At 44.1% G+C, this 288358-nt stretch overlaps 2 protein-coding genes and 1 long non-coding RNA gene across 5 annotated transcripts; 2 read left to right on the forward strand and 1 right to left on the reverse strand.

Moving 5' to 3' along the window:
- The first annotated feature begins 31057 nt into the window (after positions 1-31057).
- On the forward strand, positions 31058-67556 carry OTULIN (OTU deubiquitinase with linear linkage specificity). Of its 3 annotated transcripts, none has more exons than XM_004455785.5 (7): positions 31062-31403; positions 42199-42275; positions 47244-47338; positions 50375-50518; positions 57112-57237; positions 58719-58988; positions 65472-67556. In XM_004455785.5, the coding sequence occupies exons 1-7, from the start codon at positions 31246-31248 to the stop codon at positions 65664-65666; spliced, it is 1065 nt and encodes a 354-aa protein (XP_004455842.2). In that variant the 5' UTR covers positions 31062-31245; the 3' UTR covers positions 65667-67556. The 3 variants fall into 3 exon arrangements, with proteins under 3 accessions (XP_023443789.2, XP_004455842.2, XP_023443788.1); XM_023588020.3 differs by having other exon boundaries at positions 31064-31292; XM_023588021.3 differs by lacking the exon at positions 57112-57237 and having other exon boundaries at positions 31058-31403.
- A 10015-nt stretch (positions 67557-77571) lies between these two features.
- Positions 77572-218451, reverse strand: ANKH (ANKH inorganic pyrophosphate transport regulator). The gene is made up of 13 exons (XM_058307125.2): positions 218399-218451; positions 217877-218117; positions 135384-135600; positions 127088-127206; positions 124700-124783; positions 117936-118106; positions 115955-116089; positions 113718-113810; positions 109721-109816; positions 88132-88261; positions 86026-86149; positions 85246-85345; positions 77572-83464 (listed from the first exon to the last, which is right to left on the reverse strand). Exons 2-13 carry the CDS (start codon positions 217970-217972, stop codon positions 83351-83353), a joined length of 1479 nt encoding a protein of 492 aa, XP_058163108.1. The 5' UTR covers positions 217973-218117; positions 218399-218451; the 3' UTR covers positions 77572-83350.
- On the forward strand, positions 217564-229698 carry LOC131280413 (uncharacterized). Its single transcript, XR_009187982.1, has 2 exons — positions 217564-217775; positions 229483-229698. It is a non-coding gene; the product is annotated as an uncharacterized lncRNA (long non-coding RNA).
- Positions 229699-288358: the final 58660 nt, after the last annotated feature.

A 288358-nucleotide genomic window follows, 5' to 3' on the forward strand; every position in this document is an offset into this window, starting at 1 on the left:
GGATTCAGAGGAATAGGGCCACCTGGACTTTGCTTTAAACAAGACCCAGTTCAACACTCCCAAATTTTCTGATTCTTGCAGCTAAATACATCCTCCCACAAGTTGCATTTTGATAAGGTAACTTTTCTGCTTAAAATTGTTCGTTTTCACCACCAGATTTCTGAACTTTGCAGTCACTACTCCCCTCCATGAGTATTTTTAAACTGCCCCGTCCTCAATAAACAGTCATGCACCATTCCTCAAACAGGAATTCCCACTTCCATACTGGTCCATACACTCGTGATTGGAGAGATAAATCTTAATGTAAACTCTTGCCCATTAAATTCCCTTTCGGTACGCAAATTGAAGAGATCAAAAGCAGGTCTGTTTTAATCACGGTACTTTAGGTCAGCATTCTCAAAGTGTCATCTAGAGACCCTTTCAATGGGACTCTGAGGTCAAAACCAGTTTCTTAATAATAGTGAAACGCTACTTGCCTTTTTCACTCTCAATCTCTCATGAATAAATTGTGGAGTTTTTTGATATGTGACACTGTGGCTGTTTGAATGCAGAAGTAGCCATGAAATTCCAGTTGTCTTCTACTTGACTAGATGTTAAAGAAATTTACAAAAATTAAAACAATGTTACTCATTACACTAATTTTTTTTGTTTTGGAAAATAAAGTTATTTTTCACATAAAAATGTTATTTAGGCTAACATGTAGGGGGTTTATTATTATGTTTAAAGAATGAGTATATATTCTTTAACATTTTTAATTTTAATATTGAATACAGTAAATACCAGTATACAGAACCCACATAAACAAAACTTCACTGGAGTCCTTAATTTTTAAGAGTGCAAAGAGGTCCTCAGTTTAAAAGTTTGAGAACTTCTAGACTAGGTTATGCATCAACAAATAAGCCCCAAATCTCAAAGACGTAACACAGCAAAGAGTTTTTTTGTTCCTTGCTCATGCAAAGTGTACTGCAGAACTCTTTAGAGCAACTGCCCTCCGTGCCGTGACTCAGTGATCTAGGCCACCGCTCTGTAGCTGCATCATCTTGAACATGCAGTCTATTCTGTTATTGTGGCAGGACAAAGAAAGCTGGAAGGTCTTGCACCAGCAATTAGAAGCGGTCTTAGTTTACTATTCTGCTATGGCGTATACCACAGATCCTTCCTAGACCAATACTCTCCCAGTTCTGCTTCCTCTGAGATGGCCACCTGGATCCATGAGTCACACGCCTAATCTCCTTAGCAAAGGCTGGTTCCACTCCATCCTCACACAGAGCCCCATTCTCTGGGAACTCACATCTCAGGAGCTCAGAGAAGGCCCCGAGAGAGCTGCTCTGACCCTACTCTCTCAGCACACACTCTGAACAGGCTGAGGATTTCCCCAATCCTCAGCTGATGGTTCATTTTTACTTAATTCAACCCTCAGTTTATTCCTTTCCTCTTGCATTTTACTACATATTTTAGAGCAAGGAGAAACCAGGTTGCACTTTTCACACTTGGCTTGGAAATTTCCTCACCTAAATACCCAAGTTCATCATTTACAAACTCTGCTCTTCATCCCACCCCAGAATACAATTTTGCTAGGTTCTCTACCCCTTTATAACAAGGTTCACCTTTCCCTCAGTTCCCAAGAGCACATTCATCATTTCCGGAAATATCTTTAATGTCCATGTTTCTACCAGCAGTCCCTTCCAAGGGCTCCCTCTTTAGTTTTATGAAAGGCGGCATATAGAGAATATCTGAAATCATTTTGTTCATTTTCCCATGAATTAGTGAAAGTTCTTTCCTATCGAGGAAGCATTCGGGGACTGGTGCTTGGGAATTCCTGACATCTAGGACAATAACGGAAATGAGGTGGCGGGAAGGAAGGACTGAGGTTGTTTATGTGGTGGGGGGACACGCCGAGCAGAGAGGCAGAGCTTGAAGGCAGTGGAAAGGGGAGCACCTAATGGGAATCCTGGAGGCCACGGGTGGGAAAGGGCGGGCTTGGTCTGCAATAGGACAGACAGACATCTCTTCCTTGGAAACTGGTTGGAAAGAGAGGGGAGCTGGGGGGAGGAGCGAAGGCAGCCAGTTTCCTCTCAGGGGCACTGAGTTCCTCTGTGAAGGAGGCAGGGAGGATGATGAGGAGACAGTTGCAGGGAGCTGGGGAAAGGAGTGCACCACGGACACATAAAAGATGACGGAGACAAGCTGAAGGCCCAGCTGATGTAGACCTTAAATTAGCGATAGCCCAAAACGCCTGGGAACCTAATGTTTCAAACTGTGTTTCCTAACCCTGGTATTCCGGGTAGAACAGGTCAGGGCTGCAAATAGGGGACTGACTCTTATTGGGAAGAAGCATACTTAGGGCTTCAGCGCGTGGCCTTTGCAGCCAGCATGCCTGGGTAAGAATCCTGGCTCTGCCCCTTACTTTCCTTATCAGGAAAAAGGGGCCCCTTATAGTCTCGGGGTGTTGGCTTTGTGGAGTTATTCTGAGGGTTAAATGACGTAATGTACGCCACAGCTTTTCCTTCCATGCTCCCGCTGATGGGGTCAAGGGGCACCTTGGTTTCATGGACTTAGATGCATACTGGACCCTTGAAACGGGACACACCCACCACTCCCCTCTCCCCACCCGTTTCCTTCGAGGTCATGTCCAGCTCAGGCTCCTCTTCCTTGGCCCTCACAACACTCTGATTGTGGTAGGTGAATGAGGGGTTGTATTAGTCAGCCAAAGGGGTACTGATGCAAAATATCAGAAATCTGTTGGCGTTTATAAAGGGTATTTATTTGGGGTAGGAGCTTACAGATACCAGGCCATAAAGCATAAGTTACTTCCCTCACCAAAGTCTGTTGCCACATTCTGGAGCAAGATGGCTGACAACATCCGCCAGGGTTCAGGCTTCCTATTCCTCTTAAGGCTCTGTGGCCCCAGCTTCTTCCAATATCAGCTGTAGACTGGGGTAAGTCTCATCTCTCTCCCAGGGCTCCTTCCTCTCCAGGCCAAGCTCCTCTGCTCTCTCCACAAGGCCAGCTGTAAACTATAAGGCGAACAGCTCATCTCTCCTCCCGGGGCCTCTGCCATGTCTAATGGAGCCTTCTCTCTCTCCCCACGTATCTGCTTCTTTGTGTATTTACTTCCCAGGGCTCCAGTATTAAAACTCTACTAACTCCTCTGCCATATAGTTTTCTCTGAGTCCCAGCGCAACAAGGGGGCAGGGATTCAACATCTGACTGATGTGGCCCAATCAAAGCCTTAATCATTACTTAATCAAGTAACAATGAACCCTCTGAATTTAATAAATATGCCCAGAGGAAGAGACCAGTTTACAAACACAATCCAATATCTATTTTTGGAATTCACAAACATTGCCAAACTGCTACAGGGTTTTATCCTACTTTCTTTTCAAACTATTTTTTTGGCATAATCTCTAACTCCTCCTTTTCTCAGTCCTTTAATTGTGGGTCTCAATTGTGTTTTAGAAGCAATAAACTATGCCAACTCTATGTGCACTTTTCCTCCAACAGCCCTAGTCTACCCACTTGTCCTCTGCGCTTCCCTTGCATACATCTGGATCACCAGAGAAAGGCTACTCACATGGAAAATGTAAGAGATACAAACATGAATGCATAGCCTTACAAACTCTTTTCATCTGTTGCCTCTCTAATTTCTATGAGAATTTGTATCTAAACATTCATTCACTCCCTTAAAATACCCATGACTGATGCTTACAGAGACTAATAGCTTGCTCCAGGTCACAGCTGTTTATTGTCAGAGTAGCAGTTCAGGTTTTTGCCTAGGCTCTCCCAACACAGTGTTCAGCATTGTGCCAAACAAGTGACTGGACAGGTCCAGGACGGAAGGCCTGAGGGCTGGTGGCACTGCAGACCAGGGGAGTGGGGGAGCTTAGAACTTGCTAAGAGAGTAACTGCTTACTGTGGCAGCATAGGGCAAGAAGGTGAAGTACGTGTATGGAGTAGAGGGGCTAATAAACATGGAGAAAATGAAGGAGTGAAGGAGCTGGAAGTCACAGTGAAATTGATGAACAAGGAGCAGAGGTGAAAGGGGAGGTGGCTTTTGTCAGAGAGTGGAATACGAAGATGGCAGTTTTCAGGGAGCCCACTTCTGGATGATGACAAGGTCTAAGGTATAGCTGCTGGACTGAGTTGCTGAAGAGGTGTTGAAAACCATCAGTGTAGACAACATTAAGAAATGTGCATTTCTTAGAATAACTGATGGAATAACCAATGGAATATTGAATTCCCATCCTGGGGAGTGCTGCTACATTCTCTCAGAGAGTGGCAAGGATCTCTAGGGCATATGGGCTGTGCCTTGCGAAGGAGGACAGATCGACATGCCAGGCCCTTGATATTGATGCTTGTGCTTATGAACCTTATTCTTGTGAAATTGAAACTCAGCCTAGTAATATATATTGTCTAAGAGTTACTTTCTGAAATCCTCCTTGTTGCTCAAATGTGGTCTCTCTCTAAGCCAGACTCAGCATATAAACTCACTGCCGTCCCCCCAATGTGGGACATGACTCCTGGGGATGAGCCTCCCTGACGCTGAGGGATTATTACCAAGTGCCAACTAGCAATGCTTTTAGAAAAAGACCTAGATCAAAAGGGGGAAATATCAAATACAAATGAGTTTCTATGGCTAAGAAATGTCAAACTAAGTCAGGAGGGCATTCCAGAAGTTATGCTTATGCACATCTCAGGAGGATCTCACTGACTGCCACACTAAACAATACCTCAAGCAGGGGTGCTCCTGAGGGCTCTAGAGATATCTAGAGAGATAGGCAGGGCAGGTAACCCCAAGACATTAGCACCTCATCAGTGGACCTTACCTTGGATTATATGATAATGTATCTCCCTGAGATATTAGAGTTAGACTCATTTATAATTTTTTTATACATGGTTCTTCTGCCCCATTTATTTGAACCTATAATTAGCACTATCCCCATTAAATGTATGTCCCGGAGACTTAAATCTTCTGGCTGTTTATATGCCAGTTGAACCCTGAATCTCAGCAGAGTTGCAGCCAACACCTATTTTCCAGGTCATCCGATTCATCCCAGACAACTAACAAAAGGATGATGATGGACAACACCCATCCCCCCAAAACAGAGAGTATCTATAACTGCAAGCAAGACAGTTCCAACTATCCGGCCTACAGGATCTAAGGCCCTCTCAGTCAGAAGCAGAGGGGCATCGCCATCTTCAAATCCTCAAGATTGAAGAACAAACAAACATAAGGGGGGGAAAGCAACTATGGACTAGTTGGGGTGGGGTATATGGGAATCCCTTATATTTTCAATGTAGCATTTATGTATCTAAAGCTCCTTTTAAAATAAAGAAGAAAAAAAGAGAAATGTGTGTTTCAGTTATTTTGTCCCAGTGAATGCTGAAATCACCAGAACTGGTGCCAAAATCTTTCCTAAGTGTTCGAGATCTTAAATTGACAAAGAGCAGGCCAGGGGAGCACAGCTGCCTAAGGCTGGTGTAAGGCTGGGGCCTCCCGGGAAGGGTGCATCAGAAGATGGGCATCTTGGTTTTTAATAGTAGCACTTGGCAGTTCTCACACATGACATTGTCTGGTCTTCCCAGCAATCTGGTGAGATGCACACGGGGCAGAAAATAGACTTTCTCTTAGACAATGGATTGCAAAGGGCAGTTCCAAGACCCGAGTCAAGTCTGGCGTGGTGGCTGCCAGCTATAGTTTGTTCTGCGAGCCTTTTTCTGTGTACTCGTCACAGTAGGAAATCAGGCCCTTCGAAAGAAAACAGCTCTTATAGACTCTTTCCGCACAGAAGAAGGAAGATTTCACCCTCAGACAATCCTTAAGATCTTTAAGCTGTAAATATTGGAGAAGAGCAGGTGGGCTGTCAGGATACGTTCTTATGGTGCCACCTAGTGTCTAAAACTGGACTTATCCACAAAGCTTTGGCTACAAATACTCGGAAAAATAATTATTTATTAAGGAAACTGCAAGAAATTCATTCATTTGACAAGAGAACCATTATTAAAATACTTAATATTTTTCTCTTCTTACCAGGCATATTTCTCAACCTGGCCTCTTGATTACTTTTGAATTGGACCAGATCAATTCATTACTTCATTAGATAAAACAAAGTATGACCTAGTGAAGTCCAAGCTTACCATAAAAGAAACAATTAAAACGTTGGATATACATCTCTTCCAAAATTTACTGATGAATGTTATTTATTGTTAGAATGGGATAGGATTTAGTTTCAATTCTATTCTGATTTTTTGGATTTTACTTGGGTCACCTGGAATAGTGTTAACATCATCAGCTTGGTGCTAGAAGTTTCTGGAAAGTTCAGGTCTTGACTCAGTGGGATGGGATATGCAAAGGTGCTTCATTTCTTTCTTTTTTTTAAAGATTTATTTTTATTTTATTTCTCTCCTCCCATCCCCACCCCACCCCACCCCAGTTGACTGTTCTCTGTGTCTATTTACTTTGTGTTCTTTTTTGTCCACTTCTGTTGTCAGTGGCATGGGAATCTGTGTTTTTCTTTTTGTTGCATCATCTTGTTGTGTCAGCTCTCTGTGTGTGCGGTGCCATTCTTGGGCAGGCTGAACTTACTTTCATGATGGGTGGCTCTCCTTACAGAGCACACTCCTTATGGTGGGGCTACCCTATGCGGGACACCCCTGAGTGGCATGGCACTCCTTGCGTGCATCAGCACTGTGCGTGGGCCACCTCCACACAGGTCAAAGAGGCCTGGGGTTTGAACCGCAGACCTCCCATGTGGTAGATGGATGCCCTAATCACTCGGCCAAGTCCACTTCCCTACAAAGGTGCTTCATAAACTATAAAGTGTTCTGCAAAATGATAGATAGAGCTGTTATGTCACAGGCACTATTCCAGACCCAGGCACATCCCTCTTCTAATCCTCTCAAGAAACATACAAGACAGGAGTTACTTTACATCTGAAGAAACTGAGATTCAGAGAGATTAAATGACTTGCTCTAGGACACATAGCTAGTGTTCCCTCTGCTACACTACAGTGCTGCTATATTACTAATAAATGGAATTAATATGAAATCATTTCAACAACAGCTTATTAAGGACCACTGTGTACTACCCATCAGGCTGGGAGTGGGGTATATAAAGTTGAATGAATGTTCTCTTGCCTCCAGGTGCTTCTAGTTTGGTAAGGGAAATGGATAGTTAGATAAATGACAATCCAACTTGCTGAGAGAGATGTTAGAACAAAGCAATCCATCATCCAAAATGGCTGCCTTAGCAAGCGAGCCTGCCAGTGGGTGAGACCGTTGGTGACAGGCTACCACAGGACCCAGATCCATTTTGTAGAGAGGACCTCTTACTTCGAGGTATGTGCTCACCTATGCATGGACTTTCGCATGGAACCATGTCCCATTTTCTGGGGCAGGAGATGGACTGGAAGTACAGAGCCAGGAACTGAATGTAGGCTTAGGGTCTGGTTCAAGGACACAATCTCTGATCCTCACCTGCCACATCTATAAAACAAAGGGGTTTTCACTAGATGCCAGCAAGGTGCTGGTCTTTGTATATTTTTTGCTTGTCTTCTATCCTAAAAGAGTTTTGAAAAACTGTGCAACTGTTCTCATATTTAAACATTGTCATCTAAAAATTTCCCTTAGAAATCTAGTTTTAAAGAATGTCATTTCCTTGTAGTAAAAATAAATATTGACATTTTAAAACGAAATTACCACATGACTCTTAAGTTTCCAAAAGAATTTAAGTAACACATTAGAAATTCACTATCATTCACAAAAATAGAAAGCAATTTTACATTCCTTTTTCTCCTCGAAGTTTATTTCCATTCTACTCCCCATTCCCAGAATTTTATTTAATGCAATAGATTTTTATGTTTGGAAGCCTTCCACCATTTACAATTTTTTGAAAGTTTTGTTTATTCTTATCATTATTAGTGAAAATTTGATCAAAACAACATATTATAAATTCTTATAATTAAATATAATCAGTAAAATTTTATTTAGCTATATCTCTTTCAAAACCTATTGATGGATGTTATTTATTGTTAGAAAGAGTTAGGATTTAGTCTTAATTCTATTCCTAATTTTGGATATTATAGATGTAAGACCTGAGAAACACTGTTCTCATAAATAGGATGGAGTTTTGTCATAATCAAATCATTCAATTCTTTGAACTTCTGAATTGCATGCCGCAAGTGTCATCGTAATCTCAACAAATGTTATTTTTAATCATCAGCTAACAACTTTAGGCCCTCCTTAGACTTTGTTGAAAGCAAAGAATTAGAAACCACCTGAACTACAAAATGACTCGTCCATTTATTAGAGGAATCACCTTCTCAGTTTCTGGGAAGTACCATAAGATACCGTCTCATTTCTAAATCCTCATTCTAAGACAGAACGCTAGTTAGGGCAGAGAACCTTGAGTTTGTCACCTGGGTGACATAAGATGCCACCAATATTTCTGATTGATGCTCTTTGCTTGGTTTACCTAAGATTCCCTTTCACAAACAATGATTTCTTTGAGAAGCATCATCATCCTTACTATCCCAATCTATCATATACCTGAATTCACATGTTGGTCAACATACTCCATTTAAATACCAAAAATACTCATAAGAACAGGAAAGCCATGAAGCCCAAATGCAAATTTTTGGTGCCTTATTGAAAGCATCTCTGAAAGCGCTATTTAAATTGTCCTTTGTTTTGATGCTTTTGAGCAGCACTGTACAATAGGAATATAATGTGAGTTACAGAAGTGTTTTAGTTTCCCAGCCACTAAAACAGAGATCATACAATGGGTTGGCTTAAACAACTGGTATTTATTGGCTTGTAGTATTGAGGCTAGGAGAAGTCCAAAATCGAGACATCAGCAAGGCGAGGCTTTCGCCCCGAAGACTGTGGCGTTCTGGGGCTGGATGCCAGTGTTCTCCCTGGCGGTCCTTGTCTTTCCTGGCATATGGCCTTGCACATGGCGGAGTCTTGTACTTTCTTTTCCTCATTGAGTTTGTTTCCAGATTCTAGCTGCACCCCGTGGCTGCGGCTTCCTTGTCCAATTTCCTTTGCTTATAAAAACTTCAGTCATATAGGATTAAGGCCCACCCTCACTCAGTTTGGGCACGCCTTCATCTTCACAGGTCCTATTTACAACAAATGTGTTCCTACCCACAGGGCCAGGAGTTGGGACCGGAACACACCTTTTGTGGAGTACATGATTCAATTCCCAACAATATATAATTATAAACTTTCTAGTAGCCCTATTTTTAAAAAAGAATCAGGTGAAATTAATGTTAGTATTTTATCTAACACAGAATTTTCAAAATACTGTCATTTCAATATGTAATCAATGTAACAATTAGTGAGATAGTCTACATTCCCCCCTCCCTTTTTTTGGTATTATGTCATTGCAATCCCTTGTGTATTTTACACTTAAAGCAAATCTTAATTCTGACTAGCCTCACTTCAATTGCTCAATAACCACATGACTAGGAGTTACTCGGCAGCTCTTGAGGCACACTGAAGACTGGGGATGGATGAAAGAGAAGTCTTTTTATTTTTGTGAAGTAGGAGTATGCTGAACACGAAGGAAGATGTGGGAAAGGGGAACAGCCCTGTCCATGCCCTCGTGTACCTTTGAAACGTGCCTTCTATCCCAGTACGTCGGCTGCTCAACTATAAGAAGTGGCCCTGGTGTACCCCAAAGAGAGATGTACCTAGCTTGAGGACCACTTTTTTTTTCTTCACTTAAATGTACTGGATACTACGAAATTTTTTTGAATCCTACAATATGTTACACAATATATTTGGTTCATAGTATGCAATCATACAGTATTTGTCCTTTTGTGTCTGGCTTGCTTCGCTCAACATCATGTCCTCCAGGTTCATCCATGTTGTCATGTGCTTTATGACTTCATTTCTTCCTACAGCTGCATAATATTCCATCATGTGAATAGACCACAGTTTATTTATCTATTCCTCAGCTGATGGACACCCGGGTTATTCCCAACTTTTGGCAATCATGAATAATGTCGCTATGAACAATGGTGTGCAGATGTCTGTTCTGTCACTGCTCTGTTCTTCTGGGTAGTGATATTGCAGTAGTGGTATTGCAGGGTCACATGGCAACTCTATATTCAACTTCTTTAGGAATGCCAAACAATCCTCCACAGTGGCTGTACCGTTCTACATTCCCACCAACTGTGAATAAGTGTTCCTATCTCTCCACATCCTCTCCAACACTTGTAGTTCTCTGTCTTTCTAATAGTGGCCATTCTCATAGGTCTGAAATGATATCTCATTGTAGTTTTGATTTGCATTTCCCTAATCATTAGTGACATTGAGCATTTCTTCATGTGTTTTTTTGCAATTTGTATTTCTTCTTTGGACAAATGTCTATTCAAGTCTTTTGCCCATTTTTAAGTTGGGTCATTTGTCTTTTTATTGTTGAGTTGTAATGAAGACCACTATTCTGTGGTTGATTCTAGCTGCCTAGGTCTCTGGGAATAACACAATTATAATGAAATTATACATTCTTATCTTCTGAAGTCTTGGTCAACTATCCTTACAAAATTCTGAGACCAGTTAATAGAAAATTGCATGAGACAAAATATTGGAGGATACAGAAAGCCTTGGTTACTTTGCCAGCAATATCCTGGTATGATTTCCTAGGATAAGATTGACAGCCTATATTATCAAAAGTAGAGTTTCTGTAAGAGAATAGTAGGGTGTTGCTTTCCCCTCTGATTGTGTTGGAGAAGATTGGGTTATATGGGAATCATCGACCTAACAGACTACTAGAGGAGGGGAAGGTTTCCTATGTTATAGAACCAAAGTGACAGAAATTCTCTTCCTTGCCTTTGTTTTCTTAGAAAAGTTCTATGATTTTCCCTCTAGCTCTTTCTGAGGCTCCAGTGTGCAGTATGAATGATGGACTTCCTTTTGAAAGGAAAGCATATGTTTGTCCTGAAATGTAAGAGTAAGGAAATATTCTGTGTAACTAGGATGCTAAGGGCATGGGATTCTATTTCAGAAGCTCTCCAAACAAATTAAGCTCATCATCTGTCCATGATAATTTCTTTAGGATGAAATTCTGTTTAGCTGAAGGAAAATTACTGCTTTAATACTTTCCATCGCTTCACGTGTGTAAATTATACATCTCATTCTCTCTCATCTCCTTACGTATGAAATAGTTTCATTTTCATAGTAAAATAAATTTCATTATGACCCATACTTCTCCCAAGAAAAACTCTTGGGGACAATTTTGGGGGTTTCCAGGTACATAAACTAATACTATTGCAAGATATTTTTTCTATTGGACCATATCCCCTATTTTTGTTTTCTGTAACCTCAGAATTCCAAAGTCACAGAATTTTAATTTGTGCTTTCTAATCCTGTATGACATAATGAGCATTCCACAATTAAGAGGCACGCTGGAGAAAAGGATCTTTCAAATTAACACTTGGGTATTCCTAGAGTAGTTAATTTGTAAGTGAAACTAACTATACTTCCTTCCAAGTTTGAATACAGTACATTAACCCATGAAACTAGAATTAATAAACTAGAAAGTACCTTTCTTTTGAATATATTTATGTAGAGATACACTTGAAATCTTTTTTTTTTTCTTTTTTCTGTGGTATTGGGAAATTCCAGAGTGGAAATATTGGGTGTTTTGATTTTGCTGTGAAATATGAATTAAAGGTATTGACAAGGGGTATCTGTATTAAACTTGTACTATAGTCTATAAAAAGAATTGTTTAAAAACCTAAAAAAAAAAACCACTGTAATGGCTCAACAGCTTTCTTCCAGAACAGTTATCCCAAGTAAGGCTGGAGTGTTCAAAGAAAAGAACAGAACTTGGAGTCTCTCAGGCATTAATTTTTCTAGGCAAGGGCGCTGAAGAAGAGGACACATTACTTCAGGGGATTCAAAATGTAAGTTACTAGGTCTTACAGACTTGTAAATTACAATACCATCGTTTTACTTTTAGTTAACTAATTTATGAATGTTTGCTTTTAAGTGGAAGCCAGAACTTAACTGGAAATGTTTTTAGCAATGTTATTTTATAGGCTTTTACTTAAGCATATAAATGTTTTGATGTTATTTATTTATCTTAAGAATAGGCTGATTGTGGTAATTACAATATCACGCTTCATGGTCTTACTGCTAATGACTGAATCTAAAAAACTTTAACAGAGGTCATTTTTAGTTTAGAACACTTACTTGGCTCTCTAACAATTTAGTTCTGTACTGTCAGTAAAAATATTTAGCACATCCCTAACGTGCACATATATATTTAATGAAAATGCACACACATCTCCATATTTTTGTATTGTGTATATTATAAAATATGCACATGACACATTTTAAAAGGATGGGATAAATATGAAAATTAACATTGACATTTCATTTATTGAGGAACAAAACAAGAACAGCATGACAATATTCTGTATTACTTTGAAAAGCCTTAGTTTAACACTTTGTGACATGGTGATTTGAGTTTGAGTCTTGGATTTTTAAATATAATAGCCCTTATTTTTTAGAACAGTCTTAAATTTATAGAAAAATTGAGAATATAGTACAGTTTCCCTATATTCCTCACCAAGATTCCCATATTATTAACATCTTAGCTTAGTATGGCATATTTGTCTCAATTAGTAAACCAATACTGACAAATTATTAATTAAAGTCCATAGCTTATTCAGATTTCCTTAATTTAACCTAATGTTCTTTTTTCTGTTCCAGGATTCCATCCAAGATTCCACATTACATTTATTTACTTATTTACATACTTACTTAATTTAATATACTTTCTTATTATTCTTTTCAAAAAAATAAACTTAGATTATATAAATGTTACACAAAAAATATAGGGGATTCCCATATGCTCCACTCTCTAGCTCTCCCACATTTTTCTACATCAACAACATTGTTCATTAGTGAGGTACACTTGTCACAATTGATGAGCACATCTTGGAGAATTGCAACTAAGAGATGATTATGGTTTACATTGTAGTTTACACTCTTTTCTGCACATTTTTGCAGGTTATTACATGATATACAATGTATCTGTCATTGAAATGTCATTCAGGATAATTTCCAAGTCCCAAAAATGCCCCAAGTTACATCTATTTCCCCCTATCCGCCCCCCCCCCAGAACCTCCAGTGGCCACTGTCTCCACATCCATGATAAAAGTCCTTCCAATTCTAAGATCACAAGTCTATAGCAGAATAACTGTAAGTCTACTCTAGTCCATCGTCCATTCCCCAATCCTGAGGATTCTGGATGGCGATGCCCACTCCACCTCTAGTTGAGAAGGGGCTTAGGTCCCATGGAGCAGATGGATGGGACTTTCTTGCTTTCAGTTACAGACTCTTTCTGTTCCTTGAGATGGTCATTATCAGTCATCTTCACCTTGTTAGTTGTCCAGGGTGAGTCCAATGAACTAGAGAGTAGGTGTTGCAAGTCTGTTGAGATTCAGGGCCCAACTGGCACACAGACAACCCCAAAATTTAAGGTTCTTGGACATATAACTACCAACTCTAGTACTAACTATAGGTTCAAATGGAGGGGCAGCAGAGCCAAATGTAGGGAAAACACAACTGAGTCCAACTCTATCATGCTGGGGAGTATAAATTCCAAAATAGGGCCCATTGGCAGGGTGCCAAACTCCTGAGCTGTTTGTCCTCCCTATAGAGTCTGGTTGTCTCCAGAGCCCTCAGGAGCCCTGCTATTTGAGGTAACATTTACTTTGGGAGTCTATGAGTTCCTGTTGAGATGTGCATAAGCGTAACCTCGAAATGACCTCCCGACTTACTTTGAAGTCTCTTAACCATATAAACTCATTTGCCTCTACCCTTTCTCCCTTATGGTCAAGGTCTTTTTTCCAGTTGCATTGCTAGTTGGTGCTTGGTAGTATTCCCTCAGTGCCAGAGAGGCTCATCCCCAGGAGTCATGCCCCACGCTAGAGGGAAGGTAATGCATTTATATGCTGAGTTTTGACTTAGAGAAAGGCCACATTTGAGGAACAAGGAAGCACTCAGGAGGTAATGCTTAGACACCCTATAATTCCATGCTAAGTTTCAATTTCAAAAGCAAATGTTCATAAGTACAGTCATCACAATCTAGGGCCCGTCAATGGTCCATCCTCCTTCACTGGTCTCTGCCCCTATACTCAGGGGTTTCTTGCTGTCCTTTTATAGAAAATGTGGCAGAACTCCCCAAGTTGGGAATTTAATATTTCTTTGATTATTGTGTGGATCTCCACCCACTGAGACAGTGTCCCATGAACACTTGAACACATTCATATTCTTTATAGGTATGCCCCAGGTGAAGATCCTCCTATGCATCCCCCATTGCTGACATTCCACACCAGTGATCCTCCCCTGCCACAGTTGTAACCCTTCTGTGATCCAAAACTACTTCAAAATTGAAGGCAACAAAGTAACTGAATACAATTCAGGAAAATGATGGTTTTAAAAAATAACAAATGACATACAAATTTTTAAAAGCTTGAAATACCTGCAAAAAGTTTGAAATAATGAAAAATAAAATTAAAATTAAAAAAATTTGTTAACAGTATGTCTTTCATCACTGTAAGATCTGTTGTCTTGTATGTACAGTGACATTTGTTTCCATTTATTTGCCCAGAGTATAATTTTTTTCATTTTGTTCAAAGAAGCTTTAGGTTACAGAAAAGTCAAGTACAGAATGTAGTGATTCCCATATACCCAATATCCTCTACCTTTTCCCATTTCCCCATTAATAACATTTTACATGTGGATGGTACATTTCTTACAATTGATGTACAGGTATTGAAACACTGTTACAAGCCATGGTCAATGATACATTGTGGTTTACATTTTGGACCATATGCTTTTTATAGATTTTGATGAAGTTTGACTGTGGTCTGTATCCAACCTTGCAAGACCATGTAGAACAATTCCATCATCCCCAAAATGTCCCATGTTCCATCTATTCTATTTCTCTCTCCCTCTTCCCTCAGGACCCCAGTCCCAATGCTATAGTTCCAATCACATACCCCCAAGTCCCCAGAGTTCACCTGCTTCCTCCCACATACCTCCACCCAATCATATTACATTTAGTTGGCATGTCTCTTTTGGCTCCTCTCAGCTGTGATAGTTTTTCAAACTTGTCAGTTCTTGATCCTGACAGTTCTGAAGAGTACCAGTCAAGTGTTTTGTAGGACACCCCTCTGTTGGAATCTGCCCGATGATTTTCTCACTATCAGATTGGTGTTATGGGTTTTGGGAAGGAAGATCACAAAATGCCATTTTCATCATATCATATTAAGGTCACATAATGTCAATATGATTTATCACTATTGATGTTGTCCTCAATCACCTGTTGAGGTAGTGTTTGTAAACTGTAAAACTTTCCTCCTCTTTTCATGCTGTACTCTTTGGAAGGAACTCACTGTGCACAGACCACACTAATGGACTGGGGATTTATGAAAGCAGAGTATCTATACAAATTGTTTGGAACTCTTCTGGAGGAGAGATGTCTCTTCCACTATTTATTTATTCTATCATTTTTTTAATATCAGTACAGACTTGTGGATATTTATTTTATACTTTGAACATAATCCAATACCACTTCATTTATTTTATTGCTCAAATGCTTCAGCTTTGGTCCTTGGGAGCTCTTTCAGTTGGTTCCTGTGTCTCTTTAACCCATCTCCAATGACATACCTCTGTGGTAGTAGTTTGATATTATTTATGAATTCCAAAAAGAAACATAGATTATGTTTGTAAACTGGCCAGTTCCTCTGGTGTGATAACCCTTTGATTGTGTTAGATTCAGCTGAGATGTCTGATTAAATTATGTTAAGATTAGGGCTCTGAGCCAACCATGTCATTAGAGTGCAACTCAGCACTGAGTCCCCGACTTTCAAATGGAAGTAGACACACAAAAGCAGATATGCAGGAAGAGAGAGGGCTCCAAAGACAAGGCCCCAGGAAGAGAGATGATCCTGATAGTCTACAGATGACCTTGTAGAGAGAACAGAGCAGCTGAGCCTGGAAAGAAACAAGCCCCAGTGAGAGAGATGAGCCTCATGCCAGCCTACAGCTGAGATCAGAAGTAACTGTTACCATAGAGCGTTAAGAGGAAGAAGGAAGACTGAATCCTTGCAGAGATTGTCTGCCATGTTGTGTCAAGATGTGGCAGAAATCCAATAGAGGGAACTGTATCCCTCGAGAGAAAGGGTGGCTCCCAGGGCATTGGGGCAGTTGAGCAAGTTAGGCCCTGAACACTATTCCATTTATCTCTGGAAGTGGCTCCTCAGGAAACGGAGGTTGGCTATCACTGAGGGCACCAAGGTGGAAGGGAAAATGGACGTTAAATGTGTGGAACCAAAGTAAATGGGGGGTAAGAGAGGAGTTTCTTGAGAGTACACAAGGATGGATATAAAACATGTAATATTACACCATAACATATAGGAGATGACAGACTGATAATGTAAACCATAATGTAAAACATAGGATAACTAAAAATGTAAAGAACTGTGTATCCTAAAGTATGCACCATAATGTAAACACAGATGTCACCTTGTTAGAAAGCTAATGTCTCAGACTCTGTACATCACTTTAAGTAAATATGATATGAATAGGGCGTAAGAGTATCACTGTGGAAGGGAAAAGGTTTTCTGGTGGATGTGTGGGAGTGCTGTATATTATATATATACATTGCTGTGGTCTAGGACTCCTGTGAAGAAAAGCTGAATAACTAGGGGGGGGGGGGAAAAAAAAAAAAAAAAAAGAAAAAATAGGATGTGGAATTTTTTCAAGTCAACATTCTTTATCTAAGTTCTTTATCTAACTTTATCCAAGTTCTTTATCTATCCTTTAAACTCATCGCTATATGCCATTCCCTAGTAAGGGACCATGACATTATATTGGGCTTCAAATTTCGGGGAGTTCTGGATCACAGAGTGTTTCAACAATGGCAATGGAGGGATACTGGTATGGGATACCAATGACAGGTGATATATGACTGACAGGGAGCTGTACAGAACATATGTCCAGGGTGCATGGTAATGTTTGGATATACTCATAGTGGCAACAATTAAAAACCACAGTAGGGGGGGTACTGGGTTCCTGGCCAGTGGTGCTCTGTCGTGGTCCCTAGGGGAGCAGCGACAGTCTCCCAGGTACAGTGGTGGGGACCGGGAGGGAGTGAGGGTTCAACAGTGAGCCCCTGATACTAATGACTATGCTTGTGAGCTGATAAACCCAAAATAATAACAAGGCCTAGAGCAACTTTGTGCCTGGGAATTTCCTTCTGTCAGCCTTCATGTTACTCAAATGTGGCCAGTCTCGAAGCCAAACTCAGCATGTAAATGCAATGCCTTCCCCCCAGCGTGGGACATGACACCCGGGGATGAGCCTCCCTGGCAACGAGGGACCACTATCAACTACCAACTGATGATGCAACTGGAAAATGACCTTATACGGAAGGTTCAATGAGGATCAGCAGAATATCCCTGTCTACATAAAATAACATGACTTTAAAATGCTGTTTGACCTAAAGTAAGGGGGAAATGGAAAGGAGAAATGAGTTTATATGGCTACGAGTTTCTAAAAAAGAGTCTGGAGGCTGGCAGAAGGATTGCCCTTATGCACAACTGAGCAGAGTCAGAGAGACAGATAAAGCAGATACAACCCCCAGATATTGGTTCCTTTGAAGGCTAAAGAGACCCATGAGAGTTATGGCCATGGCCGATGGGGTTAACTACCAGGGCAGATGGCCCCTCTTTGGAAATGGTGTTTATGTGTGATGAATCTGGACTCAGATGGGATCTCCCTTCATAAGACTTTCATGCTAATGTGCTGGAGGTGCAGTTAATGTTGGGGTTTAAGATATATTTAGGGGATTTGAATCTCTGGACTGACAATGTGATAGCCAGATCCTGAGCCTCAACAGACTCCAGCACCTACAATCTGATTTATTGGACTTACCACACTCAGCTAAGATGGAGGTGAAGAAGGACAACCACCACACCATGGAGCCTAGAGTGATTACAACTGAAAATGGGAGGATTGCATCCAGCATCCAGGTGGAATCTGAGCCTCCTCTTGACATAAAGGTGCAATGGACACAACCAATCCAGTGTCCACATAGAAGAGGTGGCATTGGATTGGGAAAAGTGGACATAATGGACAAAGGGTATGGGGAAAGGCAGGAAGAGATGAGAGGTGGAGGCGTCTTCGGGACATGGAGCTGCCCTGGATGGTGCTTCAGAGGTAATCACCGGACATTGTAAATCCTCACAGGGCCTACATGATGGAATAGAGGAGAGTATGGGCCATGATGTGAACCAATGTATATGAGGTGCAGAGGTGCCCAAAGATGTACTTACCAAATCCAATGGATGTGTCATGATGATGGGAACGAGTGTTGTTGGGGGGGCGGAGAGGGGGGGTGGGGGGGTGGGGTTGAATGGGACCTCACATATATATTTTTAATGTAATATTATTACAAAGTCAATAAAAAATAAAAAAATTAAAAAAAAAAAAAAAAAAAAAAGATGTGGCAGAAGACTTTGGGTGAGAATGTACCTCTTATGGTACCTTGAGTTGGACTCTTTAGGACCTGGTAACTGTAAGCTTCTAGCCCAAATAAATGCCCTTTATAAAAGTCAACAGGTTTCTGGTATTTTGTATCAGCACTCCTTTGGCTGACTAATATAACCTCCATCAGGGTTTTTGTTTTTTGAACACTTCCTTATTTTCTGACTCTACAAGGTTTCTCAGCATCATCATGTATATTTCCTGCCCCCACCCTAGCATCAGTTATTTCTCCAAGGAGACTAGGCTCCTTTCATTGGAGAATGTCATTTGCAACCAAGATTTGGACATTAGGTGTGCTCACGTTACTGGGGTGTTGTTGCATGTATTAGTTGGCCAAAGGGGTGCTAATGCAAAATACCAAAATTGGTTGGTTTTTATAAAGGGTATCTATTTGGGGTAGGAGCTTACAGACACCAGGTCATAAGCATAAGTTACTTCCCTCACCAAAGTCTATTTTCATGTGTTGGAGCAAGATGGCTGCTGATGTCTGCGACATCTACTCTCCACGCTGTGAATTCCAAAAAGACATTACAATATTAAAAAAAAGAAACCCTTAAATCAGTTACAATGCAAGTACTAAATCATATCACAATCAATTTAAAGAAATACAGTGTGTCTTGGGCAAAGCCCCATCTGCTATAGACCCTTGAAACTTACAAAACAATTCATCTCCTTCCAATACACAAATGGAGGAAGGATAAACATTTTCATTACAATAAGGAGAAACTGAGAGGGAAACATGAATCATGGTTTCTCTACAGTTTACTAGACCTGTAGGAAATCCTCTGTTCAATTTCAAAGTCTGACAGTCATTCTTAAGAAGATGGTTTCTTCTCCTTGGGGCCATATGGTACCCACCATTTCCACCAACTTGCCCTACAGCCATTTTCTTGGTTCCACCCTCGTCAAGCATCTCAGTGTCGAACAAGCTCCAGACCTCTCCCTCCAAGAGTGTTGGGGTGATTGCCACTCCTTACCCAATCTTTGGGTTAGACTCTTAACCCCTAGTACAGTGATGTGAAGACAACAATTCCCCCTAATGTTTGGCAAACAGGTTCAATCCTCTCAGAGCAATGAGTTGACCACCTGGCCTTCCCTAACCTTTGGGGTCAGGTCCACCCCTATCAGACCTGTGGGGTGCTAACCTTAACTGCCCTAATCCTCAGGGAATGTGCTCCACCTTCTCTGTACCCTGGGGCAGCAAAACTCTCCCAGGACATTGGACAGGAAAATCCACCCTCTTCAACTGCTGGGGCACACTCACCCTTTCTGTACACATGGGTGGGAACCTCTCTTGGCCCAAGGTGATGTCCTAATTCCAGATCTCAGCTTGCATGCTTTTCCTCTTAAAGCTGTTTCTCCTTCAATCTCTCCTTTCCATGTCCTTTTTATTCCAGGCTGACAGTGTTTTTGTTCATACAGCACTCTCAAAAACCTTGTTTGTTTAGCTTGCAGGAAGCAGGGATCCAAGCCTTCAAATAGTAAGAATTTCCACAAGTCTTTCCTAGATAACTGCATCTTCAATCTTGATTTACCAGTTCGAAGTTTAGTTAAGTTCTCCAATGGGGCACTTTCATCTGGGAGCTTGATTTCAAGAGGCTTGGAATTTCTATAATCAGTTTGTTTTCTTTGTGCCCGACAGTTCAGTCCTCAGCATATCTTTGTCATCCAGCATTTTGCTATAAGCTGCAAACAGAAGCCAAACCACATTCTTTAGGTTTACTTTGGAAATTTCTTCAGATATATGTCCAGGCTTGCCATTTTCAAATTCTGCCTTCCATAAAGCACCAGGAGTTAATCTTGCGAAGTTCTCTGTAACTTTAAAACACAGATTGCCTTCCCTCCAGGTTCCAATAATAGTTTCATCATTTACTTCTAAGGCATCATAAAAAGTCTCTTTAGTATCCATATTGCTATCAACAGTCTTTTCAAACCACTGTAGGTCTTTTCTTCCAAGCATCTCACAATTCCTCCAAAAAATACCCCTTACCCATTTATAAAACAATTCCAGGTTTTCAGTAATTACCAAAGCACTTCCCTACTCCTTGGTACCAAATTCTGTATTAGTCAGCCAAAGTCACGCTGATGCAAAATACCAAAATTGGTTTTCTTTTATAAAGGGTATTTATTTGGGGTAGGAGCTTACAAATACCAGGCCATAAGCATTAGTTACTTCCCTCACCAAAGTCTATTTTCATGTACTGGAGTAAGAAGGCTGCTGATGCCTGCAAGGGTTCAGGCTTCCTGGGTTCCTACATTCCAGGGTCTTGCTTCTCTCTGGGTTCAAGTTTCCTTTCTTTCTGGGGCTTGCTTCTCTTTCCTCTGTGTGCTTACTTCCCAGGGCACCAGCTTAAGACTTCAGCATCAAACTCCAACATTAAGAACCCTCAACTCTGTCCTTTGCCATGCCTTTTATCTGTGAGTCCCCACCCACCAAAGGGTGGGGTCTCAACACCCTACTGGCACAAGAGATATACATAATTACTTAATCAAGTAAACCTATTAATCCAATACAATGTAATATGCCCAGAGGAAAAGATCAGTTTACAAACATAATCTAGTATTTCTTTTTGGAATTCATCAATAATATCAAACTCCCACATTGCATTTAAGTTTTCTTAGCAAGGAAATATATGTGTTATACTAACCTGCGTATATACACCAATCTAGAAATATTTCTGTTTATGTAACTATCTGTATCTTATTAAGCTAAATGTGAGTTCAGATTGCTGTCGCTAATACTAATTCATTTCCACATGAATTATTCAAACTCTTCCTATTGCTTTTAAGTTCTCACTTCAACAATGAGAAACCTGACTTTCTCCAGCTACCATCCATTTACATAAAATTTCAATTCCAGTATACATGTACAGCAGTATCAGAATTGTTAACTCATACCACCATGGGAACAACTATGAACTAGGGTACAATGATTATGTGTAGTTCCTTTTGCGTATAGTCGTAGAGATGCCAGTCATTTCCAAAGTCACTTAGGTCAGCCCTTTCCTCCTTTCCTCTTTCAACAAGGTTGTGTCATACATTTGCAATAGAGTTAGATTATCTTGTCACAGCCTGCATTATTTTCTGGCATCCCCTCCTCCTTTTATTTTTTGAGGTACCAGGATTGGGAATGAACTTCATATGTGGGAAGCTGGCACTCAACCACTGAGCCACATCAACTCTTGACCCTCCTCCTTTTAATATGCCTCTATTAATGTTTTATTGAGGTTTGTTTTATGGCCCGAGAAATAGTCTTAGTATATGATCTGTGGCACTTGAAAAGAATGTGCATTCTGCTTTTCTTGGGTGGAGCATTCCATAAATGTTGATTGGATCCTTTGGATTGTTAGTTTTGTTGAGGTTGTCTACATACTTGCTGATTTTCTTGTCTATTAATTCTATTATTATTCAGCCATAATTGTGGATTTCTCTATATTTCCTTTCAGTTCTATCAATTTTTGCTTCACATATTTTGAAGCTTGGCTGTTTTGTGCATACACATTTAGGATTGCTATGTCTTCTAGGTGGGTTGAACTTTTAAAAATTTATTCATTTATTTCCTCCTCCTCCTCCCCTCCCCCTCCCCTGCTGTTTTTGCTGTCTGTGTCCATTTGCTGTGTGATCTTCTGCATCTATTTTTTTTTGTCTTCTCTTCTCATATTCTCCTCTAGGATTCACTGGGATTGGATCCTGGGGACCTCTGATATGGAGAGAGTTTCCTTGTCAATTGTGCCACCTCAGTTTCTGGTCTCTACTGCACTTCATCTTGACTCTCCCCTTTGCCTTTCTGTTGTGTCATCATCTTGCTGCATGACTCACTTGTGCGGGTATTTGCTCAGTATGTGGGCACTTGGCTTGCTGTGCATTTGGTTTGCCACAAGGGCACTGGCTTGCCATGTGGGCACTGGCTCACCATGGTCACTCACATGGGCACTCGGCTTATCATGCAGGCACTCACGTGGGCACTCGGCTCACCACATGGGCACTCGGCTCACCACATAGGCACTTGGTTCAACACATGGGCATTTGTGTGGGCACTTGGCTCACTGTATAGGCACTTGGCTCACCAAGCAGGCACTTGGCTTGCCACGTGGGCACTCGTGTGGGCACTTGGCTCACCATGGGGGCACTGGCTCACTGTGAAGGCATGCTTTCTCTTCTTTTTCAGCAGGAGGCCCCAGGGATTGAACCCATATGGTAGGCGGAGGCCTTCCTTATCACTTGAGCCACATCCACTTCCCTGGGTTGAACTTTTTATCACTATATAATGATCCTTCTCTGGTAATTTTCTTTGCTCCAAAGTCTACTTTATCTGATATTAATATAGCCATTCTTGCTTTCCTTTGATTAATTTTTGCATGGTATATTGTTTCCCACCTTTTTACTTTCAAGCTATCATATCATATTTGAAGTGAGTTACTTGTAGATAGCATATAATTGGGACTTAGTTTTCAATCCACTTTTAATTGGCATATTTAGACCATTTACATGATATATAATACTAGGGCTAGAGCCTATCACTTTATTTTTTTCTATTTTTCCAGTCTTCCTGAAGCTTACTTGAACATTTTTTTTTTGAATTCCATTTTGATATATCTTGAGTGTTTTTTAGTATATTTCTTTGTAGAGATTTTTTTCATTTGTAGAGATTAAAATCTACATATAATACATATATTATATATAGTATATATAATATATATAATACATGTTATAGTATATGTTATACCATGTATATACATAATACACCATAGTGTATTGGTGTGATCATTTGTACTCATTCCAGTCAAGTATAAGACTCTTACTTCCATTTTTGTTTCTTTATTCTGCTCTGTCCATAATTGGCTTAAGTATTTTCTCTACATATAATTGGCTTAAATATTTTCTCAACATACATTGCAGCAATATCAGAGCATTTTTGCTCAACTGTCAAAAATAGCTTAGAAAACTCAAAAGAAGGAAAATCTATTGTATTTATGCATATTTTTTGCTTTTCACATTCTTCCTTCCTAATGTCCTAAGATTCCTTTTGCCATTGCTTCTTTTCTGTTTAGTAAACTTTCTTTACTAATTCTTTTAAGGTAGGTCTGTAGCTTTATGACTCTTACCAGATTTTGTAAGTTTTCAGCCATTATTTGAGTACTTTTTTAGCCCCACCATCTCTCTTTTCTTCCAGGACTGATGACACAGATGTTAGATCTTTGTTACAGTCCTAGAGTTATCTGTGGCCCTGGCCTTTTTTCCTTTTTTCCCCAGTATATTTTCTCTCTGTTGCTAAGCTTGGGTGATTTCTAACATTCTAACTTCTAGTTCACTAATTCTTTCCACTGTCCCCTCCTTCATTCTGTTGTTGAGCCCATTCACTGAGCTTTTTATTCAGGTTATTTTATTTTTCACTTCTAAAATTTTCATTTGCTTCTCCTTTATATACTGTATTTCTTCGTGAAGACTATTTTTTCATTTGTTCAAGAATTTTCATAGTTGCTTATTGAAGTATTTTTGTCATGGCTATTATAAAATCTTTAACAGTTAATCTTAACATCTGTCATCTCTGTGTTGGCATCTCTTGATTGTGTTTTGTTTTGCTTTTTCATTAAGTTTGAGATCTTCCTGATCCTTGGTGTTACAAGGGATTTTTGATTGTAACTTGGATATGTTCACATTATGGCAAGAAACTCTGGATCTTACTTAAATCTTCCATTTTAACTGAACTTTTTGACACTGCTCCAGCAGAGGAAGGGGGTGTGGCACTGTGTTACTGCCAGGTTGGGGGAGAAGTCCAGGTCTCCCATCAGGCCTCTATTGACACCTTAGAGGGAGGATTCATCCTTACTGCTGAGAAGGGGTGGGGTTTTGGCTCCAATATGGTCTCCACTGACACTGTGGTAAGGGTGATATATTAGTTAGGGTTTTCTAGGGAAACAGAATCAACAGGAGATATTTGTCAATAGTATGTAATTGTGTAAGAGTCTCTCTCACTTAACTGTGGGGATGCACAAGTCCACGTTCTACAGGCAAGCTGAAAACCAGGGCCCTGATGAAAGTTCAGTGAAGTTTCTTGATGAGTTTTTGGGAGATGTTGGCTGTCTAAAGACGAGTTGGGAATCTCCCTGAATGAAATTACTTCCCCTTTTAAGGGATTCAACTGATTTGATAAACTGTCACTCATTGCTGATGGCAATCTCCCTGACTGATGTAATCAGCTATCTATGCAGTAAAGTCACTGGTAACTAAAGTCCATACATGTCCTTGTATTTCAGTTAGCCCAGTGCTTGCTTGACCAAGCAACTGGGCAGAGTTACCTGGCTAAGTTGACACATTAGCTTAACCATCACATGTGGCCTTTTTACTACTGGGTAATGGTCAAAGTACTGACTCTCCACTAGGCATCCTCTGACATCACCATAGGGGCATTTCTTGCAGAGCTTTCTCTTCTTCCACTAGATGTTATGACTCTTTCCTGGTGGCAGGAGATGCTAGACGCAACCACTTTTCCTTACCTTAGAATTGCTCTCTTGACATGGTCTACACTACTGGACCCCTAGAAATTTCACTGAGGTAGAGGGCCCCTGAAACTGTGGATTTCTTATCTTCTGACATGTAAATGTCTTTCCACTATGGTTAGAATAGTAGCTGTTAATTACTTCCTGCTCATTAGGACTAACGAGAATAGCATAAGTGAAATTGTAACAGCATAATGTTCTGTGGAAGGGGAAGGCAAATGAGGTCCCTGAGAACTAAATTATGACATAAGGCTGGAGAGCTGATATATTCCTGTGTTATGAGAGTGGAGGTGTATTGCTGGCCTTGCCAAATGAATGCAACCTCCTTCTGGTGGTCTACCAGGTATAAGGAAAAAAGCAATTGTCAGGTCAATAGCTGCATAGCAGGTACCATGAGATGGCTTGACTTGCTCAAGCAATGAAACCATGTCTGGAAAGCAGCTGCAAGTGGAGTCATTACCTAGTTAGGTTTACAGTAATCCACTGTCATTCTCTAAGATAGACCTATCTTTTCTGTGTTTTACAGAAAAGACGGGCCAAATAGGTAGCTGAATAGGGCATGTAGAGGGTATCACCACCTCTGAATCTTTCAAGTCTTTGATAGTGGCACTAAACTTTGCAATCCCTCGAGGAATTCAGTATTCTTTTCATTTATTATTTTTGTAGTTAGAGACAGTTTTAGTGGTCTTCCATTGGTCTTTTCTACCATTATGCCTCTCACTATTCAGATTGAGGAACCAAAGTTGGGATTTTGCAAGTTGCTGAGTACACCAATTCCAATTATGCATTCTGGAACTAGGGAAATTACCACAGGATGTGTTCAGGGACCCGCTGGGCCCACTCTGAGATGGATATGAGCTAAAACTCCATTGAGCATTTGCCTCTATAAGCCCCTGCTCTGACTGGCAGACCAGTCATAGTAGTGACATTTTGGGTTTCCATGAATTAGTGTCAGGTCAGGGTCATTGTCTAGTAATCCCTGAGAAGTCTGATTATTTCCCTTTCCTGAATGCACTCTGGTAAATGGGTGTAGATGCCTTTGGGGAAGACTAGGAGGAAGTCTAACAGGATACATTTTTGGCAGTATAGTAAGGTCTTTTCTCAAGAGGAACTCGTCTTCCCTTCATTCTAGGGGATTTGGATCTATAAACTGGACCTATAACTGAGGGGCCATGACTCTATTTTGGTGATTCAACTTAAGATTTCTGCTCACTAGATCCAGAACTCCTTCATTTAAATAGACAAATTAAGAATTTAGAAGATTGCCAATCAATTAATTTCTAGGGACAAAATGATCAAATAGCCAATGCCATAAGTCTCTGAGAGTCATACTATTCTGGTTACTGCTATGAGCTCCGCTGTCCATTACAGTAACCATGCTGTGGTGGTTTAGAGCTGTATGCACCCAAGAAAAACATGTTATTAAACTAATTCATTTCTGTGGGTATTGTGACAGTTTGAATTTTGTAAATCCCAGAAAAGATTATGTTCTTGAACTAATCCTGTGGTGGTGGTGGTGGGGGGCCTTTGATTGCATTACATTCAATTAAGGGAGTCTTTGATTAGATCACTTTAAGTTAGATCACTTTTTGATTGACCCGAGTTGGGTTCCTGCTCTTGGCTGGATTTTATTTTTTTATTTATTTATTTTTTTTAAGATTTATTTATTTATTTAATTTCCCCCCCTCCCCTGGTTGTCTGTTCTTGGTGTCTATTTGCTGCGTCTTGTTTCTTTGTCCGCTTCTGTTGTCGTCAGCGGCACGGCACGGGAAGTGTGGGCGTCGCCATTCCTGGGCAGGCTGCACTTTCTTTTCACGCTGGGCAGCTTCCTCACGGGCGCACTCCTTGCGCGTGGGGCTCCCCCACGCGGGGGACACCCTGCGTGGCACGGCACTCCTTGCGCGCATCAGCACTGCGCATGGCCAGCTCCACACGGGTCAAGGAGGCCCGGGGTTTGAACCGCGGACCTCCCATATGGTAGACGGACGCCCCAACCACTGGGCCAAAGTCCGTTTCCCTTGGCTGGATTTTATATAAACTAAGAACACACAGAGAAAGAAGAGACACAGAGAAAGGGAACTTTGCCATTTTAACCCTGCCATGTGAGAGGACTCCAGGTGTGCCTATAGCTTCAGAAAGACAGAGAAGCCCTGAGAGGCTCAAGAAGATGAGGCCCAGGGAGAGATGCCTGACTGCCCACAGCTGAGCTTGAGGAGAAAGCAGAAAGAGACCTGTAGACCCACCATCTTGCCTCACCATGTGGCAGGACTCCAGGATCTGCTAGCAGCTGACCTTTGGTGAGAAAGCATCTCTGATGATGCCTTGATTTGGACATTTTTGCAGCCTTGGAACTGTAAGCTTTTACCCCAAATAAATTCCCTGTATAAAAGCCAACCCATTTCTGATATTTTTGCATTGGCAACCTTTGGCAAACTAAGACAGGTATGAACCATTGTAAGTAGGACCTTTTGATGATGTTATTTCAGATAAGGCCCACCTCAGTGAGGTTGAGTCTTAATCCTATTGCTGGAATACTTTATAATCAGAATGAAATTCAGACAGAAAGAAAAGCCACAGGGAGCAGCTAGAAGCTAAAATTCAACAGAACTTACAAGAGAACAGAGAGGCCAGCAAAGGCTGCCATGTGCATTGCCAAGTAACAGTAAAGCCAAAGACAAAGGATCGCCAGCAGCCAGACCTAGAAGGCCAATCTTCGGGGAAAAAGCATCACCTTGATAATGACTTGATTTGGATTTTTTTCTAGCCTCAAAACTGTGAGCTAATAAATTCCCATTGTTTAAACTGACCCATTGCATGGTATTTGCTTTGACAGCCAAGGGAACTAAAACACCCCACCTTGGCTTTGGCACTTAAGTTCCACCCCTTGTTCTATGCCACCCTGGGATCCCATTATTCCCATTATACTTAGGAATCCCAACTTGATGAAAGCAATTTCTACTATAATTCCTGACCTTCAGAGAAAAGTGACCATAATTCTCTTAAGGGATGATGGGAACCCCTCTCACAAACTTATTTCTAACTATTATGATGAAAGGTTTATCATCTAGACCTTTCTGTGGCGGCTAGGCAGAACCTACATGATAAATCCATTTTAACAATCTAGTCTCCATAAGCCTTTGGACACTGTCCTCTATAGTATACCAAGTCAGTTCTGGCATTTCAGCTTCGTTTAGTGTAGTCCATTTTTGGCTGGAAGGCCAAGTGGTCATGGGAGTTTTAGCTTAGGTTTATTTCACAGTTGGTCCCCAAACCGATCTTGTGGTTGTTTGCCCAGTTCTGGAAAAAATAATTAGAATGGACAAACTCTGCAAGCAAATGAGCAAGCAGTCTAGCTCTTTCTAACCCTTAGAGATAAACCATTTACGCCATAATCCGCTTAGTGAGCCCATATTAATCAATGTGTCCTGATACAATTTTATATTTCTTCCATCTTGATCCCACACCCCAACACTCATAAGGAGAGTTCATATACTCCTTTGTATGCTCATGTATTACCCAAAGGGGCGCTAAAGCAAAATACCAGAAACTGATTGGTTTTTATAAAGGGTATTTATTTGGGGTAGGAGCTTACAGAAAAGAGGCCATAAGCATAAGTTACTTCCCTAACCAAAGTCTATTTTCATGTGTGGGAGCAAGATGGCTGCTGACGTCTGTGAGGGTTCAGGTTTCCTGGGTTCCTCTGGGCTCAGTGCCTCTGGTTTCTCCACAAGGTCAGCTGTAGACTATTAGGTGAATGGCTCTGTCTCTCTCCCTGGAATTTCTGCTCATGTCTAAGGAGCTCTCTCTATTCCTCTGTGTTCTTCTCCTGGCTCAAGTCCTCTCTTCCCAGGGCTTACTTCTCTTCCTCTGCATGTTGACTTCCTGGGGCTCCAGCTTAAAACTTCAGCATCAAACTCAAATATCAGAACCCTCCAACTCTGTCTTTTGCCATGCCTTTTATCTGTGAGTCCCCACCCACCAAGGGACTTAATGCCCTAATGATGTGGCCCAATCAAAGCCCCAATCATAACTCAATCACACCCAGGTTCAGAGAGATTACAAACATAATCCAATATCTATTTTTGGAATTCATAACCATATCAAACTGCTATAGCTCAGAATATTTTTAGCATGTGCATTTATTACTTTTTCAAAAAAATTAAAAAAAGAAAACCAAAGAACAACGAAAGAAAACAAAATCACCTTGAAGTTCTTTACCTCCAAGTGGCAAACATTCCTTCCATCCGGTCTTGACCTTTGGTTCCCACTACTGGGCCTCCCTAACCTGGTCTCCCAGTCCCTCCTTCTCCCATCTTTTCTCTCACTACAGACAAACTGATCGTTCAAAACTCTTGCCCCTAAGACCTTTCAGGGAGGATCAAGCACAAACTCCTTATTTGGCTAACAAGGTTCCACATGGCTAGCACCCCTCTTCCAGTTTCATCTTTCAATAAAATTCCCTGCTGCTCACCTATATCTGCAAGAGCCATCCTGAACTACCTGCAGGTTTCCAAATTGCTCACGCTGTTCCATTCCTCCTTTGGGCCTATGCCTCTTGCACCCATGACTACTACATATCTTTAGAGACTATTCCTCAACTCCATCCCAGAGATGAAACATTTCACCTAGTGATTTTGAAGTCTGTTACTATTTTCCCTTAGTTTTTTTTCCCTCTTATATAAAAATTTTGAGAAGCAGATGTGGCTCAAGCAGGTGAGCACCTGCTTCCCACATGAGAGGTCTGGGGATCGGTTTCCAGTGCCTCCTTAAAAAAAACAACAACAAGCAAAACAAATGAAAAACCAACTCAAGAGAGTCGTTAAGACTCAGTGATTGAGGGAAGCAGATGTGGCTCAACTGATAGAGCATCTGCCTACCATATAGGAGGTCCAGGGTTCAAACCCACGGCCTTCTGGCCTGTGTGGTGAGCTGGCCCACATGCAGCGCTGCTGTGTGCAAGGAGTGTCATGCCAGGCAGGGTCCCCCCGTCCCCCCTCCACGTAGGGGAGCCCCACACGCAAGGAACGCACCCTGCAAGGAGAACCACCTCGGGCAAAAAAAGGGCAGCCCACCTAGGAGTTGTGCCACACACACCAGAGGGCTGACGCAGCAAGATGATTCAATAAAAAGAGACATAGATTCCCAGTACCGCTGAGAATGCAAGCAGTCACAGAAAAGGACGCAGCAAATAGACACAGGAGAGCACACAATGGGTTGGGGGGGGGGAGATAAATAAATCCTTTTAAAAAAAGACTCAGTGGTTGAGCCCAGGCTTCCCACATAGTAATAGGTCCTTGGCTCAATTCCAGGTCCTCTGTACCTCAAAAACAAACAAAACAAAAATTCTTTTCAACTTGAGAGAACATAACCACGGACTGTGGTGCACCTGCTCAACTGAGTCCAAATGAACCAGCTGGCCCCTTCATTCCCCCATCCCCAGGGCGGGGGTGGGAGGGCAGTTAACTACCAGCCCTGGAGTTACTGGGAACAACGCTGACCTCACATCAAAAGCCAAAGACCCCCGGACACCGACTGAGTAAGGAGAAGCGAGGGGGAAGGTGTCATCTCGGAATTGCGACCGGGGAAGGCCAGCGAAGCCGCACCACCACCCAGTCTGCCCACATCCTCACTTTACAGTTGAGGAAACCCCGGAGGGTGGACGGTGAACGCTCGGAAATCCAGTGACACAACCAGGTGCCCAAACACGTTGGCGCCCTCGCCCCCAAGGCCGACCTTTCCGCCTCTTCCCCAAAGCTCCCGCGCAAAGGACGCTTCCGCCACTGCGTCCCGACCTTTCACTCTGGCTCTCGCCAGGGCGAGCCAGCAAACAGACGACGAAGGCCCTACCACGTACTGTAAACGAACCAGCGGCACCGGCGCGGAGCATGCGCAGTGGCCTCAGGCGCGGGCGTTTCCGGCCGCCGAGCTCTCGGTCTGCGCAGGCGCAAATGAGTTGTGGTGGCGCGCTTCTAGCTCTTCCGGACCGCGCCTCCTCGCCGTGGGTCAGAGGCTGAGGGGCGGGTCGCAGTGACGCGCGCGGAAGCGATCTGGGGACCCTTGGCAGAATCCCAGGCAGCAGAGCTGCCGGGGCGACGGCCGGGCGCCCCCACACACGGGCCCGGGTCGTTCGGAGCCGGCCAGAGCCTTCGGCGCCGGCGCCGCGGCGGGCGGCCGCATGAGTCGGGGGGCCATGCCCCAGCCCGGGTCGTGGCCCGGCGGGAGGTGCGCGGAGAAGCTGGCGCGGCAGGCGGGCGCCGCGGCCCCGGGCCCCCCTAGAGCCGCGGCGCGGGAGGGCGGGCAGCCGCGGCCGGCGAAGCGGTGCCCGGCAGAGCAGTGAGTCCGGGAAGCGGGGATCGCGGGCGGCGCCTGGGGCGGCGGGAGCCGAGGGGGCGCCGGGCTCGGGTCCCCTCCAGAAGGTCTTGGGGAGACACCAGAAGGCAGCTGGGGGTTGGCAGCAGAGCGCCTTTTGGCCTCTTCCAAAAGGACCTTCCGGTCGTCGGCGACAAAGAGGAATTTGAAGACACTTTTGTCCAGAGTCCTTGTTCAGATGTTTTTCCAGGATGCTTCTCTCACAATGCTGGGGATACAGCGCCGCCTTTTTTGACATCTGCCTATCTCCCAAATTAAAACTAAGAAAGCCCCAGAATCTTGGGAAACAAACCCAGGATGCATTTTATTTTATAAATAATTCCCAGTAAGGTTGCCCTTATCACAGCCACACAGACCGAGCCACGCGACGTACTGGTTCTTGGAAGGCCGAGTCTGTGCCGGCTTGATGGTCGTCTCACCTGTTGGACAGACTTTGGACAGAATCTCACCCAATTCTGTTTGAACCCTTTAGTGGCTTGATTAGTTAGCCTTTCCTTTATATTTAAATACGGTTTATACTGGACTGCTAAAGAGGGAGACATACATCTGTAGTGTTAATGCCTGCAAGTGCGTGGGGGTGGAAGTACAAGATAACTTCAAAGGTGAAACCTTTCCACACTTTGAAGTTCCAGGCACAAATGAATGCCTTTGGCATTCCTGGATTAATGAAACCACTCAACCAGTTTGATGTCTAATTGGCCCAAAAGTTGAATTGTGAGGTGTGTTAAAGATAAGCCTTTCCAGCTCCCCCTTCCCCTTTATTTCCTAAAAAGGGGTCCTTTGGTCCTTTATGCAAATACTGTATAATAATAATTTCATTTGCATGGAGCTTTATAGTGGGTTTCACATTCTCATTTATTGAGCACCAAACCCCTTGGGATCACACTAATGGGCCAATCACTGGGAAAGGTTTAGAGTTGGAGGTCTCAAACTCCTGCTCCCAGGAGCTAGGCAGGAACCTAAGTGAGAGAAGCTGGCCTGGTGTAGCCCACCACGGGACCTGGAGAGCTTGTGCCCCTCTCTGTTGGGGGCCTACAGTTGCTGGATCTTCTCTCTTTAACGAGTTCAGGTAGTCTGACTTTCATTTGCAATCTGATTTTTAATTAGTGGCACCTAATTTTTTTTTCTTTTTTCTATAATTAAAAACACTGCAGGCCCAGATGTGAGCTGATCTGGCCCGTGGATGCCCATTGCTTTCTGCAGAGGGTTAAGTAGGGGAGTCCCTTGTCTCTGCCCCTCCACAGTCAGCCACGTGCAGTTCCTGGGTATTGCTGCAGGGCCTGGCTGCAGCTGCCTTCCTCTCACCCCTCTGGTCTGAGACACGTCCCTGGTTAGATGCCCTGCCCTTCACTGGGACACTACACCTCAGCCTCGGCCTCAGGGTTTCATGCCCCTAAGTGATGCAGACACTTTAAAGCCCAGAACCACATTCCCAAAAGTCCGTGGCCATTCTTACTTGGCAAGCTTTCCTGCTGGACTGAGTGCCCGGGGAAAGGGGTTGTAGGGGGTGGGAGCACTCTTTCCTGATGATAAGTTTTTGTGGCATAAGTGCTTCCCCTGTCTAATGTCTGTAGAATTACAGACTGAAAGGAATCATAAAACCCCATCCTAGGCTTCTGTTTTCTGAAAATGAGTCTCAGATTCATTAGGCACAGCTTGGCCAGGTTGACACAGGCTATAGGTTTCAGGGCCAGGTGCTTCCTCAGCAAAACCAGGCAGAAGGACGTGATTTATAGCAATGGCAAACTTCAAAAAAAAATTTTTTTCCAAGGTAGATGTTCCAGTTTGTGGTTTATTTACCAGCTTGATTTCTTTTTCTTCCAGCTTTGTTGATTTTGATTAATTCCTTCCCATTTAATAAGATGGCTGAAACAAGGGAAGGAGATACATATAAATTTCAGATGTTGACTTTTGAACCTCACACTTCGTTTTGGGCTTTCTAGTCTATTTCCATCTTTTTGGGTCAGGGGTATACAGGTAGTGGGGCTATTTCTATTTTCTTATGCGCCAGAGAAAGTACTACTTCATAAGCATTATTTAATATATAGTTTGCAATAATTTCCTGCATGATGATGCATGCAGCCTAATAGTTGAGTCTAAACTTAAATAGTGTAATACCTGAATTGGGGCTTAAAATACTTTTTAATCCCTGTGGTTTTCTGTAATTTAAGCCAAGGCCTTTCTTTACATGGGGAGTTGGGTTTTGCCATGCATGAGAGTTAGGTAAAGTCTCTGCACCTGGAAATAGGAAATATCATGTAATTGCAGAAGTTTGACATATCCTGTGGAGGCATTTTTAATACATTCAGTGGATGACAGTAATTATGAATACAAATCGTAGCCCAGCTTTTTTAGCCATTATGCACTTTGAATGTGACTTGGGTGTGGTGTTTTGTTGGGAAGGGATGGCTCATTTCCTGGGCAGTACAATGGGATGCTCTAATTCTTTTTAACTAAGTTCACATTTCAAGAGGGGGAAATTGGTGGGAAAGGGAGACATAAAAACCACCTCCACAAGCTATTTGATAAATCTTTATTTTATTTTATAATCAGCCAATCTCAGAGCTGTAGTTGTCTGGCATCTCCCGGACAAACCTAAGGATAGCTCATAAGAGGACCAGACCGAACTGACTTTTCTTGAAGCTCTCTTACTGCTCCTATCAGCAGGTCTCCTGTGCTCCACCCCGGCCCCTCCATCCCCAACATTTAATCCTCAGACTGCGTCCGCCTCTTGCTCTCAGCACAGCTAATCCTTGCTAACTTCCTTGAGGACCAAGACATTGTTAGGTGGCCAGGCCAGAAGTACTTGGTGAATTGAGAAGTGAGCCTATGTCATAGCTCTTTTGTTGGCCTGATGGTGGGATAGTGTTTGAATCTGGGGGTTGAGGGCTAACTGTGTCTGTGAACATTTGTCAGTGAACATCTCTGGAATTAAAGGCAGATTTTAATGTGTTCTTTGTTTTTTGGAGTCGTTCCTTTGAAAGCTGTGGATTCTCAAAGGGACTGTGAATAAAAAGAGAACGTTAAACCGTTCTTTTTGAGTGTTGCTAATCATACTATTTTGTCAATGTGTTTTCTGCCCTACCTCATGCCTTCCAGCTGCTGGGGGATAGGTTAGGGTATGTTTGATGTGGGGGTAGCAGCTATGCCTCCTGCCTGACCTGTGCCTGCTCTAGAGCCTGCTCCAGGGTCTCCTCTGGAGCTGAGAAGTCGCTGAAAATCAAACCTCATTGTTGAGAGTGGCAAGTCACATGGAGTGTGAGCTGGCCATGGGAAGGCCACTTATGGAAGCAGTGTGGAGTTTTGGCCTGGGTGCCGGTACTTTCTTTCATTTGATGAGTTGTTTGCTCTCTCTACAGTTTCCATATGGTGGTTAAAAGCTGGATGGAGTGGTCTTTGTTTTTCCTGTGCCTGTGTGGGAAGGTGTGTTTGTGTCACCCTGGTTGACACTGTCTTACCAGCACTGTATGGGCCCGTAGTCCTATGGAACACACCAAGTTAAGCACTAATTGCAGGGCTGAGGTCCAGAGAACTGAACAAAGCTATACTCAGTTTAGGTGATTAAGATGCTAAGGGGAACTTGGCACAAAGACTCATCATGGTGAATGATTAAAGCTCTTACCTTTGCGTATATTTTAAAGTTTAATTTTTTTTCTTTTACATGCTTATTTGAATCAGAAATTGAAAAACTGTCTTCACAGAAATGTCTTCAGCCTTACTGGACTCTGTATTTTCAGGCCAGAATTCTTGGTTCTTGAGAATGGTATAATTTTGTTTATATATGGTGAGCATTTTTAATAAGTTCTCAAAACTATTTTGTTGTGTGGGTCTTTGGAGCAAGAGGTTTCAGGTATAATTTAGTATGCAATATCATATAATGCATTCACTGCCTTAATATTAAGCATAGAATATTTCATCTCTAGCGTAAGGTAAAATAGGTAAATACCATTTAATGGGAACTTGAAAATATACCTTTCAAAGTAATGTTATGGTTACTTAATTCTGAATTAAGAATTTTCTAAGTAGAAATCATTAGCATTTTGATTTTAAAAACTAACTCAACTATGTAATTGAATGTGACTCAAATGGCAGGATCCCAGAGAAATCAAGTCACATTTAAAACTTTGTTTTACCTTTCATATTTTTCTAGCAATCTTTAAGTTTTCTCAAAGGAAACCTTTTATTCCCCCTTTGCTGTTGAGGTCATCTAAGTCTGTTTGTTTCTGGACTTTAGTGGGGTCTTTCATGCCAAATAGTGGCCAACCCCAACCCCCGCCCCAACTTGACATTTATTTATGTCCAAAAGGTTGCCAGTTTTCTGGAACTGTTCAGCATCACAGATTTTATCTTATCTTGTAACATCCCCTTTCCTTTTATTGTTTTATTGTCTTCCTTTCCCATAACAAAAATTAAAACCTTATCTCTAGCTATTTCATGTCCCCAACTTTAGATGTGATTTCATTCTTTCTTTATTTTCAGCTATAATATTTTGATTTTTATTATTATGAGCTTCTGACATTAAAAAATAATAAAGCAGGAGTTTATTGAGTGAAGTTTTTTTTTTTTAAAGAACCAATAATTTTAATTTTTTCAGCAGTTTGTCCTATTATTAATGGATATATGAATATTCTATTCTGGCTAGGAAATGAGTTCCTTTCTGACCATATTGATTGTACCTCATTGCTTAACCTTAACACTTAATCCTCTATCCAAGCAGATAGAGTTTTAGAATCATTTTAAGTATGGCATTTAAGAAAGAACATAGAACAGGTTCCATTTGTCCTTGGTGGCCATGGAAGTTAGCAAATACTCTTGTACAGGATCTGAGCAAAGTCCATTAGTTGCTAAATCAATTGAGTATACCCTGGACCTCCCGTTCATCAGTTTCTGCTTTGCTTCTTTTGCATATCCTGATTTACTTCTTTTTATTTCCAGTAAGCCTCTTTCTGCTTCTCTCTTCCCCTTGCATTCAGTTCGGCTGTTTGTTTCTTTGCCTTTGCCTTCCTGTTGGCCTTTGCAGGTGTTTGTGCTTGAGGCCGTCCTGAATAATGCCTGTTGAGAGGACCTCCTTTGGTCACTTGTGTTGCTACTGCACATGGGTCATCTGGTAGAGTAAGAAGGAAGAGAACAACAGTGGGGCCAAAGATGCGTGCAAATTGCCTGAAGTATGATTTTTTAATGACAACCAAGTAGATCTTGTGTGTCTCGTCCAGTCCTCTCATTTTGAAGATGAGGGAACTGAGGCCAAAACTAGGGGAGTAGCTTGGCTCAAAAACGTGCTTCTGAACATATTATGAAAGTGATCCATGTATGTGCCTATTTTACAGGATCAGAAATTTTCTTTTATTTGGTAGAGCTACGAAAGAGGCTGAAAGATGACAAACTTGTGAGAAAACTAGCACATTTATTTATTTTTTATGTTAGCTATTTGATGCATAGTGAACCTGGCTTCCGTTTGCTTTTACCTCTGGCATGGACTTAGAGGGTGACATCACTCGTTTTACTTGAAACCTCCCTGGAGTTAGAACACATGGAAAGTACCCTTTCCCTAATATTGTCCCCTCACTCCCACTACATTTAAAAAACCGTGCATACCCACACGCATACACTCACACCTTTAGAGAGGAACCAAAAAGGAACAAGAAAGGGACATTGGGCAAATTGTTATTAATAAGCTGCACCAGTGGAGATAGTGTGAGACTTAATACAATAGCCGACTTGGAGTGCCAAGTGTTTTATAGGTGTTAGGTTATTTCTCACAACTATCCTATCAGGTGAATACTCTTACTGTCCTTACAGGTGAGAAAACTGAGCGCTGTAGTTGTTTTCATTACAATGGCATACATCTAGCTAGTAAGGGCTGGAGTGTGGCATGGTCAAGCGCAGGCAGTCTAACTCCACGCAGCACCACATGGGCTAGGCAGGTGACAGGTGGAGGGTTTGTGAACCCTTCAGGCAGAACAAATCACATGTGTAAAAGTGCAGGGTAGTGTTGGTCAGATGTTTGGACTAAAGTGTGGGTTGTGTGTAGGGAAGACATGGCGTAAAGGCTAGCCCAGTGGCTGAGGTCCAGATTAGACTTCCGTTTCCATGTGTTTGGGAGCCATGGAAGGTTTCAGGAGAGCGTGGGAGAAGTACATTAGACTCCCACCTTTGTCTGCCTTTCTCAACACCCCCTTTTCTCTCTTTCTCTGACCCCATTATCTTTTCCCCAGCAGTACTAGGCCATGCCCTAGAAGCTGGGGTGATAAGGAAATTGGTATTGGTGGTTCTTCCAACTTTGACTTAGTTTTTTTGTCTTTTTTTTTCTTTTTCCCTGCCTGACACCTCATATCTGGAGCTTCCTCCCTTGTGTGAGGAAGGGGAAGAGTGTAGGGAATTGGGGGTGTGATTACTTCTTGGGTGGACCTCAGCCAGTGAGTCACCTGTACGCTCTGAAGTACTTGGTACCTCCAGTGCCTGAGCCTTGCTGGGTTACTGACTTGCCCTCCAGCAGACTTTCCTCCATTGACATGGACACTTCCCCTCCATCCTTTACCACTCCATCTTCCACTTTCTGATTTTTTAGGGTTTCACATGCCTCCTGGTTTCAGCAAAGATAGAGTTGCTGTTTTTGTTTTCTGTCATTGTCATTTTCAGGTGAATCTTGAGAGGGAGAAGTCTTGTTCTTCAACTTTTTCTAGCACCTAGCTGGCTTTTCTCTTCTTGCACCTAAGTAGACTCTTGTTAATTCAGTACATGAGACTAGAGACTCTTTAGACCAGGAATTCTTAAACTTTTTTTTCCACAGTCAGGTGAAATGAATACTACTGTAATTTATTTATTGCATACATTCATAAGTGAAGGAAATGCCAGATTTCAGTTAGAGGTCAGAGAAAATTAAGATAATAAGTTGATTTTTTTTTTTTTCTGTTCAAGCTCACAGACCCTGAAATCTTTCCAGGACCCCCAAGGGATCCTGATTAAGATCCCCTGCTTCAGACTCTAGGGAACTAAGTAATGAGTTAGAATTCATGAATAGTAGTGGTGTCATTTAAAAAAGCAGGGCCTGGTGTGGGAGAAAATTGGTGGCTGATTGAATGTGGGGCTGCGGGCAGGAGAAGAGTAAGGAAGATTTTCAGCTTTAGGGCCTTAGAGTAATTGATGCTCTCTTAGCCTTGTTTTTAAAGAGTATTTAGTAGTATTTTTATAGTATAATAAAATTTGCTTGTGACATTAAAAAGCTTTGTTGGGAAGCAGACTTGGCCCGGTGGTTAGGATGTCCATCTACCACATGGGAGGTCCACGGTTCAAACCCCGGGCCTCCTTGACCTGTGTGGAGCTGGCCCACGCTCAGTGCCGATATGCGCAAGGAGTGCTGTGCCACGCTGGGGTATCCCCCGCATAGGGGAGCCCCATGCACAAGGAGTGCGCCCCATGAGGAGAGCTGCCCAGCACAAAAGAAAGTTCAGCCTGCCCAGGAATGGTGCCACACACATGGAGAGCTGACACAACAAGATGACTCAACAAAAAGAAACAGATTCCTGTGCCGCTGACAACAACAGCAGTGGACAAAGAAGAACGCGCAGCAAATAGACACAGAGAACAGACAACTGGGACAGGGGGGAAGGGGAGAGAAATAAATAAATCTTTAAAAAAAAAAAACTTTGTTGGCAGTTGGCCTGCATCCCTATATAATTGCTTCTCTTAGTACTATTTCCAATCTTAAAACTTGGTAGACTCATAGCCATAAAAACTCATTTGTCCTTTCCAATTCCCCCTTTCATTCAGATCAAAAAGCATTTTTAACTCCTGGTATTATATGTAGACTGCTATATTCTGCTGGTCTGAGTTGACCCTTTTATTCAAGGTCATTTTCTAGTTACATCATCAGCTGGTACTTGGTAGTAATTCCTCGGCGCCAGGGAGGCTTATCCCTGGGAGTCTTGTCCCATGCTGGGGGGGAGGCAACACATTTACATGCTGAGTTTGGCTTCGAGACTGGCCACATTTGAGCAACACAGAGGCTCTCAGGAGGTAACTCTAAGGCACCCTGCAGCTGTAGGCCTTGTTCTTATTTCAGGTGCACAGGCTTACAAGCATAGTCATTAGTATCAAGGGCTCATTGTTGGACCTTCCTTCTTTTTTGGTCTTTACTGTTGCACCTGGGGGATTGTTGCTGTTCCTTTAGGGACTGTGGTAGAGCTCCCCTGACTAGGAACTCAGCACTCCCTCAGTTGTTTTTAATTGAAACCACTATGAAAATATTCAAACGGGAGGTTATCAGAGGTGTTGCCCTTATGCACACCTGAGCAGAGTCCCAGAGACAGATAAAGTAGATACAACCCCAGGTATTGGTTCTACTGAGGGCTACAGAGACCCACAGGTTCTATGGTCATGGCAGATGGAGTTCAGTGCCATGCCAGTTGGCCCTACTTTGCAGTTTGTGTTTCTTTGTGATAGAGCTGGACTCAGATGTGATCTTCGTCCACAAGCCTGTCCTGTTACTTTTACCGGAACTGTAGTTGGTGCTGGGGTTTAATGTATACCCAGGAGACCTGAATCTCTGGACTGACCATGTGATAGCCAGGCCCTGAGCCTCAAGAGACTTGCAACTCCTACACTCTGGTTTATTGGATTTGCCTCACTCAGCTAACATGGAGGTGAAGAAAGTCAACCACCACACCAGGGAGCCAAGAGTGCCTACAACTGAAAGCAGGAGAATTGCATGCAGCATCCATATGGAATCTAAGCCCCCTCTTGATATAGATGTGGAGTGGACACAACCATTCTAAGATCCACAGGATGGAGGAATAGAGTATGGATTAGAGTGGACTTATTGATATTCTGTTTATGAACTATTGTGATTAGTAATCGAAGAAAATGTGGCATTGGTGTGGAGAAAGTGGCCATGGTGGCTGCTGGGGGTATGGAGTGGGAGGAAGAGATGTGATGTGGGAGCATTTTCGGGGGTTGGAGTTGTCCTGGGTGGTGCTGCAGGGACAGTTACCGGACATTGTATGTCCTCCCATGGCCCACTGGGTGGACCATGGGAGAGTGTGGGCTATGGTGTGGCCCATTGACCATGAGGTGCAGCGGTGCTCAGAGATGCATTCACCAAATGCAGTGAATGTCTCATGATGATGGAGGAGGTTGTTATGAGGGGAGGAGTGGGGTGAGGGGGGTGTGGGGTATATGGGGACCTCATATTTTTTTTAATGTAACATTAAAAAAAAAGACAAAAAAAACTTGCTAGAATCATCTCAGAAGCTTCACTAGTAAGGCTGCATGCTCATATACCTAGAGATATATTTGAGGTGTTAATGGAGGTTACACATAAAATGAGCTCTGCCATATATCAGATGGATTGGTGCAAAATGTCTGATTTAAAGTAAAAAACTCTGACATAGTTTATCAGATTGTTATCATATAGGGAAAAAAATGGAAAACGGATGTGGCTCAACCAATTGGGCTCCTGTCTACCATATGGGAGGTCCAGGGTTCAATGCCCAGGGCCTCCTTGTGAGGGCAAGCTGGCCCACACAGTGAGCTGGCCATGCGGAGTTCCAGCCCATGCGGGAATGCGGCCCTGCACAGGATAGCCGCCCTGCGTGGAGATGCCACCTCTTGCAGGAAAGCTGCCCCATGCAGGAGTGCCAGCTTACAGAGTGCTGGTGCAGCAAGATGATGCACCAAGAGACACAGAGGAAAATAAGAAGACGCAGCAGAATAGGGGAGCTGAGGTGGCGCAAGAGCGTAATCGCCTTTCTCCCACCGGGAATTCCCAGGATTGGTTCTTGGAGCCACCTGATGAGAATATAAGCAGACACAGAACACAAAGTGAATGGACACAGAGAGCAGACAACAGGGGGAATGGGGGAAATGGGGCGGGGAGAAATAAATTTAAAAAAATAAATCTTAAAAAAAAAACGTGATAATTTTAGTGACTTAGGATTTTTTTAACCAGTGTTCCTCTTTCCCTTCTTCCCCGCTCCCTCCCAGATAACTGCTAATCTGCTGTCTACTTTTACAAAGTTGCTATTTCTACTTATTACTTACAAGTGATATATAATATTGGTGCTTATATGCCTTGCTTATTTCACTGAACATAATGTTTTTAAGGTTCTTCCATGTTTGTAACACGTCTTAAAGCTTCTTTCTTATGGTTGAGTAGTATTGCATTGTGTGTATATACCACCTTTTTGTTTATCCGTTTATTTGCTGATGAATACTTGGGGTTATTTTCACCTTTTGGCTATTGTACATAATGCAGCTGTAAATATTGGTGTTCAAGTATCTCTTTGAGACCCTGTTTTTACTGTATTTGCTTATATACCCAAATTGTAATTGCCAGGTCGTATGGGAAGTCTGTGATTAACTTTTTGAGGAACCACCATATTGCTTTCCAAAGTGGCTGTTCAATTTTACACTCCCAACAATTCCAATTTCTCCACATCTCTCTAACAATTGTTTTCCATTTAAAAAAAAGTAGCTACCCTTGTGGGTGTGATGTGGTAGCTCATGGTTTTGATTTGCATGTCTCTACTGGCTAATGATATTGAGCATCTTTTTGGCCACTTGTATGTCTTCTTTGGAGAAATGCCTATTTTAGTCCTTTGTCTATTTTTTTAATTGGGTTGTCTTTTTGTTATTGTAAATGTTCTTTATGTATACTGATTATTAAGCCCTTATAAATTTTTAAAAACCATTGTCTGTGGTGATAAGAGGGAAAATGTCAGTGCAACAGATTTTTGAAATGTCTCATTTCATGTGATTTCAGTGAGGAGGACATGTATCGTGCTGCAGATGAAATAGAAAAGGAGAAAGAATTACTTATACATGAAAGAGGGTCATCAGGTATGTTTGGGATTGTTTTATTCATAGTATTCTTATGGTTTATAGTAGAAAGTACAAGTACAATAAAATTGCTGTACCCATTATAAAATAAAATATTAAGGCGTATTTCCTAGGAACCATTTTTATGTTTATGGTCTTATCTTTATCAGATTATTCATTTTGCTGAAGTATGCTGGAGGAAGAATATTTCCTGAAGTTTTAAAATTTTAATGCAAATATTCTTTCTTAGTTCTTTCATATCTTTTTGCACCTTTGAAGATGGTTCTGTTTAATGTCCTGACACTTCCCTCTCTCAGTTATTGATTTCCTTATAACCTTAGAGGGAGAATTCATATTGGAAGTGCACTTTTCATTTCAAATTGGATGACTGGCTCTCTGCCCCTGCGCATGCAGATGGTCATGCGAAGCAGATTGAATTATAAGGAAGAACCATCGTGGGTTCAGTGGCACTAATTCATCATTTCTCAATTTTATATCCATATTTGTTCTCTATCATGCCTTCTGCCCTGGCCCTCCCCAGGACCAGCTGCTGGGATTCTTGCTGGGGTTCCTGCAGGCGCGGCCAACAGGGCTGTGTGGGGAGAGGCACATCCTTCTTCCTAGCCTCATGCAGGAGCAGAGTTGGGGTACACCATAGTTAATTCACAAATGGCATTTTCTCTGTCATTGCCTGTGTAATAAATGTTGTTCTGATTTGTTTTGAGAACTAGCTTCTGTTTACTTTTTGATCAACAAAAACATTATTGTACATGTAATTAGGAACAAATAATACACAGTGGAGTTTGATTTCTGAGTCTTCCTCACTAGGAACTGATGAAACACTTAATTGTGATAGCTGAAGGAGATGCTCTTTTAGTAATCCAGTCCTGGTGTGTTTCCTGGGCCACTGTTCCTGTCCTACATGGAATTTCAGAGGGTGCCTGGTCTTTACTGCTGCAGCTGCTCAGAATTCACTTAGGCTGTAAAGTCCTCATTAGTCATATTCGTAAGGAGAAAGTGCTGAAAGCTGTTGCTTATTACTGCTCTATTTGGAGAGACCTCTTGTTTTCTCTTTGATTCTGCAGCCTCCGTGTTGTACAGCATTGTGGCCTAGGCAGGCTTTTAGCTTTTTGGTGGGACTTGTAACTCTGAGGTTAATGTGGATTCCCTTTACATTCCTTCTGGTATCTTGGTCCTTCTGCGTTCATTGTCTTTTCCTGAATTACATCCTCTGGAGGTGCCTTGCAATAATGATTTCTTGCTGGTAAGCTGTCCATAGATTTATTTATTTCACATTTTTTCTTGAATAACTCCAGATGAACAAATTTTTTTCTCTGTAATTCTTTTGAAAATTTTATTTCATTATCTTCTGGTTTTTGTTGTAGCTGAAACCTACTGTCAGTCTAATCCTTGGTAAATAATCTCTCTTTGTCTTTGGTGGTTGGCAGTTTCTCTTTGGTATAAGCATGGATTTTTTTTTTTTTTAATCATGTTGCTTGGGATTTCTTTTTTTCTTGAACTGAGGATTTGTAGTTTTAATTCTGGAAATTTCTCAGTTGCCATTTTGAGTATTGTCTTTTTTCCTATTCTCCCTTTTTTTCTCTTGCTGGAACTATTTAGATGTTTATTGACCCTCATTCAATCATCTAAGGCTCTTAGCCACATATCCTTTCATTCGTTGTGTCTTTTTGTCACTCTTGCTTTCTGGGTAGTTTCTTCAGATCTATTTCTTTTTCTTTTTCTTTTTTTGGAAAAGTTCTGTTTTCCCTCCAAAGTTGCCTTGTTTCTTTTGAAAGTGTGCTGCTCTTTGCTCATGATTTCTTATTCCCTCTTATTTCTTTAAGCATACTCTATATCTGATGATTGTATTATCTGAAAATCCTGGGAATCTAATTATGCCATTTGCTATCTTTGTCTGATTTCTTGTTTCTTCAGAGTTGGGGTTATAAGCTCAGTTTCTGCTTCTGCTTTTCTGGGTAGAGCACATGCAGCCTGACTTGAGGGTGAGAGAATGTGACCTTGTTTTGGCCACCTACCTTGTGCAACTTTATACTCCTTTCTAGACTTGAGTTTACAGGGTCTCATAAGTAGTCTAAAAAGTATGCCTTGCACCTCTAAGAAGACTGGCCTGTGGCTGTGAATTCTGAGGGAGATTCCCATGAACCCAAGCCAGACAGAAAGTTTCTTCTCTCTTTGATGATGAAGAGAGTTTTTAATTTCCCACCTAGGCTAGGGGTCAGCAAACTCTAGCCCATGGGTCAGATCTCACCCACTGCCTGGTTTGTAAATAAGGTTTTATTGGACTTGTTCATGTGCATATTGCCAATAGCAGCTTTCACACTGCATTGGCAGGGCTGGGTAGTTGTGAGGGACCTTATGGCCATCAAAGTGTAAATGATTTATCTCCGTCCTATTGCAGAAAAAGCACAGAAAGATCTGTGCGGTAGTCCACGCTCTCTGATTGAGAGTCCACCTCTTTGTAGGGGTCTGGGTTTTAACTCCCCACTTTCTAGGGTCTGAGTCCTCCTTTCTGTCAGCTATTTTTTTGGCTTCTGTAGTCTACTTCGATTTTAGCTCCCTCCCCCCCCCCCCTTTTTTTTTTGGCCATTCTTTTCTGGAAGCATCAGAGTCTGTGCTTTCAGCAATTAAACAAAAAAAAAGGGACTGTTGTGGATTGTCAGCTGCTTGAGGTCAGGCACTGCCTTGCCCTGCATCTCTGTCTACATCTCGAGCCTCTTGCATGGCAGGTAGTAGCTGTTGGAGTCCTCCCCCCAGCCACAGTAGCAGAATGGGAATTTATGTATCATTTTGTTGAGAACAACTGTGCAAGTACCCAATTTCCCCAGCCCTCCCTGCCTCATGCAGGCATCTGATTCAACCCTGAACTGTTGTTGTCTCTGGCCTGGATCCTTGGCCCTGTGTGAGGCCTCCTGCCTTTTCAGCTCAGTTCTAAGATTGGGGGATAGAGTCTTATCTCGGTGGGCAAAGGAGTGAGTCGGGTGAGCTAGGAGAGCAGGAAAGCTGGACTTTCTTCCTGGGGAGTTTCTTCATGACACTCTCTGTCCAGGCTCACATGATGCCTGGTGGGAGAATGTGGCCCAGTAAATGACCTGGCCTCTGGATATTTGCCTTTCCTCGTGCTTTGTGGGGAGGTGGGTGGAAAGGCAGATATGTGGAAACACTTGCCTCCACTAAGGACACTCAAAAGATCTTTCTTGCATATAAAAAATAAAGTGTCTGTTTGAGGATTGGCTGTGCAGCATTGGTGCTTGTAGTCTCTGCATATATCTGTGCTTGAGGAGTTTCTTTCATGTCTAAGCCAGTCCCAGCTTATACCACAGATAAATGTATCTGTTATTTGTATTATTTATAAATATAAATATTATTTGTATTTATTTACTTTATAAAAGGATTTACAATGAGATACTAGAACATAGTCATTTCTTGACTGGATTTCCCTACACTGCAGGGAGAGTTAGGGCTCCCACTGTGTGTTCCTTTAGCACTGTGGCCTAGTCATCCCAGCATCCATCACACCCTGCATTTAATTGCCTGTGTCTTCTCTTTAGTAGTCAATAAGCCCATTTGAAACAGAGCCGGAGTCTTTGTCATTCTCCTATTCCTAGTTCAATCCTTGGTACTTATTGGACATTCAGTAAATTTTCGTTGAGTTAAATTGAATATAAGAGTTCCAGTTTATATACAACTTGCTCAGATGTGAATATGTTGTGGGCTATTCCTGTGTTTATATATACGAGTTACATCCCTTAACATCTATCTCTTCAATTATTTAAAGAGGAATTCAAGATGTGCTTGTGAATTTAGCTTACTTTTTTCCTAAAACACACAAGAACACACACATTTCCATGCATTCATGTATACCAGAAAACCAAATCCCACACCTTCTAAGTATGGAAAATCTAGAGCCTTCTTTTTTCTTTAAACTGTATCATTTGTTTGACTCTCAGTTATGTTTTTAATTTCTGGGGATGTATCATTAAAGTTAAAGAATGTTGAAGGCTCTGTTATTTTCTCATTTATTATTGACAACTTATAACCTTTTGGAATCAGGGAAGGATATAAATAAAGACAAATATTATTTTTCCTATAGTAGGTATCCTCTCTGTTTAAAGACTGAAGAGATAATTACAAATCATTAAATTTATTTTCTCATAACTTAGATTACGGTATCTTTAATTTGACAAGAAAAGTATTCAGAGTAACCTCTGTGGCAGTACATTCAACCAGGAATGTAGCTGAAAGCGAAACAAAGTCCCTGCCCTCAAGGAGCTTATGTTTAATGGTGTTTGTGTGGGGAGTGAGGGTGTGTGTGTGTGGGGGGGGCACAGAAAAATGAATATGTTAGGTGCTGGTGAGCATTTGTGAAGAAAAACAAAAGAGCTTAAGGGAATAGAGGGAAGGTTTGTGGTATTGTGATGATAGGGATATCAGGTGATATTTGAGTAGAGGCCTGCATGGAGTGAGGGAGCAGCCCTGCAGGAATCTGGGGCAGAGTATCCCGGGTGTGTTGAGGAGTATCTGGGAAGGCTCCAGGGCCCTGGAGGAGCATAGTGTGGGCAGTGGTGGGAGCTGAGGCCAGAGAGGCAGTGGGAGCCAGGTCAGGTGGGCCCTGTATGTAGGTAAAGACATTTTGCTGGGTGGGGTGGGAAGCCACTGGAGAGCTCAGAGCCCAGAAGTGATGTTTACCATTTGGCTAATGTTTTAAATGGGTCACCTTGCTTACCATGTAGGGTGTGGTGACAAAGGAGACCCCATGGAAGATGCCCTCTATCCTGTGGTTATCTAGGAGAGAGGTAACCTAGGCATGATGGTCCAGACCAGGGTGGTAGGCATTATGGGATTCTAGATGTTTTTGGAAGGAAGTGAAAGAGAAAGTAAGGAATACAGTGACTCCTAAGTAAAGCAGTGCCATTGTACTCCTTAGGTTTTGTTTCCTGATTTTCTTGGTATTTTTTGATTCCTTAACAGAGCTCAGATTAAGTGTAGCTCCTGAAATGGATATCATGGACTACTGCAAAAAAGAATGGAGGGGAAATACGCAAAAAGCAACATGCATGAAAAAGGTATGCCAAATATGTGCACATATTTCAGTCTTTGTAATTGTCTGTTATTAGTTATTATTTAATATGTCCACTTATATTTTTAGAAGTTAGTTATGGCAACTGCTGTCAGACTTTGTAAATATTGGTGTTCTAATTTTAGAGATGAGGAAATACCCCAAAGATAAAGGACTTGTTTAGTTACAGTATTAATATAGAACCAGCATCTGTTTTCAGTAACTTAATTTCTTTGAAAAATGCGTAAGTGACTTGCTGTTGAGAGTTGGGCCAGCCATTGCTTGTCCCCTGGGGTCATTTGGGAATGCCTCTTTTGGCCTGGTGTGTAAGCCTCCTGGATGGCATCCAGAGCTGCTTCTGAGCCTGGCTGATTCCACACCCATCCCGGGTTTGTATATGCACCTTTCAGTCCTGGGGTCTAGAACCCTACTAGATTCCCTCTGCAGAGGGCTCTGAAACCTGCTCCCTTCCATTAGTGTGTCCCAGGGGCTGTCTGCTCCCAGTCCTATTGCACAGATTGGCAACCCTGAGGTCCATGACTGTAGGACAACATTGGGATTCCCCATAATGTGATGCTGCTGGGACTTTGGGCTGATTCTGTTCAAAGAGAACAAGTGTTAGTTGCTCATGTCAACTACCTTGACTCCTCTTAGCAACCAGTTGAGCAGCAAATCCTGTAAGTTCTAATGCCTGTAAAATGTATCTAGAATCCACCGTTTCTTTTTTTTTTTAAATTTCTCCACCCCCACCCCCAGTTGTCTGCTCTCTGTGTTAATTCTCTGTGTGTTCTTCTGTGTCTGCTTGTATTCTTGTCACTGGCACCTGGAATCTATGTCTTGTTTTTGTTGCGTCATGTTGATACATCAGCTCACCATGTGTGCGGCGCCATTCCTGGACAGGCTGCACTTTTTTCCTGTGGAGCGACTCTCCTTGTGGGGCACACTCCTTGCACGTGGGGCTTCCCTAGGTGGGGGAGACTCTTGTGTGGCACGGCACTCTTTGTGTGCAGCAGCACTGCACATGGGCCAGCTCATCACATGGGTCAGGAGTCACTGGGTTTGAACCTTGGACCTCCCATGTGGTAGGCAGGCGCCATATCCGTTGGACCAACTCTGCTTCCTGAGAATCCACCGTTTCTTATTACTAGGTAGAACCATGTGAAATTGCTAGTATTTGGCCATTTTTGATCTACAAAAAAAAGCAGTTTCAACTTACTACTTCCACCACCTCTTGTAACTCTTGGATTATATATATACCATTTGCTGATTTTTGTATTGGAATCATTTATATTGTGAGTTCGAATACACTCCTTGTGAAAAGTACGGGAGATATGGACCTGCCATATATTATAGAAATACTTTCCAAATTTTGTTTTTTTCAGTTGTTTACTATCTTGCATATTTTAATGGAAAAGAATAAATGATACTTTATTCTTTTCCTGAGAGCTTATTTTTGTAGAAAACTGTTGAACTTTTCACCAGGCACCTGGACTGTCCATGCCTGTGCTGAAATGGGCTGACATTAGTCAGAATGTAAGTTGCCATTTTTAAAACTCAGAGCACAAATGTCAGCTGTGTTCCCTGCAAGTGTGGTATGTAGACTTTTTGTGTCTCTAGCACTTGTTAGAGAATGTAATCATGAAATACCCGGACTTTCAGTTCCTACCAGAGGTTAAGATCATTATTGTATAAGATAATCAGCCACTTTTTAAGATTTTACAGCCTCCAGTCTTGTGTTGAATTAGATATCTAAGAAGCGAAGAATCTAAACTAGCTTCCCTGGAAATGCTTTCACTGACTTGTAATTATATTGTGTGATTTTGGTCTCCTTAGAGAATCTGTTTTAACAGTTGATGTTGTAAAGACTGTAATCAGATATCTACTGAGTTATCCAAATGTTCCATATTCAGAACTCATGCTAAAATCATTCCTTTATGGGTTCATAGCAGGAAAAGATTTGATCCTGCAGCTGGACTCTTTCAGTGATCAAATAATCAAAGCCATGCCAGTTAGAAAAGCCCCATGTCAGCCCCACTGCAGTACTAGAGCATTGCAGCTTTGATCTCATGTCTTAGTTGTCCAAATATATATATCTCCTTTAGTGTGGTTATTTTTTTGTGTGTAAACCCAAGTTTAAAAAGTTGGGTTCACCTCTGAAATAGCATGCGTAATTGGTGCATTTCAAAGGGTGCAGGTGCAGTTGCATTAGCCATGCTGAGGAAGCGGGGTGATCCGGAGCTCACCACAGGGAAGAGTTGCCCAGCAGCAGACATGCCCCCTGCCTGATGGCCCTTAGTGTTGCAGCCACTGGGCTGCTAAGTAAAAAAGCTGTTCTCAGAATTTTATTATTGGAAAGGAGTACTGGGGGAACGTTCTCTCCAGCATGTTCTTTCAGAACACCCACCTGTGACTTGACTTGAGCAGAGTCTAGCTGGAGAAAAGGGGTGGTTACAGGTGCCTGCAGATCAGAGTCCCTAGGATTTCCTAGTGCCATTTCGTGCATCTGCTTCAAAATTGTCCCTTTGGATGGCTGTTTTGAGTGATTGAGCATGTCATTGAACATTTTCATTTCCTAATTTCACTTCTAGACTGAACAAAAAATGACACTTCGATTCTATTTTTTTAAGTTTATCAGAATTATCCAGACATGCTCTAGTATGTAGACTTTTAAAAATATATACTGTGAAAACTTGAGATTTTCCTATTTTCTTTTTAATATGATTATATGAACTTAGTACACCTCTCACTGCCCCCCTATATCTTCATTAAAGCCTTTAGGGTCAAATTTAAACTCAGATTAAACCCTTCAGAATGTTATATCAATAAGTGAGTGTTAAAACAGTTCCTTAGAAAGGGATGTATAACTCAATTTTGAGGGTGACAGATGTTTTCATAATACTTGCTTTGTTTCATATATAAGCTTTTTCATAGGTTACATATGCTAAGTTTACACGGTATTAACATTTGATATTCTCTTTTTTTTTTTACTGCACTGTCTAAAGTCAGTAATGACCATTTTGGACTGTTCTGTATTTTCACACAGGGTTACGAGGAAGTTTCGCAGAAATTCACCTCCATAAGGCGAGTCCGGGGTGATAATTACTGTGCGCTGAGGGCCACGTTGTTCCAGGCAATGAGCCAGCCGGCCGAGCTGCCCCCCTGGCTGCGGGACCCGGAGCTCATGCTGGTACGCTGCTGCTGCAGGTTTGAGTCTACAATGTTTTGACTGTTTTTTTTGTGAGGAGACTTCCCCTTTCTGCCATGTTGCTTGCTGATGACTTCAGCACATACATTTTTACTCAGTTTTGTGTGGGTGTGATGAATTCACATTGTATAGTGGCCAAAAATAATTGGTATTTTCCAGATGAGAAAAATGATAAAACTTATTTGAACAGTTCAGCTGAATTAGAGAGCAGATTTATAGGGTTTGTAAAAAGCAGTCTGTAAAAAGTCCTTTGGAGGACTTCAATTTTGGTATTTATGTCAAGTGGGCCATCTGTTTTACTATTTGAGAACCTGCCAGGGTTTTTAGTTCTAGTTGCAAATCAAAAAATAAGTGGTACCCTCTGCATAATGTTACAATTGGCTTAGAAGGTGGCTGAACGGCAGCAATGGAAGAGAAAGAACTAAGGTCCCTCCAAGGGAGGGAAGGAGCAGGGGCTGCCTCCCAGGCTTGGCTCTCATCATTGTTTTAAATCCACAACTTGGTGATATACTGGGAATACTGTGTCTATGAGACAGATCAGATAAGGCCATGTAATAAGTTGTGTGAGCGAATATCCCCAAAGATTTTGGTGGGCAGGAGTGATTGCCCAATATGACATTAATTGAAAGAAATTCTAAAGTCCTTTGTTTAAATTTTAAAAAATACATGGCAGAAGTGCTGGCTGGGGGAAATTTGCCTTAACAGCAATTTATGAAGAGGAAAGAAGGACCTCAGAATTTTAATTCCTTGCAAGCTGGAATGGACCTGCACAGAATCTGATGTCCAGCCATGAGAGCTCAACCCAGCTGTAGTCACCAGGCCATGGTGTCTGAAACACAGGCAGCGAGGGTCCCATCTTGAACTAGGCTGGTCATATCTCAGCTTAGTGCAGCTCTGTGCCTGTATCCTTAGGAGCCAATGAGATTGTGCCCAAAATAACTCACCGCATCTTGGCAATGATTGAAGGGGCTGGGCTGGAAAAAAGAAGATTTTGATAGGAAACTGGTTGCCAGACAGGATGTTTGGATGTCTCTTTGGTGGACACAGGGTCACGTGGCTCCGGAGGACAAAACCTCAACGACAGTGGGTGGAAGATTCCACCTTTCTGTCTGCTCTGATTATCCATTTTATAAACCAGCATAGAAGCAACACACTTGTATGAACTATCAAAATTTGTCTACCAATGTGATTTTCTTTTAAGTAAAGATTGTATGTCATCATAAGTAGCCTTCCCAGTATTACCTTATTTTCTTTTTATATAGAGGCAAAGAAATTTAATATGCTAGGCTCTTTTCTCCTTTGCAAATCATGACATTTATTAGTAGTGAAATATTTCAGAAATTGTTGGTCAGTGAACAAAAGCATGCCTGGAGATGAGACGCTGCTAGGGAAGCAAGCTTAGAGCCGGAACTTGCTTTATAAATTGTGACATAAAATTCTCCTCAATTTTAGGCTGAATTTTCATTTTGAGCCTGTACTTTTAAAAAATGTTATTTCATTGTGTTACTTATATAAAATAAGATTTCCCATTTTAACCATTTTTACATGTACTATTCAGTGATATTAACTACATTCACAATGTACTATCTTTAAGCCTTTACCTTTAAGGGCTTTAGCTTTAGGGACTTAATTGACATTGGAATTTGAGTTTTTATACTTATCCAGAAACAGTGGTACTAGTAATATCTTAAGTAATTAAATACATCAAATATGTCCTATAAAAGTAAAGCACAATGACCCTTTTCTTTTACTAACAAGATGCATTTGGGTAAGATGATTTGCCATATTAAAAATAGTTTAGGTAGATTACATTCGGTTTCAGATTGGTATTAGGTTATGTTGCGTGCAGGATCTGTGGGGCTTTGAGGTGGTTTTCCTGACTTAGAGTAATGTGAAAATACTTTTTTTTCTCAAGTACTTTTTCCAGTTTCTTCCCTTTTCTTGTATATATCAGCCAAGAAAAAGAATTTTTTCTCTTGGGAGCACAGTCTGATTAGTTGGCCATAGTGGTATTATTTTTGTCATCTCACCTTTATTCAATGCCAAGAAGCTCATGTCAAAGAAAAAGATCATCTCATACCTGCCTGTGAATTTAGTAAAGTTTATTAAACTTTGATTCTGCTGATTGTCAACCGAAAGCAGTAGTTTTTCCTTTCCTACTTTGTCCTCTTGATTTTCCAGCCTCCAACAATTTAATATGGCTTGAACACTTTATTTACAGTCTTGCTTTGTTGTTTCACGTCACAGCCTTGATCAGGTGATAGAGTCATGTTTAAGGTGCCAGCACAGGAAAGGATATACAAACTTGATGTGGCTGTGCTTGACCCCGCCCTCTGCACCTGATCCCTGTCGTCCCTCCGTCTTCCTGTGGATGCCTGTCCATTCCTCTTCTCCTGCTGGCCCTTCCACCTGGCTTTCTCTGGACAGTCCACCCTGGGGAGGGCTAGTGGAGTGTGCAAGTGTGTGGTGGGGCATGGCTGGATGGAGCTGTGGTGGAGCCAGGTGTGGCCGATGGGAGTGGGGGAGGCTGCAGAGCCTGTGAGTGTGCTAGAATGGTGGGTGGGAGCCCAGGTTTACCTGCCCCAGGAGTGGGGGAACTCTTGTGTCTCTAGCTACTACCTCTGTGATAGTTAATAGTACATGTGCTTAAGACTAGCAAATCAAGTGAATCCTTAATGCTATTACCTCAAAAAAAAAAAAAAGTCTTAGAGTTGCTATAAAAGTCGGTATGCCCATTTCTTGTCCATCATCCTAATGTATGAGGATAACTTGTATTAAGTAAAATCCAACTTGCTTTTAGAACTTGGAGCAAATTATTTGTTAAAATAAATGTTTATAAACACATAGGCCAGATCCACAATAACTCTTCTGAAAATGGGTCTCAGTTACCTTGTTCTTGATCTTTCTGAAATGCCAAGGTCCTTTTTTCATCACCAGCCTGTGTCCAGTGACAGTCACGTGCTGTGGTTGGTTTGTGGCACAGACACCTCTGAGTGCTGTGTATCCACGTGGCCTTTACGAGTCCTGGGAGCACTGGCTGCTTCCAGGGCCAGCAAAGGGCTGCTCTCAGCATGCAGGCTGGAGGGAATCGAGTTTCTGCATCATTAGTCTCCTGAACTGGACAGAGTCTATATGAGCCCACTTACCTTGGGATTGGGCAGGTCGTGGAAAGCTCAGTTTGTGCACGAATCTCTAAATCCAGAACCAGCCTCAGCCCTTGGCTCACAGGCCTAGCACTGTGCAAATCACCCCATGCCCTCTGTTGTGCATTTCATCAAGATGTCCAGGGGATCCCAGAGAAGCCATGTTCCGTCACTGAGTGATACATGCCCTTTTCTAGTTGTATCTGCTTCAAATTTACAGTTTACAGGTTGAGAGATGTTCTCTGTCGCAGTTTGCATCTTTCTTCTCCTATGGAACATTAGTTGGTTTCAAGACGTTAAAGGGAAACAGGAGAGTCGCACAGAGAGCCCCTCCCGTTAATCTGAACCTAGTGTGAGAACCTGTAGACTTTCCTTTCTGCTAGTGATGAGCTTCTTGGGCCTGCTCTGTCCAGCCTGTGTCCTTACTCACCCCTCTTGACAGCTCAGCCTCCTCTCTGTCTTCTTGCTTAGTGTTCCTGCTTCTGCCAACATCCAAATCTCTGTGTTTGATTGCACTTGGAAAATCTGACCTTGACTCTAACCTTGGAGTGGCTTGGCTGGGCTCTTCTTAAACTCGAGACAGCTCCTCATTTCCTCCAAGGGGTTGTCCTTGAGAGCAGGACTTTTTTTCTAAGTACTCTTAAGTTTTTAAAATGCTTCTGAACAGGTAGGACCTGGGCAGTGTTGTTCTAGAGTGGGATAGTCTATACATTGAGACTTTTTTTATGAGTTAGTTTTTGGGATGTCACATTTGTGCTCTTTGCTGCCCTTTAATCTTGGTGATGACTTGAAGATATATAGGCATTTACTAGAGAAAACCAGACTATCTTAGTCCAGTCACCAAATGAAATTACACTGAAGCTAATTACTTCGTTCTGAAATACTTTCTGTCAGGAAATTCTTGCCTTAGTTCTTGCTTGTCTTTCTTATTCTAACATAATAAGCCTTAAAAAATTTTTTTTTTTGAGGTACTGGGGCCAGAGATCGAACCTGGGACCTCATATATGGGAAGCAGGTGCTCAACCACTGAGCCACGTCAGCTCCCCTGAGTTGGTTCTTTGATTTGTTTGCTTGTTGTCTCGTTTTATTTTTTGTTTAGGAGGCACCAGGAACTAAACCTGGGACCTCCCATGTGGGAAGCGGGTGCTCAACCACTTGAGCCACACCCACTCCTCTAATAGAAGTCTTCTTATGCTTAGTAGAAAAGAATAGCTATTTATGTGTTTCAGTGTATTACAACCCCTAAAAGCATTTCGGGTTACATTGGTTTTTCTTCTGGGTAATTAATTCCAACTCCATTTTTCTTTCCTAATAGTTTCTGGTTTTCAGTCCTCAGCTTTGGACTTTCTCCAGGATCTCTCCATCTAGACTTGAACAGCCCTGAACTGTATACTTTCCACTCTGGCATTGCTTGGCACAGTACCTGGAAGGAGTGGGAGCTGACCTGTTTTTATGTTTCCATGTGTATAGTTGGGCTCTTTGGGGTCTCCAGAGATTTCAGTAGCTATTTGGTCTCCTTTCTAAATAACTACATGTTCTCTTCTCTGCTTTCTTTCACCCAGCTGTTTCCCAGCCCACATCTGCATAGCCAGTATTTTCTGCTCGATTGTAGTTCTCTGTGCCAGCTGTGCTTTCACCTTGCTGCCACTTGAGGGCATTTTAGATTCTGGTGATAAACCTGAGAACATTAAACTGAGGGGTTTAGAGCATGTTGCTAAAGTGCAAGACTGTGTGGCCGTGGGCTCGACTGGGCTGGTGTGGCGTCTCACCCTGTGGCACCTAGCTGAGTTGTCATTTGCCATATAATCTTAATAAGCTGAGAATATGACTCACCCCCGCCCACCCTCCACCACTTAGTGACTATAGATGCCATAGATGCCATCACTGTGGTACCTGAAGAGTCATTTACAACCCTGCTGTGGTTCTGTTTTTTTTGCAGCAGTGAAACTAACTTAGTTTCACATGATTACTCTAGATTTACCATTCATGAAAGGGTCTTTAGAGTCTTAGATTCCAGTACAACTGAACTTAGAAGGCCTCATTTAAAACTGTAGTAATGGTTAAATAAGCTTGGTTCCATGGAGGAGGTTGTAGGTTTAGTTATTTTTGTAATGAGCTTTTTTTTAGTTTCTCAGTTGCTAAAACAAATTCCATATACAGTGGGTTGGCTCAGAGGCTTGCTGCCTCCCAGCTGCCTCCCAGGGTTGGTATCTTCTGGTTGGCCCGAAGTTTGGGGAATTCCTTGGCTTTCCTGAAACATAGCAATGCGTATGGTGGCATCTTTTCCTTTTCCTTCCCGATTCTGTTGACTTCCAGCTTCGGATGCTTCCTGTGGCTTCTCTGTGTCCGGTTTCCTTTGCTTATAAGGATTTTAGCAGTATTGGATTGAGGCCTACCGTCACTGGGTTTGGCCTCACCTTAATTAATAACATCTTCAAAGATCCTGTTTACAAACAGATTCACGCCCACAGGACCAGGCATTGGGTTTGAACATGCCCCATCATGTTCAAGTCCCCAATAATCTTTTAACCTGAAGATAAACTTTTATTTTCTGAATGTTACAGCAGTGAAGTGCCTATACCCAACCTAATTAGGTGAGTTTTCTCTTGACACACCCAAGACTGTTGGGAGTGTGTGAATTCCCATGCCGTCATTGATTGAGTTGTGCCTCAGCTTGCCTTTCACACTCCAGATTCTTTCGATAATTTGGGGAAAACAGAATAGCTAAATCTCTAGGGAACAAAAGGAAACTGATAATGTAGTAGGTTGTCTGTTACTTTTTTCTAGAGCTAGGTAGTCACAGCTCTCTTAATCCTTGCTCTTTTTGCTTTTTTTTTTTTAAACTTATTATATAATGATTAGGCAGTTAAACTAGTTTTGATATTGTTATGTTGAATGTTAAAATGTTGAGTATGTGTTGATATTATTTAGCAAAAAGACCTTTTCCTATTAAGTAGATTATTTTTTAATTAGAAATTAGGTTTTTATTTTCCTAATCTGGAAGTGAGCAGTTTTTATTTTGCCCTGGACTGTCCCACATGCCTTCCTGTGTTGTGAGTTAGATTGTGGTGAGGACGCTGCCAGTGGGCCTGGTTGCCTGAAGATGGTTTATGTGAAGATGCTGTGTCGATGTGGCCTTAGTTTCTCCTTACAAATTGCTGTGGAATGTTCCTGGCCGTGTTTAGAGTCCAGCAGGGTAGATGGTGCCTCTGCTTCTATCTTTTCCAGCATTTCACTGTAGCAGCCCTCCTCAGAATTTATCAACTTCCAGATTTAGCTCCTCCCTCCTAAACCCAGGCAACAGATTTACATGGATTAATTTTTGAAATGGGGGTAGGATTTGTAGGCTCCCATGGTTTCTTCTCTCTCAGATGCTGAGGTGGGCTTCTTGGAATGTTAATACTTATTTATCTCTGTTTCTTCATACTCTAGTTACCAGAAAAACTGATCAGCAGATACAGCTGGATCAAGCAGTGGAAACTTGGCCTGAAATTTGATGGGAAGAGCGAGGACCTTGTTGGTAAAATTACGGAGTCCCTCACTCTGCTAAGGAAGAAGGTTTGGACTCTGCAGTGTCTTGTCTCTGATAAGTGCAAAATAGACCACTCCTTACCTTCACTTAGCCAACTGCTGAATGCTCTTGGCTGGTGGTTAGGCAAAATAATTTTAAATACTAAGTCTTCCCATGAGGTCTTTGGAAACATGGGGAGATATTAACATCATATATTCTTGGAGGAAATATAGGTATTAGTTTATCAGATAGTAAAATGTATACTGTCTAGAAAGGAAACCTTAACAAATGTAGTCTTGTTCTAAATCATCTTTATAAGTTTCAGGGGTATCATTTAGGCTATATTTCTTAGTAACATTATCAAGTGATATTTCTTCATGTTTATTAAATACTCCCCAAATATGTTTGTGCTTTAATATTCTGTTTGTATTTATTAGACTTGTTTCCTTTTCCTGTGATTTTCCAGTGTAAAGATTTAGTAACTTTTGTCTTTTGAAAGCTGTCCTTAAGGTTTCTTTGAAACAGAATTGTAGGAGAACTTGATCTTCTGTCTCCTATTGACTTGGTTTGTAAAATAACGTTTCCATGATATTCCACTGTCTTATCTGGGCTATATGTCCTGCTTGCACCCTTGCCCACCTTGACCCCTGGGTTGCCTGCCTTCGAGCAGCTGGAAGCCCTCCTCACCAGAAACCCTGAGTTGAGAGCCTGATGACCACTTCAGGCTTTGTAGGAGGTGGAGGTGTCAGATGTGGCCTCTCACGGGTGTGTGTCCTTTTCCTTCCTAGCACTTAGCTCAGTCGCTGATGTCTTAGTTTACTTGTTTATCATCTACTTCCCCTGTGAGACCTTCCTGTTCATTCCTTTATCCCTCATGCCTATCACAGAGCCTGGCACGTAATAGGCATCTTTGCTTGAATGAAGGAAAGCTTCTGCCTTCCTGGAACCTAGTTTTTTTTTTTTTTTTTAATGAAGATTAGAAATATTTACTGGAAAAGATATCCTCAAAGCAAGTCCAGGAGTTATACCTTTCTTCCACTATTAAGAAGTGGAAGAGGGATGGGAAGAGGGATTTTGTTCTCTGTGCCTGTGGAGTGTGAAAGGATTCTGTGGGGGCTGGAGGCTGTGCCTACCCAGTCCTTGGGTCAGTGGAAGGTGTGGGGCATGGCTTTGGCCCTGTGCAAGTGAATGGGGGGGGGGGGCTTGAGGTTAGCCACAGGTGATGGTTTCCTTTTCATCTCTTCTAAGTTCTTGTGAAGTTGCCACTTTCGCTTTATTACGTGTGCTTGCTGTAACAAGACCCTCGTTTTGAGGATTGCCAATTTATAATAACATTAAATGTAGTCATTGTAATCTGAGCCAGCATTTACTGAAGCACCATTGTATGGATTGGAAATTTGAATGTGTGAGCATTGGTATATGATGCATGTTTGCCTACTTTTGAAAATAAATTTGCTTCTCAGAGTATGGAAATACACCAGAGATTTTAAACAGAACTTCACATTATCATATAACTTTCTTATTGTAGTGGGCAGGCTTGACTGAAATGAGAACTGCGGAAGCAAGGCAGAAAGCCTGTGATGAACTGTTCACAAATGAAGAGGAGGAATATAGTCTCTATGAAGCTGTAAAATTTCTCATGCTAAGCAGAGCTATTGAACTATATGCTGATAAAGAGAAGGGAAAGGAAGTTCCATTTTTCTCCGTGCTCCTGTTTGCTCGGGACACTTCAAATGACCCTGGGCAGCTGCTGAGGAACCACCTCAACCAGGTGGGGCACACTGGTGGCCTTGAACAGGTGAGTTGTGCCTTTGGGGAGGTGCATTACCCCACAGCATAAGACTTTCTCCACCAAACCTTTGTCTTCTCATGGTTTCTGCAGTCAGGAATTCTGGACAGGCATACCTGAGTGCTTCCAGCTCAGGGTCTCATGAGGTGGCACTCAGCTACTGGCTGGAGCTGCTGTCCCCCAAAGGCCCAGCCGAGGCTGGAGGAGCTGCTTCCAGCAGGGCTCACTCACCTATTGTTGGCAGCAGACCTCGGTTCTTGATCGTTAGCAGGAGACGGGGGTCAGTTCCTCACCACAAGGGTGATTCCATAGACTGCTTGAGTGTCCTCACCACACGGCAGCTGATTTCTTTCAGAGAGAGCGATCTAGGAGAGAACAAGGAGGAAGCCATAATGCCTTTATGACCTGATCTTGCAAGTCAAGCACCATCACAAGCACAATGGGCATTGTTTTGTTCTTGGTCTCAGCAGGAATGCTTTCAGTCTTTCACTGTTGAGTACAATGCTTACTGTAGGTTTTTCATATATGCATTTTACCATATTGAAAAAGCTTCCTTCTATTCCTATCTTCTGAAGTATTTTTATCAAGAAAGGGTGCTATATTTTGTCAAATGCCTTTTTTGCATCAACTGAAAGGATCATGTGATTTTTCTTCTTCAATTTATCAATGTGGTTTATTACACTAATTGATTTTCTTATGTTGAATCATCCTTGCATATGTGGGATAAAACCCACTTGATTAAGGTGTTTAATTCTTTTAATGTGCTTTTGGATTCTATTTATAAGTATTTTGTTGAGGATTTTCGCATCTATTTTCATTAGAGATACTGGTCTGTGATTTTCTTTTCTTGTAGTATCTTTATCTGGTTTTGGTATTAGGATGATGTTGGTTTCATAGAATGAGTTTGGTATCATTCTTTCCTGTTCAATTTTTTGGAAGAGCTTGAGAAACAAGTTTTAGGTCGTCTTTGAACGATTGGGAGACTTCACCTGTGAGGCCATCTGGTCCTGGGCCTTCATCTTTGGGAGGTTTTTGATGACTGTTTTGATCTCTTCGCTTGCAATTGGTTTGTTGATATCTTCTATTTATTTTAGGGTCAGTGTAGGTGCTTTGTGTGTTTCTCGTCTACATTTTCTAGTTTTTTGACATACAGTTAGTTGTTCATAGTATCGTCTTATGATCTCTCTTATTTCTGTGGGGTCAGTGGTAATGTCCCCACTTTCATTTCTGATTTTATTGATTTGTGTCTTCTCTCTTTTTTTCTTCGTCAGTCTAGCTAAAGGTTGGTCGATTTTGTTGATCTTCTTGAAGAACCAACTTTTAATTTCATTGATTCTACTTTTTTGTTCTTGATTTCCTTTATGTTTGCTCTGATCTTTACTATTTATTTCCTTTGGCTTGCTTTTGGATTAGTTTGCTGTTCTTTTTCTAGTTCCTCCACATGTGCAGTTAGGTCTTTGATTTTTAGCTTTTTTTTCTTTTTTAATGTAGGTATTGAGGGCTATAAATTTCCCTCTCAGCTTGATCTTTGCAGTTTCCCATAGGTTTTGATGTTGATTTCTCAAGATATTTCCTGAATTCTCTTGCAATTTCTCCTTTGACCCACTGATTATTTAAGAGTGTGTTGTTTAATCTCCATATATTTACTTATTTATTTATTTTTAAAGATTTATTTATTTAATCCCCCCCCTTCCCCCGGTTGTCTGTTCTCTGTGTCTGTTTGCTGCGTCTTGTTTCTTTGTCCGCTTCTGTTGTCGTCAGCAGCACGGGAAGTGAGGCAGCGCCATTCTGGGCAGGCTGCACTTTCTTTCGCCCTGGGCGGCTCTCCTTACAGGCGCACTCCTTGCGCTTGGGGCTCCCCTACACGGGGGACACCCTTGCGTGGCACGGCACTTCTTGTGCGCATCAGCACTGCGCATGGGCCAGCTCCACACGGGTCAAGGAGGCCCCGGGTTTGAACCGCGGACCTCCCATGTGGTAGACGGACGCCCTAACCACTGGGCCAAGTCCGTTTCCCTAATCTCCATGTATTTATGAATTTTCCCTTTTTCTGTCCGTTATTGATTTCTAGCTTTATTCTGTTTTGATCAGAGAAAGTGTTTTGTGTAATTTCAGTCTCAGATTTATTAAGACTTGTCTTGCTACCCAGTTACTAGCTGTCTTGGAGGATCCTTAGGCACTTGAAAAGAATATATATCCTGCTGTTTTGGAGTGCTATGCTTTATGGATGTCTGTTAGGTCAAGTTCATTTATTATATTATTCAAGCTCTTTGTTTATTTATCCTCTGTCCAGAAGGTCTATCTGATAAGTGGTGTATTGAAGTTTCCAACTATTGTTGTAGACATCTGTTTCCCCCTTCAGCTTTGCCAGTGTGTGCCTCATGTATCTTGGGACACTCAGGTTAGGTGCATAAATATTTCTTCTTGCTGAATTCCCCTTAATATATAATGATCTCTTCATCCCTTACAATAGTTTTGCATTTAAAATCTATTTGTCTGATATTAGTTTTGCTACTCCAGCTCTCTTTGATACTATTTGTGTGGAATATCTTTTTCCATCCTTTCACTTTTAACCTGGTTGTGTCCTTACGTCTGAGGTGAGTTTCTTGTAGACAACATGTAGATGGCTAATATTTTTTTATCCATTCTGTCAGTCTGTGTCTTTTGGTTACTATTTGCATGGAGTGCCTTTTTCCAACGTTTTACTTCAGCTGTTTTGTATCCCTGGGTCTAAGGTGAGTTTCTTGTAAGCAGCATATGGATGGCTTGTGTTTTTTTATCCATTCTCTCAGCCTGTATCTTTTGACTGGGGAGTTTAATCCATTCACATTCAATGATATTATTGTAAATGCACTATTTACTTCCACCATTTTATTCTTTGGGTTTCATATGCTATATCATATTTTTGTCTGTCTTTTTACTCTTTTGGTTATCCTTTCTGCTATTCTTTCTTCTATACTCTCCTCCCAAGCTTCTCTCTCCTGTCTTTTTATTTGAGGTTCTAAGGCTTCTTTTATTTATCTATTTATTTAATGTAAATATCTTTGTAATATATATTTTTTAAAGATTTATTTATTAACTTCTACCCCACTCCTCCATCCCCGTTGTCTGCTCTCTGTGTCCATTCATTTTGCATTCTTCTTTGTCTGCTTGTCTTCCTTTGGTGGTACTGGGAACTGATCCTGGGACCTTTCAAAGTGGGAGAGAGGTGCTCAGTCTCTTGTGCCACCTCAGCTCCCTGGCCTGCTGTGTCTCTTACTGTCTCTCCTCTGTCTCTTTTTGTTGCGTTATCTTGCTGCACCAGCTGTCAGCTCTGGCCAGCTTGCTGCACAGGCCAGTGGTCCTGCACATTCAGCCCTCCTGCATGGGCCAGCACTCCACTCAGGTCAGCTCATCTTGTGGGCCATCACTCTGCGTGGGCCAGCTCTCCACTCGGGCCAGGTTGCCATTCAGTCCAGCTCGCCTTCACTAGGAGGCCCTGGGAATCGAATCCTGGATTTCCCATATGGTAGATGGGAGCCCATTCTCTTGAGCCACGTCTGCTCCCCAGGTCTCCTTTAATATTTACTGCAAAGGTGAATTCTTTTTTGCAAACTCTCTTAGTTTCTGTTTGTTTGTGAATATTTTATACTCACCTTCATGTTTTAAGGACAGTTCTTTTGGATGAAGAATTCTCAGCTGGCAGTTTTTCTCTTTCAGTATACTAATTGAATCATACCACTGTCTTCTTGCTTCCATGGTTTCTGAAGAGAAATCCATGCTAAGTCTTACTGGGCGTCCTTTGTATGTGATGGTTCGCTTTTCCCTTCCTGCTCTCAGAATTTTCTCTTTATCTTTAACATTTGACATTCTGAGTAGTATGTACCTTCGAGTAGGTGTATTCAGATGTATTCTGATTGGGGTACAGTGCGCTTCTTGGACATGTAAACTCATTTATTTTGTGAGAATTGGGAAATTTTCAGCCGTTATTTCCTCAGATACTCTTTCTGCCCCTTCTCTTCTTCTGGAACTTCCATGTTGCATTTCGTGTTGTCATTCAACTCAGAGTCCCTGCTCAATTTTTTCCATTCTTTTCTCTCTCTGTTCTTTTCTCTCTTCAATTTCAGCTGTTCTGTCTTCTATATCACTTGTCTTTCAGTCATTTTCCATTCTGCTGTTGTATGCCTCTAATGTGTTTTTTGATCTTATCTATTGTGTCTTTAATTCCTATGAGTTCTCTTACTTTCCTTTTCAGGGTTTCGAATTCTTCTTTGCATGCTCTCAATGTCTTGATGTCATTTTTCTGTTCAACCATAGTGTCTTTCAGTTCATTAATTTGATTTTGGAAATTTGTGTGCATCTCGCTGATTAGTTCTTTCAAATCCTGCATCTCCTCTGGGGCTTCGATATTTTTTTTTTTCCTTGGGCCATGTCTTCTGTTAGTATGACTTGTAATTTTTTGCTGATGTCTAGGCATCTGATTAGGATGTAGTTTATTCAGATGCTCAATTTCTTTCTCTTTTGTAGGGATTTAGTGGCAGGAGGCTGTGTGTTACCACTGCTTTTTGATTCTTGGCTCAACCTAGATGGTTAGGATTGTCCCTGCTAGTTGCTTAAAACTGGGTACCAGACCCAGTAATTGGATGTAGACTCACTTCCTAGGGACTTCGGGAGGAAGGCTATAGAGGCTGGAAAAAGCCTCTCCTACTTTTTTATTTTCTCACATGCACTTCTTTGGTCTGCCAGTAGATGGCGCTCTGTGGCAGCTCTCAGTGCAATGCCTCCTCAGAGGGTATTTGTAACACAGGGGATCAATGTGATAGAGCTCCCTGCCTGGGGGCTCAGAACCTTGTAGTTCAAACTTTCTCTGAGACAATTCTCCTGCCTTCTCTGGCAGCCCTCTCCCTTTTCCCGGCTAGGAAATATTTCCACTCCCCTCTGAGTCCTCAACAATCAGTCCCAGTTAGTAGAGAAGGAGATTGGGAGGGTTCTGTATCTTTAGCCCCTTGCTGGCTCCCAAGGCAAACAATGGTGCAGTCCCATCTGGCCTGCAAGGGCTCCTGGGACACAGCAGACCAAATTTGTGAGTCAAAAGCTGAGTCAGCCTTAGGCTGTTTCCTTCTCTTTCCCCTTTCCTGGGGAGGTGGGTCCTCAACCATCTGTTCTGGCTAGAAGAGAGAGAGATTACGAGGGTTGGATTTCTCCAGTTCTTTGCCAACTCCCAGGCAAACCAGGGTGTGATTCCACCTGGCCTGGAAGGGCCAGTTTGTGGGTCAGAAGCTGAGTCAGCCTTAGGCTGCATCCCTCTCTCCCCTTTCCTGGGGTGGGAGATCCCTGGAGTCCCCTTTGTAGCCGCAGGCTGAGAGGCCCAAGAATTCTAAATTGCCTTTAGTGGGGGGGGGGGGGGTGCCAGTAACGGCAGCCGCTAGTTTCAACTCCTAGTTCTGTGGTCGCAATTTCCCTCCCTTGTCCTTTGCCTGGTGGCCTAAACCCTAGAAGATCTTTTTCTAGTCTGTTTCAGCCTGTCCTCTAGCTGTTTTTCTGGGGTACAAGAAAGTCCTGTGTCTTTGTAGTCCACCATCTTCTGGGAACTCTCCAGTCTGTGTCTTTTGACTGGAAGTTCAAGTCATTCACATTCAATGTTATTACTGTAAAGCTTTTATTATTTCGTTCATTATGACTTTGGCTTTCTGTTGTCATTTCATACTGTTGTTTTATCTTTTTGTCCTTTAATTTACTCTTTTGCGTAATATTCATTTCTATACTTGTCTCTAAGTCTCATCCTTGTTTTCCCTTTTAGGCTGCAGATAGACATTTGTATTGTTCCCACCTTTAGTTGTAACGAATACTGTTTTGAACATCTGTGTGTGTGTTTTTTTTGTGGACATATATCTTCAGTTCGTTGGGATATATACCTAGGAGAGGAATTGTTGTGTCATTTGTAACTCTTTGCTTAAACATTTCGAGGAACTGCCAAGCTGTTTTTCCGAAATGGCTGCATCATTTCACATTCCCACCAGTAGTCTATGAGAGTTCCAGTGTCTCCACATCCTCACTAACTCTTGTTGTTATCTGTCTTTTTGATTATAGCCATTCTAATGAATGTACAGTGACATCTCATGGTTTGGATTTGCATTTCTCAGTGACTAATGATGTTGCGCATCTTTTCATGTGCTTATTTATAGATCTGTGTATATCTTGTTTGGAGAAATGTCTCTTCATGCCTTTTGCCCATTTTTTAAACTGGTTATTTGTCTTGTTGAATTGTAAGAGTTCTTTATATATTCTGGATACAAGTCCCTCATCAAGACATGTGATCTCTTCTTGATCATCTGCCGTTTTTTATAATGACCATGTAAAAAAGGATTAGGGTTTAGCTAAAGGGAAGGGGGAAAGCTGTGGATTATCTATTGCTCTGCAATATCTGGGAAAACTGAGGTGGAGCACGAGTGGTAAGCTGCATGTTTTTAGTGTGGCTTCCCTCTGGACACCTGTTGGCTCTTTTCTTCCCAGGTGGAAATGTTCCTTCTCGCCTATGCTGTGCGCCACACCATCCAGGTATACCGGCTCTCCAAGTACGACACCGAAGAGTTCATCACAGTCTACCCCACCGACCCCCCGGAGGACTGGCCGGTGGTGACCCTGATCGCCGAGGACGATCGGCACTATAACATCCCCGTCCGAGTGTGTGAGGAGACGAGTCTCTGAGGCGCCCACGTGCACAGCCTGGCAGAGCGCCAGCAGGGCCTTGGCCTGGGCTTCAGACTCCGCGTCTCTTAGAATGATCCATGAGAAATCTTGGGCCTCTGAGTCTTGGTGGACTGGGGTGTTCTGAAGACTGCCTTCGATAAAAGAATTAACCAGGTCTTTTCCATCATCTTCTCCCTGAAGCAAATACTTCTGTCTCTTCTTTGTATTGGAGGAGACTCACTTTGGAGCGGAATGTGTTTTTTACATCTCAAACAAAATTCCCTGTAATGGCAAACTGGCTTTTAAGACAGTGGTTTTTTTGTTTGTTTGTTTTTGTCATTTTTTTTTCCAGGTGGTAATGGGTCTCTAGGGATCTTCCTATGCAATCTGCTTAATTGGTATAATAACTCTGGAACTAAATCTGTTAACGGTACAGTCATAACATCCCTTTTATAGTCTTGTCTTCTGCTTCCTATGGAGGGAAGAGCAGTGGTTTGGATTTACATATTAATTAAGGATGTTGTAAGCAGGCTGTCTCATAGAAATAAAGAATTGGGTCCAAAGTGGGTTAACTGAAAGGCTGTTAGGAAGGCTGGAGAGAAAGCCGCAGGCAGGAGTGGGGTGGGAACTGGTTGCTCTCCATGAGCAGGACGGGTGCCTGGTGACCCCTCGCACTGCCCAAACCGTGGACACTACACAGGTCAGCGCTAGTGTCAGGGTCTATTCGTTATTCTCAATTCCTAAGAATCAGGACTTTACCGTTGGCAGGAAATTTATAGCCACCTGTGGTTTTAGAGGAGGAAGCCAAGGCCAAGAGATTCAGTCATTCAGTCTGAGTTTAGAGGTCGGATAAGCCTGTGTCCAAATCCGGTGTCCTCTTCATGTGACATTCTTGAGGGTGTTCCCGTTGTCAATTCCAGTGTAACTGAGTGGTGGCAGGGGATGGGTAGCAGCAGATTGCTAAGCTTTTTCATGAGTAAGTTGAAGCACAAGCATATATCAGAATTGTGGCCATGATTACTTCCTCAGTCCACAGGAAGACAAGACGGAGGTTGTGGGTGGGGTGGGTGGGGGTGGCCAGATGGGCGGAGCAGGGTCTGCCTGAGGGACTGAATTCTCTGCCTGGGGCTTGGTCTTTGTTCACAGGAACCCAGCACTTCCCTCTTCAGGACTGCATCAGCTCCACTTGGGGAGTTTGTATTTCCCTGAAGTACCCACCTCTATTTTATAATAGTGGAAATCTTTATTTGGTCCAATTCAATATAGTTTATAAGCTATCTAATCATGGGGGGGATTTTTGGGGAAACATTTTTGCTTTTACTTCATTAAATTCTTAGTTAAGGAAACTCAGGATGCACAAAACTATGCAGACTGTTATTCTAGTTTTCCCATTACCTCATCAGTAATGTTCACCACATTTTGCTAGATGTTTATTGATTAGAGTGTTTGAATCAAATTCTGCTCTAAAATGTGTGTGAATACATTGGAGAGGCTTTGTTTTTTCACTGTGAAATGCAATGGTACTTTAAATAAGTAGGTACCTGGAAGCCAAATTAAAGTATGAGAATGAATTCTTGTTGACTTTGATGCTTAATTTTAGCATTAGTAAATGTACAACAGGAAATGCTCACCATTATCATTCTTGAATATTTTTTAAAGCATTGCCTTAAGGGTTTATGTTATAAAAGGTGGGAGGGATTTGTGTTTCTCAGGTACATTGAACCTGCCAGTGGTTTGTATGTACTATTGAATTCTAATAGTGCTCATGATCATATAGCTTTGCATTTTGAAAAAATGTTCTAATGAACTTGAATTGGGCATCTTAATTGTTTACATTTCATACCTTTTCTTGTCCTCTGTGTTCAGAAATTGTGGTCCTAACTGCCACAATAAAAGAAATTGAAGGGGTCTGTATATTTCTTGTTGCCGTCTGCCCTAGGCCTTGTCCCACTCTGCTCTCAGATGCCAGCCTTGCTTAGTGGAATGATAGCAAGCGAGAAGCCAAGTGTTCAAGGAAGCAATACTTTAGGAAATATAAATGATTATCCAACTTTAAAAATAACATTTCTTTTTTGAAAATGCAACTTCAGTTGCCCAGAGTCTGAATTCCATTTCCTATTTCTGGTCTTGAGCTGATTGGGTGAATGAGCAAAACAGAAATTGAGTTGAGACCAAAATCGCTCCAGAAGGATAATCCACTTAGGGGGATCTCTGAAATGAAGGTGTTCTAGAAGAAGGGAAGGTAGTAGGTACTACACTGTGCTTGCTTTTTGGACCAGAAGTTGTTGCAAGAGTTCAAAGGTTTTTGGACCCTGTAGTAATGGCAGAAAAATTATCTGTACCTTAAGCAGACACATGACTTACACCTTTGAGCTCATTAAAGGTGCATGTAAACCTAAAAGAATTTTCTTGGAGAGTGTTGTTTCCTTGTAACATGTACCATCAAATTATCATTGCTCCTGCAGAACAAGTTTGCAGGTTCCCCTTCTCGCTTCCTAAGCTACTGCTGCGTATACAGCATCCATCAGTTTCCCTCATAGCCAAGGCGCAGTGATGACGGCATGGAGGATGAGAAGCCAGTATATGCTTTTTAACTTAGAATCTGGGCATATGTGAGATTTTATTGAAATGTTGACAGTTCTTCTTAGAATTGCATATGTGAAAACCATCTATACTTTTGTTGCACTAGTATATATATTTGCTTAATGTCTGATCAATTTTTTCAGTGATTAAGGAGAACAGACATTGCTTTTGTAGCCTTTCATTTTTTTTCTTCCAGTTTTAGAGCTTATCAGGTTAAAATCAGGCCACAGGAATCTAACATCTCTTTTGGAAGAAACATTGTGTTTTTTTTTTTTTTAAGGCCTCTTCCTTTCCCTTGCCCCAAGGTGCTACTTTACATATGAGAGAATAGACTGCTTACAGCGGACCTACCTGTGAGGGGCTCTGTCACTCTTGACCATCCTGCGTCTTGGCACATGGAGAGAGTTGACTGGCACCTCCTGGCTTTGTCTTCTTTTGATGTCAAATAAGGTTTGAGCCTTTTCTCTCTTTATTAGCAATACTTTGTTAGGTACTTCCCTTTGAAATCCAGAAAGTATTTTCAGAAGCATAAACCATTGGGGACTTTTACTTGTAGGTATATATAAATATAAAAGCCTTTATATGAGATCTGTATCTACTTAAAGCAAAAGGAAACCCTCAATGTATGTGGGAAAAAAAATGTGTGTAAAGTACTGAGTCCCCAAATAGTTCAGCAAAGGCAGAGTATGATAGCAAATAATTGGGAAGTGGATGTGGCTCAAGCAGTTGGGCTCCTATCTGCCATATAGGAGGTCCAGGGTTTGATGCCCAGGGCCTCCTGGTGAAGGCAGGCTGGCCCATGCGGGAGTGCTGTCCCATGCAGGAGTGCCAGCCGATGTGGAGAGCTGGTGCAGCAAGATGATAAAACAAAAGCAGACACAGAGGAGAGATGATAACAGACGTAGCAGAATAGGGAGCTGAGGTGGTGCAAGAGAATGATTGCCTCTTTCCCACTCTGAAGGTCCCAGGATCGGTTCCCGGAACCCACCTAATGAGAATACAAGCAGACACAGGAGAACACACAGTGAATGGACACAGAGTGCAGACAACGGGGGCAGAGGGTGCATGCCACATCGTGGGATACAGCAGTGTTCTGGGAAGAGGGAGGTGAGCTGGCCTGTTAGATGTTTTTGTTTTTTCCCCATGGTAAATTGAAATTAACTGGGAATGGTGGAATAGGTTAGTATATATAATTAAAATATAAAAGGTGCTCATAAAGGTGCGACATTGTGCTAAAATGTATCAATAAACCGTTTTATTTATATATATGTATATACACACACACACACATATATATATATCCCTGTTCTCAGAACTTATGGCCACCTGTATATTAAAACATTTTAAATGCTCATTAGTAGGCAGCTATTAAGGGAGGGAAACATTGAGTAGAGTTTTAGTTTTTTAAAATCTCAGTCACACTGATTTCTTGGATATAATTTTGCGTCAGAACAAAATTGCCAAAACATGAATAAAACAAGGAATCATGGGAAAAGCCAAGGGGCTTTGAGCTTAATTCTGAACTTCAAAATCATGTTTTGTACTTAATTTGGGTGGCTTTCATTTATCTGTTGAAATCTGCCCTGATGTGTTTTCACCCGGCCCACCAGGGTCCACAGTAATGCTGGCTCCTTCTGAGCGTTCCGTGTGAACAAAGCCAAGACGCGTGTGTTCAGTGAACTCCCTTCTCCTTTCAGTGGTTTTTATAAAAGTGTTTTGGTGGTGTGCCCTGCATTTCAGCAGATGCCCCCTCTCTCTATAGTAATTGAGGAGAGGATAACCACCCACTGGATTTTAGAACTCTTGCCAGGGCAAGTTTTGTTTTTGTTCCCTGTGGGTCCAGCTCTGAGGAGAGCATCAGGGTGACACACACTCTGAACTTGGCCGCCCGTCTTTGGACTTGTCCGGCAGTGTCTCCTCTGTTTACTCTTACAAAATGTCAGCATTTGTCAGAAACTCGGGCCCTGCTCTGAAAAATATGCCCCCACGGCTCCGGTCCTTTGGGGCCTTGCTTCCATTTGCACTCGCGGCCAATGCCCGGCTCACGGGGCCCCAAGTCTCCCGTCACTTGTTGAGTCTCTGGTCCTCATTGTCAGAGGGTGAACTGACCAGGGCTTTGCTCTTGAGTCCTTTTAGCAAATCCAACTACTGAGGATTGTACAAAAAAATAACAAAAAAACCAAACTTGGGAACCTGGCTGTGTTGTGGTAGTGAAATAAGTGCATTTGAGAACTCCGGGAGATTTTGGTCCAAAGCTTTAACTTTACAGCAAGAGACACCTGGAGGTGTGGCTCTTGGCTTCATCAGCTCCGAGGGAATCAAGGAGTTGGGGAGGCAGTGTTGGGCAGTGCTGAGTAGTTAAGTGAGATGGATGCCAGGAAGCAATTAGCACAGTGCCTAACCATTTAAAAATGCTTAAAAAAATTGGGGCCTAGTTTTGGACTTGGATCTGGATTTAATACAGTTCCACTAGGAGAATGAGCTTGGGCAGGTTACTTATCCTCTCTAAAGAAATCGCAGGTTCTTCATCTCTGCCATGTAGTCTGTCCTGGGTGGTGGTAAGGCTTAAGGGACGTGCAGGCATTGCCAGCGGCTTAGAGGAAGAACCCCGGAGTGCAAAGCAGGGCCTTAGCCCCAATCCAGACCAGCCTTGCTGTGTGCTTGCTGAGAGACCTGCTCTGCAGGGAGCACCAGGGTTGGTTTTAGCTTGCTAAGGGCTGCCAATGCAATATGCCAGGAGCAGGTTGGCTTTTACAGTGGGGAGTTAGTAGGTTAAGAGTTCCCAGTGCTGAGGCAGTGAAAGTGTCCAGATCAAATGTTGTCCCAGCTGCTGCCATGGTTGATCAGGCACATGCGCCAGCTGCCTCCCCTTTCCTCCAGGCCTGGGTGCTTTGGGCTTCTGACTACAGTGGCTTCCTCTCAGCTCCAGTTGATTTCAGCTGCTGGCTTCTTCCCTGTTTCTGCCGCTTTTTAATGTGTCTGTGCCTTTTTATCCCTGGGTCATGCAATCCAATCAAAGGCCCTTCATCTGAAGTGATTCAGCCAAGAGGTCCCTCCTGCAGCAGGATTAAATTTACAGGAATGGATTAACCCAGGGGACGCGATCTGGGTCTACCCAGCCTCAAACTGTCACAGGGTTTATGAGCCATTCAAGCTGATGCACAAGCACCCAGAAGTGTGATCACAAGAACCTTTGAACGTATGCCTTGCCTACAAATCCCATCAGTGAAATAGCTAATAATCTAAAGGTGGGTGGGGGCAGTGGGGTCAAAGGTCTTCTTGGGGTAGTCAGAGGAGGGTGAGCCAGCCAATACCTGCTTTCCTGTTAAAACCACTGAGCCTGGGAGCCTTTGCTGGCAAAATGGTGCTGGGCTGGGTTGGGGTCCTTCAGGCGGAGTGCCAGCTTGGGAAGAGGCAGCCAAAAGACCTCTCCGTGGTCAAAACCAAACCACTGTCCTCTGCTGCTCTACCCATTTGGGTCAAGAAAAATAAAACATAAGACAAAAATACACTTGGTCCCTCGCCTTGCCTGAGTTAGGTGCTGCACTCCGCTCCAAGGGCAGTGCTTCCATTGTGTCGCCTTCGGCCGCTTTCCTCCATCCTAGGAATTGTAGAAGAAAACATGGGCTTTGTTGGTCCCGTGGAGGCCCGCTTCATGTTTTTACATCCATTAAATGAGGAGAAACCCAGCTGTATTAAGTGTGCTTTAAAACGAGAGGGTTCTTGCTCCTCGCCAGCGAGCAGCCATCTCTGCCTGCTAGAAGCCTGGGCATTCCGCGGTTCCTCTGAAAGGTTGGTCTCCTCTCCCCACCCCGCCCCTGCCTCCCGCACCTGCTGTCGGGGCTCAGTGTGAGTGGCTTAGTACTGCCTTACTGATCTGACGCGGGAGGGTTGGGTCCAGAGTTGGGGCCCCCAGCTTGGTACCAGGGAGGCAGAGCAGATTCGGCCCTTGCCATGGAAACAGCAAGGGGCGATGCTTTGTCCTCTCAGCTCCCTACAACTAAGGACGGAGTTTTCAGCCCCTCCCCGCACAATCCCCTGCCCAGCTTGCCGCCCCCATGAGAGATGGGCGAGAGGTGTCGTGACAGCTGTCCAGCTATTTTAACAAAATCGTCATTGCAGCCTATGACGGTGTTGTCCAAATACTCCTCTCGTGCCGAAAAAAAAAAAAAAAAGGCCCCACATGCAGAACTGGAATGGAGTTGCAGGGAGAGAGAACGCTATGGAGAGGGCCAAACAGCTGTCACCATGTGCCATGCTGTTCATTTCAGAGGCGGTGTGCCTCCATGTACTGAGGTGTACTTTGAGAAAGTAAAGCACAAACATGTGCCAGAGTAGTTGTTTCAGATACATGGAGACCACTCCTCCCCATTCTACATTCACTCCCAAGGGGCTTTCGGGTTGTGCTGGACTTGAACTGCGTTAGGTCTTGAGGAGCATGCCATACAAGGTTTTCTAAAATCTCTAGAAAGCATTATATGATTAACACCACTGGGTACTTCCAGTTTTTACAGTTAGTGCTGCAGTGAGCATTCTTACTCATGAATCTTTTTCTCTATGAGAAATCTCTTGAGTTGAACTTGAAACATACTACCAAACTGCCCTCCAAAAAAGTTGTGGGAATGTTCACCCTCACCAGCAGGAGTTGGAGGGCTTGTGTCACTGTACCTTCGTAACAGTGATCGTCATTTAATTGTCAACTTTGACAACCTAAAACTTGGCTTTTGGTTCTGGTGATGGTGATTGCTTTTTCCTAAATGTTTGTCCCTTGTATTTGTTCTGCGCATCGCTTGTTTGTATTCTTTGCTCATGACATTAATCTCTTTCCCTGGTTGAGTGTGTGCTTGAAACATCTTGCCAGGCTGTCCTCTAAGGAGGAACCAGTGATTTACATTTGATTTACCTTCCCTTTGCTTAGGCCCCTGCCAGCTCGGAGCTCTCTCAAGCTTTTTGGTCTTTGCTGAGCTGATGAACGCTCGGTTTGTTTCTTTACTTGTGTAAAGTTGAGCCTATTTTCGTTTGGATAAGCCATTTGCAGTTCACTTTCTGGGAGCCATCTGTTCATGTTCTTTGCCCATCTGTTACATGTTCTAACTAGGCTCTTTCTATGGGAATACTTTTGATTTTTCCATATATGTATTTCACAGAAGAGCAATTTTGCAAGGAGTGGGAAGAGCAAGAGGGAAAGGGAGACTGAGGGTGCTCAGGGGCCAGTGTTGAGCTCTTTTCTTTGTAACAAGAAATCACTCAGGTTATCTTAAGTCACGGAGTGCCGGGCCTTCCTCAGAGCCAAGCGGAAGGGCTGAAGAGGAGAAAGCTGCAGGAAGGAGGGCTGTGTGCTGGAATCCCAGGGGTCAGAGCGGTTCAGGGGGAAATTGAATGCCTTCATTCACTCACCACGAAGGTGTGGCTCCAGGCTGGGGGACTGCAAGGCTGAGCTGGCCAAGGCCCAGCTGTTCCTGGCTTTCCGCAGCCCTCACAGAGCTTCACGTCCATTTGTAACAGATCAGCCGAACTAGCAAGACTCAGGGATGAAACCACAAAGCAACTTTATTTTTTTTTTTCCACCGTGTAAGATGTAATTAATGGGAGAACCTCATCCCGTCACCTTGTCCTGGATGAAGACTCAGTGCCCCATGACCCATTTGAGTATTCTTGGGTAATTAAGAGACCTTATATTTTTTTCACGTTGCCAAATGCCATTTCAGTTCAGAAATTGGGATATCCCATCTCATGTAAGAGTCAGAGCTAAGACAGTTGCTAACTGCTGCCCCTGGAGCTGGAGTAGGAGGAGGGAGGCAAGGCCAGAGAGAAGTTCTTACACTTGACAGTTACTGTCTGCGGTAGATTGAACCTTTGGCAGACCTCAGAAAAGTATGTTCTTAAATTGGTTCATTCCTGTGGTTGTGAACCTATCGTGAGCCCTTGATTAGATTAGATTCCGTTCAGGGCCCTTTGGTTAGATTACTCCAGTACGCTATAGCCCAGGGTGTATCTTTTTTTTTTTAATTTTTTTATTTTTAACATACCTTTTATTTATTTTTAATTGTTAACCTAGACTTTAAAAATTTTTTTTAAAGGTACATAGATCACAAAAGATGTTACATTAAAAAAAATAAGAGGTTCCCACATACTCCCCACACTACCGCACCCCCCTCCCCACTCCTCCCACATCAACAACATCTTTCATCATTGTGGCACATTCATTGCATTTGGCAAATACATTTTGGAGCACTGCTGCACTGTGTGGATTATAGTTTACACTCTCCCCCAGTATATTCAGTGGGTTATGGCAGGATATATAACGTCCAACATCTGTCCCTGCAATATCATTTAGGACAAGTCCAAGTCCTGAAAATGCCCCCACATCTCATCTCTTCTTCCCTCTTCCTGTCCTCAGCAACTACTGTGGCCACTTTCTCCAGATCAATGCTACAGTTTCTTCCATTACTAGTCACAATAGTTCTATAGTAGAATACCCAGGGTGGGTCTTAATCCTCTTACTGGCATCCTTTATAAACTGGAATCAGCTGAGCTGCAGAAACAGAAATCCCCAGCAACTGAGAGAGAATGCTCCAGGAGCCAGAAGCTGAAATCAACAAAATACAGAAGGCCACTGAAGCCAGAAGCTGGAAACAGTGAGGTCTGAAGGAGAGGGGAGAGATGAGCAGACGTCCCCATGCCTGATCACCCATAGCTGTAGCTTGGGGATAAAGCATCTGCTGATGCCTTGATTTGAACATTTTCATGGCCTCAGAACTGTAAACTTGTAAGTTAATAAATCCCATTGCAAAAGCCAACCCTTTTCTGATATATTGCCTTGGCAGTCATTAGCAAATGAAAACACTGTCCTAAACTGGCCTCTCTCTCTGGGCCTGTCCATTGTGTAGAGCTGACTCTTGCTTTTGTGGCTCTTTGGGCACCTCTCACCCACAGCTCAGGGCCTCTCATCAGCTGCTCTGTGGATGTGGCTTGCAGCTCCCAGGAGCCCCGTGATCTACCAGCTTCTTCTGAGCCCTGTTTGCCGGTCCAGGGGGCTTGGTTGGTTGGACCTCAGCCACCCCCAGGCCAACTTGTTGGTCCGGGTGGCCTGGGCCTGGTCCCTGAGAAAGGTCTTTGCCCCCTTAGCCCGTCAAACTCTGGATGTGGCAGCTACCCCCAGTGTCATCCACTCTCATACAGTTTCTCCAGAGGGTCAGGCGCTGGTCCGCTGGGTCCCTGGTACCCTAAAGGCTCATTTCAAGCTCTCTGAGTGTCTCTTGAAGAACCTTGCTCTGGGCTGAAGGGGGTCAAGCTCTCCCACCATCTTGCACACACATACCTTTTGAGGAAGACCCATCTCTATGATTTCTCTCTTTAAATTTCTACTCTGAGTCCTTTTATGTTCTCATCATGGGTGAGGGACTGAAGAATTGGCAGGTTTTGGAACAGGGTCAGACATGAAGACACCAAGAGCTACTTGCTAGGGTGCCATGAGGAGCCATTTTCTGTTGCTGCTTCTTACTGGGCATGAGTGTCTCAGTGCTCGGGCTGGGTGGCTTCTTGTTTTTTACATGTAACCCGGCCTTAGCCTGGTGCCTACGCAAGTAAGCACGGGGCCAACCTTGCAGCTATCCAGTGCATAGAGTGAGTGCTCGGGCCATGGAAAGACCGGATGCTTGTCAGGGCAGGGTGTTTTAGAACCATCCACCTGTAGTATGTGAGGTAGTGGGGGCAGTTGTGCATGAAACACAAGGAGGTGTCATTTACCACGTAGTCCAGGGGACCCATGAGCCTGGAGAAGGAGCACCTGAGCTAATTCAGGAGGGTTGAAGACAAGAAGGGATGGAGGTGAGAGGTATTAGCAGGTGGCACTGATGGGCTTTCATGGCTTGGATGAGGTTGGCGTAGGAGGTGGAGTAGGTTTCTGGGAGGGAGCTCATGTGATTCACCCGACTTGGAGAGACAGCATGGGACGGGCCATAGGCGGGGGGCCTCAGCCCTCTAAGGAGATGCTTGGGAGGCAACCGGGAACCACAGCCTGAAGCTCGGGAACAAGTCAGGGCTGGACAGGCTCTGGGATCCCCAGTGTATATTTAGAGCTAGAGACAGGCCCGGTCTAGTCTCCTGGGAGCTGAGGAACTGGATTCCCAACGAAGGTGGAACAGGCACGCCTCTTGGGGCTCTTTTCAAAAGGAGGTGGAGTTAAATAGCAGCAGCTTCTAGGATGTGCCATCAAGGAATGGTGGAGAAATTGCTTTTCATTCTGATCATGAATGAGCTTGGGAGTGTCCTGATTGGGTGAGGTGGGGTGGGCTGTCACAGGACCACACCTGGCTCTCCTGGAGACCATGGCTGGTTGTCCAGACCACCTTTTAGAGCCAGGGCGCTTTGGGCATGAATCATGAAAGATCCGATAGAATTTTAGGTGCATAGTCTAATGTAAAATTTGGTAATAATTCGTGTATTTGTTAATTTGTTTTGTTCTTTGGATTCAAGGGTTTGCAAGCCTAACATAAGAGTAGACTTTTGTTCTGTAAAAGCTCTGGCAGTGCAGTGCCCTTTTGTTGAAAGCATCTGACGACGTTCATGGATTTGTTGTGGGGGAACTGAAAGATCCTGACGATACAGCGAGGGACACGAAGACACCGCACGTCACAAGGATAGGGGTGGAAGCGTGACTGCTCTAAGGGGCGACAGAAGGGACACAGTGAGGGTGGGTTGAGGTATGGGGTTCTAGTAAAAGACAAGAAGAGCAAAGACCTGCAACCTCAACTAAGGCTGAGGCTCAACTAAGCCAGTCCTTAGTGGAATGCTTATACCCTTACTGATTACAAGTGTGTAAGCCACTTTAGATAACCTCGCATGAGGAGGTTAAAAGGTTTGGAGCTGTCATTCTGCAGTGCAGTGAAGATGTTATTTTTTTAAAAAGAGGACTGCTTTGCACAGAAAGACTGGTAAGAACAAGCATCTTTAGCCATGGGACACTAGGCAGGAGGGATTTTCGGGCACAGCTGCTCTCAGACTTCACTAAAAGTCATGTAATTTTGGTGTTTCTATTTCAGAAGCCTCATTGAGAAGCTGGAGGGGGTTGAGAGAAATACTTCTAATATAACTGAAGTTATGGAAAATAAAAATTCATTTTAATACTGAATAAAACTTGAATAGCTTATATAAGACATTGTTTACAGAAATATCTCAGTGAGTATAGGTTTCAGCTACCAAGACAAAGGGTGACATTTTAATATCTCATGTAAGTTTGAAAAATAAAAAGGGAAATTGTAGCCAGAATTAGGATAATTAAGTAACTTTGGGGTACAAAGACTAATAGAATAAGAAAAGAAACTAAAAGCAATCTCAATTGTATGCCAACCGTTTTAAGCTTTACTTAAAGTAAAATTAGAGTATGAAAGCTATTTGACAATATATGAGCATAAATGAAGAAAGAAAAAAGCATATATAAATGTTCTTAACAATATGAAAACGTACATCTCTCTATTAAATACATAAACAGCACTTTCAATGCAACATATATTTTATATGGACCTCTGTGGTCATTTTTAATCAAAGGCTGCACACATACCTTCATGTGATTGGTTTTAACAGTTGAAATTAAACCCACAGTTTAGGTGTGAAACAAGGCTGTAAACTGACAGTCACGGCACATGGACAAATGACGCCCAGGAGACTTAATTTTGCCAAACAGAATCCTGGCTCTCTGCTAATGTTCGGATCTGAAGTGAAGAATGAGGTAATTTTACTTCTCCATGGTAGGATCCTGTACCATGTTCCGAATCCTGGGTCACACGTAGTGCCAGGCCAGAGCCTCGCGATCGTGGCCTGTGCCTCTGGGTGTGTGGGAGAGCGAGGCGAGGCCGCCCGCTCGGAAGCGCTCTCTAATGACCAGAGCGGGCTCGGCAGCATTGAACAGAACCCCTCCTGCGTGGAGCTCTGCCCAGTTCTCAAGTTCTAGGGCGAGCCCCTTGGCCACACCTGCTTTAGATGCCTGCCTTATCAGTACATCTTCAGTACAACCAAGTATGACACTGAGCCCAAGGAGCCATAAGCCTGGTGGACCCCACCTGCTTCGTGGCGACGCTGAGGGATGCTGGACGATTGGTGTGTGATGTGTACCCTGTACCTCCTTTGTTACATGAGGGTGGTCTGAACTTGGCTTTCAGTAGCAGGTCCATCCCAAGTGTGGATCCCTGCGTGCTCAAGGCCAGAGAGCTGACCTGGCTAGAATGTTTTGAGATTCCAAAGGCACCTTTGCTTTTTTCCAGGTTCATAGTCAGGGAACCTGTGCCTTTAAATCTGATAGTAAAGACCAATCTCCATTTCATGGGATTTTCCACAAAGTTGTACAGCGAGTAGAAGAACCAGTTTTACCTGGTATATCCCCACCTCCCCCACCCCACCCCATTAATCTAAAGAACCCACTTATATTTCTGGAGAGGAAAAAGGGTCCCCCAGTTCTTGTGCGCTTTTGTTTAAATAAAGGTATTGTAGAAGCTGATGTCAAGTCTTGTTATTAAAGTGCACTTTAAGTTATATAACCTTACTTAAGAAGAGGTACCATATAAAAAACGTTGGCTGAATCTATGTGTAGTTGACAGTCATCTATACAAATGCATATATCTTATGCAATCTTTTAGAGACCCTAGATAATTGCAAATGTCAGAGAGAAAATATTAAAATTAAGTATTTTTGAAGGTATTGGCTGTACTTTTCTTGGAACCTTTGGACTGGGTAAAGATAATTTTTTTTTTAATGATTCAGGAAGAGCACCTTTGGTGCTATCTTTAACAGGGAGCTATAGTTCCAACCTCTCCTCTTAGAGAAGAAAATAAAATCTAACTTAAAACAAGGTCTTGCCATCCCCTCTTCTTATTTTTCCCTTTTGAGATCAGACAGTAAATTATGTAATTTGTTATACCTTTTCTGACTTGTGAGTGGAGCTAGGGTTATTTTGAATACACAATAAAATTCCTCTTCTTTTGGACATTTGTGGAGTTATTTTTACATGTTTAGCCTTTAAAAAGGCAGGCAGCAAGGCCTTTTCTTGTTTTTCTTCAGATATCTTCTACATCCTGTTTTATATGTGGTTAGATCAGCTGATGGGTCACATGATGTTTTGCTGCTTCAAATTGCAGAAATAGAGATTCAAAATAACCACACAGAGGAGTATCTCCAATGTTTACCCAACACGTTGCTCAAAAACATGCTTCTCCACGGCTCAAATGCTTTTTATAAAGAGCTGTGTGAGGGCCCGGGGAGAGGGCAGCTGTCGACAGAAGGTACGTGTGGGGGAGCAGCAGGTTTGGGGGAGCTGGCTGAACGTGCCTTCTCAACGCCCACAAATCTCCACATCCTACAAAGTCCCTAGTCACATGCTGCATCGCAATTTCAGTTCCAAAACAAAGCAAAACAAGGCAAGGCTTAGCACACAGAGCCCCCCTTTCCTGCCCTGTGCCCTGACGGATTGATGACGGCTTCATCCTAAGTTGAGAGGCCCGCTGACCTGCAAAGGGACAGACCAGGGCAGGCCCGGAGCTGACTGGCCCAGACCAGCACAGGCTGTCCTGGGCACTAGCAGGTGAGAAAGTTCCTGAAGTAGAAAGATTTTTAAATAAAAGATTTCTCAATAAAATCCAATCGCAACAATATATAATTTCTAGTTTGCAACACACAGTCTCACTCTGGCCCTCCCTCTCACTTTGGTTCAGAGGAAAAAAATAATCCAGTCAGGGAGCCCCTGAGTCACTGTTTCTAGAAACCAAGGGTATGGAAACGTTTCTTTCCCCCTTCCTTCCAGAACAAAAGGCAACAAAAGATCAGAAAACAGGGAACAATGAAAAGGGTAGGTAGCTGTTCACTTCTCTCGCTTCTTACTCTAAAGAGATAATTAAGTAACTTTTACTTGAGGAAGGGGATGATGCTCCAAAAACAGCGACTTGAAGCAGCTGGCGTGAGGACCATGGGCTCACTCCGACCGGGGAGGCCCTGGAGTGCCCACGACTCGTCCCAGTTCCACCACTTTTGGGAGCTCGGGGTGGCCCCAGCTTCCCCCCTCATGGGCACCTCCCAGGTGCCTGTGAAGAAGCAGGGAGGGGGAAGGGCCAAGTGAGGGTATCTGCCACCCATGGACGCTTCCTCAGGCAAACTACTTGCTAAGGATAAAAAGGAAAACCAAGAGAAGAGTAGCTTTGGCACAGGAAAGCCCGACAAGCCATGAGGGGGTGAACCCAGGGGCCTTCCGTGCGCAAATTAAAGAATCCACAACGGGCAAGCGTTTCCTGCCAACGTGCCGGTCTCGACACTCCCTGAGACTCATGGCCAGGAGGCCCAGACCTGGCTTGACTTTCCTAGAGCGAGCCTGGTCTGGTACTTTCTGCTCAATTCTCAGGCGTCTCTCTGAGGTCCAGTGCCACCAAGCTCCCACCAGGCCAGGGCAGAATAAACGGCCACTGTCCCTTTAGAGAGAGCCACTCACATGCCCCTCAAAAGGAACAACCAAACAGAGAGGAGGCCCCACAAAAGGAGAGGCTCTACCCAGCTGGCTTGGAGAAAACCCTCCCTAGAGAAAGATGGACCCAAGCTGCCCAACTCATCCGGCGGCACTAAGCTCTTCTGCCCCCCTAGTTTCAGGTTCAGTTTGTCTGTGAGCAATCACTCAGTGCCAAGAGAGTTCCCACTGGGTCTTTCTGTGGCCTTGACAGGGGGCCCTTCTAGTCCATCTCTTGGCTGAATGACCTGCAGTAAAAAGTAAACACGTGTATGGGGAGCGTTTCTCTGGTTGGCAGAGTCCAAGGATGGTCCCAACGTCTCTAAAAAGTGAGAGAGCGCAGCACAGGCCGCCTTCCCTGGCAAGCTGGAGGATGGACTTCTTGGTTAGACCCTGAAGAACATGCCAGCTCTAAGTGCTGCTTCTGAATTTAAGGTGCCAGGCTGACTTCAGCAGCCCCCGTGGAGGGAATGGATGAAGGATGGCCGGCTTCAGGGCAAAAGGCTGAACAAGTCCTGCTAAATCCCAGCCCCAGGTGTGAGCCAGGCTGGTGTTGCTGTCCCGTGTCCTTGGAATTAACAAAAACACCTTGGCCCATCCATCCTTACCGCCCCAGGGGCCTCGGGCGTCCTTACTCATTCTGGTCCTATGCTGAGAAGTCTCTAGTGGATCTTTCCTCAATTTAGGGGGAAGAATATGCTTTTTCAAGGTGATCTTTAAGCTCCAACCCCACAAGCACAAAATAGCCACAAATTATTAAAAATGCCGCTGTTTAATTTTATAGTCCTGTACGTTAAAAAAGCCCAACACAACTGGATTTTTTTTTTAGCTCTCTCAGATCTCAGATCACCCCAAAGCTATGCATCGTAATTTTCAGGACTCTCACATGTGGAGGAAAAACTGCTGGAGGAAGCCCTTAAGGACGTTACCAGTGCAGGCACACCGCAAGGTAGAAGGCGTTGGCAAACACCGCCCTGTTATGCTCACCGCCGACTCTGCCCCTTAAGTTCTCTTTTTCTTTGCTAATATGGTTATACAGCACTGAAAACGATAAACACAAAAATCCTGCCTTTTTCTTTCTTTTTTTCCTCTTCTAGTTTGTATTTCCATTTCTAAAATATGTACACCAGCTGGCCAATTTATACCCCTACAGTGAAAAATAGTTCTCTTGTAATTTACCGACTGGTACACTTATATACAAATGACACACTTCGTAAAGCTGCTGCAAATAAGGTACAATGTTCATTGATACAATACGTTTCAACTGCAGGTATGTTGAACACACAAGCAATCACCGTATTGTATTAGAGACATTTTATTAAAAATGCGAAAATAGGAAATGTATTATAGCCTAAAATAAATTACATAACATATACAGTTTATATTTATACTTTTAAAATATTTTTTTTTTGTTTAGGTTCTTCCAGTCTAGGAGTTTTGACTAAATCAAGAATTTGTGTCCCTAATTTTAAAAGAAAAAACCTGCTCCCCAAAACTTAGAAAAATATACTGCATTAAACGGATTTCAAACATTTCATTCCAGGGAATATCACATAGTGACTTGATATTGTTTATAAAGCGTCCTGCTTTACCGTGTGGCGTGAGAGGGAAGTACCGCAGAGCACTCTGAATTACTTGTACCGCATAGTTGTAAGGAAGGATGGCAGAAGCAGGCAATGAATCTACTTCGGAAACTATGATGCAGCAACCTGGCATTAGAATGCTAGATTTCCACTTAAAGCTTCAGTTCTTGAAAATGAAAATGTAACGTTAGAATGCTCCATTTAACTTGCTCTAGCGCCACCTTCAGGAAAGGTGGCTGAGAAACCAGCCTTCGGGGACAGGCCTGCGGGGGCGCTGACAGGTGGAGATGCACTTCTGTGACAACTTTAAATTGTAGCTTGTGTACGTACACAGTGGGGTGTGAACACTGACAGCTCACCTGAAATCTAGAAAGATGCAAAATGAAACGCGAGCGTTTGCTCGGGTCGGCTTGCTGCTCCCATGGCACCCCAAACCTGCTAGGGAGACGATTTCCACGCCGCGTTCACAGCTCCCTCTCGGCGTGGAGGGCGCCTCCTGGGCGCAGCCTGCGGCTCGGTGCTCTGCCTCTGGCTAAAGCTCCATGGTTGAGGGGAAATCTAACAGGCCTCCTGGGTTTTTCCTGTTTGTGCAGCTAAGATACTGTCAAGCAAATCAAAGAAAGCCCAGTCCTAACCTGTTGATTTCTTAAGAGAAATGACAAGGGGCAGTGGAGCGCGTGGCCTGCTGGGCTGGGTGCCCACGGCCGCGGCCCGCGCGGTCCTTTGGTTCCAAGTGACAGTGTCCGTGGAGGAGGGGACAGCTTCTACTGGGAGGCAGCCACGTCTCTGGCGTTTTCGTGAAGCAGGGGAATGAATTCAGTTTTTGTTTGTTTTTGCGAAGCAACAGCAAAGACCTTTCTTTAGGTCTCCACGTCAGCGAGAGCATACCCAGTATGCTTGAGAATTTACACGAAACCTTTAAGTCAAGGTCGCTTTTGTTAACAAAACAAAACAAAACAAAACAAAACGAAGGAACAAAAAACGATGGGAGAAGAACGGATGCTCAAGTGGCACCCCAACTGTCCCCGCAGTGAGCCTGACGCGCCGGGCCCCTACTCGTCCTCGTCTCTCATTTCTACGATGTCTGTCACCTCCTCCGCTGGGGGCATGTCGGTCATTGCCGAGTCTTCCCCTTCCGTGGCTGACTCGTTCTCCATCTTCTTTTTCTAGGCCAAAGAAGACTCGTCACCACGGGGCTGTGGGCAGGGACCTGAGGGCAGGGAGAGGCCGCGGGCCCACGCTGCAGGCCTGGGCCCCGTTTCCCGGGTGTGTGTGGAATGGGTGCGAGCGGGCTGCACCCCGGCTCGGCCTGCCCCTCAGTTCCCTTACTGGGCACTTCGCCTTGTGGGGACTGCAGGCCCCTCCCCGACACCCTAACCCTGCCCCCTGGACCTCACCGCCAGCCCCCGGCAAGGCCCTCACCCCACACGGCCTCCCCCCTGCCCCTTGCTGCCTTCTCCTCCCTAGAGCCCCCACTGGAAGCTCTAGTCCCCCCAGCAGGCATCCCTGGACCGCGGGGCTCCCCCTGGCGCGCCTCTGGGCTTGCCGCCATGCGCTCCCTCGCCTGGCCTGACTCCTGGGGGGTCGGGCCGCAGCAGCCCCGGCCCCTCCATGTGGCCCCTCCCTCAGGACCTGCTCCTAAATCCCCACAGCCACCTCTGCGCTCCTCGTGGCCCATGACGACAGAGGCCCGGCTTTTCAGAACTCCAGCATCTAGGCTCTGGCTGAGGGAGCCACTTCCTGGGAGGAGCCTTGCCCCCGTGGAGAGGAGACGCTGTTCCTAGAAGACCGCGCCCTTGCCCAACTCTCAGCCAGCTCCTCCCCTGGAGCACCAGCTGGTCCCGGGGGGCCCACCCTCGCCCGCCCTCTCCTCCAGCACCCTCTCCTGGACTTTCTCCCCAGCAATCAATCTGCCTCAGTTCATCCCTCCTCACTGGCTGCCTGCCATCCACACCCAGGCTTCTTTGGACAAAACACCCCAAGAGAGGTCTCGACCTGCTGCCTTCCATTCTTCTCCTGTTCGCTCTTGACCTCAGACCACCAGGCTTCCACCCCGGCCAGGCCAGGCCCTGGGCAAGGTCACTGATGGCCACTGGGGCTGAGTTCAACCGTCCAGTCCTTTGTGTGCAGGACAACACGGCTGTGCCCTCCTCCCTCAGGACGCCTCACTGCCCTGGAGCAGGTCTGCCCAGGCGTCCACGCCCTGACCTTGCTCCTGTGGGAGGTGGCCACCCTGAATGAGGGTGGCCTTAGTCCAGTGGGGCGCAAGTCCTGAAAAGCCAGGGAAATTGGACACCACAGGAGGCAACAGGAAGGGAGAGCGCGCCCTGTGACAGCGGCTGCCGGAAAGCCCCGCCAGCGCTGCGCCTCTGGAGGAAGCCTGGCCTTGCCAACGCCTCGGTGCTGGTTTCTCGCCCCCAAGCTGTGAGCCGACATGTCCCTGCTGGTTAAGCCCACTGGTGTGTGGTATTTGTCATAGCAGCTGAGCCAACTAAGACACTTAAAATGAAGTCTGAATTTATAAGGACTTAGGGGAGGAATGTAATTGCAAAACACCTTTTCAGGACTTTCTTACAGGGTCAAAGCTATTATTTAGTTCCTACATTTTAAAAAATTCTCTAGAGGTAACACTAGAGTAGGGTTATACACATATAGCCTTTTTGTTGTCTCTCCTGAGAAATGTAACTGCCTTTTGAAATAAGGCAGGGCCTAAAGAATAGCCCCTTAACAGTGCTCTCCTCTTCTGTTGCTAACAACCTTGGCCCCATCTCACACGAGGCAGAGCCCATGGCGTGATGGTGAGCCGGGAGACCCACGCTGGCAGATGGGGCGGACGTGAAGCAACGTCACCATCCTGCGCCCCTCGGCGTGCTGACCCGCCCTCCGTCCACTGGGCGAGGTGGTCACAGCCACGGTGGAGGGGTGATGCTGTCCCTCTCCTGCTTACCTGTTTCCGGTAGACGTAGCAGGCTGCTATGGCGACCATGGTGGATTCCCCCACAAAGCCCGCGAGGAGGGAGCCCACTCCCAGAGTGGCTCCATGCACCCTGCGGAGGGGAGGGTGAGGGCGATCGGTCCATTAGAGCCAAGTCACGGCACAAAGAGAGTCGAGGCCAAAACCCACCCGAGTTAGCGCAAAGCCAGGGCAGATGCCGATGCCCTGGAGGGAGGAGACGCAGCCGCTCTGGGGCCTCGGCTTCGGGAAGGGCCGCACCTTGCGAACTGTCTGCCTGAAGCTCAGAGCTGAGCAGTGTCCGGGGACAGATGCCTGTTGGCTCCTGCCCCCCTGAGGGTCCCGCTCAGCCATGTGCTGGCTGGGCATGTGCCCGCACGCCTGCGCTCCTCGTGGCACTCCCACCCCTCCTTGGTGACGCTGTTCAGATCGAGTTTTCCGCGTGCCTGAGACCCAGATGATGCCCCAGGAGACCGGGCTCCCTGAGGGCCGGGCTGCGGTCCTCCCCCTTTGGTTTTTCCAGAGCAGCCCGTGGACTCGCAGCCTGGTACAGCACCTGCTGTGCTGCCATGCTCCATGAACGTCAGCTGCGCACAGACCTCGACCTGCAAGGATTCTTCTAGAACAGGCTCAAGTGGCCGGCGCCCGGGCTGACCAGCGGCGTACTCCTGCTGCAGTTCTAACTCGAGAGGGCATGGGGGTGCCGACATGACCCCCCAGAGGAGTATGAAGGTGACAGGAGGCCCCTCCACCCCAGGGCCCCGGATGACGTACCCCAGGTAGGGCAGGACCACGAGACTGGCGATGAGGACGATGATGCGCAGCACCGAGCTGGGTGCCAGGACGAAAGTCTTCTTCAGGGTCATCAGCCACCCGGTCAGATGGGCCCTCACGGTGACTGTCGGGAGGAGCACAGGGTAGTGAGCAGCGCCCGAGCCTGGGGCTGCCCGCCTCAGCTTCGAGGCCTCCCATGCCGGCCAGGGCCCAGGGGCAGCCCCTGCCCCCTCACTTCTGCGTCACACAGGCCCGAGGCTCTGGAGGGCTGGCCGAGGCTTTGCTCCCGTGGGAAGGGACGCCAGCTTCCAGTGTCCCCGCATTCCTCTGCTTCCCTTATGGCGCTGCCCGATCCTGCCACAACCCCCCTGCCCTTCCTGGCCGCAGCCCAGCCTCAAGGAGAGAAACGGAGGCTTGCAGAAGGCAGCTACGGGCAACGATGCCACAGGGGGGCCACTAAAGAGCTGGGCAGGCCGCAGGAGAGAGGAGTGGGTGGAGAAAAGGACCTGACCTGTTCCCACTTGGCTTGATGGCCCCTCCCAGCCGTCCCTGAGCACCCCAGCCGCGGCACTTCCCTTCCTTAAAACGTGCTGCCCGCCCTTAGCTTTGACATCCTGATGTTGTGCAATGACCCTGTGCCGAATTTCCAATGTCTCGTCTCCCCGGGCAGACTTGAGGACTCCAGGAGCTCAGGGGCTTCGATCCTGCCACCCTGACTGGGGCCTGAGTGCAAGAGGGGGCTCCAGCAGCCCGGGAGGGAAGGAGCCAGGGGCTGTGGACACCACGACCTTGTGGGTACGGCGCGCCCTGCACGGGGAAAGGGCTTAGTGGAGCCCGGGGCCTGGGGGGATGCGCCTGGAGAGGGTGGAGGACGTCTTTGAGCCCCAGGAGGGGCTGGTGGCAGGGAGGTGGGGGTCCTTCGCCCACGGGGAGCCGGCATCAGGCAAAGGCTCCTTGGAGAGGGGGAGGTGCTCCTTCCTGGGAGAACTTGTTTCCAGGGTGCGTCTGGTTGGCAGGACGTGCCGCTCCGGGTGGAAGCCTCGTTTCATTCCCGCACTTAGCGGCGCACAGGGAGAGGCCAGAGTGCGGGCTGCAGGCCTGGCCGCCGCCTGGAAGGCCTCCGTTTTCCAGGGGAGGAGCTTCAAGGCCACATGGGCACCCAGGGAAGGCGCCGTCCCACCTGGGCTCTCGGGGGCATCGGTCCAGCTCCCCTCAGCCGTAACAGGCCCCTTCCTCCAGGGGGCCCCACTTTCCCAAGTCACTCAGGGACACAGCAGCTGCCGCTCCACCGCGGCAGTCTTCGCTCCTCCACTTCTGCCACAGCGCAGGAGGTGACACCTGCGCGCCCCAGGTGCCGGGCAGCGTCCGAGAGCAGCCACTGCTGGGAACCGGGGGGGCAGGAGCTGCCGGGGCTGCCACGGCCTGGCCTCACTACCTCGAGGGCTCATTCTCTTCACCCGATCGGTGCTTTGAGCATTCTGGCATTCTGGTTTCCCACTTGTGGGTTTTTTTTTCAATTAATTTTTGAATAGGTAAGTACATGCACTAGGTAAGTGATATAAAGGGTACACAAAGGGAGTCCAATAAAAGGAAGCTGTTCCTTCCACTCCTGACCTCCGAGCGCCAGGCCTGCCTCCCAGGGCAAGCACCCCCCAGCAGCGATCTGCTTTTAGAACCCCCTGTAGATAAGCCAGCATCAGCAGGTGCACATGAGACAGGCGCACCTGCACGCTACACCCTGCTTATGGGCACGGCGGCCTACGGGGCACTGCCAACCGGGCTTCGTCCTGCCTTTCGCCTTCAAGAGGACTACCTCGTTCTTGTAGCAGCTCATGTCAGTGTGTCATTTTCCACCTGGCTTTTTTGTTGGCTCTAGGTGTTTCCTTTCTGCCCACTGCCATCTGCCTCAGCTCTGCCCCTGAATCATCTTTCCTCCAGCAGTCCTCCTTCTGTGGCATTTCCAGGCTTTAGCAGGAAGCTCATGCTATGTTTTCACTATGTTTTTGCAAGTTTATGTTCTTGTTTTTTTAACGTGATTGCAAACATTTCCAAGGAAAGAAGAATTAATGGGGCATGAAGGTAACTAGGAATTTTCTTTTTCTCTACCTGGCACTGGGAAGAAGGAGAAGATCCGCAACGGAACAACACAGAGCTCTGCAAAGGCAAAGTCCACTCCAATGATGTCTATCAAAATCTTCTCGGAAACGTTGGGGGTCCAGAACATCACAAAACAGAGCTGCAGGGAGAAAAAGACCATCAACAGGGCTGTAAGGAAAGGGCACAGATGAGTGAAAGGAGGAAGTCCTTGGGGCAGTCATGAGGGCCAGCGAGCCTCCTAGAGCCGTCACCCCAGGCCCGCTGCCATCTGCCCCAGAGGGGACCCTGAAGCGGTGAGGGGTAGGGGTGGGGAGGTGGGCAGTGGGCGGGTAACCGAGTGGGAGGGGAGGCAGGTGTGTGTTCATGAAAAGCTCAAGGAGCATTCCAAATGGCTCAGTCAGCTCTGTTTATTAACAGTATTTTCACAGCTTTAATAAAATAATAAAACGTGACCTGAGGGCACTGGCTGTGTGTATGACCACACCAGATCAGCACACAGAGCGGAAAGGAAACAGGAACATTTAGAACAGTTAGAGGCCTGTGAACTTTCCAAGGTCTAGTTAAGAGAATACTAGAAGGGACAGCCTCAATACAATTTGGAACTTTGGAAACCAGATGGGCACACGGCGCAGGATTTAACAGACTCAAAAATGTGGACTTCTAAGCTGATAGGGGACTGCGGGCTGCCCCCTCCCCAAATCAAGAACAGTGACCATAGGTCCTTCTGGAAGTGGGGGTGAAGGTGGAGGTTGAAAGTCCACTGAGAGGGCAATGAGGCCCACAGTTCCCCTTGCTCAGCTGGGGCCTGGGGCGCTCCAGACTTGGTTTGGAGGCAGTCCTGTGTGGGGGGCAGAGTTACCACACAGAAAACAAGGGGCCACGGAGAGAGGATGCACCGAACGGCCTGGCCCTTGGCCCCTGAGGGCTCCTGGAGCACTGGAAGTCAGCTGAGCCTCCCCCCACCCAGAGTGCGCTCTGAAGAACCGACGAGGCCGGGAAAGAAGGGGTAGAGTTCCTCAAAACTGGAGGTTGGCAATGAAGCAGCCCGCCAGATCACCCATCAGGGACGACACGCTGGAGCTAATCCTTACCCATGGGCTCTCAGTTTCCAATCAGTGCCCAGTGCCTCTCTCTTAAAAATGGCCAGACAACCAGGGCTGCTAGACTCTGCAGAAGGTCTGGAAATGAAGATGCCAAAGCAAGTAAAGGAAAACAGTTGGAGGAAATAGAAATGCAGAGGGAGGGGTGGGGAGGGGAGAAGAGGGGAAGGGAACAGAGGGGAGGGGAAAAGGGAGGGGGAGGAGGAGGAGAGGAAAAGAAAACTTTTTCCCATTGAAACTCTCAGAGAAACAAGAGAAGATATTGCATCCACCAAACAAGAGCAGGATGAGAATGCTATTTAAAAACCACCAAAGACATTCAAAGCATAAGAAAGATCTGGGAATTAAAATGATGAAAAATTCACCAAACCATGATAAGATAAAGTTGAAAAAATCAAACCCAAAGATAGACTGGGAGGACAAAGATACGGGAAATACGTAAGGGTAGATTTTTAACAAGTAAATAAAAGACCGGCCCACGAGGTTCAACATTCAAATAACAGGCGTTCCAGAGAGAAGAGTGAAAACTCTCTGGGACTGAAAGGCACGCGTTTCCAGGGTGAAAGGACCCGTGGTGTGGAGAAAGCACAGGGGATGGAGAAAGACCCGCCAGGGCATGAACCAGCAACATGGGGACAGAGGGACCATCCGAGGTTTCCAGCTTCAGCTTTCCCAGCAGCACCGGCAGCTGGCAGACCGTGAGCTCTGAGGGAGTTTATTTCCATCCTGGGAGGTCAAACCAAACTACCACTCAAATGTGAAAAGAGAAAAAAAACATTTTCAAATATTCAAGGCCTCAGAAACTTTACCACTCATGCACGCATTTTCAAACAGATTTTGGGGGTGTGTTCTGCCCAAACAAGACCATCATAAAAGAAAGAGGAAGACAGAAAGTCCAGAAAATAGGCTCAAATGCAAGGAAAATTCCTGGACAGTGGGGGTGATCGCAGTTGCTGTGACACGCCCTGGAACAGGTGGGAAGGCTCTGAGCCATGCTGCTTCTGGAAGATGAAACAGCTTTCCAGAAGGTGTGAACACGTGGATGGGGATTCACACGATGAAGGGAAAGGCTGAGAAGAATTCAGTGTTAGCAGGCAGAAATCTAGGAAGAATTGTAAATATATCATACAATTACTCAGTTCAGGAAAAATGAAAGTACTTTAAGAAAGGAGGGCACGGCTGCCATTGTTCACTCGAATCCCGGAACAAGGGGCTTGCCTCTGGGCGTGGGAACAGGAAAAGGGTAGTTTTGGGGAGTGGCTATTTTTTGTAATAGTTCTTTCAGAACTGGATTTAAACTGTACATCTGATCTTAAACACCTGAATTAATATTTTAATGCTATAACTTTGGAAGATAATGTTAAAAACATGCCAGTTCCATAATTCTTCTCTAAAATAAAAGTAAATGCATTATATCAATGTCAAAGAAGTACTGTGTTAATAATAGGGGGGTATGAAAAAATATACCAAATGTACGTTACAGACCATAATTAGCAGTAATAGATGTTATCTCATAATCTGTAACAAGTATTCCACAATAAAGTAATGTGTTGGTAGAGGTCTGTTGTATGGGAATTCTACACATTTGCACAATCGTTTGTAAGTTCACAACTTCTCTAATGAAAGTATATATATATATGTAAAAACAAATACATTATAAAAGTAATTATAGTTGTGTAAGAACACAACACTGAAAATTTAGACTAAAACCACCTTTAGGCTTTGGGTAAATTCAGTTTCATGGAATTATGCTAGTCTGATTTACTATGTCCTGTTGAAATCTATTAGAAATATGTTTCACTTTATAAATGCAATTGAGCTTTTTTTCCTATAGTGTATTTTTAAACAAGTCTAAACCACTGGTTTTCAAAAATGACAGATGTACTATCATTTAACCCTATTGTCTGATGACAGCACTCACATCCCATCTTTGACAAGAAGAGAAAAATACTTCTTTTGATCAAGCAACTCAGATCAGGGACTTTATTATCCTTGGGCAAATGGCCCTGTCATCTCTTCCCATGCAAAGCTGCTGACCTGAAATGGGGAGACATCACATACCCACAGCCCAGGAAGGGCAGCAATTTCACATTACAACTTGAAGACACCATTCATTTCCCTGCCTATGTCCCATCCCAACAGAGAGAGGGATGATCCCTCTTCCCAGCCTTGCTTTACAATAGGCTCTAACACTTTCCCCAGCAGTAAAGCCATAAAGAATAGAGGTAAGTGAGCACCACCCCCAGGTCTGGCCTTGATCTGAGCCCTTGGGGCCTATGGAGGGTAAGCTCCCTGTGTTTCCCTGGTGGCTACAATGAGTTATATAACTAGGTCATTTGCTGGTAAAAACTTAAGTTTCCAGGAGAATCATTAACATGCTTTATTTATTTTGTAGTCAGCAATTATGTGGATGTGTCATCATGCCACAAATGAACGCTGCAAAAATTATACAGTAGCCTTTTAAGTTAAACAAACTAAGGAACAAAGAGGGCACAACCGCAAGTCAGAGAGAAGGATGGCGCCAGTATCTGTTGCAAACGAGCCAGGGATTTCCTCCCTCTGGCTACCTGCATGGGTAAGTTCACTTGGGAGCTGGACAGCCCCGTAGGCAGATGAACCTTTGGAGAAAGGAGTCCAATTTGAGGACAGAACACTTGGTGAGTATTAAAACGTACATAGTAAATACCAAAGCCTAACCTGGGTGGGTGGCTACTGTTCAGGTACTGTGAAAACAAAACATTAAGATTCAGTGGATCGCTTGAAGTTGCTTCCTGGGATGGTGGCTCCATATTCCACTTCTAAACTTCCACAGTGTAGCTGTGTGCTTTAATCATTCTGTTCTTTCTCTGGTATCCATGTGTGCTGAGCACACCCTAAATGCCTCCATCAAGGCCACAGAGATGCTGCTTCTGAGTTTCAGCCACACACAGAGCCTAGATAGGGTCTTCTAAGAACAGTGCAACCAAAGTCTGGAGCCTTGAGCAGCCACAGGTACATTTTTCAAGGCAAGGGCCACCACATTTATTGGACCTTGCCTTCTTTCCTTCCTTGAAGATTTGGAATTTGACCCTTTGCCTTGGCCATGCCTCTAGCAAATTCTTCAAAAAGTGAATGGTTCCTGCATTGTCCAGAAAGGAATATTTAGAAGTAGCTACAGTTTTTGCTACAAGCTATGCTAGCCATCGGCAGGTCAGCTTCCCCTAAAAGAAGAACTGAGCACTAGCATAGCAATCAGACCTAATTTCACCAGTCCATTTCAGAAAAGCAGCATTCCGAAGTTAACCGAACCAAGACTTTTTCAGAGAAAGAGTCTTTCTAATGAATCCACCCAGAGCAGGCCTGACTCAGAACAGGCCCTCCCAGTTGCCTTGACAGGCTGGGTTCTTTCAATATTTGCCGAGCCTGACACTGACTTTTCCAAACCAGAAGGCAAAGCTAATGAACTACTGACAGTGAGCGTGATTTGTGCCTCGGAGCAGCTGCAGGGTTAGGTTTTCTGCTGCAGGCTGCCATCTCGTTAGGAAGCGGCTGTCAAAATAGAATTACCCCACCTGGTGCTGAGATTTTGGGTTTTCCGTTTATTCTCTAACAAGAGGAACCAGGCCTCCTTAGAGAAATGGGTGACTCTAGGATGGGGAAGATGCAATGAACCCGGAGCATCTGTAGTGCTAGGCAGTAAATAAGTGCTCAAAAAACAAAACCCTGGGGACCCGTCAAGGAACACAGGAGTCCAGGAGAAAGAGCTGCTGATGGCCAAAGCTGGAACAACATGAGCAGCAAAATAAATCTTGTAATGCTGGATCAGAGCCCAAAGTGTAGAATAAATATCCCTGAGTCCACACGGATGTAAATAAATAAATAGGGGAGAAGAATGCCAAGTATTTTGTGCCGACACGCTGCTCTGGAGGAGCTGACCATGGAGACTTCCTTCCCAGGATGCAGTATGGAAAGCGGGAAGAGTACACGGCAGTGGTGGAACCTCAGCCAGGTGGTCAAGGTCAGCGTGAAGAGCGGGAAGTCCTGTTGATAGCACGTGCCCTGGTTAAGATGTGACGAGGAGGGCGCTTCACCTCTGTGGCCTCCCTCCCCCAAGTCCATAGCTCCAAGAGAAAACCATCAGACAAACTCACATTGAAGGACAGTCAACAGACTACTAGACAGTCCTCTTCAAAACTGTCAAGGGCACAAAAACAAGGCAAGTCTGAGTAACTGTCACAGACCAGAGGAGGCTAAGGAGACAGGATGACTAAATGTACTGTGGCATCTTGGAAGAGATCCTGGAACAGAAAAGGGACATGAGGGAAAACAGTGAAATCCACAGCGACGGCGCTCAGTTCATAGCAAAGCGCCAGTGCTGGTTCCTCAGCTGTGACAAATGCAGTCTAGTAATGGAAGACGGGGGTGGGGGGGGTGTGGGTGTATGAGAACTGCGCCATCTTCCCAGCATTCCTGTAAATCTAAAACGACTCTAAACAAAACGACTTCTGTTTAGTAAAAAAAAAAAGTTTATTAAAAAAAAAAAAAAGAGACTACCTATGACCCAGCCCCCTTTCATTCGACAGCCTGTAAGTCTTGCGCCGAGCAGGCACTGACCATGTCTTATTTGTACTGAAGACATACTCATGGCCAGGAGACTTGCCCGCTTGCTCTCTTCTCCAAACAAACTGTCTGCCTTGGCGACACGGGGCGCGGCTCCCTCTTTTCTAAAACCGTATCAGGCGCCTTTGAAGCTCACCCTCACGGCGCCACAGCCCTTTCTTCCCCACAACCTTAAAACACAGCGTCCAGTCCACGCCTGGGCCTCGAGTGTCCAGAGATGGTTTTGTTGGGTCAAGAAGGGATTGACTGTCTTCCCTAGAGGCTGTCAGTTAAGCAGGCTTGTCCTGTATGCAGTTGTTCTGCTTTGGCCATGTGATTTGACCTTTCACTTCTAGATCCGTACGAGCAAAGTCGTGACGAAGTCGTACCGTACATTAAGATCTCCAAGCAGGACTACGGTGAGGAGGAAGGAAGACGGAAGCCCCACACTGACGGCCACACCACGGCTGGGTCTAAGACACCCCAGCCTGAGTCAGCTGTGACCAGAACCACGAGATGGAAGGGGCATCTTTCTGAGACTCGCGTCCTCCCCTCCAGCGGTGGGCCCCGGAGCCCTGGTCCTGTTTCATGTGGGGACAGGGATCGTCCCTGAGCTGCCACGGGACAATCCTGGGCTCTTCCCCGAGAATTCAAGGACTGCCGTGGTCTCTGTCGGCAGTCGGTCTCAGGGAACACACAGGCCCAGCCAGCGGGGCGGCTGTTCCTGCGAGTCCTCCGAGTTCCATTCCACGGGGGAGGATGACAAATGCTCTGTTTTTGACTCAACCTCCACCAGCTGTTGGGCACACTTTGGGGCACTCACAAGGCTTTCCCCATTATTCTGAATCACCCAGATTAGTAGTAAAAGATTCTTAGACCCTGCAGTTAGAAAAAGTAAATTCATGCAGCTGATTCGAATTAACCTAGTCAGCCCTGGACATTTTTATTTGGAACTTTTACTTAGAAAGGAAGATTCAACATCCATCTAGTTGGGTTCAGTCCCCACTGGATAAACCAGTGGTTAACCCGCAACGGTAGTGAACATACCGAGATGGTCAGAAGTTGGCTCCGAGCCAGAGCGCCTGGGCTGCAGTTCCTGCCGTTTCCCTCAGGTTTGAGTCTGGGCAAGGTTCTCAAGTATTCTGCGCCGTGGCTTCCTCGTCCTCCCTGTGGGATGGCGCCTACCTCCCAGGGCTGCTCTGGGGACCGCGCCCCTCAAAGGAGCCACTCTGCCAACTGTCTGGAGAGCTGGCGCTGAGGTAAGGGCTGGCTCCACAATGTCAGTCGGCGCCCTGTCTCCTTCGCTGAAAAGCCTTACTATCAAAATGATGCCAGCCGGTCTCAACAGAGCGTGCTCACCAGTAAGCTGACTGGCATTCTGGGGCCAGCTCCTCACCTCACCGTGGGCAGGTGGAACCAACCGGACCACAAGCACCGGTGGGCACCCCGCGTGGAGATGCACAGCGATGTGGCAAAATGCTCCTACCCGGGCCTGCCAGACTGTGTGTGATCAATCGGTGCCAGCTACTGTCGTGGGAAAAGGTTTCCTGGGGCTGAAAACAACGTTGGCAGAGGACACCTCTGGAGGTGATAAGATTTGGGTTGGTTTTATCTTCCTTTGTGTATTCTTCCGTTTTTTCCAAAAAGAACATATATTCTTTTTTTTTTTCTATCAGAAAATATTTTCAAATAAAAGGGACCCCTTATGATTGTCTTCACAGATGAAGTCCACCTTACACGTGGACGATGGAGAGTCAGAGAGCAGCTTTCAGAAGGGGGCTCACACTCGCTCTCACCAGCCAGCGTCTTGGGAAATGCAAGCCACGTCACTCCAGGGGGAGGCACGCTCATTTGGCTGACTTGGGGTGGGTGGACCCAGGCAGACCAGGGCCCCTGCAGGCAGCACACGCCCACTGTGCCCGGGAACTCAGAGGCACACAGGCGCTCCTAGCATCAAATCGCGCCAGCTGCGCGCGCTGTGCGGTTCAGAGGGTTTTGCAGGTCACGGTCCTGACCTTGGCTTCCACCTTGGGAGAGACGAGGGTCCCGGGAGGTGCTGAGTGGAGACTCAGACTGCCATGCTGACAGGATCGCTCTGTGCTGAGCGCAGGGATCAGGGTGGGCGCAGGGAGCCCCTCAGGTGCTGCCTGCAGAGGAGCGTGGGCAAGGGGGGTTCAAAATGGCGGATTCTGGGAGTGTTTTGAAGGTAGAGCCTAATCTGCCGAGGGGCCCACGTGAGGTGGCAGGAACAGAGGGGAGCAGGGACGAGCGGCTGAGTGAGCACCCCGGCCCGGGGACTCCCCCGGTACTCTCTGCACAGCTCTCGCCTGGCTCGCCGGTTGGACGGGCAGCAGCCCTGCACCACGGCTGGAGCCGCACCCGAGCCCACGCGAGTCTACAGCCATCACCTCCTTCAAGGGGAAGGACTCGGCATTTCCTCAGCAGTCTCAGAACGGCTCTTAGAACCAGGGTAACTCCCGGTTCTGCTGACGCCAGGTGTGGCTGTGGCCAATGAGCCTACTTTCTGCTTTCCACCCAGAAAGGGGTGGGAGCATGCCTGCAGGTGCCAGCACCCCCAGCGGAGTGGAGCTGCCGCATGGCACGTGGGCACGTGGGCGGCACGAGGACGACGGGGCCCTAGGGTGACAGGGTGGCGGCAGAGGCCACTTCTGCGCAGGCGGGAGAGTCACAGGGAGGGAAATCCTTGTAAGGAGGACCAAGGGATTATAATAATAGTGAAGAGCTTAGGGGACCTTTTCTCTAATGTCACAGCAGCAACTATTTTAGGAGACTGAAGCAGATGTCGTCAGCCGCATCTGTCACTGAGGAAATCAGAGCTTGGTCTGCTGTTAGGCTAGAGAGCTTGGGCAAGTCTATTAGGACGTGTTTGTGTAGTACCTGAAGTTCCCAACGCGTCTTGACGTTAATCATAATTATTGTTGTACATCGATCTTAAATACTTTCATAAGGGAGTTGATACTGTTATAGTACATTCATTGTAAAAATGAACACTTTTGGATGTCCTTTTCTTCATTTTTTTAAGAATATGAAAAGTAATTCACTCCTCCTATCATTCAGATTTAGTTAAAAAAGCCAAATACACACACTTTAAGAGAGCACTGAGAGTGTCTTTCAGATTCGAGAGAACTCTAAATTCCTAGGAAGGTACAGTGTTCAAAGAAAAAAAATATACAATTAAGCAGCAGAGGGCGCCAGGCACCAAACCCGCAGAGGGCCCGCGGTTGTCAAACCTGCGCGTTCCATAGATCTGCAAGACGTTTAAGTCATTCCTGCTTTACCGAGTTCATCCTTTGGAGGAGATATTTACCTGATCTGAAGAATATTTAGAAAGTTCCTCACTCCAACTTCTGTTTCTCCTGAATGTTAACAGTCAAATTGGAACCTGCTCTAACATCACAACTGCTTGTTTTTTCTGATAATTGCTTCAAGAAGATGCAGGACAATTTGCACTGGCATTTGATTCTGAGGGCTTAGGTAAACAGAGTTTCAGGGCCCAGTTTTGATATTTTTAACCCTCCCTTCCCTGTGTCACCCCTAAACAAACAAGCAACTCCTCAAATCTAAAACATGCGGGAACTAAGGGAAGGCTGGCCTGCCGAGGCTTCCTGAGAGAGGGTGACGGGCGGGCAGAGGTTCCTCGGAGCAGCCCGGGCATCTTCACTCCTCTACAGATGCGGGCACCAGGGCCAAGAGTGGCTGTGTGACCCTGCTGCCACCCTGCTGGTTAAGGGTGGGGTCAGGGTTTCAACCCAGGACCCAAAGGCTTGCTCTCTGCATCCTCCAGTACGTGGGCACAGCGAAGGGTGCTGAATTCAGAGGCTTTGCATTCAGTTCATTTACTTTTGGTCCATTTTCCTTCCCCCATGCACAAAAGAGTCATTTTCTTCTACTGGATGGTGTGAGCAATGAGGCAGCAGTCTCCACCTCGGGGTGCAGGGGCTCTGGCCAGAGACAAAGCCTCCAACAGGCCGTCCTTGTTCAGAGACAAAGGGTTGGCACGGCGCCCTGGCTGGAGAACGGCCTGGGGTATCTGGCCGGGTGGCGGAGCGGCAGCAGGGGCTTGTGGGTATGTTTTGCGGCAGGAAGGAGAGACTGGGTAGTTCTCATGAACTGAACTTTCGACCTTGGAAACAGAGCTGACTGGACTGTGGTTTCGATCTGCAGCTTTCTAGCAGGTAATGGAAGGACTTGGCACTACCATGCTTTACTGAGGTGCACTTTCAAGAAATGGGCTGCGACTAAGATTACACGCTGTCCATCGGGCGCTGAGAGATGCTGCCCCGTGAAGCAGCGGCGCAGTGAGCCCTCGCAGCCCTGCCTCATTGTGAATGGAGCAGAGATGGAGTGGAGGAGCACACCCCATTGTGCAAGGAGCAAAACTGGCCCCTGCAGTAGGACACAGTACTCAAACTGAGGAAACTGAGGCCGTGACAGGTGGCACTGACCTGACTCCAAGCCTCTGGGTTTCTGGGGGGAGGAGGGAGCGCTTTCCACTCGGCCCCACGCGTCTCCCTGGTTCTGTCAGCAGCGTCCCGGAGCAGGTGGCCAGGCCTGGCCTGTGTGGGATTAAGGGCACTATAAATACTTTCCCTGTCAGTGACCTCACTGCCTTTTCAGAGGTGGGGGCCAGCCCTGGAAGCGAGAGCAGCATAAAAAGATTATGCAGGTCGAGATTAGCAGAACCTCAGTGAGGGAGATGACCCCAGGTGTCATGGGAAAGACCCTCATGGGGCAGAGTTTTCAGACTGTGTCTAACTCTGAGGCCACAGTCTCTTGCTTTCTTTCACTCTGGGGAAGGTCTCTTTGGGGTCTGTAGTTCTGAAGGATTAGGACCAAATATTTTAAGCATTAAGTGTCTTCCTCTTCCGCTCTGCGGTGGCCTCCACCCCGGGAAGACTGCATCTCGCCCTGGCCTCGGGGCTGCGCACGTCTTGACTGCTCTGGTGGGCCCTTGGGCACCATGGGGGTATCCACAGTGTCACGGTCCCCGCCTGGATTTCCACAGACTCGCATGTCGCTCTCTCCACCTCATGCATGTCGCTCTCTCCACCTCACAGCAGGCACTGCCTAACTTTGTTCCAGACTCACTGTTTCCTGCGGCAGGAATCAGGAAGAGCGAGAAGAGGAGAGCCTTCTCAGGCATGATTCTGATAATAAGGAGAAGGCTGCTTATGTAGGAGAATGTGACGGTGCCATCTTTGAATTCACAAGAAGCAAGGAAAGAATAAAACGGGAATTCAGGAAAACATTTTAAAATTTGTGAGAAAAAGCAAGTATGAAGTAATAGGGCTAAGAGATTCTAGCTGTCAAAAATGAAATTCCGGGAAGCGGATTTGGCTCAATGGACAGAGCATCTGCCTATCACATGGAAGGTGCAGGGTTCAAACCCCAGGCCTCCTTGACCTGTGTGGAGCTGGCCCACGTGGAGTGCTAATGTGCGCAAGGAGTGCCGTGCCACTCAGGGGTGTCCCCCATGTAGGGGAGCCCCATGTGCAAGGAGTGTGCCCCGTAAGGAGAGCCGCCCAGCGTGAAAAAAGTGCAGCCTGCTCAAGAATGGCGCCACACACATGGAGAGCTGATGCAGCAAGATGACACAACAAAAAGAAATACAGATTCCCAGTGCTGCTGGCAAGAATGCAGGTGGACAAAAGAACACACAGTGAATAGACACAGAGGACAGACAACAGGGGGAAGGGGAGAGAAATAAATAAAAATCTTAAAAAAAAAAAAAAGTGACATTCCATCCATACAACCATGAAGGTGGCCCTTCAAGAGGAAACAGGAAGCATCACAAGACCCCAGAGTGGCCAGGGTGGTAGATGCAGGCCAAAGCAGCCCCTGAAATGGCAGGGGCCATCCACGACAGGCACAGAACACAGTCATGCCCTCCCTCACCCACGCAGCCTCTCCCAAGTTGGATGGCGGGCCCAGAGAGAAGTCCAAAGTTGCTGCCTCCAAGGACTCGCAATCTCATGGAAGAGACAGACAGGCAGAAAGCCGGCGAGACCAATGTGCAGGGGAGCGCGAGCGGGCAGGGGAAGCTGGATGAGGAAGCTGTGCGGCAGGAAAGCATGGTGGGCACTGCTGGCTGGGGTGGCGGCCGCCCATGGCAACGCCCAGGGCGAGGGAGGCTGGCAGCTGGAGGGGGGCGTGAAGGGCAGGTGCCGAGCTACAAAGGTAGATTTAGAAAGAAGGCTGCAGCCTCCTTCTCCAGGAGCAGGGGCCGAAGGGCAGGGTGTGTGCACGGGGGCTACTGAGGGAGCTCATTTCTACAGGGCCCAGAAAGGGAATGTAGCAGGCTGAGGGCAGAGGAAGGCAAAGCCCAAAGTGGCTGAATGGGCAAAAATGCTAAGATCAAGAAGAGGGAAGCGGATTTGGCCCAATGGATGGAGCATCCACCTACCACATGGGAGGTCCACGGTTCAAACCCAGGACCTCCTGACCCGTGTGGTGAAGCTGGCCCATGCGCAGTGCTGATGTGTGCAAGGAGTGCCCTGCTATACAGGGGTGTCCCCGTGTAGGGGAGCCCCACATGCAAGAAGTGCGCCCCGTAAGGAGAGCTGCCCCGTGCGACAGGAGTGCAGCCTGCCCAGCAATGGTGCCACCCACACGGAGAGCAGACACAGCAAGACAACACAACAAAAAGAAACACAGATTCCCGGTACTGCTGACAAGAGTACAAGCGGACACAGAAGAACACGCAGCGAATGGACACAGAAAGCAGACAACTGGGGGAGGGGAGGAAGGGGAGAAAAATAAATAAAATATAAATCTTTAAAAAAAAAAAAGAACTTTTGCAAAGTACCTTCCAAGTAAGAAGAGCAAAAAGGAAAAGATGCCAGGGGCAACTGCATGCTTGGAACCCCTTCTCTAAGAAGGCCTTCTCCAAGAAGGAGGGCTGTCTTAAAACTAAGGCAGGTGGGCAAGCTGGGTTAAGAGGGATTTGAAGACAAAAACGGATGAGAGTGAACAAAGCATTTTGGTACGCTTTTAAATGTGCTGACAGCTCAGATGAACACCATTATGCAGCAGTGAAAACACTCCTGGGTGTGACTGAGGAACCACAGAAATTTGGGGAGATTCCAGGAGACTGGAGGTTGGCAGATATCCTAAAGACAGTTCTAGCAGGGGCCAGTCCCTGGCTACCACAGGAATACTGTCAATTGGGTCTCACTGGCTCTTCTGTTTGACCTAAGAACAGTGCCCATGGCTATTTAAAAAGCTAATGCAGGCTTTGGCTGCACTAATGAAAAGAATGGAGTCAAAACTGGGCCATTCTGGTCCATTTGACTTGGCCCAGGCCGGGCCTGATTTGGAGTTTGTGTTCCCTGTTGTCAGAGGAGCCCTGACAAACCAGAACAATTTCACGGAGAGCAACCAGAACACCCAAGGGTCCAGAAGACAGGCCACGAAGAAGGCAGAAACACCGCTGTAGCTGTTGGAAGGGCCCTCATGCGGAAGAGGGGATAGAGTCCCTCCGCAGCAAACAACAGGGATGACCACTCGCCGCCCACTCGTCCGTTTTGGACAGGTTGAGCAGTAAGTGTCTCTTGGAATGTACAGAAGGCAGCTAGAAGTTTGGGCCTGAGGCTCAGGAGAGAGATCTGGTTCTAAGATACTGATATGGAAATCAAACAAAGATGTCAACGGAAGCCACAAACCTACAGAGGGAGGTATGAGGGGTGAGATGGGCAGGCAAGGTGGCCTCGGACCCAATTCCAAGGTCCATCCATATTTAAGGAAAAGGAACCTTCCTCCAGGGAGGCTATAAAGGAAGAATCAGAAAGAAAGGAGAACCAGAGCAGGAATGTACACCAGAAGCCAGGGAAGTGATGGGGGAGAGGCAACATCAAGGGTGTGAGCTGAGAACTGGACGGTGCCACTGGAGCTGGGGGCCAGGGGCAGGCAGGGCTGCAGCAGGCGGCAAGGTCACAGGTGAAAGAATGGTCCAGGACAGCAGTAGCTGCCTGCCTGTGGCAGGAGGGAAAGGGGGCTGAGGTGGGGGACAGCCAGATGGCAATGGCTACACAGGGAGCAGGAAGATGCCTTTAGGTGATTCTTTCCAGGAAGGCCTAGAGGCCAAGGAAATCTGGAGAAAAGCAGGGGGCTGCTGTCCACGGACACAAGTTTTAGTTTTTTCTCTTTTAACGCTTGGGATACTCGAGCATATGTCAGCTAGTCAGGAAGGAGCCAGCTGGGCGAGGCTGATGGTACCTGAGTGACAGGGGGACACTGAGAGACGGAGTCCCCTGAGCAGAAGGGGATGAAGCACCAGCTTCACCCGCTCACCGGTGGCGTGTGTGAGCAGGCGCAGGCTGCGCACAGGTGGCGGCCGGGCAGGTGGGCAGCAGGCTGCTCTGCTCAGATCTCCTGAGGGGGCCTTCCCTGAGCTCCCTCACCTTCTCTCCTTTCACTTGCTGCTTCTCCTTTTTCTCCATGGCAACCGTCACTACCTTAAGTAGGGTGAATAATGGCCACCCAAAGATATAGTCACTTCCCGACGCCTGGAACGAACGAGTGTTGTGGCAACGGATGTGATTAAGTTGAGGATCTGAGATGAGCTCATCCTGGCTTGCCCAGGTGGGTCCTAAATGCCATCACAAGTGTCCTTATAAGAGGGGGCTTAGGCAGACAGACACCGACACAGAGGAGAAGACGTAGGACGGAGGTCGAGGCTGGAGCGGGGCGGCCAAGGGACGCCAGCAGCCACCAGGGGCTGGAGGAGGCAAGAGCGAACCCACCTGAAGCCTCCACAGGAGGATGATGCGCATGCAGGGGTTGGAAGGCGGGGATGGCAGCACAGCATTGTGAGTGTAATCCACAGCACTGAATGGGTCTGGGTGTGACTGGAGTGGGAAATGTCAGATTGCGTACATGTTACCAAAGACAGGAGACCACGTGTGTTTACCCCACCACGCTGGTCCCGCTGCCCGGCACTTAGGAGGGGCTCGAGTGTTTGCTGAATGACTGAATGAAGAGAGGGATGAATGAATGTGGCCTTTCTCTGGGTCTCTGAAACATAAACAGAGAATCGCTAAGTCTTAGCAGTTCCCACAACCAGTTCTGCTCCATGGCCTTGGGCTCGCTGTGCATCCGTCCATGTCTGTGCGAGCACGGCGGTGTGGGGAGGGGCGGCTGGGAGTGACGCGATCACATGCTCACGGGGCGCAGAGCATGCTGCTGACCAGGTAGCGCCTCACTGCATCAGTTTCCCAGGCACGCAAAGATATTCTTTCCGCGCTGCTCTGAGGGGCTCCAAATGCAAAGTGCTCACTAGGCCCACATGGGCCTCTGGAGCGCCCCTCACTGGTACTTCTAACATTTGGTTGATGTCTGCAGAGACCAGACACCCAGTCGAGTGACTAAACCTACTAATCTCTCTCTCTGTGCTCACTGCAGCTTGGGGGGTAACTGACACTTCTGCATTAGCAAGACGGCGGAAGGCTGCACATCCACAGCTGGGACACCAGGAGACGTCCCAAAGCCTCCACGAAAAGAGTGTGCGCATGTCACATGTGCACGGCGTCTGTCGACGGAACTTTCCTAAATAGCTGCCTATATAGAGACTATTTTAAAACACCTCCAAAAAAATCCCACAGAAATCTAGAAGGATATTTCATGTTTCTATATTTAGCTAAGGACACACACAAACTAAAAACTCTCATACGGTCACACATCGGCATCAAAGAGCCTTTGATTTAGGTCCACAGCTCTCTTTCCTCCCTTTCCTGTGCTTGGGGACCACCTGAGCACCCAGCGGTGGAGCTGATGATCGGGGTGTGGTCTGGCATTCTTTGCTCGCAGCACGCCAGCACCAGGCTAAGTCGCTCTCCCTGCTCAGACGAGAAACCGAGGCTTAGGGCTTTCCGTGGTGGCTTTCCCAAGGTCACCCGGTTCATGAGGGGTGAAGCTGGCCTTTGAACCCCAACCCTGAGGCTCCAGGGCCCACCTCCCTCAGCCCCTGAATTCTGGCTTGAGCTAACTCCCTCTCCCCGTGCTGTCCCTCACATTTTGCTTTTTAAAATTAAAAAATACAGAGGGGGCAGCCGAGTGTGTGAGTGCCCCTGGGACGCCACTAGGCAGCATGTGGCCCTGAATCTGCCCTGCCTGCGCTTCACGTCAGAGCTGCCGGCTCCAAGGTGTGCGCCTCAGTTGGGAAGGAGCCTGAACAGCCGGCTGCCCCCCCAGTCAGGTCACGGGAGCTGAGGTGATTTACTTCCCAGGTCACCTTCCGGGCCGCCTCCTGGGAGCCCTGGCTCAGGGCAGTGCTCCTCAGAACGTGGACCAGCGAAAGGCCCGAGCCCCCTGCCCAGGCACCGGACGAGGTAACCCAGGGCCGACCTGTGACCGCAGGTGGAGGTTTTTGATCACGCTCTCTTGTAAAAGTTCAATGGTCTTTTACTTCACTGAACACCCAAAATGACTGTTCAGCTCGTCCAGCAAGGGCCTTATGTCCTCGCCGTGTTCGGGTCACGCTCTGCTCACTCTAAATATGCCTGCTTGGTGTTTAAATGCCCAAATCACCACCTTTTGAGGTATTTTTACACATGAGCTTGGCTGGACTGCCCACATGCTGCATAAAAGGGTCAAAAGCACGTCAGGGCCAGATGCTCCTGCGTGCGTTACTGTGACGTCTGAGCAGGTGCTGCTTCCGCTTCCCCACAGTCCCTTGTCGTGGACGGTGTGTAGGAGTCCGACCGGGCACCCTTCAGGCTGATGTCTGTGGCCACATACTGCATTGCGGCCACCGGGGCAGGAGGAAATGCCACCCAGACCCACCGCCTCCTTCAGGCTTTTTTTTCCTTTGAGACTAATAAAAAAGATGAAAAAAAAAAAAAAAGCCACCGAGAGTCATCAAATATTATCCTGGAATCCATTAATTAGTCCCTCCGAGGCCCTCTGCCATTTGCGTGGAGCAACACTGTCAGGGCGGAGGCAGCCGGGCGCCTGGAAGCCAAATCCGGGTCAGGTGCACTCGCACCCTGGGATCCGTGGGGCTCACGCTTCACGGCCGTAAATGCTCAGAGGGGCTTGGGCATCAGCGCTTTAGCAGTCTCCACAGAGTAAGTAGTCTTTCCCCCAGTGGTTCTCAAACTCATTCATGGGGTAGGCCCCCAAGGGTTCCCTGCTGAACATACATGTGTACTGACACCTCAGACGAAAAATAACAATATATTTTGTGCCAAGTCAGATACCATTTAAAAGATTCAAGTGCAGGGAAGCAGGAGAAGGAATCATAGATTTGAGACAATTTGGGGAGATAAACATAGCTAGATAAAATTCAACCAACTTAATTTTTTCCCTGCAAATTGGGAAAATATTTTGATTTCCAGTGAAGGGAGGAACATAGACTAGTCCTGTTGAGACTCATGGGGTTATTCAAGTAATAAAAGTGTGAAACTGGAATGATCAATGATTTTACTAGCCATCTTGATTTGCTTGAGCTTCCATTTTGACCAGGGAATTATAAAGAAGAAACAGAAGATAACTGCAGGCAGCTGACATACCAACAATCCTTTGCGGTGCTGTTAAAACCCCTGCCCCTGGCCTGGGAGGAAGAGCTGTAACAAAGAGCTCAAGCTGACACCAGCAAGGTCTGCTGATCTTCACCAGATGGCCACAAACTTACATCAACATCCTGCTTGCTAATTAACCAGTTGGGCCTCAAGGACACCCATCCTGCTCCAACAGTCCCTGTAGCCCCCCCACAGTCCACGTAGCTCAGGGCACAAATGCACTAAGCATAAATCATGTCCCCTTTACCCTCCCCATTCCCCCACACCTTCCCTTGGTCTCAAATAGCCATGTAAGATGCTCCCGCAGCTCACCCCTTGGAGCAGAAACCGCTTTTGGTGTTCTCCCACATTACTGCAACTTTACCTCCAATAACTTACTCTGCTCCCCTTTATAAGTCTGTTCATTTTATTTTCCGTACAACAACAGTAATAAAAAGCAGAATAAAACAAAAAAGCATCCTATTTGAAAGTATTTTCCAAATGGCTTTAAACCGTCTGATTTTAGACTGGGTTTTATTTCACTCGAAAGTAGCACCTTGTTAATAATCTGCAGACACCAGCTAACCTTGGTTTGCACACATCCACTCCTCTGTTGTTACTGAGAGGATTATTATTATTATTTTAATTAGAGAAGCTGTGGGTTTACAGAACAATCATGCATAAAATACAGGGTTCCCATATACCACCCTATTATTAACATCTTGCACTGGTGTGGTACATTAGTTACAAACGATGAAAGCACATTTTAATAATTGTACTATTAACTAGTCCATGTTTTAACTCAGGCGTGGTCACTGTTTGTGTACTGCAGCTGCATGGATTAAAAAAAAATTTTATTCTATTACCATATATACAACCTAACATCTCCCCTTTTTGCCATATTTAGGTCTACACTCCAGTGTTGCTGATCACATTCAAAATGTTGTGTTGCCATCCCACCACCTATTACCAAAACATTTCCATCATTCCAAATAGGAACTCTGCACGATTTAAGCCTTCACTCCCTATTCCCTCTCCCACCCCATTCCCTGGTAAGCTACATGCTAGATTCTGACCCTGTGAGCTTACTTTTTATCTGACAGCTCTACCACTCTGAAGCCTATTTCCTTGACTGGGCTACAGGTACCCTTTTCCTCATCCTCACTCCCACTTAAAGGAACCAGTCAGTGGCCTCCTGCAGAGCATGCTGAAGGCAGCCCAGAGAGACGGACCCCGAGATGCTCCTGGGAATAGAGCACACTCCTCCTCTGCTCTGCACTCCCGAATTCTCCTTTTTCAACCAGGCAGGGGACAGTGGTTGCTTTTCCTGAAGCCCAGTGGATCAAGAAAGCTTTTGGATGAGGGTATGATGGGAGAACTGATTTAGGAGACTCTAAATGTAAATCTTACTTCTCTACTAGAGAATAAATAAACGCATGGCACTGTAACAGTCTGAAATAGTCATCTCTCATTAACTGTCCAAAGTGACAGAGCCAAATTTTTCCCAAGCAAAGGGTTCCCATTAAACCAAAAATGTCAGTACCCAAAGACAGCCTATTCTCACGGAAAGGGTGAATGTTTACTTCTGGACAGTTGGTTTTCCTTTGATAGGCAGTTAGCGTCACAGAGCGTCTGAGGGATCCGCACTGTCAGCTCTTCTCAGAGACTCTCGGAGAAGCCTTGCTCTCCACGTAAGCGTGGCAACAGGCGCTCATCCGAGGTGAAGCCAGATGCTGTGGCATCACCCTGAAGCCGGTACTCTGCACATAAGGCCACCAGCGGAGCAGCCGGGAAGGCTGCTGCCCTGGAACCTTTCAGTGACCTCCGCTGTGCTGAGAAGCTTAACAAAACCCAGAAAACAAAGCAAATGGACTTGAGAGCAAAGGGCCTCAAGAATGTTACAAATAGGATAAACTGAGTATAAATGCAGAGGCTGTTGCTCGCCAGGGGTGGGTGCCACCAGCACCTTTCTGACCCCCATCTCGTAGTTGAGATTCGGTTGATGCAGGTATGTAGTAAACATTATTGTGCACCTTCTATTAGGCAGTATGCCTGACTCTGGGGACAAGAGATGACAACATCACAGACCCTTGCCTTATGAAGTTCACAGCCTGGGAGGAGAAAAAGATGTGAAAAAACAAAAAAGAAAAAACCAAGAAGAAATATAAACAGGTAGGCACATTATACTGAGAGGGTAACATTTACTTTTAAAGCCAATTCCCTTACATTTTTTCTATGCGTCTTTTACAGCACTTCCTTTAGCCCTGGTATTATATCAATTGTGTGGATCATCATAAGGTATGCAAAAGACTTCAGTATTTTAAATATTTTGAAGAAACTACCATTTCATCAAATGGTACCAGATGTCTCTCTGACTCCAGGTATGCTGCAGCATAGAGGAAACAAGCAGGAGACCCCCTCCAGAAGCTGGGTTCTATCTGCTCCTATTGTTGAGTACTCGGACAAGTCACTTATTCTCAGAGTCATTTTCTTTTCTGAAAAATTATAGGCTTCATCTAGTTCATCTACAACTTCCTTTCCAACTAAAGATTCTCTGCCTCCTTTTCTCGGGTGAAAATCTCCCCCAAGATACTTCTGGTTATAGATGGTTTTAGATCTAGGATTACAGTAATAAAAAATACAATCTCTACATGGGAAATAAAAGCATTTACCAGATTGTAAATACTGATTATTTCAAAATAAACTTGAAGAGCAACTTTTAACAGGTATAAATTCTTGCCAGTGAATTGAAGGAGGGACCGAATGTTCTTAGAGTCAATCCAGTAAAGCTCCCCACTGGACTCCAGGCTAGCTGCGGGAAGATATTCAAACAGAACGGAAGAAGTACCTGGTCTGCAGAGCTGGTGGGAAAGGAAAGCTTCCTGCTTTGTATGCGCATGAGGTCCCAGCCACTGGGGCTGGCCTCAGAATCAACCCAACTTTAGATTCCAGTCTTTTAACAGTCTCCACAAGCTGAGGTCGGTTCCTGGAGGAGAAACCTCTTGTTTCTCCTAAACTACTCTTTTAAACAGTTTCAAGGTTGCTCAGTGTTTTGTTAGTGTTTTAGGGAACCATGGAAAAACGTGCACAGCAGAGAGAGAAATCCTAGGGACCAGGCAGGGTGGCCTGGGGGAGCTGACTTAGCTCCAGCAGGCGTAGATGCCTCCAGGGTGAGCCACACCCCCGCACCCTGACCGAGAGGCCGGCCGAGGGGCGGAGCTGGGGGAGGGGCTGGGGCTGAGGACGAGCCCCGCAGGGCCCGACTGGGTGGGGGCCAGTGCCTTGCCATGGGTCGTTTGTCTTGTGCTGCCCTTGTTACACCTACTCAGGTGCTGGATCAAATATTGAGCTCTGGGTTTTGGGGAAAAAAAAGGCAATCGGGCTGAATTTTAAAGGACCACAGCAGAGCTCAGCCAGTTAAATGGTTCCTGTGGTGAAGGCAAGGACAGAAGGCACTGTGCTCCTGTCATGGGCAGAACCCAAAGCTTTTGTGCCTGAGCTCCTTATTTGTCGTTTAAGATGAGACCTGCACTCAGCCAGGTCTTCTGTAACATACTTAGATAGTGAATTATGTAAGTGGACGTTTTTTGAAGGGCTTGATAGGAAACTTGAGAGTTAAACTGAATTCAAAAAGGCCCATGTTTCTTTTTACCCTGTTCCATCTCCGCCTTAATAACCCAAAGGGCAAAGGGTACGAGTTAGCTGTTTGTAACTGTTATGTTTTTTGCTACTCTTGGTAGGTGTTATAAATAACTTTATACACTTTTGGGTCAAACCCCGCAAATACTTTCTCCCAGTGTTTTGAACTTTTATCTGACATCTCTGAATTTGATAAGGGAAGGACAGATACTGTTTATTTAAGGTCACACCGGGAATCCCACACAGACCCTGCAATCAAGTCCAATCATCCATGCCTGCTCCCAGCTGTACCCTCTGCAGCTGGCACAGGGCTTGGGAGCCAGCAGGTGCTAGATAAGTATTGGCTGAATGATGAATAAAGAGGTAGGATACGTTCGCATAAATTAGGAAAGGAACATTTTACTGTGGAAACTGGAATAACACAACCTACGTTTGGAAAAGGGACAGGGCTGGTTATAAGGTTGGCTTGGGCTGTTTAAAAATGGGTTGGAAATTATTCAACAAGACAAAAGTATTAAGGAAATTGAAGGCAAAGCCTGCCTTTCTTCAGAGTTTACGAAGTCCTGGGAAACCCCAGAAACAGAGCCTTTATTTCTCAATTCACTGACCTCCTTGAATGACAATCACTTCATATTTTGGGAAGAAAATATTTGGAAGAGGTTGTTAATTAGTCTACTACAGAATCATACTATTTAGTACAAGATGGCAAGGACCCCTTTCCAAAAAGAAAGAAGAAGGAGAAACCAAAAGCAGCCCCCTCCTTACTGTGAGCGACAGGGCCATGCAGACGAAGGTGAACTTCTTGATGTGGGCGGCCGTGACCGTGCTGCTCGTGCTCACCAGTTTATTGCTGGGGTTGTTCTGGGGAGAGAAAAGGGCGATGGCAGGAGGCATGGCTTACCCGGCTGACCGCACATGCACCCTGAGTTTCCCAGCTTGTGCTTTATTTGAGGCACCTGAACCTGGATTTCAAAGGACAGCTTGGAGGGTGCCTGTCACTTAGTCTCTCAGAGAGCGAGTAGGCTTCTGCACGGGGACATTAACCAGAGGTAATTCTGACCACAGGCCCCCCAGGACTGCCTCAGCCACTCCATCCCATCGGGGCTGGGCTGCCCTCCATGCTCTGAGGAGGCTCCTGGCCCGGCAGCTCCAGTGGCGGCCACCAAGACATCGCCTTCGATGGCACGGTCCTGCTCAGGGATTTCCAGGGAACCTCTCTCCCCACCAAATTGATTATCAGCTCAGCCGGGCATTCCGGGTCCTCCTCAAAGGGACGCAGACTCGCGTTCCCTGCTGTTACGTCTAGACCTGGGCCAAAGGGAACTTTTTGCTTTTCCCTTATCCCGCCTTGTGCTTTCCTATTTCCTGCTTTGGTTCCTACTCCCCCACTGGATCTTCTGACTTTCAAAACCACCGCCCTCTTCAAGGCCTGGCTCAGGGCCCATTTGTTCCTTAAAGCCCTTCTCATCTCTCACCCCCAAACTGACTCCAGGCCCCCCTTCCTGTAACACCTGGGGATCCTAGCCCTCTCTCAAGGCAGTCGTCAGTTCTGTCCTGTGTGCTGTGGGGCACGTGGTCTGAGGTAAGGCTCTCGTCTTTGACATTTCGCTAAACCTGAGGCTTGTGGAGGCCACAATGGCCTCCCCACCCAATCAGAACGAAGGCCTGGCCTCTCGGCTGTGCAGATCAGCCGAGGAAAATACCCCCTGCCTAATGTTACAGATTCAATTAGTCCCAGAGCTGACCAGCACCTCAGCACCCGGTCCTGACCCAGCCTGATGACAGATGTGCAAATAGAGCCATTACAGAGTCCACCTGGAAAACAGCGTTTGGTTTTCCTTTACTGTGGAGGCTAAGGGGAATCCCTTCCCTTTACTGAGGCCACATTTTCTTAGTTCTGCTCTCTGAAACGTGTCTGTTTTCTGAGTCACAGATCACTGCCACAGCAAAGTAAAAATCATGGAGGGTAGGAGAGCTCAGTCTCCACTTGACCCTGGAGAGACTCAGGCCACCGGTGCAAGATGGCACAGAGCTAGGGCTCCTGCAGGTGCACTTCTACTTTGAAAACGGCAAGTATTTTGGCAAATATGGTGGAAATAAGCTAGAACGCATTATTAGGTTAGCGTCTGTGCTTTCTTTCATTTGTTCGATCTGCTTAAAAACATATTCCCTCACAGATGGTAACTGAAGATTAGAGAGAATTTAAAGTAGGGGAAGGTTCTCTCAGTTCATGGGTAGCTAGAACCACCAGAAGTTAGGCGAGGAATTTTATTTTTATTTTTTAAAAAGATTTATTTATTTAATTCCCCCCCTCCGCCGGTTGTCTGTTCTCTGTGTCTATTTGCTGTGTCTTGTTTCTTTGTCCACTTCTGTTGTCGTCAGTGGCACGGGAAGTGTGGGCGGCGCCATTCCTGGGCAGGCTGCACTTTCTCTCGCGCTGGGCGGCTCTCCTTACGGGGTGCACTCCTTTTGCGTGGGGCTCCCCTACGCGGGGGACACCCCTGCATGGCAGGGCACACCTTTGCGCGCATCAGCACTGCGCGTGGGCCAGCCCCACACGGGTCTGAATTTGAACCGCGGACCTCCCATGTGGTAGACGGACGCCCTAACCACTGGGCCAAGTCCGTTTCCCAGGCGAGGAATTTTAAATCTCTTATTCTGCAGCCCACAAAGAGGCTAAGGATTTCAACCGTCAATGCAGCAAATCCTGGGCGTCCACACAGAGGTATCTAAAATATTGGTGAGGAGTCCGTATTCACATAGTGGCATGGTGCAGCTCTCCAGAAGGCTTGGAAACAACAGGTAGGCCTTTAAAGGCTTCTTGGTAGCTGGAGGTGCTGGACAGAGGCTCGTTCCTGACAGGGACCTTTTCATTACTCCTAACTGCTGTGATCCTGAATAAAACAATGTTTATCTTGGGTGCTTCCACTGAAACTGTACAGTGTTGTATGGTTCAGTTTCATTATTTCACAGCAACCAAAACCAATTCCAGGTGAAACTTCCACAGCCAGGAGGTTTTAACCCTTTAGGACCTGCTACTCTCACATCAAGCTTTAGTCTATAATCTTATTCTCCAAGAGTCAGAACTGAAATTTAGCAAGAAGACCTATATGCGTTTTTGTTTTCTAGGATTTTCTTCTATACGTATATTCCTTAAAATGGGAAAACAATAGTTTCTATAAGTAGACTGAATTACACCCACTCAACCACGTGCGTCAGTTCTGCTGAGCATGACTCAGACCTCCTGATGTCGCTGCTCAAAACTCTGTGAAGCAGGAGTCTAAAACCCGCTACCTAGGAGACGCCCTGCAGCCTGATGTGGCTGCAGCTGCTTGTGCTGGCCTGTGGGCCCTACTTAGAACAAAGAGCTGGGGCCAGGCCACCAGCCCGCTATGTGGTGGTGCTTTGAGTATGGCGTGGGGACGGAGGAGGGCAGGTGACGGCGAGGGAAGAGTGGTGTGGGGAAGTGTGTGCCTGGGTGTCGGTGAGCACCTGCATTGGCATGAGCTTGCACTAACGGAACATTCTGCCTGTGGACTGCACGGGCAAGGGGGTCCTGAGACCTGCTCCCCTAGTCCCCCTCAGCCCCATCAGATGGGATGCCCTGGGTCAGGGCTAAGCTGGAGAGGGAGGGAAATCAGAAACCTCACCAGGCATCCAGTCCCGGAAGCCCAGAGAGGCAGCTCTGGGGTCAGGGGCGTGTGGGGGAGCACCCTTTCCCTGCAGCTGAGCCCTGGCCTGGCTTGTGTGGCTCCCAGGTTTCTGAGGTCCTTCTTTTCAGTCATCTGCTGGGGATTCCTTGCTTCACCAGGCTCTTGGTGGGAGAAGATAAACTGGTAATTAGGCAGAGCTGGCTCTACAGAAATTCAAGGCAATGCGGCCACTAGTGACAGTACTAGTGGCAGGCTGTTTGCGTCTTGCCTGTTTTCCAGTTTAAAACATTGTACGATATCTGTGTTTGGTGTGCTCTGCCAGTCATTCATTGTCGACCAAAAGGCTGCAGGTTCAACTGGTTAAGCTTTTTTTTTTCTTGGTGGGTTTTTCATATATGCCTTTTATTATATTGGGGAATATTCCTATCTTTTAAAAAAAATTCTCTTCAAATTTTTAATTTATTTTTTAATGGTTAAGCTCTGATTAAGCACACATTTTAAAAATGATCGGCAGTGCAGTCCCGGCCCAGCCACAGGCTACAGGCCGGCAGGGCTGGTCGCTCGTGGGCTTTGTGTCGGGGGGACAGAATGGCTGCCACCAGCGGCATCAGCTGGAGGGACCCCGTGCACCCAAACCAGACGGGACCCAAACCTTGCTGCACGTGCCGGCAGCGTGCCAGCACACGGTCACGTCCACAAGCCATAGCTCTTACTGCTGGGGACACTATTCACTGTGGACAGCTGGTAGGAGGGCAGAGAGGGCCAGCTGGACTAAAACTCAGATCGCAGGAACGTAATCCCATACACTGAAGAACTTTCTGAGTGTTTATCTTCCTTTTTTGCAAACACATACTTTCTCAATAGGAATAATCTAAAAGTGGTTATAAGAATATCGATTTGGAAGTGCATTATAAGAGCAGCTTCAAGTTAGTTTAAATTGGCCTGTGTTACTTTCTGAGAATATTCCACGATTACCTTTAGCTTCCCCAGTACCACATTAACCTTATAAAGGAGGTGAGACTGAAAAACATCAAAGTGCTGCTCAGCCAAGATCCCTGTATGTCAATTTAAAAAGTGAGTTTCAGGCATCACACGGCTTAGGCTCTCACCTTGTCAAAAGCAGGATAGACAGCGCGGATTTCCGTCAACCAGCCATATGGCATGTGACCCACAGGGTACGTAGCTGTCAGAATTGCCACTGCCTGCAACAGGAAGAATCAACAGAGTTAGCGTGGCGTCAGCGGAAAGTGCTGGGAGCTGCCATTTGCTATGCAGAGCGACTGCCTCAGGTGTGGCCACAGCTGACAGGGCACGCCACACTGGTGACAAGTGGTGGCCAGGCCCAAAGGCCCAGGGGGAGGCTGAAACTACCAGGGGCCACCTGCAGGCGCTCTGCTGCGGTACTGGGGGTGGGATGTGGGAAAAAGGAGGCTGCGTCTTGATTCATACTAATGCAATGAGAAATGCGTTTAGGGAGCTGCCTCAAGAAGCCAAGATTTTAATCTAGGTCCAATGGGCTCCAAAACTTTTGCTCCTTCCACGAGTAAAACTGAACCCTCTAGTGTAGCCCAATTCTTGAGTCTCCAAATGAGGCTCTGAGCCCTCCCGCTCTTCGGAAAATCTTCACTCAGAGTGTCCGTCTGCTCCAGCCTCGGGGTGGGGAACAGCACACATTTGTCCATGCCTTGGAGGTACCCCCTTCCAACTCAACTCACTGCCAATATCTATTCAATCAGTATAGCCTGATTTTGATTTTTTTTATTTAAGAAAATTAAAGATTGCCCGCAGGAAGGTATCAACGTTTTCCCGTGAAAATGAGAGCTTCTTTTCTCATGTGAAAGAAAAACCAGAAAAATGAAAATGAGTTTTGGCAGAGTTCAATTCTCTAACTAGCTAGCAAAGGAGAAGTGCAGGCGTCCTCTCTTTTAATTAACATAGCAGATGTGCCCAAGGGTGCCAGGGATGTGAGGTAAGCTCCCGGGTGCGGGAGGAAGCGTGCCGGGGCGCTGCGCTGTGGAATCAGGCAGCTGGCCTCAGACGTTGCCCCTCGCCAGCCATGTGGCACCTGAGCCCTCCCAGAGCCTCCCCATCCTCAGGGGACACTGAGAATATTAAGAACAGCCATCTCGCGGGGCTGCTAGGGAGTCAATGAAATGCACCCAAATGCCTGACGCAAAAGCCAATGGTCAGTGAATGCCATTTCTGTATCCTACATGCTATGCCTCTATGCTCCTGGGATTAATTTGGAAACTGCTCTGATATATAATTTTGTCACATTTTTTTCTTTATTTTTCTTTAAGGGACAGTGGCATCCTAGAACACAGGTGATGGGGGTCACATGCTTTTCACTGGTCAATAGAAGTATTCAAGTAAAGATGCTCTATGTCAGGGAAGCCACCCAAGATGACATTCATGACGGGAAAAATGAAATCCAGGAACCAACTGAGGCAGAGAAAGCATTCTACTTTTGATTTATATGCATCTCCTTCCAAGCTAACATGACTGCTTTCCAGGACATGGAAACTGGCAGCACAGCCCTGGTGGAGACACGCTGACAGCATGTTCCAGGCTCCCGGCTGCTCCTTCACGAAAGCAACATGGAAAAACGAGGTCCCAAGGAGCAGCTACCAACTGTCCTTAAGGAGCAGCTAATCTGTCCAGAGACAGATGAGTTCTTCACAGGGCTGTGGAGGAGGGAACAAATGAAGTAATCCTATTTGTTCATACCACACTTGAAGGGGGAAGAAATGATTCCACTCCTTTCTTAGAGAAGCTGCTGGTTTGCAGGTCAATTCCTTGAGCAAAGAGAGAAGATCCTCATTTGGATGAGGATCGACTGCTAGAGAGCACGTGAAGCCAGGATGGGCTGGGTGGTATGTGCAGGAGAGCACAGAAAGGAAAGGGGGCGTCGGCCAGCTTGAAATGGGCCTTTACCCGGTCATCTGCTCTAGCCTGGCAGAGTCCATCAGCCTTGGCAATGACAGTAAAGCAGACAGGCTGCCCCTGGGAAAACGGTCAGGCCACTGGGTTTAAGTCAGAAATTCTTGCTTCTAACACCAGACCAGCTTCTAGCTAGTTTTGGGTCTTTAACATTCCCGTGCCTCAGATTCCTCATGTAGAAAATGAGAAGGATGGACTAGATGTTTTCTTGCACAATCATGAAAATCTAATATGATATGACAGGTCACTGAATGAGATCCTTGTGGCTTCCCAGTGTGACTGTGTGACAATTTAATATCATGGAAGGGACTTAAGCTCTCAAGGCAAATTTATAAAGCCTCCCCCTAACACACTACACACTTCCCAAAGTGATTCCAAGTGCCCACATCCCCAGAAACCGCCCTACCTCCGTGGCTGCAGAACTGCCACCAAGGTCACGGGAGACGAAGAGGTTGACGATAGGCCGGCTGATTCTCTGTGTAGCCAGAATTAGGGCCAGAGGCCACCAGAAGCTCAGCATCTTTCTGACTGTTGCATCTCCCTGCATCAAGAAACGAAGACAAAAGTTCAGTACAATCTAGAAGCAGAATAGCAAAAAACTTCAGAGCCAAAGCCTTTCTTTTAAAGTCAGTCCCCAGTCAATTCATTTACTTAAAAGTAATGTAAGGGAAGCCTCTATAAGAAGTCAAGCCAAAATAAAATAAAACACGAAGTTTTACTAGAAATCCACTAAGAGTGGGAAAGCTCCTGTGTCATCAAAACACACACTTAAGCTCGATGGATCCAAACCACTATTTTCCATATAAGGCATCTCCAACCAAGGCAGAGCCCAATTCCATGACCTAAGAAATAGGTCTGAATTGAGGTCTTTCTTTAAATCATCAGACTGGCTGATGAGAAGCCATGTCAGTAAGAGGGAACGCGTAGAAATAAAAAATTATTACAATTTATTTTGGGAATCAGTGAACTCCCATAAATGTGCCTCATTATTTGGGCATGTGTAAATGTATACAGAGGCATTTATTCTTAAAGCTTTAATAGAAGTCACATAAACTGCTCAGATGCATATATAAAATACACAGAAAAGTTTTTTCTTAAGAATTCTACAGTAAAGATTTGATAGCTTTGAAGTCTGGAACTCATGCATCTTTAGTTTTGATTCCTCATGAGGATAAGAATTATGCCACAGAACCATCTCATCCATTTAAGGTTCTTTGCCTTTGCTGTCAGCTGAATGCTGAGAAATGAGAAATCGATTGCTGTCAACACCGATTTGATGTGGTCATCCTAGTGATAGAAGCAACTAGGCCGGATTGCACTGATGGTCTGACCACAGATTGAGGAAGTGGTCAATACAATTATCATGTTGACATGATGAAAGCAACACGTATTCAAAGAGGGACTGAGGGGGTGGAATGTGAGGATTTATTCAGGGCTATATATGATCATACATATTTGTTGTATAGTTACATGGATGTAATCCTAAATGATATCAATACTGATTGGTAAAAAAATTAGTAAATCTATGAATCAGGTATTGTTTATAATTAGGATGAAAAGAATGCTTTGGTCACTTATGTTAAATTATGCCTTGCTTGTGACTATTTATTAAAAATCTACCTCCTCCAGTGAAGCTGCTTAGACTATTCAGCTGAGTCAGTCTCTTTCTTTTCTCACCTTCAGTGACTCTGATATTCTCAATGCACTTTTTGGGGTGTCTTGGATTTGTTTCTAAATATTGCTTCTGTTTTGGACTTGTCTGCCTAAAGGGACTAAAATTTGTATAAAGACAGAGAACATTTCTTAAACTTTTCTTTCTTTCTCTTTTTTTCCTTTTAGGAGGTACCAGGTATTGAACCTGGGACCATGTACATGTGAGATAGGCACTCAGCACTTGAGCTACATCCACTCCCCTTAAACTTTTCTGTGTTCTCCTATGGTACTTAAATGCTCATCAGTTTGGCCCAGAGAGGGTACCTGTAAAAGAGATTGCGATTGGCCAGTACAGAAAGTATAAACTAAGCCCTGCTGTGAAGTTAAAAATGGATAAAATGTGAGTTCAAAGATACCATGGGACCTAAACTCTTGGCTGACTCTAGCATAACTACTTTTATAAATGTTTCTATTCCTGGCCTGACATGACTCACTGAGCCTCAGTCTCCTCGTATGATGATAAGGAGGCTGGATAATGACCTCTAAGGTCTCTTCCATGTCTAGAACCCATGAATTCTCCACCTGTCCTTCCCTGAGGACACTACTTAGCCCTTGGCCTCTGGGTATGACATCTTGGAGCTTATGCTTATTATACTGAGCCTTCGTTTTATTTAGGGGTAGAAGAGGATCTTATTCTACTGTGAATGTACAGACAGGCTGCCGTCAGGACGTACCCCCAACTCTGGTCCACTTCGGTCAGGGATGATGTCATGAATGTTCCGGTAGTAACCCAGGCACAGGGTGGTGCATCGGACAAGCGCGCCCATATACAAGGAGAGGATCGGAATGAGAAGAGGCTCTCTGCATTCCAGGTGACTGTGGAGCAAAATGGCTACAAAAACAACCTGTGATGCAGAAAGAGGGAAGGTTGATGAGGAGGAGACTGGCCAATCAAACAGGAGCCCAGTCCTACCCGCTTTAACCCAAAGGAGACATATCTGGGCAACGTCCTCAACTCGGATGCAGAGAAAACCAAAACGCGGGCCACAACTCAGGGATGCTCTCAGACAATTCAGGTTCAGACGGTTGGGATCCACTGGAAGAACACCTGATCGTTTTGTTCTATGCCTCACTGAGATTCTTCTCAGGTGACTGTACAGCTGGCTAAAGTTATCACTAAAAAAGATGTAGCAACTCTGGCCTGACCCCCAAATGTAACAGAGCATTTCCCTCTCTAGGCAGGTAAGCTGAGATGCTCATGTTAGCCACTCATGAGGACTTAGGTTGCCTTACATAAAGAGCAGCACTGATCAATAACAGTATATAGATTTGTGGACGTTAACATTTATATGGAATCCACTAAAAATGCTACAAAACACCAATATTAATTACTAGAAAACAATCTAAAGCAAAGTTTAAAATGCTAACTTCTAAGTGGAACAGTTCTAATAACCAGAGTAAGGAGAGATTTAAATATTAACAAAACGCCAATCCCTACTGAACAGCAGTCTGTGAAGCATACTTAACATGTTAACCTTCCAGTCCTGCAGAAATCAGCCAGCAGGCCTCTGTCCAGGGTCCTCCTGGAATCCAGACATCTCTCAGACCGCTGACTGCAGCGGTAAGGCAAGGGGAGAGAAGATTCCTGAGCCGTGGCAACGTGAATGGTCAAATAGCCATAGGAAAGTAGGCATGCACACCACTTTTGGTCAGAAGTGCTCCTGACCAAAGGAGGGTTATCCTGATCATCAAAGATCTATGATAGGTGGCGGACTTGGCCCAGTGGTTAGGGCGTCCGTCTACCACACGGGAGGTCTGCGGTTCAGACCCCGGGCCTCCTGGACCCATGTGGAGCTGGCCCATGCGCAGTGCTGATGCGTGCCAAGGAGTGCCCTGCCACGCAGGGGTGTCTCTGTGTGGGGGAGCCCCACGCGCAAGGAGTGCACCCCGTAAGGAGAGCCGCCCAGGGCGAAAGAAAGTGCAGCCTGCCCAGGAATGGTGCCACACACACAGAGAGCTGACACAACAAGGTGACGCAATGAAATGAAACACAGATTCCCGTGCCGCTGACAACAACAGAAGCGGACAAAGAAAAACACGCAGCAAACAGACGCAGAGAACAAGTGGAGGGTGGAAAGGGGGAGAAATAAATAAATAAATAAATAATCTTAAAAAAAAAGTTACAGGAAGCCACTCTGTGCGCAGGCGTCACTGCACAGGCGCGTTCAACTGCACAGGGCACAGCGGCACAGGACCCTCAGGACAAGCTCTTCTGAGCACTAGGAAAGGGTGAGAGGCTGGAGGCGACTTGTTCTCGGCATAGGATGACACTCGTGCGGGCTGCCTTTCTTTACCCGGGTCAGTGGGCCTGGCCTTGTCCGAGGTGTCCCCAGGGGGTGCCAGGGACAGAGGTGCTGCCTGGCACACAAGTTGGGGCGGGACTCACATCCACGGGAGGATGCAGAACTCAAGGAGGAACACAAAGGTCCCGTGACTTTCTGCCTGTTTGCTGCTTCCAAGAGGGGCAGCTGTCATGTCTAAACTGGAAGAGGCAGAGACCAGTGGGGGAAGCCTTGTTAAGGACACAACTGTTGTGGGAAGAGAAGACTGAGACTTCTGTGATGTGACCAAGATGCCCATTTATATCTCTACCTAATGGAAGCTTCTAAGGCGCTCTGCTCTTTGTATGCATACTCAGAGTAAATCTGTCTGCAGCAAGCTCAACACTCAACACAAAAAATAAATAAATAAAAATAAAAGCAAGGCAATTATATTTAGAGATTAAAAACAAATTGTGTGGGAAGCAGATTTGGCTCACCTGATAGAGTGACCACCTACCACATGGGAGGTCCAGGGTTCAAACCCCGGGCCTCCTTGACCCATGTGGTGAGCTGGTCCATGCGCAGTGCTGATGCGCCCAAGGAGTGTCCCGCCATGCAGGGGTGTCCCCTGCGTAGGGGAGCCCCACACGCAAGGACTGTGCCCCGTAAGGAGAGCCGCCCAGCACAAAAAAAGTGCAGCCTGCCCAGGGTGGCCCTGTATACACGGAGAGCTGACACAACAAGATGACGCAGCAAAAAGAGACACAGATTCCCAGTGCCACTGACAAGAATACAAGCAGTCACAGAAGAACACACAGTGAATGGACACAGAGAGCAGACAACTTGGGGGGGGAGGGGCAGAGAAATAAATAAAAAAGAATAAATCTTTTAAAAAAAAAAACCCAAAAACAAACCGTGTGAAAAATGAGGTCGTGAAGATCAACCCCTTCTGTCGCTCAGGAGCCAAGACGCCCGAGGAGGGCTACACAAGACAGAAGCCTGATGCGCAGGACCGAGGAGGAGGATGTAAAAGGAGGGAAAGGGAAGACACGGGCAACGGGCAACAAAGGACCAGGTGTAGGGACGACAAGAAAATGGCCTGCAGCGCAGAGCGGGCCATAGCGCAAGGCCGGGGGCGCAGATGGGCTGGGCACACCTCGGAGACAGCATGGGTGGGTTCCAGACCACCACAGCAAAGCCAACACCCCAGGAAAGCGAGTCCCGCCAACCTGCTGGTTTCCCAGCACTAAGGGAAGGTATGCTTATGCTACCCTGTAGTCCAGCAAGTGCACAAGAGCACCCTGCCTAAAAAACAATACGTCTACCTTAATTAAAATGAGGCTCAGAGATACGGAATGAGCTCCTGCTGCTGGAAAAATGCTGCTGACAGCCGCAGGGTTGCCACAGCCCTTCAATTTGTAAAAAAATGCAGTATCTGCCAAGTACAATGAACTGAACGCAATAAAAAGAGGTGTGCCTGTAAGTTCAATGGCACGCAGTCCAGCATGTGAAGGATCACGGAGCACACACCTTTGTTGTGCTCTGTGTCATTTGCCAATTTCACATAACGCTTGGGTCTGTTGAATTCAATCCAGAGATAAGATTTTGAATGTGATACAGCCATCAAAAATAGGTCGGCTTTTTTTCCTGAGACAGGGGAACCTACTGTCTCAGAGGTGAGGATTCTCCCTGCGAGAGCCTATGTGCCAGGCACCGTATCAGGTGCTGGAGTTCAAGGATGAAGAAAATTGTCCCAAACCGAGAACTCCTGGAGCTGGCAGTCTAGGGGAGGAGGCAGAAACGTCAACCAACGATGATGCCAGGGAAGGTCCATTTTCAGAGCCCTGTGAAGGAAAGAGCCGGGCACTGTGACAGCCAGGCAGCGGGGCGAGGGAGGCTGCGTGTGGAGGGGAAGGGGGTGAACGGTGACCCCAAAGGGTGGAAGGCCAGGTGAGGATGGAGGCAGAGACTGACGAGAGCAGCCACAGCCAAGGGACACCAAGGATGAGGGCAGCCACCGGCAGCAGGGAGAGTGGCATGAGGCAGAGTCGCCCTCAGAGCTTCCAGAAGGAACCAACCCTGCTGACGCCTTGCTTTTCAACTTCTGGCCTCCAGAACTGGAACGTTTCTGCTGTTTTAAGCCACCAAGTGGGTGGTAATTTGTGAGGGCAGCGAGGAGCTGCCTGGAGCTGAGCACCACGGCCTGAGCAGGAGCTAGCAGGGACTGGGGCAGCTGTGGGCGGTGGGGGAGCCGAGGCGGTGCATGGGCTCCGGGCACAGTGAGTGGCAGCTGCAAGGCCCCGGAGGGAGGCGCCTGTGGCTGGTACGCAGAGGGTAAGAGGAGGAGGCAGGGCACCCTGAGGGCCAGCAGGCCCGCGGGTCCTCAGCTGGGGTCAGGATTTTGGCTCCTTACCCAAGAACACCAAGCAGCGACTTTTTCAGCAAGGGGAAAGGTGGCCAGTTTTCCCCTGTGAAAAGATGACTCTGGTTGCAGTGGGGAAGGGCTGGAGGAGGGTTGGAGAGGATGGACAAAGGCGAGGCAGGGGCCATCTATGGGACAGGATGACCCCGTGGAGTCTATGAAGGCAGCGGAAATGGGAAGAAGTGGGCCAGTTAAAGAAACAGTATGGGCAAAGGGCTACCAGGCCTGGGGAGGAAGGAGAGGGCCCCTGGGAGGCTCCCAGGTCCTGATGGGAAGGGAGTGTTAATGAGGATCCTCGTTTTGGCATCAGGCAAGCTACAAAAGTCCAGGTGATCAAGAAATAAGACAAGGGGGAAGCAGACTTGGCCCAGTGGTTAGGGCGTCCATCTACCACATGGGAGGTCAGCGGTTCAAACCCCGGGCCTCCTTGACCCGTGTGGAGCTGGCCCATGCGCAGCGCTGATGCGCGCAGGGAGTGCCCTGCCATGCAGGGGTGTCCCCCGCGTAGGGGAGCCCCACGTGCAAGGAGTGCGCCCCGTAAGGAGAGCCACCCAGCGCGAAAGAAAGTGCAGCCTGCCCAGGAATGGCGCCGCCCACACAGAGAGCTGACACAACAAGATGACGCAACAAAAAGAAACACAGATTCCTGTGCCGCTGACAACAATAGAAGCGGACAAAGACGACGACGCAGTAAATAGACACAGAGAACAAACAACTAGGGCAGGGGAGGGGGAGAAAGACAGATAAATAAATAAATCTTAAAAAAAAAAAAAAGACAAAAGCCGCAGGCTATTTCACTAATCCCTCAGCAACGGGACCTACTGCGACACAGACGATTACAGCAGTGGTGGCATTGCCTGTTGGAACCAACCAAGAGCTCTTCTGTACTGCTGACTCAGGGGTGAAATCAGTAGTTCAGTAAAATAAATAACAACACACAAACCTGAAAGTTATTACTGAGGTGAGAGGTATTATAAACTATCAAACCATCTTCATTTTATTGTTGGTAACTATTCACTACCTATACCAAGGTGGTATTTCAAAACAACTTTCCTAGGATCTATTTACTCATGACCAAAGTAGGTAATTGGCAAGTGCTTTCACGTAATGAGGGGAAAGAAGGTATTATGACCTGATAAAACATCAGATTAGTTATTCTATTAAAAATGCACAAGCAGTGGTTATGGAATTGATAAAGGAAGAGCTTGGAGGGTAAAGACTGAGGAACAACAACAAAAAATAATTTATTTCCCCAACCAAACTGTGATAAGAACTCAAACCACGAGGCTTAAAATACCTACTCTACCAGGGACAGCTGAGGCCAGATGGCACATGAATTCGGCTTCCGTGGCTCTTATGAATCAGACGTGGGTATTCTGAACTAGTAGTCCTACTTCAGTGGGCAGAGGCCCAGGGTCAGGTTTAAAGCTGAGAAGGAAAACGGCTGTAGGCGTACTGGCAAAGCACTTTCAAGGCTATGTTTTTTTTCTTCAGCCCTTGAATACTTACTATATTTACCTTAGGCAAAATTAACTTTTTTTTTTTTGGTCTTTCAAGAAGGACCCATCTACAAATGCTGAGTTGGTGATTTGGTGATACCAGCTTTTGAAATGAGAGATGCATCCTTAATTTCAAATTTATGTCATTAGTCAATAAAGCAGTTTAGTTCATCTCTCAGAGGATGGATGAAAAGTGAGACTAGGACAAAAATCCCTAATAACTTACAAATACAATGAACAAAACTATATCAAAGAACGACGTTAGCTAGTACGCAGACATACACGAAGTGTCAACAGGAATTACTTTTGACAGTGATCAATGGAGTAAATACAATTAATGTGAAAATGTATTTCTTGACTTTGGAAAGGTACTAACAGTTGAAGAGTTTCAAAAAGGTGGCTAAAAAACCAAAGTGTACATTGGGAAAAACAGGGGGGTAATGCATGGAGACATTCAGAGAGCGAGACTGAGAACTGGGAGGGTAGAGTCACGGCCTCTCTCAAGGATCATTCCCTCGACTCCCTGATTATTGAACAGGGTAGAACCAGGGCTCAGTCTAGTTTTGTTCTGCAATTTCTCAGGTGGAATCCTCGGAGGGAGAAGAAAGGAAGGACAATTGAAGGCCAAGTCCAGAAATGAAATGGAGGTACTCTTCCTCTTAGGCAGCACGGAAAACGTAACCAAAACTCCTACCTGCCTTTTTTTTCCGGAGGCGCTGGGGACTGAACCAGGACTGCATAGGGGGGAAGCAGGCGCTCAACCCACTGAGCTACCCCTGCTCCCTCCTGGTTCTTTTAAATGTGGGCAAATGATGTGTAAATGGTACCACCACAAGAAACCACATGTAAGAGCAACTCCCAGGAGCAGTCTCTCTAGAATGGGGGGACAGACTCAAATGTCGGGCTCTGCAGGCAGTACCCAAGGGCAGTGACCTTCAGACCCCTTGGTGCTCTTTCAAAGGGAAGACAAAAATCTCAGCCACGAGGTTTAAATTCATTTGGCCCTCATTCTAGCAAGATCACATGCACTTTTATCACTGTTCTCATGTACTTGTGCATTTAACGAGCACTAGCTGAAGTCCTATCTTGTGTGTTCAACAGTGCTGGCCAATCCACGACAAACGCGGGAGGGAGGGCACGGCAGGGTGTGGCGAGTGAATGGAAACGAGGCCCCGGCTGGGCTCTGACACACACGGCCCATCACTCCCCCGAAAGGGGCTCTGAGGAGCTTTGACTGGCCCCGGCGCCACACTCACCTGAGCTATGACATCTGAGATTGAGGCACATCCCACCAGGAAACTGTATTTATGCTTTAAGAGAATGCCAGCATGGGTCCATGCCTGCCGGAAAGAAAAGAAATTGGCATGAGATGCACCTTCAGTTTTGTATTGTTTCTGGCCATTACGATTTACTGGGTATCTCTGAAACACATTGTTTGTCCCCCAAAGCATCAGCAGCACAGACTTGACAAGTCTTCCGTTGGTAAAATTACCATACCTTGGGCTGGTAGGCGGAATCTACATTAGATTTTTAAGTGCAATCGGTTACTGCACAGGATTTCTTTAGTACCAATTACATGCAAAACACGTGTATTTGGTGGTTTGTGAGCCTGGCAGGAAAGCTGGACGAAATCCAAGAATGGAGGAAACACAAGCTCGCTCTCTCTGAACAGTTGGAATCACAAAAGTAAGAGCATTAAGCTCCCCTGCGCCGCATGCTTTAATGAGGCCTCTCATTTGGCTCTGAGTTATTACAATCATTACAGGTTCTCATTCCCTGAATAGGCCGCTGCTCTTTTCGTGTCTTCAGGTTCGGGCAGGATCTAGTCTGCCCCTTTGTGTCTTGGAGGGAAAACAAGAGGACGGTCCTATAAAGGGCGTGGACACTCAAAAGCAGAGGGGAGGGCAGGGTTTGGAGAAGGCTGGAAGTCCGGGGCAGGATTTGTTTAAGGATCATCCTTCTTATCTCTAAAGGCCCATTTGGACTGACACAGAAATAACAATCGGAGCTAAACACAGTCAGACAAGCGTTACTAATTCCCCAGATCTGTGTCAAGACTTTGTATAGCAGCTGCTGGGCTACTTCCTTCCCTGGCTCGCAGGTCCAAGGTGTGGAATGTTAAATGAAAAGCCAACTCTACAGCGCATTCGCCTCAGTGGCTTGTGGTCTGTCTTTGTTGCCTGAAAGCCACCTGGATGAGAAGTTTCGTGGTTTTCAAATATTAGCTCCACAGCCAATACTAGGGGCCAGGCGGAGGTGGGGCTGGGTGGGGAGTGCGCGGGCAGCCTGCTGGGCCCACCTTTTCAGTGGCTTGGTTTTTACCAGCGGACTCTTGCTTCTAAACTGGGGTCTTTGGGAGGAATTTATAAATGAAAGATGAAAGGGTATCTATCACAAATGTTCTGGTGTTACTAACGCTGCGTTGTGGCAACTCTCCCACGACGACCACATCCAGCTGAAGGGAAGTGGAGCACGTGGTCCTTCAGCGCCGACTGTTTGCTTTTACTGTGTCCCGAGGTCCCTGCATTCACTGTATAATTGTACTTCTGTGTGATTACAGGGTCCCCACTTTCAGTACAGATTGGAGACAGGTGTTAGAGTAACATGATGGACTCTGTTGAGGAATGAGGCTTCAACTTGTGTGGGATATGAAAAACGGCCACAATCCCTCAGTTCTCTGCCTGGTTTAAGGTGCTATGGTACCGCCAGTGATTTGGGAATCGTAGGGAATTTGATTCTATGGACTCTACCCACCCTGTCTTTTGATTTTTTTTCTTCTCAGTAGGCATCAACTACTGGAGCAAATACACTGATGACAAAAAGAAAAAGAAAATCCAGGTTCTACCGTTCAGACAATGCACAGCCTCTGCTGAAGGTGATGTAATGACAATTTAGAACCAGACCCACAACTAACACAGTTTATGGGTGCAGCAACCACGAAATCAGTAGTTTTCTGAGATTCAATGAGGCCTCTCCAATAACCTAATTACAGACAAACGAAGGCTTCTGGTCACATTTTAGACGATGGACCATACGTATTTTTACCTTGCCTCATTCCTCCAAGGATTTGTGGCTGCTGCCTCACCGAGATGTAGATGTCCACTTACCTCACACGTCTAATGTATAAAAACTTGGAGCTATGGGGTGGTAAAAAACTGCATCGACTAACACATATTTTTAAGTCTCCTTCCAAGGATGGTTTAAAACAGAGCCCAAACAAAGGGGTTATTTTCCAGCAGTGGACATGATTGGAAATATTTTTCTTTGCTAACACTCTTTTAGATCTGTAACACAGATGAATAGAAAAAGAGCATTATCTGAGAATTCTTTGGTATCGTCTATGGAAATGAGAAACCCTGAGCTAACAGAGTAGAGCTGGTTATTCAAGTAATGAAATCCTATCAGTAGGTTCAAGAGATTTCTTACTCTAGAAAGCACGGGGTGCTAATAACCCACAAATGGTGAATGTATCAAAAAGCCATCCTGATTCCTTGATCCTGAATAGACTAGAAAAGAGCTCTATGTTTGAATCAAAATTCTCAAATGGGCTCTCTTGCCACTCACCAGAACTTCTGAAAAACACAGGCAAATCTCACAAAATGAATCGACAAGATGGTCTGGATAAAAGCTAATGGTTTACTCACCATCGCATCCATAAAGGGGAAGGCAGCAAGATACAGGAAGGCCCTTCTTGTTTTGTTCCCCACCGACTCATCCACATGGTGCAGTTTATTGATAATGTAGTAGCCTAAGTCACTGTATGCTGCAAAGGGTCAAAAACACACATGGCAGTGGTTAAAAAAAGCAGTCTTTATGCGCTTTTTATCTCAAAATATAAACATTTGACAGTATACTTGTTGTAGAAAAATTACAAAATTACATAAGGCAGTAGAAGACAATCAACTATAATCTCTTCCCTCTACCCAGAGGGCATCCCTGCTAACCCTTGGGGGTTCTGATCAACTAGTTATTTTATGAATGTGTATGTGTGCATAACATGAGATTAAAATGAACTCATAAGATAGTTTCTCTTGAAACTTCTCTTCATGCTATGCATCTACATTTCAATGGCTGCACTTTCTTTTGGTAGATTTACTTAGTGTCAGTTTACTCAATCTTCTATGGTTGTATAGTTAAGTTGTTTCCAACTTTTTTTTTAAGATTTATCTTATGTATTTATTTCTCTCCGCCCCCTCGTTTGCATGTGCTGTGTCTGCTTGTTGTGTATTTGTCTTCTCTTTTTAGGGAGCACTGGGAACTGAACTCAGGACCTCCTCGGAGGGAGGCACCTAATTGCCTGAGTCACCTCCACTCCCTGCTTTGTTGTGTCTCTCATTGTGTTTCCTCGCTGTTATCTCTTGGTTGCGTCATCTTGTTGTGTCAGCTCACTGCACCTGCCCGTTGTGCCAACCCATCTTCTTTAAGGGGCGCCGGGAACTGAACCTGGACCTCCCATGTGAAGAGAGGTTCCCGGTCAATTGCACCACCTCAGTTCCTGGTCTCTGCTGCACTTCACCTTGACTCTCCCCTTTGTCTCTCTTTTGTTGCGTCATCATCTTGCTGTGTGACTCACTTGCGTGGGCACTGGCTCACCACCCGGACACTTGGCTTGCCATGTGGGCACTGGCTTGCCGCGCAGGCACACTTTCTCTTCTTCTTTGTCACCAGGAGTCCCAGGGATTGAACCCAGGTCCTCCCATATGGTAGACGGAAGCCCTATCACTTGAGCCACAACTGCTTCCCTGACATTCCTTTTATTTCATTTCTTTGGGAGGAGGGCTAACAAGTTTGGGATAGTACTGCCCAGGGAAAAAACAACCCAAAGGTTCCTTCGAAGTCCCTCAATCTGAGGACTTGTTACCAGTGTGTGATGGGAACATAACACACTCCATCAACATGGGCTGAATGCAGGTAGGTCTATCTAAAAGATACAAAGGAAGAAAGAGAAATGTCTACCTATTGTAGTAGGTGGACATTCAGGCAAATATTATTAGCAAAGATTAAATAAAAATGTGCCTATGTTCTACTGTACTAATCCATGTTTAGACTATATATGAAAGTAATAATCTCCAATTTCTTCACAGTGTTTTACACATGCTTTAATAGTAGGTGTTCCTACTGTTTTCATTCCTTTATAAATATGGAAACTGCAGCAGCTGCATTTAAATCAGAAAGGGAAGAGCATAGCGAGAGCCTCACTTTGGGTGAAATACTGTATTAAAACTCACTGAGAATGACAACATTCTAAATTTGGGGGATGCCATTACCATATTAACTGGCAAAAAGAAGTGAACCTCCATCTTTTCTTAGTATTAATCTTGAATTATGGGAATTGTGAATTATGTGAGGTCTTTGGGATGACATCAAGGATATTTATAGCAGCAGAGGTACAAGTAATGATTTCCAGGGTGGGAGGCTAGAATGGCTAAGACATCAAATGACAAGGTGTGTGTTGGTGGATGGGTGGGTGGTACAGGCAAAGGCAGGAGAAGTCCAAGTCCTTGAAGAGAAGGCTGGCATGAAATCCAAAAGGCATGCTGCCAGAGGGGCTGGCGCCAGGTATGCAGCATGGCACCAGGTGTGCAGTGTGGCACCAAGTGAGCAGTGTGGCACCAGGTGTGCATTATGGCACCAGGTGAGCAGTATAGTGCCAAGTGTGCAGCTTGGCGCCAGGTGTGCAGTGTGGCGCCAGGTGTGCAGTATGGTTCCAGGTGAGCAGTGTGGCGCCATGGGAGCAGGGTGGTAGGACCATCAGAGTCACTGAGGCAGCAGGAAGAGAAATCCAGGGGACACAGAACCACATGACAGGCAAAGAAAAGCCATGGGAGAATGGGAGGCAGCTGCGATGACCCTTCCTTTTGATCAGAAGCCACAAAGAGATGAAAACTGGACTCGAGAAGGCTAGACTGGACACTGGGTGGCCGGGATGGAGGGATTCAGTGTGACATGACAGCAAGGTAAGCGCTCAGTGGTCTGGAAACACAGAGCTAGAATGAAAATGCTAATCGCACAAACTGGCACATACACTGGATGCACTGCTTGGGCATTTCTCTCAAATGTATATTGTTGCTTGCTGTTATTTGGTTTCACCCATTGTCTCATTTCACTTGTTACAAGTGCTCACTGCCCCTGCATATACCACTGTTGTCGCCCATCCCCATCCTGGCAGGGGCTACTGGCAATGGGTGAAGGCAGCCAGGCAGTGCCAAAAGTGAGAGTGCCAGGCTGGCTACAGGCAGCTTGCAAACCCCAAATGCACTGGCGCCGAGGAAAAGGTCAGCATCAACTTAAAGACGCCAGCTGGGAGACCTGACTGTAGTGGTCAAAGCTGGGGACCAAGAGGCTGGTGAAAGGCTGAGGCCCAGAAGGGTGGCGGGAGAGAGAGGGAGGGGAGAGGGAGAGAAGGCGAGAGGGACCTCTTTTGACCTTAGTCTCTTGGGTAGTGCTAGAAAGGGCAGAACGCATGAGCTGGAGCAGCTGGGAGCAGGGCATGCACTTTGTACTGCCGAGGAGCACAGAGACCAAGATAAGGGAGCTTCTCTGCCTTCTGTGAATCTATCTACTTATTAGAATACTGTAACTAAAACACCAAGAGCACGGCCTTCATACATGGTAGCTGGAGGAGCACCTAAGTTGAGCAGGGCCTCTCAGTGCTTCCTCTGGTGAGGACCAAAGCCCAGCTTCCTGCTCCGTGAGAACGGGTAGCATGCAGGACCCCAGCTTTTCCCTGCATGGAGCCAGGCCTGGGTTCTTTCCAGCCGCCTAGAGTTCAGGGAACTTGGGAGATAGAGGCCAAAGGTTGCTTTTGCTTCTTTTTACTTCTTTTCAGTTCAGTCTCTTCCTCTTTCAGCTACTAGAGGAAAAACTGGTGGGGGTTGAGAGTGGGCAAGGAAAGAAGAAGCCCTTGCTCCCAGTTTTTCTTTTATTTATTCCTCACATGGTAGAAGACGACAAATCTGATTTTAACTAGAGGGTGTTCCCACGCTGTGAGCTGACAGGGTAAAATCCCAGTAACTTGTTTTTAGCCAACTGCCCTTTCCCACTGGCCCCTTTCACACCCATGGCTATTTCCAGCTAGAGTTGTCTGCTGGGGGTAATTTGTTTAAAGTGCTTTGCATTGAGTCCATAATTACCACACTAACTGCCTTAGAAATGTCTAGTAACCTTCAACTTTTACTAACAGCCTTACTAAGGACCTTACAAAGAACATTAAAAACAAACAGGATTTTTGAACAGTTGCAAATGAATTTCATGACGTGGGAGGCAGGAGGATGCTGGCCACCTGTTTACAGGTAGGCAACTTTGACCCAACATGGAGAAACAGAGAGGCCAATGAAACCAATAGCTGCCCTCACCTCAGACAGCCAGGTGACTGACCTTTCCTGAATCAGAGGTTGTCAGACTTGTTCATCCAGTAGTTACTAGTACTTGTTGCAAAATGAAATATTAATATCAGTTGAGACAATTCTATATTTTCCCTTGGGGACTGAGGAAAAAGCTTCTTCCTCCCCACCGCCCCGTATAGTTACAGGATGAATATCGTGCAAAAAGCCAAATTTGAGAGCCCTTGTTCTAATTCAAATTCCCAAGTTCTCAATGCCTAGAAGTCTTACAACTATAACTGACTGACCCATTGTTTTGATTACTAGGCTATTCCCAGGAGTAGGTAACTTCACACCTAGTTTCTAACATGTCATTTCCCAAGTGGGTGTGTTTATGTGGCTGGCAAGCCAAACTTAATTCATTTAAACAGGGACGTGCTGAATGTCTGGTGTGTAGCAGTAACTGTGCCCATGGGCCCAGCAGTGAATGGGGCGGCTTCCTGAGGGCTGGGGCACAGGCATATTATATCATTCATCTACTCAGAAAATTATGGGGACCAGTTGCAAACATTGCACAGGCCTCAGAGAGATAGCCTAAATCCATACATAATGTAGGTAAATAAAGTGTGAAATTTTAGCACAAGACATACATTCTGTCTCATTGGTTTCAAGACTTAGTACAGTGGGGTTTATAATAATTTACTGCATGGCATCTGCTTCTTTCTACACAAAAGATTACAAACTTCTTGAGGGTAGAGGACATGTCTTCATTATGTCTGAATACCTAGGATCTAGCCTAAGGTCTACCACATAGTAGGTGTTCAATAAATGGGGACTGAATAAATGCACACACTCATAATCCCTTCAAAAGAAGGGACTGGAATAGAATGACTGCAAAATGATTACGATTCTTCCCTCTTCCCTGTATCCCCACTCTTCCTAATTTTGCAGCTCCTACTGTGAAGAGTCCAAGTCTATTTTCCTACCCCTTGAGTGTTGGCCAGCAATTTGGTTTGGCAGTGGAAGTGCAGTTCTGACCTTGGGCCTTGTTTGAGTCTAGGCTATCTCTTGGAGGCCTGCACAGCCATCTGAAAAAGCTCGGGCTATGCTGGTGGACAATGAGAAACTATGCGGAAGAGAGCTTGGTTATCCCAGCAAAGGCCATCTAGAGCAGCATAGCCCCCTCCTGGTCCTCAGATGACCAGGGAGATATGAGCCCAGCTTAACCCAAAAGAACCGCTCAGCTGACACTTGATCTGAAGAACAAAAAGAAATGGTGGTAGTTCTGAGCTACTATCTGGATGGTTGGCTACAGAAAAATACATTGAAAGACATATTATACTTAAGCTGCCTGTTTATTCCTTGCAAACTTGTTGGCTGAAATTATGCCAAGTTTTACGAAGTCACCCTCTGAAGAACGTGGTTTATAATCCACGAACAATGGAAAAGTTTGTTGACTTTACTAGGAATTACTTCAATTGCACACCATAGAGCACAGGAACCCACAAAGGTCATGTCCCCTGAGCTCTGTTGATGGCCCAAGCGGCTCCAGAATCCGGACAGGGCCTTGCAAGTAGGTCACTGCTGAGAGAAAATGCAGAAAGAAATCTCAAATCCACAGCAACAAGGGTTTCTATATCCATATGAATTAGGAGGCCAAGCAATACTAATTTCCAAGCAGGTGAAGTTCACCTGAACCCAAATGACACCAAATCCATGGCAGGTTTCCCTCCCTTGTGTAGGTTAAATAGGAGAAAATATAGCAACTGCATCTGGACTGCAGACCTAAATTAAGGTCTGACGGTGGCAAACCCTGTACCCTGCAGGTTTTTTTAAAATGGTGCCTCATAGATGGGTCCATGTCAGGAGTTCACGGCTACAATTAAGCTTAAAAAGGGGCACTTACTGACAATTGCCCAACAAAAGCCAAGAAAAACAGAGCCAGAAATACTCCCAGACTCCTGCAGTTTAGGTCTCTGGAGCCAGGCTGTGGGCGAAGAGAATGGCTGCAGCTTTAGGGCTGGTGGGTCTTCTGGACATCTAGCCTGTCAGTCCAACACAACTCCAAGACTCCACTCACTTGGCTAACACCTATGGTTGTGTGTGTGTGTAAGAGGGTTGCCGGATACAATTTCCGGGGCTATCTTTTCATTGCAGCCTTACCAAGCACTCCTGGGAAGGGGCCTGGGCTGTCAAGGAGCCTGCTTGAGCCATGTCTGGGGAAATGTGCAGCCACAACTCATCATCTCTATGCTCTCCTGTGTCCTTACAGAAATGCTATTGAAAAGTTAGAGATCTTGATAAAAGGAAATCAACTGATGAAGGTGATGGGGAAATAGCACCTACAAAGGAAAGTTTAAGGCAATTAGAGTAGTTTTGCCTCAACAGAGGATGAATTAAATTTCAAACTTGGAGTAGTTTGGTTTTGTATCTGTGAATTAAATGTGGGAAATTTGTAATAAATATCTTGAATTTATTCTAGGTCCTACTCAGGAGATGTATATGCTGGGAGGGAATATATCTATTTATTTCAATAACAGCCTAAGGAAATGTAATTAGGAAGACTGCCTGTGATCATGTAACGTCTTCTCAAGCCAAATGTATTTGGAGTTATTTGCTTTTTAAAAAAATCTGTTTCACAGCTCTCCTGTCACAAGCCTAGTTATCCAAGAGGTGATGGAGAGAGAGCAGCATCCCCTCAAGGGGCATGTGGTCAAGATTACAGAAGCAAAGAATGGGCAAAATCTGGATATAGAGAAGCTTATAGGACTGTTAGAAAAGGAAGGAGGAAGGGGAGCAAAGACAAATGATGTGGCAGACACTGGAAATACCAAAGCGAAAAGGTGATTAGAGAGTTAGGTGGAAAATTAAAACGAGGCCAACAAGCTAGAAGGGGAAAAATCATTAAGATTTGTGTTTTCAGTGTTCAAAATAAATTGCTCTGTGCTTTCTTAGTGACTGTAGAAAATATCTGCTTGGTAGAAGGGAAAAAGCTATAATTATAAAAATATTAAATGTGATAAAATTATTATTAAGTCTACCTTGGATGTAGAACTCTTGGTTTGAATTTAAGATTTTATTATTATATTTCAAAATGGAAAAATTTGAATTCAACTCATAAAGTGACACTGATTTTTATTTCAGTGACCATGTTTTCCATATATCATCTTTGAAAATGGCCCAGATCAAATCTAGCTGCAGAAATTTTTTTCAAATAGCAGATATATATGCAAATTCTCATTCCATAAATTAGCCCCCAGGGCATAAACGGAAGGAGGGACAACCATCTCCACCAATCCCCCCAGCCCCAGCCCCAGCTCTGTTAAATGATCCACATCACAACTTTGAATAATTGGCCCATCATCAAGCACCTGCCTTCCACACTGCTCTTACCATACAATTCTATGATACATTAGGAAGCAAAACCACAAAGCATCTACCCTGTTTACTTCCAGATTCACAGTTATGTGAGCAAACATGACCTACCCTCCCAACACAATGGAAATGCCTGGATGAAAATGCTTCAGGTTAACCTGCTGGCTCCGTATTCACACCAACACTGATGTCCTACAACCAGGGCAAATTCCAAGCTTCACAGAGGGGTTTGAGTGTAGGTCAACCGTACTTTTAGGCAACTGGGTTAGACAGAGTTGACATTCAATTTCTGTGCCAGATAAGCAAAGCTGACCTGAGGCCATGATGTTCTGAAATCATGTCCCTGGGGTTTTATCACCACCAAGACGGCAGCCGAAGCAGGACGCCCACCTGAAAGGAAGGTGCTTTTCCACTGTCCTGATTAAGCTATAGGTCAGTCACTGTATGTGTGACAGAACTTTCTGACTGCTTCATGGAAAGAGAGTTACATCAAGAGCACTTAGTCTTGAACAGGCATGGCAAAGGACAGAGTTAGGGTTTTTGATGTTGGAGTTCTGGAGTTTGATGCTGATGTCTTAAGCCGGAGCGCCAGGAAGTAAGCACACAGAGGAAAGAGAACCCTGAGCCTAGAAAGAAGCCAGCCCTGGGAAGAGAGGAACCCAGGAAGCCTGAACCCTTGCAGATGTCGGCAGCCATCTTGCTCCAACACATGAAAATAGACTTTGGTGAGGGAAGTAACTTATGCTTTATGGCCTGGTATCTGTAATCGATTACCCCAAATAAATATCTTTTATAAGAACCAAAAAAAAAGAGTACTTAGTCTTGTCTTCAAATAATACATAAAGAGAGCTGTAGCACACTTAATTTAATAAATAAAATATTTGTCAAATTGTTCTCCTTACCATTAAGCATTGACTTTCTACAACAGTCACTATATTTTGAATTTAATGAGTGTGTATCACAATGCCCGTGTCCTGGAAATGATCACTTATTAATGAAACCACTCCCTCACTGACACACGGTTCAGGAATCAGAGATGCAAAACCATAGCTTCCCAGAGAAAAGAGATTTTACTTTCTTGGTTTAGAAGCACAAACTCCATGCCTTCCATCCCCTGAAATTTTCATGGGAATTACGTGACAGTTACTGAAGAAGCCACTTATTACAGTAAACAGACCCAGACAGAGGAAAGTGAGCTGGAAACGCCCCCGGGGCGATCCCGGGGTGACGGTGGCACCCTTACCTATGAGCGTGTGGAAGACAGCGGCCACGGCCCCGGCCACCACCATGCACAGGACGGCTTTGGTCCTGTCCCGCTTGCTGTTCACGAACACCAGGCCCACGTTTTTAAAGTCGCTCATGGGCCCCGTGAAGAACTTCATGAGGGAATATGCCAGCCCGTAGCTGGCCAGCATTTCAACAGCATCTTCCTTCACGGCAGCTATACCCCGGTTCAAGGCCTGCAGGAAGGAAAAGACAAGCCACAAACAGCTTTAGCAGCATCCACTTCTCTCCCGGGAATCACACCTCTAAAAGAGAACTCTCCAGGTCATGGTTGTGAGGAAGCCCTAAGCAGCTTACGAGGTAAATCTCATCGTAATGTAGATCAAGGTTATTCAATTTCATTTTTATCCATATTAGCTTCAGTTGTAATATCTTTTTTGGAGGGAGATACCTGTCCATCAGGGTTCAAGTAATGGAAAAAACCCAACAAGTATTTCATATTATCAGAAAGTAATTCCAAAAGGTTTTGGTGTAAAATGGATTTTAAAAGCCTAACATGTTTCATTTAGCCTGAATCCATCTAAAAGCAACACCCATTCTGGAAATGAGTGAACCAACATATACAGGGTAGGTAATCCTTTAAAGGTCGTGTGTGACCTTTACTGCTGTGCATGTGTTATGTTTATCAACTCTGTATGGGAGTGAGTTCTGTAGTATGGAAACAGGTATTGAAGGGATTTCTCATACCCCAAACTTATCAACTGGGTATCATTGAATGCTGTTCACCTGATTCTCACTGCACTTTAACTTGAAATACACTCCTGAGCTCTGTGAAATTTGAAAAAGAAAACTTGTAGGGCAAATACAACATTTTCCCATTCTGCTTGCGATCAGGAAGACATGGCCGTTCAGAGAGTCTTGCTGCTTTACCAAGAGACCCTCCGAGGCACGAGAAGCCTCATCCAGATGACAACCGTAAACTAACTCTTCTACCTTCCAGACAAATAAATTGCATCTGAAATGGATGAAACAGATGTCCAAGCAGATTCTGGAACTTTCTTACTAAAATGTCACTGGAACATCACCCCTGGCTTAAGGAACAAGGGACTAAGAAGGAGAATCTGAGTCCTATGATGTCATTTTTTAAAAAATGACATGCTAAAGCCTTTGCCTGCCACTTGTCACTTACACAGTAGAGATAAAGTCACATACATAAACCCCATACTCAGTCTATGCCTCATAAGCTCAAAGTGGGAGAAATGGAAGAAAGTGTTTTCCATTAAACAGCTCTTTCAGATAACTTCTGTGGCAGTTTGAAGCTTGGCAAACCCCAGAAAATTATGTCCTTAGGGTAACCATTCCTGTGCACATAAACCTATTGTAGGTGGGATCTTTTAATTAAATTACTTCAGCTAAGGGCCTGTGATGAGATTGCATGACCCAGAGCGGGTCTTGATCCTCTTACTGGAGTACTTTGTAAACAGAGTAATAAAAAGCCACAGATACAGAAAAAAGGTGCAGAGACAGAGGGGAATCCGGAAGCTGAAATCAACAGACACAGAAGTTGAGAAGAAGCCGCTTAAGCCAGAAGCTGAAAGTGACAAGGCCAGGAGCTGCTGTGTGCCTGATCGCCCATAGCTGCAGGTTGGGGAGAAACTATCTCCTGATGATGCCTTGATTTGGATGCTTTCGTGGCCTCAGAACTGTAAACTCTGAACTTACTAAATCCGCATTGTAAAAGCCAACCCACTTCTGGTATATTGCTCCCAGCAGCTTTTAGCAAATTAGAACAGCTTTCGATAATTTTTTTACAATCTACACATGTAAATTTTGTAATTCTATGATCATAAAGTTATAGCCCACGGTCTGAGTGTGACCTTGCTAGTACTGGGTAGAGCTCATTTGAACAACAGTAAGTGAACCATGGGTGCTTGAAAGAGGAAAGCCCACATGCACCAAAAGAATTCACAAATAAACATAAAATGTCTCAGAATCATATTGTATCACATTAGATCAAGATCAAGTAAATACTATCTGTTGTGTTTCACTGAATCTAAGACACTATCAATTCCAAGAGATATTATTAGTTTACATCCTACTGAGAAAGAAAAAAAATGCTATCAATTGTAATTGTAAGATGGCATTGATTCTAAGATAAACTCAGATTTCGGATATCTAAAATGTAAAAGAAGTGGCCCTTAGAATCTATGAAATAGTTACTGCATTTTACACTTAAGGTTAGTCCTTAGTTTGCAAAGGCTCGTCTAGATTTGCATCCTACACGTCATACAGTGTCAGCATGTGCTCAACGTAAGCACAGGTACAACTGATCAGCACAACTCAAGGGACTTCATGTTCTTTGCTAGGATGTTTCACTCCCTTTATTGAGGAGCAACACCTGACTGATATAGAATTGAACATTCCATGAAAGCACTGTTAGAAAACAAAGATATTTACAAGAAAATACCAATGTATAAAAATTATTTTAGAAAAATCTCAAAGTGGACTTGGCCCAGTGGTTAGGGCGTCCGTCTACCACATGGGAGGTCCGCAGTTCAAACCCTGGGCCTCCTTGACCCGTGTGGAGCTGGCCCATGTGCAGTGCTGATGTGCGCAAGGAGTGCCGTGCCACGCAGGGGTGTCCCCCGCGTAGGGGAGCCCCACGCGCAGGGAGTGCACCCCGTAAGGAGAGCCGCTCAGCACTAAAGAAAGTGCAGCCTGCCCAGGAATGGCGCCACACAGAGAGAAATGACACAACAAGATGATGCAACAAAAAGAAACACAGATTCCTGGTGCCGTTGATAAAGATAGAAGTGGTCACAGAGGAACACACAGTAAATGAACCAGAAAGCAGACAATTGGGGGGGGGGGGAGAATAAATAAATCTTAAAAAAAAATGTATGATAGCTGTAGGAATTCAGTATCATTCACCTGGCTAAGCTGGTACTATATAAGCTAGTTTCTGAGAAGTGTTTCCAATTATATCTCTAATTATCTTTTCTTTCTTTTACAGTAATAACTTCCACCAGAACCTTCTTAGCCTCTGCAGAGCATATACCTGCCATGATGCCTATGAAATGAATTTTTCCTTCTAACAAAGTTGATCTAATACTTTAATACCTGGAAAGAAACTCTTTTATAACAAATCTGGCATTCCATAGGTATATCTGGTCAGAGGTATCCTGCTACGTGTCAAGGCCCAACTTGATAATCTGCTGAATTAGTTTCCCATTGTCTTCGGTGGTGGACACAGTTGGCGCCCCACTCAGGGCCCCTTTACAGAGCAGTGCACTCATCCCCAGCTGCTGGGAGTGCTTGACCACTAAGGCTCACAGTTGCCTGCTCAGGAGAACTGTCCCTAGCCTCTTGGGTTGGTTTAGGACACCCTGTCACCCTGTGCAAGCAGCATGCAGCTAATGACTGACTGGGACAGTGGCTGAAAAGATCAGCTTCCGTGCCTCGCCGGGGGACTGCTCTGGCACAATTCATATTCCAGAGCTCCCGCGGGATGAGGCTGAAGCTAGTCTCTGCGGAGACCTCGTTTCTGCTCAGCTTTTACCACTGCCTTCACCTCCTTCCCTTGCTCCCCTTCTCCAGTGAGCACTAGCTCGATGAAACCCCAGCTCAGGTTCTGCTTCTAGAAGACACCACTTAAGACAACTTCTAACTACATTTCTCTCAAACACTGAGAGAAATGTATGCTTTGTTCTTTTTCCTTCCCATCCTTCCCCAAATCTCTGATTTTAAGTTTTCTTGTTTTTATTGCTAAAATGTAAGTGAATATATTATTCAGTACAGGTTTAAAGAGCATAACAGCTTACCTACGTGACGCAGGACCAGACTTTTCTATGTGTCTTGTAGACAAAACTTCCTTCTCTCCTAAAAAGACAGGAGCCTGGCTGGGGCATCCACTGTACTGCCATCTATTTCTGCCAACAGTTCTTTCCTTAGCCCTAAACCAGTGCTGAGGCAGGTGAGGAGAACGGGGGCACAGGTAATGGCAGCTGTCAGGGAGACTGAGTGTGAAAAGTCCATTTAGCTCAACAGTTACAGTAATTTGAGGAAAAAGCATAGGTTTTCAAGCCAGGCAAACTTGAGCTAGGATCCACTTCTATCACTTCACTGCTGAGTGGCCTTTGCCAAGGTACTTATTCTCTCTGGAACAACCCCATTCCATCTTTGACTGGATATAACCAGTGTACAGGTCATGAGGCAGCGACTGGCCTAGAAAAAGGCCCTCGAAAGCAAAGATTTTTGTTAACCACTGTACACTTACCACCCAAGTACAAAGTAAACACGCAAATATTTGTTAAATGAATGAGTGAATTAGCACAATGCTATTTCCTACTAGGAACTTGGCATTCATACTAATTTTTATGAACTCTAAAAAAAAAATTTTTTTTGGTAATAAGATGCTATTGTTTGTAAGATATACCATTAACTTAATATCTTTAATGACTATATTAAATGTACATGACTGAAAAATATATCCTGATTTCAAGAAACATTAAAATGCAAGAAAACAGATCTTTAGAGTAGTGGACATTTGCTATATTATTAACGCTTTATTATTCCTATTGTGGCAAGTATTTTCCCCAATTTGTTAACTTCTTAATTTTATGATTTTCTTTTTTCCTCTATCCCTATAATTTATTTGTATAGATCAAGTCAAACAATATGTAATACTTCTGGTCTAATTTATTTCACTTAGCATACTTCCTTTTTTTTTTTTTTTACTATTAATGGAAGATTATTACTATATTACTATACACTACCGGCCATAGCTTGCTCTTTGCCCAAATATCAGTCTGATATTAACATCCTGTAACATTAATATACATGTGTGTTCTGTTCCAGAGAAAAACATTCTTGTACATGCACTATTAATCATATCATTATTTTCTTTTGATACTAGACATATTATATAGTCTGTTAGTCATTTTTCTGGAGTTGCTTCCACTCTTTTAGATTTTGCCATTCTTACCCATCCACAGATTTTTCGATTTGTTTTATCTGCAGATTTAATTTTTTTAATCCTCCTAGAACTTAGGGTGTAAGATATGTATTAAAATTAATTTTCTCAAAATAGTTTGGGCCTTCAAAACCATTTATGGAGTAAACCATCCATCCATTTCCCTGCAGAGGTTTCTGATGATTTGTAAAGCTCTTATACGTACTTCCTTCAGTCACCTACTGTTTCATTCACCTAGGTCTCAATTTTTCCCCGCTTTTCTTCATAGCATGTTTGTACCATCTATTTCTTTGCTCTTTGTTTCACTGTTTGTCTCCTCTCTGAGAATGTAAGCTCCAGGGAGCACATGACTTTGTCTGGCTTACCCTCATATCCCCAAACCTACAACATGGTAGGGAATCACATGATGGGTGATGGATAAATACTTGAAAGAATGAAGTAAAATGCACGCAAACAGTATAAATACACACTGCAATAAATACTGAGGAAAAGCAATTTGCCCAATGAGCTGGAAACTCCCCAGAGGAGCTTACTTAAATAAGACTGGACTCGGAAGCCCCTCTAAGGAGGTGACAAGTGAGCTGAGAACCAAAGAATGAGACCAAATCAGCTGTGTGAAGAGCTGGAGGAAGGCACAGGCCTGCAGGAAAGTTCTGGTGTTTTTAAATAACAGGTTCGCAGTATTCTGTTGCAGGATTCCCACCCCCCCACCAGAGAGTTAGCAAAAAATACAAAATGTTTCTAAAAGAACAACCTCCAGGGAAATGGCTACCAAATACCAGAGGTGAGGTCCCAGGTATGAACTGTTATAGATGATTAAATCCTAAAAGAGATCCTGGCAGTTTTAACTTGGGATCCAGTGGCCAGAAAAACCCTTTATTTCAGATCAAAATTCAAGAGTCACCATCTCACCCCAAATCCTGCCAATCTTTTTATGCCAATGTTAACAACAAATGCTCCTAGCCAGCTGGGAAGACGGCTGTATCCCAAGCGGAGTGAACAAGAAGGCTGTACCTCCTGGGGGTCACTCCTCTCCTGGTCTGGGAAATTGGGAAGGCACTCAAGTGTACAGGGATCATTTTTTGGGCTTGGTACAAAAACTGTCCCATTGAGCCACAACCAGGACCAGTAATGGCGTCAACCCTGCTCTGATTCCTCTGGGCCCAGAAAAGTATTCCTTTGTCACCTTCCCTGGGCAAGAGCTTTGGGGTCCTGCTCAAATGAGTCATGCCCCACTGACTTTGCCAACTTGTCCACCTGAGAGTGACCTGTATGGCGTTTGGCTGCTGATGTCCACCCACCAGATAAAATCCCTGAAATGGTCTGAAGAGCTTGCCGGAGGCAGGCAAAAGGCAGGGGCGGTAGGCATGAAGGTGAGGCACCTGCAGCTGCCCTTCTGTGGGGTGATCCTACATTCTTCCAGTTCCGGAGGTGGGGGGAGCATCCTCTGCTCTCCATGGCTGCTTCCAGTCAGTACTTCTCTGCTCTTTGCAAACTTCCTGCTCTTTCGAAACTCACACCCCTGGCTATGCTTTGCTCTACTCCCATCTCCTCTTCTGGTCCCTTTGACTTTCCCTGAGGTTCCTGCCACCTGGCTCTTAATCTCTATGCCTCCCGCTCCAGAAGCGAGGTTTTGACATCAATATGGATAACCCACCCAACACCCGTCTCAATTCTTTGAACTCCTTCTTGCCAAGAACTTCATGTCGCTCCCACCACCCTCTCTTTTGGACTCACCTTGGCCTAGAAATTGTTCTATCACTGAAATTTCAGTTAAAATCCAACCCTCTGACTGCACTCTGGGGCCATTTTCATTCTTTCCATGTCTCCTATCCACCTCTCCTAAACCTCATTACACTTGCCTTGTGCCTGGCTTTTCCTGTTTTCCCTTCTTTACAGTTTTCACCTAGATTTCACAATCCTCACTTCAACCACAGTCTCACCAATACTCCCAGCCCACTGTCTGAAAATCCCTACTGGGATTAGTTATTTGCTTTTCCTACTCTTATCTCTACTTTGAGAGCTGCTGGAATAAACTACACAGCACCAGCTGCTGCCACTGCCCATGCGGTCTCCAGCCTGGACTCAGCTGTGAGCCTTCCAGGCAGCATTCTGGGTAGCCCTGCCATCTCTTTCCCATCCCCTTCTCTCAGTATTCCCATCCATTTCACTCCCTCTTACTCAGCAGATATTCTCAACTCGTACTTCACCTGGAATATGGGATCCATCAGTAGAAACTAGATTCTTGTGTTTCTCTCCCTAGAATGACAAACCTTAAAAACAGAACAACAACAAGACCATCTGCCCCAACGCTTTCCACACCTCGTCGCTCCTGCCACAATGGGCCAGTCTGCCCAGGGAATTTATGCCCCTCTGGCTTTTTCAGGAGCCTCGTTCAAATCCACGAGCCTCCTCTTCCTGCTTGCCCAGCCTCTTCTCCTAGACCAGCACGTATACATGCATACATCTCTTCTATGTTAACGTGAACCTTCTCTTGACTCCACGCTTCCCTCTAGTTAACGCCCTCTTTCTCACCTTTTTTTTCATAGCTAACTTCTATAAAGTCTGATCTGTTCTCATTATTTCCCCTTTTGCTCTTTCCATTTACTCCTCAACCTGTTAGAAGAGCAGTTCCCTAGAGCAGGGAGCTGAGTTGCAGCCCCAGAGCTCTGTCTGTAAGTGGTCTGGCCGTGTAAGAGGTGGCTACCAAGTAAGAGTTTGCTGAACGAACCCCCTGAATTCTGGTTTCTGCCTTCCCTCCCCTGCACTTGCTCTTCCTGCTGCTTTAACAGATGGGTACTTTCCAGTCCTTATCTTTTGACGGTTCAGCAGCTCTGACCCTGGCGGCCACTCCCTTTTTGAAACACTTTCCCCTAAATTGGCTTCAGTGATAGGGAAGTCTCTAGGTTTTCCTCTTATCTCTTCTATGCAAGTTCTAGCTCCTTGATGTGTTCCCTTTCTTTGTCTCTTATATATTGGTCTTCTTCAGGGTTGCATCTAGGGCCCTCTTCTTACTCTACATTCTTACTGAGTGACCCCATCCACCCCCACAACTTAAATTACCTATCTGCTCAGGAGCCCCTGAGCCCACCTCCTCTGACCAGACCCTGGAGAGGCTGAGAGAACCCTGTTAAGAGCTAAGTGTGCCACTGACAGATAACCGGGGTGGTGATCTCCAAATTCCGAAAGATGGATGCTTGTAAGGGCAGTGAGGCATTCAAGAGAGACGGCCACACAAGTGAGGCAGTGCCAAGGGCTGCCAGACTCAGAGCTTGTAACTAACATTCAAGAACGCACGGTAAGAGAAGGAGCACACTGCTCATACGGAGAATGGTTCTTCAAATTCTTCCAGAAAAAGGTGTCGAGTTAGAAATTGGTATCATTTCCTAAAACAGGAAGAGAGGAAATGCTGCAAGTCCCATTTTTTACTTTTAGTAAGATGAATACTTCCTGGACTGGAGAACCAATGGAATGAAAGGGCCAGATAATAATTTTGTCTGGCTTGCAAAGAGCCTAGACTGTAATGTAATCCCTTTGATAAAAGACAATTCCTCTGTCTACAGCATCAACCATCCCATTACACCTATTATGCCATGAAGTCAACTGGTGGTAGCAGATGAAATATAGTTTAAAAATCCTTCTCAAATCCAAGATTCTCTGAAAGTTTACAATTGTGGAAATGTGGAAAATTCAGAAGTACATTTCTAGGTACGGCTACCCGTGGGCACAGCTGCTTCCAGTGACATGTGTGATTAGCACCTTTGGTTTTCAATCATCTCAAGGAGTCAGGTTCCTGTAATTTTCCACTGTTATTGTTCTGTGTGTCTGTATTTTAAAAAGTGGTTTGGGTTATATTAGATCATTTGTCTTCCCGGTAGTTTTCCAGCCACACTTTATTTTTGCAAGGATCTATACCACCCTAAATGAGACACCCCCGCTCTGTTTAGCTGGAGTGCTAGCCAAGAACTTGACACCCACACATGAGCTTGTGGTTTAGAGGGAGCAGCAGTCAAATGAAATATGGTCTCTTTAGTCACCGAAGTCACTGCTCTGTGTAGAGATGTCCATGTTCAGAGCAACCTGAAAACCCTGAGACAGCGTTGGGCAAGTGGAGAACACGACACTGGTATTTTTCTGTCCCTCCCTCTAGCTGGAGAGGAGTTTCTATAAAGAATACAGACAAACAGTCAAAGTGTAGTAAGCTGGGCTAATTCAGTTTTCGCCTGTTGGTTGCTTTGATATTTCAAGGGATATAAAAAGCAAATTGCTTTATGACCTCAATCTGGAAATGTGTTAATTCATTAGAAGATGTATTTTAGAGTTGAAGGACCCTCCTCCTGATCTTTCACTTAAACAGGAAGCTTATTCATAAGGCTAAATTTAATTGTCAAGAAGGTGGGAGGTCTGGCAAGGAAGAAATACCACTATAAAAATTTTAGTGGCTTTAAAAAAGCAAAGCTTCACATGTTATTTAAGAATCTTCACCCATTCCTCACTTGATGACAGATGTATCTTTACTGTCACAAAATTCCCATCTTTCCAACTGATTTCTTTGTACTTACAAAGACTTATGGTTCCCAAATGACAGATACTTCTTATTGAATATCTCAAGATTATACCAATTACACATCAAAACTGAGGATTTTTTAAAAAACTACTTTTCTATTAAAAAAACAAAAAGCTCCATAAACAATAGTCTAGAATAAAAGACTAACTCCGGGCTCCTGAAAGTCTTTATAAGAACTCTTTTTCCATACAACCTTCTGCTTAGTACCATATCGTTTTCTTGATTACCCCAGCATCTTACCTTTGGCTGTGGCTCTCTGAGCAGCTCAGAAGTTCCCTTCCTTTTTCTGACTCAACTGCAACGTTCAGGCACATGTCATCTGCTGCTTCCCATCAACACTTACAAATGTACTTATACGAAATGGATCAAAAGTAAATGCCCATTTGCATTTGGGCCTTATGCAATTCAATGACTGCAGTGATGAGGGTGATGAAAATATGCTAGCAGCTCACATTTTCTGAGTGCTTGTTCTGTGATAGACACTATTCTAAGGTTTTTTCCTTCTCCTGACAACTCTGTAAGGGAGGTATATTATTTCCCAGCTTACTGTTGAGGAAACTGGTACATGGAGAGACTAACTCCTTCGTCCAAGGTTCCATGGAGCTGGGAGAGGCATCCAGATGTCTTGATCTTATGACCCTAACCATCACTCTATGAAACTGAAACCAAACCCTCCTTTCCCTGTAACTAGCCACTGGAGTTGGTGCCAACTGATGGCCAGCCAGAGGATACCAACCCTGGGAGGAAGCAAGCCTTCCACCTCTGACACTGGGCACCAATGAATTCCTGTTATTAAGCCAACCAACTATATGGTATTTGTTTTAGCAGCTAGGGAACTAAGACTTAAGGTTTAATGGACAATTTTATACAGTGTTGGTTGGAGTGTAAACTGCTTTAATCTTGTGGAAAAAGAATAGGTCAAGAGGTATTAAAAGTAAGTGTATCAACTCCTTGATCATAGTAATCCCTCTTTAGAAAATCTATCCAAACGGAATACACATACTAGACATAATGACAGGCATGCATGTTGTTCATTAAAACATTCTTTGTAATGACAGAAAGCTGAGAACAATCCATATGACCCTCAACATGGAGAAGGTTAAGTAATTACGGTACCTCATTTGGGGGAGTGTTATACAGCAATTACAGAGCATGAAGTGGAGTTAAGTGCATTCAACAAAACTCATGATAAGGGTTAAGCAGAAGTAAACTAATTTAAGATATGTAGTATATTCTCACCCTATTAAAAAAAACCCTCAAAAATGTGTAAACACAGTTGTATGAGCAGAGAGAAAGTTGTAGAATGCCGTATACCAAACATAATGGTTATTTTAGAAGATGTGGGATTAAATGAGGCAGGATGTAGAAAGTAACTTCTTTACACACATGTATCATTTTACTTATTACAAAGAGCATGTATTACTTTCATAGTTTAAATGAAAAAATAAAAGCAAGCTTATCAGTCCTCATAAAATAAGTGCCTAAATCCTAGGGTCCAAAGCCAGATAAGCATCCCACAAAGCCAATACTGATAGGCTACTGACATGCTTTCTAGTGATCACCCTGTGATGGTACTTAGCAGAAATCCCCCTGCTCATTGCTCTTGAAAAACTCCACGATTTCTGCCAGTTTTAACACTGAGGCTGAATATTAGAAGCTGTGTCCTGGGCAAAAGGTAGCTGTGAGCCTCCAAAATCTAACTTCTTATAGGCTGGGTACGAGACAAGAGGACTCTTCTCCCTGTTAAACTCACTTGCCTGGTGCCATCGATTTAAGTCCTTCAGGACTTACATTCACCTTTATAGGCTACAGCACTTAAATCATGATTTGTTTACAAATAGGCAAAACAATTCTCACACAGTCTGATTGGAGCACAAGTGCATTTAAACCCGTCTGCAGGGTCAGGGAAGGCTTCTCGAAGTCCTAAAAACTGAACAATGCTGCCCTTTTAAAATCCCAGATTTTTAGAGGCCCCCAATCTTTGAATTTTCTCACGATGCCAACACTTCATCCCAGCTGAAATGCCAGGGACTTCCTTTTACCTTCTGCCCATCCTTTGAGAACAAGGTCAAATCTTTCTACCTGCAGGAAAGCTCTCTAGCCCGTCGAACCCACATGGCTGCCCCATTCCCAGGTATTATCTTCATCTTTTAATTTCTCATTCACTCAAATACACTTTCTGAGTCTGACGTGTGTGCCTGGCACTGTGCCCTTAGGGATCGACGCACATGATCTGGTGGCCAGACAGACCAGGAACTTCATATCCCCTTCCTAGGCCTTGGTCTTAGGGACTTGTATATAACAGTTACTGGCTGATTCATTGTCGTAAGTATCAGGGCACCTCTCCGTCACAAGGAAGAGGACAGACTCAAGGAGCTGTCTTTGAGGGGGTGAAGTGAAGGGGGAAGAAGGCACACAGAAGGACCATCTATCACTGAAACAAACGTGTAACAAGCAGTATAACTATAAAGGCTGCACAGAATATGGTAACACTAGTTGGTCAAAATGAGTGGAAAAAAGAACTTTAGAACAAGGGTATACAGAATGGGACTTAAGTAGCTCTCTGCAAACATACATATGTACATATATTACATATATATGCAAATATGTGTATATATTTTTCACGTCATGATGCAACTTGGACTCTTTGGATATAACTAGATTGAAACTCATTTGTTGTTATATATAACAGCATTTAAGTCTGCTTTAAAGTAAGTTTTATGATATATCTTTCAGTTCCCCAACATACAATGTTCTTCAAAAGTTAAAATATGTTAAGATTTTCCCCCCTGGAAACCTACAGAGCAAAAAACTATTTCTCTATAATTACTTCCATGTGCAGACAAAAGCACACTAAATAGACAAAATAAAACAAAGTTATTATATCACCTAATTTTTAATTCTCTCAAACACATGTAACTTAAGTCTAGTTCTATATGCCTATACTGCATGTTTTCTTGGCTGATGCAAAAACTGAAGAATTCAAAGAGAAAAACAGAGATCAGGGAAAAACAGGAAATCTCAATTTTGAAAAATGCTCAATCCACCTTCTATGTAAACCACAAAAAGATTAGGCAAACTAAGTTTTGTTGACATTGGCCATAAATTTTGAAAAGGGATAGAACCTTAAAATAAATCTGGAATGGGACCCAGTTCACTTATTTACTGGTTCTTTTCTGTTTTTTGTTTGTTTTTAAAATATACTTTAAAGAAACTTCTAAGTAGAAATCTAAAATTATTTTCATATTATCCCTGTATAAATTAATGGAGTTGTATGAAGATCCTACTGTTTTCAAGTGCCCTTTAAGTGTGTACAGGTGTCTGGGCTGGCATTTTCCCATGAGTTACCACATTTCATTTTATTATCCTGGTAACCCAACAAGGTAAGGATTATAAACTCTTGTGAAAGAAGGGGAGACTGAGGCTCACCATGAAAAATAATTTGCCTAAGGTCATAAAGCTATTTAGTGGTAGAATTGGGACTCTGGCTTCTAAATCCCACAAAGTAAGCTGGAATGCATATGAACTATCAGGTTTAGACTGAAGTTTCCCATGGATTAGCTGTATTAATTGGCTAAATGACTTAACCTCTCTGAGATCAAATATTGTTAGTAAAATAGGAATTCTTACCCAAATCTGTCGCCTGTAGGATAGATTTCAGTATTGACTGAGACAATGGGTGTCAAAGTGCTCAGTACCCAAGGAGGCGAACCACTAACCCTCTCTTCCTTCTTCCTCCCCCAAAATAAGACATGTGAGAACCTGACCTAAACCAGATGCCCCTGGCACATCTGAGACCTTTAAGCTCCCTATGGGACCTCAGAATATGATTCTGGTTGAAGGCAAACTGAATATGAGTTTTGAAGAGTGCTGACAGGTCTAAGAATCTTCTGGAATTTAACTGCGTCAGTGCATCACACATTTATTCAACACTGAGCAGGCCTGGCCAACCCATGCATGCAGTGATGGCCCACTGATCTCTGGGCCATGCATGACCAAAGACCTTGACCCCAAATGCCCCCACCTCTGGTGTCCTTCCCAGTAATTCATGGGAATTTCCCTCAACCTCAGAGGGACTGTGTCCATGCAGACCTGGCAGTGTGGTAAGGACTGCAGGGGACAGAAGCCAGCGAGACCAACAGAGATCAAGCTTGCTGCAGGTACAGCAGGATAGTGGTCTGAGACTAAATCACTGGAGATGCATGGGGGCCAGAAGGGCAGAATAAAAAGGCAAAGGGCCAAGCAGCCAGAACCAGGAGAGTTCCAGGGACCAGGGAGTCAGGGGCAGATGGCAGGGCAGGCTGCTGGCCAGGAGGATCCTTGCTACTGCACTCACCTTCACCTCATCTCCTCTTGCTCTGGGGAAGCCCCAGACCAGGTGAATTTGCCCTGCAAGCTGGCCAGGTAGCCTTAGGAGGGCAGTAAGCAAAGCCTGGCAGAAGCAGTCCTCTGGTACATTTGCTCTCTGGTGGGGCAGCAAATCCTCTCCCTCTTCATTTGCTTTTGTTCAGTTCCTTTGTTGGCGACTGCTGAACAATCAACAGGGTGATCGCCCACTGGGGGAAAAATGTTTTTCTCTAAGTGGAAGAAGTTATGCTAGCCAATGATCCATTTAGGTCGGCAAAGCAAATGTGTTTGCTAAGCTAACACTTAACTGATGATGAACTTTTGCTGGGATCAACAGAAGTACAACTGGGATCTGTTTACAAGGTGAGAACCGATCCCATAGGACGTTGACTAGGCTAACGTGCTCACGTGGCTCTCTTCTCTGAAACAGTGATGAGAGAAGGTGGCATTTTCAATTAAGTTGTCTTCTTCTCACCCTCCCCCCTTTCTTCTTTCTCCTTTTATTTACTTAATCATTCCCCTTCACTTGCTCTTAAATCACAGTTTTGAGATAATTCCCCTGCCCTAAGATGGGTCTACTAACAGTTATCATTTGGAAAATCCTGCAGTTAAAAGCTGGCACCCATAGGCAGATCACTTCTTTAGGTATAGTTGAATTCTCTTTTCTCTCTATGGTAGTGATAAATGTAATAAGCAACTGACAGAGCTTGCTACAAATCATGTAATAAGCTTGCTTTTACATAGATATAGCCTTCAGATCTGAAACCCTACGTTTGGAACTGACTGGCTTTCTTTTCTTGGAATTATGTTAAGGTTGCACTTAGCACTACACTGTTCTAGGACTTCGAAGAAACACATATTGTATTTGCTTCAGCACAAGGTGAGGCAATACAACTAGACAGAATTCCTTTTGTACTTTGGAAGGTGTGCTCTTGGGTTTTTCTTTGCTGCCCTGGACATTTTCTGAGGTAATGGAACGAGAAGACCATGCACAGAAACAATGTGAGCCTTGTACTACTTGTCTGAGTGACACAGAAAGTGTGCTCCTGTGTGCATCCACCCCTGCAGCTCAGCAAACCCACCGCATGCACTGCGAGCAGCTGCTCTTCCCTGAAGCTGGACTTGCCATGTTTGTTCACAGAAACATCACCTCCTCTCCCGCGGCATGCTAATGCAACATGAGATTTGTCACTGAGTTGGAGCCATTACCACCAAAAATTAAAATGCAGTCAAGATCAAGAGAATGGGGTAATGTAAACTTCAACGGCGACAGTAAAATCCCATCATGACATATTCAACACTGGCGTTCACTATTTGAATAGGCAGCATGTTCTGCATTTGGGTAAAAAAAAATCATATGGTTTTTCTCTTGAACTCAGGGAATTCCCTTAACAATACTTTAAGGTTTTTAACCCCATTTGAAGTGAAAATAATTCCCCAAATCACGTGAAATTGGTGAATTAGATATGACAAAACCAAGAAAAGCAAACCCTTTTTTCATACCTCATTTGTGTCATTTAGAAAGGCCACACTTTTCAAACTGGAACTGCACAAGGAATGTTACAGAAGCAAATTGTAATCCAGGATCTTTGTATAAAAGCAAAGATCCTGAAATGAGCCCAGAGACTGTGGGGCTGGTTAATTATTCCTTTTGCAACATGATACCGTATTAGATTTCTGTTCCTTGGATACTTTTATATTAAAATTATATTGGATACCTTTTCTTTCCAGATTGTTGGAGTAGATCTCAGCTAAAAAATCCTTTCTGATGTGATATTTTTTACAGAGAAACATATGTCTTTTTCTTCTAATTGGACATACAGATCATAGAAGATTTAAAGAGTCATTGGACTAAAAGGTCTCTTAGCAGATCATTCCATTTATCTCTACCTTTAGATAGGATCCTAGGAAGCTCCGTTCAGTCTGTGAATTCTGTGGCCTTCCTGAAAATAAATTCCACTGCTTTCCATTCCTCCCTAATACCTAATCTTGTGATTACCAACATTTATTCTGAGCTACCCCAGGTCTAGAAATCAGTGACCCAATAGAGTGTTTCTGAAAGCAAGTTCTAAAGAACATTACTTCTTCCAGATGTCAGTAGAGGTTACATGGAAAAAAGCATTAGATACCCAAATAACTTTAGGAAACAAAGTTAGACCTTTTTTTTTTTAAACTACAAAACTGAGAGAAGTGAAAATGCCAGTGTGTGTCATAAATCTCCAAGGGGGATCCTGGCCTTCGAGAGTTTCTCAACTGTTTTTGCCCACAGAACCCTGTTATTGAGGTTCATGTCACCGAGTTGTCCATGGGACACTGTTTGGGCAATGCTGCTCTGGACTCAAGTTGGCTGGGAAGGAGAGCTTTGTGGAGGAGAGTGGATTTGCCTGGAAGTAAGGACGCAGGATGTCTATGTCGGTCCTCAAAAGCTCAGGCCTGCACTTACTCTTCTCATTCCACGTTTTCCTTAAGACATTAGGTGGTCAGAAAACAGTTTAGAACAACGTGGCCAGAATTTTCAGTTTGATAAAACATAGAGAAAAATAGCAGGCATGCAGGTGGGGAAGCTAAGTTTTTCCAGTTGTGTGTGCAAGTGAATGTACACAGGTGTATATATTGGGTTGTGGTGCAGAATCAATGTCTTAGTGAGGGCTTCTGTCCAAAGATTTGGCAGCCATTGCTCCAGAGAGCTCATCTTCTCCCACAGCGTAGAGGCCCATCTCCATGTTGACAATGCCCAATCCAATTTCCACATGGGACCTCTTTCCTGAGGCTCAGATGGGCAGAATATACCACCCGCCGGGCAAGCTCTCTCCAGGTGACTGGCAGGCACCTCCATCTCAACCTGTTTGCTGCTCCCCACGGCTGCTCCTTCAGTGTTGTTATCTTAAAGGGCACCCCCACCAAAAACTCAGCCATTAGCCTTGATACCTTCCTCTCCTTTAGTTTTCCATTTCCAGGAATCACCTGGAATAATAATTCCAATAATTGACTCGACCTCCAAATCCATCCCCTTCTTTCCATCTACTGTAGACCAGAATTGTTTCCCACGCATTTTGCAGATGCACCACTATATGCTCTCTCTCTGTCTCCAAGCTTGCTCCTTTCCAGTCGTTTTCTGCTTAGCAGCTGAAGAAGCAGATCTGACTCTGTCACTTCTTCCATGGCATCCCATCATCTCTACGCCAAAGCCCAATCTCATTAATTTTGCTTTTGAGGTCCCCCAAGATCTAGCCCTCCTATATTTCAGACACAAGGCATATCCTTTGGGGTTCCAGATAGCTCCCTCTCACTCAAGCCTGCCCACTCTCCTTCCTGCCTGCTTTCCTCTGGCTACTCCTATGCATTCTTCGTGTGAAATGCCACTTCCTCTGGAAGACTTTCTCTAATTCCTAGGCTAGACATGTGTTGGCCATCATGACACCAATCACAGCTTACTGACTTAACTTGGCACATAGCAGGTGTTCAATAAATATTTGCTGAATGCAAGAATGACTCACCCATCTTCAAGTGGTAACACTGGACTATCAAAGTGGCTGGCTCTGAAACCAGCTTGCTGAGTGGGATATTGAGTAAACATTATAATGAATCTAGATCAGCAGTTTCCATACTGTGAATTGCAATCCACTGTAGGTCATAACATCAATTTGATAGATGATGGCCAGCATTAAAAATTCTTTTAGTGGTTGGTTTGTGGGTTTGTGCATTCTGGGCTGCAATATAAAATGCATTTCTTTCTGTGCCAGGCAGTCAAAGGGTTTGAAAACCCTGCCTCTAGATCTGTTACCTAAGTGTGGGTGGAAGGCACTGGATTTTATGTCCTCTAAAGTCATCGGTCTCAGCCTCCTTCTTAGGTTTCTTTTCCTCTGCCTTAAACTTTTGTGTCCACACCTCTTCTTAGTCCCCACTCCCCCTCCACTTGATTTACTTGTATTTGTATTACTTGTATTTGTATTTGTATTTACTTGTATTAGAGTAAATCAAGGCTTCAATTTACTCTGTGATCATGGCGATTTTCAAATTGATCACCTCTCCAGCTGACAGCTTCTTACATGCCTCCCAGACACCTCTACCACTCTGGGCCTAAAACTAACAACAGCAATGGTATCTGCCATTTACTACAGGCAAGGAACATGAAGAGCTTTCTCATTTGGTCCTACAATAATCTTATGAACTAGATCCTACTATTGCTCCTAATTTACATAGGTTAAGAAGGTGAGGCATAGAGAATTTAAGTGCTCACCCAGCTCACACAGCTAGGCAGTTTGGTACTTAGTGTGACATCTATATTATATTTCTGCATTATGGTCCCCCTAATTCCGTCCCTCCCCCATCCAAGCAATTCTCAAACCACATTGCAATTGGTTGGTTGTTATATGCCCCAGACTGAAAGTTACACGAATGCAGAGATGCCATCCATCCCTCTATTATATAATTGAAAGAATATAGCAGGGAATGAGGTAAGTGTCTACTTTACATCCACTTTGTTTCTTCAATAAAAATAATATTTTATTTGTCAGGGGCTCAAATTGAGCTGTGGCTCAATCAGTTGGGCTCCCATCTACCATATGGGAGGCCCTGGGTTCGTGTCCTGGGGCCTCCTTGTGAAGGCAGGCTCACCCGCAAGCGCTGCGGAGAGCCGATGCAACAAAAATGGAGACAAGTGAAAATACAGAAGAGCACATAGAGAATGGACAGAGAGAGCAGACAGCAAGCAAGCCACGGGGGGGGGGGGGAGGGGGGGGATTTTAAAAATCTGCTTTAAAAGAAAAAAGTAATGTGATTGTCAGAAACAGACTGATCATTATTTTGAAACCTCACAGGAGTACATGAAAATTAGAAGAAAACCTTGTGAAACGACAGCTGACTTTTCCAAGCAAGATAGGCTGGATAGGCTTGTGGTAGGTGCACACACACAAGTTGAAGAAATGGATACTTAAGGTGTTTTCTGGCCAAGGAGGACGGAGACTCGCTGATGGTTCACAAAGGCTGATGCCATCGATGGAGAACAGGCAGCCTTCAGACCATGTCCCTTTGCTGGCACGGCTGGCTCTGCGATATTGGGGAAGTCAGCGGGTCCCCCTGTGGGATTCTGATGTCCCTTGAGGTCCTCCTCTACTGTGATTTGCAATGTATTTGTGGGACAGCATGGAGCAGCTGCTGATTAGCAAAGTTCAATTCCCCTAAGGCAGTCTTAAAAAGTGAATTTAGCCCGTTCATGATTGAAGTATTTACTCTGAGGTATCTAGTTTTGGAATTTGGCTGGCCTTTCTTAATTGCCTTGACATCGTCTACAAACTCAAGCCACACATTTCTGTACTGGATAGCAGCTTACACTGACCAGCTGACATCACATGATCAAAGCTGGATGTATAACAACTATGTAGATAGGTCCAACTGCCTGCAGAAACATCACCTTCGCTTCCCACACAAAGTTAAGACAGCACTGTCACCAGATAGCATGTGCCGCTAGCTACGTGCAGAAGTAAAACTGACTCCATATAAGCCGCCCGTGTCACTAAATAGGTCTCTTGGACAGTCTTCCAGCTCCAGCGGTCTGTGCTTCTACGTACTCTGGGTTTAGCAGCAAGATAGTGTTTTGAGAAGATACACATAAAATAAATAGGTAATTTATGACTTGTTCAGAATCTAGGTGGGAGCCAGGATAAACTTATTAAACTTATATAATCCAAGGAGATGTGGTTATATGCAATCTGTATGAGCCTTTGTAAGCATAATTTTCGATTCTTCCACACATCTGCCATTTCAATACATTCTTCTTTTGAAAATACTAAAGGCAGAGGCGATCTAATTCAATGATTGTTACATAAAATAAAAACATTAAAGAGAATTGTCTGTCATGCAGCACCTCTTCTTTCTGCCCTTACTAAAACACAACAAATTGTTGATATGGGAGGAGTGGGGTGAGGAGGGTGGGGGGCACATGGGGACCTCATATTTTTTTAATGTAACATTTAAAAAAAAAATAAAGAGAAAAAAAAGTAAAAATAAAAATAAAGGCCCCTAAACATCCCATTTTAAAAATTTCTGGGTGGGGAAATAAACAACCTAGAGAAACGCACTGCTTATTCAGGATTAAAACACGGGACTTCAATGTTTTGCGTGAAATGTTCAACTCGATTTTTAGTTTCCACTGAATGACTGGGAACATCTTGGAGTCCAACGGCTCACTGCCCTTACACTGCAGCCTCTGGTGTGTGTCACCTATTGACTGTCATTTGTACTACGGACCCTTTCCCCAGGGGGTCAAGGGAGTGTGCTTGCTGTGCCGGCTGCAGAAGGTCGCCCTCCTGTGCCAGGAGGACAGGGGTGACTCCGACCCACTGGGAACACGGCGGGCCAGTTCCTGCGTGGGCTGCTCTCGCAGGCGCTGCTGGGGATGGGCCACCGCCGCTCTTCCGTCAGATGTGAGCTAGCCTTGGGCATCATCAGTTTTGACTGTCCTCCTGTGACTTCTTGCAAGAGTGGAAAGGAAATGCCAGGAAAGACAGTGAGTCCCTGAGCTGATATCTAAAAAGCTAGCAAAGGAGAAAGAAGCTAGCAAAAGAGAAACATGCAGTGCATCCCTTTATGCCTGTGAATTCTTCACTTTAGGGCGCCCGTTTTATTTTAGATATAATATGAATCTTCCATATTTTGAACACTACTGGTTGTCGTGAATTCAGAAAATAATAGTTCTTTAAAAAAAACTAACCTTTTATTTATTTATTTTGTTATTCTATGCTATGAGCTGTTTCCTGTGCCTTTTTCTTACTAGGACAGAATTAAACCAGCTACCAGGAAGTGTCATAGCTCGTTTTCCTACATGGTTCATCATGACATTCCTTTATGCTGTGGAGTCAATACAATGAATATGTGGGGGCTCAGGGACTATATTTTTTGAGATACTGCTTCTATAATACCAACCTGCAACCTGAGCCAGTTGTGAAAAGGTAAGCCGATTAAAATTCAATTCTTGTTGGCATGTCTTTACAAGTATCTGCACTGATATCATCCGCTTATGCCAGTAAAATGGCACATGTAAGGGAGTGTTTAAATGCTTTGATGAGATGCATATACAAGCACAATAGAAAGCTCTGTTCGTCTGTTTTCCTCCACAGTTTTCTATTTCTCAGTGGTATAAACTGTTCCTTGGATGAAATGATGCCTTTCTACAGCTGTGAAATGTGAAGGAGGAGGTAAGCCTGCAGATGTTCATTTCTCATCTACCCGAGTTTCCCAGACTTTGCCAGCTGAGGGCCAAGGGGCCACTTGAATGGGAAGTCTCCAAAGAAAACTCGGGCCTGCAAGCAGCGGGGAGGATGACTCAGTAGGAAGGCTCCTTCCTCTGAGTCAGCCCAGTCTTGATGAGACTGTAGGGTGGGCACTGGCAAAAAACAGAATTAAAGACCTGAAACCAAGATTTTGCTCACAAAGGAGCCGAAACAGGAAGTCAGCTTTTGGATGCCAACTGAATTCCAGCCACAGATGTGGACTCTAGTTATTTGCATTCTCTGCTTGTATTGGTGCCTGTTACTCTTACTTCTCAGGGGATGTGCACCACAAACAGCTTCTGAATCCCATCCAAGAGAGGGAAGGGGTAAGACACAATTCTGAATTTCATGAGAGAGGCAAATAACTATAACGCAAGCATGAAAACAATTAACTTCTAAAATGTAAAACAGAATAACGATGATATTTGTCCATGTTTGCACTAAGTCAGCCCAGGATTAAATTTTATTGATTTTGAGTTTAAAGTACACAAGGGACATGACTAATTCAATTAACCATGAATTTAGGCCATTTATTCCAACATTTTCACGTTTCATGATTCTCTTGCAACACTAAGAAACTAAAGGTACAACTGTATGTTTAATTTCTACTTTCTGTACCCTCAGAAGCCATTATTACTTGTTTTTGGCTCACTGACTTTTTATTCCAGGATAAACTTTTGTTTCTAAGTTTAAAGAATCTGCTAAAGAGAGAAGACAGTATGACAGCAAACTACTGTATCTGTCAAGGTCATTTTTTATTTCTTCTATACCTAGACTATTGAATCCTATACTGCATTCATAAATTCCAGGTTCAACGCTCTCATTTTCATGGTGACAAAGTGCCATTTTACAGAGAATTATGATTTCACCAAGGCATGGTGGGGTGAAGAAGGTAGGTGGGAAATAAATGGACTATAAAAAGCAGGAGATAAATCATGTTATGCAAGTATAGCTCCTGATCCCTCTGGAGCTGCCCACACAGCCTCCTAAATAAGTTAACCTCATTGCCCTGAGCAGCATATTGCTGTCTGAACATCTTACTTGGGCTGGTAAGAAAGCAGTCACTTCGGTTTTCAGGAGTCTGGGCTCTGCCAATGAAATAAACTCCGATGCTTCATGTCCGTGATCATGCGCAAGAAAGAGACAGCGTTGATCACTAACTACAGCACAGAGAGAGGGGAGGGAAAAAAGGGGAGGAACCTGTGGTCTTAGGTACTCTAGACTCTTCTCTGACTATTCCACTGGCCACCTGGCCACTCTTGACTTTCCAGACCAGGGCTCCACGTACAACTGCACGACGCCAGTGGGAGGCCGGCTTGCTGGCTTCAGCACATAAAAACTCCAGTATACTGTAGGTCTTTTTGAAATGCCTTGTGGGTGTGTACTGTTGGAACTAACAGCTAAAGAGCATTTTGCTTATGTCACACATTGTCTCCAACTACAAGCAACAATTAAACTTGTATGATACCACCACAACAAAGGAATACTGAGAGAAACTTCAATTTTCAATGCACTGACTTTTCAGTTTACTAACATTTTAAACATATTTCTATATCAGATGTGGTCCTAGGGTCTAAGTCAAAGAGGAACTTCAACTTCTTTCTCCTAACTTCCTGTTTTCTGTTAAATAAATTCTGGAAAGCTATTAACTTCTCCCAAGCTAAACAAACAAAGCAGCGACGACAACAAGGCCCTAGCACTGAAACATCTCCTTTTCTTCTTCATGAAAAACTCTGTGCTTGATATTACCCATCTTATTTGTTTTTCTCTTCTTAATCCTTCAAGGTCTGAAGGCCAACAGGAAAAATCAATGGTGCCATTGAGACTCTTTAGGAGCCCTTTTGCAAATACGGACATAATGTAGTTTCCTACTTCCACTCGGTCCACTGACCCTCTTTCTTCCCTCTACATATTTAGCAGCACTCTACAAAACACTTGATTAGATACTTTTAATCACTGGATCCCAAAGGTGATTGTTTTTGTTGAAAGTGTTTGTCTTTTTAAAATAAACCAAATAGAAAGGACCAAAGAAGGCTGAAAACTACCAACGGAAAACAGATTTTCCTTTAAGGGTTAATGCTTTCTCAGATTAAAACCAAAAGCAAAAAGTCATTTTGTTTCAAAATGTGAGTAAACTGAGTAGTCAAAGATATCTGGTTTGGATCCTCGCTGAGACCCCCCTTTCCTCTGCTGACCCCCTGCTCCACTGGGGCTCCCCCTGACTATCCCACAATGCCGCTGATGCTGCTGCCTGCTGCTGCCTGGTCTGGAACGACTGCGCAGGGCCCTGTAGAAACTCCCTCAGCACACAGACGAACGACCGGCTGTCCTGTTTTAGCAACTGAACGAGCAGTTCTCGGCCATGTGTGGGGACAATGAAAAGATGACAAAGAACAGTTTCTGTGCTCAAGGACCTGTCTCGACGGGGTAGCTGACCTGCCCTGCACGCCCGTCACCACCGGGCAGGACGGAGTGAGCGCGCCCGGCTTCACGTCTGCTCTGAGGAATCATCGTTGTCATAGTTACGTACTGCTGACTAGGCTCTTATCAGCATAACCCACTTTTCAGTGAAGGTAAAGGTTTTAGGATGTTATGGGATGGTGCTGTTAAAAATATGTCCAAAGACTCTCAGAGAGTATGAATTTGGGCTAAAATAACGGGCAGGTGAACAATTTAAATTGGCACCCGAATTCCCTGGGGAAGTGTTAAGATCTGGTTATTTTGGCCAAAGGGTAAATTTAAGAGAGTCACAAAAATGAAGAAGGAAAACAAATTCAGCTGTCTGAGTCTCTCAGCTTTGTAGTATCAAGGTGACACGGAGTTTGGTGACATTCGCTGACATTCTCCTCACCCCAAGGTGAGAAGAGCCTGGATTCCTGTGTGCAGCCAGAACCACCAATGCCCGGATCCTCCCCATGGAGCCCTGGGGCATCTCTCGGAGGCTGAGCTGTACTGGTATTTGGCCCCTATCAGTTTCTCTGCCATAGCCCGTCATCTCCAGTTCTAACCTCCCAGCTCTCCAATTGCTTCTCCACCTTGCCCAAGAGAGTCATCTTCTTAAAACATAGACCAGGTATGCCACTTCCAATTTCAAAACCCATTCATGCCTCCCATCTTCTACAACCCAAATCTTAACTCTTTCCTATAGATATTTTATGCCCCCTTTCTGCCAGCTTCCTCTGTCTCTCCCTGCCGCCCCGTGCCAGCTATCCCTGACGACCTGTCACCAGTTCGCTGCATCCTGCCTGCCCCTCCCCTCTAACTTGGCTCAGACTGTTTCCTCAGGCCAGATCTCTCCCACCCTCCTATTTCCCACCAACACCTGTCCCACTTATCCTTCAAGGTCAAATGTGGGTGCTAAGGTCCTCAAGATACTATTTCCATTTCTCAAATCAGAACTGATTGTTCCTTTTTCAAAGCTGTTCTCGTAGACAATTGTTTGTTCCCTGCATGGCATTTATTTCATTCATATACAGCTTTATAAAGTTAGCTATTTACATGTTTGCCGTCTCCACTAGATCATAAATGATGTGATGGGAGAAGACTATGTGAGACAGTGCATATGTGTGTGTGTATGTAAGGGGGGAAGGGACTTAAACTAATGTACTAGCCCAGCTGTTGGCAAATATCAGGTATCTAAAAGAGCAAATGAATGGCCCCCAAAGTGGACAGATTAGGTCAGATTCCTATTTTTCTTTCTTCACCTCAATAGTCGGTTTCCAACATCAAGGTGCATTTTATGGCATCCCTTGGCTCAGACTCATGCATGTACCTTGGACTTATCCATCTAAGAATTTATCTGAACAGCTCAACCTTTATCCTTTAGACCTGTACCACCTTCTGGGTTAATTAAGCTCAATCACAGGTACCCAAATCAGTTCTCATTCTCTCTGCTCTGAAAAATTCTTTCCTTGCTTCAGATTTCATGGATGGGGGGAGGGGGGAACCTCTAATTCCAGAAAGCTAATATTTACTAATAAGGGCAATTTTATGGTATCAATGCCCTTAAACATAGATTTGGAATTTTAAATAGAGCTTTAGTTGTCTACCCTGAAGAGCCCTAAATTATGATGTATGTTCTTATACAACAACGTCTTATCACTCACCCTTTGAACACTTCACTTGGACCTCTCTGAAATTCCACATAGACAAGCTATGTGCAACAGTCTAGGTCTAGGTCTTTTTAGAACAGTAAGAGAACATTTTCAGTTTCATTTTCATTATCCTCCACCTCATGATACCAACTGGGCTAGAGTCGGACCTTTGAGCTTATGTCTTTCAGAGAAATTCCATGGCTCCTGGGTTGTATTGCATCTGAGGATTTAGAAATTGAAGTCTATTGTACTGTAATTGCAGAGATTCCTGATCACCCTCCCCCCCAATAAATTCACTAGTTAATGTATGTCTAGACTGAAGTCCATCTGTATGTGTAATGTGAGCTGTGTGCCCGCATGTGGGTGCATGTGGGCGCCTTGACATTTCTCACTGGTAGTTATTCTCCAGGGCTTTATCATGTTGCTATCTAGAAAGGTAGTGTCATCTGCTGTCTTAGCTATTACATCATGGACTTTCTCCTGTAGATCATTATAAAAACATGAATGATCTTGATTCCCACCATTTCACTATTTCACTAGAGATGTGCCAGTTCTTTGTTACTTGTGCCTCAGACAATTCTCATGGATGACAAAATATTCATGAGCTCCTAGCAAGGTATATTCTTTATTTATAACTTAATGACCATGGCCAGGATATTTCCAGACAATCAGAGAAAGACCTAGTATACTCCCAGTCACAAGGGCCACAGGCTGACAGGAACACTGACCGAAGGGCCAAAGAGCACAGAGGTGCTGACAAACTCACAGGCCAAATACTAAGTTGGGAAGAATTCTGAATTCTGGTTGGTTGAGTCCAACCACTCTAAAAACCAGCTTGCTCGGACTCTTAAGGTAAAGCTCCATGGCTCCAGGGAGTGGAGCCAAGGAGGACAGGCTGTTTTTAAGAATGGCCCATTTTGAATTCTAGCCCCTATATTTTCCTGGTTGCACATCCATTCACTAGGCTGCCAGTCTTGGTGTCCACCTAAAGGTGTTCATGGCATATACGTTTGATAAAGCTCTGAACACAAGGGGGTTTAAAAGTGTGCTGAGAGAAGTGGATGTGGCTCAAGTGGTGGAGCACCTCCTTCCCACATGGGAGAGGCCAGGTTTGGTTTTTTGGTGCCACCTAAAAACAAACAAACAACAAGCAAACAAATGAAAAAACCAACTCGGGGGCCAAAGTGGCTCAATGATTGAACACTGGCTTCCCACATACGAGATCCTAGGTTCAATCTGCAAATCCAGTACCTCAAAAACACAATAAAATAAAACATAAATAAAATAAAATAAAATATCTTAAAAAAAAAGTGTGCCAAAAGTATTCCTGACCTACTAAACGTGTTGATATTGTCATGTGGAGAGCAAAGTTCGCTGAATTTCTTTTTTTCCAAACCTAAAAGCATTTTACTTTCTTCACCTGAAGCAGTTACAGGAAGGGAGAGGTTGTCTTGGGAAAGGAGATCCTACTTCTGGATATGCCACATCTAAGCATGCTGCCTTTGGCAGATAACCTCTCTGCGCCTCAAGTTCTGCATAAACAAAATAAAAGGTTTGTCTAGAAATGCTAGGAAAAGAGAGAGATGCGGCTTTAAACTGACCTGAAACTGGTTGCTCTTAAACCTCAAATACAGGCATTGATGATTTTTTTCCACAATGCTTTCACCCCCAACTGTCTGAGTTAGCACCAGAGAGTGACTGTGGGCACAGGAAGTGAACAGGATCCAGCATGTGATGAGAGTTTTAGCTTAGGAATTGTGAGAATAAATCACAACTGTCTCATAAAGGAGACGTAAAAGTCTTGCTGATGATTTGTTTCTCTGGATCTGTTCCCACAAAAAAAAGGTTTTTATTTTTTTGTATTTTCAGGAGATCTAAGTGTGTCAGCCATCTTTCTTGGGACATTAATGTCAAGTGCACTTGACTGTTCCTCACAGGAGTCTCTGGAACGGGTTGGTCTGGCACCAAGAAAAGCTTCTCAAAAATTTACCCAACCAAGAGGCAGGGCAGTCAGCACTGTAAGCCATGAGCTTTGGCCGGTATGCAATGTGATGGCAAAACAAACCTTCTCACAGGGAAAAGAAAAACACTCATTTGGGATGTGTAGAAAGGGCCATGAGCTGAGAATGAGTGGTTTTATCGGATTCTGCGGATATCAGCTTTCCTACACAGGGTGCCATGAACTTCTGTTGAAATTACAAAGAATAATATAAGACCTGCTTTGCTGATTCTGTGGAATGCAATGTATTTTCTAAATTCAATATTTCACTGGCTAAAACGCTTCAATTCCTTTAGACCTGGACTCTTATTTTCTGTTGTTCTTGCCAAGTAGACAGATGGAAAGGATGTATCGTGTGAGAGCCGAGCATTGGACACCTGCGTAGAAATGATGAATCAAAGCAGAGTGACTCTGCTGGGCTCTCTGTGGTGTGTTCCGGCAGCCCTGTGTTAGATGTGTCATGGGCTGTCTGACTACACGCGATGCTTGTGGATGGGAGTAGCCTTCCATGTGTGACGCAAAAACAGAGGGGAGGAAAATGATGGAAACAAACACGAGTGGAAAGGTTTGAGATGGAAGCCTGAAAATAAAAAGCAGCAAAAGAAAAGCCAAAGAGCACAACCGCATGAGAGATAGAGCCCAGGTATTTCTGTACTGCTAAGAGAGGGAATACATGCGTGGTGCTGAGTTAATCCTCCTCCAACCATAACCCCCATTTTCACCCAAGACTGTCTACCCGCGTTTCTTCTTGCTCCTCTACCTGCCCACTTTCAAGAAGACAGAATTGGCGTTAGAAGGTGTGACACCTGCCATCACTTTATATGTTGAGGTGCACAAGCATGAAGGATCAAAGGGCTGCTTATTATTTCCTGAAGGTATTTTGTCTACCAAGTGACCAGGTGATGGCCATATTTCAGGCACGGCTACACAACCTAAAACACCAGCATTCATCAGAGGCTTTCCCTGGGTGAGGTGCCAACACATGCTTTCATTGTAAAAAAAAAAAAAAAAAAATAGAGTTTGTTAAAATAGTAGCAGTACATTTTAAATTTAAAAGTGCATGCAAAAAGAGCAAGATTTAAAGAAACCGATAGTTTGCTACCAACCTGAAATTTGTCTTTTTTTTTTTTTTTTTTAAGATACATAGATCATACTGCCTGTAACTTTTATGAGTCATGGATCCTCATGAAATCTTCAGCTCTTTTCTCTCCCCTACTTTATTCTACACGGAAGCCCAGGCACTAACCAGACTACATATTTAAGTGTTTAGAGTTTTCCTCCATCTCCCTCTCTACAAGCAGCTCTGTTCTATTATTATTTTTTTAAATTTTTATTTATTTTTAGGAGGTACTGGGCATTGAACCCAGAATCTCATACATGGGAAGCAGGTGCTCAACCACTGAACTACACCCACTCCCCCCAAAAAGAGTTGGTTTTGTTTGTTTGTCTGCTTTTAGGAGGTGCTTGGGATCAAACCTGGGACCTCGTATATGGGAAACAGACATTCAACCACTCGAGCTACATCTGCTCCCCATGTTTTTTTGTTTTTTGTTTTAATGAGGCCAACGCAGAAAAAGAATCACCCTCATGTAAGGGCACTTACGCACATCGGTGGTTCCATGGTTGCTACTACTCTAATGTAAATTAAGCAATCCTGCCCTCGCTTCTGGCACAAATAAATAAATAAGCCTTCGTGAAATAAACATTATCATTCGAGACCGTGACTTATCAGTAATATGCATAAAATAGACACTGGGCAGAAGATACCTTTAGCAAAGCCCTTAATACAGAACTTAAGATTAATTGCTTCTGAAGATCTACTTTTGGAAGAGCTTTTTAAGAACAAATCATGAAATATCCTATTCTAAAAGCAATTAAACAGAAATTTTATTGAGGTTTTAACACAGAGATTGAAAGTGACTTCACTATACAGCACTAAAGGCTCAACCCTGGATAAGGAATTAATGATCCAGCCCCTGGTACGAGCTGCCCCTTGTCTCTCAGTGGGTACCATGGCTCAGGGTCATGAAATAGCTGATCTAGTCCGGGAAAGTAACTCTCCAGGGAGTTTCCATAATCATCTTCAGAAAAATGCGATACTGGACCTACACATTATTCTGCTGTCTTGATCGCTCTCCTTCTTATGAATAACTTGGGAAATGAACACCGTGGAAAGACATTTTGGCAGAAAGAGACTGACACTCAGGTCTGTGCATCCAAGTCTAATACAAGATTGCTGTGATGCTGTTATCGTGAAGCCTGCAGCGCCGGCCTGCATTCTTTAATAGAAAAAGCCCTCTTTGCAGTGAAGGTGATTCAATGAGATTGCAATGTAATTCTTTATCACCTTCAGTTCAATATGCTTATTTAAATCATATAGAGAGCCACGTTCCATGCAAACTCCTACTGACTTCCTGGAAGGGGGTTAGAATACATTAAGCTTTATTTCCCACAATCCTTGTAACTCAGTATAGAGCATCAATAGAAAACACGGGCCCACTAATTTTGGACCAAATGCTATGATATAAATTAAGAAACACTTAGTTTGACAGAAACAGTTATGACTAGGGAAATCCAATATTTCATAGATAAGCTCTTTACTAAGTTTTAGGCCAGTTTTTATATTTCAGAAGTATAAAAAATGTCTACATAATAGAATAAATAGTGAACTTTTTAAAAGTAAGTGTAAACTTCAATTCTAACCATTGAATTTACTCCCTAAGGTACTGCTTTTTATTTTCCTGAATGGGATGAAATAAGAATTTACTATGTATCATTAGATAATATAATTGTCCCGAAGTTTTAATAATAGGCTTTCCATGTCACTTACTGATTATTTCTATCATACAAAAATTTAAATTATTAAACTTCAAAAACACACAAAGACTTTATGAGAGCCAGACATCATAAAGATGAAAAATTTGTGGGCTTGTAGATACAGTCCAAGTTCATTTGGAGCACAGGCCTCTATTACTAATCCCTTGAAGGTAAATCTAACAAAACATGCATCTCTAATCAACATAATGAACTCAAAGGTCGTAGCTTCTTCCAAATAAGGGCTATCTGGTTGGTAACAACTCTTTTACTTGGCCACCAAGACAGAGCATGTTATCACCTCACTTAGAGTTATAGTAACAGCTCCTTAACGCTGAAAATGGAATGATATAAAGTAGCCAGTATTCTAGGGAGGAAAATTGCCACAGATAAAGCCTCCATGATGTGTTCAGATTATGACTTAACACTTTTGGTAATTATCGCTCACACTTGCTGTGAGAGCTTCAATGCATTTGGAATGGCATAAAGCGTGATTTTCCCACTGACCATCCTAAAGCAGAACAGAGCACTCACTAAGCAAAACGTCCACATTTTCAGGGGAAAAAAGCCCAATATAATAAAAAATAACCTTTAGCTGATGTGTAATCTTCAATTTTTACTGTAGTCCACCCAGATCCATGTAGCTATGGCAGCTGAAAACCCAGATAAAGAAGTGAAAAAAGGAATCCTTTACATTATGGATCTCTGATGTCAATTTTTAATTTACTTGTGGAAAAGACCAACATGAAAGCAGTGTTTTGTTTTGTTTTGTTTTTTCATAAAAAAATAAAGTGAACTCTAGTATGGAACTGCATTTGAACTGTACAGATAAACAACAGTTATATTTTCCAGAAAGTCCTGTCAACGTTTTTCTTTTCAAGAACTGTTAACTTAGTTTTCTCCAAATGAAGAGACATTGTACATGATTCCTTCCTTTCTCCTATCTGAACCCAAAAACCAAACCATTAACCGACTTACTCTGTAAAAACTTTGATCTCGGCTGTCCAATGGGCATCCACCAGCCACTAGTCTCTATTGAGCTCTTGAAACGTGGCTCACCTGAAGCAACAGTACTCTATGGCAAAGACTTAGTCCAAAGAAAGAATATCTCATTAATACTTCCATTTATTTTTTAAAAGATTTATTTTCCCCTCTTCCCCTCCTCCCACCCTGCTGTTTTTATTCTCTATGTTGTCCTCTCTTCTCACTTTCTCTCCTCTAGGATTTACCAGGATTTGATCCTGGAGACCTCTGATGGTGAGAGAGGTTCCCTGTCAATTGTGTCACCTCAGTTCCTGGTTTCTGCTGTGCTTCACCTTGACTCTCCCCTTGTCTCTCTTTTGATAGGTCATCAACTTGCTGCGTGACTCACTTGCACGGGCACTGGCTCACCGCGTGGGCACTCATGTGGGCACTTGTGAGGGAACTGGCTCACCACATGGGCACTTGTATGGCACTGGCTCACTGTGTGGGCACACTTCCTCTTCTTTGTCACCAGGGGGCCCCAAGGATTGAACCCAGGTCCTCCCATATGATAGGCAGAAGGTCTATTGGTTGAGCCACATCCACTTCCCAATACTTTTATTTTTATTGCTTGTTGAAATGAACATATTTTGGATATACTGGGTTAAATAAATTATACTATTAATATTAATTTCACCTGTTTATTTTTATCTTTTTAATGTGACTTCTAGATAATTTAAAATTACATATGTGGCTCACATTACTTTTCTGCTGGATGGAGCTGCATTCGAGAGTTCTTTGGGGGAGGTTGTTTTTCTTAGCCATTTGAACAGAACGAATATTTCACACTTCAAAAATAGCACACCAACAGACTCACATAATGACCCGACAATGGACCCATCTGCTCAGATACTGACTTAACACTGTTATATCATATTTTTACTGTATATAAAAGGTAGTGATATTCATTTTTCATGACATAAAGCATACATTCAGAAGCACTGTTAACCAAAATAGTAAAACTGCTGCTAATAAGGAAAAGTTTCATGACCCAAAAATCTTCAAGTCCAAGAAATATGTGAAAGCTACTTGCACCCTTTTCTTGTGCCCTAAGCACCACCATTAAATACCACTAATGTTGTAATTAATTTGAGGTGATCTGGGCTTGCTAACATCAAATATACCATTACATAATTTACAATGCTAAATAAAACCAAACATTTGACTACCCAGCTGGCATTGGCTATATTTGTTCCAAAGGGCAAAGCATGAACGTCAGAGAGATTATTGGTAACAATTGCCCAGGTAACCAGAAAGCTGATTTTATACCATTTTTACATATATTTTAATAGAATAATTTTAGTTATATTGGTCCTAAGTGCTTTGAATTGTGATTCATTTAAATGTCAATGTCTCTATCTCCCAGGATGTCAGAATAAAAATGCTAAAGAAAAATTATAATAATTTAAAAAGAGAAGAAATTCTGTTTATAAAATGAACAATTTGTTGTAGAAATTAATGATTTACGTTTTATACACACACATACACACATATATATATAATACACACACACAAGAAAATAACCAGAGTTTGAGTGGGAGGCCCTCGTACAAATAATTCAAGAATTGGTATACTGAGGGAGAAAAAGTGAGTTATTTTCAAGTAATCCGGAAATCAAAACTAACAAATGACTTTCAAGTTCACAGTCTCTGACGCACATGAAGTCATTCCATATTTAAAAACCGCTTTTTTTCCTGTGGTGCCTTTGCCCAGATAAACAGGCAGCAGACAGAAACCCACTGAAAGAGTAGGTGGTATACAAGAATATCTTACACTGACGAAGAGTCTGCAGAATCCTCAGGCAGCCTTGACTGAGAAAAAATATATATACCCATTACATTTGTCTCTACAAATATAAAAACTGAAACAATCTGTTTCCAGAAGGATCATCCTTCCTTGAAAGAGAGGAAAGTAGGCTCTGATGAAATATGAAAAGGAAAAATTTACAAAGTGATAGAAAACTGTATTTTTCCAGGTTTCTCACTGGGGAGGAGAGTGGAGGAAATTAAGTCAACCAGATCTAATATATAGAAATGATTTATCTCCTGCATACAACCTATCCTTGTTTGAAAATCAAAACCAAAACTGCACTAGAATCCTAAAGAACAATAATGGCAGTGATTTTTTTTCAAGAATAGACATGTAAAAGTGGTTTCTTTTTTTTTTTTCTTTTAGTAAAAGGTGAAAGATTTATATGATCTGAAGAGAAACCAGGGAACGTTTTTTTTCTTTCTTTTAAAATGAAGCTGTATTTGAATTAGGAAGGAACAATAATGCACATCCATGGTCATGAAATAAAAAACAGAACAGTCCAATGTGCCATAGAACCAAATATTACACTTAATATTAGCTCAAGGAATGAGACTAACCATATTAAATTAATGATGAATTTAATATGTGGAAACTGTCATTTCCAAACAATGCAAAAAAAAGGCCTGCACCCTGTAGATCATTTAGTCAGCTGGTATGAGTAATTGCGGATACTTTGGCTCTTAATGTGTTATAACAGGGTACCTGTCTCAAGGACAAGGTCCCCATGTCCAAAGTCCCTATGAAATTAGCAAAGCTACAGCGCCAGGAGTTGCCCTGGATACTTCTGTTTCCTGCCTGGCTCTGCCTGGCGCTCGGCCTGTTGGAGCTCACCTCCTTTCTCCGCGGCTGCATACCCAATAAGGGGTGCAATGTTTAATGTCCAAACTCACTGAAGAATAAATGTGATAAGGAGGGTTACAACCTTGCAGAGTGGAACTATTTTGAGATCTAGAGGGGAAAATCACGGTCCTATTAGAAATGGATAGATCAAATAAACAGCCTAATTTTTCCTCAAGTATTTATAAACCAAAACAAAGCAGTAAGGAGTAATACAACACATGGCTAGAGAGCCTAATATTCAGGAACAGATGCCCCCAAATATTCAGTAATAGGTGTGCTCCCCTCAAAGTCACTCCCCGCACAGGTGCCTCCCCACACACAGATGCTCCCTTCACGGGTGCTCTCCTTACAGTAGCTCCCCTTACAGGCACTCCCCTCACAGGCGTTCCCCTCATAAATGCTCGCCTCATAGGTGCTGCTCACACGGATGCTCCTCTCACAGATGCCCCCCTCACAGGTGCTCCCCACATAGACGCTCCCCTCACAGGTGCTCCCCACATAGACGCTCCCCTCACAGGTGCCTCGCACATAGACGCTCCCCTCACAGGTGCCTCGCACATAGATGCTCCCCTCACAGGTGCCTCACACACAGATGCTCCCCTCACAGGTGCCTCACACATAGATGCTCCCCTCACAGGTGCCTCGCACATAGATGCTCCCCTCACAGGTGATCCCTACATAGATGCCCCCCTCACAGGTGCTCCCTACATAGATGCTCCCCTCACAGGTGCTCCCTACATAGATGCTCCCCTCACAGGTGTTCCCGTCATAGGTGCCCTCACATAGATGCCCCCCTCACATGTGCTCCCTACATAGATGCTCCCCTCACAGGTGCTCCCCACATAGATGCTCCCCTCACAGGTGCCTCACACATAGATGCTCCCCTCACAGGTGCTCCCCTCATAGGTACCCTCACATAGATGCTCCCCTCACAGGTGCTCCCCACATAGATGCTCCCCTCACAGGTGTTCCCGTCATAGGTGCCCCCACATAGATGCTCCCCTCACAGATGCTCCCTACATAGACGCTCCCCTCACAGGTTCCTCGCACATAGATGCTCCCCTCACAGGTGCCTCGCACATAGATGCTCCCCTCACAGGTGCCTCGCACATAGATGTCCCCTCACAGGTGCTCCCCTCATAGGTACCCTCACATAGATGCTCCCCTCACAGGTGCCTCACACATAGATGCCCCCCTCACAGGTGCTCCCTACATAGATGCTCCCCTCACAGGTGCTCCCCTCATAGATGCTCCCCTCACAGGTGCCTCGCACACAGATGCTCCCCTCACAGGTGCCTCTCACATAGATGCTCCCCTCACAGGTGCCTCGCACATAGATGTCCCCTCACAGGTGCTCCCCTCATAGGTACCCTCACATAGATGCTCCCCTCACAGGTGCCTCGCACATAGATGCCCCCCTCACAGGTGCTCCCTACATAGATGCTCCCCTCACAGGTGCTCCCCTCATAGATGCTCCCCTCACAGGTGCCTCGCACACAGATGCTCCCCTCACAGGTGCCTCTCACATAGATGCTCCCCTCACAGGTGCCTCGCACATAGATGTCCCCTCACAGGTGCTCCCCTCATAGGTACCCTCACATAGATGCTCCCCTCACAGGTGCCTCGCACATAGATGCCCCCCTCACAGGTGCTCCCTACATAGATGCTCCCCTCACAGGTGCTCCCCTCATAGATGCTCCCCTCACAGGTGCCTCGCACACAGATGCTCCCCTCACAGGTGCCTCTCACATAGATGCTCCCCTCACAGGTGCCTCGCACATAGATGCTCCCCTCACAGGTGCCTCACACACAGATGCTCCCCTCACAGGTGCTCCCCACATAGATGCCCCCCTCACAGGTACCTCACACACAGATGCTCCCCTCACAGGTGCTCCCTACATAGGTGCCCCCCTCACAGGTGCCTCACACACAGATGCTCCCCTCACAGGTGCTCTCTACATAGATGCTCCCCTCACAGGTGCCTCTCACATAGATGCTCCCCTCACAGGTGCCTCGCACATAGATGCTCCCCTCACAGGTGCCTCACACACAGATGCTCCCCTCACAGGTGCTCCCTACATAGGTGCCCCCCTCACAGGTGCCTCACACACAGATGCTCCCCTCACAGGTGCTCCCCACATAGATGCTCCCCTCACAGGTGCCTCACACACAGATGCTCCCCTCACAGGTGCTCTCTACATAGATGCTCCCCTCACAGGTGCTCCCCACATAGACGCTCCCCTCACAGGTGCCTCACACATAGATGCTCCCCTCACAGGTGCCTCACACATAGATGCTCCCCTCACAGGTGCCTCACACATAGATGCTCCCCTCACAGGTGCTCCCTACATAGATGCTCCCCTCACAGGTGCCTCGCACATAGATGCTCCCCTCACAGGTGCCTCGCACATAGATGCTCCCCTCACAGGTGCCTCGCACATAGATGTCCCCTCACAGGTGCTCCCCTCATAGGTACCCTCACATAGATGCTCCCCTCACAGGTGCCTCGCACATAGATGCCCCCCTCACAGGTGCTCCCTACATAGATGCTCCCCTCACAGGTGCTCCCCTCATAGATGCTCCCCTCACAGGTGCCTCGCACACAGATGCTCCCCTCACAGGTGCTCTCTACATAGATGCTCCCCTCACAGGTGCTCCCCACATAGACGCTCCCCTCACAGGTGCCTCACACATAGATGCTCCCCTCACAGGTGCCTCACACATAGATGCTCCCCTCACAGGTGCCTCACACATAGATGCTCCCCTCAGAGGTGCTCCCTACATAGATGCTCCCCTCACAGGTGCCTCACACATAGATGCTCCCCTCACAGGTGCTCCCCACATAGACGCTCCCCTCACAGGTGCTCCCTACATAGATGCTCCCCTCACAGGTGCCTCTCACATAGATGCTCCCCTCATAGGTGCTCCCCACATAGATGCTCCCCTCATAGGTGCTCCCTACATAGATGCTCCCCTCACAGGTGCTCCCTACATAGATGCTCCCCTCACAGGTGCACCCCACAGAGATGCCCCCCTCACAGGTGCACCCCACAGAGATGCCCCCCTCACAGGTGCCTCACACATAGATGCTCCCCTCACAGGTGCTCCCTACATAGGTGCCCCCCTCACAGGTGCCTCGCACATAGATGCTCCCCTCACAGGTGCTCCCCTCATAGATGCTCCCCTCACAGGTGCCTCACACAGAGATGCTCCCCTCACAGGTGCTCTCTACATAGATGCTCCCCTCACAGGTACTCTCTACATAGATGCTCCCCTCACAGGTGCTCCCTACATAGATGCTCCCCTCACAGGTGCGCCCCACACATATGCCCCCCTCACAGGTGCTCCCTACATAGATGCTCCCCTCACAGGTGCTCCCCACATAGAATCTCCACTCACAGGTGCTCTTCTCATGGGTGCTCTCCCCTCACAGGTCCTTTCCTTATTCTGCTGGCAATGCTGAATCTTTTCAAAAGGCACATAAGGACACAAGCAACTGGGCAGATAAATGCCCAACCATCTTGTAACGGGCAAAGTGTTTAAGTTAGATACACTGACACACAGAAATTCCAATTACTCAGCTATATTCCATGATCTATCAAAACTCTCTATACTTCTACACATCTGCTGCCACTCCCATCTGACAGCTATTTAAATCTCAACTTGTAGGGCTTTCACAAGCATGTCTTCGTTCCACAGTGGAACTTGAAATCTATGGAATTAATAAAGATGGTAATGAGCTGACTCATCTTAACTGATCCTGACACTTAGAAAAATAAGTGCCCAATTCAAAGATCAGTCTTCACCCTGCCCATCTACAGGGGCTCAAAGAACAGTACCCTTATTTTTTTCTCTATGATGTTATATGCAAAAAAGGATTAATGGACAAATCTAATGGCATGAGTTTAATCTCTAAATTAAAATATTAATAAGAAAGGGAGCTGTCTGGTGACAGAGCTGGACTCAGTTGTGGTTTCCCTACACATGGCTCTTCTGCCTCTTCTATTTGTACCTATAATTAGTACTAGAGTTGGTAGGTGTACACCCAAGAGACTTAAATCTTTGGGCTGTCTATGTGCCAGCTGGGCCCTGAATCTCAACGGAGATTCTAGTTCATTGGTCTCGCCCAGAACAACTAACAGGGAGGTGATGATGGACAACTACCATACCAAAGAAGCGAAAGAGCCTACAAATGCAAGAAAAAGAGTCCCATTCCTTGGCCCTAATGGATTGCAGCCCTCTCTCAATTAGAAGTGGAGTGGACATCATCAGTCCAGAACCATCAGGATTGGGGAATTAACTATGGACTAAAGTAGACTCACTGTTATTCTACTACATACTTATTGTGATCCTAGCAATGGAAGAAATTATATCATTGATGCGGGGGCAGTGGCCACTGGAAGTTCTGAGGGCAGAGAGAGGGAAAACAGGAATAATATGGGGGCATTTTCGGGACTTGGGAATTGCCCTGAATGACACTGCAATGACAGATACAGGCCATTATATATCTTACCATAACCGACAGAACTGGGTGGGAGAGAGTGTAAACTACAATGTAAATTTTAATCCACGCTTAGTGGCAATGCTCCAAAATGTGTTCATCAATTGCAATGAATGTACCACACTAATGAAGGAGGTTGTTAATGTGGGAAAATGTGGGAGGTGTGGGGAGCAGGGCATATGGGAATCTCCTATATTTTTAATATAACATTTATGTAATGTAAGTTATCTTTAAAAAAAAAAAAACAGATGTAATATTGTGACATTTTCAGGACATGGAATTGTCCTGAATGATGTTGCAGTGACGGATAGAGGCCATTATATACATCTCGTCATAACTTAGAAAAATGTGTGGGCAAGAGTTTAAACTATAATATAAACTATAATCCACACTTAGTGGCAATGCTCCAATATGTGTTCATCAATTGTAACAAATGTACCACACTAATGAAGGATATTGTTAATGTGGGAAAGTGTGGGAGGGATAGGGAGTGGGGCATATGGGAATCCCCTACATTTTTTATGTAACATTTATGTAATCTAAGTATCTTTTAAAAAATAAAAAAAATAAAACAGACCTGTTTGATTTTTCAAGAAATTTCGAAACAGACGTCAGTGGCTAAGACACTAAAATTATTTTGCCAAACCAATGCAATGTATGCATGACTAACCTGCTGACAAACACAGCACGTTTAGCTAAGTAAATAAATTAAAATAAAGCAAAAGATTACGTACATACTGATGTGTTTTTCCACCACCAGTGTATTAGGTTTTCTTGACAAACCACCGAACTCATGATAAATTAATGGATGCTGTATCAGGTAGATGAACATGAGCAGTGAGTTAAGTCCCTTCTGCTCTATATCTGGATTTGGTCGTCTTAAATAGAAAATAGTTGATGACTTTAAATTCTCTCTCTACAATTTTGTCAGGTTATGGATTAAAGTGATAGTAGAAAAGACTAATTAGCAGCTTTGTTAATCCTTATGTGATTTTTCATCAACTCATATTTTTTCACTTGGATTACCAAGTCTTTGCAATTCAGTTTCTTCATCCATCAAATGAGGATAATTTTGGTACCTACCTCACAAGAGCCGTCAAAGGGATTAAATAAATTAATTTACTCTTATTTTAAAAGATCACGTAAGCATATAAAGAACTTAGCATTTGGGAACACATTAAATGCTCATAAATGTTAGCTTCTATTATTACTTCATCCAGAAATTATAAGTACATTGTGTGAACATTAGATTCTGAGTGTTGTATGCCAAATCAGGGTGTTGACTTGTACATTAATGTTTAAAGTTAAAATGGAAAAATGCTTATATTTCATAATGAATTCATAAACCAAAGTCAGAATCATGAACTTGCTCCTGGTTCACAACATACTAGTACTCATCAGTATCCAAGTTCTTCTCTGCTTCCTGGGCGCATAGTTGAACCACATGGCCCAGTTTCGCTACAGTTAGGTGAGGCCATGTGACCACTTCTGGGCAGTGGAATGGGCGAGAAGTGAGAGACCCACTTCCACGTCCGGCACTTACAAATTCCTGAACAAAACTCTCTCCCCTTACCTGCTGGCTTGATGCTGAAAATCCAGTGGAGAACTCAGAGGTCCTAGAATATGGCAAGACTAGCAGATCCAAGGAACTTGGGATCCTGGATGTCTGCAGGGAGCGCAGCCACCCCACTGACCTGCCCTTTGGTCCAAGCAAGAAAGAAACCGTGATTATGCCGAGCAGCTGAGAGGTCAGAGGAGGTTGCTCCAGCAGTTGGTCTACCCTAACATATGGGTTTTCCTTCCTTCAGGCATGACTCTAACATATTTTAGTAAAGACAACAGCTAATACTTTTACCAGCTGCCAGGCTCTGCCCTACATACTTTACGTATATTAGTTCATCTAGCTATCTCAATAACCCTAACCTGGATATTTTTATCCTCATTTTACAGATAAGGAAAATAAAGCACAGAGTTTAAGTGATTTGCTCAAGGTACACAGCCAAGGGGAATTGAGAAGCTGGGTGCAAACTCCAGGCTGGCTCTCAAGCCGGTACTCTCAACCACTGGCATTTACTGCCTTTGAAATATAAATGCACACATGCTAACACACACAGTTCAGGGATTATTCCCCAGTGCTACACAGGCCTAGTCCAGGCACAGTTGGCAGGAAGGCTGGTTGTCACTAAGGGATCTCCACAGCACCTTTATACCATATTCCATTCCTCCATTACCCGGGGACCTCATCCATTTTTCTGTCTGTCCAGAGCTCCTATCTTAGGGATCCTCTCGAGAAGCATTTGGCCCTTGCTTGTATCTCTCCTTACATCAAAACTGCTCCATCCAAAGCTCTACTTTTCTTGGGATCCTGCTCCCTGACAGCGACCTCTTGGCAATTTGATGCATTATGCCAAGGTTCTCCTCCACTTAGGTTCTCTTTTTATTTCCATGGAGGATTCAGGAAACAATGCCATGATCTGAAAATTTCCAGCATCCCTGGGGGGAGTGTAGGAGCAATGTTTGATTAGAAAAAGAGAAGTATTTGGCTCACCTCAGATATACCATGTAAGCACCTGATGTAGTCTATGGGGGGGGGGGCTGGTCATCTCTTTGAAGATAGCCTGAGCTGTATGTGTCCTGAGCTGTGCATTTGGGACAGTGAGAACTGCAGCCCTGCCCTTGGTAACCATGACAACAACTCCAGTCCTGAAAAAACAGTTTAGCAATGCAAACTCTATAAACTTTAAATATTCAAGGAAAATGCAAACCAAATGTGCTAAGCTTATCCAGAATGTATGACGTCCTTGCTGAAAGCTTACCTAGGATATGGAAGATATATGTTAATTAAAGCTTATTGAGCACAGAAATAAAGAACCATTTGGCCCTTCCTCTGTATAAAAAGAACTCAAAAATCTTGTTCAGGGCTTGGATTTTGGAATGAGAACCTCCAAGTCCCGCCGGTTGTAACTAAATCCTTTTTCCTTCCCCAAATTATTCCTGAGTCCTGGCCTTTCTATATGCAAATAATTGAACCTCTTTCGACTTCTACAATACACCTTCTCTTGTCTAGAACAAAGCACATTATCAACAGACAAACTGTAAAACACACTGACCCTTTAAGCACTACCATCTACTTTATGCTACACAGAGAAAGCAACCATGGTAATCTCACCACACAATTAGATTCAACGCAGGACATGACAGGTCTGCTTGGATACCATCAAAGGATATATTCTACTGTGAAAAACAAGCCAATTTTTTACTATCATTCAGTTCTTTGGGCCCATTCCATGGAATCAAACCATCAAGACTATGCCTTCTCCTGCCCCCCTGCTCCTAATTAAAGGACCTCATTATATGGAAAATTGACTTGTGAAATGTTTCCTGGCCTAGACTCTAGATGTCCCATAGTAAAATGGTAGCCTATTATAATAAAATAAGGCATGTCCCCTTGCACTGTATCCAAATCAGAGGTAAAATAATAAACTAGGAAATGACTTTGTCCAAGTTCAATGTACATATCTTCAGGGATTGAATTACTCAAGGGAATTCCTTACAGAGCAGAAGAAGCAATTTCAAAGCATGGGCCTTTCCTACAAGTCCGGCTGATGATCTTATTGTCTTTTATAATGAAGAGAATTCAGAACTTATTCATTATGAGGCTTTGTACTGAGCACTCCACATGCTTTATCTACTGAGCATTCACAACAACCCTATGAAATATGTTTTATTATCATCTCCACTTTATGGAGGAAGCAGCCTGCACCTGCCTGAGGTCACATCATTAGAAAGTATTGCAAAGTCAGGATCTGAACTTGGGTTAATTTTCAGTCTTTTTTTCACCACTACCATACTGTGTACAACCAGAAACATGGACTGTGATTTACAGTGGCCCAAGGTCCTTCTGTTCTCCTCCCTCAGTTTTGGTGGTCAGATTTCTAGAAACAATTCAATCGAAAAATCAAATGCTGAAAATACCATACAGTAAGGATTCAGCTTCTACTGGAAAGTGTCAAGGTTCTACACATAATACTACTTTCTTTTTGAGATGCAGGAAGAAAAAGTGTCAAATCCCTACTTTATAAATAAACTGCTAACTGCTTAGGGAAGAGTATGTTTCGGCAAGTTGATGGTTCTCGTGCAGCAAATCAAGAGAACCCTGACATGATTTAGAATTCATTTCTGGCATGTTAGGGCTGCCCCACCATTACACAACATCTGCGTCTTATGAATCACAGAATCAAATCAAATGAAAAGAGGTGCTGCACATTTCCTGTGAACGGACCTGAGACAAGTATAAGCTGTCCTCTCCATCCTCAGGATAAACATAAGACGTAATACATAAATGATGTAAGTTCTGTGTTTTTAATTGAAGCCCATCAAACATCTCAATAATAATTTCGGCATAGGAAAACATCAACCCAGCCTTTAAACTGGCCCTTCTCATTACCAGCAAGGTAGCTGCTTTATACAAGTCAGGGAATAATCAATATTCTAGCTCTGATTTTTTTACAATTTGGGGGAAAATTCACTCAGCTCTCATCTGTTCTTTACCTGTGAGGTGGAAGAAGGGATGAATGACTCTTTGAAAGACACGGTGTTTTACATCATTAAACAATAACTAAAAGCACCACAAAGAACGAGAAGTACTGAGCGTGCTAGTTAAATGGGGGGGGAGACAATGCCCCCAGAAGTCCCCTCTTTCAGGCCTGGCCTATTGGGCTACCCTACTTTCCTGACGTGGCACCATGGTGAGCAGAGACTATACCACCTGTGGTGAGCCCCACCTCACACACCCCCACACTGACCGGAACAACCAGAGGCTGAAAACGACGCGAGGAAAGCAAGGAAAGCTCTGCCCCTGCACCTAGGGACCAGGCCAAACCAAGCAAACCACTGGGCTAGGGAGGTAAGGAAGTGGCTGGAAACATTCCCCGAGGGCTTGGAATATTTAAATGATGTGGGATGGGGCTGGTGCGCCCGAGCAGTTTCTCGGCTAAAAAGCAACACAGCTAACTCTGACAAATAATTTGGATGGAACTGAAAGAAAACAGCCACAACAAGTGCAAACAAGTTAGCAAGGGATATGCCAGAGCTCATGGTCTTAATGCTTGTTCACCCCAACCGATTCTCCACTGACCACTGCCCACGCCCCACCCAGGAGGGAATCGAGTTGGTCCTACCGGGAAAGCACAGAACTTGACTCACCCTTGCACCCTTGACGCCTAGCCTGGCACTGGCTTTTACAAGGCCCCAACCATCTGGGTTTGCTGGATTCTCCAACTTGAGCACTGAGCGTTCTGAGTCCCTGGCAACCCCTGGGATTCGACCCAATGTTGAATCCTTTCTTCACTGTGCCTTAATGGAGAGGTGCTTAAAACTGTTCTCTCTCTTTTTTAAGGGCATTTACAGGTGATGTGATTGTCTTCTTAAAAATAGAATCAATTTCAAAAGAAAACAATAGCTTTGAATATTGCAAGTGCTGGCCCAAACATATGGTGACAGCATTTAAAGCTGACCTTAAAGTCATATGAAAAGGCAACCTCTGATAAATTTGTTTACATTAAAACATATTATATAATAGTACTCCTTATAGTACCTTTTAAAGCAATATTCTTTCAACTCAAATTTGCACAATGTTTTTACAAATTTGTGATTTGAGAGAACTTTTCCCTTGGACTTGTGGCCTAGAAGGCCACGCACCCAGAATGTAGGAGCCTTATGGCATTCTGCAGCTAGAGGGAGAAAGGCCAGCACAAAAAAGGCCATGGCTAGTTCCCAACTCCACTTACCAATACTTGGAAACTGTCAGTTTGCTGGGGCTGCCACACACCTGGTGGCTTAAAAAAACAAAAAACACACAAGAAACCCAGCAATTTAATGTCCCACAGTTTAAGTCTGAAAGCAAAGGGTCAGTAGGGCCTAGCTCCCTCTGAGGTGTGTCGGGTCCCTGCAGTGGCTGGCGAGCGATGAGCCACAGCATAACTCAATCTCTGCCTCCATCACATGGCCATCTTCTGCCCGTCTCCTGCTGTGTCCCGATTTCCTCTCCTTATAAGGACACTAGTCCTATTGGTTTGGCCTCATTCTTAATTAAGAATATCTTCAAAGATCCTATTTCCAAATCACATTCACAAAACCCGGGGTTAGGACTTAAACATATCTTTTTTTGTGGGGGGGAGGGCAATTCAATCCATAATAATACCATCCTTTCTCCATTCTCCTTTGGAGAATTCCCAAAGTTGCTTTCTTCACTTGCTCTCTCAAGGAAGAGATGGATGAGCAATGATAAACCAAAGTCTCCGGCAGAGTGGGAAGGAGACGGAGGATGCAAGGAAGGACCACGCTGACTTCATCATCCTGGCACGACCAAGATGGGGCCCCCGTTACAGTGGAACACCTGGGCCACTCCATCAGCGGCTTGGCTGTCCCTGCGGTGCCCTCAGTCACTCCAGGCCCCCTGCCTGATGGCGTTCTTTCACTCAACTGACTGCTCTGGGGATTCTGGATACCGGGGGTGAGGCTGGGTTTTGTCCTTCTTACTTGTGATTTTGAAAAAGTCAGAGAACCCCTTTTTATTCGGTAGATGTTTAAGTAAATGCTAATGGTTTGCAAAGGTCAGGGATCCGGGAAAACAAAACCGAACCTTGCAAATGCTTCGATTCCAAAGTGATATTCTGCTCTTGAATTTCACCATGAGATGCTTCCTCTCGAGTTGGTCAGAAAGGTAAAAGGGACAGTTCCTACTGGCCAGGTCCTGGCTGGGCTACAAACGAGGCTTTCCACAGAGCGGGGTTGGGTATAGCAGAGGAGACCTTGGGAAAATAAAGGTAGCCCTAAAAGGAAGGGTGTGAAAATGACACCGAACCAAGAGCCCTATTAAACAGCATTTCTAATCAAAGGAACTTTGAATTTCCAATATATTTTCAATCATGCACACTTTTATGAGCCACTCACTTGAATGAAAAGCTGCCTAAAGGTTCCCCTATTTGCCATTATTACTGTTTTTTGCCTCTCTTAAGTCCCTAAATGTCTAATAAGACTTTTCTTTGCTTCTCATATCCCTGTAATCACTGCTGACTCAACACCCTAGAAAGAGTCTTGCTAGGACCTATCTCATACATTTTTATGATCCCCTTTTCCTTGCAGAAAGCTTTTATAATAATTACAACAGTGATTCCCATGGTGCAAAAGGAATCTAAAGTCAAACATCCTGGGGGGGTCATACGCGCCATCCTCCCCAGAGAAATCATTCAGTAAAGGAAGTCATTTTTACTGTAGCCAACCCAACTTTGCCCAAGTTTATGCGATTGCATGTTCCAGTTTTCACCTAAGACTTCTCAACTGTCCGTAGCATATTGTAGGTAACCTGCTCAACTGAAGTAGTCACAGAATTGAAAACAATCAATGGCAAACCATGGGCTATTTTCCACAGATTAATCTTTTTCATTACCAAATTAAACTTTTAAGAAAGATAAGGAAGGGTGATAACCTTTAAGAAACACAGGCTTATTAATTTATGAAAGAATTTTGCTTTTAAATCTTTTTTTTTTTTTTTTAAGATTTATTTTTATTCATTTAATTCCTCCCCTTCCCCGGTTGTCTGTTCTCTGTGTCTATTTGCTGCATCTTGTTTCTTTTTGTCCGCTTCTGTTGTTGTCAGCGGCACCGGAAGTGTGGGCAGCGCCATTCCTGGGCAGGCTGCACTTTCTTTCGCGCTGGGTGGCTCTTCTTATGGGGCGCACTCCTTGCGTGTGGGGCTCCCCTACGCGGGGGACACCCCTACGTGGCACAGCACTCCTTGCGCGCATCAGCACTGCGCATGGGCCAGCTCCACACGGGTTAAGGAGGCCCAGGGTTTGAACCGCCGACCTCCCATGTGGTAGACGGACGCCCTAACTACTGGGCCAAGTCCGTTTCCCTTGCTTTTAAATCTTATCCCAAATTTTGAAACCAAACCAAACCAAACACGACAGACAAAAAACTCTCGCCCAATGAAATATCCAATTCATTATTTTCTAACAGCTCAAAATATGAACAGGGCATGGCTCTACACAGAATTATACTGAAATTCCCTGGCAGCACCCTTCCAAGACAAGTACTTTTCAAATCAATAACCTTCAAATACAGGTTTTTAAAAATATTTTCTGGTCTGAAACTCATACTAAGGAACTGGTCTTTAAGCAGTTACTTTCTAAAATAGAACATAATTCAAAAACTAAAAACACAACAAAAAATATAAAAAAGTTATTAAAAGGTTGCTACCACAGACATAAATTTTATTGGCTCAGTGGACATTTTGATAGTTTTCCATGTGTAAATAAATGTTATTTTCACTATTGTGATTTATTAGAAGGCCCATAATAGCTGCAAGGAGGAAAAAAATAATTCTAAACAAGCAATATCCTTTCCAAAAAATTCAATCACCAAAGTTAACTATCAAATTGCTAGTTAATAGTCCTCAAGGTAGTTAGCACACCAGGGAGAAAAGCCAAAACAAAGAGATTACATTCTGTCAATAGGAGATTTATAGGCCTGTTCAAATCTCATACTCAAATACAGTATGAGAATAAAAACAAATTCTAATCAATGTATTTAAAAGTGCTAAAGGAAGAGCTGAAGAAGGTAAATTTCCAACAAAGGTTAAAGTAAGCTTTAATTACTATTCATGCTTTAATTTCCTAGTCTTAAAATGGGGACTAGGTAAGGAGATCTATTCCCCACTGTGAAAACAAGGAAAATTTTGAAAAGGATATGGTTACTGAGATATTTAAAAGAAGACCAAGAGTCCACATTTCTGAAAGGGGAAATAGAAATAGTCCACAAAAATGATTTCCAGTGCAGCTTCCAACTGACAATTAAAACATATCTAGCCACAACTGAATGAATGAGTGGTCAGAGCAATCAATTTCTCCAGCTTACAATGTTTTCAATCGCAGAGGCAATCCCGGTGCTCCCCTGATGGGTCCCAAGCTTGCCCACCTTGCCTGGGGGAGATGTGAAAATAGTCAGATTATCCCTGTTGTCTCAGAGGCTGCAGTTTGTCTTCCCAGTGGAAAGCAGAGATGGATTGTATCTTCTTCAGATCTCCCAGAGGCAAGTAAGTACTCATCTCCTTAAATCTCAGTGCAGCCAGATATTTTGAAGTTCTGCCAAAGATTAAACACTAGAAAGAATTGGCTGGATATGCTCATTAAAATGACACCTTCAGCTTGAAATACTAACAGCCTCTGTTCTCTAACGCTTAGGTCTTCTCCACACAAGGATCCAATAGACTCAGAAAAGCTCCCACCTACTACCCGGTAGCTGTTGGGCTGTCAGGATCACCAATCTTTCTAAGAAACAAGATTCTTGCTTGCTCTGTTGGCCCAGAAGGGGTAAAAGGTCGCAGGATTGATGCCCAAGGCTATGGGAGTAAGAAAAGATGAGTGTCTGGCTACCACATGGGAGGTCCAGGGTTCAAATCGCCGGCCTCCTTGACCCGTGTGGAGCTGGCCCAAGTGCAATGCGAATGCACGCAAGGAGGGCCGTGCCACGCAGGGGTGTCGCTGCATAGGGGAGCCCCACATGCAAGGAGTGCACCCCGTAAGGAGAGCTGCCCCGCATGAAAGAAAGTGCAGCCTGCCCAGGAATGGCGCCACACACACGGAGAGCTGACACAACAAGATGACGCAGCAAAAGGAAGCACAGATTCCTGTGCTGCTGACAACAACAGAAGCGGACAAAGAACACACAGCAAATAGACACAGAGAACAGACAACCGGGGTGGGGGGGGAAGGGGAGATAAATAAATAAATAAATAAATGTAAAAAAAAAAAAAGAAAAGATGAGGATTATATTAAACATTCAGGATTGAAAAGGCTGCTGCACAACCTTAAGAGCAAGTAGTGGCATCTGCCAGAGACCTTTCAAAATAGCCAAGATGTTAGCCTTTCTGGGCGGGCCCAAGAGAAATGAGCCAAAGCAGCCTGAGGCCCTGCCGGGCTTGTAGTGTTAGGCAAAGCAGAAAGCCACTTCCTGTACCATTACATCCCCTTATGGAGGATTCCTTTATTCCCTTAACGTAGTATTTGTGTGTGGAGGCACTGCCGGGGCCTCTGCAGTCCTCCAGCAAGGCTTCGCTTTACTGTCTCTCTCTTATTAAAACTCATCAGGATACAACCCGCCTCGGTGGGCTGGACAGAGCCCCTGGAGCTGGCGTGGGCTCGCGCTGCCGCCTCAATTCAGGCATCGGCCGGCGGCAGCCTGCGTGGCTGAGGTGCCGAGCACAGCTCGTCTTCCACGCAAGTCATGGGTGTCTTTAGGGCACTGAGGCACATTACTGTGGTTTTATATAAAGTTAAGAAGTACAAAGAAAGAAGGACTAACGAAGCGGTAAACAACATGAGCAGTTCCATTAGTCCCTCTGGGCACAGATAACAGCTCTGCTCTTTGACCCAGGACAAGCCACCTAATGTCTAACCGGGTTTCCCTGTCCCGACAGGGAAGATAAGAACAGTACCTGCATTACAGGGGAGCGCCGCCATTTAAAATGCTCAGTCAATGCATGGCCGGGAGCAACGAGCCCTCCATACACGGCTGTGGGTATTGCTATTACTATTGCTGATTATAGTAAATGTTAGGGGGGAAAACTCTTACACAGCTGGTTTATTTGGGAATTTCTTGAGAGTCTTAGAAAATAAGATCTGTGGTCTGGGGTCTTGGGTAAGTCACTCATCCTCTCTTTGCCTGACTTTCCTCATTTGGAGAAAGAGGATGATAACAGTAGCCCTGTCATAGGGTCATGCAGAGCATTAATGAGCTCATATGCATACAGCACTTTGGACAGTTACCTGGAATACGGGGCTGTGTAATGCTATCATCATTAACATAAAGAAAACCGCTGTTCTCAACTAAGGCAGCCAAAATCGGAAAGCAAAGGCTATTTATTCATTTAATAACGAATCAAGCAGGATTAATCATTACTTCTTGATACCGGTATAATTAATTTTAATTTTTATGGTTATAAAATCTTTACACAAATTTTTAAAAAAAATTTAATTCTGGATTTGTACAGAGCTGGTTAAATTTTTGAAGTGCTTCCACATATATTTTTAATTTTGCTACTAGAAGAGGTAAATGTTGTACCTCTAGTTAATCATTAGAATAATCTGTCTCCTGGAAGAGTTTGTCCCATTGTAAAGGCAACCATGGAAAAACTTGCCAGCCCGTGCCCACTGCCAACCCAGTACATGCCAAAATGCTCCCTGAGTCCAGCACTATTTACTTGGAACATCATTTTTACAGTCAGGCCATGAGTCCTTCTACTATCCTGGTGTGTCTGGGATCAAAAGCAGCCTGAGTCCGCAGGCCACGCTGAAAGGCTTTGCGTCCCGCTTGCGGTCGTTCAATTTTAAGCCTTTGGAGTACTGGGAAACACTGACACTGCATTCTGGGCATTTTTTTTATCTTTGAGATACTGCCTGATCCTCCGGTTGACTCCCCGTGTCCTTCCCTGTTTGTCCTTCTGCTTACCGCGTCCGCCTCTCTGTCTGCTGACAGACTCACACTCGGGGGGCAGTCCTGCGCACCTGCAGGGAGCCTCAGCGTCATTGGACATTGGCACGATCTTCCTCGGTACAGTCTTGAACTTCGTGGCGGGGACCACTCCTCTGCTGGAGTGGAAGGAATAGGAGGTGCGGAGGGGAGCGACTGCACCACAAACATCCGGGCCCCCAGGGGCTGTTTGCTTAATTCCAGCTGGAGTATTTTATCTGGCAGATGACTCTCTAAACACTTTCTGATAAAGGGAAGTTGAAGAACATTTTTTTTCCCCAATAAATCCCTTAGTGAGCTTAACAAAACCCTCCACAGTGTTATACTTCCTGCCAGTACATACAAACTGCAGGTGTGCCCAGGCAGAAGCCCAGCGGGTCCCTCCCACGCCAAGGTGTGCGAATGCCGGCCCACCATCAGGACCACTGTTCCCATCAAGGCAAAGGACACCCAGGGACTGAGGCGGGGCCTCCGCTGCTTGTAAACAACATCAGACCCTGCGAACAACAGCCCAAGTAAAAAACTTTTCATAAAAATCTTAGCAAAGAGCCTTAAAGTGATTTTGACCTAGTTATCCAAATAGATCTTTATTTCCCTTTTCACAAATTAGGCCTAGTGTCGTGTTAGTTTAACAGGGGAAGAGGTTTCTGAAAGCAAATCTTGAGATGTAGGAGTGGATCGCCATGGCGACCACAGCCCTCACATTTTTAACTTCCTGACTTGAATTCTTAGGTTTAAACCTAAGTGCATATTTTGGAAGACACAGACTTCCTTTTCATTTCTGGAAAAGGAAAGATGATGTTATTTCCTTCTAAACCTTAACATAGAGAGTAGTGAAGACAGGTTGAAAGAATGCTAACATAGATAAGTTAAAGCTCTGCAGCCTTGGTTTTGGCTTACCATGGGATTCGGTCTTCCTAAAATACAGTCTGCTGGCATATCCTGCCAAGGTCAAGCCTCTAACCTCAGCTCCTAGAGTTTTATCAGTAAGAACAAAAGCCAGAGAGATTCCATTTTTTTCCCCCCTTTTAGTATAAAAAGGGCTTTTTGTTTTATTTTGTTTTCAAGGCTGACTAGATTTTCATCAGTCTCCAAACTGATCATATTACTCTCAGGATGCAATGAAGACAAGAAAATGCTAAGCCCTAGATTTTCTTTTTCTTTGAGAAAACTACAAGACACTGGAGAACAATATGGAAGTTCTAATGGCACTCACTTTTTAGCCTTTCTTTCTCAATATTCTGGTTGTGCACCATAAATGAGACACTTTATACATGTTGTGGGTTATCTGTGAGACCAGAATTTACTTTTACTTGTGAAGGAATGTGAAAACGGAAAAACATTCACTATCAGAAGTAGAAACTCTGCCTCGAGTGTCAAAGCACCAACTATCAACAGGTTGAACCATCAAGAATTACAAATATCTGGCCTTTTTGTCGTCTTAACATAGTAAATGTCCAGGCTGGCCTTGTCCCAGACCTTTAGCCACACCCATTATGCACTTAACAGGATATACATGAGAAGGTCTTAAATTCTTTAAAAGGAAGGGTCTTGCCAATTGGATGCTAATATTTTGCTTTCATCCTTACCACACCTCCGATAAATATCAGGCTTGCTCAGGAAGATACTCCCAAAACCCTTTCATCTTTAGAAAATGGACATGGTAAGAAATTTTCCCCACCCTTTTTTTTTTAATTCCCCCCGCCCCCACCAATGACTCTCTCATCTGTCTGCTCATTGTCTGCTCATTTCTTTAGAAGGCAATGGGAACCAAACGTGGGACCTCGTATGTGGGAGGCGGGCACCCAGTAGCTTGAGCCACATCTGCTTTCCACCCCACACTTTTTTAATAATAGGTTTTCTTTTTCTTGTGCTCTCTCTCTTCCTGTATCTAAGATACAGTTGAATGATTTTTAAGAAGGAATATTATACTTATGCCCTCAGGGCATAGGTTTCCATCATTTTCTATTTTGTCCTATAACAGAACCAATTAACAAATTAAGAATTGTTTCTGCTGCAATTTTCCAGGAAGGAAGTGACTGATGAAAATGAAAATCACAAACTTGGATTATTCTTTTCTGGATTCAGACCTCCACCAAATTCTGATTTTTCTAGTTTTGTTCTTACCATATTAGATTTGGGATCCAAAGTAAATTGAATTCTGTATTTTCTTGACTTATGACAGTCCTTCTAATGGTAAGTTCAGCTGCCAGTTTCAGGCTTGCTTTTTTCATAACCGAAAGTAAATTTTCATGAATTTGCTTTATAAGGTGGGTTCTATGTATAACAAATTTAATTTGGTAGGTACTGCATTTTCAAAATATTTGCATCCAAGTCCTACTGATTTACCAGTTTAAATGAACTCCCACTGGCTTTTTACTTATGCCGATCAACCTCACTCAGAGCAGGGCAACCAGAGAATGGTTCAGATGCAGAAGGACAGCAAAGGTGTATCCCAGCAGGGTACTCTGAAGGCCTCCAAGAAAACAGAAAATGAATGGAGACCAATGCAGTTCCTGTTCAGTGGAGCTTAGGAAAAAGAACTTGTAGCTGCCCCAAATTAGTATGCTTTCTGGTTTTATATAACTTGACACACTAGTCTCCTTAAATCATGGTTTTTCCTTCTCTGGCCCTCGAGCACGTGCCTGCAACTGTTGCAAAAGTTCTGAAGGAATGTATGAGACTAACATACATGAGGTTATTGTCTCTACTGGTCAGGCAAATTTTCACATTCAGTAGGTAGAATTTGGTGAACAAAATTATTTAGAGGGCTGAAGAGCTGTTTAATTTCCTAGGCTGTTTAAGCAAACACTGTGCGATGGGTTGGCTTAAACAATGGGAATTTACTAGCTCATGGCTGTGAGGCTAAAATCCAGGTGTCATCAAGGTGATATCTTCTCCCTGAGGATGGTGTCGTTCTGGGGCTGGCTTCTGGTGATCCTTGTTCCTTAGGTGGTTACATGGAAAGGTGCATGTGGGATCTCCTGGTCTCTCGTATCTCTTCCGAGTTCCATTGATTTCATCTTCTAGCTGCTTCCTCTGTGGTTTTTTCTCCCTTATACCTGAATCCATTCAATTTATGAAGGACTCCAATTATAGGATTAGGACCCAACGTGATTGAGGTGGGTTACACCTTAACTGAAGTAGCCTCATGAAAAGGTCCTACTTCACACCCACAGGAATAGATTAAAGAACATATGTTTTCCTTGAGTACACAGCATGCTTCAAACCACCACAAGAGTTAACAAAGTTTTGATTTTAAAAGAGAAGATTAGGTCTCCTCATCTGGACAAAAAGGGCTCCAAGGGAAAGCAATTAAAGCATAAATTAATTTGTGATGACTTAATTCACCAAATCCTAGAATTTCAGAATTAGATGGCAATTCTAAAGCTTAGAGTTAAATCAAAGAAAGTGGAATGATGCTTTTACAAAGTGATGATAAACTTTGGGCAATCTCTATTCCCAGAAGATAGTAAAAGCTAAATAGAATAAATACTTTGACTAGAATTAGGTGAATTTCTAGGTAATAGATACATAGGAGGCTGTTCGCTGTGAGAAAATTCAAAATGCACCTGTGATGCTTAAGTTCATGTGTCTGCTTGGCCAGGTGATAATTTCCAGTTGTTTGGTCAAGCAAGCACTGGCCTGATTGTTACTGAGAGGATATTTCATGGACTTAGATCATCAATAAGCTGATAGTACTTATAGTCGATTACATCCACAATCACTTGAGAATGCCTTCAACAATGAGAGAAGTCTCATCCAATCAGCAGAAGGTCTTAAAAGGAGAAGTGATGATTTTAGCAGTCAGAAGAGAGAATTTACATCTCTACTTTAGCTGAACAGCTCCTCCTGGGGAATTCATTAAAAATCGTCATCTGAGTTCCCAGCTTGTGGTCTGCGCTACAGAATTTGGACTTGTCTATCCCCACAAATCTCATAAGGTTTTTTCAAATAAATAAACTTTATTTCAACTTCAAAAAATATATAAAATAACAGACAAAAGACAGCTTAACAAATTATGGAAGCACTACTCTAAATAATTCTGTCTAGTCACATTTATCTCATCTAATCCTAAAAAACAAACTCAATAGTTCCTTCAGTGTTCAGAAAGATATACAGAGGAGCACACTAGTTAATGACATGACCAAGGTCTCCTTATTAATGAAGAAAATGAAAAAAATGCTTAATAATATTCATATCTCATAAAACCAAAACACATATCCTTTTTTAATCTTTGGTACTGATTTAGTACCTTCTTTGCCTTTGCTACAGAAATATTACAATATTACTGTTAACTTTAGTCTATGTTACATTTGTTGTATTTTTCCCATGTATCACCATATTAACACCTCGTAGTAGAAGAACATTCTTGTATTTATATCATCATCCACAATCCTCATTTTCCACCAAAATCACCATTTTATCCTCTAGCTGTCTTTCAATTAACATTAACCTCCCTAGACTACCCCTTTCAGCCACAATTGCATCTATAAATCAGCAATGCTTGTTATACTCATTATAACGTGCTACCATCAATTCCATCTGTTATCACATATTTACAACTGACCTTATTGAACATGCCACATAAATTCAGCATCAGCTCCCCCTTCTCAACCTACATTACGTCTCCTACTAACCTCTACTCTGTATTTAGCTCACATCAGTGGGACCATACAATATTTGTCCCTTTATCTCTAGCTTATTTCACTCAATATAATGTTCTCAATGTTCCTCCATGTTGTCATGTGCTTCCCATTACCAGTTCATATTTTCTTCTTAGAGTTGAATAGTATTCCATCATATGTAAATACCACATCTTATTTATCCATCCATTGGTTGACAGGCAGTTTATTTTCATCTCTTCGCCACAGTGAATAATGCTGCTGTGAACATTAGTGTGCAAATATGTTCTAGTCCTTGCTTTCAGTTCTTCTGAATATATTCCTAGTAGCAGGATTGCTGGATCATATGCTGTTCTATATTTAGCTTCCTGAGGACCCGCCAAACTGTCTTCTACAAAAGGTGCACCATTTCACATTCCCATCAACAGTGAAGGAGTGTTTCTATCTCTCCACATCCTCTCAAGCACTTGTAGTTGTTTTTTAAATAATGGTCATTCCGTGAAGTATGAAATGATTTCTCATTGTAGTTTTGATCTGCATTTCCCTTATAGCTAGTGATGTTGAACATCTTTTCATGTCCAATTGGCTATTTGTATTTCCTTTTTGGAAAAATTTCTATTCAAATCTTTTGCTCATTTTTTAAATTGGGTTGCTTGTTTTTTATTTTTGTCGTAGAGTTGCATGATCTCTTTATATCCCGTGGAACTCAAACCCTGTGTCTGATAGGTGGTTTTCGAAGATTTCCTCCCATTGAGCAGGCAGGCTTTTCACCCTCTTAAAATCGTTTGAAACACACAAAAATGTTTAATTTTGAGGAGGTCCCATTTATCTATTTTTTCTTTCATTGCTTGTTCTTTGGGTATAAGGTCCAAGAAACTACCACCTACCACAAAATCTTGAAGATGCTTCCTTATATTTTCTTCTAGGAGTTTTATGGTTTTAATTTTATATTTAGGTCCTTGATCTATTTTGAGTTTATTTTGTATAAGGTGTGAGATAAGGTCTTCTTTCTTTCTTTTAGGTATGGATATCCAATTTTCCCAGCAACATTTGTTGAATAGACCGTTCTGACCCAGCTGAGTGGGTTTAACCATAGATATAAGGAAACATTTCTGAACTCTGGATTCGATTCCATTGGTCAATCTATCTTTAAGCCAGCACCATGCTGTTTTTACCACTGTAACTACACAATATGCTTTAAGCTCAGGAAGTGAGAATCCTACAACTTGATTCTTTTTAAAGATATTTGTGACTATTAGGGGACACTTTTCTTTCCAAATAAATTTGACAACTGGCTTTTTCAATTCTACAAATAAGGTTGTTGGAATTTTTATTGAGATTGTGTTAAATTGTGTATCAATTTGGGTAGAACTGACTTTTATTTTTTAAGACTTATTTCTCTCCCCTTCCCCCCCTCCCCGGTTGTCTGTTCTCTGTGTCTATTTGCTGCGTTTTCTTTGTCTGCTTCTGTTGTTGTCAGCGGAACGGGAATGTGTTGTTTTTGTGGTGTCATCTTGTTGTGTCAGCTCTCCGTGTGGGTGGGTGGTGCCATTCTTGGGCAGACTGAACTTCCTTTCGCGCTGGGCAGCTCTCCTTACGGGGCGCAGTCCTTGCGCGTGGGGACACCCCTGCGTGGCACGGCACTCCCTGTGTGCATCAGCACTGCGCATGGGCCAGCTCCACACGGGTCCAGGAGGCCCGGGGTTTGAACCCTGGACCTCCCATGTGGTAGATGGACGGCCTACCCACAGGGCCAAGTCCGTCGCCTAACTGACATCTTAATGATATTTATTCTCCCAACCCATGAACATGGAATGTCCTTCACAATTTCTTTAGGTCTTCTTTGGTTTCTTTTAGGAACATTTTAGTTTTCTGAATACAGGTCCTTTCTGTCCTTAGTTAAGTTTATTCCTAAATATTTGATTATTTTAATTGCTATTGTAAATGGAATTTTTTCTTCTTCCTCAGATTGCTCATTAGTAGCATATAGAAATCATTTTTGCATATTAATTTTGTATTCCACTACTTTGCAAAAATTGTCTACTAATTCTAGTAGCTCTATTGTGGATTTTTCATGATTTTCTAAGTATAGGATCATATCATCAGCAAAGAGCTTAAGTTTCACTTCTTCCTTTCCTATTTGAGTGCCTTTTATTTCTTTTTGTTACCTGATTGCTCGAGCTAGAACTTCCAGCAAATATTAAATAACGGTGGAGACAGTGGGCATCCTTGTCTTAATCCTGATCTCAGCAGGAAAGCTTTCAGTCTTTCACCATTGAAATGTACAATGTTACCTGTGGGTTTTTAATATATATACTTTATCATATTGAGAAAGTTTACGACTATTCTTATCTTTTGGAATTTTTTTTTTAAATCAAGAAATGATGTATTTTGTCAAATGCCTTTTCTGCATCTATTGAGGGGATCATGTGACATTTATCCTTCAATTTATTAATGTGGCGTATTATACCACTTGACCATGATGTATAATCTTTTAATGTGTTTTTCTATTTGGTTAGCAAGTATTTTGTTGAGATGTGCATCTACACTCATTAGAGAAATTGGTCTATAATTTTCTTTTTTTGTAGTATCTTTATTTGGCTTTGATATTAGGGTGATATTGGCTTCACAGAATGAGTTTGATAGCATTTCTTCCTGTTCAATTATTTGGAAGAGTTTAAACAAGATTTGTATTTGATCTTCTTTAAATTATACATATATATATAGCCTGTCAGTTCTATTTCCCTAGCGAACACTTACTAACACAGCATCACTGTAGCCTACTTTGGATAAGGTAGAGACAGTAAATAGCTTATTAGCATCCTCTGTATAATACTGATTACACTGAGAACCATTCGATGACAACCTTGCCAATCATTTTGGCTTCTGCCAAGCCAGATGGCTGACATGTTTCAAGTAGGAGTGATCCACACCGAAGGCTCAACTCTCCAACAAATCTGGATGCCAAGGATAGAGGCCAGTTCTGACCCAGCAATACTCCAAAGAGATGGACCTGGAGGGTCCAAGCCAGCCCAGCCATGTCTTACGGGGTGTTCGGTCTACAAGACACACAGATGGTTCAGTCTCTTCCACAGCATTCCTTAAGTCTTACTCTGCATAAGACATGAGGGAGCGAAATTGAACTGCACTGTTCTTACTTCCTACAGAGTGCTGAGCCTTTAGTTCACAGCATCCTGAGGAAAACATTTGGCCAAGTTTCTTGGGCTGGACTTGGAACAGATCAAACCTGCATGGGTAGGGACAAGGAGTGGGCATCTTTTTCTGTCTAGTTGGAGCATGTATGACAAACGTGGAAATGTCTCCTTTGTTTCCTCGTGAGCCTTGACTGGGTTATCATGTCACCCATGGATGGTGATGTTCCTCCTTTCCTTTTTCAGTAATGACACCTAGTGCAGAATGTTCTGGATATTGCGAGGCAGAACACAGAATCCAAAACATGAGATTCCTAGATAGAAAACCTGTTTGAACAACCACCTCCTAGGTTCCACATGCCCTGCTCGGGTTGTGATTCTACTGGAGGACAGTAGAGTCTGTTTTGAGAGCTTTTGTGTAAGAGGGTCCTTGAAGTTGGGGTCAGAGCTCTGGAGTAACTAGAACATTCACAAACACTGCTTCTGGCATATGGTAATTGCCTATACCTCCGGCAGACTGCAATCTCTGGGACCCACCCATCAATTCCGTAACAAACTCTGCCGAGTTTCTGGGTTCTCATTCTCTATAAGACACTAAAACCCTGACAAGTGAGGGCCCCTCCCAAACATGTATCAGGGGGTTGCAAAAAACAAGTTAAAAAAACATCCTATCTGTCAGCAGAACAGATGAATTGGGCAACAGTGAGATAGGAGCAGACTAACAGGCCTGGGTAGAAGACTGAGTGTGAGGAAGCAGCAGACAGGAAGAAAACTCATTTTAATGTATGTTTTTCTTCTATTGCCTTGTCCACACAACCCCCCAGTTATTTCCTCAATGGGCCTTGTATCTTGGTTTGCACTCTGGGTGGGCGAGGATATGGGCTATACTCAAGGAAGAATATAAAGAAATTAATACAGATAACCTTAAAGGTTACTATACTGAATCTCAACTTCAAAACTGACAGACTAGATAGCTATTCAGATACAGCAGGCACAGACTTTGAATACTTATATGTATAACTGTAACCATGAAATATTTTGGACCTATCTGTGACCCTTTTATTTTTTAAATTTATTTACTCCACCCCCCCACACATTGTATTTTTGTGCTTGCTGTTGCTCTCTGTGTCCATTTGCCGTGTGCTCTGTGTCTGCTTGTCTTCTTTTCTTGTCTTGTCTTCTCTTTCAGGAGGCACTGGCAACTGGTCCCGGGACCTTCAGTGTGGGAAAGAGGCACTCAGTTGTTTGAGCCACCTCAGCTCCCTAGTTCGCTGCATCTCCCATTGTCCCTCCTCTGTGTCTTGTTGCATCATCTTGTTGCACCAGCTCTCCGTGTGGGCCAGCTTGCTTTCACCGGAGGTCCCAGAGATCGAACCCAGGACCCCCTATATGGTAGACAGGAGCCCAATCACTTGAGCCACATCCACTTCCCTGTGACCCTTTTAAAACGGACATCACACTTCTCTTCCTCCTGAAACTTCAAGAAGGAGAGGAGGGGGATGATGAAGAAAACTGAGTGTTCTTGAATCATCCACAAGGTTCTGACCTGAGGTCAAATTCACCCTCACAGTAGAGCAAATGAGCACCTTGGCTGCAGCACAGAACAACTTCACTAGCTGGGCTAAAGTGATCTGTCTCCCTGTGCCTCGTGTCTTAGTTCCCCTGACCTTGAGTATAATATAAAGTCGTTTTATTAAACATCCTCAATGATGGTAGGGACAACTCTGCTGTCTTTATGTACCTTTGTGACAGTCCACTCTTATTCTGCACCAGAGCAAACAGATTTGCTTATTTTCTAAGAGCACAATTATGTTTCCTTTGCCAACTTTCCCTTACCTTACTTTTGGCCTAGGGTGTTCCAGCTACAGGCAGTACTTTGGTGTTTTCACCAAATTTCCTGGCTACCAGCTCAAAAGAAACAAACTTCCATTTAGAGGAAGTCCTTAACTTAAAGACAGACAGTAATGTTAACTCTCCCTAAATTGCAGCCTCTTAGCTCTTCAGATTTGCTCACGCTTTGCTAAGCTCTCACTGTGGCTCTTGAGATTATATTAGGATGCCTTAGCTATAATTCAGAGATCTGGACAAACAGCAGAAGTCAAAAAACCCCTCCTACTTTCTGTAATTCCAATGGCTAGTGGAAGCTTTGCCATTAGGAGGCAGGTGGTTGTTTAAAGGTGAGTCCCTTGCACGACTGTAACATCTCCTCTTTGTGGTAGCCTAAGAAGAGCAACAGATCAGTGATTTCTTTTTGGCACACTCCTCACACTTTAAGGATTTTTCATGTTTGTTTAGAGTTATTTATTTTGTGTGTGTTTTTTATTTTCCTTTTTCCTTTTCTGTGTATATAACGAGCTCTTTGTCTTGGTCCCAGAAAAACCTGGTGCTTCCTGGATGGGCGTCCAGGTAGGATTTGAGCCGTAAGGTCTGGTATCAATTTTCTACTTAATGTTTCCCACAGGGGGATAAATTACTTACCAATATATCATATTATCAACTTCTTCTGGCCCTTCTGTATCTGTCTACCTAAGCATGCAAGATTTTTTAAAAATGCCCTTTCTCTACAACTGAAATTTCAAAGAAGATTTTACTAAGATATCTGACCACTCAACACCCAGATTAATGGTGCTAACAGAAATATGGCTTTCCAGTAACTTTCTCCATTTCATTATTTTGGCAAAGAACAAAAATGTCTCATTTTACCTGTTATCTAAATCTAATTAGTGAACATGGCAAGAGTCTAGTTTTGATGAATAAACAAGTCCAGAGCTGTCTTCCTTCCATCTGTTTCATGCCTGAAACAACCATACCGAGGCTTGAAGAGATTGACAGAAGAGAATCTGCTGTGTTATTTTGAGAGATTTTTTTTCTGACCCCCTAGTTTCATTAAGAAGAGATAAGATAGTATAAAGTAAACCAATCAAAAAGTTTGTGTGAGTGTGTGGGTGGATATATGAGTATGTGGGTGTGTAGGTGTGTTGCGGGTGTGTGCGTACGTGGGTGTGTAAGTGTATGGGGGTGTGTGGGGGTATGTGCGTATGTGGGTGTGTAGGTTTGTGCGAGGTGTGGGGATGTGCTGGGGGTGTGTATATGGGCGTGTAGGTATGTGGGGGTGTTGGGGGTGTAGGTGTGTGTGTGTGGGTGTGCATATGTGGGTGTGTAGGTGTGTGGGAGTGTGTGTAGGTGTGGGGATGTGCTGGGGGGTGTATGTAGGTCTGTAGGTGTGGGGGGGATTGGGGGTGTGGGGATTGTGTATGTGGTATGTAGGTGTGTGGGGGTGGTTGGGGGTGTGGGGGTGTGTGCGTATATGGGTGTGTAGGCGTGTGGGGGTGTGTAGGTATGTGGGGGTGTGTCGGGGGTGTAGGTGTGTGTGTGTGTGCGTATGTGGGTGTGTAGGTGTGTGGGGGTGTGTGTAGATGTAGAGATGTGCTGGGCGTGTGTATGTGGGTATGTAGGTGTGTGGGGGTGTGTGTATGTGGGTGTGTAGGTGTGTGGGGGTGTATGAGGGTGTGCTGGGGGTGCTGGTGGGGAGGCGGTATCCAGGAAGAGTGAACTCTCCCAGCAGCTTTTCCTAAGGTCTCAGCACCCGGGCTTTCCCTATAGAGTACCTCCTGCCTTACTTACTTTCGGAGCCCCCTACCCAAGTACACAGATTGAGAGTGGGGCAAAGAAGTGGCGTGAGAAGAAGTCACTCCGGATGCAGGCCAGGGCAAAGGGACAGGGGGTGCTGGAGTTCCCATGGGCTCCAGGCCACAGCGGGAGCCAGGGCTGAGGGCTCCGTCACTGTCCTCCAATGCTGGTCAATAACCACAGGTGCAGGGCCACCACGACTATGTCCAGTACCTCAGGCAGGGTATTACCTTATCACCCACGTGGCCACGGGAGACCCCTAGCCTTTCACCACCTAAGAAAGACCAATAAAATTCTTATTTCGACATAGCCGAATTCTAACCTGCCTAGTTTCTCTTGGTAAATCACATATAAAAGCAGCACAGGACACTGCTAGGAAGTGGTTCTGATGAAAACCGTTTGAGGACTGCTCTCAAGGTATCCAAGACTTCACGTTATTAGAGTGGGCAAGGCAGCAGTAACAACACCCTAATTTGCCCTAAAACAAGCATGTCGCGGAGCTCCTCACACACAAGGGAAGGGGAAACAGCAGCACTTACATGTGCATGGCTTTTTTTGTTTTTTAGGTGGTATGGGGGATTGAAGCTGGGACCTCCTACGTGGGAAGCAGGCGCTCCACCGCTGAGCCACACCTGCTCCCCGGTTACTGGTTTTGAAACGAAACCACCTTTGCTGTGAGGGCTGATGATGTGGAGCTGAGAGTGAGTGCACCAGGCTGCCTGCTGAGAAGAAAGGAACGTGCGCTGCACTGCGAGCCTTCAGGGACGTGATGGCTTCAGCAAAGGCAAGGAGCAGGTCCTCAGCATGGCTGGGTCAACAAAAGGCCCGTAAGCAAGAAGGAGGGTGTAGAAGGGGCTTCCTCCGAGTGCTTTCGTTTTGCTGTCCCCGGATCTCCACTCGGCTTAGGGCTAAGTCAGCTGAGTGACAACCTGTGGCTTAGGCTGCTGGAGGACACGGATGGGCAGTGCAAACAGGTATTTGTTTTGTGCATGTAGAAATAAACCCAGTCTCTCTGGCAATCTTGGCATAAAGAGATTTTCTCCCACTCAATATGGGAGGACCATAAGCTCTCAGATAATCACTGCTCATAACGAGACCCTGTGAATTGACAGTAGAAAATTCAAGGAGGATTTTTAATTAAAAAAAGAAAAATGTTTACACTTTATGAAGAAGACAAACTTCAAGTGTCACTACTGCACCTTTCTGCAATAAGCAGTAATACCTATTAGGAAGAGAATGGTATTTTATTACGGGGTAGAGGTAAATTACAAAGTATTTTTAATGATATGTTGAAAGAAAAGAAATAATTTATCCCTCTGCATTCCTTCTCTGCCCTCTGCCCTCCCCCCCAAAAAAAAACCTGAAAGAGAAATAAAGGAAGAAAATTCTTTCATGCCTATGAACTGTCCACCCCTGGTCAGCATAAAAGGCTATTTCTTACATTTTTGGACACCACAGTGATAGGCTGACAATATGGACTAGAATCACTAAAAGATTAATTGCACTGTATCCTCATCTTGTTTGGATTGGAAGCTTTATTTTAGAAGCCCTGCTATCAGCCTTATGGCAAGTCCATGATTTCCTTTTAGGGCTTTTGCTTTCTTTTTGTTTTTAACTTGAACTCCATCTCGTTTTTTAAAAACCTGGCTTTTTTTAAACAAACTGTAAATATTTTATATCATGCCGAGAGAAGCCTCAAACAATAGAAAACTATCAAAATATTGCCAGGGTTATGTAAGCAATGATTTAATAACCTCAAAAGGGAAACATCTGATTCAAAAATAATCCCAAACAAGTACACGAGGCTCTAGGTTAAGGAGGACAGTGTTTTAGTTTGCAAAACAGTGCCATGCTTTAGAAATGCATGTTTGTTTCTATTTCCCTTTGAACTTGTACCCAATCTCAGTCGCTAAGGGTCTGGTATACATTAGAGTTCAGACTTCTTCTTTGAAAGCTTTGGCTTGCAGGTAAGCCCCAGATATGTGTGTGTGTGCGCACGTGTGTATGTATTCCATCTTCTCATTCAGATTTTGGGGAAAGAGCTCTAGCTCTATTTTTGGACCATATTCTCTCCCTTTGTGTAATGGTAATGTAATAAACTCAGAATCCCTAAAGCAAAGGGAGTTTTTCCCTTAAAATGTTAAATATATATAGATATGCCATGAACTATGACTGTTAGCATCATTTCCATAGATTATTACAGATTATTAAACTATATATTAGATGATTGAGAGGGAAGGGGGTAAAGGAGGAAGGGGAGGGAAGAGGGAGGTCGCGCTAAACAAGCAGTACTGTTTGTTAGTTATTAGATTACTATTACTTTAGTGTCATTCTCTGTTCAGGTCCCATTGGTTTGACATATAATATGACACATTAAAAGCTTTTTGGTTTGGCAACAGCCCACTCTAATGATCAAATGTGCAAAGTGCAGAATGCTTTCTGCAAGGAAATAACAGCTGCAGAGAAAACTCTTCTCACTACCGTTGCCCTTCACTTCATACACTAATCAGTCTAATTCCAACTGTAGTTGTGCAGGAGAATTGCTCTGCCCTGGTTGAAGACACATCCTTTTCAGTAACGCTAGCTGCCATCCACTAAGACCCTGCTTCTACTGCTCGTTCGCCCGAGCACCCTTGAGAGAGGCAATGTTTGCGCGCTCTCAGGAGGGCTGTCAGCCAGGCAGTCAGAGACGGCTCCCTGCCTCCCGTCCCACCTTGCACCCTCACCTCCTGGGGTGCTTCGGGCAGCAAGGCGCCACCTTGTACTCTCTAGGGTAAAAGCCTTCCCTACCCGGGGAGCAGCTGTATTCATTGCACTCAAAACAACCATTTTCCCCTCAGGTGAAATCACCTCACGTGAAAGGCTTATTTTTGCATGTTTTCTTTCACCAGAAAATGATTTCTCAGCCAAACACAAGAATAACTGTTTTCCAAGGTAATTGGTCTCACTTATATCATATCATTATGGCCAGTTGACAAACCCCAATGGTAAGCCTGTGCCACCAAACTTCCTCGGTGACACGGGTCCAGATGCAGCCCTGGGGAAGAGCTGCTTTCCTCACAGGCGGTCAAGCGAGGGAGGTCCTTATGGCTGTGCATTCACGCAGGCGCCTCTTCCCTGCCACACACGTGGAGCTAAACTCATCAGTCAAGGTATTGTTTTTAGGAAGAAACCGAATAAACTCTGCGGTCCCTCCATTTACAGGGAAAGATGTGCTGCAGGTGGCAGAAGATAGGGGGCTATCTGCACTAACCTTGAGCAAATCGCACTTGGCAGCTGGTATTTCCAGGCATTCATTTATTCCATTCAGACATTCCCCAGGTTTCTACAATGTTCTAAGTATGATAGGAAAGAGAAGCCAGGAGACAGGGACCATAAGCAGAAAAACGGAGCAGGCCTGCCCTCAATGGTCTGTGGTAAAATGCGGGAGACAGGCATGCCGGGGAATCCTTCCAGTGAGATGTGGCATGGCGAGCCTGCTGGGCGGGCAGCTGGCCTGGGTGCCTGGCGAGGGGGCGGATTGAATGCCACTCTGCCTCCTGGGAGCTGGCTGTGCGAAAGGGCAAGAACTCATCACGGTAACAATCTGGGCAACTTAATCTGAAACCCAGGAATGCTCAAAAGAAAAAAAAAAAGAACTTAAAGACATCAGACTTATGAAAAGGTGCTGAAAAGCAAAGGAATCTGTAAGATTAGTTGGAAGGCACAAGCAAAGAAAACCCAAAGAGCCCACATGGAGTAATTTTTTTTTCATCTGATGATTAGACCTTAAGTAATACTCTCCAGGTACATAAAGGAGAAGGAACTATGAGTACTCACATTGGTTTAAAGGAGGGCAAAGAACTGGCAGGAAGAGGCAGGGTGAAACCTGGCCAGGCATTTTGGATGTCACAGCCATATGCTATGAATGTCCAAGCAAGTAGACCTATGGACATAAGAATAAATTCCAAGAGGACTGGGTGGGACCTGCAAGGGAGCACCTCCTCATAACTGCACAACCCTTAAACAGGGCAGAGAAGGGAAGACTGACCAGAGAAAGGGCAGACTGACCTTGGATCTGAGCCTGATCTTAGGCTACCTACATCTCTGAGCCTCAGGGCCTCTGGTCTCCCCCAGAGTCTGGATCCCTTACTCCTCCTTTGCTCCAAGAGCACATCCAGGGTGTGGAAGGAAGACAGTGCTCATCTCAGGAGGGGAGGTCAGCGGCCAGGAGCCCACGTGCTCTCAGGCCTAGGTGTCCCCTCTACCCACGTTTCCTGGTGGCCGCCTCCCTCTTCAAGCTGTGCCACCTTACATGCCTCTGGACTGGGACACAAGAATTACGCTTAAGGAGAACAGATTTCACACACTGGCAAGTATTCTACAAATGTGAAGTGCAAGGAAGGGAAATGTCTACTTTTTTGCAACCTGAAGCAACCTGAAAGCTGCTCTTCTGGTATTTAAGACTGTTGATATCTGCTGAACTAAAAATAAAATAAAATACTGAAGAAATGGTGGAGTAGGAAGTTTTACAAATGGCAGCCTCTACTAGACAACTGAAACAGCTAGAAAAAGACACTGGAATTAACTAGGTAGTATCTTAGAATCAGAGTGGATATTTAGAACAACTACAGGAATGCCAGAGGAAGTGAAAGGCTTTCAGTAAACAAATTGTTAGAAGAGATGAAGTACATTATATATTGATAAAAGGGTCAATTCAATAAGAAGATTTAGCAATTATAAACATATATGCACCTAATAGCAGAATATCAAATATATATATGAAGCAAACGCTGACAGAACTGAAGACAGAAAGAGAGTTCTACAAAATAGCTGGAGAGGGAAGTGGATGTGCCTCAAGTGGCTGAGCTCCTACCTACTGTGGGAGGTCCTGGGTTTGGTTCCCGCTGCCTCCTAAAGAAGACGAGCAAGACAGTGAGCTGGCATGACAGGCTGTTGTGGCAAGATGACACAAGAATAGACAAACATAATGGGAGACACAACGAAGCAGGCAGTGGAGGTAGCTCAAGTGATTAGGACCTCCCTCCCATACAGGAGGCCCTTGGATCAGTTCCAGGCCTCCAAAAAAAAGAAGATGAACAAGGAACAGACACAGCAAGTACAAACAACAAGGTGGGAGGGGAGGGGGAAACAAATAAACTAAATAAATCTTCTAAAAAAAATAGTTGGACAGTTCCATACAGCACTTTCAATACTGAATAGAATATCTAAATAAAAGATGAATAAGAAAATAGGGAACCTGAACAAAACTATAAACCAACTAGACCTAACTAGCATATATATAGAACACTTCACAACAGCAGAATATACATTCTAGCCCGAACTGTCATCACCTGCCCTACATGAAAATTAAAACACCTGTTCTTTTTTTTTTTTTTTAAAGATTTATTTATTTATTTAATTTCCCCCCCTCCCCTGGTTGTCTGTTCTTGGTGTCTATTTGTTGCGTCTTGTTTCTCTGTCTGCTTCTGTTGTCGTCAGCGGCACAGGAAGTGTGGGCGGCGCCATTCCTGGGCAGGCTGCATTCTTTTCACGCTGGGCGGCTTTCCTCACGGGCGCACTCCTTGCGCGTGGGGCTCCCCTATTACGCGGGGGACACCCTTGCGTGGCACGGCACTCCTTGCGCGCATCAGCACTGCGCATGGGCCAGCTCCACACGGGTCGAGGAGGCCCGGGGCTTGAACCGCGGACCTCCCATATGGTAGACAGACGCCCTAACCACTGGGCCAAAGTCCGTTTCCCTAAACACCTGTTCTTAAGTAACAGAAATCAAGACAATATTTTTTCAATATCACTGCTTTCCCCAATTACTACTTTTTTAACAATGTGATTGCCTACTACTTCTCACTGAAAATATAGAATATCTTAATAACATTATGAGTTATATAAGTTTGATGGAGTAGCCTAGAAACCTAACCACAATTTATAATATTGTTTCTGTAAGAAAATTAACTCTAAATGAATCTTTGAATTGCAACCTGTAGGCTGTAGGCGATACTTAAAACAAACAAACCCAAAACCATAAAAAGCAACCTCTAAGGTAAGTCCACTCATTGCTCAGTAAACACTTGATACACGGAATGACAAAGCTAACCAAGGAGCATGATCAAATTTAATTCCAGATGGTGTCTCTCTGCTGTCACTAGGCACCTGATCCACCTATAATGATATCCTTAGCAGAGCATGAGGAGGATGAAGATAAATTTGCTTCCCTCAAAGTCCTAATATATTCCAAAGCCAAATATTCATAAATTTTAAAATTTGCTATATCACTATTTCATTAAAGCAAATAAAGGGCCAAGGACTGTATTATAATAAAGTTTTTTAACATAAAAATCATTAAGAATAAGATGTTAAATGAATCAATGACTATTTCTGGCATTTGTATTTAGGTAAAAATGAATTCTCTCTAAAAGGATGCTGGAAAAAGGGAGACACGGAGAGGGACATGGAGAGGGGGAGGAGAAGTATAATATTTATTGGTAACTCCTATACTTGATTCATAATTTTTCTTTTCTCTCAAGAAACAGAAACATTTTCCTAAATCTACTAATAAATTAACCGAAACAAAACTCACTCTTTTCCTCCAAACCTGCTCTTTTAAAGTTTGGCAGCATCCTCTTCTTCTCCCACCTCATTCAATCAGTGGCCAGATCCATTTCATTCTAGATGTTTTCTCTTCAGCCCCCACTCCACCCCCAAAGCCCCAGCACCCTAATCCAGGCCACCACCATCTCTCTGATGGATCACCACAGTAGCCTCTCAGTTGGTTTCTTTGCCTTTACTTTCACCTTTCACTGTTTCAGTAGCCAGCCTGAAACCAAAATTATCTTGCAAATATGCAAATCTAGCACACCACACCAGTACAAGAACACTTTAAAATTCCTAATGCTCTCAGGATCAGGTCCAAATCCCTTAACTCATTGACTAGGTCCTTCCAAATCTGGGTTCTGCTTTCCTGCCCCCCATCCTCACCTCTTCCCACTCGCCTGTTACTTGGCTCAATCATACCAAGCATAATTTATTCCTCAAATGACATTTTCTTGCTTTCCAGAACAGGGACAAACTATTCTCTTTAGGTCTCAGTTTGAACAGAAAGCTTCCCTGGCTCCTAGGAGGGATTAAGTATCCAGGGCAAACACGCTGCTCTCCCCTATCTTAGCACTTACCGCATTCCTCGAAAGCGCCTGTTTGTCTAACTCCCCTGTCAGAAGCAATCACTGGGAAGGCAAGGTCTGCTTCAGTCCTTTATGCTAACGCATCTTTAGTGACCGGCACTGTGCCTGGCACATAGGAGGTGACTAAGAAACATGTGTTGACTGAACAAATTCATAAATACACTCTTGTCCTCTGCATGGCAAATTCCCCATTATTTAATTCTGAAAACACTCTTCTATAGTGTATTGAGCAGCTGGGGAAGTAAGTTACAATTTTAAGATCATTTGCCTGCCACCATACTGTTTCAAAAAAATCTTATATGTGTGCTGGCTTGAAGCTTGTGTACCCCAGAAAAACATGTTCTTAAACTGAACCCATTCCTGAGTGTGTGAATCCATTATAAGTACGACCTTTTGATGAGATTACTTGAGTTAAGCTGTGACCCCTGAATCAGGATGGGTCTTAATGCTATTACTGAAGGTCTTATAGGGAGGCCACAGAGAAGCCAGAGGGAGCAGCCAGAAGCTGAGTATCAGAGGAACCAAGAAGCCAAAGAGGCCACGTACAATGCCACAGGACAGAAAAGCCCCAGGACCAAGGATCACCAGCAGCCGGACCCCGAACGCCAGTCTTCTGGGAGAAACATCACCCTGATGACAAATGCTAGCCAATCATTCTGCCCTAGGGTCCTTGCCGTAAGGGTGGGGAAAGTGACCCCACAGGGCCTGGCATAGCAGAGTGGACAGTCTATTCTTTCTCCTCCCCTCACCACTGTTTACAGAGAAGCCAAACTTGTTGAGCATTAATGAGCTCAATGAAAGAAGGCACTTTTCTCTTCTCTGCTTTGAAATCTGACGGGTAGATATCTTCCCAGATATATGCAAGTAATAATAACACAATCCCTCCCCTCCTCATGGTCATGCTCAACCCCAAGGGGAGTCCAGACTTGGTCTAAGATGCATTTATTGAAAACAATCAAAGTCCAGAAATAGCTTAAAGGTACCACATTGTGAAAAAGTTAATTGACCTCCCAGCATAAAAATGCTTTAAATAAAAGAAATTGTTTGAAGGATGACATTACCAAGTGATTTTCAAGAGAACTAAAATTCAGGTTCTCAGTGGCAGAGGTGATAGGGCAGTAAAGTAAAAAGGAAAGAGAACTGTCCACTGGGGATGGGAAATGCGGACTTGGAAAAGGACACTTTCTAAAGAGACTTTCTAAAGAGAAGTGTGGCACTACAGAACAAAGCCTTGCAAAGGTACCCACAGGTATTAATACAAAGAAATAATCAGATGTATACAAAGATTTCTGTACAAATATGTCTCCGAGCACTATTGATAATAGGAAAGAAACAGAAACAACTTGGACATCCTACCACAGAGGATCAATTAAATAAATTACAGTTTATCTACATGCTAAGAAGCCATTAATAATTCCATTTTAGATGAATATTTTAAAACCAAAGGAAACTGCCTATAATATCAAATGAAAGAAACAAAGGTTATAATTTTATTTAAAAATGTGTACACAGAAAAGAGATGGGAAGAATGTGCATTAAATAAGATGTAATAGTTACCTTTAGGTGGTGGAATTGCATATGATTCTTATTTTCCTCTTTTTTTAAATTTCTCTCGCCTTCTTTCCCCCTCCTCCCGCATTGTCTGCTCTCTGTGTCCATTCGCTGTGCATTGTGTCCGCTTGCATCCTTGTCAGTGGCACTGAGAATCTGTGTTTCTTTTTGTTGCGTCATTTTGCTGCATCAGCTCTCCATGTGTGCAGTGCCACTCCCGGGCAGGCTGCGCTTTTTTCGTGCAGGGCAGCTCTTCTTGCAGGGAGCATGCCTTGCGTGTGGGGCTCCCCGACATGGAGGACACCCCTGCATGGCACTCCTTGTGCGCATCAGCACTGCATGTGGGCCAGCTCACTAGACAGGTCAGGAGGCCCTGGGTTTGAACCTTGCACGTCCCATGTGGTAGGCGGATGCTCTATCAGTTGGGTCAAATTCGCTTCCCTCTTATTTTCTTCTTGATTCTTTCTTTCCTTTTTTTAACAATGAAAATGAATTGCATTTATAATTAGACTGAAACAGTAAATGCTCTTTGGTGGAGATCCTATTTAAAAACCACAGACTTTCCCAGCAGTTAACTTTTTAAATATATTTTAAGCATGTCTGAACATCAAAATGACCAGAAGTTCATTAAATCCAAGGATGTCTATCATTAGAAATAAAAAACATCAAATAGTACAAATTTAGGGAACAAGTTATTTTATAAAGAAAACCAAGCCCTCCACCTGTTTGCAATATACTGACATACTCAATATCAAGCCATATTTTGCAACAGAAAGGAACAATGGCGCTCCATTCTGAAACGAGTGGCCCCAAACTCAGTTATCCGGGACCAAATGCATGTTTGTCCTTTTGCATAAGCAATTAAAAATAGCTCAAGACAGAAATCAGAAGAGTAGTTGCTGGTAAGGAAGGGGGACAGAGAGGATCACCAGGGAACTTTCTGGGCTGATGGAAATGTTTTACATCTTCCCTGGGATGTGCATTACACAAAGGCGTGCATTTGCCATTTGACGAAACCCATGGACCTGTACACTCAAGATCTGTGCGTTTCACTGTATGAATATGATACCTCAATTTTTAAAAAATGAAAACAGGAAAACCAGCCCCCTCTCTGGGGAGGGAAAAAAAAAAAAAGGGCAGCTTAAGCCTAAAAGTAAATAAGAATTTTAGAAAAACTAAGTAGATCCTGCTCTTCGGCTACTGATGTTCACTGCCATCAACTAATAGCTTCTGGACCCTTCAGTGGGCCTCTGTTGTTCTCCGAATTAAGTCTAAGCTCCTTCATGCTCACTGCTGAGACACTGGCTTGTCTAGGAAAGTCTGGTAACACTCGGTGGCTAGTTACCCACCAAGCCAATGTCCCCGCCCTCATTTAGTGAACAACCCAAAAGGTGTGAGTCCCAGGTGGCGTAACACCTAAAGGTGCACCTAATGGCAGTGCACCCATGTGTGGGAGTAGAAATGAGGCACACCCTACTTGCATGTCAGGCTCCAGGACAGGCTTCCAGGTAATGAAGGGAGGGGATATCGCACATAGCCATCCCCCAGAAAGAGTAAGAACAACAGGGCTCAGAAAGGCCTCATGGGAGTGGCATATAAATGTGAAGCCTGAAGTTGAAGACAGCGCTACTATGACTCTGATTTTGGATAAAGATGACTGCAAGCTGTCTTTCCAATGGCAGTGGGGTGGCAGAGTACTTGGCTAGAACTATCGGGGTGAATGTTACCTCTTTCTTAATATGCTTGATTATTTGTTACTCTCTTCTGCACAGTTTGTCTTTATAAAATGTCAAGCTTAGGCCACACACAGTGTGAGGCCTCAGTGTCCTTAGCCACAGTCAATCTCCTGCCAAACCAGTAAAAACACTCAGAAGTCAGAGACCTTTTTTTTTTTTTTGATAATCTGCTATTTTAGATTCTCTACACTACTATTCCCCTCTATTAAAATGCATGACACAGTGGTCACCAGATCTCTGGGTGGTTTATGAAGCTGCATTAAAGAATATACAAAATTCTTATCATCTTAAAAGCAGCTTTCACAACATTGTCAACGAAAAATTGCACTGACAAGGTTCAGGCAAATATAAGCTATATGTAGTAGGGAAGAGACCAGCAGTCCACAGTGAAAGAGAACAGAAGTTGTGTGTGTGTGTGTGTGTGTGTGTGTGAGAGAGAGAGAGAGAGAAAGCACGCGCATGTGAAGAAGGCTATTGTGAGAAAGATACCAGAAAGCTACGCTGATAGAAAGACCAGAAGGCTATTGAGTGTGAGAAAAATCAGAAGGCTATTGTGATATATATATATAGAGAGAAAGACCAGAAGGCTATCACAATGGGGTAAGAGTGGGGGCTCAACTCCAAGGGCAGGAGAGTTTTCGAGGACTGGGATGAGCTAGTGGAAGGTACTAGAAGGAGAAGTCAAGCAATAGGATGTGCCATTACATGACATTATCTCCCAAGTTTACTGTTTTTTTTTTTCCTTTGTTTTTTTTTTTTTATTGACTTTGTAATAATATTACATTAAAAATATATATATATGTGAGGTCCCATTCAACCCCACCCCCCCACCCCCCCTCTCCCCCCCCAACCACACTCGTTCCCATCATCATGACACATCCATTGGATTTGGTAAGTACATCTTTGGGCACCTCTGCACCTCATAGACAATGGTCCACATCATGGCCCATACTCTCCTCCATTCCATCCAGTGGGCCCTGTGAGGATTTACAATGTCCGGTGATTACCTCTGAGGCACCATCCAGGGCAGCTCCATGTCCCAAAGACGCCTCCACCTCTCATCTCTTCCTGCCTTTCCCCATACCCATCGTCCACCATGTCCACTTTTCCCAATCCAATGCCACCTCTTCTATGTGGACATTGGATTGGTTGTGTCCATTGCACCTCTATGTCAAGAGGAGGCTCAGATTCCACATGGATGCTGGATGCAATCCTCCCATTTTCAGTTGTAATCACTCTAGGCTCAATGGTGTGGTGATTGTCCTTCTTCAACTCCATCTTAGCTGAGTGTGGTAAGTCCAATAAATCAGATTGTAGGTGCTGGAAGTTTACTGTTGAAACCAGGAGAAATGTGTTCTGTTTGGATTCTGTAAGGGCCTAAGTAAGGGGGTCAGGGGCCTACAGTCTAAAGTTTAGTTACGTTGAGGGGAAACTGAGGCGCTAGTCTGTCACACCATGGATGTTGCTTAACCTTTGTAGTTTTCCAGGGTGCAGGTAAAATTCAACACTGTCAACAAAAATGGCCATGCCTAAGCCATATCATATTAGAATATGATAGTTAGGAACTTGAATACTTCCCTGTATTTAATGTTATATTATTTTAAAACTGAGAAGGGATTCTGAAAAGCTTATTGCCATGACTCACTATAATTTCAGTTGAAGACAATAACCTGGAGCAATCAGTGCTCAAGACAAATGCTCACACAGGACAAGAGGTGAAAACTTTCTGATCCACAATATTCCTCTTCAGATCTCTTTTTAAATTTCTTGCAGCTGAGGAAGATGATAGTCACAAAGCCAACTTCTGATCTTCCTAGTTCCTGGCTCAACTCGCTCTTGAAAAAGTCTCATTAACCTACCAGTTGGCATTCTGTTTTTCAGCCATTTAATGCCTGCTAAATGTCCCAAGGAGCCTCAGCCTCACTTCTCAAAGTCACCTTTGAAGCTTCCCACCCAGGGGTTCATACACTCTCTTTTCACTGCCTTCAAGCCTGGAAATGGATGAATGGCCAACTACAGAGAGGCCAGGGAGACACAGGATGTCTGCGGGCAACGGCGGCCTTGGAGACGTATGGGCAGTGCCTCTCGCCCCCACGCTCCCTGAAAGGCAGTTGCTCCATTCGGTCCCTCCGCACTGAAGGTTGGGGATAATGATGGAGGTCCATGCTGCGAGAGGACTGCAGATTCCTACCCGCCAAACACATCTTTGAACATACAGAAAGGCAATCCTCTAGCAGTGCCAAAGACGTCAGAATCATCAAAAGCCTCACCAAACCAGTCATATATCAAAATACTACAACAAAATGAAAAATCAGCTCTGACATGTACTCTAGTAAACCAAAACATACTCCTTCAGCTAGAAACGAAGCTGGTCAATCTGCTCTTAGGGACCCTATGTCATTTCCTGAACCAGGTATACAGGCATTTTTGATAACTTGTTGTCTAGAGGGAAAGAGTCTCAGTTCTCTGACAAATAACCAAGTTATTTTCCTTCCCAGGATGGATGTCTAAAACATTTTTGGTGTGGATAATCAACTGCATAACAGAAATGGCAAGTCATAATGCATAAACCTTAGAGTTGACTGAGATAGGTTGGTTTTGTGATTTTTAGCTCATTTGGTCTCACAGTATCATCAGTGGGTTTTGGTCGTTGGATATGAAGCAAGGGAAATAGCAAACACAAAAACAAAACAGAACAAACCCTGGGCTATATGGCTTAAAATGGAATTTGTTAATTTAGCCATTTGGGGACTACCTTCACCCTTGCAGACTGCTTCCACTCTGTAATAGTGAAAAACCTGGCTGGTTGTTGTCCCCAAGTCCTGGGGAGACATCCTCTGTATCTCGGACTCTCCTTTAATAGGAGTGTCTTTTGTTATCCGTGGTGAGCCCAACTCTTCACCAGAGAGTTTGAAAGCTAAGGAGATGACAGGAAGGGGCCAACCATACCTGCAGCCTGAGAGTGGGGGCTGGTCACACCAGGAAGAGGCACCTCATGCCAGTCTGACCTCCCCAACCTCTGGGAGGGGAAGGGGGCTGTAGATGGAGTTCAACCACCTGGGCACCGAGTCCATCAATCATGCATAACGAAACTTCCAGAATTAAAGACACACAGTGGAGACAGGAGGGTGATGCATCTTGACTCCATGTGCAGAGGACATGGAAGGTGCATTGGTTTTGGCTTCTTCTTTGTACCCTTTTACTCTAATAAAAACTATAATCGCAAGCCTAACGCTTTCAGTGAGTTCTTTGGAGCAGTCCAGTGAATTACTGAACCTGAGGGAGTGGTGGGAACTTCAGATCTGTAGCTAGTTGGTCGGAAGTGAGGGTGGCCTGCACCCTGAACTTGTGGCAGTTGCCTGCTGGGCAATCTTGTAGGGGGTCACCCTTAACCAGTGGGGTCTGGCCTGACTCTGGGAGTTAAGAGTCAGAAGTGGTTTGAATCCATTTACTGCAGTGTTTGCAGGTAGAAACTGAAGTTTTTGAAGCCTGTATACACCCACTTGGATGACAGAAGCACTTAGAGAAAGGAGGAATGGGGTTATAATATCCAGGTAAAAAGAAACACTCCAAACACCTTGCAGTTTCAACACCATGACCATGGCCCTCCTGCTCTACTGCAATTACTGAACACCTCATCGTGTGTTATAATAAACTGCAATGTTATAATGAATTAGGTATTTTACTCAGTGATGCCCCGATTACAAAGTGTTTCATGTATGCTTTCTTAACCAGGATCTAAGCAATTTGGGGGCAGGGGCCATGTCAAATACAGCAATTCTTCTCTTGCTCAAAGGTCGCTTAACTGCCATTAACTCTAGAAGCTAGCTCGATATAACCAAAACACAATTAGTGCAAGGCAGTGAAACTGGTGTCCAAAAGTGGAGACCTCCATACAACTGTAATGAATTTTAGTTTCCAGGGCCCGGAGGAGATCTGAAGTAGAAAGTTCAAAGGTGCTCAATACATATTAGCCATTTTTATTATGGTTTTTATCATGATAATTGAAGTGGTTAAATAGGCACATTGATCAGCAAGAGAAGGAAACTCATAGTTGGCCACTAGTTAGTAGAAAAATGATGACAAGCAGATACATTAACTAAAAATTTAAAAAACACAAATATACACAACTCACTCCACATCTAAGAGTGTCAAGAATTCCACGGGGGGGGGAGGAGGGAGGGAGGGAGGGAGGGAGGGAGGGAGGGAGGAAGGAAGGAAGGAAGGAAGGAAGGAAGGAAGGAAGGAAGGAAGGAAGGAAGGAAGGAAGGAAGGAAGGAAGGAAGGACTAAAAAAAAAAAAAAGAACCCCACAGGACTGGGGTCAGCAGGCTACAGGGTTTGGGAGGACTGGCCAGAATTAGTTCTGATTGGTCAGTACTGAGATGTTCGTCATGAATTTTTAATATTCCCTGTCAACAGTTATCCCTAATTTTCCAAGACAGCAATGGACATTCATAAGGCACCAAAAAGTGTTAAATTATGGATGCCATACTACATTTATTCAATAAGATAGAAAAGTGTACACTATAGGTTCGATTAGTACTTATCCTAAAAAGAGAGAGAGAGAAAAGATTTGTACTTAAAAGGGTAAACTTCCGTTATTAAGAAAATTCACTTACATGGGTAGCTCATATCCAGATGCTATATAAAACAGGGCTTTCTGTATTTCTATTGCCTCTCCACAGCAACTAATATTCAGAGGTGCTCAGAAAATCCCTGATTTATGTTTAATGTCATCAACCAACTCACGCTGGCATGGAATATTATTGATCCAGACTCACATGGCACCTGAAAGGAATGATTCTCCAGCCCTGATTTCTTTCTCTCCCCAATATAACTGCCCCCACTGCCTCACAACAAAGAAGAGAAAAAAGACATGGAAACCAAATTTCTTATGATTGGTTTAAAACTGAGCTTGTCACATCTAAAAAGAGTTACAGTACTATGAACATTACAGTGTACACTTTAAAAACTGCTCTTTAAAGAGTTTGATCTATTGTTAGAGAGACAGACATTGTCTCACTGTATGAAGCATTTGTTTCTCTTCTAAAAGATATGCCTGGGAAGAAGTATAATGACAAAGTAGTATTTAAGCTTGTCTTCAAACCAGTACATAAATTAATGGGTAAACAAACCTATGGCAAGATTATACCTTCATGGCTCTAGAAACAATTGCTCACCTATAGGTACATCTAAAGAGAATGGGGAAACGTGGTAGAAAAGTATCAACTGGACTAGGGAGGTTACAGCGTCCTTGACTAAATATGGGCTGCAAGAAAACTATGACCTCATTTTCTATGTATGAATGAGAAACTGAAACGGGCACCAAATTATGACAGGCATAAAGCCCATGTCAGAAAAAACATGCTATCTACTTATTACACAGAGATGTGCATTGAAACCTTAGATTGTGAAAAACTGAACAAAAAACCTCAGTGTTTAACAATAGGGGAACACAAAGCAAAGGAAATTACAGCATTCAAAATCACTTACACACTTTTAAAGGATATAGGAGAAGTATTTCTGTGTTCTGTGGAGGAAAAAAAATCAAGACACAAGGCTGTATGCATATATGACCTTAATTACGTTTAAAAATTTTAAATGAAAGCCTGCAAGAAGATATTCCCAATGTGAGTTTTCTCTTTGGAATAGAATTAGAGGGATTTTTAAATTTTCTTCTTTGTTGTTGTTTTTATAATTACCAAAGCTTAAACAATTAGCATATATTACTTTTACAATTAGGAAAAGACAGTATGATTTTGAAATTTATTCCACTAATAGAGAATAGATTAGAGGGGGAAAAAAAAAAGTCTTCCCTAGAAATGATAAGTAGCAACAGTTGCTTAGAAATTTAGCTTTGGGGTTTATATTTCTGTCTAAAAGTACTTTGGAAAATGGACCATACAATAGACACTTGGATTATTAGTTAAGGGGAGCTCTGCCCGGGAGCTCTCTTCCAACTGTAGTGACCTTGGATGAGAGTCCTCCCCAGTAGTGGCCAGTGGCCTACACTACATCCTCCATTTTTTATTCCTGTACCTGGCTGTCTAATGTAAAACCTGTTCATCTGTGTGTGTGTGCACACACACATTTCTCTACACATCAGACCAGAGGAAAACCAGTCCTTTACTTGTTAAGCTATTTTTCCAGGTCTCTCTCTTTTTTCCATTTTGTGATCTGAATAACTGAGACCCCTCTTTTACTGTGGAAGCTAGGCCCCAAGTTTGAAAGAGTCTGGGGGTGGGATGGGAGTGGCATCTTGGAGTTCCTACAGTACTTCTTACTACAGTAATTGCGGCAATCCATACGCAAAGTTTTTCATTTACAGATAAAAAGTGAAGGAAAAAAAAAAAAGTAAAAATAAAAAAAGACCTGGGTCTTTGAATTATATTTGACCCAACCAAATCTAGAGAATCATCTAAGGCAATCTGAAAAAACTAAAGTTAATATTCACATGTGAATGAGTAGGTTATCTGGCACTAAGCAACACATATTTCTTCTTAACTGAGAATTTCAACTTTCCTTTTCAAAGTCTTAACAGCAAAGTTGTCCTTGATATTTTAAGTGTCATTAAGCATCTTCCAAAAAAATATTCACCGATTTATTCTACCTAATTTGGTGGATTTAGTGGGGACTTTGTACCAAATTTAGTTTTAAACAGAAACAACAGTTCTATGAACAAGGTTGTATAAAATGGGCATTTGTAGATATTTTAAAAGAAATACAGGGGAAACGGACTTTGGCCCAGTGGTTAGGGTGTCCGTCTACCACATGGGAGGTCCGCGGTTCAAACCCAGGGCCTCCTTGACCCGTGTGGAGCTGGCCCATGCGCAGTGCTGATGCACGCAAGGAGTGCCCTGCCACGCAGGGGTGTTCCCCGCGTAGGGGAGCCCCACACGCAAGGAGTGCACCTCTAAAGGAGAGCCGCCCAGCGCGAAAGAAAGTGCAGCCTGCCCAGGAATGGCGCCACCACACTTCCTGTGCCGCTGACGACAACAGAAGCGGACAAAGAAACAAGACGCAGCAAAAAGACACAGAAAACAGACAACCGGGGGAAGGGAGGGGAATTAAATAAATAAAAATAAATCTTTAAAAAAAAAAAAAAAAAAGAAATACAATGCTCAAAATATATCTTAGCTTCCTCCTTGACAGTCTGTATTGCTCTAATGATAAAGACCAAGTGGTTTTTAAGTAATTTTATTGTGAGGTGTCAGTTCTTTCTTATCTTTTTTTTTCTCCTCTAGACTAAATATTATGCTGACCTCGTGAAAATAAGATTGGGGTTGAATAGCTTTCTGCATAATTCGGCTCTTCTTACATGAACTTCTTGGTCATGTAAGGGGGGCTCCAGTAATTGTCTTATGTCTGGGGAGGCTTGAAAATTCAAAATATGACAGCTAAGATTTAATTTAGACCTACACTGGGAATCAAAAAAGCTAAAACTTATTTCTAAGTTTCTAAGAACTCCTGGGCAGATCTCAGTGAATAAGCTTGACTGGAGGCAGATAACAGAATGGTTAAGAGTCATCCAGATGTGGACTTGAACCCTAGCTCTGGCATTTACTACCTGAGTGATCTTGGGCAAGTGACTTAACATGTCTAGGCTTCTGATTATTTCCTCATATTAAAATATGCTGAGATATTATAAGCAGTGTATATACATATTGGAAGCTATTATTACTTTTGAATTCTCCATATGTAAAAACAGATAAAAATAATTATAGGTATACTGTAATTACCATAGAGCATTTTGGTAAACATCCTATTAACATTCCATGATTCTATAAACACTATTTTAGTTTTTGCAATAGATGTGTTCTCATTCTTTACTATAGTACCAGGGCGTAATATTAAAAAGGTCATTCTATTCCATGTAGCTTTACTTCACAGTAGAATTCAACTCCTCTTCCTTTGCCCCTTCATAAATTACCACCACCACCAAAATTGGAGGGAAAAAAGTGATAATAGGTTTTGCTAGTCTTGTTAGAATAAATACCCCATAATATCTGGATTTTCTCCCTGACTGGGCAATAAAATGACAGGAAAATCTATATACAGCAGATAATGTTCATGGAGACTATTAAGAGGCTCTGAGTGGATTATAAAATGCTCCTCTTCCTTAGCACCCCCCACCCCCACCCTACTAACAGCTTTGGAATAATTTATGTACAATTCCTTTACCCAGTCACATATGTGCAGCCTATTCTGATGTCAGTGGGATCTTACACAGAGCGGATTTCCATTTTTAAAGTTCTGCCCACATTTTCTAAAGAAACCACAAACCGAGATGCTTATAATCATAAAAACCTCATCTAAGAAAAACTGGAAATGATTTTACTCTCCCTATGTTCCTGACAAGTCAGGGACTTAAGGGCTGATGAGATGTTTTATTTTTCAATTTGGCATTTGTTGATCATCCCCAAAGCATGCAAGCCAGAGGCTGCCTTTACCTTTGTACTCCAATATTACCTCCCCCATAGGATTAGTAAATTCCTGAAATACAAATCAGCATTCACTCACAGCAAGGTGCAATACACCTGCCCACTCTGAAAGAAGAACGGTGGAGGCCTTCGTGTGTCCGTATGTCTGGAACTTGAAAACTCATGTCGGGAGCTGCATATTTTCAGAAGTCTAACGCAGACCTTCTTTTGCAATAGGTTTATTTATCCCCCTCTTCACTGTGCTTCAAAGCAGCTAAGGTAAAATGCTCTTCTATTCATTACCCACATATGGCCAGGCCACTCTTTAGCTCACACTGTAATTCTTCCCCTGTAGTAGAATACTAAGAATAAGTGAGTTCTGTTCTTCTCACCCAGTACAAAACAATTATTATCTAACGCCAGAAGGCAAAGCAAGGTTTTGGAAACCAATCCATTTCTTCCCTCTATGTCTACACTCCTAGCTCTGATAAAATAGCCCCTCTATCAGGTAGCCCATAACCTCATAATACGCTTGCATTTAAGAGATAAGGACCTCAAACCAACACTTGTTGATAAAAATTTCTGTGCAAAAAGACAGACCACCTAGCACTTTGCTCATGTCTGCTATAGTTGGGTTAGCAACATATGAAGGATGAGTTTGAATTTTAGTCCCAGGATAAACCATCTGTATGGTTGTCTCTTACGTGTGGCCTCCCTTGTGTGACCTCAGAAGATCTGTCCTTACACAGTAAACAAATCCTTAGTTATAGCAGCCTTTTATTAATTCAAGGCAAATGTGAGGCAATACTGTGGTAAGCTTCAGACTATTAACTATGATAAAGACCACTCTTATTTTCTCCAGTTATTCCTACAAGAATATTTCTCTTTCCTTCCCACTGTCTCGCTACAGTTCAGGGAGAAATGATCAGGTGAGCAGCCTGGGCTTTCTGACAAACCTTTGGGGCAGATCCAAGAAGCTAAGCCTTAAAATAGTAAAGAGCTCAGCACTTGATTCATCTGCAAATCTGCAATGTAGTAAATTCAGACCTAAAAACTTTTCCACAGATTACAGGAAATGCCCAATCTCATCAGTTAATTATGGAAGCAGGGAAGAAGGAGGAAAAGAGGAGAAACCTTTGGGGTCTTCCAGGGCAGAGGAGAGGGAAACAAGTACACAATCAGCAGCAAGTTTTCAACACAAAAATACAAAATTTCATCAAACGAAATTAGTCAGCTTACTAGGCAAAGGTCTCTGGAGAACAGGCTATACTGTAAACACCTATCAGCAATGAAATGTAAAGTAAAAGGCAGTTCACAGTGGGGGCTATGTATTAGGAAGCTGGGAGCTTATGCAGTTGCAATCAATCAAAAGTTCTGCACACAGAGAGACAAATGCAGGCAGATATTCCTCAAATTGAGGAGGGCAAATCTGATTTATAATGCCTTCTGAAAAGCAGTTTTTTTTTTTTAAACTAAAAGTGCAACAGAACAGGTGCACTTCTATATTAAGATCATTTGAAGTCTCTTAACTTCAAGGGGGAGGGGGAGCAGAGAAGGCGGCCCATCATCAGGAGGGTTGTTGATGGCCCCTGGTCGGTTCAGACTCTTGTCCATCAAAGTGGCATGCTGCTGTCCCCATAAATCCTTTCCCGGGGCCTTACAATGCCAGTGCATCCCGGTGGAGTCCCTGGGAAAACGGTCCCCACAGGCACAGGGCAGGGTACCAGTGCCCCGCTGCTGGAGAGCCTGCGGCGCTAGATTTGCAATGACGCCACAGGGAGAAAATGAGGGAAAACACGAGAAAAGAAACAAGGACGAGAAGGCAACATCAAACAAAAATGTGCCCCTCTTCTTTAGTGGTCCAAGGAAGAAAAAAAAAAAAAAGGAAATCTCAAACTCGAGTTGGCCAGTGGTCTGCTTTATCAGGACAGGTGTGAGACACGCCTAAGTCCAAACCTGGGGCTACACAACAAATTTTAAGAATTTACAAGTACCTGGGAAATGAACTTGGATACATTATAAAACAAAATCTCCCACGCCCCAAACCATCACCAGCCACCCTGGATCAATAAAAAACCCTGCTCCAGCTACTAGAAACTACATTTTAGTTACAGATCCGAGGTTTTACATAATCACAAATTGCATAATACTCCTCCTGTGCACCTCAAACCCTTCCCGAGGAAGCCCCAGCCCATCCGGTATTTTCACCTTTCTATGGGAGAACTAGAAAAGTCTGCTGAATAATCGAGCAATGGTTGGGGGAAAGAAGAGGGTGCTGGAAAAGTCACCCTGGCAAGCCGCAGACCCAACCCGATGTGCCCGGGCAAGAAAAGGACTGCGAGCAGGTGACTCCTCTCTGCCCCCACCGCCCGGCCGCCCGCGCGTCCGAGGCCGAGTGAGAGAGGGGCGCGGAGTGCGGGGTGCGGGGTGCGGGGCCGGGGCTTACCTGCTCCCCGAAGTCGATGGCTATGTTGGTGATGCCCAGGGGCACCAGGAACCGGATCAGGGGCCAGTAGTGCGTGAGCGCCGGGAATTTCACCATAGTCCCCGCCGTGGGCTGACCCCACGCACATCTGCCGCCGCGAGGGGACTCTGCAGGGAGGCGAGGGGCGAGCGCGGCGAGCGGGGGGGCGGGGGCGACAGAGGCCGCGGCCGGCGGGGCCTCGGGGCGGCGGCGGCGGCTCCTCCTGGCGGCGGCGGCGGCGCCCTCTCGAAGCGCGGCTGCTCTAGCAAGAGATCCGCAAGCTGAAGTCCATCCCTGCTGCCCTCCCACACAACAAAGATCTGCCGGGGAAAAAAAGAGGAGGGCCGGCGGCGGCGGCGGCGGCAGCAGAAGGCGCTGCTGACAGCGGCTCCATTATAAGCGCTCTGGGGCCCGGAAATAAATAAATAACCGCGCGCACGAGGCGCCGCCGCCGCCGCCGCCGCCACCGCGCGGAGGAAATCAGGGGCGGGCCCCGCGGGCGGCCCCGGCGGGCTGGGGAGGGGTCGGAGCCGCTCCCTCCTTCCCTCCGCCGCCGCCTCCGCGCCGCGGGGCCGCGGGGGGCGCTCCCGAGCGCGGGCCTCCGCGCCGCCCCCGCCATCGCCGCCGGGGCCCGGGGGCGCGCGGGTGGGTCTGGCCGCGGGCCACCGCCGCCGCAGAGGCCGGGCCTGAAGGGGGAGCGCGACCCGGAGGGAGGCGCCCAGGAAGGGGAGCGCGCCCTGAGGGGGCGGCGGGGCCTGGCGCTGTGGCGGGGCGCGGGAAGCGCCGCAGGCCCCGGGACCTGTGGGGGCGGCGGGGCCTGAGAGGGGAACCTGAGCCGGGCAGCCCGAGTGACCTCGCGGTCCCGGGGCCGCCCGGGCGCCTCGGCCGGGCCTGCCGCTCGGTTCCCCGGGAGGAGCCGCGACGCCTTGGAGGGTCGGGCGGCCTGGGCGGGCGTCGTGAGCGCCCACGCGCGAGGACAGCCCCCGGCCCGCGGGAGCCGAGGGCGAGCGGGCCTCGTCCCAGGACTCCCGGCCTCGAGGCGGGCGGGGACGTGCGGCCGAGGCTGCGAGCGGGCGGGTGCTGGGGCCTGCTGCGGGCCCACCTGGGGAACGGGGCCCCGGGGGAGATGTTGGAGCCGGTCTGGCCCGGCGCGACAAGCGGAGGGGACGTCGCCGCGAAGGGAGCTTCAACCTGGGTTTCCAGGGACGACGGCGGCCCGCAGGGAGGGGGAGGGGGATGCGCAGAGGGCTGCGGGGACGGGCCCTGCAGCTCCCCGGCCTCTGGGGCCTCAGACTGATGGTTCGCCCCAGGGAGCGAGATTCTCCTCAGTGCACTGCTCGTGTAAAACAAACCCACAACCTGAAGTGCCGGTTACAGAAACAGAAAAATCCGTTTTTCCTTTATAATACCGTGTCCCGGTGATTTCAGGGTATTTCAGTGTAATTAATTAGGAGATGTGCCCAGTGGTTTACTTAAAAACAAGGTAAAACAAAGCCAGCATCCATCCCGCACCCCAGCACACTGTTACCCAAGGGACCTGGTGAAGGGAAAGGCCTCAGGTGCAGGGCCTGCCTTCTGGTGTGCGAGCTGTGCAATCGCGAGGGGCAATCTCACAGGGCCGCCACTTGGAAGGAGCCATGCCTGGTTTAATGCTCTGCTGTGACCTTCTTAAAATTTTTAATACGTTTTGAACATGGGAGCCTGCATTTTCGTTTGGTACTGGTTCAGCAAGTTACGTAGCCCTCTTGCTCATATTGTTTTGCCTTCTGCCAACCCACATCTTTTTAAGTTTAATAAGCATCATAATTTATTATTAAAAGCAGTAGAGTAATTTTGCACCTAGGGATGAGCCTATTACCTTGTATTTATACTAATAGTGAACTTATGACCTCATTGACTTGGATTAAGGTATTTCACAATTATTTTGAAACTATTAAATGCTTTTCTGTTTTACACTTTTTTCCCCCCACAATTCAATGAGTTTTATTAAAACATACGAAGTTGGCTAACCATCACCATGATCCAATTGTAGAATATTATTTTATGTCCTTTTAAGATACCTTTTAAAAAGTCCACACGGTCTGAACCAAGCCTTGAGAAACAGGGCTAATTTACCTTTTAGCTCTGATGTAACCTCAGTTTACATACCCTATAATTAAAGTGCAATGTGGGTAATTTATTGTGTTAAATGTGTCATATGGTAATCTTTAAGAAGATTTCCCAGCAAAACAAGAAGTTCTTGTGTACAGGATTCTCCTTCATAGCAAGTCCCTGGAAGCTGTGTTTTAAGAGTTGAATCTTACTTTAAGTACACTGAGGGAGATTGTTACTTAAAGGAATTCTCTGGGAAAGAGTTCTTTTCTAAAGCAAATATTAACATTCTGGTTTATATATTCTGTTATTCTAGGTTTTCATAGGCTTGTTTTTACTTAAAGCAATCTCATTTCACTGGCCCTTGACTAGAATTTGGCATTGATGAGGTCCTAGATTGATCTTCATCAAGTCCAGTTTGCTTTCCTCAGTCCCTGGACAACAAAGGGCCACATGCCAGCTACTGGCTGATGCAAATTCATGCCTTCAGTCTTGAGGGGCAATGGTGAGAAAATCTTAATCAATGAAAGTTCATCAACCTTGTTTAAGTATTCAAAAACTGTATTCTTTAATGAGTGAGTGAATAGTGTCACCTTTGATTATGGGAGAAACACTGTTTAGATTTTAAAGGCCTTCAAATTCTAATACCACTATGGCTGTGTGGAAGTAAACGAGACATTTAACAATTATTTCTTCTGTCAGAGTATCAATCAGATAACATTTCAGAGGAAATTTTTGGCCTCTTTAAAAACAAGAACAACAGCACAAAACTTGTTAAGTGGTTTGAAAAGTTAACTCCAGAAGTAAGTGATGATAATGAACAAACTTTTTCTAAATTACCCAGACATCAAGATCACAAAGTCATTTTACTTAGATTGAGGTGTTATCTTTTGGAGGGTGCAGCTTTATCTTCTGTTTACAAAGTCTTTAGGGTAGATTTGATTGCTTTTGGTCAAAGATCATTGCAAGATTTACAAACTATATAGCTGGCAGTGCAAGAAAAAAAGTAGGTACGTAGAGGGGAAAATGCTGCCAAAAATATGCTCAACAATTAACAGTGGATAGTTTTCACTGTGTGGTAAGAATATGGGTGATTATTGTCCTTTTGTATTTTTCTGTCTTTAACACAAAAAAAGTTTCCAAAAAAATAGGATTTTAAAAACTGTTTACCGAACTTAATTGAAAGAACATGATTACAGAAAATGGAAAAAGTTACCCTTTCCAAGGCAATTTCATTAATGACCAGTGATATGCTATTATTTTAATGCCTAAAATTACTGTTAACTCCAAGTTTTGAAGGAGCTAATTCATAAAGAAAGACTAAAAGTTACATATTTGTCTGATTTACTCTTTTTCTGGAATTATTTTTAAATGAACATGTTCAAGTTACCCACAAAGAGCAGCTGCTGCAAAAGGTCAGAATAAAAGATCATATTCAAGTTTATCTAGTTCTAGAACTCTATAAACTCAGATTTCCTTGACTCGAGGAACCCAATAGTTTCAGATAGGGATTGTAGCGCTCGTCATGGTCAGAAAACAAATGCCATAAAGATTTGTGTAAGGTTGACCCTGTAGAGTTATCTACATTTGTCATGCATAATTATCTTACATCAGGTATTTAGTGTAACCAACTTATTAAACGGATAGTTTTGATGGAAGGTATAGTCCCGGGAATTGTGCCTAGTTTTGAAATAGAATAGTCCATATATAAATACAAGCCTTACAATTCTACATTGAGACTACATTTTACTACGTGACCTCTTTGGGGATGTGCGGATGGCAAATCTCAGTTTGTAGGTTCTTTGTGTTCATATAAGTACATTGTCCTATTGGAGAAGTCATGATTTTGGCCCAGACCCAAGTTGCTGGAGAGCAAAAAGGGAAGCTGTTTCCCTTCCCCCCAGCTGCAGGTTTTAGTTTTGCCGTCTGTGCCATTCTACCCCGGTTCTTAACAAGGGCCTGTGAACTTGAATTGAAATTCAAAAAAACATTATTCTTTTGGGAACGTGTTGGTGTGGGTGTAATATATTTAAATAATACACAGTGTAGTGTGGACTTAGTATGGGGTCTGTGGTTTTCACCTGGCTGGCAAAGGGGTCCGTGGAACAAAAAAGGTTAAGAACCCCTGTTCTAGCCCAAAGCCTAGTTATAATTTGCTTGGGCTAATTATCAAAGCCAGTTTTCATGCCCTCAGCACCTCCCAACAGTTGGAGGTAGAAGGTGAGTGGCATGCCTAAATTATCCCAAAGTGGAATATTTGCTGTAGATAAGCTAGAATTAGCAAATTAAATTCTGCCAAGAATTACAGTTTTCACTTTTAATGACTCCTTTAATAATATTTTTAAAAGAACCTCAGAGATCCTGTTGTGTTGTAAAAGGAATGGAGAAGATTTTTGTGTACTGGAATTGAGCAATTAGCAGAATACTTTGTAAGTGAAAAAAAGCTAGGTGCCAAAAAGTAAAATTGTATGCTACTTTTTTTTTTTTAAAGGAGAAGATATGAATATGTGTGTGTGCGTGTGCATGCGTATTTGCTTATATTTGCAAAAATATACACTGGAAGGATAAACCAAAAGTTAATCAAAATGTGTTTTTCCATGGGGAAGGAAGAGAACAGGTTGAAGGAAGTAGGAGTGGAAGCAAGGTTTCTATGAATGTACCTTAGTATCTTATTTTGGCTTTGAGAACATTCATATTTTACATATTGAAAAAATAACATGCAACCAAAAAGAAAGTTATGGACTGTAGACGAAATGTCATCCAAGTTTATTTATCTATTCTCCTTTTACTTAAAAAAAAAAAAGATTTGAGTTAGCTTCAATCGGAGCACAGATGTATGCCTTACGCATTTTTCTAAATTTTGATTTTTCTGTTACTGCTAGAGAATAAAATATTCTGGGAGTCTCTTGCCAGGTCACTTATGTAACCTGATGGCATTGTGTACTGGTAATTGCGGCAGGGTGAATTACATACGCCAACAAAAGACGTGCTTAATCTTAAATCTGTATCCCTGTGGATGTGAAACCTTTTGTCAACAGGACCTTTCCAAGATGTTCTTTTCAGTTAAAATGTGGCCAACTAAACTGCGTGGGCATTAATCCATATTATTGGAGACCTTATTAAGAGAAGAAACTGGAAACCAGAAGTCCTAGAAAGCTGGAAGTTAGTGGAAACCAGAATTGTAGCTACCAGGAGTGAGTGTCTTGTAACGGCAGGCAGCGGTGAAAGCCATGGAACCCCAATGATTGTGGAAAGCCAGCTCCAGAATGCCAGACACTGCAGAGGCAGTGCAAGCCCTGACAAAAACCTTGATTTGGACTTCTAGCCTTCCAAACCAGGAACCGGGAATTTACATTCCGGCTCTTAACCCAACCTGTCCTGTGGTATTTGTCATAGAGGCTGGCAAACTAAAAGAGCAAGTATTAACTCAATCCTGTCTCTGAAGAATGAACTACATGCTCAACTGCCTAAAAACCAAAGTAAATTTGGGGGTGAATTCTGCCCATGCCTCTCAAAAACAATGTCACCACCACCGACTGACTCTTAGGATTCTAGAAGTAATATATTTCATATAGTTGGGTGCATTTGATGATTTGCTGACAGATTTAGCTCACAGTGAAACACAAAAGGTAGGTAAGTACCTGGAGTCACATAATGTTAGGTCTTGTAATTCTTCATGAACAGAATGCAATGGAGAGATGTAACTGAGATAAAAATGATCCTGCAATTTTTTTTTTCCTTTTCTTCTCTTGCTTCAACTTCTGCTTTTGCTTATTTAATTTAAATAACTAGAATAACACAAAATGCCTGTAATTAAAAATATTTAATAAAGACAAAATTTTCATTCTTTCTCCTTTCCAAGGCCTATTTATTTTTTTTAAACTTCTTTAAAAAGAGTGTCTTTCATAACTATTTCTTGTGTAATTCTAGCTCACTTTAATTATTTCCCTTTCTTTTAGGCTTTGGCAATCAGAGTTAGTGCTGCCTTAATAGCCATTTCTAGTGTGCAGGTCTGGTATCTACCACAAAATACTGAATTTCCTGAGGTTGGGAACTATTTAAAATACTATTACGTTTCCTTTTATCACCTTTACCTCTAGGAGAATAATAGACATTAAGTAATACTTTTTGAATTGAGTTTTCAATACTTTTTGAAAAATGTTTTAATGTTTTATCTCAAAGTTTACAAGCGTGTTATTCTTTCCATTATACTGTTAATACTGATTGGACATACTTAGAGTTATGATAGTATGGAAATCCGACTCTCTAGCTACTTGGACTTTACTATCCAAGAGAAGAAATAGACAAACACCAATTTTTTTCCTTGTTAACTGTGTTTTTATTGACTTTATTCCCCTTTTCAAGGTACTACTAATAAGATTGGAATTGGTATCAATGCATCAGAAAAAGAGTAGTGAAATATCCCTTTCATTTTAAGTGTATTATGGTTAATCCTTAAATTCCTACATCCCCTCCAGTGTATTTTCATTTTGGAAAATGTTTCTGCATTCAAAATTTTATCTCCCTCCTTATTATCTGATATTACTTGCAACTCAGTACATGGATTGGTTAGCAAAGGTATTGTTTTCGTTTTCCAGCTACTGAAACAACTACCATACAATGGTTTGGCTTTAACAATAGGGATTTATTGGTTTTGAGGCTAGGAGAGGTCCAAAATCAAGGTGTCAGCAAGGTGATGTTTTCTCCCCGAAGAAAGTGGCATGCTGGGGCTTGCTGCCAGCAATCTTTGGTCCTTGGCTTTTCTGTCATGGGCAAAGCACATGGTGATTTCATCTCCTTTCTCCAAGTTCTGTTGACTTCTGGTTTCTTGCTCTTCCAGTGGCTTCTCCTCCTTTGTCCAATTTCCTTTGCTTATAAGAACTTCAGCCATATTGGATTAAGGTCCACTCTCATTCCATTTAGGCACACTTTAATAACATTGTCAAAGGTTCTATTTAGGGAAGCGGACTTGGCCCAATGGTTAAGGAGTTCGCCTAACACATGGAGGTCGGCGATTCAAACCCCGGGCCTCCTTGACGTGTGTGGAGCTGGCCCATGTGCAGTGCTGATGCACGCAAGGAGTGCCCTGCCACGCAGGGGCGTCCCCCGTGTGGGGGACCCCCACATGCAAGGAGTGCACCCCATAAGGAGAGCCACCCAGTGCGGCCTACCCAGGAATTGTGCCGCACACAAGGAGAGCTGACACAACAAGATGATGCAACAAAAAGACACACAGATTCCCAGTGCCGCTGATAAGGATAGAAGTGGTCATAGAACACACAGCGAATGGACACAGAGAGCAGACAACTCGGTGGGGGGGGGGGGAGAAATAAATAAAAAATAAATCTTTAAAAAAAAAAAAAGGTCCTATTTACAAATAGGTTCACACCCACAGGATCAGGGGTTGGGACCAGAGCATGCATTCTTGGGAGACATGAGTCAATCTCTAACAGGCCTAATGAAACTATCATTTAATCTATATATAGCTCAATTAATTTTGTTTTAATTCATGCAGCAACCTCTTTCGAGTGCATGTTGTGTCCCAGGCTGGTTTATAATAGTGAGCAAAATAACCTGATCTCCCTAAGGTTGGAAACAATGCAAAGATGTGATCTCTCACCACTCCTATTATCATTGTACTGGAGATCTTAGCCAATGAGGTCAGACTATAAAAAGCAATACAAGGCAAACAGATTGGGAAGGCATTCTAGGGAAGGCAAAATGTGGGGACAAAAACCAGAACAGTGACTGCTAGTGGTTGGGGGACGGGTGAGCTCAGAGGGTTGACTATAGAGGGGCACAGGGGAACTTTCTGGGGTGATGGAAATATTTTATATTTTGTGGTTATGGTTATACAATGCATAGAACTGTTCACCTAAAAAGGTGAATTTTATGCTGTATAAATGATACCTCAATAAACCTGACTTCAAGTAAAGCATATATGATATTAAAACAAAGCAGTAAAACATGATCCTTTTCTTCATGGAGCAATCATTAAATAAGCACACAAATAAAAATACACAATTGCGTAATATATTCAATAATACAGTTAGCCTTCTCATGTGATAAAGATGTGGTAGGTGATGAAGTTTGCAATCTATGTATAAATAAGAAATCAACCCACTTAGTTTGTTTTGGATTTTGATACATAATCTCCCATGTGTTGTATTACTAATAATGGCTAATGTATATTGAATACTTACTGTATGCTAGGCACTGTTATGAACTTCATAAGCATCATCTCATTTACTCCTCAAAATAAAATAATTCTGTGAATTTGTTAATAAAATTACCTTTTTTTCCTCTGTGAGGAAACTGCAGCATAAAGAAGAAGGTTAAGCAAGTTGTCCAAGGTCTCACGACAGATAAGTAGCAAATTTAGTGCTCCAACCCAGCTATGTGTGATTTAAAAGAGGTTAATCACCATGCCATGGCTTCTGAAACTTTAATGTGCTTAAAATGTGGAGTCTCAGTCCCCATTTGAAAATTCTGATTTAGAATAAAGAGTAGACGTAGGTCTTAGGGAACTGAATTTTAAGAAGCACCTCAGGAGATTCTGCTGCAGGTTGTAAAAAGAACAGCGAACTGTATGGACAATATGTTCTACATGCATGTACTATTTCAGATGGGAAAAAATGGTCTCCTCCCAGCAGAAGCTGGACTTGATAAGAACTAAATCAATAATGAGATGGTCTTATCAGTGTATTTATAGAAAAGCTATCATTGTCTAGAAGGAAGGCTGGTGGAATCCATGGGTGATAAGGAAAGAAGAGGCAACATTTGAATAGGCTAATCACTCTGTGAGGCCTTCAGCCGAGTCGTTGAATATAAGTCCTACGGAAAGTCCTAGCAGAGACTACAACCCACTGCTGTGAAGGGGAGTCACAGCAAGAACCAAAACAACTACTAAAACGGCAGAGTTTATATCCAAACCACTTGTTTAAGTTATTTAAGGCAGCCGAAGCAATATACCAGAAATGGATTGGCTTTTAGAGTGAGAATTTTATCAGGAGAAAATCTTATAGCTCCAAGTACACAAAAATGTCCAGATCAAGGCATCATCAGAGATGCTTTCTCACCAAAGGTCAGCTGCTGGTTGGATCCTGCACTCCTCCCATGTGGCAAGGCAAAATGGCGGCCAATCTTCTGCTGAAGTCCCTGCCTTCCCCCAACAGGCTCACCTTCTCCTTGTCATGGGACTACTTCACTGAGGCCTTCAGCCTCTCTCTCAGCCTTTCTGGGTGTCTCTCTCTCAGCAGAACCTTATCCTGGAGTCTGCTTTCACATGGCAGGTTCAAAATGGTGGCATCTTTCTCTCTCTGAGTGTGTTTCAGTTCTCAGTTTATATAAGAAACCAGCAAGAGGGCAGAGACCTAACCTGGGTCATGCCTCACTGACATAATCCAAACAAAGGCCCTAAAGGGATCCTATCAAAAGTGATCTAATTAGGGTTCCTTAGCTGAATCTAATGTAATGAAAGGGACATAGATCCACAGGCATGGATTAGTTCAAAGAACACGATCTTTTCTGGGATTCACAAAACTTCATACTGTCACACTACTACATTTTACTGCTTCTTGTTTGGAGAATACTTTGCAAATATAGTGGTACATTGTTTAGAAATGAATATACTTCAGAGACATAAGGACATATGAGGCTGGAAGTACTCAGAGAATGGTCAGTAGAGCTGAGTGGATCAGGAAAGAGACTCAGAATCACAAACAGCAAGGCTGCATGAAATTTTAGAGATGATTTAGTCCAACAGTGCATCCTGTCCTTCAGTTTAAAGAGAGATGGATAAAAGCAAAGGGCTCCTGGCAGGAGAGCAGCAGTGCTGGTACAGAAAGACTGGAATCAGTAGTTGAGATATTGTCAAGACTCTGCACCTCTCATCTCTTTTCTCTCTCCCTTCTTTCCTCCCTCACTAACTCCCTCTTTCTCTTTCTCAATCCTTCCTTCACCTCATCATTTCTCTTCTTTCTTCTCCTCCTTATTCTCTCCTTCCCTTCTCCCTCCCTACTTCCATCCTCCCTCTCTCCTCTTCTGTCATCCTCTGCCTCTCTAATCTAGGTGGTGGCTAAAAGATGCCCATCCCATAGCTCCCAGCTTTAGATATTAGGTCCCTTTTGTGTCCACGCTTATATTTCGAAGAAAGGGACTCAGATTAGCCCCTCTTGGGTCAGGTGCTCTTTCAGTTCCCAGCTGCTAAAACAAATACCATACAATGGGTGGGCTTAACAGCAGGAATTTACTGGCTCACAGTTTTGAGGCTAAGAAGGCTTGCTTCCTCCCCAGGTCAATATCTTCTGGCTCGCCAACAATCTCTGCTGATCCTTGGCTCTTCTATCACATGGCAATGGACATGGCCGTGTCTTCTCCTTTCTCTTCTGACTCTGTTAACTTCCAGCCTTTGGCTGCTCCCTGTGACTTCTCTCTCTGTCTCACTTTCACACTGTTAATAAAGGACGTCAGTCATCCAGATTTTTTTTTGAAACAGTGGATCCATACTCACCAGGATGTAGACCAAGACCGGAAACATGTCCAGACTGCATTACCCAATTCCGTCCACCACAGGTGCCCACCCTGGTTAAACCAGACAAGTCAGGGGATTGGGTTGTGTAGTCCAGAGAGGAGAAGGTGGGCAGCAATGTATATATAACTCAGAAGGTAAAATCTATACATCATCCCATATGTACAGTTTTTCAAAGTTGTTGCTGCCTAACGGGACCCAACTGTATTAGTGCCAGTTGCAAATACATACTCTCCTTCCCCCAAAGAGGACAATCAAGATCATGTCCGGTCACTGTATGCAGAATTGAGGTCCTGGCACTATTCTTCATAGATATCTCACACTTTGGCCATATAAGCTAATGGACACAATTTCCAGGAATTAGGAAATAGATATCTTTGAGAGCCATTATTTAGCTATTCCACAAGTAGCTTCCTTAAACAGGTGAAATGAAACAGGAGGAAGTCATTTTAATAATATATCTTATTAAATCCAATATATTCCAAGTTGTACTAGTGCAACATGTCATCAGTGTTAAAAAATGTGAGAGAGATAGCTTTCACTCCTTTTTCCTACTAAGTCTTCAAAGTCCAGTGTGTATGAGCTGCTTCCCTGTTCTCTTCACATCTGTGGAGAACAGTTCTCGGGCTGGAGCACGGCTGCACACACCATGGGTCATGCTCCAGCAGAGGGACCCCACTTCCCCCAGGACTCTCTCTTTTTCTAGGGGAGGGTAATTTTGCCCAGAAGAATAAACATTTTGGGTTCAGATGCCTGGATCACTGAGCTTAGGGGCCAGCTGTTTAGGGAGGCTTGGTAAAGGCCAGTGGTCTGGTACCTGGAAACCTTGGACATCCCTTGCCTTATGGGAGGTGGAACAGCCCCTTCCTTGGTGGTTGTGTAAGTGAGTGTGTGTGTGTGGGGTGTGGGGGGGTAGAGCACGGGGAAGGGATGGCCTGGAAGGACTGAGACCTTCCTTGTCCCACAGAGTGAAAGGTGATGTGAACATGGAAGCAGAGATGGAGTGATGCCTCTCCAAGCCCAGGAATGCCAAGGATTGCTGGCAACCACCGGAAGGCAAGAGAGAGGCTTGGAATGGATTCTCCTTCACCATCTCCTGAAGGAACCAACCCTGCTGACACCTTAATTTCAGACTTCTGGACTTCAGACCTGCGAGAGAATAAATTTCTGTTGTTTTAAACCACCCGGTCCGTGGTTCTTTGCTACGGCAGGAAAATGAACACACCCCCCCCCCCCAATAGCCTTGCCCTGGGCAGGCCTGTTTGCCCACACCACTGAGAATGGTCAAAGCAGATTTTAGGTCTGACACTCAAGCCAGTGCTTCCAGAAACTACAGTCTTCCGCTCCTCGTGGCTTGACCATATCCAGGCAGAGTTTGAGCCGGGGTCACTGCCGGAAGCGGATTGAGATAGGGATTGCAAGAGAAGACAGTCCCAAACAAGACAGAGGAAGGGCAGCAGGCAGCCAGGGGTGGGATCAGTGGCAGGTGGGGAATTGGGACAACCGGGGTGTGGTCCATGGGGCCCAGGTAAAGACAGGAGCATCCAGGGAATTCTGTGCGGCCAGGCCCGTCTGAGGCAGTGACTGAGGCTGCCCACAGAGAGACTTGTTTTGGATGGAGATGAACTGCTAAACTGTTTGTTTTTCAGTGGAGTGCCCCACCCAAGAATGTTCCAGTCAAGTCCTAAAAGGCTTAACCCCTCCAGAGAGGGTCTGGTTTCCCTGAGTCAGTGATTTTGTCTCCTTCTGTCTAAGAACCTTGCCAGTTTTCTCCAAAAAATGTGTTTTGCTTTTGGGTGGATGGGGGCATGGGTAACTCTGGAGTCCTCTTAGCCTTACAGTAACTTTCCAGTTACTCCCCAGCCCCGGGGCTGCAGGGCTGAACCTGACCCTGACCCCATCAACTCCAGTTGCCCTGGCAATCTGCCCAGGGCCGGCGTCAGGACTGGCGTTGCCTGACTGACCTTCTCTCAGGTGGCACGACTGCCTACGAGGCCAGGGAGTGTTTGCTGGAGGCTGCATCCCAGAGGCAAAGAGAAGCATCTTGGCCTTGCCCCAGTGTTTCCACAGACTCTGTGAAGTGGCTTTGAAGCTTGTTTACAGAGAGCGTGTTTACTCTGCGTGAACCTCACCTTGGTGTGTCCTCACAGAAATCACAGCAGAAAATGTAAAAAATGGGTAGACCAGGAACAAGTTAGATTTGATTGAAATCTATTGTTTAACAGTTTCCAAAGCAATTGACGGTGCAAGTTTATTTGGTTTGCTTTTCCTGGTGTTTTCCTAACTTATCCTAGAACATTCTGTGTATTTAAATTTGCACAATCTCCAAAACAGCATAAAAAATTAAGGGTCAGATTGATTATGTTTTCTGACCCAAAGATACAGTTTCAAGGTACTTCTCAAAGCCAGTGTGGGCGATGCAGGTTGGAGGCAGAAATATTAAGTTTGAGGGGGTGTGACGGTTGGTTGTATATGTCCACTCAGCTAGGCCGGATACCCAGTTATTTAATCAAATGGTAATCTAGGTGTTGCTGTGGAGGTGTTTTATAGATGTGGTTAACATCTATAACCAGTGGACTTTTAGTAAAGGAACAGCCCTTGCTAATGTGACTGGGCCTCATTCAGTCCGTTGCAAGTCTTCAGAGCAAAAACTGAGGTTTTCATAGAAAGAAGCAATTCTGTCTCAAGAGTGCAACATCAATTCTTGCCTGTGTATCCAGCTGTCCTGCTCTGTGGATTTTGGACTTGCCAGCCCAACTCCTTAAAAATAATGTCCACACACACACACATCCCATTGACTTTGTTTCTCTGGAGAACCCTTACGTATAGAGGTTGTATGTAATAATGACAGAACAGATTAAGCCTGTCTCTATTAGTCAGCCAAAGGGGTGCTGAGGCAAAATACCAGAAATCTGTTGGCTTTTATAAAGGGTATTTATTTGGAATTTATAAAGGGTATTTATTTATTTGGTATTTACAGTTACCAGGCTATAAAGCATAAGTTACTTTCCTCACCAAAGCCTATTTCCACATGTTGGAACAAGATGGCTGCCCATGTCTGCAAGGATTCAGGCTTCCTGGGTTCCTCTTTTCCCAGGTCTTGCTTCTCTCTGGGCTCAGGGTTCATATTATATATACACAGGCTCAGATAATACTTTTCAATTACATACTGTGTACCATAATACGCTTGGTGCTTTATGTGGATTACCTCTTTCATTCATTCAATTATTCAACAGTTATTAAGGAGTCGAGCACTGTTCTAAGTGCCATGGATGCAGCAGTGAATGAAACAAAATCCCTGTTCTCATGGAGCTTATGTTCTGGAAACAGACCCAAAAGAAATGCATATATAATATGAAGTATATGGGATGTTATTGACAGGATATATATGGTTGACAGGGAGTTATACTGGGCATATGCCCAGGGTATATGGTAATGTCTATATATACTCATAGTGGAAACAATTAATAACAACAGCTAGGGGGGTACTGGGCTCCTGGCCGGGGGGTCACTGTTGTGGGCCCTGGGAGAGCAGCGGCAATCCTCCAGGTGCAACGGCAAGAACCAGGAAGGAAGGAGGGCCCAACAGTGGGCTTTTGATACTAATGGCTACACTTTTGAGCCTATGCACCTGCAATAAGAACAAGGCCTAGAGTAGCATTGTGCCTGGGGGTTTCCTCCTGACAGCCTTCATGTTACTCAAATGTGGCCACTCTCACAGCCAAACTCAGCGTGTAGATGTGATGCATTCCCCCCAGCGTGGGACACGACACCCGGGGATGAGCCTCCCTGGCACCGAGGGATCACTACCACATACCAGCTGAAGAAGCAACTAGAAAATGACCTTGAATTAAAGATTCAATGCGGAACAGCAGAATATACCTGTCTACATATAATAACATGACTTCGGGAAGCGGTTTGACCTAATGTAAGGGGGAAATGGAAAGGAGAAATGAGATTATAAGGCTGTGAGTCTCTAAAAAAGAGTCTGGAGGTTGTCAGAAGGAATACCCCTATGTACAACTGAACAGAGTCTAAGAGACAGATAAGGTAGATACAACCCCAGGTATTGGTTCTTTTGAGGGACAAAGAGACCCACGGGTTCTATGGTCATGGCAGAAGGGGTTCACTGCCATGACAGATGGCCCTTCTTTGGAGCTGGTGTTTCTGCGTGATGGAAATGGACTCAGAGGGGATCTCTTTTCACAAGACTTGCATGCTACTTTATTGGAATTGTAGTTGGTGCTGGGTTTAAGATATATGTAGGGGATTTGAATCTCTGGACTGATAATATGACACCCAGGCCCAGAGCCTCAACAGACTTCAGCTCCTACACTTTGACTTATTGGACTTACTCCACTCAGCTAACATCGAGTTGAAGAAGGTCAACCACCACAACATGGAGCCTAGAGTGTCTACAACTAGAAGCAGGAAGAGTGCATCCAGTACCCATGTGCAATCTAAGCCATCACTTGACATAGGTGTGCAATGGACACAACCAATCCAATGTCCACAGAGAAAATGTGGAATGGGTGTGGGAACGGTAGCCATGGGGGCTGCTGGGTGTGGGGAACGGGAGGAAGAGATGAGATGTGGAGGCGTTTTCGGGACGTGGAGTCATCCTGGATGGTGCTTCACGGACAATTACGGGACACTGTAGATCCCCCCAGGGCCCACTGGATGGAACGTGAGAGAGTCTGGGCTATGATGTGGACCATTGACTATGGGGTGCAGTGATGCTCAGATTAACTTACCAGGTGCAATGGATGTATCACGATGATGGGAGAGAATGTTGCTGTGGGGGGAGTGGGGGGCGGGGGCGGTGGGGTTGAATGGGACCGCATATATTTTTTTAATTGTAATTAAAAATAATAATAATAAATAAATATTTAAAAAAATAATAATAATATGAAGTAGATGGGAGCTAAGAAGAAAAATGGATCTGTGCCTGGAGATGGAGAGGGAGAAAGGGTGGCCAGGGAAGCTTCCTGTTGAGTGGGTGCCTGTCTGCTTTCCAGGTAGGGGTTCAGCCTAGCCCTGTGCCTGGGAAAGACTGGGCATGTTGAAGGAGCCAGCAAGGGGGAAGAACAGTGGCAGGGGATGGGATCGGGGTTTGGAAGGGATACTAAGGAAATGGGGAAGCCATTGGAACTGTTGAGCAGGGACAGGTTCTGACATAGGTTTTGAAGGAATCACTCCCCCTTCTAAAAGGGGAAAAGACTGAGGTGGGGTAAGGGTGGAAACAGGAAGTCTAGTTAGGAGGCCAGTGCAATTAACCTAGGAGGGAGATGGTGGTGACTGAAGCTGGGAGCTAAAATCGTAGGAGGTGAGACGTGGTGGGTTCTGAGCATGCTCTGATGTTATATATGGCAGTATTTGCTGACGTGTTTGATCGCGATGTGAGAGCAATACAGGAGGCATGGGTGACATCTAGGATTTGATCTTGAACCTGAACTAACGGGACCACTGACGTGGGCAGCACGGGAGGGGAACAGGTCCAGAGAGGGAAATCAATTTTGGTGTAGACGCGCCAACTGCGTGATGCTGGTTGGACGTTGGGTGAAGAGGTCAGAGAGAGTTGAGTGCATCAGCTCGTCTGAGCTCAGACTGGAGAGTTGGATTCAGGAGGCATCACCACCAGGGAAGGCGAAGTGTCACGATGTGGGCTTGGATGCGAGCACCAAGGGACTGAGCAGATGAGGGGCCCTGGGAAAGGTGCCAGCGCTGTGGGATCTGCAAGGAGGTAAGAGGAGAGCCAGGAGGGTGAGGAGGGTGCGGACTTGAAGGTAAATGGAGAAAGTGACCAACGGTTCGACTGCGCTAACACTTTGAGGAGGGTGAAAACTGGGAACTGGGCGCAGTTGACCTCAGCAGCTTCGCCTCAGAACCTCGTGGGGCTAGAAAATGGGTAAGAGGCACGGCTCCCTCCTGCACTGGACCCATGAGGAAGCCACGGCGCACAGAGGCTTCTGCCACCTGCACGAGCAGTGGAGCCAGGATTCAAACCCAGGCTGCCTGAGCCCGGAGGCTCCCTGCTCCGTGACCCGGGCTACTCAATTTAAAAAAAAATTTGTTAATTTTTTTAAATACTTAAAAAAAATTTTTAAACAATAATTTAGATGACATAAATTTACATAAAAAATATAGGAAATTCCCAAATACCCCACTCCCTGCTCTTGAAACATACATTTCTCTTCCTATTTCCAGTTTACGAGTCCCAGGGCTTTGTACCTCCTCTCCCAGGTTAATAGCAAGAGGGTTCCAGAGAAAAAGCCTGGTTCCCTCCCATTTGGAGGGTGTCATGAATGCAGCACCTTCTCAGGGGGAGAAATCATGCAAAGCATCTAAGAGAAGCCTTGAATCTTCAGTTTCAGCTCATGACTGCCTTCAACATTTCTTATGAGCAAGAGGGGGGTGGGAAAGGCTCAAAATAAAAATTGTTAATACAAAAAAAGTGGTGGGAGGCTTGCAGGTTTTTCTGACAGATTGCAGGCTGCAAAACAGATTTGTGGGTGAAATCTAAGCTCTTTGTTCTTTTTCATTTCCTCCCTTTTATGCTTAAAGCACATTAACGAAAAGCTAATTAGGATGCTATAGGAATAGCATAAATAATCTTCTTCCCTAAGTAATGTTATCTTGTCCATGCAAAATATTTTGTATGAAAAGCCATTTCCTTTTCTTGAGGCAAAAAAGGAGCTAATGCACAGCCCTACTTTGTGTTTTATTTTCTGATTGCATAGTCTTAAAATTTCTCCATACTCAGAATGGCTTCAGAGTTCTGGGTTTCCAAATCCAGAGCCAAATGAACTTAGAGTAAGCAGGTTTTACAGGTTCTTGGTGCCAAAGCAGTTTTTAGATGATAGTTCCAAAATGAAAGATTCCTAATTTTCCTGTGTGTTAGTTTCTTAAGAGCTGCCATAACAAATTACTACAAACAAGGGTGCCTCTAAGGACAGAGATTTCTTCTCTGCCCCTTCAGGAGGCCAGAAGTTCAAGTCAAGGTGTCAGCAGGGCTGCTCTCCCTCCCGGGAGCTCTACAGGAAGATTCTGCCTTGTCTCCTTCAGCTTCTGGAGCCTTCAGGCACTCTTTGCTTGTGGCAGCTTAACTGCCACCTGGTCCTCACTTGGCCTTCACCCCTGCCTGTCTCTGTCTCTCAAATCTCCTGCTGCCTTCCTCTTGTAAGGATGCTGTCATTGGATTGAGGGCCCACCTAAATGATCTCATCTCAAGATCCTTAACATAAGGTAATTATATCTGCACAGACGCTTTTTCCATAAAAGGTCACATTCACGCGTTCCAGATGTTAGAATGTGGACATACCTTTTCTGGGGCCACCGTTCAACTCGCTATACCACGTGATACCCTGAAGTGGTGGGAAGGAATTAGAGGCCTAGGGTAGGTCCTCCCTCTGAGGTTCACAATGTTGCAAGTGTTTGTGGACAGCATCAAACTCAAGAGAACATAAAGGCGTGTGAGTCATTTACAGAAACACGCGAGAGATAGAGGACAAGACAGCTCATTTTGTGATTCCTCTGTTCAGGGTTTAAGTTAATCCAAGTCAGTGTGAAGGATTTTGACTGTACTTATTTCCAGTTCTGTTGTCTTCAAAATGGAAAGAGAATGAGCTCTGGATTGGACTCCTGGGGTGAAACTGACTATGCCTATCATGGGCTGTCAACCTTGACAAGTTACTTACTTTAGCCTCATTCTTTTCATCTGTGAAATGTGAGGAATAATACTGTGATGGTTTGAAGCCTATGGACCCCAGAAAAGTATGTTCTTAAAGCTAATCCATTCCTGTGGGTGTGACCCTATTGTTGGCAGGGCTTTTTGATTAGGTGACTTCAGATAAGATGTGGCCCCGGGTGGGTCTTAATCCTCTTACTGGAGTCCTTTATAAGAAAAAGAAATTCAGATGAAGGAGAGAGAGAGCCATGGAAGCAAGAAGCTGAAAGCAATGAAACCCAGACGAGAAGGGAGAGACCACCAGATGCCACCATGTGCCTTGCCTTGTGACAAGGGAGTCCAGAATTGCCGGTGGCTGGTCTTTGGTCTGATTTTGCCTTGTTTTGGACATTTTTCTCAGCCTCAAAACTGTAAGCTTGCAAGCTAATAGATCCCCATTATAAAAGTCAACCCATTTCTCATATATTGGTTTGGGCAACTTTAGCGAACTAAAACAAAGACTGACCTCCAAGGGTCACTGTGAAGACCAAAAGAGGGGCCCAATGTACAACACCTTGCACAATGTTTATTTTATTTTATTTATTTTTTTATTTTTTTAAAGATTTATTTATTTCTCTCCCCTTACACCCCTCCGCCCCACCCCGGTTGTCTGTTCTCTGTGTCTATTTTGCTGTGTCTTCTTTTGTCCACTTCTGTTGTTGTCAGCGGCATGGGAATCTGTGTTTCTTTTTTTGTTGCGTCATCTTGCTGCGTCAGCTCTCCGTGTGTGCAGCACCATTCCTGGGCAGGCTGAACTTTCTTTCGTGCTGGGCAGCTCTCCTTACGGGGCGCACTCCTTGAGCGTGAGGCTCCCCTATGCGGGCACAACCCTGCATGGCACAGCACTCACAGCACTGCGCATGGGCCAGCTCCACACGGGTCAAGGAGGCCTGGGGTTTGAACCGCGGACCTCCCATGTGGTAGACGGACGCCCTAACCACTGGGCCAAATCCACCGCCCTAGCACAATGTTTAGATGCTTCTATAAATGTTAGTGTCATCACTTCTCGTCTTGCCAAGTTAGGACGCCTGTATTCCATTTCTGATACCATTCCATTTTTACCCCTGAAGCTCCTCAGTTATGGGATGAAGGTCCCTTCTGGTTCTCACCTTTACCAGCTCATCTGCCTATTAAGGCTCTCTGTTTCCACAGGATGCTTCCGATTCGCTCACTCAGTTCTTCCTCTTTGACTGCCTTTTGCATGCTGCCCAGAGACTGAGGTGGCTTTTCTCATCTGTTCATTGACCTCCTGGTAGTCAGTCTCTGCCACTCAATTCAACTCCATTAGGTGCTGAGTAGGCCCTTGAGCAATGCAAAGATGGCTCTGATCATTTCAACCCACGGGACTGGGATCCTGTGGTGGTGTCTACTTCGAACGTTTCCAAGCTAACTAACAAGGGGGCCCAGAACAGGGCTTCCAGTGGCTGTCTGTGAACTTTTTTTTTTTTTAAGATTTATTTTTTATTTATTTCCCCCCGCCCCTGTTGTCTGCTCTCTGTGTCCATTCACTGTGTGTTCTTCTGTGTCCACTTGTATTCTTGTTAGTGGCACCTGGAATCTGTGTCTCTTTTTGTTGTGTCATCTTGCTGCGTCAGCTCTCCATGTGTGCGGTGCCTCTCCTGTAGAGCTGCACTTTCTTCCCGCAGGGTGGCTCTCCTTACGGGGTGCACTCCCTCTGTGTGGGGCTCCCCTATGTGGGGGACACGCCTGCGTGGCATGGCATTCCTTGTGCGCGTCAGCACTGCATGTGGGCCAGCTCACCACACAGGTCACGAGGCCCTGGGTTTGAACCCTGGACCTCCCATATGGTAGATGGATGCTCTATCCGTTGAGCCAAATCTGCTTCCCTGAACTGGGTTTAAAAGGCAAAAATTGGAATGCCATGAGGAATAGACTTGGCTGGTAGTTCAAGAACCATGGACTGAACAGGGCTGCTGTTAATGAAAATGAAAATTAAGGGTCTGGAGACAGGAGCAATGGGACTGATTGGTGCTGGGCCACAAGGAATCCAAACAGTCCAGGTGGAACTGTCCTCTCATCTAGGGCAGACAATGCCCTGCTCAGCTTAATGAAGGAGCCCTGGACACAGAGTCTGAAGTCTGTGTGACCTGAGCAAGCCACCTGAGCTCTCTGAGTTACAGTCTTCCCATCTGTGAAAAACAGAAATAATAGTGCATATTGTTCAAGGTTGTTTGGAATAATTAAATAAGACCATGGCTGTACATGCAAGTCAATTTATTAAACCACACTGTTTTTTTGTGAATAATGTAATCAGGCAGCTATAGGTGCCAGAGCCCTTGTCTCTGTTCCATAACTGTTATCCTTTCATGTGTGTAGATGAGCAAGGAATACTCTTGAATGAAGGTAAAGTTAATCCAAAGTCAATGTGAAGCATTTTTATTTTTAAAAGAAAGGGCAAGCCCAGGCTAGATTTAATATAATCAATTATAAGAAATAGATAGTACAGCAACAAACATTTGTAAATGTAAATAGCAATTCTAATGTAATAGAAATTAATTATAACACAACTTTACTTTTTATGTTACAACTCTAACTATTGGACATAATAATCTCTAAGAATGAAATAAATTATTGGTTTAGTTATTTAATTTCCATTTAGGCAAAATAATTCTTTCTGGATAATCAAATTCCTATTTAGGAATTCTTCACATCTTATTGGAATGAATTACAGCAGATAACAATATGCCAACTCATAATTTTATGAGGCAGAAAAACTAAAACTCTTTTTCAACAGTAGTCATGCTAAATCATGATGGATCCAGATGGATTATTTTAATTAACGAATATGCATAAGGAAGGGTTAACGAAAAATGAAGTATCCAAAAATATATCTCTTCTCCAGTCCTCCTCAATTTAAAGTGAGTGTTTATTTTGTATGAAGAAACTTACAGAATACTGATCACAGGAACAATTTACTAGTTGCACTGAATAAAAGTAAAATAATATTATTTTTATATTTTATAGTATATGAACAATAAAGCGAGGGATTTTGATTCTACCCTCTTCTAGTTCAGTTGTCTTTGGTTTGCCAAGAATCAGGCTGCGATAGTGCTTCCCAAACTCTAATGTGTATGCTAGTCCCACGGGGATCTTGTAAAAAGACAGTCTTTCTTTCAGGAGATCTAGGCAGGGCCTGGAACTCTGCATTTCTAGCCAGCTCCCGGGCGATGCTGACACTGCTGCCTGGAGGACCCCACATTGAACAGTGAGGGGTGAGGTAATAACCTGGAGATCAGTCACCTAAGTACTCTGGTTTCCTCACAATTTCTATGCTCTGGATAACCTCTCTTTCTTTTCCCACTGAAAATTTGTCTTCTTCAGGTCAGAATTGGCAGAAAAGATTTTTCTTAGGACAACCCAAATAGAATGGAGACCAGCGGGCAAAGGAAAACGACAGCTTTCATAAAAGCTATTTCTTCTTTCGATCAGCATGTTGACCCAAGAAAACAGGAGCGAGTTCAGTCTGCTGGTCTTTAATCTGTACATTTTAGATAGCACCATAACTCAGTCTAATTCTTATCCTAAAGTTGTCTAACTGGCAGTCTTTGTTTTGTTTGGATTTAATTTTATAACCCTTAAGATTTTGCAAAGACTCCAACCAAACCCCCAGAGGACTCTCCTTATTTTTCCCTTTTCCCCTGCTCTTTTTTATTTTAAAAGATTTATTTATTTATCTCTCCCCATCCCCTCGTTGTTTGCACTTGTCGTGTCTGTTCATCTTCTTTGTTTCTTTAGGAGGCACCGGGAACCAAACCCGGGACCACTGATGTGGGAGGGAGATGCCTAATCACTTAAGCCACCTGCGTTCCCTGCTTTGTTGTGTCTCTCAATATGTTCTTCCTGGTGTCTCTTGTTTCATCATCTTGTCATGTCAGCTTATCACATCTGCCCATCATGCCAGTTCTCCATCCTGATCATCCTCTTTAGGAGGCAGTGGGCACCTCTGTTCCCTGCTTTGTTGTGTCCCTCATTATGGTTTCCTTCTTGAGTCTCTTGTTGCATCATCTTGTTGCCCTGCCTGTCCATTGCTTCAGTTCACTGTCTTCTTTAGGAGGCACCAGGGGCCAAACTTCACACCTCCCATGGGGTAAGCGGGAGCTCAGTCATTTGAGCCATATCCACTTCCCTCCCCCTGACTCTTGGTGCTCTAGGAGTGCCCACATGCTCCCACAGTTACCTCTGTCTCAACACTGGTTTCGTTACATTGTGGTCATCCTTTTGCAGGTCTCCTCTATTAGACCATGAGCATCTTGAAGGAAAAGATGGTGACTTTTGATGCTTTGTTTTAGGGGTTTTGAACCAAGTCTGGCATATTAACACACACTCCAATGGTAGGACTAGTTATAGTTACATATGACTGGTTTGTTGAAACTTTGCTAGCTCTCATTTAATTCTCACAACGACTCAGTGCATTTTTGCTGTCTCTCCATTTTGTAGATAAGGCACGGATGTGTAAAGGGGTAAGTGGCTTGGAAAAGGTCACACAATTGCCAGATGGTGGAACTGGGTTAGGGATGCAGGTGTATCCAGCTCTGAGGGCCGAGCTCTTCCTCCTGATGGCTTCGGAGTGACTGAATGAATAAAGGCTCTCACAAGTGAATTTTATGCTTATAATTTACCTGCCGGACAGAGGCAGCGAATCATGGCTTTGATGGAACATGCTGATATCCACAGCAGTCGTTCCCAAAATGCCAGTTCATGGGCCAGTGCCAAGTTGGAACCAAGAATTCAGCTGTCTTCTGAAATTAGGAAAACAAGAACATAAAATTACTCTATCCAATTAAAGAACAACTCACATTATGGGATCACGTCCACCCTTTTTAAAAAATATATATCTATATTCACGAGACCTTCCTCAATGAAATAATGGCAACAGTTATTTGTAGTTTTTTGCTTGTCTGTTTGTTATTTCATTGTTTTAAATATCCTTACTTTGCAAAATAAATAGACCATACTGAGCTGGATGTTGGATGGAGTCTTTTTGTTTTTGATGTTTGTAAAAATCCCAAAGCCTTAGGGGTGTCTGGTCTAGAGAAAGTAAAAAATAAACACTGAGCCTCTATTTGAGGGCAAAGAGGCAGGTTACATTAACAGATGATTTTGAGGCTGCCAGTAAAAGATCCTGCTCATAAATATCCTCCTCCCCCACCATGCCCAGCTTACTCTGAGGAGTCCTAGACGACAGGATCCCAAATCCACTAAAGAAACACATCTTTGGTTTGAGCAAAATGGTTGAGGGTTCTCAAGAGTTCTATCGAAATGCACAATCTGCAACGGGGGGTCCAGGTGGGGAGCTGACCCCGATAAGGTGCGCCTTTCTCCATTTGGCGCAGGCTCCTTACCTTCCTAAAGGATTAGAGCAAGGCAGCTAGCACTTCTGGGTAGTGTGGATATGGAAAAGGGAAGGAGGAGACGGGGGCCCTGCCCCACAAAGCCAGCTGTATTCAGCAGAGGGAACAGGATTAGAGAGAGCAAGTTTAAATAACAAGGAGACCTGGAATAACGCCAAATCAGAGCTGGGACAGAGACAGGCAAATAAAGGAGGGGTAGCTAGGGTTTTACCTCTTGATCTCCCTCGAAGCAAAAACCAAACCAAAACAAAATCCAAATTCCCATGAACGGGCCAGTTTCCACTTGGAAGCTGAGGGAATTCTTAATTCAAGAACGTTCGACTCACCCAGGATCTTTTTCTCACTGTATTCTGTATCACTGTCTGATGATTCGAATGACTGACAGGATAAATGCAGGTAATCACAAGCCTTTCCTTACCCACATTTCACAACACTCAGCCCTGCTGAACAGATTTGGTCTGGTATCCATGACTGAAACAAGAATATCCTTGAGTGAAGCGGTCGATCACAAAATTTTAATGCACAATTGTGCTGAGTAGCATGACCTTGGAACGGGCTTGGTGTGTGGTTGACCTCACCTTTATTGTCCCCTGGTTGAGTCATGAATCACTGCAGCCAATAAACTCTTGACATACTTTCTAGGCAAGCAGTATTCTCCATCATGATAGTAAAACTCCCTGCCCCCATTGCTAAGTAGCTCAAAAGTTAAAAAGCCAACTTTATGAGGGAATGGTCATCAAACAACGGAAAGATAGTCTGCGATTAGAGCTACTGGAACTACCTTGCCATGCCATGGCTTTATTACGTCTGTTGTATAATTGCTTTCTTCTGAACCAGATAATGTTGAAATTAGCCATGATCAAGTATCGGATCTGGTGGTATTTCACATCGGTAAATTTGTAATAATTGTAAGGCGACAAGGACTTTGAGCTGATGATTCAGGAATATTTTTCCATTCTGAGAGACCCGATCTAAAGATTTAGTCTAAATTTATAGTCATGTCTTTATTGATTTGTGAGGGAGGGAAGGACTGAAGTACGTGTAGACTTTAAATACAGGTGGATAAGTTAAGTTACCAAGCTATATCTCCAGTGCCTTCCTCTGAGGAAAGCAGTAGAGATTTGACGATGTGATGATGAATAAGATGGATCCCCTGTTCTAAAGGTGCTTATGGTCTAGAAGTTTTATTAGAGTTAATATTTGTGAATAACTCTAATTAAAGGCAGAAAATGATAACGTGTTGGGGAGAAATACAGAGGAAGTGGGAAGGGAGAGATTTCTTCCAGATGGGGCAAGGAGGACGGTTTCACAGAACAGGCAGCATTGCATTGGACCTTCAGGAATGAGGTTCAGGAAGAGGGCCTAAAACATTTGAAATTTTAGTAATTAAGATTAGCGCACACCAAGATGTAGGGAAGCACATTCCTGGAAGATGGAAGTATGAGTGTGAAAGCACAGAGCTTTTTCCGTGGAGCAACCGAGGGCGTTTGGAAAGTGCGGGTCCTGTTGACATGCAGTGGGCAGTTAGGGCGGGCCAGGATTGTGGAAAGCTTTGAAAACCAGGTCAAAGAATTTGCTCTTTAATCTATATGTGGTTATTACAGGCAGATACTGTTGTTTGCCTACCCAGCAGATATCACTCCCTTTTTTCTTTGCTAATTGAGCCACAGTGATCCCAAGTTTTGCATTTTATAGGTTGTCAGGGTTTATAAAATGGCTTTGTAGATATATGAGCAAAGGAGTGAGGCGTGAGCGGATCTCTCCTTTATAAGGACAAGCTTGCAGCTTGCAGGGAGAGGAGGGGTCAGGTGGAAAGGAAGCTGGGAAGTCTAGGGGCAGCTCCAAGACAAAAGAAAGGCCAGGCAGGCTACTCACACGGAGACTGGCCACACCTGAGAGCCTTCCAGAATAATGTTATTTATTTAAGTTGTTTCTATGCCATGTAAGAGTGCCATACAAAAGTCATTTCACAAAACTCTGAAAAGGCTAAAATATCTTTACTACACCAAAGCAATAACGACACATTCATTTCGATTAGTTTCATTCCAGTCGGAATGAAATTCCACCGCAGAACTAAGAGGGCTTATTTCCATAATCATGATATGTAGAACCAAGGAAATTAGCCAGCCCAAAGGCTCTCACTAAGTGCTCTGACAATGTACAGTTGGCAGGGATTTTTTTTCTCACACAGTGTCAGTAATTATGTTAAATATATGTGGACTGTCTAAATTCTGCAATTAAAAGACAACAACTGTTATATTGGATAAGAAGCAACTATATGCTGTTTGTAAGAGAGACTTTAAGATACCGATAGATTAAATATAAAAGGATGGAGAAAAAGGTACAATGCAAACACTAGTTGACAGAAAGCTGCTGGGGCTATTTGGTATCAGACCAAGTAGGCTTTAAGGTCAGGCTCTACGAGAGGAACATTTCTTACTGATTGTAGCTGTTTGATTTTTTTAAAAAAGATTTATTTATTTATTTCTCTCCCCTTCTTCCCCCCGCCCTGGTTGTCTGTTCTCTGTGTCCATTTGCTGCGCATTCATTGTCCCCTTTTGTTGTTGTCAGGGGCACAGGAATCTGTGTTTCTTTTTGTTGTATCATCTTGTTGTGTCAGCTCTCCGTGTGTGCAGCGCCGTTCTTGGGCAGGCTGCACTTTCTTTTGCGTTGGGCGACTCTCCTTATGGGGTGCACTCCTTGCATGTGGGGCTCCCCTGTGCGGGGACACCCCTGCATGGCAGGGCACTCCCTGTGCGCATCAGCACTGCGCATGGGCCAGCTCCACACAGGTCAAGGAGGCCCGGGGTTTGAACTGTGGACCTTCCATGTGGTAGATGGACACCCTAACCACTGGGCGAAGTCCGCTTCCCAGCAGTTTGATATTATTGATAAGTTCCAAAAAGAAATATTGGAATATGTTTGTAAACTGATCTTTTCCTCTGGGCATATTAGATTATATTGGATTCAGAGGTTTACTTGATTAAGTAATCAGGTAAACCTCTTGTGCCAGTAGGGCATTGAGTCCCCACGCCTTGTGGGTGGAGGCCCACAGACAAAAGACATGGCAAAGGACAGAGTTGGAGGGATTTTAATGTTAGAGTTTTGATGTTGGAGTTTGGTGCTGAAGTTGGAGCCCCAGGGAGAGAGACAGAACCATTCACCTGATAGCCTACAGCTGGCCTTGTGGAGAGAGGCAAAGCCTAGAGAGCCTCGTAGTCTACAGCTGACCTTGTGGAGAAAACAGAGGAGCTGATCCCAGAGGAACCCAGGAAGCCTGAACCCTCACAGATGTCGACAGCTATCTTGCTCCAACATATGAAAATAGACTTTGGTGAGGGAAGTAACTTATGCTTTACAGCCCGGTATCTGTAAGCTCCTACCCCAAAGAAATAACCCTTTATAAAAACCAACCAATTTCTGGTATTTTGTATCAGCACCCCCTTGGCTGACTAATACACTAATAAAATACACTATTCAATAAGAACACATGAACAATCATAAATTGTACACACCTTATAAAACACCTTTAAATTATGTTAAGTAAAAATTAGCATAACTAAAAGGAGAAATAATGCATATCATAGTTACAGATAATTGCACACTTCTCTCAGTAACAGAATAAGCAGGCAAAAACAAACACTACACGTGAAAGAAATGTGAGCAATGCAATTTACTAACTTGACCTTACAGATGTAAAAACATTGCAGAGAAACCACTCCACTCCCCCTGACGGATGTTCTTGGCATGAGGCGCCTCTCCCAGTGTGGGCAGCTTTTTAATTAATTTCTTCGTTAAGGAGTCCTCCTTCAACTGGCTCAGTTACACAGACTTGATGTGAGGATGGCGCCGGAGCAGTTGCAACTTGCCCACCTCATTTTCCGCTCCCAGTCCTTTGGCATGACTTAGTCCCAGAGGAGGTAGGGAACCAGGACGGTTAGGATTTGAGTGGCTCAAGAATATATTAATGTCACTAAGATCATCTTTATAAAGACCAGGATTTCGAGAGTGGGTGGGGGTAAAGAGGTCAAAGCCGTGTGATTCCAGATAGGAGAGGAGGTGTCAGAGTCCAGCCCTGGGGGAGTCGGATGGCCTTTATTCTCTCCCTCCAAGCAGGGGAGAGGTGAGGCTATAAAAAAGGAAAGGAGATAAAAGAGTGGGTCAGGGAAAGATTGGGGGGGGCGGTAGAGTACAGGGGTTGGGAGCATGGACTTTGGAGTCACACTGCCTGGGCTTAAACCGCAGCTCCTCCTCTTACTAGCTGTGTGATCTTGAGCTGCTTAAACTCCCTGTCCTCCGTTTCCCCCAGCTGTAAAAGGGGAGAACAGTGGGATTGAGTCATAAGGATGGAGCCAGTTGATAAGGGGGTTGTGCTCCTGGCACACGCTTCCAGTGTTTGCTGCATTGGGAAAGAGGCAGGTCGGGGAAAGGGCTCTAGAAATTGCAGGCACCCATGGAAAGGCACAGAGGGTGCCTGGTCAAGGGCCTCTGAGGCTTGGACTCTGCGAAGCATGGACAGAGCCCTGGGGCGATGAGCCAGAAGCTCATGTCTGGGAAGCAAAAGGGCCTTACGCCCAATTTAGCAGTGTGCCTCCATCATCTTTTCTCTGCTAATACGTGTTTATTTTTTAAAAATGTAATGATTTTTTTTCTGATGATGGAAGCACTGCATTGCAGCTTTATTTGTCATAGCTAAAAATTTGACACAGCCTAAATGCCTGTCAAAAAGGAAATAGATAAATTAATTGTGCTAAATTTGTTTGACGGAATACTCTATAGCAGTTAAAGTAAATGAATTGGTTCAATGTACTGCAACAGAGGTGGCTCTCAAAAATCTAGTGTTTATTGAACAAAGTAAATTGTAGTGTGAAAAATTTGAAGAGACGAAAGAGCAATGCTGTCAGATTTTATGAAAGTGCACATGTGTAGAAAAGTATACAGGTACAGACCAAATAGGTGGATATTCGGAAGGGAGGGGGTGGGGGTCTAGGATCTAAGGAGACTCAAACTTCATTTATAACATTCTATTCCTTTTACTACACATCTGAAGAAAGAACAACCATTAATTCTGAGGGGTGCTTCATTACTACCCCCCACCCCCATTTTAAAATTTTCATGCCCATTTAGAAAATTTTAAAAAGTATGAAAAGCAAATAATTAGCACTCAAATATAACCAGTGTCATCATCTTGGTTTATTAGTGTGTGATTTGAAGTTGTACTGTATATATGGTTTTGTAAAATAAAATTAATGTATTATTTTCTCCTATGTTATTAAATATTCTTCCAAACATGATTTTCAGTGGCTGCCAAATAGTTAATCTTATACACTATAATTTATTTAATCATTTTTGTATAGATGAATATATAACTGCTTCCACCTTTCAGCCATTAGAAATAATGGGGCTGTGAATGCTGATATTTCTAGTTATTCCCCTAAGATAAAATTCTAGGAATACAATTATGGTACAAAATGTATGGGTATTTTTTTTTTATTCCCCCCCTCTGCGGCTTGCTTGCTGGCTGCTCTTTGTGTCCATTCACTGCATACTCTTCTGTGTTTTTTTCACTTGTCTCTCTTTTTGTTGCATCACCTTGCTAAGTTGGCTCTCCATGGCGCTTGCCGGCCAGTGGCTCTCTGAGGAGTGCCAGCGAGCTTGTCTTCACAAGGAGGCCCCAGGACGCGAACCCAGGGCCGCCTATATGGTAGATGGGAGCCCCACTGATTGAGCCACAGCCGCTTCCCTGTGTGGGTATTTTTAAGGCTATTGCCAAATTGGTTTTCCAAGAGGTTAGACCAACGTGTACTCCCACCAGCAGGGTATGAGATACTTGCTGATTTTAAGGTCCTTTAATTGGCTCTTCTTACTCCTCCAATCACCCTACCCCCATTGCACGCTTGTTTTTCCTGGCCCTCCAGGCCTGTTTTCTTTCGGATTTTCCCTAGCGGTCGTTCAGATCTCAGGAAGGGAGGCTTCTGGCTGGAGAACAGGCTTGTGGGTGATTCCCTAATATTTGTTCCTGTGGGAACTTCAGAGACAACCTCCACGGATGAGTCGAGTTCAGAGTCACTTCCAGTCATTGGCTGAAAGCCAGACTTATGCCTGCTCCCCACCTCCTCCTCCTCCGTGGCTAACACTGAGATGCAGTCCTCCTTCCCAGAGGAGGGTGCTCAAGCTCATTTGTAGACCTTGCTGTCTCCTATCAGTGGGAAGCCGGTGATGACAAGCTTAGCGAAAACCCAGTCACCCTTCCAGGCTGTCCTTTCTAAACATGAAAATCCAGTCCCGACGGTCACTGGGCCTGGGAAAAATCCCTTCTACTGGAGAACACCTCTTATCTGAAAGTGATTCTAGGTAAGGGGTATTGATGAGTATCATATGGTTCAGTAGAAGAATGAATGGTTGAGTCTTGCCCTATTTAATTTACTTGTAACATGTATTTGTTATAACACAATTTTTACTTCTGGGGTATATTTGTAGAGCTAAGTCCCAACTATTTTGAAAGAGCATTCCATGTCATGATATTATATTGATTTTTAAATTAAAATTTATATAAAATAGGAATTATCTGCACACTCAACTATTGCCATAAGATGTCCATCCTTTCAACATTTTAGAGTGAAAAAAGTGCTCTTAGGATAAGAATCCATTCCTCACCAGACCCATGAGCCTGTCCCTTCACGGCTCCTTGATCCTCTTTCAAGTCCTCAATTCCTCTGGCCCCAGGGCCTTTGCACATGTTGTCTCCATTGCCTGGAATACTCTCATTCCTCCTGGAAATTGCTCTCTTTCCAGAAGCTCCCATTCTAAAACTGTCCTTGGCCCAGAGTTGCTGCTCAACAATACCATCTTCAGGAAAAGCTGTCCCTGATGCCCTCAACCACATCTGGTCCCTCTGAGGCATGTTATCATAATACCTTGTGATCTTGCTTGTGGTGCTTTTTAGTTTGTAATTCTGTATTTATCTGGGTCATTCTTGGTTAATGTTTGCCTCTCCTTAGAGCCTGTGAACTCCACACGGGAAGGGACAGTGTTGTCTTTTTACCACTGTAAGCTGGCAGCCAGCACCAATGCCAGGCAGACAGGTGCTGAATCAATGCTTGCCAAATGAATAAATGGATCCTGACCTAACATGGCTGGTGGCTTGATTGGGTTAGTTCAGTGGCTGAGTATCCTGGGATGCAATTTCCTTGCAAGAGGATGGGTTGTTTCATGCTTTATGAGAGTGCTATGAAGAGTAGAGACTTGAAAGACCAATGACCAGATTTTCTTGTCCTACCTCCAACCTACTGGTTATGAGACCTTGGCCAGGTTATTGCCTGTGCCTCATCTGAAAAGGGAGATAATATCTTCACATTTCCTTCACCCAAAGCTACCGTGTACTCTAAGATGACCATCCATTTAGTAACAATCACCATTGCTACCACATTAAAGATAGGCATTAATTGTAAAACACACCCTATTCCCAGAACTGTTAAAAAAATGGGCATCTTAGAATTTAAACAAAATTTGGCAAGTACTTACTACAGAGGATGTTCATTAGTACATTAAAAGAGATGAATGTGTGTTTTGGGTTTTGCTAAGTTCCTGGCATACAGGAAGTGCTCAATAAAAATGGTACCTATTATTAGTTCTATACCTATTATTACCATCCTTTTATTTGAAAGACTAATGTTGTTTTTAGCTGTGGGTTGTATATCCCCAGTTCCACTGAAGGGCCCTTGTCTTCTGTGTCTTAATAAATGCTCTCTCGCCTCCTCCTAATGCTTCGTAAGACACAGGAACACACGGCGTGCGTCAGCAGTGTGGATTGCCTGAGGAACGTGAGCCCTGGAGATCAAAGCTCTTGGGCCCTGCTCCCAGCTCCGTCTTGAGTCAAAGGAAAGAAGCCACCAGGGTGGGCTCATGGCTTCTCCAGACAGTCTGCACTTAGTATCCAGCTTCTTTTCTAAACAGTCAGGGCAAGAAGAGCTGCCTGCCAGCTGGGCCGTATTTTCTGTCTCTGTTGTGGTCAGGATGTTTCGTGGTCTTTTCTGTGTCTTTATGACATACCCTGGAAGCATGCTCATGAGAAGAGATCTTTGTCAGACGGGTCCAATGCCCACCACCTCATCCCGGCCTTCCCTACTTCTTGCCTGCCCCGATGTGCTTGCCTCCAACAAGTTCCCGGCTGGCTTCCACCTTACCTCCTGCAAACCAATGTAACTCAATTCCACACAAGTCCCCGGTGCTGTCCCTGGGTCATCCATCTTCAAGCTCACTTCACTCTTCTTGACTCCTGTCAAGCATGTGGCTAAGCTGAAAAGGCTGATCATCATGTACAGTTTTCTTTTGTTTTTTAAGATTTATTTTATTTATTTCTCTCCCCTTCCCCCCGCATTGTCTGCTCTCTTGTGTCCATTCGCTGTGTGTTCCTCTGTGTCTGCTAGCATTCTTGGCAGCACCGGGAATCTGTGTGTTTTTTGTTGCGTCATCTTGCTGCGTCAGCTCTCTGTGTGTGCAGCACCACTCCTGGGTGGGCTGTGCTTTTTTTTTTTCACGCAGGGTGGCTTTCCTTGTGAGGCCCACTCCTTGCGCATGGGGCTCCCCTACGTGGGGGACACCCCTGCATGACACGGCACTCCTTGCGTGGGGCAGCACTGCACGTGGGCCAGCTCATCACGTGGGCCAGGCGGCCCTGGATTTGAACCCTGGACCTCCTATTTGGTAGGTGGACACTCTATCAGTTGAACCACATCCACTTCCCAAAAGTATTCTTCTTATCAGTATATTGTTATGGGGCAAACTATGTTCTCCCCAAAATATATGTTCACGCCCTACCTTCCATCCCTAAGCATTTGACCTCTCTTGGAAATAGGGGCTTTGAAGAATGTTACCAGATGAGGCCAAACTGGATTGGGGGGGGGGGGGTCCTATCCCCACAGGACTCGTGTCCCTAGTGGACAGGAAGAATTGGGCACAGACCCATGGGGTACAGGGGGGAACACTGATGGCCGGCAACCCACTAGAAGCTAGAAGAAGCAAGGACACTTTCTCCCTGGAACCTTCAGATGAAGCCTGGCCCTGCAGGACCTGGATTTCCCACTTCTCACCTCCAGAACAGTCAGAGAACAAGTTTCTGGTGTTTTAAGTCACCTAGTTTGTGGCACTTCTTCCCGTCAGTCCTGGCAAACTAGGGCATGTACAGAGAAGGGAGTCCTACCTCTTAGCTTGTCTGGCGTGCAGAGCTTTCCGGTGTCAGGCCCGCACCAGCTTTGCAGCCTGGCTTTCCCCTGGGCCCTATGCGTTGCTGCCCTGAACTCCTCCCGGCCTTAGCTCCTGATTCCCCTCCTTCCTGGAAACCAACCAGCCCTTGTATAGTAAAACAAGAGCAATGGTAGTTGCAAAAGTCATCATAGTTGCTTTGCACTTGGCTCCCCTCCTGGTCCAGGTTCTAACCTCATCTCTTCAGTGAAGCCTCAGTGTCTGCAGCTTCTCCTGCTGGAATCGCCTCTCTCACTTCTGACCAACCTTAGCACACTTTTCCTGGCTGATTCCATTTGTTCTCTCTTGGAATACGGTCAGGCATGCACAAAGCTGCTTTTCCTTCTAGATTGTGCATGCCTTGAAAGCAGGACTCTGCCCTATTGATCTTTCTATTGCAATGGTGTACCTAGAGCAGACAGAACATGAGTCAGTTACATTTGGTTATTGAAACCTCAAAAGGAACTTGGATAGGGTTTCAACTCAGGCTCCAACAGGCAGTGAGAAGACATCTATTAATTTTCACCTAAATGAAATCCGGAAAAGAAAAAAATGTACCTGGTGAAGACATCTTTCTTTTGCAATTGCCATTTCTTTTGTGTGTTCTTCCTTTGAGCTAATTTAACTGTGCAAAGGGATTTGATTTTCTCTGGAGGGCAGAGGAGGGATGTATGTGTTGTCAGATTGTGCTGCTTTGGCAACACGTCCATTCATGCATATATCCAGTTCCCAGAAGGCAGGCAGTAGGCGGTTTAAAATCAGTGCTGGTGCTATACTGTATAAAAGGTGGGTGGTAAGTCCAGGCTTGGTTTTGGATGTAAGAACCAGGAGAGGTGAAGATAGGATCGGTTCTGGCTCCGTGTCCTGGATGTAGATCATCACTGGATGAGGCCTTGCCTCCTCCAGGACCCTGTCCTCAGGCGCAGTTCCTGGAACATGGAGTAGCCACTGAACATCTTTGTCCTTAAGAACTGATCCGACCCTGCTGGCTTTCAAGAAAGTAGGTGTTATAGAGAATTTGTCTTCTAAGCTAATGACCTATCTGGAAGTGGAAATTCATGGCATTTTAGGGGTGCCCTAACAAAATAATTCTGTAAGTAACATAGTCTATTGGGTTTTCCATATTGTGTTTTATGGGTCCCTCGAGTCTTAGATGTTCTTTTAAAAGTAATGGTTTTTTGCACATTTTAAAATGGTGTGTGTAAATAAATTTCAAGATTCAATTGCTTTTCTTTTTCATTGGCTAAATTATATTCATATCTTTATCTTGTGGCAGATATGTTTTCAAGTGCAAATAGGGATTGAACAATAAAGTAAATAATATGACTTTACTGCTTGATAGATGATTTTTATATTTCTTGTAATTATCAAAAGTCAAGGGAAGCGGATTTGGCTCAACAGATAGAGCATCTGCCTACCACATGGAGGTCAGCAGTTCAAACCCAGGGCCTCCTGACCCATGTGGTGAGCTGGCCCAAACCAGTGCTGATGTGTGCAGGAGTGCCGTGTCACTCAGGGGTGTCCCCCGCATAGGGGAGCCCCATGCTCAAGGAGTGCGCCTCGTAAGGAGAGCTGCCCAGCCCAAAAGAAAGTGCAGCCTGCCCAGGAGTGGCGCCGCACATATGGAGAGCTGATGTAGCAAGATGACGCAACAAAAAGAGACAGATTCCCAGTGCCACTGACAAGAATGCAAGCGGACACAGAAGAACACACAGAGAATGGACACAGAGAGCAGACAACGGGGGGGGGGGGGGGAGGGGGGCAGGGCAGAAAGGGGAGAGAAATGAATAAAAAAAATCTTAAAAAAAAAAGACAAAACCACAATTTAAAATTTAGTGAAAGAAAGAAAGAGAGAGAAAGCCCCTGGTAAATGTTTGAACAGGTGGAGGGGTCAGGGGTTGGGGGTTCCCACTTTAGTCTGAGGTCGATTGGCTTAGTGACCTTGACTTATGTCTTTGTTAGGCTGCTGTAACAAAATACCACAAACTGGCTGGCTGAAGAAATGGGGATTTGTTGGGTCACGGTTAAGAGGCCGGAAGTCCATCAGGGTGTGGGCGAGGCTTGCCCTCTTTTGGGGTCCGTAGCATCCTGCTGATGGCTTTCCAGCCATCCTCAGCTTTCCTCGGCATCTTGACCCCTGGCACGTGACATCTGCTGAATGTGTCCAAATCTCTCCTTATTAGGATTTCTGCCATATTGGATTAAGGCCCACCCTGATTCTGTTTGGCCCCGCCCAAATGGGAGCTTTGCAAATCCTATTTACAGATGAGTTCCCACCCACAGGACCGGGTATTAGGACTATGAGTCTGTCTCCCTGGGGAACATGATTCTATCTACAATAAGTTATTTACTCCTTTTACTATCTGCTTCTCCAGCTGAGACAAAAAAGACAGCCCATACCTACCTCAAAGATATAAATAAAATAATGTGCAGAAACATATTCTTAGGATAAAGGTCATCTGTAAGTTTGAATTTAGTAGTGAGCCTCAGTAGTTTTTTGGTGCTTTTCCATCTTGGTAGATCACTTGTGAAAAATCCCTGTCTCAGCAACAGGTGACAAGACAAGTAGCTCATCTGTTCAAAGCTGGTCAGTAAAAATCATTTTTCTTTTTCTCCTTCTCTACTTTATCTCCTTCATTTTCAGGCACGGCCTAAATGGCCTGGTTTTCAATGATAGACACGTTGTCTGAAGGGTCACTCCACCTTTGCACATTCTGTATTGAACCTACCTCCTGGTGATGATGAGTGGGTCCTCAGTGCTGGTGACGAAGTGCATCCATCAGTTATTCTCCCTGCATCCGACAGTGCTGGCCTCCTGAGTAATAGTAAACCACAGAACTGTACCAGGGCATGGGGTTTTAGAGCAAGATATTCCTGAGTCTAATTTTTCTTGCCTTATATTAGCCAGATGCTAATAGACATTGACAGGTTCATAACCTTTCATCAAGTTTTGGAAAATGCCTATCCTGTTTCTTTGGTAAAAGCTGCTCAATAAGAAATGTCATTCCCTGACTCATTCTGAGTCTTGTGATTTAAAAAAATTAAAAAATAGGCTTATTTGCCATAAAGATTTTCAAAACCCATTACTTTACTATAAAAGAGTCTCAATTGAAATAGTGTGTTTCTCATTATGTAGCTACTTTCATTCTTGGAGACTCAAAATACTTTCAAAATATTTTTTAACTCCTATTCAAGGACGATTTCTGCCATTGTAAAATTCAGGCAGGTTGATATACAGCTACTATTGTAATACCTTGCTGCCATATTAATAAAATCCAGTATAACAAGAAAAGAAAGACTCTGTGTCTTAATAATTGTACAGTGCTCTTTCAAAAATGCTGAATAATCACTCTGCCTGGATGTAGAGAGGCAAGGCCATTCCATTATTTGAAGAGCATCATGTGATGCCTAATGACCTAGAGAAAGTGTAGCCATGCTTTCTATCTTATCTGAGAGGTACTTCTCCTTTAGCCCAGCTTTGTGGGGATAATTTTCCCAAAGTCACGTTTTCTCCTTGACCTTTATCTTACACCTACATGAATGATGTTAGTTTTAGAGCGGATCGCATATAATCACGAGCAGAGTATTACATCTCAATCCTTTCCCTTAGGTTGCAAAGCCCATCTTTGAAGAGTTCCAGTCCAACCTGCTCACAGATCTGCTTAATTCATTGGAACTGTCAACTCTGGCTGTGATCTGAAGCCTTATGTAGCCTTGTGCAGTATATACCTCTCTAGACTGGCTAAAACACTGTCATCGTTCAAAATAATACCTTGTAGAATTTCAGCGTCTTTTATTTAAAATACTTAAAATTGTTTTTTTGCAGGTAATTTTTTAGTTTTACATGCAAAGAGAGAAAACTATGTGGCCTTTGTGAATATCAGTTGTATGGTTAAAAAAAAAATCTCCATAACAACTTACTTGCTCTAGCAAAATAGACATATATGGAACTGGTATTTTTTTCTAAAAAACAGTTGAAAAATCAATGTTTAAATTTTCATTTATTCCCTATGGGAAGGACTGCTTGGGTATTAATATCAGTATTATTTTAGGCTTACATAGTAATTTTTTAAAAGGAGGAAACAAGCTTAATTTTATATGTAGAAGGTAGAAAACTAGAAAACCCTATTGTGTCTACAAAAAATATACTAGAAATAACAAATAAGTTTACTAACATTGCAGGTGCAAGATCAATGTAAAAGAATTGGTTTCACTTCTTAATATTAACAACGAACAATATGAAAGTGAATTTAAGACATCGATTCTATTCAAAATAATCTCAACCCAAATAAATACTAGGAATGCCCTTAACACTTATGCATTAAAACTACAAAGCATTATTAAAAGAAATTTTTAAAAAATCTACTTAAATGGAGAGACAGTCCATATACATGTATTGGGTGACTCAGTATTGTTACAATGGAATTCCCCCTATAAACATTCTATAGATTCCATTGAATCACGTTCAAAACTCCATCAGAGTTTTCAAATTGACAAAATATAAGATTTATAAGAAACTGCAAACAGATTTGTGTAGCCCAAAGAACTTTGAAATAGAACAAGAAATTTGGAATACTTATACTTCCTGGTTTCAAAAATTATTACAAAGCTACAGTGATCAGGACTGTAGTATAGGCATAAAGATAGAGAAAGCATTGGAAGTGGATTTGACCCAATGGATAGGGCGTCCACCTACGACATGGGAGGTCCAAGGCTCAAACCCAGTGCCTCCTTGACCCGTGTGGAGGTGGCCCACATGCAGTGCTGATGTGCACAAGGAGTGCTGTGCCATGCAAGGGTGTCCCCTGCGTAAGGGAGCCCCATGCGCAAACAGTGTGCCCCTTAAGGAGAGCTGCCCATGCAGGGGGAAAAAAAAGTGCAACCTGCCTAGGAATGGCACACATGGAGAGCTGACGCAGCAAGATGACTCAACAAAAAGAGACACAGATTCCCGTGCCACTGACAAGAATACTAGTGGACACAGAAGATCACACAGTGAATGGACACAGAAAGCAGACAACTGGGGGGAGGGGGTGAGGGAAGAGAAATAAATAAAAAATAAATCTGAAAAAAAAAAGATAGAGAAAGCAGTCAATGGAACTTGCTTATTATTCCATAAAAAAATACATACCATTTATGGCCAATTGATATTTGATGAAGATGCCAATTAAATGGAGATAGAAAAATCTTCTCATTTAGACTGAGAAATATACAAAAAGTATACCATGAACCATACCACACATCATATACAAAAATTAATTCAAAATGGATCATAGACATAAAGATAAAATCTAATATTATGCAATTTTAGAGAAAAACATAATAGAAATTTTTATGACCCATAGGTAGGCAAAAATTTCTCAGCTACAAAGCCAGAAATACAAACTATTAATGAAAAGCAATAAATTAGAATTCATCAAAATTAAGTACTTTTCCCTTCCAACTACTTCCTTAAGAGAATGAAAAGGCAAACCACTGACTAGAATAAAGTATTTTCAAATCATGTGCATGATAAAAAGACTTGTATGCAGAACAATATAATATGAAGAACTCTCAAAACTCAGCAAGAAAACAAATTATTTTTTTTTCTTAACAACAGGACTTTACTGGCTTTCTTAGTTTTGGAGGCTAGAAATCCACAGTCAAGGTCTCCACAGGCCTTGCTCCCTCCCAGAGGCTGCAGTGTCCTGGTATTGGCTTGCCACAATCCTTGGGTTTCCCGGGCTGACACCTCTGCCTCTATCACTGGGCCATCTCTCTCTCCTTGGTCTCCCTGTGGCTTTCTCTGACTTCTGGTTTCTACATCTGCTCAGTTCGCTGTGTCTCTAAGAATTCCTCTCCTTCTAAGGACTTCAGCCGTATCGGTTAAGGCTCACCCTGGTTCATTTTGGCCTCATCTAAATAAGCTCTTTAAAGATCCTATTTTCAAATCAGTCCATGCCTGAACTAAAAATCACATCTTCAAAGGTCCTGTTTATAAGTAGGTTCATAGCTACAGGATCCCAGAATGAGGTTTGAGCATGTCCTTTGTGCCGGACATGATTCAATTCCCAAAAGACTTTTTCTTCCAACATGTAAAATATGTTCACCCCATCACAATATCTCAAATGCCTTAAGTCATTTCAGTAAGAACTCAAGTCCAAAATCTCATCAAAATCAGTTATGGGGGTGGTCCATCCTTAGGCAACACTCCTTTCCAGCTATGGACCTGTGAAACCTAGAGAAGCCATCTGCAGCCAAAATACAGTGGGGCAAGCAGGGGATAGGCATTGCCCCTGTGAAAGGGGAAATTGAAAGGAAAACAGGGCTCATGGGTCCCAAGCAAGCCTGAAACCCAGAATGGCAAACTCCATTAGGTTTCGATGTCTGTGGATCAAATTGCCCTCTGTGCCTGCTGGAGTGACAGATCCACTCTTTCCAAGTCCTGCATTTTTGAGAGTTCTTTATATTATTCTGTATACAAGTCTTTTATCATGCACATGATTTGAAAATACTTTACTTAGTCAGTGGTTTGCCTTTTCATTTCCCCCCAAACATTGGGAGAGTCCCAGGCATATGGCTTACACCCTCCAAATACCCCTTCCAAACACCAGGGCAGAAGCCCCAGCCTACCCAAAGGCCAAGGTGGAAGCCCCTCTCGCTCTGTCCAAGGAGAGCTCTTCATCCTCGTCCTCTGCTTCCCTGGTTCTGCCCTTGAAGTTCTTTGGTATTGACTCAGCTCTGTACCTATATGTCCAGGCTGGCAGAGCTTTCATTTTTTATTTTATTATTGTTTTTCTATTTTTAAAGAAGCTTTAGATTATATGTGTTACATTGAAAATAAAGGGGATTCTTATAAACCTCACCCCCTCCCCCTCCCACACTTTCCCACATTAACAACATCCTTCATTAGGGTGGTACATTTGTTACAGTGGGTGAACACATACTGAAGCATTGCCACTAACCATGGTCTATGGCTTACACTTTGCCCCACGGAATTTTATAGTTTTGACAAAATATATAACGGCCTGTATCTGTCATTGCAATGTCATGTAGAACAATTCAAATGTCCCCCAAATGCCCCATATTACACTTATTCTTCCCTCTTCCTCACCTCAGAATCTCTGGTGACCACTGCCTTTCTATCAATGATACAAGTTCTTCCTTCACTAGAATAATAATGTAATTTTATTCCTAAAATGTTAGTGCTTGAAACAATCTGTTACAGTAGATAGCAATAAAAGGTTAAGATATTTGCTCACGATTATAATAAAGTCCCTGGTAATTTTGTCACTGAAATACCCGGGGTCATTTATGATTTTAGCAAGGAAATATTCTTCCTAATATATTTGCCCAATTGGTGCACACTTTGCCCTACCCCCTAGATTATTAGTTGCTAATGGGTAAGAAGGACATCTTAAACTTCTTTTGTAAGTACATACTCACCCTCCAAATGAGACCAGATATCCTCTACTGAATGGAATGTCTGTCAGCATTAATTGTGTCACAGATGGTGCTATTGCTACTCCTGCAAATTAATTGCTCAAAGAAATCCATGATGCATGTATAATGGAGTCGAGGTGTGTTGAAGTTTGGAAAATCTTTTAAAGATTCCTGAGGTCATATTATGCTTGTGTTTCAACTTTTTTTGTGGTATAAGAATGAATGAACAGTGTGGCAGTTTGAGATTATTTTATGAATCCCAAAAAGAGAAAAATTATGTTTGTAAACTCATCTATGCCTCTGGGTGTGATACCCTTTGAGAGTATTAAATTCAAAGGATTTAAATTCACTTGATCAAATCAATTTAGGGCTTTTGATTTGACTATGTCAGTAGGGCACGACTCAGATGGAGTCCCCACCCCCTTGGTGGGCTGATATAAATGGACACTCATTCAAGAAGACATGTGGGAAGAGAGAGCTCTCTGTCACATTGGATCCTGAGGCCCCAGGGAGAGATGAGCCATTCACCTGACAGTCTGCAGCTGATATAGGCAGCCCTGCGAGGCAAGCCCTGGGCCAGCCTACAGCTGAGAGAGGGAGAAGCCCATGGAAGCCCACGGAGCCTCTAGAGGAAGAGGAAGCCCAGGAAGGAGAGACCAGGCAGAGATCAGCGACCATCTTATTTCAACAGGTGGCAAAGTCTTTGGTGAGAAAGCAACCTTGAGTTGGACTCTTTAGGGGCTTGTAACCGCAATAAATAACCTTTATAAAAGCCAACAGATTTCTGGTGCTTAGCATCAGCACACTTTTGGCTGACTAATACCAACAGCTATTTGGTTATATAAAAATCATTCTGTGAAGCCAATAATATGTAAACTGGTGATTACTCTAGGTTCTTTTTCCCTTCTTCAGATCCCCTTCTTACCAACAGTCTGCATTTGTGAGATGACAGATCTTCTGGACGACAGTGGTCTTTGGCAGTATTTCTCAAAATGATTATTTTTCTTGAAACTCTAGTGTATCATGAAATGTTAGGATTTTCATAACCAAAAGGGAGTGAGAAACATAGTATGTTATCATCCCTTTATGGAGAGAGAATTGCAATACACAGTCTCATAAAGGCTCTGAGAAGTCTTGCAGTTAAAGATGTCTTTTTATATTTGTATAACCCTAAATTTCCCAAATATATTTGCTCATGGACACTCCAAACATACACACTCATTTTTTTTTCTGTGAAAATGTATTGTCTTGCTGGATACCTATATTTAGAGGAACATGAGTAGGTAAAAGCTGGTCTATAGAATGGCCTGTTTCATCAAATGGCTCACTTAGGGATTGAATTGATGCTATCAGCACCGTTCACTGACTTCATTAACTGAACCCAGTAGCCTAGATGGGTACTTGCTCATTTGATTTGTTGGCTGCTTACCACCACCCCTGTTGGCTAAAGCATGGCACCAATGAATGGGACTTGAGGTGCGGAGATGGGGTGCGAGCATGCACTCTCAAAATCATAGACACAGTATCGTCCGCACAGAGCCTGTTTTGCCTCCTTCCCTGATGAAAACTCCAGCTGAGCTAAGAAGGGCAGTAGCGGAGAGGGCTTGATGGCTGCTTCTAACTCAGAGTACATGGAGGGTCCTGCCACGAGACTCTGCACCTAACCGGTAAGATGTGAAACACCAGGCACACTTAAGATTATCAGCCGTAGCACAAAACCAGCATCTGAGAATGACATGGAAAGAAGAAGGAAGCAACAGAGCCGTGATTTTTTTTTCCATTTTCCTATTCATACACTTATGATTTCTTTTTCACTCAAGGAAATAATGAAGTGTCTTCAACCCTATCACCCTGGAAAACTTGAGGTGTAAGTGTCTGAGTGCAGAAAGGCAAGGAAATATCATTATTTGATAAATATTTCCTGGAGCCTACACTCAGGCATGTGCAAATCTTAGACAGATGTCAGGACACTGTAAAACTGTATGACTTTAAATGGGGACAAATGGTAAGTCTGTACAGTTAATCCACAGATAATTGTCATGTTGGATGGTAATCCCATCACCATGCATGTCATCCTTGTTTTATCCCCTTTCTCTTTCACCCAACCTCAGTCATCAACCTGTCCTTCAACAACAGAAGTGGGCACTAGAGGGAGACAGGTGGCACAGAGAGAAGTGGGGAGCAGACAGTTGAGGGGGCTAAGCTTTGATTTGGAAAAGATGTCTTGAGAATGACAACCACTGGAAAGATCACCTGTGTGTGAAAGTATGGAGCATGGATTTTACCCATCATGAAGACCTGGAGAGGTACAGAAACCTTTTAGGTAGGGAGTGAGAGGAACAGATCTGCATGAAAAACAATTCTGATATCCACTGAAGCATAGATTAGTGGGTGGGGATTGTTATGGTAATTCAAACGATAAAAGTCTCCGGTAGCAGGGTCAGAATGAAGGTGATGTATTCAAGAAACATTTGGGAGGGAAAACCAACAGGCTTCCTTTGATACTCTTTGCATCCTACCTGGAGAAGTGAGTTGTGTTTTTGTGGGTACCTATTTTATGTATTTATTAAGGTCATAGCTTCCAATGGGCAGGTACACATACTTGTTTTTCAGTCCAGTGTGTTTTGCTCTAATGTGGATTTCTAGAACATGAATGAGCACATATGCAATTTGTAAATAAGGGAATAATGTCAGTGCCCAGCCGGGTTTGGGCACTTCCCCAAATCTGCCCAGCCCTGCCAGCCCCACCCCTTCCTGAACAGAGCAGCCTCCTGACAGCTCATATTCTTCTCCCAGCTACCTCTGCTGCTACCTGGAATCCTGCCCCAGCCTCCCCCAGGGGTGATGGTCAGGCTTCAGGGGCTATGGCAACTGCAATGTCCCTTCGGCCCAAATGGACCCTCCAGGGCTCTGACTTCCCCAGATGCTACCTGGGTGGGGGAGGCATACCTGGAAGTTAATGAAGTTCATGGCTGTTGAGATAAACTTGAAGCACAGGAGACAAGAAGAAGTTGGAAGAGATTGCTCACCCTTCTTTCACCACCCACCCCCTCTGTAATCTTCCTTGGATACAGGGGTTCCCTATGACCTCTTTGGGGATGTCCCCCATGACCCAGACTCCAGGGGTATTTCTGGTGAGGCTGTGATCACCTTGGTGACATACAGCCTTGACTTCCTTCCCTTCTTCCCTGCTTCCTTTCCCCTTTCCCCCCACTTTTGCACCTCTAATAAAGTAAGTTCTGCCTCAGGTCTCTGTGCTTCTTGGGAAGTGAGTGAAGACAATGCCAGCATAATAACATGGCAGTCATGTGGATTCATACACGCTTTTTCCAACCCAAAGGAAGCCAAATTAGACAATGGGAGCAGAATTAGAACCTTCAACAGGAAGGGAAAAAGGCTTCAATTTAGTTGCTGCCCAGGCAGCAAGAACCTCTTGGCTATATTTTAAGATAATTAAAACGAATGCCTGCCTCTGGGGCTCCCTTCCTTGAGAGGCACAGCGAGGCTGGGTGTGGCTCTTGGCTGGGTCAGGCTCACAGCCTCCCAAGCACATCTTTTTGGTGGCTCCACTAGCTCAGAGCTTCTTCCATCTGTAATGTTCAGGATCACCGGCTCTGCTCTAACTAAAATAATGCTAACATTTCAAGCTGCTATTTCTTTCTGTGCATTTTTTAAGAAAAAAAAACCTTGTATTTTGAAATCATTTCAAACTTACGAGACAGTTGCAAAAATAATACAAACCCCATACAAGAACTTCAACATACCCACCCTCCGCAGATACCTAGATCCACCAGTTTTAACATTTTGCCACATCATTCATCTATCCTTCTATCCACCTATCCATCTATTAATCCATCATTACCAATATTTATATGTATATATCTATATCTATAATATCTACTATTTTCTGAACATATGAGAGAAAGTTACTCATATAGTACTTGCATATACATTTTCTACAAATAAGGATATTCCCTTATGTAATCACCCTAAGTGTAGTTATCAAGTTCAAGAAATTCATTGTAAAGTTTATATTCTATATTCCATTTTCCTCTTATATCCCAATGTCCTTTGAGCCTTTTCTCCTCCATTTCTAGATTCTATCCAGTCTAATGTATTCATTTAATTTTTAAATTGTGGAAACATATACAAAACATAAATCTTCCCATCCCAACACCTCCCAAGCATAGCATTCAGTGGGATTAACCACATTCACAATGATCAGTACTCTCTTCACCATCCATCACTATGGCTTTCCCTTTGACCCAATCAGAAACCCTATACTCATTTTGCATTAACTTCCCATTGTTCTTGACCTCTGCTCCTTGGAAACCATCCTCTACTCTCTGTCTCTATGAGTTTGCTTATTCACTGGTATTTTCTTTGTGGTTACCTACGGGCTTAAATTTAAGATCCTAAATCTATGACAATCATGTTTGCTTTGATACCAGCTTAACTTGAATAGTATGCCATGTTCCTATATCCTCTGCCCCGCACCCACTTTTATGTAGTTCTTGTCACTAATTACATATTCATTCCTTATGAGCACCGAGCCATTGATTAATCATTACATTTTATGCATTTGCCTTTAAGGTCCTGTGGAAAGCAAAAAGTGGAGTTACAAATAAGAAATACAATAGTACTGGTAGTTATACTTACCCATGTCATTACCTTTACTGCTATTGCTTTGTATGGCTTCAGTCAATTGTCTAGTGTGCTTTCCTTTCAACCTGCAGAGCTCCCTTTAATGCTTCCTGTAGGGCTGGTGGTCTAGTGGTTTTGAAGTCCCTGTTTTGTTTTTCTTTTTATCTTGGAATGCTTTAATCCTTCCCTCATTTTTGAAAGAGAGCTGGGCCAGATATAGCATTCTTGAGTGCCTTTTTTTTTTTTTTTACTTTAAATATATCATCCCACTGCCTTCTAGCTCCTATGGTTTCTTATGAGAAGTTGGCAATTAATTGTATTGAAGGTCCCTTGTATGTGACATATTGCTTCTCTCTGGTGGGTTTCAGAATTCTCTCTTTATCTCATTATCTTTGGCATTTTACGATTTGATTATGGCATGGTGTGGTACGAGTCTACCTGCGTTTATCCTGTTTGGAGTTTGTTGAGCATCTTGGATGTGTGTATTCGTGTCTTTTGTTAAATTTGGGGAGTTTTCAGCCTTTATTTCTTTGAGTACTTTCTATGCCTCATCCCTCTCTCCCTCCCTCCCACCCTTCCTTCCTTCCTTCACTTCCATAATGCAGTATTGGTAAACTTGGTGGTAGCCACAGGCTTCACAGGCTCTGTTCACATTTTTTCATTCTTTCTTCCATCCGCTCTCCAGACTTGATGACTTCAATGGTCTTATCGTTAAGTTCATGGGTTCTTCTGCCAGTTCCAATATGCTCTTAACCCCTTCTAGGACATTTAAAATTTTTCTTACTGTGTTTTTCATCTCTGTTTTGTTCATTTTCATTATTTCCATCTCAATATTGATATTCTCTTTGTTTTCCTGATTTCTTTCAGTTTTTTGTTCATCTTTCTCTTAGTTCTTTGAGCATACTTAAGGTCATTTTTGAACGTTTTGTCTAGAATAGCCTAGGTTTTATCTTCTTCATTGGTGGTTTCTAGTGCTTTCACCTTCTCCTTTGCCTGGGCCATAGTTTCCTGTTTCTTTGTATGTTGTGTAATCTTTTGTTAAAATCTGGGCATTTTGATATTTTGAGGTGTCATTGCTGGAATTTAGATTCTGAGGTATCTGTTCCATAACCTTATATCCAGTTAGTACTATGTCGGAGCTTTCCTTGAATGCTAGGAGCTAATAACAAAAAGGACAGGGAATTCCTCTCTTTGCATGGGTATGGATGTCCCTTCTTCCTTAGGAAACAGTCTCTTCACAGTCCCAGGCATTACACTCTTGTAGGTCTACATCCAGCAATCCCTTGCCCCACACAGCCACTTGACTGCTTGGAGCCACCTTGCACGTGCAGGGCAAGCTCTGGGGTGGTGAGTCCCTCACGTCACCGCCAGACAGATCAGGCCGGACATACAAGCTCCCAGCACGTGCAAGCGGGCTACTCTGCACCTTCCGGCACCGGGACCAGGGGTCTGCGCTGGCAGCATGGACTGGCTCCATGACCAGCTGGTGAGGGGTGAGGGAGGGGCCAGCCAGAGTGCCCTGGGATCCTTCTGCTTGGCTGAAGCCTTCTTCTTGATGTGGCTTCAGTCCTTTAACTGTTTTCTGGAGCTTTGAGAGAGATGTTTCTGCCAGTTCTTGCTGGTTGTCCAAAGCTTCTACGGGGACATGGAGCCCTGAGGCTTCTCTCTTGCTATCCTGAGCACAGTAGGGGCCCTTGTGCATTTTTAGTAGCTCAGTTGCTGTGTCCATCCTGGCCCAGCTCACTGGTCTGTCCAAGTTATCTCCCCAGGAACCAATGACTGTTTTTATTAGCACCCCGGGTACAAAATTGCATGGTTTTCCCGTGGTCTACCCAAACCTGTTTTTCTTATAAATGCTGTGATTTTAGTGTGTGGTTTTTGAGAATGTGAGGCTTGTTCAGGTAGGCATATGTTGCAATCTAGCAGAATTGCCTATATCTCAAGTAAACTGAAATAAACACCTACTTAATGAGTAAAATAGAGTTTTATTACTTCCCAGGATATGGAAAATGACTTATCCACATAATATTATAAATATTTTTTAACCTTCTATTTACGTCAGAGAGAATTTAAAATCCTTAGGGTTTTTTTTTTTTTTTTGTAGTTAATTAAAAAACCGACAACTTTTCCTACTGCAACAGTAGCGGAGTCCACATGCTGTGCTGAACCTTTCTTTGCCTCCTCTGAACCCACTGTTCCCCCTTCTCCAGCCTGCTCTGCGCCCTGGTGGCTGGGCTGAATGGGCTCCATCAACGGCAGCCTAGTGGCTCTCTGGCCCTCTGGCTCCTACTGGGCTCACACAGTGGGTGGCCTCAGTGGGGGAAGGGCGCTTGAGGGTGGAAAAAGTACGAATCGTGTGCCAGCCCCTTTGTAAGACTCCCAGCTTGCACATGCCATCTACTTCTTGCTGGGACTCCAACTCCTAACCGCTTTCTTTGAAGCTGGCGTGTTTTCGGACCGTCGGAGAGTGAGCCAACTGCATGAACTCTTGTTGTGTTCATGCTGATTTAACAGAAAGTCACAGGAAATGGGGAAGAGCATGTTTCACTCCGTCTTCAGGTAAAAGTAAAGAATGTTCTTTCCTTGGCAAATGTGTTTCTAGGAAATATCACAATAAAATGCATCTGAAAAAGTGTCATTTTAAACCGAACTCAACCTGCTTTGGGTAGGCTGTTTTGGTGTGGGCAGGGTCTTGGGAGGCACGGTTACCTGCAGTAAAGATGTGTGGGAATTCTGGCAAATAGAACACCAGAGAGGAGAATTTTCTACACTTTGGCTATAACAATCCTGAAGGTCTGCTATAAAAGTCCCCCATAAACTCTGCTAAGTTACTAATTAAAACACAGACCCGGGAAAATGACCCCATCCGAGGTTCTGTACTTTCCAAATGAAGTCAAAGATATATGCCTGTCTCCTGCCTTCCAGACACTGTTATGGTCTGTTTACCTTATTTCCTTTAGTCTTCTGGGCAGCCCAGCAACGTGGGGTTTATTATCTCTGTTTTATAGACAAGAGAACAGGTGCAGAGAGGTGAGGCAGCCCAAGGTCACACACCTGGGAGGGGGCAACGCCTGGATTGGAAGCCAGGTGTTTGACTCCCAACTCCCACTTGCCATTAGCCCACCTGCCTTTTCCAGGGCTGTTGAGTGTCCAGTTCAAGAACTCCCAACTTCTTGGCTTCTCTGGGCTTTCCTGGTTTTGACAGTCCTGAAGTGGTTAACCCAGCCACCAGCGCTTTGCTTTTTTTCCCCATCACCCAGGTGGAACTGATTCTTATGATTCAAGCCTCGACGTGGGCCATTACCCTCTGTGATGGCGTGGTGCCCCAGCATTAGCCTCGAGACCATCCTTCAAGCTAATGGCCGAAGCTGGGAGGTCCTCGCACTGAACCTTTCACCTGAGGAGATGGTGGGAAGCCATTCTGTCTGGCGAGCACTTAAAATACTCTGCACCGAATCGGAGGATTTTAGAGCTGGTGGAGAAGACTTATAATGAAAGCAATAATTTTTACTCACTTTTGAAGACTCGTCTCGAAATAGTAGGCTCCACACGGGAAACGGACTTTGGCCCAGTGGTTAGGGCGTCCGTCTACCATATGGGAGGTCCGCGGTTCAAACCCCGGGCCTCCTTGACCCGTGTGGAGCTGGCCCATGCGCAGTGCTGATGCGCGCAAGGAGTGCCGTGCCACGCAAGGGTGTCCCCCGCGTGGGGGAGCCCCACGTGCAAGGAGTGCTCCCCGTAAGGAGAGCCGCCCAGCGTGAAAAGAAAGAGCAGCCTGCCCAGGAATGGCGCCACCCACACTTCCCGTGCCACTGACGACAACAGAAGCGGACAAAGAAACAAGACACAACAAATAGACACCAAGAACAGACAACCAGGAGAGGGGGGGAGATTAAATAAATAAATAAATCTTTAAAAAAAAAAAAAAAAAAAAAAAAAAAAGTAGGCTCCACACGGCGGGTGAAAAGGCAATCTTTATTTTTCATGTCCCATAAACAAGGCGGCGATCTCTTGTGTGAGAAGGTAGAAGAGAGGCTTAGTTTTCAAAAGTTTATGCTCTTCATATTTGTGTCAGAGGCTGCTTTAAATCCTGAAGGGCGACCTGGACCTAAAATTTAATTCCAGCTAGCCTGGGGGTTAGGGGCGGTAGCTGGGAAGGAGTGGGCATCCACAGGTGCTTTACCTGGAGCCTGTTTGATAAGCCAGTGAGGCAGCAGAGTTTTTAAGAGCATGGGCTGTGGCGAGAGACTGCCTGGGTTTCCATCCTGGCCCTTCTACCTACCTCTCTGTGACTCAGTTTCCTCACCTGTAAAATGGAGATAATAGGCACATGTGAAGTCCTTAGTACAGTGCTTGGCAGGGTGCCCTGTATATGTGTTAGTGACAATTCTTTTTTTTTTTTTTGAGATTTATTGATGTCTCAACTTGTCTAAGGTCACACAATTAGTAAGTCAGTGAATTGGGACTGGAACCCAGGTCTGCATAACTCCAAATTTCTTTCCTCTCCTTTGAACAAAGAGAGTGACCCATGAGAGTGGTTGTAAAGGCTAGTGATGCTCAGTCGAGATCCCAGGGGTGATACTTTGTGCCTAAAGAAGGAATACCAACACCAGGAGCTACCCCAGATGGGTGGAGGGATGTGATGTCTCCCCTCCTCACCCCACATCGCCCCAGGGACCCTGAAGTTAGACCAGGGAAAACCAGGGAGGGGCTTTGGATGCCCAAGGCATGAGTCAAGATCAATAACTGGACCTGAGTAAGCACCTACTCGAGAGAATCCTGTGGACAGGCGGCTTTGATGTGGGCCAGTCTTGAAATACTCTTCCTTCCTGGGTCCATCATTGTGGTTCTTAAAGTGTTTAGGGGTTGTGGCCATGGGCCATCAAGTATCAAGGCATCTGCAGACTCTCCAGTATTTATTCAGTGTTATCTCCCAGCTCCCAGAACAGCGCCTGGTGCTCACCGAGTATTATAAATGAATGGGTGATGGGTGGATGGATGGATGGGTGAAAGGAGGGATGAAGGGAGGGGGAACTGAAGGAGGAAAAAGAATTAATAGGGAAACGGACTTTGGCCCAGTGGTTAGGGCGTCCGTCTACCACATGGGAGGTCCGCGGTTCAAACCCCGGGCCTCCTTGACCCGTGTGGAGCTGGCCATGCGCAGTGCTGATGCGCGCAAGGAGTGCCCTGCCACGCAGGGGTGTCCCCCGCGTAGGGGAGCCCCACGCGCAAGGAGTGCGCCCGTAAGGAGAGCCGCCCAGCGCGAAGGAGGGAGCAGCCTGCCGAGGAATGGCGCCGCCCACACTTCCCGTGCCGCTGACGACAACAGAAGCGGACAAAGAAACAAGACGCAGCAAAAAGACACAGAAAACAGACAACCGGGGGAGGAGGGGAATTAAATAAATAAAAATAAATCTTTAAAAAAAAAAAAAGAATTAATAAAAAATTTGGGAGGAAGCGGGTTTGGCTTAACTGATAGAGTGTCCACCTACCGTATGGGAGGTCCAGGGTTCAAACCCAGGGCCTCCTGACCTGTGTGATGAGCTGGCCCAAGCGTAGTGCTGATGCGTGCAAGGAGTGCCCTGCCACGCAGTGGTGTCCCCCATGTAGAGGATCCCCACGCATAAGGAGTGCACCCCATAAGGAGAGCCGTCTCGCATGAAAAAAGTGCAGCCTGCCCAGGAATGGCACTGCACACATGGAGAGCTGATGCAGCAAGATGACGCAGCAAGAAGAAACACAGATTCCCGTGCCCCTGACAAGAATACAAGGGGACGCAGAAGAACACACAGCGAATGGACACAGACAGCAGATGGGAGGAGGAGGGGAGAGAAATAAATAAAAATAAATAAATCTTATTAAAAAATTTTGGGAGTAGAGAGGAACCTTAGTGAACACCACATATTGTCCTCCACGCTGGGGGCAAATGTGAGCCACAGGGCCCGTGGTGAGAGACCAACCCTGGGTGCTGTGACTGGGCAGCTTCCTGCCAGGGCTCTGCCCACGTCCCCTTCTCCTCTTGGAGGGGCAGCATTCGGTTCAGAGTCTGCTCACAGGATCTTCCCGCTCGGGAGCGCTTTCAGGTCACCCAGGGGAGTGGACCCCTTGCGTCTCTGTTCCAGGCTTCCATGGGTCAAAAGTGGCTCCTGAGGCCTTGACAGCAAGCGTGGTGTGGCCTCCACCCGGAGAGCAGATGGCGTGGGGGGAGTCTGGGGGGGACGCGGTTTCAGTCTCAGGTAAGAACCGAGGAGGGCTCGCATGCAAACGCAGGTGCTGAGAATGGCCCGGGGGTGATAAATTCTGGAAATATTTGTATCGCTGACACTTATTGGACTCTTCGCATCCTGCCCTGAGGCGTTCGCTGTCCCTCAATAGAGTGAATTTATCGTTTCCAGCTGAGCATGTTGGCCAGCCCCCAGCTATTGCTAGGAACCGGTTTTTTTAGAATGGCCGCTGGATTCATTGTTTCTGCGTTTCTGAGTACCATCTGTCGGTTTCGACCGTGTGTCTCTTCCGGTACTTAACAGAGACTACTGAGACGGCGTTTGGTTCAGAAGGTCAGCACCTGCACGGTCACCGAGCTTTTCCCTTCCCTGAGCAGTGTGGTTTCTGCGTCGCCCTCCCCTAGCTGGGCCTCAGCCTCCTACGTTGCAGGGGCACCCTGCCCCCAAAACTTTGCTTCTTTGACTCTAACCCTCGAAATGCATCCAGGGCTCCCTTGCCCTATTTCAGAGACTTGAGGAGACTGAGGCTCAGGAAGACACAGGGCCTGTCTGGGGACAGGGACCCATACCATCCTCAAAGCAGATTCTCGCCCGTTCCTTTGTCTTCCCACACATTCCTTTGTTCTTTATTAGAACCCGGAAGCTTCCCCAGAGGGTTGCTGCAAAGCTAACCCCTTGAGGGCCTGTCCCTGCCCTGGTGAACTACACCTGTCTGTCAGCCATTGTCTACCCGCACAAGGAAGGTTGAAGCACGCAGAGGGCAGACGGAGGTCAGCCCACCTTCCAGGATCCACTTCATGCCCTCCTCCTGCAGACCTGCCTTCTTGCTACCACCAGTTTCCTGTGCTCAGTTCCAGCCTCATATGCTCTTTCAGGCTGTGCCTTCCGCTAAATTCCAGGAGGCAGGCTTCCTGGCCTCAGCTTTGACCGTGCCCTGCCTGGGCCCCAATGCCATGCTCTGACTGACCAACCAGGACTCAGAACCTTCTCTGTGTCCTCTTGTTTGGCCTGGAGAACTAGACTCTGACCTTGCTTGACCTCTCCTGCTAGCCCTATCCTGTGGACTCCCTGTCGCCAAGCTGCAGTGGAAGCCGTTGGGCTGGTTGTCCCCTGCTTGAGCCAGTTTGGCTACAAGAGGAACTAAGTTCTGGTTCCTCACATTATTATGTAGGATGCCCATTCTGGGCACCTTTTGGTCTCTCCCCCTTTGACCCTGAGCATGCCCAATTCTATCTCTTCCATCATTCATCACATTTTGAAAGCCTCACTTTTTTTTTCTTCTCCTCCCCTTCCTCGACCCTGCTGTTTTTGCTGTGTCCATTTGCTGTGTGGTCTTCTATATCTATTTCTCTTTTTGTTTTCTCTTCTTGTCTTTTACCTCTAGGATGCACCAGGATTTGATCCTGGGGACCTGATGTGAAGAGAGGTTCCCGGTCAATTGCGCCACCTCAGTTCCTGACCTCTGCTGTGCTTCACCTTGACTCCCCTTTGCCTCTCTCCTGTTGTGTCGTCATCTTGCTGAGTGACTCACTTGTGCGGGCACTGGCTTACCCTGCAGGCTCTCAGCTTGCTGCACGGGCACTGGCTTGCCACGTGGGCACTGGCTCACCATGTGGGCACTCAGGTGGGCACTCGGCTCACCACATGGGTGCTCAGCTTGCCATGCAGGCACTTGGCTTGCCATATGGGCACTTGCATGGACACTTGGTTCAATATACATATAAACACATATACATCATACAGATCAGGGGTTCTTAACCATCAGGGGATATGTGAGCTTGAATTGAAAAGAAATCAACTTATCTTTATTTTCTCTGACCTCCGATGTTGAGTGTCATAAAACTATCTGCTGCTACATTCTGTGGTTTTCACCTGACTGGCAAAGGGGTGCATGGAACAAAAAAGGTTGAGAATCCCGATATAGATCTACACATTAACAGACATCTATACACACATGTAAATATATTTAGTAAGGTTTTATTCCTATGTATTACAAAGATGGGATCATACTATGAAAATGTTGCTGCACCTTACCTCTTGTACTCACTACCACCTCCTGGAAATCTTTCCAAATCAACTGGAAAAGCTCCAGTTCACTCCTTTAAATGACCGTGCAATATTCTATGGTGTTGTCAGATTACAGTTCATTCATCCATCTGTGAAATTTTTGAGCGTTTCTTTTTCTTGATTTTTGGAGATGACAGTTATTTGGCCACTGCTCTTTAGCAACTTATTATAGAGTCTCTATTTCAAATCAGTTTAACCATTAAGTTTTTATTAATCTGCTGATATTAAAACACCTATATTTTTATTCACTTATTTCTAAGGGCTTTCAAATGTGTTATTCCAGTCTAAGGCTACGATTATATTTCTTGGCTAATGTGAGTAATATACAGTAAAATTGTAGAACAATTAATCAATAAATATTGAGGGTCTTCTTTATGTAAGATACAAACCGCACTTTAATTAGTGATATGCCACACAACTCTATTAGAACTTGTGTAGATGTCTGTAGAGGGATAAAAAGGGCCAAAAATCAAGAAGGTGGGGAATTCCATTTGAATAAATCAATTGTTGGAAAATTGGCTTGATTTTCAAGACAATAAAATTTTTCTAGTTTACTAAAATTTTCACTGCAATTATTGAATATGGAATTTTGCATTCAGGTGTAGCCCATATCTGAAATTTAGAGGTTAGTAAAATAACATCAACTTTTTATTGCTGAATTCTCCTTGGTCTCTCTAGCATTTCAATTATGTCCCAAAGATTTGAGGTGTAAATCATCAATACCGAGTCAAGGTAACTGTTGATTATACATCCAAGTCCCAGTTTTAAAAAGGCTATCCCAAACTCTCATTGGATTGAATTTTTCAGTGTTAATCTCATTGTTTGACAACGGGGCAATAAGATGATGCTTCTTAAATTTTAGTTTGCCAAGAGATTTAGATTATATTAACTAAATGAAATAAAAACTAATATTGCTTAGCTGTGTTAACATCGATGATAGTTTTATAAATCATTTCCTATTATTTTAACCACAGGAAGGAGAGGTTGCTACCCTATTATGCTGCTTTAAATGTCTATTACTTCTATTATAAATAAAAATTATGAAACATACTCAGGCACTGTCAAATTTTTGACTATTAAAAACATGCCCATAAAATGTTTTACATGTAAGTCCAAACCCAGGTGTAAGGGTAAAGAGGTTGGCTGCTGTTTAACACAAGTCTTCAATCACAGGGATAATTTGCAGTGTTTGATGGATGAGGCTGATCTCTTTTTAAAAAGTCTCCTTCTTTGCAGGAAATAGAACCAGATCGATCTGAGAGTCTGTCCAAAATTCTCTTTACTGTATCAGTCATTGGACTTTGGATGGAAGTCATGACCTCTCTGATGTACAGTCAAGGGATGTACAGGAAAGGAGCTTTGGGTCCCACTCAAAGTAACGGCCTGTAGAGAGTGGTAGGGGTGCTTTGTCTGCATGCTGAATATTTTTCTGCTCACTGCCTCTCACTTCTGGAGATGGCAACGGAGGTGAAATGCAGGCAGCTGTGTTGAGAGAACCGTCTCCACCACCCACACAGCTTTACCCAGTGTGGGCTGGGTTCCGGACGGTCACCCTTCCCAACCTCCAGGCTGACTCACTCGGGGCTTTTCATCTATAAGTCATAACCCCTGTCTCTGAGCTTCCCCACAGGCACGGCGGGCTCCCTGGCTCATCCGTGTTGGGAAGGCACCACAGTCCTCTGAGGGTCTTGACCTGCCAGAGTTGGAAGGGAACTTAGCGGCCATCCTGCCATCCCCTTACTTTGCTGACAATGGAATTGAGGCTCAGGGAGATTGAGTGTCTTGTGGTTAAGTCTCAAGTGGATTCAGATTTCCCGTCCTCCAGATTGGTGTCCTTTCTATGCCCCCAGCTTCACTTCACTGGTTACCTACACTTCTCCCTGCCAGAGATCTATCCCTGTGGAATTACTCGTCAAGTCAAATCCCGCTGGGAGAGGTGCTTTCTTCCTCCGTTAACCACCCTGAGTGCAAAATTGTCTTGACTGGGCAGATGGCAGCAAGTCAGGGGGCAGAGTATACGGGACTTTTGTTGAACAAATGACAGGATTTCCTCTGGGGAATGGGCGCTTCTGTGGATGACTGGTTGAGAGCCTGGGAGAGGCGGGAGAGGCGAGCTGAAAGCTGTCATTTGTCCAGTTCGCTGTTTCTTCTGTGACTTTCCTTCACCCGTATCTGCTCTAACAGCAGTACCTACCATCAGCTTTCACCACCTGAAATCTAATCTGTACACGTAGTGGGCTGTGGCCTCTCTAATTATATTTGGCTTTGAGCATCTTGGCGGAGAGCTGATCCATGGAGACAAAATATTATTATTGGTGGCTCTGGGTAATTAAGGATTTCCAGCTGTATTAGTTGCTCAACTCCTTTTAGCCTTTCTTGCCCTACAATATTTCCATTGCCTGAACAAAGTAAAATCGACTTCTAATTCTGCATTAAGGTCAAGGTGTGACAACTCTACAAGGATTTCGGTGGAATTAAATCCTTTTATAAACAGTCGAAATTATGAATAGACCTAAATGACTTTGCCATATTTTTTTCTTTACTTTGAAAAGAAAAAAAAATAAGCTGTACTTTTAACTTCTTGCCCTGGAGCTTTCCAAAGCAAACTGTACTAGTAGGGGGCCAGCAGGTACAGCTAGTGAATGAAATGAAGTCATTTCTTGAAATATAGAGCCTTTATTGTGAAAAGCAATCGCTATATTTTAAATGAAAAAATGTAGGCAAACCTCAGCGGGAGACAGAATCTGAATGCCCTTTTCAGCAACATTTCCTGCTGATGACTTCTGTTGGAGAGGCTCACTGTCAGGATTCTAAATGGATCTTAATTGAAATTAATGTCAAAAAAATTTTTTTAATAAAGATTTATTTATTTATTTCTCTCCCCCTCCCCCCCTTGCCCCAGTTGTCTGTTCTCTGTGTCTATTTGCTGCATGTTCTTCTTTGTCCACTTCTGTTTTTGTTAGTGGCACAGGAATCTGTGTTTCTTTTTGTTGTGTCAGTCACATGTGTGATGCGCCATTCCTAGGCAGGCTGAACTTTCTTTTGCACTGGGAGGCTCTCCTTATGGGACGCACTGCTTGCGTGTGGGGCTCCCCTACGTGGGGGATACCCCTGCGTGGCACGGCACTCCTTGTGCACATCAGCACTGCACATGGGCCAGCTCCACACGGGTCAAGGAGGCCCGGGGTTTGAACCGCGGACCTCCCATGTGGTAGACGTACGCCCTAACCACTGGGCCAAGTCCGCTTCCCAATTTCAAAAATTCTTGAAGGGTTCCATGAGATGCTATACGATATTCCATGAATAATTCCTAGCTGTGGATTCTCCCCCTCTAAACTGTATTTAAAAATTAGATATACACGAAGATTATTGAACACAATGACATTCCACCCACCACCAATATCTAGATAGCATTTTATTGTCTTATTGTCAAATTGACATGAGTGCTTACTTTGAGGATCAGTGATGTATGTTATGTGTCTTATGTCTCAATTTCAATATATTTTACTCATGTTATTCCATTCACTTAAGGTACTAAGCAGTGAAATTATACAAACTCAGGTCTGTGAATGACAAAAGAAGTTTAAAAAGAAAAGTGAGATGTTGGGATTCTCAAACTCTGTCTAATTTAAATGAGACAAAACAGTATTTTTTTTAGATAGTAAAAGAATATTAAAAGTCTTCGGTTTCTATAAAAATTGTTCAAGACAAAACAATGCATTTTCTTTTTTAAATTATTTTTTTAATTTTTAAAGAAGCTTTAGATTACACAAATGTTACATAAAAAACACAGGGGATTCTCATATGCTCCCCCCCCCCCCACTTTCCCATATTAACAACATCCTTCATTAGTGTGGTACATTTGTTAACAATTGATTAACACATATTGAAACATTACTATTAACCGTGGACCATAGTTTACCTTATAGTTTACACACTATCCCTCACAATTTATAGGTTATGACAAAATATATAATGGCCTGTCATTGCAATGTCATGCAGGACAATTCCAATATCCCCAAAACACCCCCATATTACAACTATTCTTCCCTCTCCTTCCCCTTAGAACCTCTGGTGGCCACTGCCTTTATATCAGTGATAAACATTCTTCCATTGCTAGAATAATAGTAAGTCTATAATAGAGTAATAATAAGTCCACTTTTGTCCATTGTTCATTTCCCAGTCTTGAGGATTTGGGGATAGTGAAGCCCACTCTGTTTCTAACTGAGGAGGGGCCTAGATCCCATGGGATAGATGGATGGGACTATCTTGCTTGCAGTTGCACACACACTCTGTTCCTGGGGATGGGCAGTGTCCATCATCATCTCCTTGTTAGTTGTGCTGGGTGAGTCCAATGAACTGGAGAGTAGATGTTAACAACTCTGCTGAAATTTAGGGCTCAACCAGCACATGAATGGACCAAAGATTTAAGGCTTTGGGACATATATTTAACTAGTATAGTGCTAATTATAGGTTCAAATAAAAGGGGCAGAAGAGCCATGTGTAGGGAAACTATAAATGAGTCTAACTCTGTACACTGGGGAACATAAATTCCAGAGTAAGACCCATTGACAGGATGCTGAATTCCTGAGCTCGTCTGCCCTGCTTATAGTGTCTGGATGTCTCTAGAACCCTCAGGAGCCCCACTAAAGCAATACATTTTAAAGCAGCTTAATTCATGACTACTACCCAAATATTATAAATCCAGCAGATTGTGTGTCTGCTTTTGCTACATTGTACCTGTCTGTAAGAAACAATTTTTACAATTCACTGCAGTGAAAACAAAATATAGGAACTTGGCCTATGGCACTGTAGCTGAGATACGGGATTTCATATAATGAAACAAATTTAAACCCAGATTCCATTTCACAAAACTAATTTCCCTGGAATTCTGAGCAAGTTATTAAACCTCACTAAACTTTTGTTTTTGCATTTATAGTATGAGAAAAATAGGAGCAGATCCTTTAAAGTGTAATTTTGAGGGCGATGGTATATATTTAGTGCAGTGTCTTGCATGTAGTAAATGGTCAGGGCTGATTAGCTCTTTTTATTGGTTATTTGATGCTTCATCTTATATCAAGATTAGATTTAGCAACATCACTCTTCCTTCTAGCAGCATATTAAAAAATAAAAATTATTTTATCAATTTATTTTTTGCTTTATTAAAAGTTTATAAATCCTAATTCAATTTGGGATCATTTTCTGCAGCAACTAATTTTTTGACAAAAAATTTTTGTTTTTCATTTTAAACCAAACTAACATTTTCTTAGTTCCTTGTTAGTTTTTAAGAGTTTCTTGGTCAAATGAGCTAGGGAAATGGTGCTATAAGCTACCATTTATCTATATTAAGATAAAAAACATATTAAATATAGTAATAAGGAGAAAGTAATATCTTTTCTATTCCACACTTGGTTTAAACCATCTCTGATTGATGGACATTGAAGTTGTTTCTCACCTTTTGCTATTACAAATGGTGCAGAACATGCTTAATTGGTAGAAAACAAAATGAAAAAACGTATTGGTTAAAGAATATGGATACTTTCCAAAGTATCCCCAAACTTAAAGGCAAAAATTTTGACTCATATATGGCTGGTGGGAATATAAAATGGTACTGCTGCTATGGAAAACAGTTAGGCAGTTCCTCAATAAGTTAAACATAGAATTACCATATTACCAGCAATTCTACTTCTAGGTATATACCCCAAAGAACTAAAATCATGGATTCAAAAAGTTACTTGCATGTCGATGTTTATAGCAGCATTATTCACAATAGCCAAAAATGGAAATAACCCAAATGGCTATTAACTGATGAATGGATATACAAAAGGAAATAACTCAAATGGCTATTAACAATGGAATCCTATTCATCTATACAAAGGAATGAGATACTGCTACCTCAGTAGCACTGATACATGCTACAACGAGGATGCATCTTGAAAACATGATCTGTGATGTTTCAAGTCCGCATAAGCAGCCAGACACAAAAGGCTGCATAAGGTATGGTTTCATTTGTATGAAATATCCCAAGTAGGCAAATTCATAGATATTGACAGCAGATTGTGGATGCCAGGAGGTGGGGGGCTGGGGCATGAGGAGTGACTGAGAGATTGCTTATGGGTACAGGGTTTCCTTTTGGAGTAATGAAAATGTGGTGATGGTTGCACACCATTGTGAATCTACTCAATGCCAATGGCATGTACACTTTAAAATGCCTAAAACGACAAGTTTTAGATTATGTGTATTCTACTACAATAAAAATAAAAGTTAGAAAATTGCTCCTCGGTGCCCCATAAACACCAATATGTGAAACATCTTTTGGCTAGAGATGGGTTTTCAATTAATTTGTCATCTTGATCTAGTGGTCATCTCACCCAAATTGCTTTTCTCCAGATTATTTCCTTCTATACCACTAAGAGCCAGGGCAGGGCTGGACTGAAAGGCATTTTGATCAAGATAAGGAATCTGTGGTTTAGGTGAGGCCCTGCTGAAGAAAGGCAGATCCCAGCAGGCCCCTCTTGTTCATGCGCCTTTTTCATTCCCTCCTTTAATTGTTTTCATTTCCCCTTCCCTTTTGCTTTGCATTTCCCCTGTACTGTGGCTTATATTTAAGGCTTTGCAGAATATGCAAGCATTTTCTCTGGTGGCACAGAGAGTAGGGGCTGGATGGCGTTCTTTCCTCTTAAACTGAGACAGTCCAGTCTTTAAAAAGTACTCAGTAGGCATCTGGGGCTCTGATAAGGAATTTTCTATGTTTGGATTCTTGTCCATCTGTGTATTGTGAACACAACTTTCTTCTGAAAACAGCAGCAGGAAAATGCCTCTATTCATCATCTATTTTTGGCCAATTTTTTTGACATTATACTGTCAGATAGCTTTACAAGAGATACGTTTATCACTTTTTAACCTGTTTGTCTCTGAAAGTGATTTTTAAAAGCCAATGTGATTGACATTTAGTGTGAGAGAGTATGAGAACTAAGAATATTGGAATGGAAATTAAGAAAACATACTAAAAAAATCCAAATAAACAAAAAAAAAGAAAACATAGTATTATTTGCAAACAAAATAATGGATTTTACAGAACATTTTTTTCATCTGTTCTATTTCACAAACTGAGACCAATGTTTCAACGATGCACCACTTTTTCTGAGCTGAGATGTTTGGCAAACTTGCTGTATAGAGCATATCTAAGAACACAGAAATGTTGGAATAAGAGTCCTCTTAGGAGGAAGACAATGGCTACCACAAAGCTGTGCATCTTCATCTTAAAAGATGAGTAGATCTACTTTCTCCTAAGAGCCCATTGGCTAAGAATTGCTTCTAAAATCAGGGCTACTGATTTTTTAAGCTTGGTGTTTTCCTTAGAATCTTTTGGTTCTTTCTGGTCTATAACACAGAATGAATTAAAAGCAGCAAGTACACCTGAGAGAGTAGGGGAACTGCTGAAAGTTGATAGTTGGAGACATGACAGTCGACAACAAGGGAATCTGAGGAAGAAAAGCAGAGTTTGGAAGAATTTGGCAAAAGGTCAAGCTAAATACTAATTACTTCAGTGGCCCTCGTACGTCACCATATCACTGCACAGTGCAATCAAGAACTTTTATGATGACGTTGAGTTACCAATGAAAGTCCAAATTATGTTTAGTATAATCCACTTGTCATGGGTTGAATTGTATCCCCCAGAGAGATGTGTCCAAGTCTTACCCCTGACCTTATTTGGACATAGGATTCCTTTGAAGATGTTATTAGTTAAGATGAAGCCAATTTGGATTAGGGGGAGCATTGATCCAACATAACTATTGTTACAAGAAGGTGAAAATTGGACACAGACAGACATGGGAAAGGTGAATGCCATTGAAGAGGGAGACCCAGAGAGCGAAGGTGACCACATGACAAGGGAGGCCGAGGTCAGGTGATGTAACAAGGAAAGGAAAGCCAAGAATTGCCGGGCACTGCGGAAGCCAGGAGGATCTTGGGCCAGATTCTTCCCTCCACACTTCAGAGGGAGCATGCCCTCCCGACATCATCATTTCAGACATCTAGCACCCAGAACTGTGAAACAATATGTTTCTGTTGTTCTAATCCATCCAGTCTGTGGCGTTTTGCTATGGCAGCCCTAGGAAACCCAGACATCGTCCAAAACACTGAAGAAAAAGTTCTGGAAGCTTCCATTTCATGGATTTTATTTTTGCATTGCACATCTTACTCCTTGTCAATCCCAGGGAAGTTAGTTTTGTGAAATGATAAAACAATCTTTTAAAACCGAGTTCTTCTGACATATTTCTGTTGAAGGGGATAGGGAAAGAATGTAAATCACACAGGTAAGTCACTGCGGATATGGACTGATAATTTCCTTCCCTGAGAACCTTCACGGGCTGGTTTGGGTCTAGCTCTACCAGTTGCCACTTAGACCATCCCCAAAACTTGAACAGTCCTTTCCAAAGCAACCACATCTTGGGGTACCATATAATTTATTGTCCAAATCAGGACACTTCTAAGAATGAAAGGGAACATTATTAATTGTGTCAGGACAGTGGGTGTAAACTAGTACTTTTTTGGGCAAACCAAGAAGGGTGGTCATTCTAACTAAACCTGTTAGGACTGCTTGAGTTTTTATTTTCATTGTTAGTCTGCTTTATCTTGGGAAAATTTTGCAACAATAGAAATTTTTGTTTTTTAAAGCTCTAAACCAGATTTTCAGTGGAGAGGAAAATGTGATGAGGATCCATTGTTAGGGTGGCAGCCCTTTCCAGTTCTCCTAGATGTTTTTCTAGAGTGGGCTATTCTGTTCCACCCCAAATAGACTATATGATATTTAGTATGGATGGCCAAGACAAAGCTGATTGGAGGATTTAGGTCTACCCAAAAACCAGAGCAAACAGGAGCTAGTCTCAGTTCACATCTTTTGGGCTATTCTTGTGCCCCAATCAGACTTCATATCAATGAAGCAGCCTGGGAAACTCTCAGTTTCACCAGAGCCCCCAGAATGGGGAAAAGTTCTAAGAGTTGGCTGTGGGTAGTCTGGTTTCCAGGGATCAGCAGGAACTGAGTGGGATATCACCTTTCATCAGGAGGAGTTTTACTCCCTGCCACTGGCTATTTGGTTGATAAGTAAGTTTCACAGCAAATGCAACTTGCTCCAATAACTAAAATAATAAAAGCTATTAGATGGACATACTTAATCACGTGAATGCCATTTACGATCCAAAGGGCTAAAGGTAATGATGGTTAAAAATCTTTAAAGATTTAGTTTAGGTAATCACTGTGAAGGTTATGTGTTTAACTTCACCATACCTTACATTTACTAATCACTCCTCAATATGATTGTGAGTGTTTGTATAGCGACAGTGAAAACATAATGGATAAGTTGGAATGATGGAAACGTTTTGGTAATGGGTGGGTGGTGATGGCCTCACAACATTACGAACATAATTAACAGCACTGAATTATATGTCTGAATGTGGTTAAAGTGGGGCAATTTTAGGTTGTGTATATGTTAGTAGAATAAAAATTTTAAAAAATACATGGAACTGAACAACACAGTGAACTAAGTTAAACCATGGACTACAGTTAATAGTATAATTATAAAAATATGCTTTTGTCAGTTGTAACAGATGTACCACACCAATGCAAGGTGTTAATAATAGAGTTATACGTGGGAACTCTGTATTTTATGCATGATTATTCCATAAACCTAAAACTTCTCTATTTAAAAAAAAAAAGGACAAAAGAAAACAAAAAACATAGTGGATAAAGATGACTATGTGAACATTGATAAAAGTAAAGGCAGTCATTTGTGAACATCTATTATGTAATAGGGACAAATAGTTTTCCCAAGTAACACGGCCAATTGGTAGCAATTAGGAGCATACTTTTTCTGTTCTTCTGTACTGACTCCTAATCCTCAGATATTGTGGTAATGGAAAAAGCATTATGATACAAATCAGGGGACCTGGGTCCTACTCATAGATGTGTCTTTATACAGGCAAATCTTATGACCTCTCTCGATTATAGTTTCCTCATTTGTTCAAGGAAATTAATACGGGTCCTACCTAAATTCCCAAATTTGGTGAAGATCAAAAGTAATGCATAGGAAAATACTTTGAAAATGTTTTGCCTGGTCTAAAGGCACTGTGAAAAGAGTTATTAAGAACATTCTGCCTCAATCACACTTGTATCATAATCTTTAAGAAATATTCTTTTAACCTCCTTTCATTCTCTTCTCTGTTTTTAGATGTGCAAAAGACAGAGAGCAAAAGGTTCTAAACACAATTACTTTTTTCTCTGCCATCCAAGGCAGTCCTCATGGACACTTTCCAAAATAGTTTCTATGGAGATGGGTTTTCCTGGATATTTGATTAGTTGTTTACAGCTACTAATTCTTACAAGGCTCGGCGCAATTCTCAAGGCCTCTCCTGGCCTCAGTGATAACTGAGAATCCCTGAGATTTTAAATGCTAAATGTAGCTGTTAGATCTCCAACTCACGTTGACATGGAAGCATCATGAACTTTATCATCTCACTTAAGAAGACACTTAGATGTAGGGCTGTTCCTGCTGTATTATTGTAAGGCTGTAGCTCTGCTTTTTGGTGATTCTTTTTACTCTAACCTTCTCCATGTGCTGACCTCATGGTTGCAGTTCCAGGTGTTGAAGCAAATAGAACATCATCCAAAGGAAGAAATGGAAACTTCTCCTAAAGGTTTTTTTGGCCAGGACTGGATGGGTGCCACTTCTAAGTCAATTACCAGCAAGGAGAACGGGATCCCTACGGCTAACCATTTGAGGGGGAATGGATTTGGGGGAGTGCTAGAGGTTAAATTTTGCTTCCCCAAAAGATAGGCTCAAGTTCTAACCCTCCAGGACCTGTGAATGTGACATTCTTTGGAAATGAGGCCTTTGCATATGTCTTCAGGTTGATATGAGATCACACTGGATTATATGACTTGTGTCCTTATACAAAGAGGAGGACAGACATAAGGAGAAGGCCATGTAAAGATGGAGGCAGAGATTGGGACGATACATCTATCTACAAATCATTAAATACTGGATGAGGCAAGGAAGGAGTCTCTTACACAGATTTCAGAAGCAGCATGGCCCTTCCGACACCTGGATTTTGGATTTCTAGCCTCTAGAACTGTAATACGATGTATTTCTGTAGTTTCAAGCCACCTAGTTTGTGACACTTTGCCACTGTAGCCCTAAGAAATGAAGACAGCGAGTCCATCACTGAGACCCCCACAGAGCCGATTGGAAGGAGCGGGCCATTTGGATACTATGTGATCTGGGCAAGCTCTTCAGAGTGGATTCTCTGTCAGGTGCTTAGTTGATGGGGATGGCAAAGCAGCCACCGCTTTGAGTACATTGTCACCCAGGTGGATAGCAACCAGTGTGAAGAAACTGATAGTATAGTCCATGTTCTGTTGCCACACGAATTGGTTTCTTTTGAGATTTCTGTTAGGTTTTCTTGGGAGGTAGGCAAAATATGGACTGGAATCTCTATTTTCCCCAATAGGAATAACCACTCCAATACAAATACATTCATTACCTTAATTTGGCACACAGATTTCAAAGTAGGCCTTTTGGGAAATTATATCTTGGCTTCCAGAAATTGATGTAAAAATCTAATGTGTTTCCACTTGTTAGTATTAGCAACGTTTTGTTAATGTTCTTACCCTGGAAACGCAAAGAACATAATAATAAGGGATGACTTGAAATGACATCTTGTAGTTTCTTATTTCTCTTCATTTATTAATTTTCTCAAAGTAATGCATCAAAACTGTTAAAAGTGGGCTCTCGGGAATCAATCTACTTGTATTCAAATCCTGTTGTTCTATCACTTACCAAATTAGTTAACTTCCCCATGCTTCAGTTTCCCCTTTAAAAAATAGGTATAATAATACACATCTTAGGGTTGATGTAGGGATTCATTTAGCAGATGCATGGAAGCTGCTCAGTCCAGTGACGGCATATTGAGTGTAGCCAATTGTATGTGAATTATTACTATCACTATTACTGCTACTATTTTTATTATGTGCCAATGAGTACACAGTCATGAACAAAAAAAGCACAATGAGAGATCAATGTATTCTTATACTGTGAATTGGTGGAGCAGAGTTTGGAGAGATCAAAATGTTAATTTGCAGACATCAATATTAAGACTATTTTCCTGGGGGAAGTAAGAACCGGAAGGTGAGGTAGAGCCAGGAAATGCAAGCCTTATTTTTGTCTGTGGATTAACAACATACTGTAGTGATATATTTAAGGCTATGTGCCCACACCATGCTTATCAATTAGACTGAATTTAAAGTTCCAATGGAAGACATTGAGATGAAAGAAAATTCCTATTCCCTTTGGATTTGCAGGGAGAAGTTTTAGTTGAAGTATTATTGCAAAAGGGACTGGTTGTAACTTATAACGACTTTTCCAGAAAAAAATTAACTTCAAGGTCTTAGCAAGAGAGAACTGGTACCTCTAAAACCCTGACTCTCTTCCCTGGGCAGCTGGTTGACTCTGTTGTAGCTGCCCCCCACCCTCCCCTTGTACCAGACTGCCACCTAGAACCCAGTGTCAAAAGGACAACTAGCTAATTAGGGACCATCTCTACCTGTTCCTTGATAGAAAGAACAATGCTCATCTCGTTAAAAAGAAATAACTAGCAAGAACTTATGTAATTAAAAAAAAAGCAATGGAAAGTGCTCTTTCCGATGAAAGCTTGTTGGACTAAGACAACTATTTATTTTGTGTCTTCATCTACAAATCCGTGATGGCAGCTGTTTATTATGTCTATAATTAAAGCCATGCCAGTAAGAAGAACCATTTCCATTGCTCAATCCCCTGGTGGAAATATTTGAGAACCCAAAGCTTCCAATATCAATTGGAGTAATCTTCTGGTAAGTTCTGAGTCTGGACAACCTACCTAAACTGTTCTCTAGCTTGTTTCCCGGGCTTATTGGAATCCATTTAAAATATCATTTGCAGCTAAGCTCAGGGGGTAAGTATTCAGTCTCTGGCTTTCTCCTCCACTGAGTTCTGTCCCTTTCCTTACATTTAAATGAACGTTTGATGTTATGGCAAGAACAACTCATTAAGCTTATGACAGAGCACAAAACCCGTCTAGAAAAATATCTACTGCTCATTTAACCATGAACCATGACTAATAGTTATCTAAATGGAATTAAGGGTAATGACTCCACGAGGTTCATAGGAAAAAAGTGTGCAATGTTTCCCAGCAGTGACGGTTGAATCGTTTTTTCCTCTTTCTTTTTCAGAGCCTTTTACCCCTTAATCTCAAAATGCTTAGCAGGAACCCTCTTACATGCCCTGGAATATGTTCTTTTGAAAAGCTCTACACCACTGGCCTCAGAAATATTATGGTATAGAGAAATGAAATAATAAGCTTGAGGTTGAACAAATCAGTAAAAAGAAAAACATGATTATTTTTAAATGTTCCTAACTCAAGTCATGGGTGCCATTAACTTCTTCCCCCTCTGCTTGGAACAGCAGCTATATCACACACTTCTGTGAAAATACTTTCTGAAAATTCAATTTCAGGGCATGTGCTGTGCCTTTTATTTTTGCCTTTAATTTTGTTAAGGAAGGCAGAGATCTCTGATAGAAACTATTCTTCCATTACGCTTCGGCATGAAAAAAGATAGATGTGGTAGATATTTCTTTCACTGACTGCTGTCGCCTCTTGTGTTTTATCTTTAGTGCGGAGGTCAAATTAATTCCTCACAAAGCACGTTTTGGCTTGAAGGTATCAAGGAAGTGAACTACCTGGTGTTATATCCTGAAATGGGTACCCGAAGGCTCTACTTTTGCCCAGCACCCTGTTGGTAGATGAGAGGCTGCATTTAGCTGAAAAGCCACCCTTCTGTGCTTATAGAAATAGGGCTCTAGAGCCACGGAATACCTTTTCCTTAGTTGTCAAGGAAAGTGAACCTACCACATCCCATCAAATCAGAAACACTTTTTATGTTAGATTTTTTTTTTTTGGGTTATCTTTCCACTTCTAAGCATAAATGACGACTCAGCAGGATAGAAACTGTGACATCAGCTAGTTCAAAAATAACCTCTGAATTCATTATCTTGTTTCTATTTAACAAGCAGGATTTGAGAATAAGGTCATTTGATATATTTTTATTCGATGTTTTAATCCTAGTGAGCACCAAATAAAAGCAAAAGTAAACAGTAGTTAATATGAAACCCCAAAACCTGAAGTCTATTTGACAATACAAATCAAAATCCCCATACCCACAAAATTCTTTCCTTTCAATTTCCTGGTCTCAAGAATGGCATGATCAATAGGTAACCATTGAGGCAGGAGCAAAAGGATTATTTATCTTCAAATCCCAAACCTGACAGCTATTTACATCTGTCACATTAACTATAGCTTGGTCTACACCTTACTCACCAGTGTGACATTTTTCAAATCATCACACAAAAGAGAAGGTTGGGGAGAATGACAAGATCATATATTTTAATAGACTCCTAAAATCTACTCAAAGTAATGAAGTTTAACTTTCGTTTTCTTTTAGGACACAAATGAGTGTTCACCAATAGGCACTTACAAAGCTTTTGGGGTTACAGTTCAGGAAAGGAGTGATATCTGAAACGAATGGCACTTTAAAATATTGGTGTAAGAGGGAATTGTGTTGCTGCTCAATTTTTCATAGAATAGAGTGGTAATCCACTCTACTGAATCAACTAAGAATGATGTACCCCAATAGAAAGAGAATAGCCTTAAACACATAGGGGTTAGTTAAACCCTGGGTCACTGTAACCAGTCACATAAAATTACATTTAGAATTATACAGTAAAACACATTGCCCAAAATTCTCATCTTCACATGATCTGCCTTATTTTGCTGTAACAATCCATCAAATAATGGATACCCCAGGTCATGGAGTCAAGGAGGGCTTTCTTGAAGAAAATTCTCAGGTATCTGGTTTTTCACCTGCCACCATTGTGAACTTTCACCTCAAGTTACACAAAGCATGTCTGTTATTTACACAGTCTTGTTTATCTTTTGATCTCTCACTAGGTAGTTGTTTCTTCCAAAAGTCAACTCCCTCTGCCCATCAACTTAAATGATGGCTGACTTTAAGGTAAGCAGCCCCAAAGATGTCCAAAGCCCAGTCTTTCTGTCCACCTCTCAGATCTAGCACTTTGCCTTAAAAAAAAAACAAAAACGAAAAAAACAGTTGCCATGAGAGCAGTTTTATCTTGCATTGTTTATGGTTAGAGAAATAGATGACTTAAGACATAGGGCTGAGGTTTCAAAAATAATAATACCCGTTGCCATCCTCAAAGTGGGCATTGTATTTGTTCCAATTCTGAGGCCTTTCTTGGACTCCCCTCCAGAGGGTGCATTACCCACACAAGCGCATGACTCACCTCTTATATTGACAGTTCTGTCTCTGGTTCTCGCCCCTGCCTCTTTGCCCACATCACCCACTGGACTTCACCCAGCCTTCCCTGCTTTCTCTGCCGCTGTGGTTGACTATTCATGAGTCTGTGAGCAAACTGAGCCTCTCTCTGGACTCCTATGGACTCAAGGAGCAAAAACTTCATGGAAATTAAATGAATCTTTCCGCTACAACTCAGCCCAAACAAAAGGTCCAAGAGAACTCTTCTTCATTAATTAAACTACCTTCCAAACTCAGTTTTTCGAAATCTCTCAGACTTCTTAAATTTCACAGGTTGCTTTCCCACAGTCTCACCTCCCAGGTTTCACCCACCTAGGAAGGTGACACAGAACTCAAGCTGCTATTTGCATATCATCTCCAGAAAAATAAGAGTTTCTAAAGCCCAGTTATCCAAAATAAATTAAAAAAATGAAACAAAATAAACAGCAACAACAAAAAACAAAAACAAAAAAAGCTCAGTTATCATTACTTAGTTAACAGCCAGACTGAGACCACTCATAATTTACATTTGATTGTTTTTCCTGTCTATATATTCAGCTTTTCCATAGGAAACCTTCAAACATTACCTAGCAGACACCATCAATGTACAGAACCCCCCACCCCCACCCCAAGCCCTTCCCCCTTGTATACAAAATTAATGCGATTGTTTTAGAACTGGGTGTTTGAAGGGCTTTCACTTAGTTGAGGGGAGGTTCTGGTTATCCTATACTCTCTTAGATTGTTCTAGAATGTTATCTCCATGAAGTCAATTTTCTCAATGACTATGTAGTTTGCCCTTTGCCTATTTTGAGAAGGCCAAAGATGTAGATAACGCTGGTTTGTGAACCCAAGTGTGGGAGACAACCATTCCATACCTGGGCAGGAGGAACTGGGACCTTGTAATCACCCTGGGCATATCATGTTCCTAACCATTAAGGTTGGAAACTACCTCCCAGGTCCAAACAGCGAGAAGAGGGAGATTTCAATTTCTATAAAATGCTAATTGGGTGCAGGTTTTCAATTTTGCCCAGAAGAATTTAAAATGCCTTCGATTGGAAATCACATCCTGTCCAAACGTTTGGGAAAAGAGAAGTAAAATTTCCTTCCCATTCGTGACAGTCTAACCAACTGAGTTAAAAGAGATGTACTGTTTTTTGGCTCCGTTTAAGAATTTTGTTTGCTACTATGCACTATTATATTCAGTGATAAGTGGAAAACAAAGCGCCGGACGTCATGGACTTCAGCAGCACAATTGCCTTGTTGATGTGCTAGCAAAGGGAACACAATCTAGGGTCCTCAGGACACAAGTTCCCTGCTGGGAACAAATGACAGAACGGTTGACTTTCAACATGCTCAGGTAAGGTTCCAAGCAGTGTAACAAAGCATGGGCCTATGGCATCCAGCAGAGGGCACCAGCGCACAGCACCGTTTTAGAGCTCTGGCGATCAAGAATTCACCCATGTATCAAAGAATGTTTACACTGTACAGGGGTTTAGCGATTATCCGGTCAAGTGCCTCCTTTTACAGGCAAAGACATAAAGTGATGGAGAGTCTCCATGAGCTCCAGCACCAAAACAGCTAGATGGAAACAGCCAGGATTTAAATTCATTCGCCTTATCCCACTATCCTGTTATCTAGTTCCTTCTTTACTCGCTTCTCTGAACAGGTGTTTATCCAGAACCTAACCAGGAAGAACTAGTTTCTACAGCGGATCTTCATGGGCTGTTGGAGCTACTGGGG

The sequence above is a fragment of the Dasypus novemcinctus genome, chromosome 2 (assembly GCF_030445035.2).
Source record: "Dasypus novemcinctus isolate mDasNov1 chromosome 2, mDasNov1.1.hap2, whole genome shotgun sequence".
Lineage (NCBI taxonomy): Eukaryota > Metazoa > Chordata > Mammalia > Cingulata > Dasypodidae > Dasypus > Dasypus novemcinctus.

What these genes read in the sequence shown, in the direction of transcription:
- OTULIN (XM_004455785.5), top strand. Translation starts at nt 31,246, where the DNA reads ATGAGTCGGGGGGCCATGCCCCAGCCCGGGTCGTGGCCCGGCGGGAGG. An exon ending in AAGCAACATGCATGAAAAAG is followed by an intron (nt 47,339 to 50,374) that starts GTATGCCAAATA and finishes ATTTTCACACAG; the next exon opens with GGTTACGAGGAAGTTTCGCA. An exon ending in GGGACCCGGAGCTCATGCTG is followed by an intron (nt 50,519 to 57,111) that starts GTACGCTGCTGC and finishes TTCATACTCTAG; the next exon opens with TTACCAGAAAAACTGATCAG.
- ANKH (XM_058307125.2), bottom strand. Translation starts at nt 217,972, where the DNA reads ATGGTGAAATTCCCGGCGCTCACGCACTACTGGCCCCTGATCCGGTTC. An exon ending in CCATCGACTTCGGGGAGCAG is followed by an intron (nt 135,601 to 217,876) that starts GTAAGCCCCGGC and finishes TCCTTCCTGCAG; the next exon opens with GCCTTGAACCGGGGTATAGC. An exon ending in GCAGTTCTGCAGCCACGGAG is followed by an intron (nt 113,811 to 115,954) that starts GTAGGGCGGTTT and finishes TTCCTGTTGCAG; the next exon opens with GCAGTGGCAATTCTGACAGC.